Below are 288358 nucleotides of genomic sequence, written 5' to 3' on the forward strand. Positions count from 1 at the left end.
GCCTGGAACAAAAGAAGCCTTCCACAAATGATAGCCAGGAATTATTAGAAAATTATATCCATCCATCTGTCCATCCATTTAACAAGCAAATATTGAGTACCTTTGTACTAAGCACTATACCAAATGCTGGGGATACTGAGGAGAATAAGACATGATCCATCCTCTTGAGATGCTCACGGTGTAATGGCGGGATGATATGTAAAAATAATCAAAATATAATCCAGTGAGAGCTGTCCCCCAAGTTGGCCCAAAATATCACGGAGGGGTACCTGCCTTAGCCTAGTGAGGGTCAGAAACAGAGACCATATTTTACCTGAGTCCGGAAGGAAGTCTCTGAACTCACCAGGTAGAGGTGGCGTGGGCTGGAGGGAGGTAGGAGGGTGTGGTTCCAGAAAGTCGGAAGAGCTTGTGCAAAGGCAGCAGACCGTGGAGAGCTTGGGGAGGCAGGAGTCATCACGGCTGCACTTGAAGTTTCAAGGAAGGAAGGAAGGAGGCTGGAGGGGTAGGCCAGTCTAGTCCATGAAGAGCCTTTTGAGCCCTACAGGGGCTTTATCCAAGAGCAATCGGGAGCTACTGGAGGGGACTGAGCAAGCAAGAGGCAGGCTGAGACACGTACTTTGGAAGTCCACTTCGGGGTGGTGGGGAGGGTGGAATGCACAGAGCAGATGCAGACCAGGAGGCAGGGAGGCCAGCTAGTAAGGCATGGGCAGAGGAGGGGTGATGAGGACCTAGAAGGATCCTTGGCGTTTCAACCTGCACCGGCCAGCTGGAAGTCTTCACTTGAATGCTTGTGGGCCTCTCACATCCCAACCCTCTACCCCAGGCCCCTTGATGGTCAGTTTCATGTGACAACTTGCCTAGGCTATAGTAACTGGGGTTGGTGTGAAGGTATTTTGTAGATGTGGTTAATATCTACAATCAGTTGACTTTAAATAGATTACCCTTGGGGTGCTGGGTGGCTCAGATGGTTGAGCGTCTGCCTTTGGCTCAGGTCATGAATCTCAGGGTCCTGGGATCAAGCCCTGCATCGGGTCTGTTTCTCCCTCTCCCATTGCCCCTCCCCTGGCTTGTGCTTTCTCTCCCTCTCTCTCTCAAATAAATAAATAAAATATTTTTTAAAAAGGAAAATATTAGGGGCACCTGGGTGGCACAGCGGTTAAGCATCTGCCTTCGGCTCAGGGCGTGATCCCGGCATTCTGGGATCGAGCCCCACATCAGGCTCCTCCGCTATGGGCCTGCTTCTTCCTCTCCCCCTCCCCCTGCTTGTGTTCCCTCTCTTGCTGGCTGTCTCTATCTCTGTCAAATAAATAAAATAAATAAATCTTTAAAAAAAATAAATAAAAAGGAAAATATTAAAAAAATAAATTACCCTCCATAATGTGGGTGGGCCTCATCAAATCAGTTGAAGGGTCTTAAAAGCACAACTGAGGTTTTCCTGAGGAAGAAGAAATTCTGCTCTCAAACTACAGTATCAGCACGTGTCTGAGTTTCCAGCCTTCCTGCTCGTCTGCGGAAGACAGGGCCAGCCCCCACGACTGGATAAGTCAATTCCTTGGAATGAATCATATCTATGCGTGTGTGTGTGTATGTGTGTGTGTGTACCCACACATATATAGGACACGTGTGTACTCTGCACACACACGTATCCTACAGGTTCTCTGGAGAAGCCTGGTTGATACATCTCCCCTGTCCACCTGCTGCTCCTCTTGTGTTCCCCGCCCCCATGAATGGCACCTTCCAGACCATCACGTCCTCCCCTGCACCCCTGTGTCCTGCCGACCCTCACAGGCTTCATCTGAATTCTGACCATCTTGTCCTCGCCAGCCTTCATTTCCAGTCTCAGCCCCTCCTTCCCTGCTCCAGACTGCAGTCAGAATGAGCTCCCTAAAATGCAAATCAGAGCCTGTCACTCCCCTGCTAAAAATTCTTCAGCTTCTCCTGCCTCCAGGTTAGTGCCAGGCTCCGTCCTGTGACACAGGAGATCATCGGGTCTGCCCCCTCTTTAGCTCTGTCCTTTTCTCTTGCCTTGCCCCACCCAGCTCCCTCCTGCCACGTTGACCTTCCTGCCCTTCCTGGAAGGGGCTAGACTCTCTCATTTCACCCTCTTCATGCAGTTCCTGTTCTGGAACAGTCATCTTTCTCCCTTGAGTATACCTGCTGAAGTCCTCCGTGCTCTCAAAAATTGGCCCAGTACTCACTGACGCTCTCTTAGGCCCTGGGCATCCCTGTTCCATCATGGGCACGCCTCTCACGGATCTGTCCGGGATGGGTGTCTCCACCCCGGATCCCCTAGCTTTGCGTCCTCGGCAGAGCGTCCGGAGTGCACTAGATGCTTGTTCAATGAATGGATGAGTGGGGCCTCCGTTCCTCCGCGGCTCAGGAGGGGGGTGGAGGAGACCATGCTGGCGCGCAGTTGACTCCTTCTCCCCCAATCCCAGGGTCCCGGAGGCAGGGCAAACCCCAGCCCATGTAGTGCAGGCTCCTTCAAACAGCTGCAGCATGGCCCTGGGGCGCACAGCGTGCAAGGGGGGCGTGGGCTCGGTTGACGCCCCCAGTCACCACATCAGCCCGATGTCACGGTGCAGGACACAGTCCTATGTGCTGGTCCAGCCTGAGGGCCTGCGGGAGAAGTTGCCCCCAGGGTTGGAGAACCAGCCTGACGGGCCGGTCCTCTGCCTGCCAGAGGCCTCGGGGTGGGTGCAGACCTTCCTGGGAGAAGACAGGTCCGGGGCCGGCTTGGTGGGCACGCAGCCCGTGTGGTCGCACAGGCTCTGTGCTCAGAATGCCCCTGACTGCTTCATGCTCTTCTGCTGCTGTCTTGGAATTATTAGTAATTTTTGAAGAAGGGCCTCGCATTCTCATTTTGCATCAGGCCCTGCAAATTATGCAGTCAGTCCTGCTGAGCTTAGCGAGGTTGCCCCACTAAAAATGATACCCGGAGTTATTGGGCCAAAGGGACTGGGGGTGACTGGCTCCCCCCACCTCCTCGGAGGACCAGGACCCCATTCACAACGTCAGCCTCTGAGCCTGACTTTGTTCATTTTGTAGGGGCAGGTCAGCAGGAACCTCGGTGTTTTGATTCCTCTGAGATCCTTGAAGCCAGGAACACGGTCCATGTGCTAAGAATGAATGCATTTGGCTTTTTTAAATGGTTGAAAACTAAAAAAGGAGATTATTTCGTGACACACGAAAACAATATGAAATTCAAATGTCAACGTTCATAAATAAAGATGTATTGGAACAGAGCCAAGCTCGTTCGTTTACGTATGGTCTAGCTGCCTTCGTGCCACACTGGGGGCCACGCCATGGTGACAGAGGCCGTGTGGCTTCCAAAGCTGAAAATATTTACTATCTGGACCTTTACAGAAGAGAGAAGCCGTCCCTCTGTCTCCTGGAGCCCAGTGGAGGTGTCAGTCACTGACATTCGGTTTCGGGCTTCCTTCTGGCCTTAGCTCAGTGGTTCTCCACCAAGGGACCTCTAGCAGCGTCTGGGGACATTTTTGGTTCTCATGAAGGGTGCGTGTGGGGCGGAATGTGTGCTAGTAACATCTAGGGGGAGGTCAGGGATGCCGTTAAACATCCTATAATATGCACTCGGCAGCCCCCACCCCCAGGGATTCCCCAGCCCCAGTGTCAGCAGTAACGAGGTTGGGGATCTCTACGTGGAAGCTCAGGTCTTGGGCATGGCAGATTTCTGGTAGGCCTTCTAGGCTGAGGAACCCTCCAGACCTTCCCTACCCTGCAAATGAGCAGCCCAAGGACTGTGTGTATAGGATGTGTGTTGGGGGCGGGGGGCGATGAGAAGGACCAAGCAAGGGGCTTCCCTTTCCTTGGCGCCATGAAGCTCCTCTACCTGTTAGGGCCCTGGGCAGCCCTCAAAGGGAGGATTAGCCTCCTTCCCTGAAGTCCCCTGAGGCAGGGGACAAGCGCTCATCGACTTAGGCAGGTGAACTTGGTCCTGGAAGGGGAGATGGTTATTGAGGCTGCCAGACAAGGCCACAGGGAGGGGTGCCGGGGGCCTGGGATACAGAGGGGAACTGGGGGTGCTCCCAGGGGACCAGGTGAGCAAGGCGCTCAAGCTGACAGAAGGAGCGTGAGGTGTCAGTAGCCTCAGGGAAGGGGCTGGCACGGCTCCCGCCCAGCCTTCTGCAGAGTGACAGGAACAGATGCAGGGACTGTCAAATGAGATGCTCCTGGCACTCGGGGAAATTGCAGAATTAACAAAAGGAGGGTTGCTTTCAGGGAACACGAGCAGGGGCGCGGTGTGTACAGCTGGGCTGGCCTCTGGGGACGCCCTTTGCTTGAAGGGCAGGGAGCAGGGGTCCTCCCGCCTGGCCTCTGGGCTGGGAAAGGGTGGGCCGAGGCAGAGCTGTCAGGCCCGGGGGCAGGACAGGGTCAGGTTAGAGCCAAGGCCAGGGCCGGGCTGCACGTGGCCCGGAGTCCGGTAAGTGGCAGGGCTGTCTGGAGGTCATCTCATCTATCCTCCTGCCTCTAGGTCCAGCCCCAGCAGATGGCATTTTGCCAGCTGAGGATCCAAGCAGAGGGGCCCTCAGCAGGAATGAGAATTCACCAGCTGTTACTTGGGAAGGCCCCAGAAGCAGCAGCCAGCTCTCTCGGAAACGCCACGGACAAAGAGGCATGTGTGTGAGGGTCTGCAGGGAGCCTGCGCCTTCTCCTGGTGGAGGGCAGGCAGTGGGGGCTCCTGGAGCTGGTGTGGCCTTAGCCCCGATGCTCACCTGGCCCGCCCCGAGAGGCAGGAGGCTGCGATGAGCACTGTGCGGCTCGCGGTAACTAAGGAAGGTTCCGGGTAGGGCAGGTTCGAGGCAGGAGGCTTGGACCCCACGCTCCTGAAACCTATTAAAAGAACAGTAAAAGAGAAGGAGAATAAGCAGTTTCCCAAGTGGGCATGGTTCTAACTGCAACGTGGAGCTAATTTAGACCCAAAGCAAACTCTTTCTAAGGCTGAGATATGGGGAGCCAGCTAGGAGACAGGGAAGCTGTGGAATCCTTCCGAGGTGTCAGGGACCCGCCTGCTTGGTCTGGTGGCCAGGGCTGGCTGAGGTTCCCCCGGCCAGATGGTCCTGGGCGCAGCTTTGTCCTTGCTTGGCAGACCCTCTTCTCCCTTGTTCCCGGAGCAGTAGCGGAAGTATAGATGGGAGACTGGGGGAGGGAAGCTGGGGACACCCGACATTCTAGAGTCCCCGGGGGAGAGTTGCGTGAGCTGCCCCTCCCCCCCCCCACGGGAAAAGCCTGCCCTGTCCATCCAGGAAGTGACTGGAAGCGCGAGTGGGGGTGGGAGGCTGGAGGGCGAAGGACAGCGGACAGATGCAAGGGGTCAGGCCCCTCATTTGCTGGAGTGCCATCCTTCTCCCTGTCAAAGATCTGGGGTGGGGGGCAGCCCGCCGACAGATGCGCTGCGGAAGGGGTGTGCTGCGGGCCTCCTCCCCATTGGCCAGCCATCCCTGGCTTCTTCCCCCTTCCTTGCTGGTTTCCCTGGAGCCTGGTACATTGTTAGCTGGCGCCCCGGGGGACAGACTTCAGATGGAGGGAAGCGGGTGTGTGTTTTGTTTTGTGGGGTGGGGGGAATCTCTGAACCAAGAACCTATTTGGCTAATGAAGTCGTAATTACTCCCAGCTCACTAATAGGATGAAAGTGGGGGCGGGGGTCTCCGTTAAAAGCCACTGATGGACCCACGAGAGGGTGCCTGACAGCCCTGAAGGGGGGCTGGGGGATCGGAAATGGATGTCAGGGCTGGGGGGAGGGAGGACAGGGGGTGCAGAGGCTCCCCCCTGGTCTAGGGCCTGCCTATACCTGGGAACTAAGGTCGCACTTCCGTGGTCTTCGGTTTAGGATAGGATGAGATTCTGGAGAACGATCATATTGCCTCTTTCGGCCCCCGACCGTCCCAGAGCAGCACAGCTCCCAGCTGTCTGCTTTGGGGTGTCGGGGTGGAGGGGAGGCTAGAGGGCCAGGGAGAGTCTGGAGCCGCTGAAGCTCTCAAACTATTTCTGTTGGCTTTGGAATGCGTGTATTTGCAAGTTTGTGTATCCCCCCCCCCAAAAAAAAACCCTCTCAGCTCTTTCAGATGCAGCCTGGTTGGCCCCAGTCTGAACCGGGCACCTGCTTTCCCCGGGGAGCTTGGCTACTGCAGAAGGGAGGGGCGGTGCTTTGGCTGGGTGGCCGGGTGGCTGGGGCAGGGGAGCCAGTTTGGGGTTTAGCATTTGATGCGGGGAATCTATGGAATGAGGGGATGGGCCAGGGCTCACACCAGCCCTGCTGGTCTGTATGCCTGAGGCAGGTGCACATAACCCAGGAGGGACAGGGCCTTCTCCAGGGAGCCTATTGACTGACCACTGAGCCTATGACCCTTTCCCCCGGGGGAATCCAGAACGTGTTCTCTCCCCAGCAGCGAGCCTGCGGCCTTGACTACCCCAGCTGTACCAGGGCTCAGTGCTGTGGAAAACGGAAAACGTGGGAAGGAGGCCCAGGTGGCTCTAAGGAAGGACTTTCTGTTTTGTGTTTTGTTTTTCAGGGAGGTTGCTGCTGGGTCTGGGGGTGGAGAAGGATGGCAGATTTTAGCTCTTCTGGACCTCCGAGAGGATTGCGTGGATGATGGTCTTTGCCAAACCCCGTTCCCTGGAGAGAAGTGCTGTTGGTGTTGAGAAGGAAGGAGCCGTGTGGCCTGGAAGAGGTGCTTTCCCCTACCCTAAGCTTGGAAGTTGGGCTCTGGAATCTGGGAAGGAAATGCCCCTTCCCACCAGGTGACTTCCTCCCTGACCCACTCCCATGGGGACCAGGGCTGTGCATGCTCAGAGAGAGGGCACTGGCTGAGTCCTGTCGTTCTCTCTTAGGACAAACCTGGGCCTTCTGGATGTCTGGCCTCGTCCTCTTCCGTCCCATGGACTGCCTGGAGGGTAGAGGGTCGTGCAGTGTCTTAACTGCCAGGCTGGAGCGAGAAGGAGCGGGAGGGAGAGAAGTGGAAGATGGACAGTCCTTTCCGATAAATGAGAGTGGGTTCCTAGGCTTTAAAGAGAGACAAGAGCACTTAGGGGACTTTGGGGAAGTTAATTAATGGGGCTGTAGAATGAACCTCTAGCTCTCAATACCCATCACTGGCCCTTCCATCCAGCCACTTGGAACCTGGTAAACGTGCTTTTAGGAAGACAAATACTGCCTCCCCCTGCCCCACCCCGTGCCCCTTGTCAATACCACACAGACTGGGCCACTAGCTGGGCAGTAAATGCAGTAATGCGGCCGGCTCCCTGTGTGGGGACCACGTGCGTGGGAGGGGCAGGGCTGAGCGCCACAAAGGTCCAAGCGGGCATGAGTACGGGTCCTGCCCCCCAGAGTTTGTAGACTGGACAGGCATAGAAGAGACAAGTCTCCGCAGTGGCAATGAACTGATACTGAGGGCCAGGCTGGGTGCGGGTGGGCAGGGGCCGGGCGGGGGAGGGGAAGGTCACCAGCAGCTCCTTGGAGAGACACAGCCCTGAGCGCTAAGGTGGTCATGAAAGGTGGGATTTGAGCCTGCCTGGAAGAACGGGGAGGAGTTTTGGAGGAAGAAGTAGAGGCTAGGGAGAACATTCTGGTATGCAGAAGAAGGGAAAAGCCTAAGGGGATTCACTTATTTATGTACATTTAACGCGTTATTATATAATACTTTCCGTGCATCCGGCACTCTTCTTAGAACTTTCCACATTTTAAGTGATTTCATCCTTACACCAACCTACGAGAGAGCTACAATTATAATCCTTGTTTTACGGATGAAGGAATGGAAGGCCAAGAGAGGGTGTATAACTTGCTTGAGGTCACACAGCTAGTACCTGACTTACATCCGGGTTCTGGTTCTTCCTTTCCTGGTCCTCAAGGCTCTAAGGGAGCAGGAGAGCGCCTATGGCTTCACCGGCCCCTCACCGCAGGACCCCTGAGCAGCCCAGCACCCACCATCCTCTCCCCTGGGCTCCCCGGGGCTGGGGTCGGGCCTCTGCTTGTGCTCCCCCAGCAGAGTGGAGAAGTTAGGGGCAAATCGTGGCCGGGGCCACGCTGACGAGCCGGCAGGGGCTGCTCGGGCGCGATGCGTTTGCAGCACAGAGCGCCAGGCCCAAGTCGTTCCGGAGATGCCCGTTCGTACCTGAGTGTCCTGGTCAACGTGGAGATTTTAGAGTCAGACCTGGCACTGAGTTCTGGCTTTGTCACTTCCCTGGGCCTATTATTCAGCCCTTTGCCCTTCCTCCTGCATGACGGGTGGGACATAATGCTACCTGCCTTAGAGCGCTGGCGGGAGGGTCACGCCAGAGAATTTGCATAAACCGCACATCACTCTCCCTGCACAGACGGCGGGCGTCAATGTCATTAGCGATTCTTCTCTGAAGTCACTTAATATAAATGTATTGTGACCCAAATACCATCTGGTGCGCTCTTGCCTCTGACATGGATGAAAATGGATCAGTTCCCCTGCCAATTCCATGTTCTGGGAAAGTCGAAGCCTCCCCCCCAGTGTGTGCTACTTCCTGGGTGCTTGTGTTCTGAGCCCTACGTTCTCCTGCGGTCTCTGCTTCACCCCGCATCAATCTGGAGGTAGAATTCACCAACTTTGCTAGTTTTTCTAAAAGATCTGCTCACATGAAGCAAATTCATCCATTGGTGGATGCGACTGACACTTCGGGGGACGCGGAGAGGGGATACATCCCAGGGTACCCAGGCTTGTCACTGTCCCTCTCATCTAGTTGTCCTCACACATCAGCCTGCATCAGAATCACCTGCAGGGTTTGTAAAAACAAATAGATTCCAGAGTTTCTGGTACAGTTGATCGGGGAAGGGCCCAAGAATGTACATTTCTCTAAGTTCCCAGCGATCTGGATGCTCCCGGTCTAGGGGCCAAGCTACCAGAACTACGAATCTTCCTGCTGCCTGTCTCTGCTCCTCATCTGCCCCCCACTCTTGCCCTGGAGTTCCAAAAGCTCCCCCCTCTAAAAATGCAGGACTCTCCTTCTGCCTCTCTGCAGACCCCCTACCCAGATCAGTCCTGGACCCCCGCACTGAATGGGAGTCAGCCTCGTTAGAGGGCAATTGTGATTTTAAATATTCACTAAGCAATTTCATTTGTCTGCATCAGAGTGCCTGTTCCCCTGTCTACACAAAGCCGTGCTTCTCTGCCGTGGGGTCTGGGGCTAATCAGCAGCAAGTTCAGGGGCGGGGGTGGGGGTGGGAGTGGAGCTTGGGAGCTGGGCTGTTGGGCCGCAGCTGTGGCTCCAAATTGCTCTGAGGCCCACGGCCTGGTCCGCGCTCCGGCAGGGACTGACATCAAACAAATGGGCTCTGATGCATTAAGTGGGGAGGGGAGGCTAAAATGACCCTCCCTTACCTTCCTCCAGCGAATACGGTCTTGAGCAGTAGTGGCTGCCTTGATGAGAGGGGCTGTAATGAATTCCCAGATCCCATCCCTTTGGGGGCAGCTGGGCAAGATGGGGTAGAGCCTTCACTCTTAATGAAGATTGGAAGATGACTTGTCGCCTCCCACTGGGTCGGTTAATCCAGCTCCATGCTGGAGATTAGCATTTCTAATGGGCTGGGAGGTGCAGCCTTCAGGAGACAGGGATGAGGGATGACAGATATTCTGGGAATCCCTTGGGCCCCGAAGAGAGGCTGTCGCTTTGTTTGGCCTCAGTTGAATTGAGGTTGGCTTTCTTCAAATAAGGTGCTTGCTTCATCTCTCCATTTCTGTCCCCTTGAGTGTGTGTGTGTGTGGGGGGGGTTCCTACTCCAAAATGGGCCAGTGGACGGCCCACGGCCCCCCAGAAGTCATATCCAAGTCCAATATCCAAATAGCCAGTATCCAAAGGGGATGACATGGAAGTCTGGAACTCACCTGGCCGACCCTTTCAAAGGAACGACGTTCACCCATTCATTCATATTCATTCATTTTGTCCTTGCCGTGTGCCGGCCACTGGGCTGTGGACACACAGATGGAAAAAATCTCTCATACTCAGGATGTTCACAGTTTCGTGAAAGAAACAGGCAATACACGCGGACTCTCTGGGAAAGACTAAACATAGATGTTCTGGGGCCAAGTGAGGGGGTCTGAACCAGACCGTGCAGCCGCGCGTGTGCGCGCACGCACGCGTTTGCACGTACTTGCACAGCCTACGTCAGGTAGTGGGGAAGACTTCCCCTGAGCTGGTTGTTAAAGATCAGCTCTTTGTGACCCAGCACGAGGCCACTGCCTGTCTTCAAGGAGAAATGATCTGTAAGGAGAAAGGAGATTGGAGGGGTTTGGAATGGGAGAGAGGAAAGAGCCTGGAATCAGGTGATTTGTACTGCAGTGATTACGAATTATCTAGAGGAAGGGGCATGTGGAAGGCCAGCAGGAGGGTATACCAAGCAGACCCACCTTTGGGCCATCATTCATTTGTTGAACCCACATTTATTGAGTCCTTTGTCCTGGAGACTATAACACTGATTTTTTTTTTTAATTTTTTAATTGAAATTTTTTATTATGTTATGTTAGGCACCATACAGTACATCATTAGTTTTTGATGTAGTGTTCCATGATCCATTGTTTGCATATAACACCCAGTACATTGATTTTTTTAAAAAAGGTAAACTCTAGTTCTCACGTGGGGCTCGAACTCATGACCCTGAGATTACGACTCGCATGCTCTATGGACTGAGCCAGGCACGGGCCCCTATAACATTGGTTTCACTTACTTGACTGTGTCTCATGACAGGCGGAGCTTCCTGAGGACAGGAACTCTAGCCTCCTTAGCTTAGAGCATTAATTAGCCCACAGTAGGTTATTAGCAGGTGCTTTTGAGTAGAATTGAATTGCCAAAGCTGAGAAGCATGAGAAATCATTGCATGTCGGGGGGAGCAGGAAACAGATTGGAATGGCTAGAATTTAGGGTACATGTGGAGGACTGGTGAAAAACAAGGCTGCCGAAGCAGAGGTCAGATCACGAAAGGTCTAAAATGCCAAGCCAAGGCGTTAAGATTTTATCCTACTGTATAGCAGACTGAAGGTATTGTAGCAAACTTGGAGGTTTTAAGTAAAGAAGGGACATGATCACATTTGTATTTTAGAAAAGACTTTTGGCTGTAGTTTCGAGCAGGGAGTAAGTGCCAGGAGAAGCAAGGACACTGTCAATTCAGGATGAGGGCTTGGGCTACTGGTGGGATGGTGCACATGGACTTGAGGGGCAGATTTCAGAGACAGCTTGTGAACTTGAGAGTGATGAGAAAAAGATCTTTCTCGAGTTCCAAGGAGCGAACAGGGAGGTTCAGGGTGTTCTGTGGCATACCCAATGAGATGCCCAAAATTCAGGAGGAGCCAGACCTGGAAATAAGGCCTCAGGTCCCAATCTGTTCTGAGGACTTTGGAAGGGAGAAGAAACACAGGTGGGTTGGATAGTTACCTGGTGGTCCTTTATCCAGGAGAGTTGGATAAACTCCGCATTTTCAGGGGAATCCTTTGCCCTTATTTCCCCTTACTGCCCGTAAACCATCAGTTATCTCTCTGCCGGAGCAGAGCCCCTCGCAGCCCTGCCCACTCCCTAGCTGCTACACCACCCTGAGGAGAGGGAGGGCAGTTACAACGTCTGGGGGTCCCTCTCCATTCAGCCTGCCTGGGTGACGGCCAAGGGGCAGTCCTCAGTGAGGATTAGCCCAACTCCAGGCGGAAGAATCAAGAAAGGAGGCGTAAGTGCTGATCAGTGCCCCTCCACCAACACCGGCCTCTCTGCCTTGTTCCCTCCCCTATTTGCTCGCTGGTTGAGAGTCTTTTGCGTCTACTGAGAGAGGTTTTTGGTTTGTTGTAGGCAGTATTATTCAATCCTTCAACAATATTAAATGTGCCCGTATTCTCTCACCTAAGGGCAGGTCTGCAGAAGGAGGGGCCCGGCCTCAGGGCTTCATCGCACACTTCTCCTGTTCTCCCAGCAGCCCCATCGCAGCACTTCTTAAATGGGGTGCAAGCACACATAGAGTCGCATTGAATTGGGGTATCTCCGTGGCTGCACACACGTCAGTCACCATGCGGTCCAAACACGAATGGGGCCAACGAGGCTTCCAGGATAAGACCAACCTCAAGATGGGAGCTGGTCCTGCAGCATCCCCGAAGTGTGCGCGATCTGGCGCCCCTGAGAAATCCTTTTTGATTCTGTTGTCAATCCCAATACCCCTCTCCCTTTTTCCATTAACTAAAGAAAATGAACAAATCACTTGGCCAGAGTCCATTTTGAACAACTTTTATTATACGTTTAGTGTTCTCTATACAAAAGAAATCAGTTTTTTTTTTACAGTGATTCCAAAAAAAAAATTCTGAATAATTTGGCCTTTTCATTGCTCATGCAGTCAGTTTATAAGTCCACATATTAGATGGTCCTCCGCGGCCCGGAAGTCTTCCCTGCTGAAGGTCGTGCGTGACACGCTCTGATCCGCATCTGTCGCTGACAACGTTGGTTAATGCAAAGTAACTCGCAAAGAGGAAAGAACATGATGTGAGAGGGGTTAAAACAAGGTCTGCCGTGGAGAGTTAAATCTTTAACCAATGGAAAAAAGATCAGACCACTCTATAGGTGTGCGGGTGTGCGGAAGGGCATGGAGACCTCAGGAAAAAATATCCCCCCTGGAAGGAACAACGCGGCACGGTGTTGGGGGGAGAAAGGGGTGTGCCGGGGGTGGGGGGAGGCAGGACGAGAGGTCCTCTGGGGCCAGCGTGGGCTGGGGGTGGGACCGGGACAGAAGGCGGCCACGTCACAGGCGACTGATGTTTAGCCCCGGGACGAGTGTGAAGTTGGCAAAGAGCTGGGAGCCGGGCAGAGGGACAACACTGACTGAGGGTGTCCAGTTGGGGGGATCCGGGGGGAAAAAAAAAAAAGGACAGGGGCAGGGTCATCCGATCAGCATCATTTTTGAAAAAGAAACAGAATAGGGCACAAAATTCTGGATTTCTTCTCCCAGATTTTTGTGTTTATTGCTTCACTGAACTCTTTCTGTGTGCTGACCTCCATCCCTGCCACCCCTTGGCGCCCCGTGGCCGGGGCCCGAGGGACGCAGCCTGCTGGGGGCCCCGAGTGTCAGGCCACTCCAGAGTACAGTCGAAACTTCACAGTGACAAACACCAGTCAGCTCCTCCCCCGCTCCTGGCCCGGGTCTGCCCCGCACGGCTGGCATCCCCAAGGGCTGCTGCACGCGGACTGGTCTTGGCCTCGGAAAAATCCTTTGTGTCTTTCATTTTGGGAGGCGTAGAGGGGATGGGGGAGAAGTGATAAGAGGTACAGACGGAGTGAAGTTACATCTCTATGTCCAAGGAGGTCCCTGCGGGGAGGTGGAGAACCCTAGACGAGGACAGCGAAGGCCGGGGTTCAAGCCCTCCCCTCACCCTGATTTACTCGCTGAAGGACCTGGGACAAGTCCCTTCCCCTCCGTGGATCTTACTGTCCTCGTCTGTACGAAGGGTCCTGTCCATGCGATCAGCTCTGTGGTTCCTCCGCACGCTGCGGCCTGAAGCTGTCCAAAGCGACGCTGCCTGGGCTGAGCCCGTGTCCACCCTTAGCATCACAGGACTCCTGTTTAATACTACCGTGTTGATAGAGGTGCACTGGTTCGGGGTGTGGCCCGAGACACTGCTTGGTGGGGGTCTCGTGGCTTCCCTGGGGGGTGCTTGTCCTGCCCCTCTGATCCTTCTCTGAACCTGTCTTGGGAAGGCTGTTCTCAGCAGGGGAGAGAAGGAAGGACGCTGCCCGGGCTTGGCTGGGTGGCCTGGCGACCGCGGCAAGGTTGGTTCGAACTCCCATGGGCTGGCCCCTGCCTGCTTTAGGGGACAGGGCTGCCAGGAGTTGGGCTCTGCCTCCTGACATTTCAAGCTTTTTGTTTCATTCATGTGTCTCCTCCTATTTTTTTTTTAAATCTGGGACCTCCTACGTGCTTCTCCTAAGCCACCATGCGAAGCTCACCCAAGATCCACCGGGTGATTTCTTTCTAGCAGACATGTGTGTGTTTGGCAGGGGCTGCAGGAGTGGTGACCAAGGTGTCACGAATGGGGAGCATGCCCTGTGCCAGCATCAAAAGAACCTGCTGTCTTCCCACTGAGAGCGGGGCAGCCTCCCCTCCTCAGTGTTCGTGAAGCAGCCTTGCTAAGACTGGGGCAAAGCGTGTTAAGTCCCCCCTGCTTCCATCCCCCGGGCTGTTTGTGACTCTCTGTGGCTTGGCTGGGATCCTGCAAAGGGCTCCAGGACCCCTTACAGAGCCTCTGCCCCGGGCTGTTTCTGGGGAAGCTTCCCCCTCCTTCGGATCAGATTCTTTCTTTCTCAGTTCTGTCTGCAGGAATCGCCCAAGTGGGGCCCAACCTGGGCAGCCTCTTTGCCCCTTGCCCGAGCTGCACACCACACCCCATGCAGCCCTTCCCATCCCCTCTCAAGCAGGTCAGGGTGTGAATTCACCCTAAGACAACGTCATAATCTATATCATTCTCCCCTGCTGTGCACGTGCACGCGGATGCGGCTGTGCATGGGGTGTGGGCGGGGGAGGCAGCCCCTTAGCTGGCAAACCCACACGCGTCCTCAGCCCTCTTCTAAGGTTGTGTTCGGGGAAGCTATGAAAGCAATACCTGGCCCGGGCTGCAGATACCCACTGCAGGGTGAGCAGTGTTGGCACTGGCTGCCTCTTGGACAGGTGGACGCTTCTCCAGACCTTGGGACTTGCCAGGAAGGGGTGGACCAGATGCCTCCCACCTCCCTGGGCAAAGGCAATGCACAAGGGAAAGAGCTAGTCTGGTTTTCCCTTTACCCGAACCGCAACCATCCCTGAAAAGCATGGTGAGGGAAGTAGGTCCCCTGCACCGAAAACCAGGCAGGGTGGGAGGCAGCGGTCCCCGGGCCCTGTGAGTGCTGTCCTCCTTAGATGCTGGCCTTCCTGCTCCTTCAGGGGGCCCCTGCCCCTCAGTGGGGAGAGGTATTCAAAGGAGGGACGACATAGGGGAGACAAAGGCATCAACATACAGACAAGTTAAGCAACTTGCCCCGAGGGGCAGAGCAAAGAGGTTCAGGAAGCCAGGACCGGTCCTCGACCCCACCCTGCCGGCTCTGACTGCCCGTCCTCCTCGGCCTTGTGGAGCCTGTGATCTCGCTGAAGCTTCTCCCTTTGAGCCTGGAGCCATTGGTGGCTTAAGCACTCAGGGTGCTCGCCACCAATGCCCACTGTGTCCTGAGTCTCAGCTCCAGGACTGTGAGCCCTGGGAGGGCAGGGGCCACACCTGACTATGGCTCAGAGCCCGGCTCAGACTAGAAGTTTGAGAGTGTCTCCTGAGCCCACAGCTCTGGCGGCTGAGCACAGCAGGTGGGACTGAAGCATGGGCAAAGGGACTTCTAGGGTCACTGCAAGATTCCCCCCCAACAGCCAGGCAGGTGGGAGCTCCAATGGTGTCACCATCTCCTGATACCGTGGTTGCTATGTTTTCAGGGGGTTGCTTGAGGGCCCCAGCTGGCAGGGGGTGCGGGACAATACCGCTTTCCTGCTAAGCTGGCTGGGCTCATGGAAAACAGACTTCCTCCTCCTGGAACGGCTGCTCGCTAACCCTGCCATCCATACACCTCTCGAAGCATCTCTGCTTGGGGAAAACTGGTTCTCCAGGCTCAGGTTGGCTCGTGCCTGCCAGGAGGGCTGGGCGGCGTGGCGGTCTGGGCAGCGCCTTGCCACGTGGCTGCCGGCACTGCCTCCCTACACGGAGGGAGATGGCTCAGAGCTGGCGGGACACACACGACGAGCAGACAGGCTGAGGAATCCTCTCTCCCCCAGACCCCATGGTGGCAGAAGCCCTTCTGCAGCCCTTGGCTACGCGGCAGGGGGATGGGCACTGTGACAGCCCACAGTCCCCTTACCCTACGAGCCTGCCTGAGGTGCACTGAGTTCACTAGTGTGGGGGGTGTCATGTGGAGTGAGGGGCCCGAGACACTGACTACTCTGCTCAGATCCAGAGTGTTTTCTGGAAAGGCTGGTCCTTTAACTCAGTTTACAGGCACACTTCCCCGACATTCCCTTGAGGGACGCTGGGCTTGGGTGCAGGAATGCCCTGCTGTATGCAGGCAGGTGTCCGAGGAAAGCCAGGGTAAGGGCTCCCTGAGCTCACTCCTAGCCCCCCGTTATTCTCCCTGTCCCCTTTCACCATGAGAGAGCTGCCCCTTGGGCTTCTGGGCTGCCAGGCTGGCCATGGCATAGGCCAATTACTTCCTCTCAGGTTCAAACAACGTAATTAGCTCAGCTCTGGGCTATGGTTTCTTACCTGCAGACAGAGTACGCGTGTCTATGGGCTTGACCTTCGATTGACTGATTATTAAGTGAGGCAAGCATTGCTAATACCTTTGTGGCTTAAACGTGTGGCAAACGATGCTTTAATTGAGCCTCTGAAGGACACAGCCCTGTCCCTGCCCCAGCCTGCCGGCAAGCAGCTGGACGCTCGAATCAGAGGCTGTGCCCGTGGCAGGCAGTCCGTTGCTGGGGGTCAGCTTCACCCTCCCGAAACCGGCTCGAGCTGCGGGGACAGCTACCGGTCGCTCTCAGCTCAAGATCTCTCTCTGAGGCTAGGTACCTTTGGTTTCAGAAACGGATTAGGTGGGGAGTCTCTGAGTACTGCAGTCTGCGAGGGTCTCCGGCTGGGGCAACGGGATGCAGGACACGTGTTGAGTGGCTGTTCTGGTTCTGCGGTGACGTTTGCAGGGGCCGCCCCATTCTTGAGACACACATTGCTGGAGGCTTCGAGGCTTGTGGGCAGGGGCTGGGAACCTGGGAGCTGCAGGCCAGATCAGAGCTGCGTAAGGCATCCGGAGGGCGCGGGGTCCCCAGGCCAGGCTCTCCAGCGTGGTCAGCGTGGTGTTCTCGCAGGCTCTCCTGAGATGTAAATACCCCAAGGAGAGGACACACTGGTTCGGTCTTGTGGCACTGTGTAAAACACTACTTTCAGTGTCTTACAGAACTGACCGAGGAGATGCTATCTGCTGGAGACGAGAGGGGGAGCAGTACCTTACACCCCCAAACACACCAGCAAAGCTTCCGCATCACGTGGTTCCATATCTGTGAGGGTTGCGGCGGGGTTCCCTGACCAGGTGGGGGGCACCCTCTCCCCTCAAGGCAGCGGGCATGGTCCTCTCTCCCACATCCTGGGTTTCACTGATGGGGAGGAAGGAAGTCCAAACCCAGCCCTTTCCTTCTCTCCTGAGGTGAGCACAGCTCCCCAGGGACCAGCCGCCCGGTTTCCTTCTGCTTGAGGAACTCGGCCACTGGAGTCGTGGCTCTTCCCATCAGTGGCCGCTCCTGTTCCTCGAACTTCTTCAGAGCCGGTGCAGCTCTTGTCTGGGACACTCTGGAGGAAGGGGCAGGGTGAGAGCAAGGAGCAAGAGGTAAGCCCACCTCCTGACTGAACCAGAGCGAGGCAAGGAGGCCTGCCCACTCTCTCCCTGCCAAAAATACTGTTATTTTCCAGAAAGGAGCCAAGCCCAGCTCAGCAACTGACAAGGCCAAGGCGCATGGGTTGGGGGCCCGGGGAGGCATCTGGCGAGAAAGGCATCCTTCGGAAATACATTGGCCCGGTGGCGACGTGAACACAACAGCTTTTCTAGATGTTCTTTTACAGGTCAATCCTTTTGCCTGTCTGGGGTAGAATCCACCGATTCTTTCTTTGTCCAGGGACATTTCTTCGAAAGGAAAAGAAAGTGGAGACGCTGGGTCTGGGTGGGGAAGATGCACAAAGCAAAAATAAAGACAATGCGAAGGGCCGTAACCAACGGAAACCGGTGAGTGTGTGTGCTGAGGTCAAGGGCGGGCAGTGGGGGTGGAAGGCTCAAGGTGGCCGTGAGGCAGACCAAAGGGCTGGGCTCCCTCCAGCTGAGCTGAGCCAGGACTCTAGCGCTTCCACATGGTGGCACCCCAGGGGTGCGGGGGGGTCATCGGGAGGGGGCTTGGGGTGGGCTGGGCGGTCACTGGTCCTCACAGCTTGGCAGACCCCCTTGTTGTACCCTTGTCCCCGAAGGTGGTGGCTGCGTGGTAGGTCTGCGGTGGCTTCATCTCCCCCTCTCCCCTCCTCCCACTTGCAAAATAGTGGCTGTGCCCTGGGCGGGGGGGTCCGTTAGGCCAGAGAATAGATGGCGTTGACAGGCGACGTGGCCTCTGAGCTTTCATTGCCCTCCGTCTCCTCCTTGTCCTTTTTGACCGTGTACTGGCCGATGAAGGACCCGTCCTCGTTGAACTGCCCCTCACCCCCCTCGCCATAGTCCACCAGGCTGTCGTCACTCTCCTGCTGCTTGATGGTGCCGTCCAGGGACGTCTGGCTGCCCTGCAGGGGCTTGTTGTCCTCGTCGCTGGCCAGAGAGAGACAGAGAATCAGGGCCTGGCCCGGTCCAGTGTTGCTGAAACCCAGGCGGGGTAGCACCGGGCTGCTGGTGCTCATGGAGCTTATGGGCTACACAGCTCAGAGAGGGGAGCACCTCAGGGGTCACCAGTCAGCGCCCCCACCCCCGCCGGCCCTCCCTGTCTGGCTGCATCACAGAAGGGAACCCAAGGCCCCGAGAGGACAAGTGTCTTGTCCAAGGTGAGGTGGCAAGGCGGTGCAGAGCCGGGCCTGGAGCCCACTCTTCTGGACTCCCGGTCTGGGGTCCTCTTCATGACGCAGGGGACAGCCACCCCACAGGGAGGAGGGCCAGCCGCTGTGAGACGAGGCAGGATGGGGTGGTTCAAGGAGCTGGGGTGCTGGTCCCACGTGCGTCACTGTGTGGTTCTGGGGTCTTGGGAAAGCCTTCCTTCTCACTGGGCCTTAGTCTCCCCATCAAGAGGGGCTGAACTCGCTCTGACTCTCTGTGATCTGTGTGGCCCTGTCTTGAAAGGCTCTGCCCTTGACAAAAAGCAACGGGCCTGGGCCACGGAGAAACACACGTCTCCCCTGCCTCTCCCTTCCTCACCTTGCTGTGGTTTCTGGCTGCTCTCTGCTTTACCGACGAGCAGCTGCTGTTGCTTGGGGCCTCGAGTGAAAGAGGGTGGGACGAGCGGAGGGGCACACGCAGGGGTGTGTGAGGCCAGCAACTGAAGACAAAGCCCAGCAAGGCTCTGATCCTGCCCAGCCTCCTGGGAGGCCCCCAGGTCCTGCCCTTCGGCCCCTCCTCTGCAAGGAGAGCTGGCAGGCTGGTGGTCAGAGTGGCGTCCACCTGCTGGGATGCCTGCAGTGCCCCCAGGAAGCGAGACCCCCCCCAGCGGCCGGGGTCTGCTCAGGCACCACATCCTTTTCCCTGGCTGCCAAATGCTCTGCACTCTAGGCTCCGGGGACGGGGGGGGGGGGGGGGCAGGAGCTGCTGGCTGCACTTCAGAGGGGAGACGGCCCCCAGGCAGGAGGCAGCTGGGCCGGCAGTGGGAGTCTGGGTCCCAGCAGGCAGCGCCAGGCAGCGCGGGCAGACACAGAATGTCCCCTCCCTGGCCCGCAGGCCACTCTTGGTCCTTCCTGGGTGTGTGTGTTGGGGGGACACAACCAACTGAATTGCCATGAGAGTGGCCAGTGCATGTTGGCTTCTAACAGCGGCGGTGGACAGAGACAGCTGTCAGGGAAGGACCCGGAGCCTGAGCGCGAGCTGGGCATTAGTACATGGAAAGCTATCAGCCCCTCCCTCTTGTACCCCATTACCGCGGCCTGTGTTCTCTGACGGTCTGTAGGGCTGCACTCAGTCTGTATGGAGAGTGGGGCTCACGTTTTGAAAACTAGCAGCTTCTTGCTGGTCTTGGTCCTACTCACGGGTCTTTTTTACACACACTCCCTCCCAGGAGCAAGAGGATTGTGTCTGTGTGATTCCAGTGGATTCCAGGCACCTAAGCCAAATGCAGCCACTGGATGGGACGGGCCCAGCCTGGGCGGGGGGGCAGAGGGAGTGTGTCTAGTGTGTCAGTTCTTACAGAGAAAGAGGATCTAGATCTGGAAAACAGACCTCTTCTAAGGGAGCTTGAAAGAAACCAGAAGGACTAGGGGGTCCCCGGTCTGGTCACCCGTCAGCTCATCCTCCGAGAGACCCTGGAGACACAGGTGGGCAGACGAGGGAGAGAGCAGCAGAGAGACCCACCAGGGAGCTGCTTCCCTGCGAAGCCAAAACCGAGGCGGGTGTGGGCGCGTGTGCGTGCGCGTCCGTGGTGCGTGGGTGTCGGGCCCGCGGGTGCACCTTTGTATGTACACCCAGCCTCAGTGTGGGTGCGGCAGGGGCGTGGGTGGGGAGAAGGCAGATATTTTTGCCCAACAGCTTCGGTGTCTGGGGGAGGAAAGGCGCCTGAGGAAGCAGCTTCTCGTAGCCTAGCAGGTCCTCACCCCTCCTCTGGGGTCGCACTGAGGACCTGGGGGAGGGAGAGCCCCCTGTTCTTTGGAACCGGTGGCCAGGAAATGGGTCTCAGCCCATGGGGAAGATGGGCCCTGCCAGGGGTGCTGAGGACCGTCAGGGAGGGGCTCTCCTGCTTCCCTTTTAGGAGGCCCTTGGAGATGTCGGGTCTGGGTGGACGGCTGTGGCCCCTCAGCCTGCCGATGGGCTCCTGGCTGGGTAGTGGCTCTGGGCTGTGGGTAGGAGGGCTGTGGGCAGCGTCTGCCTGCCTGCCGGGCGGCTGCTGAGCGGAGTGGTGGAGGCCGAGGGTGGGATAAGGAGAGGTCAGGGGAAGACGGGGTGATCTCGCCCCGAGAGTAACAGGGTGGGGGTGGGGAAGTAGGGTCCTGCTGAGAGCATTTCCTCCCGCCCGCCTTGCTCTGGGAATGAGGCCTCCATGACCCCCCCCCCCATCATTCCTTCACTCAGGATATGCTTGCCATCAAAATGGGAGATTACAGCTTTGTCACACGAGCCGCAAAGGCCCGTCGAGATCTGAGGGCTGGACTGTGACGTTCCCCCGCTGGAAGTCAGGCCTTGCTCCTCCAGCTCTGCCACCAGCTCCCTGGGTGGCGAGTGTGGGTGGGAATCCTGGCCAGGTCACTTCCCCGTCTGGGCCTCAGTCCTCTGACTTGGGACAGGCCCCGACCAGATGCCTCTCCAAGACTAGTTCTGGGCTCGGGGCCAGACATATCATTCAAGTTCATAAGGAAAAGGTCTAGAACGCCCCGCCCCCACCCCCAGCACTGCCCCTCATCTCTCACGGAGTTGAGGTTCAAGACAATACAGCTTCGCTGGGTCCCTGTCTTCAGGGTTAGGGTCGGGGGTGGGCAGAGAGGAAACCAATAGCTCATTTCACGGCCACGGCATTCCAGCGTCTGCTTTCAGAGGAAAGAGGTGGGAATGCCCATGTAAGGAGCTCAGTAAACTGGAGCCGTGCAGCTGGATGACTGGGACTCGACTCCATATGAGTGTGCTGGGTGGTGTCCCCCCTGCCGGGAGGCGGCCCCATCCAAGAGCCAGTGGTGACAGCTGGATGGATGGTGGAGTGGGGACCAGCAGCCGAACAGATCACCCACCTGTAGTCAAAGGAGCCGTCCTCTTCTTTGGGGTCCTCGGGGCCCAGGGGAACATCCTTCTTTTCTCGCACTTGGCCAATAAGAGAAGCAAAGACACAGACATGGTGATTACAGGATCCTGACTGCAGAGTCAGTGACACTCTCCCTTTCAACGAGGCACCATTGATGCCTCCCTTGTTCTTGCTTCTTGCGTTTAACCAGCTGTCAAGTGGACACCCCTGCCTTGTCCTCACGCCCAGCGTTTCCACACCTCTCCATTGACAACGGAAACTTCCTTCCACCTGGCTCCCCAACACTTGTCCGTGGGGTTGCCCCAAAACGTCGAACGGATGTGATGCTTCCTTCGGCACCGTTCTTATTCTGCTCTGTGGGATAATTATCTGTGCGTGGTTCGTAAAAGCCCCTAGCAGAGTGCCCTGGGCGGAGGGCATGCTCCGTACGCCCCTTCTGGATGGAATATGCTCTCGTGTCTATGACCTCACTAGTGTGGGACTCTCTTCTCCCACAGCTCTCTGTGGTTTGCACACCCATCCCAGGCCCTGTCTTGCTGGGCTGTGATCTTCCCGCCTTGCCTGCTGCGGTGGCTTGAGGGAGAGATCATCCCTCCTTCTCCTGTCCTTAGCACCCAGCACAGAGCCTGGCACACGGGGACACTTACGCAAATGACTATGTATCCTGCCTGAGGTAAAGGGCAGGATAATCTCCCCCATTTTAGGAGAGGGAAACCGAGCCCTTCAGAGCCGAAGAACACGTCACCTAACTCACTAGGAGCTGAATAATTAAGTCTAGAGTGAAGGCTAGAGCCCGGGCCTCACAGTTTGCTCATCCTTCTAGCGGACTAGGGCCTTACCTTGCAACTGGAGGGAAGGAGGTAAGCTGTGAGAAGAACTTCGTAGAAAGGAACGCTGTCTAAATGGGAAAGAAAGGCTCAAAGCTCATCTGATGAGTTGGGCCAGGGGGTGAGCTCAGTAAGGCCACTCTTCTCCCTGACTCTGGCTTTCTCTTTTACAGGAGAAAACAATCCCAACACAGCACAACAAATGAAAGAAAACGTCATTCGCCGATAAAGAATGATAATTTCCTGCCCTCCCTCACAGACATCTCCCTCACTTAAAGCAGAGGCAGAACTCTTTCGAATCCTAGGGTCTGAGGGTATGTAGGCGGGGGAAGGAAATAAAAGAGAATCCTCTCTCTGAGTTGAGTTTTAGGGGGACCCTGGAGGAGGACTTGTTCAGAGGCAGGGAGAGGCGGGCATGTGGAAAGCACAGACTGTGCTTGGCGATGGGGCTTTGGGGGGCAGGGAGCAATTTCATTTTGCAGCCCAGCGTGATTTTCACTCGCTGGGTCATCCATTATCCTGTCTCCTGTCACTCTACCCACCCTGTCCCAGACAGATGGCTTTGTTGCCCCTGTTTGAAAAAACAATCAATATTTCCAGAAGCAAGAATGCCAGAGGTCCTTGTCCTTGACCTTGGTTTGTCTGGGCTGGTGGATCTTGAGGCCCCCAGAAGAGCAATGGCTCTTTGGGACTCTAGGGAAGCCCACAGCTCTTTACCAACGGGGTCCGTATCACTGCAAGCCACCCCCAGCCCCCCGCTGCTCTTCGAGCAGGAGCTCCTGACCCTCTGCCGGGGGGGTCTGTCATGACAGCGCAGTCACCGAGAGCCTCTCTCATGGGCGTGCTTCCTCCATCCAGACCCTCCCTTCTCTGTTCTCTCTCATGGTTAGAGAAAATGCCTTTCTTCCTGCCTCCTTCCTTGGGACACAGGACCCTAATGAGATTCAGGCTGAAAAAAGCTAATTTGCCGAGCAGACGGCTGGTGAGTCAAGGGGAGGGAAGGTCATTCTTAATAGGAGCCAGGGTTCCTTCTATCCCCTCTTTGGAGCTGCCAGGACCGTTCCATCCGCCCACCTCAGGCGAACTTAATTAACTCAAGTGCTTTCCGGCAGCTCTAAGATGCACGGACCAGGTGAGAGGACTCTACATCCAAGCTTGGCAAGGGTTAGGCTCACTGGGGGAACCGAGCCCCCTGGATCTGGACGGGGAGCCGGTGGCTCCCAGGAAAGCTTGCCGGCCGCGCTCCCCCAAGCCCACTCGTCCCATGCATCCTACCTGGGTACTTGCCACCTCTACTCCTCTTGATGAAACAGACGACAAGCAGGATCAGCACCAAGAGGGCGATGGCACACATGAGCCCAATGAACCAGCCCTGGGTGGCGATGTCGGCCTGGTTGTTGGTGTAAGCTGGTGGGGAGGGAGGGCCACAAGCAGACACGTGAGTGATTTCCCTGGGTGGAGGTGAGGAGGGAGATGTGGGGGGGAAGAATGGCTATTTCATGTCGGTGTTCCTCCTGGAGCCTTATGCTACCACCTAGCAGCCCTCTGGCCCAAACCACCCTGCTCCAGGGACAAAGAGAAAATAATTAAAGAGCCAAGGTCCAAAGGTCAGAAAAGAGGCGCAAGAGAGGGATACAGGGAGCAGAATAAGCAGCAGAAGGCTGAGCAGGTCCTTTAGGAAGGGGAAGTTTCCTAAGAACGGGGCATGGCATTCTTGCAGACCAGATGGCTGGTCACAGCCGGGCGGGGATGGAGGGAAGGCCAAGGATTGGCCCTGGAGGTACGATTCCCCATGAGCGAGCCTGGGGTGAGGAAATGGGACTCTGCTACCCATCAGGGAACGGGGGCTGTGGTGACGTTGCAAAAACCTGTTCTAAGAACACCTTCACAGACCTGCACAGGCCCCGCATAGCAACTTTTCCCACCAATATGGCCCCGAAGCCAACCAGGTCCCCTGGCCGTGGGTCCTGGGCAGGGTGTCATTCCAGAATGCCCTGTGCTTTCTCACATTCCCCCAGCTGGATTGTGTGCTCCCTTACAGCAGAGACAATCCCTGTGCGGGTACCCCCAGATGGGCTGGGGCCATGCCTTCAGCGCACCCCATGCCACCTCAGACCACGGGCATGCGTGAAGATCCCCCTACCCCCGTGACCATGAGTCCCTCTCCAGCCCCTCCTGGAGCACGTGAAGACGTCTCAACCCGGGCAGACCCCTTCACAGTTCAAGGGGCATGTGGGTGGGCCTAGAGGACAGGAGGTCAGCTGTCATCTGATAGTGTCCTGGATGACCCGATGGTTGGCATTAGGGTTGGGGAGGGGGTGTGGAGTGGGCAGGACCCCCCTCACTCTTCTTTCTATGGAATAGAGAACAAGAGCGCCCCCTCTTGAATCCCAGCCTGCCATGGAAACCAAGACTTGGGAGGAGAGACAGGATCCAAGCCGCTGAGCAGACCCAGAGTAACCCCGGAGGCCACCGAGTGAGCTGGGGAGCATCTCAGAGCGCCAGTCGACAGCAGGGTCCCAGAGAGCCCACAGAGCCCAAGCCAAGCACGGGGCCTCCTTCCGGGGAAGGGGAGGCACAAGGAACAGAGGGGTGACCCGGAGCCCTCGTGCCCCAGGGTCTTCATCCCATGCCTTTTTGTGGGGCAGGTGTCTGGGTGTAATCCTACCCTTTGCTCTTCTTGGACAGAGAAACTATGTGTATAGCCTTCTCTGTGCCTGGGCAAGGGCACGGCACCAGGAAGGGTCTGGACACATGGGGAAGACAGACGAGCAAGCACTTCCGTGCTCTCTGTCCTGGTTGTGCTCACCCGATCTGCAGATGTGGTGGGGGGAAGTCCCCTCCCTCCCACTCCTGCTCCTTCAGGGCCTTCCCTGGACACAGAGGGTCACAGAGATCCTCCCAGAACCCCATGTAGGAGCAAATCCCTTCCTCGCCCCAACCCTCCAACACTTCCCACTGCTACGGGGGAAACACCTACTTTCCTATCCTGTCCTGGGAGGCCCCACCCGAGCTGGCCCCTGACACTTCTCTAGGCCTGTCTCCCACCCTCTCTCCTCCAGCCACACTGGCCGCTCACGTCCCTGTCTCGGGCCTTTACATGTGCTGCTCTTCCTTTACATGGCTGCCTCAGCAAATGTCCCCCCACCCCGACTTTCTCAGCTAAAGCCAAAGCCATCTGCCCCACCAGCCCCTCTCTGAGGGCTCTCGTTCCCATCTGGGGTGGCACTAATCACAGTGCACGCTCGGAAGCACCTCCTACGGGCTAGTCACTGCTCTGAGTACTTCTCCACTCATCCGGTGGGCTTTATTATCCCCATTTTACAGATGAGACAACGGAGGCACAGAAAGGTTATGAGATTTGCTCAAGGTCACAGAGCTAGTAAGCTATGTGCACCTCAACTGGCCCTTTGCTGCTGTCTGGCAATCCCTCCACTCCCTTCTCCCTGTCCCCCCCAAACTGCTGCTCCCTCTAGTACAGCTCCACACCATCCTGTCCCCGTGTTGGCGACATCAGCACAACTACCGAAACCTCACAGCCTCCACAGCTGTCCCTGCCTCCACAGCAGTGGCAGCAGCTCGCCCCTCCCAGGGGGCTTAGTCCTGGAAGGATCTCAAACCTTCCAGCATCTTCCTCTTTGCTTTCTCCTTCCTTGTGCTGTTAAACACACTGAAGCTTCCTGGATCTGGAACACCCTGGAGGCACCCGCCAGACTTTTCAGCTCTAGCTCAGGCACTGTCGTTTTCTAGGTGAACTCCTTCATCTTCCGTGGTCTCCAGGTCCCATCAACTCCCTCCTCCAACCCCGTCAGGCCAACCTCAAGCCCCTCTCTACTCAATGCTTCCACTACCATGATGGAGTGGGTCTTTCCCGAACCTGCCTCTACCTCTTTCGCTCCCACCTTCCTCCATCCTCCAGGCCCGACTTTCCAACGGGCAATCCGTTTACTCATCTCGCATTGTGCCTCCGGCCAGTTCCGTAGCTGTAAGCCCAGTGCTCCCAGCTAACATCCTCACATCTCCTTGGATGGTCTGCCTGCTTGAAATTCAACCCACGTCTTCCTGCCCTTCTCTGCTTCCCACTCCCAACAGTGGCTTCCCCATTCCTGCCTCCCTAAGGCTTATCCTTTCTCCTTCTAATGTCCCTCATATTCGCCTCATTGCTCCAGGCTAGAGGGGTCCCCTCCTCATCCTGGGTCTATCAGGTCCCAAGGATACAATGACACATCATGTTAGTATGCTCTCAGGACACCTCCCATCATGCCTGGCCTTCCAGGTGCTCCGCGCGTCCCCTCCCTGCAGCTCTCTGGAGGCCCGTGCCCAAGAGAGCCTGGCCTGCCGCTCTTCTTGCTTTCCACCCCTCCACACTCCACCCCTCCTTCCTGAATCTCTTACTCCTCCAGCTGACACCAATCTCAGAAGTCCAATTTTACCCGTTTATTCCGCAAAACGTAACATTCAATTGCTCTGTTTCCTGGGTCCCGATTTTTAATGATACTATTAAAGGCCTGAGAACAGGAGAGTCTAGTGCTTAGCACGATGCTGGTCACATAGCAAGCAGGCAGTGACTACTTATTAAAGATCAGTTTAATCCTAATTTAATATGGTTCATTTGGGATACTTCCTGGGGTCACAGGGAGATTGGCTTGACCACGCACAAGACGTTGAGTTTGGATGGTGGGTCCCACCTTCCGCAGAACAGTTGGTTTGTAGGTCTGCAGGGACCTGTGTGCTCCCCTATTATCTCTCTGCTGCTTGTTCTGATATGTCCTGACAAACTATCTCCCTGAGACTCCCTTTCTCTCGGGAGAGAAAGTCACGATCCCAGGGAGAGCGGCCATATGGGCAATCTGGAAAGTGAATGTAGCTCTCCATTCCTGATAGCACCCGAAGTTCAAATGGTACCTTCAGTCCTTACCAAAAAGGTCAAAGAAGGTTCTGGACCCAGAAGACTGTTCAAATCCCAGTGGGTTTTGTAACTACGTGTGGTGCTGGCTGTTAACTAAACTTATCGTGGCCATCGCTTCGCAATATATACATACACCAAATCATTACGTTGCACGCCTGAAACTAATACAACGTTCTATGTCAATGATAAGTCAATAAAAACCAAAACCCAAACCAAGACCAGGTGGGATCTGGGGTAGAGGTGGGCTCAACCAGACTCCATCAAAATGACTTAGTTTCTCAAGAACCAAAAGCAATTTAGGACAAGATGATCTCACTCACAACGTGACCGACAGAGTGGACTCAGAGGCGGAAAGCGCTGTAGCGAGGCTTACATTTGGCTGCCAACATCATTCTTAATCGATCTGTTCAGTGTGTTTCAAGATTCCTAATGGACACAGTAATGACAACATTCAAAGACCGGGGTGCATTTACACGCACCACCTCCCGCTGGAACGGGGAGCCGGAACAGCCCCGGCTCCTCCGGCCCACAAGCCTGGCAAACTCAGGTCCAAATGCCTCTTACTCAAGACCAGAGGCTATATTTTGTGTGCCTTCCACACACCACACCCTGCGACACCACTCAGAAATGGGCCATTCATGTACAAGGCAGGCAGTTCTCATGACTCACAGGCCAGGCACTCAAAGTCCGCAGGAGAATTACATTTCAGAAATACGGGAGATGAACACACAGACCAGGGCTGGACTTCTTTCAGATGCGTTTGGGCTGAGCTGCTCTCACTTAAGCACCATCTGTCGCTTCTGCATCACCACTGTGCCCCATCCTGGGTTTCTTCTGAGCACAACCAAAAGAGGCTAACTACGAGGAGTTCCCCCAGTGTCCCTCCTCCCGCTTTCCTGAGGCCTGAGGCAGTTCGCGGTCTGTCCCACTGGCCTACCCTCAGCACCTGCCTGCTGCCACCTCGCCCCATCCCGCCTACCCCAGGACAGAAGAGCTGATGAGCCCCCCCGGAGTCCAGAGTTATGTGTTTTTGGCCCCTTGGGTCTCTTTGGTTTCAAAAGCTTCAAGGTGGTGATTAACTTTCCATGTGGGATCTTCCTGGTTAGCATTCCTTGTGGTTTTCTTCCATATCCCCCCCGAACCACTGCCACATGTTTGAGTCTGTGGACTAAAGTGATGGCCTGTGGTCACCTAAATGACCAGTGGTCAACCCAGAGATGCTCATAACCTCTTGCTTTGATGAGACCCTGGGATCTAGGGGATCGTGTGGACTTGGCTCGGGAGTCTACCCACAGGATACACAGTGTGCATTTTCAAAGAATCCAGAAACACACACACTTAGAAAGTGAAAATACTTCCTTTCCCTCTGTGGTTTGCACATAGTAATTTCTAGCCAGCCAGTGACGTCAGTGAGCAATATGTCCTCAGAGCTAGGGTCGCAAACCTGCTCACCCCAGCTTGCATGGAGAGGAATCTGGGAAAACTCACTCACTCTGAAAGCCGTCTATCAGGAAGAGTCTCTCCAGACCAACCATAGGAAAAGAGAAAAGGACACTGAGTCAATGTTCAGAAGTGTATTATCAATTGTCTTTTTTTTTCCTTTCCCTGTACTGCATATTTGATATCTGGAAGCAGATTGGGATGTCCCTGAGGGCAGGGCCTGGCCTTTTTTCTCTAGCTCTTTCTCCGCACCCCTCACTCACAGCCCCAGGACTTAGCACTGGGAGAAGTCACACTCTGGAAGCGGGCTGCCCTGGCTTTTGTAGGATTCCCTGGGAGGGAGCTCTAGCCTGGGATTCATCCGTGCTTCCTGCCTCTGAGCTGGACTCAGGTTGATAATGCAGCCAAATGCAAAGCACGCACTGATGAGCGTGAAGTTGGGACCCTGACCGGGTCAGACAAGAGTCCAGCCCCCTGCTCTGCTCGGTCAACTGTCCAGCTCCCTTGCCTGGCCCCCAAGCTGGCCTGGCCACTTGCTCAGGCATCTTGCCTGAGTTGGCTGGACTGGCCTCAAGCAGGCAGCTGGACTCTCAGACTCCCTGAGTCTTGACGGCCTGGACACGGGGAGGACAGGCGGAGGCACAGAGCGGAGGACAGGACCAGGAGGGACCAGGCCAGAAGGGGTGGAGTGAGACATTTATACAGATGGGTAGTGACGCTCAAGATGCAGGCTGCCAGGCTGAGCCTGGCCAGGCGCAGAAAGAGTAATGAGTATTTCAGTCAACATTCAGAATGCCATATGAACTATTATGTGTGTGTGTTCTTTTTTCCCTCTAGGCTTGTGTCTACCAACCTGCATCTGACTAGGACATCCTGGGGTCAGGGACTGGTCCCTTTCTCTCTGGCTATCCCCCCTGCCCCCCACCCTTGGTCCCAGGGTTTAGCATGGCCACCTGCCTGGCCGTCTGTGAAGATACACACGAACATGGGCAGGTGCCCTCAAGTCTCCAAACTGCCTGCCCACCCTGACCTTCTCCTGTTTCCTGAGCCCCTGCTGGCCTACTCCTTTGGCACACTGAGGTTCTTCTCTAGGGACAGCTGAAGTCCCTTTTGAGCCAGAACTCTGCTCCCACTGGAGAACTTCTTCCTCTTCCCCAACACGACAGAAGATCAACCACTTTGAAGCCACGGCAAACTTGGGATAAAAATTAAGCCAAAATAAAGCCCCCAACAACTCATGTCACGCACTTTGGAATTTTTTTTTAACAGATGACAGTGGCAAGGCAGTGACATACATGCTGATTTCTGGGTCAAGACCCTTGGATGGCCCTATCTCTTAATGCCACGTGCAGGAAGCAAGGTCCTGTGCGCACGGGGCAGACTGCTCTGCAGTCCTCCAGCCCCCAGCCCCTCCACAGGGCCCAAGTTTGCACCTGCGCCAAGGCCTTTTGTTTCAAGCACAGCCAGGGAAGCCAGGCGGCTTCCTCCGTTCTCATCCTACAATCCTATTTCCTTCGGACTCCCCACTCACGCCTCGGGGTCCGAAGGGTGCTTCCTCTCCACTGTGCATGCACTCGGGCTCCTCTTGGCTTCCTGGGAGCTGTGGACTGACGTATAGTAAGAGCCGAGACACGCCATGCAAGGTGGGGAATGGGTGGGATGAGTCTTCTTTCCAAGGAGAAGAGACAAGCAGGAAGCTGAGAATGGAATGAAATGCCCCATGCTTGCAGGGGATGGCCAGGCCAGATCCCCTCTCACCTGTACTGGTCATAAAGGTGATGACGGTACTGCTGATGCCCTCGTTGTCCCGGGAATAAACGCGCAACGTGTATGTCATCCCGGGATAGAGGTCTGTCAGCTGTATAGGCTGGGCCTGGGCCTTAACAGGGACAGTTTTTTTCGTATGGTTGCCTGGGGAACAGAAACCTCAGTCAGCCTAGGGCCAGGCACGAGTTGCTGGAGAGGCAGTGCTCAGGTTCCTGGTCACCGGTTAAAGGCAGAAGCATGGGGGGAGGGGCCGGGCCACTGCACAGACCTGGAGGTCACCGGGCAGCTCCCCCAGCCCTTCCACGCGATGCTGACTCTTCCACACAGCAGCCCTTCCTCCAAGGGCGCTCTTCTTTCTCCTCGAGCTTTCTTTCCTGACTACAGTCTTAGCACTAAGCATTATGACCCGGGTGGGAGCTTTCCGGTGAGGGTCAGAGAGCCAGTCAGCAGCCCTCGTGGTAAAGGGAGGTGAGGCCGGACTCTATTTCTTGGCTCTCACGCCTGGCTTCACCTCTCCTGTCTCGCTGTGGGGAGAATTCACACATCAGGAGAAGCGAGTGCCCTTGCATCTGGGGTGCAAGGTGAATGATGGCTGTAGGAAGCTGAAAAAGCAAGGACCAAACTCGGGGTGTCGATTCTATGGGTGTGAACCCCTCAACCAGAGAACTGAGAGTTGGCTTTGCTCTGTCCTTAGAGATCTTTGGGGAGCTAGCCCAGGTGGCTAGGCGAGCTGGTTTTGTCTCTCAGGATAACACCATGGCGGCTCTGAGTCGTCAGGGGCAGGGCCCTTCCCTCAGAGAAGGCAGCTATCTTGACCACACTCTACAGTCTAATAAATATGTACCCTTGGCCCTAAGATCCAGTAAAGACTGACCAGCTCAGCTCCAGCCACCCGCTCTCTGAGACAAGTGGCTCTGGTCTGTGCCTTGGATGGGAGGCCACTGGCATTCCTGTGTGAGCAAAGCACGGTTGTACCCTAAAGTCTGAACTGGCCTAGCCTGTCTGGCGGAGACACCAGAAACATGGGTTGTGAGTTAAGGAAATCCACACAGAAGTGAGGTCTGGCTCATGGTCGGGGGTGGGGGGAGCTATTCAGAACCCTCATCCTGGGCAGGAAACGGATGCAGGGCCCCATTACCTGGGTCCTCCCCAGCACATGCAACCCTAGACCTTCACTAATGGCTTCAGAAGCCCTCTTCCTTCTCCTTCGGCTGCTCTTCCCACCCCACTGCCGCCGGAGCGCATATCGATTTCATTAAGTCATAATTAAGCCGGGCTAACAGGCCCCTCGGAGCCTGGGGGAGTTGGCAGGATCTCTCTAATGGCATCTCCGCTACCCGCCGCAGCTGCCGCCGCTCCCCCCCGCTCAGCAATGCTTACTGTCGATGTACTCAACCACAAAGTCAGTTCCGGGCCCGAAATTGTGCTTCCAGGTGATGTTGGCCCATTTACTGTTGGGGAGCACCGTGACGTTCCATATGGACTGCCTGTCAGGGGCTGGTGGGCAGGTTAGAAGAGGGGTTAGTGGTGAGGAGGGAGGCAGCTCCGGAGACACACACACGTGCACACACACATGCACACACACACATACACACACGTGCGCGCTCGGAAAGGGAGGACTCGGATGAGGCAGTGCACGGGGCCCGACAGAGCTCCAAGCTGCGGCCTCGGTGGCCAGGCCGGAGGTCGCCATCCAGGTATGAGTGGGTGCAGTCAGGAGGACCTGTGTGTGAGGGAAAGCTGGAGACGGTCTGTGTGTTCGCACAGGTAGGGACAGGAATGAAAAAGGAGTGAGTTTCGATCCATGTCACCGGAGGCTCGAACCTGGGCTCTTTCCCTTTTTAGATCCCTTGTCATGGATTGGAATGGGGTGGCGGAAGGAACCCGGAAAAAGCCCTGTTGGCCAGCATACAGACAGAGGGCCAGAGATGTCCCAGCCTCGTTCCCTTCAAGCACAGACATTCTACAAGAAGGAGAGAGGGATCTTTCGAAGGCCCTCGAGAGTTGTGATGTGTAGGAGGGGAGGACCAAAAGTGGGAAAGCCTTACAGGGCTTCTGAGAGTGGAGAACGGTAACCCAGGTGGGGACCTCTGGAGTTCCTGTGGTCCTTGGTCAACAAGATCTTGGATTATGTGGAATAGCCTCAGACTGTCTAAGGGGACTTGGGGCCTACAACCCCACAGTCCCAAGTAGAGACAGTATGAACCCCTCCTCTCCCTCTCCTGGGCTAGGTGGGACCCAAAGAAAGTAACTCCTTCCTGACCCCCAACCCTCAGAGGTTCAGACACCAGAAGAATCCAGTTCTTTTGGCTTCTCAGCACTAAATTGTCTGTGAGGCTTGATCTCCGTGCAATATGGAAGACATTAATTATCTAGGGCCTAGGAGCTGGGAGCGACTTTATCAAAGCCACCGCGCTGTCTGAAACCATAGCCTGTGGACAGGAGAGTGGTGCTAATCTTCAAACGTAATCATTTCTCACGAGTCCCAGCAGTCTGATTACCCCATTTCCCAGCAAAGATTTAATAGTGGAGTTCTAGCGTGAAGCCTTGTATTTCAAAGACTTTACAAGTGTGGCTCCTGTATATTTTATTAGCATGCAAGGGGGCACTGTCACTAACTCACTTGTCAAAAATAAATGAATAGAGTACGTTGGTGATGCATTTATTCATTATCTATTTGACATGTGACTGCGTCTGCAGGGCTGGGGAAGTGATAAAAGATCTCCTCGTCTTCACTTCAAAGAAGAGCTTTTTCTGCTACAACCTTGTCAGCGGCTGGCTGCCCCAGGTGAATATGATTCATGTTAGGTGAGGGGCCAAGAAAGAGACTCCACTCACGGCTCCGTGGGGCATTCTCCATGGGGAGGGCAGAAGACAGGCTTCTTTACTTATCTGCCCGGGTTTCCATGGTACTGGTGGCTTTAAGCCACCCCAAACCCCAGCTCTCATGGTTCTTGCTCGTGGGAATGAACTAGGAGAACTCATGATTTGGGAACTTGAACTTCCTCCTCCTCAGCTCTGGGGCCTGGGAATAGCCAGAGAATTTGGGTTTAAACACTTTGGCCACCAATACAATATCGACCCAAATCTGATGGTCTCAAAGGTAGTGGAGATTGGGGCGCTGCTAGAAAAGGTGAGGTGATGGGGAAGCAGAACGGCTTAGAGGTGGGAGCTGGGGGAAGGCAATGCCATGTAGAGAGACCTGATGCCGACCGCTAAAGAAAATGTTCAAAGAGAAAGACCAGGAAGGAGAGCTATCAATTGCTACAAAAAACAGCGCGAGAGGAAGTATGGTTGTTCTGCTGAGTCGTGGAATGGGAGAATTAGGGGGTATCCCTCGAAGTCTGAAAGAGACAAGTTAAGGACAAATAAAAGGTCCCATTTTACCCTGAAAAAAGCAAACTTAGGAAACATTTAGTCCTAAGGCATAAGACATGGTAAAGATGAACGATCATTTAAAAACTCATGGACGGCAGAGCGACTCTGCTGCATTAAGGGAAGTGAGGACGTTTGAGGGGTGTCCCCAGGCTCTGAGGACAAGTTCAAGGGCACGGACAGGTCCTCCGCGGTGACTCGGGCAGTTAGAAGTCGCATGTGAGTCCATGGGGTTAGTCCTATGCGGCAGCAAGGCCGATCTCTCCAGAGGGCAAGTAACTCTGCTGGGGAGCAAGATCCAGTCCCTTCTTCATTCTTTGTGCATCTCCTCTGTGACCTCACAGCATTCATGGGGACACAGAGCCCTGTTATAAGGCAAAGATGTTTCCCTGTGGCCCCAAAGAACTCCCATCACCCAACTACTGGTGGCAGCCTCTAGCGGCCTGCCAGGCTTCTCCTCGGCCAACGTCCTCCTAGAGTCCATATCGTTTAAATTCTAGATATGATACCTTTAAAGCAAATCGGTGTTTTCAAGGCCTGAAGAACACAATGTCAGTTATGTATCCCTTGTGCCCTTAGGGCTCATGTAACTCCATGGAATTGAATTAAAGACAATACTCACAGGTGCATCAAGCCTCCGTCCTCATTCAGGTGCTGAGAAGTGAGGCCCCGGAAGGTAAAGGGACTTGCCCAGGACTCAGGGGCACCTACCATCCTACAGCTGCCGGCACGGGGTTCTGGGTGCTTCCTGCCTGTCCTGTCAGCTGCGTCACACTGACTCTACAGCTGGCCTGGGGGCTCTGCAAGCTAGAGGCCCTCCCCGAATGGTCACGAAAGAGTGTTTGATGCTTGGTTCTTAGAAGTATGGCTGGATTCCTGAGAGGGTCTCCTCATGCTGGAAGAACAGAGCTTCCTGGCCTGGATGCATGATGGAGGAACCGCACATTTTCTGGGCTCAGCAGGCCAGCTCTGGGATCATTTCTTACCAGGGGCCCTGAGAAAGGCTGCGATTCTCCCTCCATCTGGGGGTGTGGGGAATGTAAGTGGGAAGAGTAACAGAGCACCCCTGGGCATTATGGGGCTCCCTAGCAATGTTCTTTCCTGGAAGCACTTAAAAAGGGGGGGGGGGCTGTAAATGTGCTTTGTTGGGAGAGGGCGAGGGAAGAGCAGGGCTCTGGGAACAGAGCTACCCAGCAGGGCCGACCATGCCCCTCTCCTCTCTGTTGCAGGGCTGGAAGTGACATGGCAGGGGCAGGAAGCCCTCTCAGGCCAACTATCCAGGGTCGGGCCCCTGCCCTTGACCACACTCTCTCCCTTCCAGAGTGCTCAGCCCCGAGCTGCTGCTCAGCACAGAGGTGGAGGCGGCCCTCCCATCCGGGACCCAGGGGTCCTGCCTGAGGAGTGTGGGCCTCTGTTAACAAGGATCTGAGGCTAGAACGGGGGTGTGGAGCGGTGGAGAGCCACCCAAGGACGGCGCTAGGGGGTGCTCCGTGCCCCCAGGCTCCCGGACTGAGAATCCCCGTGTGCTCTCCAGGTCGAAACAACGGGAGGTGTTGGCCAACGGCACCCCAGACCCGCCCTCCTACGCGGGGGGCCTCTGGAGGAGGGACAGGGCGCAGGGACAGTGGGCAGTACCGGATTCGGGCATCTTAGTCCCGGAGGTGGTGGTGGGAGGCCTCTCCGTGGTGGTGGTGGCGGCAGTGGTGGTAGTTGTGGCGGCGGTGGTGGTGGCCACGGTGGTAGGTGCGACACTTGGGATGGTGGGGACTGTTGTGGCTTCGGTGGTGGCAGCAGGGGCAGGAGCGTCAGTACTGCTCACAGCGCCCGTCGCACCCACCGTGGTCGGGGGCGACGTGGGAGGAGCTGGGAGGGAAATGTAGAACAGCCACGGCCGGTTGGTCTGGGCGTCCCCCAGCCTGGACTCGCGGCCCCGCGTGCAAGGCAGGCAGCCCCGGGGAGGAGATGGGGCTCAGGCTCCAGAAGCCTCCCCCAGCGTGACGGACCGGGTCAGACGGATCGCGGCGAGAGAACACAGCCATGGGCCAGGAAGAGAATGAAGCCCCGTGCGCGTTTCATTTTCTTCTCATGGTCTGTGTGACTCGAAGCACCCAGCATGCACCCCGCCAAGAGTGAGGATGAGGATGGAAAAGGACCCACACCGACTCGCTCAGGCCCCGGGGACGGCATGGGGTCCCCGGCCAGCACCACCCGGACACAGGCCAGTTAGCAGCACTTGGGTCCGGCCCTGGAGCTCCGGCCTTGGAGGGGGGCAGGTGGCGGCTGTGACCTGCAGGAGCACTGGGAAGACTCCCATTCAGCCATTCACTCCAAAAGTACACTTTCTCACAGCCGCTCGAGTTCTAACACCCCCAAACCCAACGACAGAGAGAGAACAGTCCCCACTCTGGGGGTCAGCCTCCCAGCGGGGTCTGCGTCTCCTGTCTCTCTGTCTGCCCGTCCCCAGGCTCTCAGCTCTTGTCCGTGGCCCTGCCTCTCCTCCCTTCTCTGCCCGGTGATGCACCCTCCTGCAATGACCCCGCTCCACCCTGACTTGTAGTAACTCCTCCCTTCCGAGGACGTTAGGGCTCCAGGAGCCCCAGGTCCTTTCCCTTCACATTAGGACGCGGGATGGCATCTCACAGTCACAGTGTAGTCTGTGCTCGATAGAAGGAGAAATCCCAGGAGGCAAGTGAGATACATTTGGGGGCCTCTTTGTTGCTTAAGTCTTCAGGGAGACCGGTTCAAATCTGTGCTCTCTCTCACATTCTCATCTCCCATCCAAAGCTACCCTGGACGTCAGTCAGCCCCCGGGGGCTAAGTCTATCTGTGTGACATTGTCTCCATAGGCCTGATTTCCTTCTACAGAGGGTTATGGAAGCTAACCGAGGGCAGCCCTACTAGTCTCTAGTTACAATATTACCAAAAGCCGAGAGTATGAGAACGATGGGGGCAAATCAGAGAGAGGCAGAGCCCCTCTCCCCCTTGCCATCTCCTGTCATCTGAATACGGTCCACTTTATGGGGCCAAAGGCAGGGACGTTAAGACATAAGAAGATACTTGTAAACCCCCGAGGAATAGCCACTGTCTCAAAGCTCCAGAAGTTTAGGAAGATAAGAATCCCACCACCCAGAAGGAGGCCAGGGCAGGGAGGGAGCCAGAGAATGAAGAGAGAAGGAGAATGAAGAGACCCGAGGCCTTTTCAACAAGAGCCTGACCAACAAAGGCCCTTTCATCACCCTGGCTCTCCAATATTACAAGTCCCCATAGAGAAGCGGAGAGTGTTCTGGGATCCCCGCCACTTCCCTATTTGCAAGATCAGAGGCGGTACTGGACCCTGAGGGTTCCGACCACAGAAGTCACATTGGGTAGCCAGCTATGTCCCACGCATTCCAAACATTCCTGGACAGGGTCAAAGCAGACTGCACTCTATTTCCTATACTCCAGTCAACACGGACATCAGGAAGGTGTGGGGCGTGGGTTGGGGACAACTCTCCCTGTCAAAGTCACTGTTCGAGGACGTATTAGTCCAAGGTGGCCCCAGGCCTTTCCAGGTGGCCCCAGGCCTTTCCAGCTCAGTGAATGAAGGAATCCACCTAGCCCACTCACCAAACCAGACAAACACATGGGAAAGCCGGAGAGGCCCCACAAGGCAAAGGTCAGCTCTCTCCCAGGCCCGGCCCCTTGTAGCTCCAGTGGCCGCGGACACACATGGGCTTTTCCCTGCTGTTCTGTGCTGCAGGAGGGAACCTGGAGAGGCTATCTTGACCGCCTGGGCAGGACCTGCTCTGACTTGGTTCCTTATCAATGGTATATTTTCTAACCATTTCTGGCAAGTACAATGTTCACAGGACCCTCCTTTTCTATGACTTTTTAAAAGGCGTCATCAAAAAGCTTTGGGGGAAAAAACTCTTTTTGAGTTAAAATCATCCTGTTCTGTGTACTGCACACCTGGGCGATGGTGTTACATTTCTGGGCCCCCAGAATCAGTGGCATTTCCCCCAAAGCTATACACGCTCTCACATGCCCCTTGGTTCTCATAAAGCAGAGACACACACTACACTCCTACAGGCCCACAGCTAGGCTCGCACACACTTCCCTGGGCGTTCCAGGGAGCAGCCCTAGAAACAAAGATGCTAAGAGAGGCTAGGTTAGGGCAACTTTTTTCCTGGGCCCTGCTGGCCAGAGACAAGAATGGGAAATGACTCTGAGGATGCTTCACGGTCTTGTCCCTCCCCTGTCAACGGTCCCTTCTGCCAAGCGTGACAAGACGGAAGCATTTCTGATGACGGCCACCCAGCTGCTTTTCCTTCAGCTCAGCGGCAACAGTCTCAGGGTATCAGTAAGAGGGAACAAGAGACAAGGAGTGGCTTCCCAAGCGTCCTCCCATTGGAGTCTCCATGGAGGCGGCAGCCTCAGCTGGCTGAGGTCACAGCTGGCAAATCACTGTTCTCTCTGACCCACTCATTAGCTCTGTCTATTGTCCCATGGCTGGACAGGGCCAGGGAGACAGGGAGGGCAGAGGCCGGATGGAAAGGCTCTGGGTCAGGGAAGTGAGCTGTTGGAGGCTCACAGGCGAGAGGGGAAGGCAGGTTTTCATGGGGAAATTGTCCGGTGCTCAGGTCAAAGGAGACCCAGAGGACTTCATCCCCTGGGGTGGGGTTTGGGTAGAGGACAGAAGGGGATAAGGGCTTATAGACAGAGTGGTTCGCAGGCTGGACAGGCCCGTTGCTGAGCTCGGATGTCCGGTCCAGTTAAAGCAGGAATTAGGGGCTGGAGAACGACCCTGGTCAGTGATCGGTGGAGAGCAGCAGCCTGGCAACAGAGAGGAAGGTGGGGGGTGGGCGGTGGGCGGTGGGGGGTCCAGGGTGGGCCTAGAGCTGGAAGCACAGCACCCCTACCCAAAGGCCATGTCAGCCTAATGGGTTCTGTCATGCTCAGCGGAAGGCACCCCGGCCGTGGCTGATGGTTTGCCACTAGAGGTTCGGGAAACACCACAGACGAGGTGGAGAAAATTGAGGAGAGAGGACTTGTCTCACTCATCTTGCTGACCCCAGAACCTGCCATGGAGCTGCCCAGCAAACATTTGCAGATCTGAGTCACAGAGGAGGACAGCAGTTTCTAGACATTCCAAGGTGGCAGGTTCAGTCCAAAAATGGCCACATGGCGCACGGACTACCCTGGCCAAACCACAGATGGCCAGGCCAGATGGGCAGCAATCCTGAGAGGCTACAGACACGGAAGCACGAGAGGGATTGTTTTCAGCGGGTAAGATACGAATAGATCAGCGTGGGGAAAACACACCTGGGTTCGGGGAAGATGAGAGGGAAGGGAGCAGTGGGCTGGACAACACACCCGTGTCTGAAACATTGAACCTGGGCTCCATTGCTGGGCACCTGCAGACTGCGGAAGGTTCCTGAGCATTCACAACCGAGAACAGCCGATGCCATGAGCACATGTCATTTACAAAGACGAGCTCTGTGCCTCTACCGTCATGTCACAGGGAAGCTAGAGCCCAGGAAGCATATTTGATGGAGGGTCAGAGACCCTGCCCTCACTGCCCATACCACGATGGGCCTGGGTCCTTTCTAAACGGGGAGCAGAAGGTGGGGGGTTTGGAATGATCACCTGTTCCTCGCAGGTGCCACTCGTGAGAGGGGCAGCCCAGGCTGGCTCGGATGCTCGCTGAGCAAGGCGGACTCCCTGCTACCCAACCCACCTGCCTTGGGTCCCAGGGTGCCAGAAAGGGGGGAGGCAGGCTGGGAGCTGCTTGACCAAGGAGCTTCCAGCGGATTCTCTCGGTGTCCTATGTCTCCCCTTCTATGTTCACTAAGCCTGCTTAGGCTACCCTGAGCACCTGCTAGAATAGTTGCAGAAGAGACCCTTGTGCCAAGTTGTGTCAGAAAGTCAGGGCAGACCCTGGAGTACAAGGATGGCTTTCTCCACGGTCCCCAGGCCCAGGTCATCTCTCCACCTCATATCCCGGTGGAGGTGGTTCGGGCCCTGTGGGGAGGTACTGGGACCCACCAGCCTGGGTGATGACGTGGAGGGGGCATGGGGAGCCAAGGGCGGGGGAGAGGGAAGGATGATGGCTGCGCATCGCCCACAGATTTGGCAAAACAAACACAAACTGAAGGAAGCGGGGGTGCAACAGAAAAAGAATCAACCTAAAATGGGGGTGGGAGGAACCAGGTCAGGCAATCATCTTCATAAGCCAACCCTCCGGTTCTTCACCTGCTTCTCAGTGCTCCCCGCTGCCTAGAGCTTCAGGAGGCTCTAGTGATCCCCTGCCCCCTGGCCTTTGCTCTGCCAGGGGGAGCCTTGTCCTCCGCTTCAGAGCAGGACTGGGGAAGGAACCCTGGGGTCCCCTGCCTAGCAGCTCCAGCTTGAGGATAGGCCTTCTGTGGGCAGCAGGCCATTTCCTAAGCCGGGACCTGCCCGCCCACTCCTCACTTCTGCTGTGAATTTACGTCCCGGACCCCGAGAGTGGAGGCTGTTCTTCATGCTGAAGACGGAGAATCTGGGTTTCTAAGGGGCGAGCGAACAATCAGCCCATGGTGCCCACTAAGACTCCAGGTCCTGGAGCACCTGGCCCTATCCAAGGACAAGCTCCCTCATGGTCACTGAGCAGAACCTATGGTAGGGGGCGGAGCTGGCGCCGGGCCCCCATGCAGCATGCGTGGTCAGCATGCAGTGTGCTCACCCATAGGTCACCCTTTCGGGGGATGGCCGCCTGACCAAGAGACAGAACAGTACGGCATTCCTCCAAGGGGCCCAGCCGGCCCCCCAAGGGCTGCAGACCCTCTCTCTGCGCTCTGAGATGCCAACACTAGGCAAGGGCCCAGGTCAGTCAGGGGAAGGAATCTCTCAGCTTCCAAGAAAGCCGCAGGTGCAGAGACTAGGTCTGGAGCCCATGGGTGGGGGGGCCCCTCCTAAGCCATCCGAGGGGGGCCAAGAGTAAGTGAAGGGAAGAGGGGGAGGGTTTGACCTCCTCTGGTCCCATCCTCCACACACATCCTTCTGGACAGTCTGGCTTCCCAGCCCCTGAAAGAGTGAGTCTGGAGCATGCTTTCATCCCGAGCTTCTCCCTCCTTCTCCACCCTGGCTGGGCTGGGCGCCACCTGCACTGTCCCATGCCACGCCCATTACCTCCGCGGCTGGTACGGTACCTGCGGTTGGAGTAGCTTCAGAGCACAGCGCCCAAGATGGCCAGAGAGAGGGAGAGAGGATGAGAGAGGGAAGACAAAACAGAGCACAGGTGAAACCACAGGACAAGCAAGCAGAGAAGCGTCTGGCTCAAACCTGACCCAGACCGTGTGGCCAGGTGCTGGCTACTGCCCTGAGGATGCCAGCTGGTGTCGGGGGTTCATGTTCAACTCCATCCATGCGGGGTCTAGTATGTTCCTACAGAAAACTTTCCTCCTGGGTTTTGGAGACCTTTCTAATATACTCTGATTCTACCTCCGCTCAAGGACAATCATCTAAGGGGTGGCTATAGGGACGGTCTGCCTAGAGTGCTTTGTTTCCAGGACTTTCCCCAAGGGTGTGTCCTTCCTTGGCCGGGATGATCTTTATGAAGCGGGCTGGGTGGCCTTCCATGATGCCAAGAATTGAGGGCATAAGGTGTAGGTGGCATAGGAGGACATCAAGCCCCATCAAAAGGATGGTTCTTGTATCTTGGGGGGAAGATGGTGAGTAGTGCTGGGGTGGATGGAGGAGGGGCGAGCATATGTCATGAACCCTCTCCCACACCATCTCAGCCTTGGGAGGCCCAGGAGCTGCCGCAGATGGCAGCCCGGGGGCCCCTGCCCTGAGGGTCTGCTGCCCCAGTTCTTTCCCACCAGCTGTACTTTATGAAATAAGAAACCCAACTGTGGATTGGGAGCCCTAAAAGGAATTCCTGAATTTACTGCAAACCCCTAAATGGAGAAGAAAGTCTCCCTTTGTCCTCTTGTCCCCTGGGGCCCCGGAATGTACCGTGGTGGTCACTAGGGCTGGACAATGGGGTATTTGTTGATCTGATGTTCTGCATTGAGCTGGGGATGGGGAGGGACAAGAGGCTCTCTTGATGTCTCTCCTTATAGACTTAGGGAATCAGGAAAGTGCACTGTCCCCTGTCTGGCCAGACTTGCGGTAAGAGGCGTATTATCAGCCACTTACCCAAAGGCCCCCAGCCCTAACAGCTGCCCGAGGGCCCAGAGGGGTCGACGAGCACACTACACACTAGGAGGCGAGCTTATCATGTGGCCCACACCTGGTTTGCAAGACCAGAGAAGGACCCTCAGCCTTTCTCCAGTTTCTGCCTGTCCCAGCTCCCACCTGCCTCAGCACTGGCCTGCTGGCCCGGAGGCGGGGCGGGGGAGGGATGCGGGGTGGCTCTGAAGCGGGGAGCCCCAGCAGCAGGCCTGGCAGCCCCAGTGAAGGGGCTCTCCTGGGAGGAGGAGGAGGTGCTCAGGAGGTCCATTCTGGGCCACATCAGGCAGTTGGACCTCAGCCTTCTGGGGCCAGCATTGCAGAGAGTAACCTGCTGTCTGCTCCTAGAATCCCTGTTCACACTGCCTCTTCTCTTGCAGCACGGACGCCTCCTCTGCCCAGCCTCTGCCCAGCCTCTGCACCTGCCTCAGCTACACCTAGTATTCCTCACACTGAACAGCAAGGAGACAGTCTTGTGACATCTCCCGTTCTAGACTGTATCTCTTGTTTTTGGCACAGTGTCCAGCACCTGCAGGGGTTCAGGAAACGGCTATTGAATACACCACGGAACCTCTGGAGAGGCAGGGTTCCCCCCTTTTGGTAGGGGGCCTGCCAATATCCAGGCTTCTACAGCCTGGCATCCTGGACGTTCTTGGTGCCAGCAGGGGTACGAGTGGGCCTGGAGTCCCCTCTAGTGGACTTCCCAGGCAGGCACATTCTGGTGGGGATGCTCCGGGGCTGGGAAGATTCCAGGAGCCAAGAGCTGAGCGCATCTGCTCTTGGGGAAGCTGGCTTGGCCAGTGGCTGTTTCCCAACGCCCCCCTCCCCACGGCCTGACACCCCACCCAGCTCAGGCTGCAAGCAGGGACGACACCTCCCGCTCTGCTCATGATCCTGGCAAGTAGCCTCACTCAAGGCTGCTTCCCCCATTCCTTGGCTCCTTGAGCCCTCGGGAGAAGGGGTATCCCAGAGCCCTCCCCAGGCACGCTTAGTACCGTTGCTGCCCCCTCGATGGGCGAACACCGCCTCAGTCCTCTGAAGTTCGTTAGCACGTTTACTTCCGATATGCTTTCCCTCATGTCATCTCTACTATGGACTCAGGCTCTCTATGCTATCCCCCACCCCCCAGGAGGACAGATGATGGATGTTAAATAGCTGAGCAAGTCAAGGCAACATGGGGGTCAGGTCTGACTGCGATCGTCTAAGAAGATCTGAGTTTTCCAGATACATCGCCAGCACCTACCTCTCAGCACAAGAGATGGGTTCTCTCGTATCCTATGGGGGAGGCTGGAGCACCCGCAGCCTTGTGTTCTCTCCATCCCAGAAGGCCGGCCGGCCAGAAGGCCAGGTCAGGGTGTTTCTCTGGCATCCGAATTAGCTGGGACCTTTCACCCCCAAGGCCACTGCAATGCACCTACCTTCGTTCGGGGGTGCTGGCGACTCCTCTGTGACTGCTTCCCCAGAGCCCACCTGCGTCCTGGCACTGAGGGTAAAGCGGTAGCGCGACACGGGGTCTGCTCTTTGCATCGTGAACTTGGTCTGATTGGGAGAGAAGTTTTCCACCATCTGCTTTCCTAATTTGGTTCCATTAACTGGGGAGAGATAGTAAGTGAAATCGAACTTCAGCAACATTGACCATGGTGGGTCATGTAATCTGCAGCTGGAAGGAGAAAGCCTTCCGGACCCTGCTGCAAACAGAACAACTGAAGTGTGCCCCAGGACCTTAGTGACCCGGGGGATGGGAGACTGGGGTTCAAGGGCAGAGACCTGGGCAATAACTTTCCGGCTCTTCAATGACACACCAGGGTTAAGGTTTTCTCACTGATCTCATTATCTCCAGCTCACTGCAAAGTTATGTGGCTGATTCTGAAAGACTTAGTTTATAATCCCCAGGCCTTTTCAACAAGGACAAAACTTTTAAGGTCCTTTCTTCCTTTCAAACAGAAGTAGGGCAAAACCACTAGAGCTTTTGATCATTAATGCCTCCTTTGTAAAAGGCCTATTCAGTGTACCTCAAAGAGGGGACGGTCAGGTCCAGAGATGATTCAGAACAGCATACAGGCACACAGTTGGCTATTACAACGGTCAACAACACAACACCTGGCCCTTTGAGCTTCCCAACGAGGTACAACATCGCCTACTTTAGAGGCTTTTCAAATGTAACGACACTCCTGTCCTCGCATGGTGACACTAAGCTCCTGACCCAGTCACTCTAGATAGAGTTGTCACACCATACATGACACCTCGTGTAGTGTTCCCCGAGTGTTGTGTGGATTGCATGCAGTCTACCCCGTGGGATGAGGTGCAAAGCTGTCTTTGCTAGACTCACTTGTGGGTGTTGGAGACTCTAAGATCCCCGAGGGGCCCAGGGTTGAATTCCTCACTAGACCAGAATTTCCCTTTGTCTCACCGATCAACTAGAAACTCCCTGCAGGAGCTGTGTCAGGCGGGCAAGGGGCTGGGTCTCCCTGCCTCCCCTAATCCTCTGGGGAACTTTCTCCCTGGTACCCCCATCCCTCTGCACCCATAGGCTTTCTCCCTCGATTCCTTAGTGAAATGGGAAGAATGGGGTCTCTGAATCCCGGATTAAGAGAAGGAAGGGCAGAACGTACAGGCCACGTATTTGAGAGTGTATCCAATCAGGATCCCGTTGGGGTGTTCCGGGTGATCCCATTCCAGGTTGATTGTCTCCAGGTTGGGCTGCCGGACTCGGAAACGCCTGGGGGCACTGGGTACTTGGGGAAGGAGGAGAGGGCAGGGGAAAAGAAGGGGAGGGCAGAGGCAGGAGGAGGAAACACACAAAAAACAAAGCACAAGTATGAAGGCATTGACCTTGGGGCAGCCCCCATGCTGGAGAACTGCTAAGCCAGAGCCCAGGAGGACCACAGCGGGGCCAGAGCCCTTCGCCCCATCCAGGATGCTGCTCCCCCCACTGTTTAGGACAAGCATGGCTCAGACTCTGTTTAAATGGGGAGGAAGGCAGTCAGGTTTTCCTTTGGCAGCTATCCTGGATCCGGCAGATGTTAGGCTCTGCGCCTGCAAAGATGCCTTCGAGCCAGCGGGGGGCCAACCAGAGCTGTGCACAGAGGCTGCGGTTCCCAGTCCTCAGACAAAGATTCTCACCCTGGGTCTCAGCACAGGCCCAGGCCTCCAAGCTGAGAATGCGGGGCTCGGGGGTGAGGAGAAAGAAGCCGAGGATGGGCCTCATGGGCAGGGCCCCAGGAGTGGGAGCGATGGGGAGAGGCTGGAGATGAAAAGCAAAACGAGGGGGCAGGAAAGCTACCAATCAAGAAAATAAGAGGGAAGAACAAAGAAGGAGGCAGAGAAGAAAACTGGCGGAAAAAAGCAGTTAAGAAGGGAGGGAGGAGAAAGAGAAGAGGGCAAAGCAAAAGCCGAGCTCATAAACGAGGACATGGTGAACTTCACACAGGTGTCTGCCTCCCAGGACCAGGCAGACCTGGAAGCAGCAGCAGGCAGGGCGCCCCCTGCAGGGCCACCGTGCACATGGGCTTCTGGATCACAGTGCTGAGAGAACTCTTGAGTGAAGGTCCTGCGTACTGGGGAACAAGCCGGGTGCTTCTGGTCATCAGGGTGACCGTGCTTCGGCCTCCCGTGGTGGGGGTGGCCCGGGCCCCCGCAGTGCCCTCGGCAGGGGGTCAGTCTGCTAGCCCGTCTGGAATTCTGTCAGCAGGCGGTACAGGTCTTCTCTTGAGACACAACGTCCCGTCGGGGCAGGCCACCCCGGTGATGGAGCACTGTGCGAATGGCAGGAGCTGCTTGGCTCGCAGGACATCGGCGCCTTGGGGTCACGCAGAAGTCACCTTGTGCTCTCCGGCCCAGGCCGCCGGGGCTGCTCCTGCCCACCTGGGGGTGCTGCCCTTGTCCTGCCCCACCCCGAAGAGCTGCAGGTCAGACCTACCTCCTTCCGGGGTGGTGAACTCCTTGGTTTCACTGCGAGGCCCATCGCCTCTCCCATTGACCACGACCATCTCCAGCTTGTAGTTACTGTAGGGGAAGAGGCGGGACACCACGCCACGGGGGCGGTCACCAGGGAAGCTGGCTTGCTGCCTCTTCTGAGACACCCACAGGTTCTTCAGCAAGCTGCTCTCCCTCCAGTAGTAGGCCTTCGGGACAGAGGCGGGCCGGTGAGGGGACGGTCAGGCGGGGCTGGGTTAGTTGTTAGTGCCGGTGGTAGCGACCGGTCTTCCCTTCGCCTGCCACAGGCTCCGAGTCCCGAATGCCCTCAGCAGCCCCGCCTGGGGCTGGGGGAGCGGCCTGTGAGGCCCCATTCACTAGCCCCTAGTGAGTACGAACTGACGTCACACAGGAAATGGGGGTCTGGGGTTCAATCATTTTCTGAGCCACAGGACCTCTCTGGGAAACAGGCAAGTTGGCCAAAGTTACTGATGGAGTGGACACTTATTTCCAAGCTGGGGAACAAGTTGCTCATGGAGTCCATGCCGGAACCACAGATACGGGCCAAGGTCCAGGCATGGAAAGCTCTCTTCTGGGCTCAAAGGCCACGTCATGTTGAGCTGGATTAGTATGAGTTTAGACCGGCAGTAGGCAGGAGTTGAAAAGGAACACGTTACCCCCGGAAGTCTGAATAGGAGAGTTGATTTAATCCTTTGAAGTCAAACCATTTCTTTTAAAATTGTTTGAAGACCTTTAGAATGGGCTAGGCACACGTCCAGGTCAGTGGACACCAGGCTGCCTGGTGGCAAGAACTTGGATGGGATGGCCTTCCGAAGGTGGTAGTGTTATGGGTAGAGTCAAGAGAGTTTGGGACACAAGGTATGGTTAGCAGTAGGTAAGAAGGCCCAGGTCAGGCTGCCACACCAGCGTCACTTGGGCCTCCAACGGCAAAGGCAGGCGGAGGTCCACACTTAAGAAGGGGACCCAGAGGGAGCTTTAGCCAGAAACATCTCCAGGCAAGTAGGTTAAGGGTGCAAGTCAAGTGCTGGGGAAGAGCTCATTCAAGTGGATACATCCTCTTGCCTTCCTTCCCCTACCTCCCGAATTCACGTCCCCAAAGAGACTGGTCCCCTCCATTCTGCCCCGGTTGTCCACAGCCAACTCCCAGTGACCCCCACGTCACAGAACCTGCAGTGGCCCACGCTTCCAGCCTCTGTCACTTCCCGGACAAGTTTTAAATAAAGGGAGAGCCTGGCATAACCTGGATTTCTCTTCCTTTTGCCTGCCTCAGCTTGCCCTTTCCAAGAGGGCAGACACATGCACAGAAGCTGCCCACAGGCAGGGAGACCAGGAGAAGCCAAGGGCCTTGGCGGTCCGTGCCCTGGGTACTCCGGAGTTGGCTGCGACAACGGGGAAGGTGTTTACGCCTTTTGGTGGCTCTGCCTGTTAGTGAGGGCTTCCTGAAACCGGACTGGGTGAGGCAAGCAGCCCAGCGGGGGCCATTAGGCGAGGGGAGGGGTGTAGCTCAGGGGTGCCTCAACACTGTCCCTAAGATGCACGTGTGTCTGCTTGCACGTGTCTTTGAGCGATACGCAGTGTCAACCCAAACCCACAGCCCTCCGCGTGATTTTCTGCGGAGCAGAACCTCTCAGCGTGTCTCTTGCAGGACACGCCTGGGGATATACACGTAATTTTTTTTCAGGGTGTATTTTTGAACGGCTAACACTAGACATCATCTTCTTGAATCAACTCTGGATCCAACAACAATCCCTAGGATTCCTCCCAAGTAGCCCATGGCCCGCATCTGCTACCCCCTTGCCCTGGTTAGCAAGCTGGGTGGTTAGGCGGGGCTGAGCGCTGGTTTCCTCACTCGGTACTCTCTGAGCTGGCCCTGCACCGTGTCGGGGTAGACGCGGTTCCACTGAAGGCTGATGGCTGTGCTGTTCAGGACTCGGATTTTAACGTCAGTGGGTGCAGCCCTGGGATCTGCAATGCGTTGGGACAGAGAGCTGGTTAAGCAAGCAGGGCTGGCCCCTGGACTCGAGGGTCCCCTCGGACTTGGACTGGTTCTCTGCCAGCTGGTCTCTCACCCCACTCTGGACCCTGGGTACTCCATGAGGGCACGGGGGAAGGCCAGGACAAGAGGGCGGCCGTCTGGGTGGGAAGGATCTGCCTACATGTTTAGAAGGCAGTTATCCGCTATCCTCCCAGCTGGGTAGCCTCCGTCTGCCCCACCATCCCGTGCACTACTCTTCACCACCTGCTCTGTGCCCCAGCCGGCTGCCCTCTCCGGACTGTGTCAGCTGGCCTCCTGTTCACAGGCCACCGGTGGGTTTGCTCAATAGCTAAGGTCAACAGGAGACCCCAGGGCAGGGGTAGAGGGAGGTACCTAGTCCCCTGGCTTCCTGTCTGCGGGGCTGCAGGTGGACAGCATCGCACTTTTCTACCCAAGGTCCTACCCCTTGGTTGTGGGGACTCCCCCGGCCGCTGCCCCTTCAAGGCTCGGAATGTTATACTGGGGTCCTGCTGTTGCTAGCCCTCTGGGTGGTTCCTGATACCTTGCTCTTTTCCCTCGAACTCTGTCCTCCCATTAGAGATAGTCCCCATTGAGTGACACTCGTTTCCTACCAGGACCCTGAAGAAAACTTCAGCCACAGACTGAAGATGCCCTAACTTCCTTCGGGAGGGGATTCTGATCCTCCACTCCCCGAAGAGAGAGAGCTCCCTCCCCTGGGACTGATTCTCGCCTCCATTTTCTGCGCTCCGCTGCAGAAGCAATTCTGGCCTATCCCTCTCGTCCAGCAGAGCACAGGCCGAGGGGGGTCGGCAGGTGCCATGGAAACTGTGGGCGGGTCCATGAAGTCCACGACTAGACACTGCTCATTCCATACTCACCAGCCGGTAGTTCCCGTCCGTCTCCTGCCTGGAAGTGTCTGCCACGACGAGGCAAGGAGCAGGATGGACAGAGAGTCTGCTGATACTATCCGCTTATTCTCGAGTGGGTCCAACCCATAATCACCTCCAGGAAAGTGGTGCATGGGCCCTACTCTTGACCCCAGCATTGGCCTTTGCAACTCCCCAAGACTCTCCTCCTCCCTTCCTTCTGGCCACCCCATCCGCCTATGTGATCTTTTCTTGAATCACCCTGACCAGGACGGGCTCCACCGACCCTCCCGCTTTGCTCAGCAGTCTACTGAATTGACGTGCTGGGGATAGGGAGGACACTGACATCTTAAAAGCCAGGCATATACTTCCACATACATGCCCAGAATCTTGTTGATTTAGCAAGGCTAGCCTCCAAAGAACCTCTCTTTGTGTGCTCAATTCCAACGGTTAAGGGCAACCCTGGGATGCCAGCGGTAGCTGGTCTGGATCATTTCAGTCTGGGGCTCTGGAGACCTTCTCTAGTTCTCGAGGTTTCCCCTGGGGAGCCAGGGAGGAGTCTGGCCTGTGGCCCTGCTTCCTGTGGGGGAGTCTAATTATGGCTCTTTGGGAGGGAGAGTCCTGGAGGCTTGGCACTAGCAAGGCTTGGCACTGAGGTAGATTAGAAGGCCTGGCTTCTGTTTTCAAGCCTGACATTTGCTATTGTGTAGTATTGACAAGGGTTTTCCCTTGCAGGGCCTCAGTTTTCACATCCATAAAATGGGAGTATTAGACCAGGTGATGATGTTCAGCAATTCTAACTAGCACTCGGGTGATGACATTGCCGCTCTTGACATTATCGGGGGCCTGTTTGCCCGAGGTCACCACAGGGGATTTCTCTTTCCTGGGAACCGACTGTCCTCCCAGGATGTTCTTGGAAGTCCCATGACCCACCCCGAGGTTCCTGGTTTGTGAGGCTGGCTTCGTGCAGCCCTGCTGTGAGGATCCTTGCTTGGGGACGGGGGAGGGTACTCACAATCTTCCCCGGAGTAACCGATGACAGTGTTGGGCTCAGGGCCCTTCCCGAAGTCATTTTCGGCCTGGACTCGGATCTCATAGGGCACGTAGACGGGGGTCTGCCCCACCACGTAGCGGGAGCCCCATACTGTGACGTTGTTCCACGTCTCTCGGGTTTCTCTCCTCCGCCACTTGACGATGTATCGCAGGTTGGGGCCAAAGGCGGAGGTGGCGTTCATGGGCTGAGCAGGGAGAGATCAAGGGCAGGGGTGGAGCGCAGACCCACCCACAGCCTGCACTCTCCTTCTGTGCCAGGCACCCTGCCCCGATCTGCCCCTCACTGGCCCCCTTGTGGCACTGGGAGAGCGTGCCACCCTCACACCAAGTCCCCCAAAGCCCAGAGTCTTATGAATTCAGCAACATGTAGATTTTCCGTGACAAAGGCTTCACCCAAGACCTAGTCACTCTCACTCCCAGAGCCACCCACATTTGCAAGTACACAGGGAACCAAAGCTTAATTTTCAACAGGACTCTCCTGTGACCGAGTGGTAAGCAGAACAAAACAAGAGAATCGTAGAACATTCTCTAACGGAGAGGGATGAGTTTTGGTTTAGCCACAGCATGCCCGCTGCCAATGAACTCAAAAGTCCGGAACTGGCTTGGGTTCTACGGAATCTATGTGTGACTGTCCTGCCTGCCCAGCAGCTAAGGGTGGGTGCAACTCTGTTCCTCGTTCCCTAAGGGCCTGGTCCAGGAAGCAGTCCCCTGTAGGGCTGGAGACCAAGAGCCGGTCCTTGCAAGGTCCTGAAGATGAGCCCCAAGGTCTTGAATCTGGACTCGGCCCAGCTGCCCAGGCTGCTGTGAGAGCAGCCCTCAGAAAGATGGGGACAGCCGTGATCCCACACGCCTGTATCTCCCTGCTTGTTACTCGTGGCGACAGCACAGAAATGTTAATATTTCCATGGCTGAATGTGCATCTCTCAGATTTGGAAGTGGTTTGGAAAAAAACCCCGCATGTCTCAATTTTGGTTTGGAAAACATAGTGAGCCAAGATGAAGATGGGATTTTTTCAATCCTGGCCCGGAGAGAAGCTTCTGTGCCCTCTCATTCATTCCTGGACTAAAAGAAAGCCTGCAGTCAAAGCAGCTCGGGCACTGGTCTCCCCTCCACCCCCAACCATCTCTGGTGGGAGTACTCCAGAACACACCAACACTGGGCACCGACGTTCAGGCTAAATCTTTTCTAGACCCCTCCTTCTCCTAGAGAAGTCCATTTTCGTTTGCTCATCCTCTCTCTGATTTTGCCAGACTAGCTATGTTCCTTGGTCACCTCTGCTCCTGTCTTCTGTCTGAAATCTTGCTCTTAGACAATGTTCCTGTTTGGCCCCTGGATGTCCAGTGCAGGGAGCGGCCTTGGGGTCTCAGGGGTGTAAAGAACAAAAGGGCTCTCAGGTGCTCAAGGCCAAGTGAGCGGGTCCATTGAGAGGTGGGCTGGGAAAGGACCCTTACCGTCCATGTGATCTCCATGTTGTTCTTTCTGGTGCCTTCTCCCTTCACGTCGGCGGGATTGGACTCGGGGGCTGGAACCCAAGGGGATGCAACGTTCAGGTCCGATGTGTGTTACGGGCACAGAGAGCCACCTCTCCCCCTCCCAGCCTTCTGTGGCCGTCTTTCCTCAGCGTCTCTCTGCACACTGTCCCTCAGGCAACCGAACTCACTGTGCGGTTTTCTCATGAGGAAGATGTGCCTTCCTAGCTAAGACTGAACCTCCCCCACCCCCACCAAGCAGGGCTAATTTCTTTTGAATTTTAATCCCTCACTAGACAGCATTTGTCATAAGGCTTGCCATACTTTGGATGGGCCCGACAGCCAACTCAATGTGGATTATCCCCGTCATGGATTATCCACTAAAGAAGTTGAATACCAGACTGGTTTATCCCTGGCATTCAACGTTTTGGGGGAGCAGCTCCACTCTCAATGAGCTGGTGTATTTTCAGAAATCTAAACATTACCCAAGCGTGAGAGGAAAAGAAATCTGACATAACACCAGATTATACATTTCTACTGCAAGTCTCTGTCGTAGCACTTCCCTTTAAAGCAGACGATCAAGAATTATTAAGGATATTAGTAATAATAACCAGAGTTAGCATTTACTGGGTGCTTACGATATGCCAGGCATCACAGTAGGTACCCAAACCGCATTTTCAAACTGCCCTGTGATGGAGGCGGTGATGCTATCATTCCCCGTCTCACAGCTGAGGAAGTCCAGCCTTGGACAGGATAAGTGACCTGCCATGTTCACGTGACCAGGAACGGGGGGAGCTCAGCGTGGCCTCGGGGCACCAGGGTTCAGCACCTTGGCCGTCAGCTCTCGGGTACTCACGCGCCCCGCTGGTCCGGTAGCGCTCAGAGGGGAGGCTGGGGTGGCTGCTGCCCACCTCGTTGATGGCGATGACGCGGAACTGGTAGTTGACATACGGGGACAGCTGGAGGACGGCGGAGTTGACACTGCCCGGGAACTTGGAATGGTCATGCCAGACCCCGGGCTGGAACTGGTCCTCTTCAAACTGGACGACGTAGTCTGAGTGGGCAAGGAAGACAGCACTGTTTGGGAGCCGAGGTGGCTGAGTTCTCGGACGTACTCCTGCGTGGTTGCCACTAGTCCTTACACTCTCCCTTGGGTAGACCAAGGCACAGGGAGAGTTCCTCCCCAGACACTGAGAAGGGAACAAGGCCTGCGTGTGCTCTGTGAAGAGCCTGGGGCACACGTCAGGTGAGGTGGAAGCGGGACCAGAAACCGGGGCAAGGCCTCCGGCTGCTACTGGAAACCAGGCTGCCATCCATCCCTCTTTTCTGGATTGGAGCGCAGGGCCCCTGGCTGACCTGTGATGGGGCTGTTGTTATCATCCCCTGGGATCCAGGTCAGCCTCACGCTCCTCTCGGCCAGGTCCGTGAGCTCCAGGTCCCGGGGTCGGTCTGGCCGTCCTGGCAGCAAAGGGAGAAGACACCACGCGGGGCTCCCCAGTTAGAGCCAGCCCGTCCCTGAGCCGGCCCCAGCCTTGGACCCTGTCCTACAACAGGTCCCTGACAGGCCGGGGTCAGCACCCGCAGGCACCAGCCCTAGCCTGCCTGGAAGGGTCGGCAAAGGGACCAGCCCATTCCCTCAGGGGGCTGAGGAAGAATGAAGAGGGGACTTCAAGTTCTACCACCCCAAAACAGCATGAAAGGATGTAGGGCACCGAGAGAACAGGGAGCAACCCATCCCATCTCTGTGGCTATTCTTAGGGGTGAGCATTTGGAAAATGTGCCCTTTTCATGAGACCCATGCTTGCCGCCTGTAGGGAAACTGGTGAGCAAGTGTGGGATTTGGTCTCATTTTCTCGGGATAATTACCTTCTACTCTGTGTGCCAAGGCTCTGAGGGGACAGGAGCCCAGGAGGGTGTTGGAGAGCTGAGCAAGGCGGCCCGGTTAGGAGCGTGGGAGGGACAAAGGCAGAGGACCAGGCCAGGGTGGGGATAGGGACTTAGTCTAGAGTTTCAGTGACAGACAGCAGGGCAGAGGAGCCCCCAACAAGAGTCCAAACAGGGCTGGGGCGGCACCTTCAGGGGCCCCAGTCTCACTGGAGTTCCTCTGTGTGTGTAAGGGCCATCCTGGCCTGGGGATAAAGCCACCTCACTGCGGCCTGGTGGGGTACGTGGGCTGTCTCCCCATCCTGGCTGCTTGAACCAGTTATTTCGGTACTCTGGCTGGTTACTGGGAGGATCTGGGAGGGGGGTTGCAGGAGCCCACATTTGTGTCTGTGTGCGCGCATGCGGATGCAGACTGGGAAGGTGTGCAGCAGGCAGGTGGGGGAGGCTGCCAACGAGACGGGCCTCCGGGTAATTTGAAGTGAGTGGGCCTTTCCCGACTGGACCCTCCCTACTTCTGAGGCCAGAGCTGGGGGGAGAGAACAGGCCCCCACAAGGAAGTGGGGAGTGTGGCCAGAAGGAAGGGATGGGGTGGAACAGCAGCCGACGGCTTCCAAGCCCAACCTAGGGAAGGTGCAGGAAGCCGGGAGTGGGGCTGGGGCAGGGCTGCAGGGTGGGGGGCGGGGCCCTTGAAAGGAATCGGGTTTGGCAGTGAGTGGGGACTGTTACCCACCTGCCTCAGCCCAGCACGGCCTGCCTGCAGCACTTTCCTCCTCCGACCCCACCCGCCAGCTACCGAGAGTGGGCTTTGGCAGGGGTCCTGTGATTAGTATGAATTACCTTTGGGCAGGGCAGCCAAACGGTTAGTTGGAGTGGCCTGATCAGCTGCAAAGGTAAGACGGGTTATCCAGGTTAGCAAGTTATCCGGGGTTACAGGTGTTCTAGAAGGACGGGGAGAGGTGGCCGAGGGTTAAACAGCTGCCCTGGGTGGAGGTGTTCTGGGCACAGCTTCGCCTTCGCTTCCATGAAGACCCCCCCGTGCTTCCTCCATGGCTGGCAGGGTGGAGGGCAGATTGTCTCCTTCCCCTCCCAATGCCACCATGTGCCTGGGACCACCATCCCCAGGGACCATGAGTTGCCACCCCCGGAGGGACAGAGTGGACCAACAGTAATGGCGATAGGGTGCCCAGACAGAGGACAGAGCTGACGCGGGGACATGAGGGCATGTGTTTCCCTGGACAGGAAAGGCTATCTTCCCCTGGGGTCTGGATGGCTCAGTATTTATGGTCTGGCTTAGACATAGGGCAGAGCATGATGGGATCAGTTTGCTAAGTGCAGAGCGCTCACTCTATAAAATCCCCTCAGGAAACAGGAGCCGCGTGGGAGGGGGAGGGAGGCTAGCCGAAGGCGTTGGCAGGACAAACTCAAAATGCAGTCTGGCTTCAAAGATGGATTGTTTTAACTGGTACAGAGGTAAAAGCGATCACAAGCAGCACCCCCTGTCCACCTTCCCTCTCTCGTTCAAGTGCCCATCCGTTGAGAGTTTAGGCGAGGTAACGATTCCACCCAGAGGTAAGGTGTCCGGCACAGCTTGCTAGGAAAGGAGCGGCTTCCTAACCCTTCCATCGAAGGGCGGGAGATCACCATGCTTGCCCAGCCCGCTGACCGCAGGCGATGGCCTGGGACCTGTCCTGGGGCCTGTCCAGCGCCCACTGCTTCTCTGGCCTCGGGAAGGGCTGGGACAGGGGAGGTCACAGCACACGTGAGCAGTGGCAGTTACCTAGCACAGTAAGGTAGGCCTTGGCCAGGTCCTGGTCCAGCTCGGTGCTGGCGATGCAGGTGTAGCTGCCCTGGTCCCGCTCGGCCACCCCGAAGATGGTCAGGGAGTCGTCTTCCTTCTTCATTCTGCAGGGGCACCAGGAGGGGTTGGGAGGAGGGTGAGTGGGGTGACAGTGGGGCAGGGGGAGCTCTGGGCACTGCCTGCTTTCTCCTTTGGAGTGGGGATGGCGAGTGAGAGGGAAGCATCACAGGCTGGGCTGGACAGCCATAGCCCCTGGCAGGGGACATGAGGCTCCCTCCCAGTGCTTTGAGAGGGGCCTGGTCTTCACCGATAGCTGGAGCACTTCGGGGCTTGAAGGAGGGTAAAAGGCAAGCGGGTCAAGCAGAAGTGGCTCTGAGCCACGTTCCGTGTCCTCCAACTCCCTAGTGTCTATTCTCTGTGCCCTTCTGATGCCGTGCTCCCCTCCCGAATGAGGGCACAGTTAGGTCCACCCCCAAAAGGCAGGCTGGTGTCCCTCCTCTTCCCCTAGTTCCAGCTCTCCCTTCATCCCAGACCAGTCTGTGCACTGGGCTCAGAACAGGTGTCCTGGCTTCTCTGGACTCTTTCCTGCGGAGGGAGGTGGGCACCACAGAGCAGAGTGGGCTGGGAAAGCTGTGGGCGCCCACTGAGGGCACGGATGCCTATGCCTACCTGCAGGGTGCACCCCTGGAAAAGTCAGATGGTTGTGCCAACAGCTGCTGCCTCTGTCTGGCCTCGGGACCCTGCACCACCCCCTAAGATGTTACGGGCTACAACAAAGAGCCCTGTGGAGGGAGAGGCTCGGACCAGCCCTCCCCGTCCCTGACTGCACATTAGAGACACCCGTCGGTACTTTTAGATACTATCGATGCCTCCCCTCACCCCCACACCACTTAAATCTGGACAAGGGAGCCGGTGTGGTCTAGTAAAAGCGGTCCAGGTGCCCACCTGCTGAGACTGCCCCACTAACACCCTAGTGGCAGGCAGCTCGGGCCAGCCCTGCCTTCTGCTGGAGAACAGGGGCACTGCAAGCGGGGCTGAAGATGGAGCCCCAGGGGACCTCGTAGCAGAAGAGGAAGGGAGGAGGGGTGCATAGGGAGGGAGAAAAGGGGTGAGGGGAGAGGGAGAGAGAAGGAGGGAAGAGAGAAAGGAGTGGGAAAAAGAGAAGAGATAGAGAAGAGGGGGAAAGAGGCAGAGAGCACACGGGGTGGGGGAGACACTGGCGCTGTCACCCCCTCCGCAGCAGTTCCTGAGGGACACGCATGATGCAGGCTCCCTGTCCTCAGGTTCCCTCAATGTGTCATCGAGGGCAAGAAGGAAGAAAATGGGCCCAGACTCGCACCAGGAAGAGAGAAGGAAGGAATAGAAACCTGTTTCCGATGTAGAGAGGCTCATCGTCCTTCAGCCAGGCGACTGTGAGCTTCAGGGAGGGGTCGTGCTTCACCCGACACTCCAGCTGCACCGTGGTGCCCCTTTTGGCCACCTGGTCCTCAGGCATCCGGAAGATCCTGGTGGGGTCTGTGGAGAAGCCGAGGGAGCTCGTCGTTGGTGTGGCCTCTGCCCACCTCTCCACATGGCCACATGGCATGACAGGCATGAAAGGTGAGACGGACCACGGAAGGTGGCAGAAATAACATTCAGTTATATGAATGGTGGCGGGGGGCTGGTGTGGGCGATTCCAAGGAGGAAACAACCCCCAAGTCCTTTCTCTCTGGCTTGGGAATCTATGATGCCCTTCCTGGGGTGGTGGGGGTTGCTGGTGGGGGTCTCAGGCTTCCCTCTCTAATCCCACATGGACCGGGCTGAACAGGACTCCGTGCTCCCAGCACCCAGGCCAGCTGGAAGCCCTGTGAGGACACAGGGGCCCACGGGTGGGCCCCATTAGGGAATCGACAGGATGTGTGGTGTGTTTTCAAAGGGAATGGCGCACGGGTATCACTTTGAGGAGACGGCTTCCTTGCCTGCCCCACCCCGCCCTCTCCCTACCAACCTCTCCTTTACCTTTGACCTCCAGGCGGACCTGGTTTTCAGCTTTGCCCAGGATGTTGGTGGCGACACAGGTGTAGATGCCTTGGTCCTCTTTGCGGATCATCTCGATTTCGAGACTGCCGTTCTCGTAGACGTGGTAGTTACCACCATCCAGGTTACTTCCCTGCCCGTTCTTAAACCTCACAACAGAGCAGCGGAACACACAGCGCACTGAGAGAGGACTGGCCCCTGCAAGCAGGGCTCTGCCTCCCACTGCTGGGTGGCCCTGGCAAGTCTCTGGCCCTCTCTGGGCTTCGGTTTTCGTCTCTGCACAATAAGGGGGCTGACTTCGATGATGGGCCAACTTTCTCCCAGTTCCGACCCTATAAGGTTGCCTCATCTCACTGAGTACCTATTTTAGGCCAGAGGGGAATGAGGACCCCCGCGGGGGCCTGGTCTCCTGGAACTTACCATCGGAGTGTGGGGATAGGGGACCCAAAGAACGGGCAGTCCAGCCGTGTCCGGTTGTACAGGATCACCCTAATGAGTTGGTTTCGGGGCGACAGCATCCGGGGTGGCACGTCTGCAATGCCCAGAGAACGGACCTTGGTTGGGGGGGCCTAGTTCCTCCAGTCCCCCCCTACACCCTGGATCTTCCATGTGCCCTGGCAGCACAGCAGCTTTCCAAGCACCCCCAATCCTTCCTCCATCACCTCCCTCCTTTAAGAAGCTCCCAGGGTTACGGGAGGGAAGAGGAAGCTTATCCATCTGCCCTCAACCTACCCTACGTGCAATCCAGCTTTTGCAAGGGGTCTCCCAGATTATCCAGCAGGTTCTGAAGCTGCCCCTCCACCACCCTAAGGCATCTCCTAGCTGTCCCTGCTCTCTTCCTGATCTAGGGGTGACCCTAGTACTCAGAACCACTTCTCACCCTGGGGCCACTGAGAATGCAGGCAGAGTTGGCCTGGCTATGTGGAGGGGGTGAGACAGGCCCCTCCCCCTCCTCTGGAGACCCGATCCTAGTATAGAATTGACTGTCTGCACACCCAGCTCCATGGAGCTGAAGTTCCCCATCCTCCCCGGCAAATTCATCTTCAGTCTCCATGCTTCCTCCGTCCCATGCTCTCCTACCCACCCAGCCTGGCTGACCTCCAGAGGAGAAAGTGGGCCCAGGACAGGAGCAAGCCCCAGGGAGGCTCCACCGTGGCTGAGCGGAGGGGAGCTCTCACCCAGCACGCTGACGAAGGCGTTGGCCAGCAGGTAGCCGTGCTCGTTGGAGGTGTTGCACTGGTACACAGCCCTGCTGCTGATCTGGGTGTCCCGGAAGATGATGGTGTCCCCGGCCACCTCACGGTTTGGGTTGCGTGGTGCCGCTGCAGACAGGAAAGACTGTCCTTGTGAGAAACGGGAAGGGCAGGGTGGAGGGCACTTGGGGCTCCGGCCAGGGCTTCCTAAGACGACCGGGTGCTGTGGAAGATGCAGCCCTGGGTGGCCCCCAGAAGACCCAGCTTCCAGCTCCATTGCTGCCTAGCTGTGTGACTTCGGGCCCATCATCAAACCTACTGGGGCTTGTTTCTCAGTCTGTCCAATGGGACTGTGAATCCCTGCTGGACCTATGTAACAGCTGGGCACGTGTGGTTGAGAGCATAAGCCGTGGCAACAGAAGAGGGTCTGAATTCCAGCCACATCACCTGCCGCGTCATTCAGCTCCTCTAGGCTCCAGCAGCCTCGTGTGCAGAATGGGGACTACATATCACCTTGTGGGGTGCTTATGAGGATAACCTGAGATTTTAATGCATGTCTAACGTCATCAGCAGAGGCCCGGCACACACCGATTACTATTGTTGTTATTATTTTAACCCATTCTGCATACACTTAAATGTGTTGAAAAAGAAAAGAAATATACAACTGAATGAGACCTGCCACCCTCCCATCCTCAGAGCAGAGCATTCTTCAAACATTCACAGTTAGACCCGTAAGTCAATGCTTGCTGAAACTGAACGAGTCCTTAAATTTGCCAAGGCTACCTGATTGTCCCAAGAAATGTATCCTAAACTGAGAGAGGATATTTCCTCCCATAGCTCTTTGAGTATGCCTGGCTTGGGGTGCAGAGGGCAGAGGCTGGGGAGTGGCCGTGGGGTCTCAGTCCTGTTCACACGTCAATCTGGGACTGGAACAAATCAATAAATCTGAGCCTCATTTCCTTCATTTATCAAGTGGGGGAGAATTACTCCCATCCTTCCCCTACTCCGAGGAGCTCAGAATGATAATGAGCTGTATAAATAAAGTTTTCTAGAAATGTAAAGAGTTGCCACTTTTTTCCTCTTTCACTCGAAGGTGACTTTCCTCTGTAAGGTTTCTGGACTGAGCCAGCTGACTTGGCTTGGATGGTCTGTGAACTCATCCAAGATCGCTCAGACCTATAGCGGCAGTGGGCAGAGGACCACCTCAGGTCTGGCCCCTGAGGCGCCACTCTGCAGATAGCAAGTCGAGCCCGGAACCGGGGAATCAGCAGGAGGTAAATGAAGACGAGGTCAGCATCCTTATCACCCATCCCCAAGCCCCCACTCAGCAAAAAGGCATGAAGAAGTCCACGCCAGCAACTTCAACACTTCCTTCCCTGGCAATTCTCATGGAGCCAACTTTCTTTTCAGCCACTCCCCTTAAGTGACAGGTGACCTTTCCAGGGCCAAGGCCCAGCTGCAAGTCCGGGGCTCTGCGTGTATTCAGTGGTGCTGTGGAGTCTGCTGCCTTTGTCTGCCTTGTTCCCAGAGTGCTGTCATGACAGGGAGAACAGCAGAGGGCAGGCAACGTCCATATCTCTGCTTATGCCCAGGGCAAGGATGTGGACTGGGAGGGAGCTGTGTGCTTAGCAACAGACTGTGCAGGGGTACGGCATTCTCACAAAGACCCACAAGGACATTTTATAAAGTAAATGCGACCGGAGAGACTATGATGGGAAAACCTGACCAAGAGCCCTGACCCGAAGGGGCCCTAGAGTCACCTACTCCAGCCAGTGGGCAGCACTCAATTTCCCCAAATCTGGGCATGCCCAGGAATGGCATCTGTGCGTCTCTGCGCTCAGAGGGAAGTTCCTCCTCCTACCCAGCCTGGCTCTCATTTTGCCCTCAGCAGAGTGCGGGGCCGGGGTAACTAATGACAGCGGGTTACTGAGTTCTGCTCTACCTTCCACGCCCCACCCCCACTAGGAGGGCGGCTCTCTGCAGACACAGCCGCAGTCCCCAGACCTTGAATGGGGCTGTGTCGTTGTTTAGGGCAGAAAGCAAGATTCAAGAAAAACCCAAGGGAGTTTTATGCTCCCTAAATATGGGAACATCAGCACAGGTTTCCTGTTCTCTCATACACAGATGAGGCAGGTTTCCTGCCTCTTGAGATGTCCAAAGAGCTGGGATGGTCCAGAAGCAGTGGCCAAGGGGCTGTTCTTTAACTTCATCCTGTACACCTGGGGCTGGGCCCTAGGGAAGGGGACCTGGAGCCTCTGAGAGGAGACGTAGCAGTGTCAGGTGGGACAATGGCTTGTTACTTACATTGTAGAGGTTCCCCATTTACCATCCACTGGACAGTGGGCTTGGGGTTCCCATTGGCTCGACACACCAGTCTCCCGTCCTCGCCAGGAGCCAGGATAAGGTTCTTGGGTTCGTCTAGCCAGTAGGGAGCCGCTGGAAGATGAGCAGAGAGCAGCGGAGTTAGACGGCTCGGGGCAGGCAGGAGACACCAGACCGACTCCCGCCAGGAAGGCAGGAGCCCCTGAGCACCAGCTCCAGCCCCTCACCCCCTGCCCGGGGCTCATCCTCACGGAGTGACTCAGGCCAGCCTGCCTTTGGTCGGCTTGTCTCCATAGATGCTGCCCGCTCTATTTTGAGTTCACAGAACAATAGTTCTAAACTGGGGCTGCTCGTTAGAATCCTCTGAAGAGCTTTGAACAAACAGGGACACTGGGGCCTGTCTTAGACCTACTAAATTCGAATCCTCACGGGAGGCTGGGGCAGCGGATGCTTTTAGAGCCCCACAGGTGTTCCTGACGAGCACCCAAGGGCAACAGCTGGGCAGTTGGTAAAGCGCTCCCGGGGCTGGCCCCCCTGGATTCTGCTGTGCTTGCTGTGACGTCAGACCATTTAGAGAAGGCCTCATATTCACTCTTAGGCATTGGGCTTTGGTTACAGCAGAGCCGGCTATCCCCTCCAGTTGTGAATATGGGGATACATGGGCTTTTTTCCTGAGAAGTTCCTGTGGATCAGATTCGCAAAGATCTTGAGACCCCCCAAAAGGTTAAGAACCCCTGGTCTGAGTGTGGTGCTAAAACCAAAGTTATAAGGTCAACTGAGCATATGCTTCGAAAGTTCTTGCACTCTTGGTGTCAGACCTCATTGTCCCCATCATCTGGTCAGCCCCAGGCTGAGGAGGGGCTGGTGCACCCCACCACCCACGTCCAGGACCCACAAAGGCACGTGCTCTATTGCCTGCAACAGCTCAGATGGGCCATCGGCGCTGTGGAGGGAGGGAAGTGATTTTTTTAAAGAATAATTTGTGCCTTGATGACTCCCCATTTTTAAGAAAGAACCATGCACAAGTACACAGACAGCACAGGGCTAAGACGACACACCGTGAACGGGAATGCAAAATGAGAGAAAGAAAAGGTGCTTTGTGAAATCCGAATGGCCCATGGGGGTACATTCATCTGTGGAGGGAGCCCCAGGCACCACAGAGAGGTAGGGGATGGTCAGGGTGGATCTCCTTCCCCTCATACCCAACGTGTACACACACACACACACACACACTCTCTCTCTCTCTCTCTCTCTCTCATATCCAGGGGGTGACGCTATGCCGGGCTGGTCACTACTGCCATTAACTGGTGTGCTCTTGGGTCTCCCCTACTCACCCTGCCCCTCCTCCACCCACAGAGGGAAAGGTGGTCGTGGCGTGTGGGGCTGGCAAAATCATCATAATGAGAAATACACACAACGTACCCTTTACTCTCACCGAGATCGTGTGCCGGATGCTGCCCATCTTGTTGGAGGCCAGGCAGAAATACTCCCCAGAGTCCTCCTCGGAGACGTTGGTGATACGTAGAGCCTTGTTGAAGTTCTCAAACTTGGCCTTGTCAGATGGGAGGTCCCCACCCTTCTTGTACCATGCGATGTCTGGTGTTGGGCTGGGAGAGGGACCAAGTGGGACACAAGAATTAATACCAACTGCAGCCCTGCTGTTCTTCTGCAGAGCCTGGGACATGCAGGTGTCCTTGGTGTACATGGACCCAGAAGGACACACGTCCTCTGAGAGCAGACCTCTCCTTTACGGAGCGGATGCTCGGCCACAGAGCGCTGAGGGGCTACTGTAAAGTCACACGGGGTTCGAACACATGTGCAGGAAGCCAACCGGTCTCCTTTCCTCATCCGTTACCCATAAAAGAGACAGCCAGAATGGGATGGGAATGATGATGCTTTGCAAAGGACTTGCTAGGGGCTGTCTGTGTCTTTTTGGCCCCCTAAACTGTGGCAAGAAGGGAGCCCGTGCGAATTCCCACCCCCTGTCCTCCAGGAGAGGGAGCAGAGCAGGGGTGCGAGCCGTACGTACACCCCGGAGGCGATGCACTCCAGGAGGAGATCCATGCCACGCAGCACCATCTGACTGCTCGCCGTGCCCTGGGGGTACATGAAGCTGGGCGTTCTTTCTGCAACTCCTCGTGCTGAAATAGGATAGAAGAAGCTCTCATGAGCCTTCTGCCCAGAGCTGACCCAGCTGGGCCCTAGTGGTCAGGCTAGAAAGAAGTGTCATCACTCCCCCTACTTACCCCCTTACCCTCAGAGGCACCAAGCCCCAGACCCTCCCCGCTGAAACCCCCCCCAAGGGCTGGGGCATCATTAAGAGAGGTGTGTTAGGAAGCGCGGGGCTCCCCGGCCCCATTGGCACGTGTGTGAGCAGCTCTAAGTTCTGAAAGGATCTGCCAAGAGGAGTCCAGCTTCCTCCCCGGTTCAGTAAACCCCGCCTTCCTGGGAAAGGAGGAGGGGGTTGCCCGAGCAGTGAGAGGTTTATCCCCTGAGTATCTTGAGTGGGGACCCCAGAGACCAATGTGGTGGCCCCCCCGGGAGGCCGTCTCAGCAGCAGAGGATGAACAAGAAGGCACGTACTGGGGCCACAGGACAGACAACCTGCTCTTTGGGACCCTGGAGACAAGGAGCTGGGATGAAGCCGCAGAGACCCAGAGGAACAGTCAGAGATGCAGGAACATTATTAATGGTTTAGCAAACACATGGAGAGACTGAACGAGCAGAGATGACAGGAAGTCACTCTGGGGCCAAGACCATTCTGCTTCCTCACTAATGACTCTGGAAGGGGGCTGGGAGGAGGGTGTTAACTGGATGTGAGAGACTGGAGGAGGGGGAGTGGAAAGTGGCGGCCAAGATGGGGGAGGTGATCTACAATTCAACTAGGCTGGAGAAGCCACGCCCGCAACAGCGACAAGCATGCGGGATTTGAGGGCCGGGTGGCTCAGAGAGAGGCTGTTCGGCTGTGGACGGGGTCATGCAAGTCTGGGCGCACCCCCAGCATGGCGGACCCCACCTTACCTGCGCCTCACCTCTCCTGGGGAGCTCTTTGCACAGATCTATGGACATGGGTAAGACGGAAGGGAGAAGAGTGAGGGTTTTCCAACCAGGAGCCCCAAGGCAAAGGGAAGCTGGAGGAGACACCCCTGCCCAAAGGTGTAGGGTTATACACAAGAAGAGTAAAAGCTAGAAGCTGAGCCTATCCAGGGTGCAGCGGGTCTTACACTCAGGTGGAGAAGCGAGAGGAGGAAGGCAGGCAGAGCTGCCAGGAGCTGGGAGCCATCAGAGATGCCTGGAGTGGGGACAAAGGCATCTTCCCGGCTGGGGGCTGTGAACGGGTCCTGGCAGTGGGGACAGAGTGGAAGGGGAACTCTTATCTCTGTGACACTGGTGTCTCCTTGTTGGACAGGCTGGTGCCTGGCTCTATCAGCAGGGCTCCTGTCTTAGAGGCACGCAGCTTCTCTCCATTAGCCATCAGGGAGTGCGTTTCATAGAGCTGGGGTCTACTTTATGCTTTTGTCGGGGGAAGAAATGATGAGATGTCTGCACAGTTAGTGAGGCGGCCGGCACAGCGCGCGGCACATATAGCAAGCGTTCAGTAAGTGATGGTGGGATGAATGAATTCAAGGGGACAAGGGAACAAAAAAGAAGAAGGCAACAGTGTACCCCGTGTGTTATTTGTTTCTGCAGATGTCCTCATGTGTCCCACCAGCACACACATATACAACAGTGGCTACTGAGCGGGTTAATCCATTATGTGGTTAATCGGTTACCGTCCATGACCCTTGTAGCAGCCGGCTCTCAGTACCAAGGAAGCCTGATACCAAAGCAGTAGCTTCCTCCCACCCGTTATCATGGAATCGCCCAAAGAGTCTGTTAACACAAGGTCAAGGGAACTATGAGGAGAAGGATATTTCAGGGCAGGAGGCTCTGGTGTTAGGCTGACGACTCTGTCGAGTGCTGGGAACGCTGGGACTATGTGGAAGAGGTCCTGGCTCAGTTGGCATACTCCTTCCACGCAGGGATGAAATCTGCAGAAACCAACCTGTGACCCCACGGATATTTAATTCACACCATAGCATGCAGCACCACAAGCACACTTGACCGGCAAAGCACGAAGTATGGGAAGGAGGAGAAACAAGCAGAGTCTTGCGTGGGGGCCTTGGCACGCTGTAGCTGTGACTATAAAAAGGTTACAGCAATACTTCACTTGTAGGATGTGGGCTAGCAACCATAGAATTATCCCAAAGGAAGAGAAGCTACTGGGAAACACGCCAAAGTTCAAAAATATAGGGAAGAACATCCTAGAAGTCAGAGGTAATCATCAGGGCCACCATGGTGAGCATTCATGGGGGGGCCAAGCCTGTGCTAACAGCTCTCTCCAGACTTCATAGTCATGCTGAATCCTCACAAGAAACCTGGGAGTTACCACCTCCATTTTCAGCCGGGGGAACCGAGGCTCAAGGAAATTCACAGACTTGGCACGGTCACAAGCCAGTTATGTTTTGGATTCAGGACCATTTGGCACCAAAGCGTGTACTCTGATAGCTATACTATCTCACCTCTTTAAAGATGGACACCCCATCTGTCCCTCCTTCTGACAGTCAGCTTTGGGAGTATCAAACCAAAGAAAACCCAAATCTGAGGGCAAAAGAGGCGAAGGAGAAAGACTTAGTGTCTTAGGGAGCTGCTCTGGTGAACCTCTTCCCCTGGGCTAAGATTCCATCCCTCCTTGGTGGCCATCAAATAAACTCGGGCCCAGGCTGGAGAGAGAAGCTGGGCTGGGGATTAAGAGGTGCCAAAGGCATTTCAACTGGCTTCTTAAGGCCATGGAAACCTTGAAGAGGAGTCAGGGTGACACGTGGTATCATTAAGGGATGAGAAGCTAGACCCAAAGGGGAGGTGATGAAGAACTGTGGTCAGCTGCAGCAGGAGGGATTTACATGAAAAATGATGAAGGACAATCCAGCTGGTGGCTTTGGGGGTCACTGCTCCCAAGGGAAGGTGGCTAATTTCTTTCCCTGGAAAAGGAGACCTAGGAAGAATCTCCAAGACAAAGGTGATTACTCCCTAGGGTTCTACATGGTGGAGGATGACAGTCTCCTAGGGTCATAGGATCTCTCCTCCCCTCTTAGAGGTGGGGAGTCAGCCTGTCCAGCCTGATGGCACTTCTCTTATTCTCCCTGATCTTCGGGGTGGGGTTGGACCTAATACTGGATAAAACTCAGAACGCAGACGCCAAAGCTCACGTCGGTGGATTCAGGAAGAGCTTCCCGCGTGGGCCCCTCTGACCTCTAGCCCAAGGACAGTCCATCCTTTCCTGCTCTCCCTGGCTCAAGAGTGGGATCATGGGGTTCCCGGGGAATCTGGTCAGCAGGGAGATATCAAGAGATGACAGTGCCGCAGCCACCTCGGCTTCAAAGGGCCAATGAAAAAATGTCTTGATCGACTCCTACGAGAGGAAGGGTTAAGACTGCTGAAAACCCGAGTGGCTCTCCTCTGTTAAGTTCTGTGGGTCAGCAGCAGAGAGTCCAATGCATCGGATGTCTCTGAGAACCTTTGCCAAAAACAGCTCTTAGGGGCAGCTGGATCCCACATTTGCTGCTTTCAACTCTCAGAATTAACATCTCATGGGGTTGGATCTGTGGCATCTCATTCGCCTCTCTGGCTCCAGGAATGGCTGACCAAACAATCCCAGAAGACAAGAAAAACTCTCTGTCTAGTAACATTTGATACCTTCCACTGTCAGGAAATCTCTGTAAGTCTAACCCCAACGCCTCATGCAATAGTTGGGAGTTTTTTTCTGATCCAGGTCTCAGCAGAGCTGAGGCGCTGAATAGCTTGCATTTTTCTAGTCTGCCCTAAAATCCCTCCCTCCATCGTACTTTCTTCCCATAATGGTGCCTGCTGAACCCCTTGGCTTCTCTTTAAGTTCTCTGTGTCCGTCTTAACTTTAGTCAACACTAAACCATTCCCTTCGATACCAATACTGTGGTAACACATACTAATCACCGATGTGTCTGACACCATGCTAGCGACCAGATGCATGTTATCCTGGTTACTCTTCATGACAATCCTATGGGGCAGGTCATATACCTGCTTTACGGAGGAGATGGAGGTTTTCATACACTAAATGACTTGCCCAAGGTCACTCAGGAGCCCGTATTTAATTCGAGGCTGCCTACCTCAGAGTGCCCACTCTTCTCTTCCTTGTCTCCTTGCTGGGTGAATTCTACGTGGCAAGCTACAATCTCAGACCAGCTTCCCCCTGCCGCTCAGCAGGTCAGGGGACATCTGGCATAGGTTCAAAGGCTACCAAACCACTGGAGGAATCACTAGAACAAAAAGTAGTTATGGGGTGGCCCTACCACTACAAGGGACATGCAGCCAAGCAATTCCAAAGTCAAGCAGACTTGGCTTTTTCACTGCCTTGTGTCTCTCTGTCCAGCCCTGTACTCAGGAAGGACCTTATCTTCCTTCCGTCTCACTTTCTGTTTCTTTGTAGAATCACTCAGCCTAGCTGTCCTTTGTTCAGCATGTGTGTCACTTTGACTTTATATCCCTTCCAGCTGGCTTCATGCTTGGGTCAGCCCCATTCATTCCACCTTGGATTGAGGAGAAGGGGTCGATCTCCATGTGAGTTCTGGTGAGCTTTGCTGGGTTTCATAGCCCTGGATGGTTCTCAGAACTCCCACTCATTCACCTGTATTCACATCCACCACTGGCCACAAAGCTTAAGTGGCTTGAATCACTCAAACTTCTCCCATTGAGAAAACAAGTCTACGTGCATGTTCCCCTGAATAGTTTATCTAACACAAAGCGAGGCGCTTGGACCAGATGGTCTCTAAGGGACCTTCTGGCTCGGACATACTCTAGCTTCAAGAATACTTCCATAACAGATTACCTGAAATCCAATTTAGAGAAAGGCACATTCCACACCAATGCTCTGGGGTTCCTGACACATGGTGGTTAGCCCCATTATTTTGAAAACAAACAATGTCTCGAATCCAACAAAGCTCCCCTGCTTCCTTGGGCAGTAAATCTCTCTGGCAGAATCTCAGTGTGGCTCTAGCTGCTTGATGCCAAGTTAGAGCCTTTGCCTCTCTCCGAGGCTCTCCCTCCCTCTTCCCCTCCGCCACTCCAGACAGCGATCATTGTTTATATTAGCACATCACAGTGCAGACACTTCCTATCTATTCGAGGCCACAATGACTGCCCTGGGGACCTGCAGACTCAGCTTCCGAGGCATAACTGATGATGGGGGCCAGCTGCCTCGCCAAAGCCAGCAAATGACTGTTCCCTCTGGCTGCTCAAGGAAAACAAGACATTCTTGAGCCATGGTGGGGGGAGGCGGGGGCTCAGGTGTGGAAATAGCCAATTACCCTACTAATCAGCTTGAGCAACCAGTTGTGCAATGAGTTAGAAATATGTCTCACGGAAACTGTTCCCAGACTTGCAAGTGTGCGGACTGGTGGCCACTGGCTTTGCACGCGCTGCAGGAGAGAAGCCGCCCAGGCAACAGAGACCAGGCGTGGCCCACCTTCCCTTATTCTTACCTTCAAAGAGAACTCAGAGCTGGACTCTTACTCATTTTTCTCAGAGGGCTTTTAAAGAGACATGGGGCTGGTGAAATGGTACCCCCCGTAACTCAGGCTAGATTCCAAGGCAGGCAGGTCACAACCAGACACTTACGACGAGTTAACTAACTATATCACAAAGCTTTTTGCGTCCTTTAAACCGCTAACAGGAACCAGACTCCCTGTTTCCTCCTCACTGTGCGGACTCCCCTCTCCTCGGGTATTTTCCATCCACCCACCACAGATTCCTACGTTTCTATGGGGCCCTCCAAGACGCTCTTTTGGAGTCCTACTCTGGTCTGACCAACCTGTCCAGATTTCAGCAACTGGCGACTTGCACGTTCCGGGAAACACAGCACCACGTGAGCTACCTCAAAGTCCCCCACGGGCCACCGTCCTCCCGGAGAGCAGTGTCCGGAAGGGGGCCCCTTGGCACCCTGGTCTGGCCCACTGTCAGCCCTGCCACCGATGTGAGTTAATGAGACACGGTATCAGTCAAGTTAGGCAAACTGGGGTTAGGACAGGCAAGGTTACTCCCAAGGTTACCGCAGCGACTCACCACTGTACATGTCAGGGTGGTTTCTTAAGGACGAGTCATTATAGGGGTTGTCTGCAATAAACAAAAGAGGGTGAGCGAACAGGAGGCCACGGAGAGCTCATGGAGGCATAAACAGGGAGAGAACAACAGAAATGCAAAGCCACAGAAAACGACCGGGGATTTTGCAAAGGAACGACTCGGCATATTTGGAAAGGAAAGGTGCTTGGTGAAGAACAAGCAACATAAAACAGCCCAAAAAAGGGAAGAAAAGGTTAAATCCTGCAAAAGAAGGCAATAATAAAAGAAATTTCTTTTTAATGAAAGAAATTAGGCTTGACCTTTAATGGCTTGATCCTACTGTATTTCAAACAAATAAGGATTAGTGGTATCCCGAAGCGGTCTTTTGAACAACTTCCCATCAAAATCCTCAGTTCCCAGGACTCTGGATCAGGCCAGCTCCCAGGGCAGCTAAAGAGAAAGGAGTGTGAGTGAGCCCCGAGGCAAGGAGCAAAGCCCTCCCTGGGCAGAAGCTAAGGTACAAAGGGGGGAGGTCAGTGAGAGAAGACAGTCCAAGAGATACAGTTCATCAACTGAGAGAGAGGGACAGAGGGACCCTTGGCAGCGCCCAGCGATCGTGGGCCGACCAGCAGCAAGCAGCCCCCCACCTGACCAGCCCCCCCACCTGACCAGTGGGCACCACCCTGGTCTCTGAGATGTCTCTGGTGGCAAAGCCCTCCTGGGGAGGCCGGGAGTGCTCCAGGGAGGCAGAAAGAGCCAGATTGTGGTTCAGATTTTTCGAAACAGAAAGGGAGCCTGGACAGGAGAGAGGGAGTATATGGGCTCAGTGTTCTACACTTGGATGGGAAAGGCCCATGGACTAAGCTGGAGGTTCAGAGCTCCTAGACTGGCTTGGGCTGAAGTCATTCCTTAAGGAGCAGACGGGTGCCTTTGGTTCCAATGTTAGGTAATTAAGACTGCTGGGCATTTAATCCTCAGTGAAAGACGTTCTGGAATAGGGCACTTAGGCCTGCCAAGACTAGGCTTTTCATTCTTCTACCGCTATCCCTGTCCAGCTACCGGGTTCAAGTTTTGACGGCACCCGCAGGGGGTGGGGGATGGCACAGCCGAGTGGAAGCCAAGCAGACAGCCCTGAGAAGCCGGACACGGTCCAAGCAAGCATCTGAGGGAGGTAAGGCGCCGTGCCGAGTATTTGCATGTTTGAAGACAGATCAACTCCTGTTAAAACCGATCTCAGAGGCCGCATGCACTCTTTGCTAGGACCCGTACTGCACGGCTTCCCCAACGTGCTTAAAGCCCCATAGGGAGGTTTGTATTACTCAGAACTATCCCTTAAGATGGAGTGTGTTGCAAGACCGAGCCTGTCTGGGAAGTCAGCTTGGGTTCGTCGGAGCTAAGGGTGGGAACCAACCTGCCGTGGAATGGAGAGGCAGGGTGGCAGAAGGGAGGAGGGGCTGAGGATGCCCTCGGGAGGGAGGGGACATTCCTCTCTGGGGGGAGGACAGGGGCACACAGCTTAAAGGGCCTTGGCTTCATGCTCCCAAGCTCCCACGCCACCAGGTGAAATAGAACTGCTCTCTTTCCAGAGAAGAGACCCAAGCCTGGAACTGATCTCCCAGTTTGTGAATTCTAGAAGCAGCCTGTCTGAGGAATTCAGGGAGACTTCCTGCCTCCTAAGAGGGGCACTTAGACAGCAGACACGAAGAGGAAGCAGGGCTAGTGCTCCGCAGTCTGCCCTCCCCTCGCCATGCTCACCAGAGGGACATGTTCCGGTGCGGGCAAAGCGGGACAGGTGCGTCAGCTCTCTGTAAGTCTCACTCCCCTGTTTGTCTTTGACGGCATCCCAAAACAAATTTTAAAAATAGTTTCGGATCGCCCAGCGTTTTATATTCGATAACTTTCTCCCCTACATTTCCTTAAATGTAGGTAAATGCGATTGGCGTCTTCCCCCAAGGGGCAAACTGTGACGGAAACCCTCGGTGAGGAGACGTTGAAGCGGTCCCAGCTTGGCTGTTTTGCCTCCCACCCCCAGACCTGGTTCTGAAGGTACAAGGAAGAGCCTGTGTCCTTTCCAGGCAGGAAAGCAGAGAGAGCACAACTGTGCTATTTTAAACAACTGTACCCAATTCGGGGCTGGCTCAGATGCCCAGAACTTGCTCCTGGCCAAAGCTGCCCCTGGGAGAACTCCAGGAAGCAGACAGGGCTCTGTTCCCATCACCTGGGGGAGGTCCCTGCGTTTGGAGCAAAGAGTTTTCAGTGGAGTGGGGGGACCCAGAAATGAAGCAGAAACAAACAGCCCTTACCTCCTCTGGTAGAGAAAAGGATGTTTCTGGAAAGCCCAATTTCTAAATGTTGTTGAAAATCTCTAACTGCCCAATTCCCCTAAGGAAGGCTCCTTAGCACCTCCACCTCCCTGCCTCTACCCTGTGTGACCTTGAAGGCCTCTGCCCAGGACCGCAGAAGGTCACCTGACTCAGTCCCCAAACAGGAGTCTGACTTTAAGCATCGCACTGGGCAGGCAGAGAGGAAGCCGGGTGATGGCACTGAGGACCGTCCAGGGATCAGCTCAGCGAGCGTCTTCCTCGATGCTCCTGCCGCCCTCACCGCCCCATGCTGCCAGCCCAATCCTGGCTCCGGAGGCCACTCTGAGGTCCTGGGCAGCCCACACTGTCCTCCGCAGCTCAGCCAGCTGGCAGGCGATCGCTCCTGACGTGCATTGAGACACTTCAGACAACCCCACTTTCTTCTCCAAGGGTCCCCTCTGGGCCTGGGTCCGGAATAAGAAGGCCAGCGAGGGGACAGCAAAGTAGACCGAAGCTGGGTCTACTGCCAAGAGCATGTGGGGGATTATCCCGGGGGTTTCCGGCCATCCTGTTGGTTAGCAAATTGCGGGCAGCCCGACTCCAATTCAGAAGAGCTGTGTGGGAAGCTGCAGAAGTGGGGGTGCCAGAGGAGGGTCGATGGGGTCCCGAGAGAGGGAAGATGAGAGGCAAAAAGAAGAAAGGAAGAAGGAGGGAGGGAAATAAGAAAGAGGTGAGAAAGCAAAGGGAAGACAATGAAAAGGAGAGAAAAAACTCCCACACAGGAGAAGGGGAACAAGAAGGAAGCTGCCTCTTGTGGGTCCACCTCGATGCCGGGTGGAGACGGAGTGTGGGGCTGGGGCTCTCAGCACCACCTGCTTCTGTCACTGGCAGGGGCAGCTGAGGAAAGAAGACCAGGCTCCCAGCTGTCCTGACTGAGGAGCAAGCTCTCCTGGCCTCTCCCCCCAGAGACGTGTGGGCTCGGGGATGCCGGGGTTCAGGCTCTCTTCTGCGACCTGGGGCAGCTGCCAGCGCCCACATGGTACCCTTTGCTTGGCTTCCCCCACAACCACCACTGTCCCTGGTGTGGAAAACAGCAGCCACAGCTGACTCAGACTGACCAAGGTCTTTTGGGGGGGAGGGGGCTCCTCTATAGAAGGCCTGTTATGAATCCACAGTGCGAACGAGCACAGCCACCTGGAATTCAGTGTCCTAGGCAGGCTGAGGACTCACAGCCAGAGCTCCAGGCTGGCGAGTCCCCGGCAAGCAGCGTGTCTGGGAACTGACTACTCGGTTCTCTCCTCTGCGGAGGGCTACCCACACTATCCTGGGTCAGGCAACGCTGACTCCCCTTGGTACCAGCCAACAGAATCAGGAAATACAAATGAAAACAAATAAAACTAGAACGTAAATCTGCAGCTAGCAAATGTGGGCAACCCATGTGGTCCAGCATCAAACACAGTTCATGTTGGGGTCCCTGCTCATGCGGATATTCTGTACGGTGGCTTTATTTCTAGAAGTACAGACAACCAAACGGGGCCTAGATAGAAAGGAAAATCTTAAGCTGAGGGCCCGGAAGAGATGCCGGGTGACCACTGAAAGCAGTGCTTCTCCGATGCTGCTGTGTCCCGAGCACCTGGAGAGCTAAGGGAAGACACGGAGGCTGGGACCGTGGAGGCAGGTTCGGGGCTGGGCCGGGGATGGCTGCCCCATTGGCCAGATGATTGGGACCGACCCCAAAGCTTGAGAAGCACTGACTCAGAGTAGGACCAAGTTTAGCTCAAGGCTTCAGAGTCAAGAGAGGTGGTTTCAGAGCCGCCGAAGTAGCTCAGGTGCCGTGAGTTGGAAGGATGTCTGGGTCAGCCTCGGGCGCAAGGCTGCCCCCGACACAGGTACCCGGGGCTCCTCGGGCGCCGTGGGCTGGAAGGATGTCTGGGTCAGCCTCGGGCGCAAGGCTGCCCCCGACACAGGTACCCGGGGCTCCTCGGGCGCCGTGGGCTGGAAGGATGTCTGGGTCAGCCTCGGGCGCAAGGCTGCCCCCGACACAGGTACCCGGGGCTCCTCGGGCGCCATGAGCTGGAAGGATGTCTGGGTCAGCCTCGGGGACAAGGCTGCCCCCGACACAGGTACCCGGGGCTCCTCGGGCACCGTGAGCTGGAAGGATGTCTGGGTCAGCCTCGGGGGCCCCCGACACAGGTACCCGGGGCTCCTCGGGCGCCGTGGGCTTCCGCCCCTGGCTCCCAGCCCCGGGCCGGGACCCGCACTTACTGGTGAGGACCCTGAGGGTGAAGGCGTTCTTCTGCTGGATGGTGTGCGTGAAGTGGAAACGCGCGTTGCAGCTGTAGTCTGTCTGCGTGTCCTGGAGCATCACGTTGGAGAAATACAGGTCGCCGTTATGGCCCTGAGAGACGCGCTTGTCTTGCGTGATGGGCTCCATGGCTGTAAGGAAGCAGACGTACAGACGGAGGTTAGCGGTCGCGGTCACAGGAGTGACCGTCGTGATCGGTCTGGCGACTGAGCACCTGCAGAGCACTGGGTGGGGCCAGGAGCTCAATATGATTCCGTCTCATCCTCTCAACTCTGAGGGAAGGTTATTCCCATTTTACAGATAAGAAAGCAGTGGATTTAACGTGTCCTGGGTTGAAAAGCAGTGAGGGAAGAGGAGGATTTAGATTCGGACCGTCTGCCCCCCACGCCCACACTCGGTGACCAGACTTTTCTAGCTCCTATTCACGTCACGAAAGCTCCGATGGGCCCCGAACCGAAGGGAGGGAGCACAATCCTTCAGAGGCTCCCCAAGCCAGGAGTCAAATTCACTTGTTTTCTTTTTTACGCCCTCACTCCCACCAGGAAAGAGAAAGGCCCTGCCAATTATAATTGTAAGGTACGTACTGATCAATGATGCACACCATCGATTTTGTAGGAAGCTTTCTAATTTTTGAGATATTAAAAGGTGAACATGGTGCTTTTTAGAATTAATGACATCATGGGAACAGCTGAGGATGTGGACTACATTATCTATGATTTTCGAAGCATCAGATGTCAATTCAAATGATCAGGTCTGCAGGTTACTGGGTTCGTCAAAGCGTATTTGTCAGGCTGACCATTCATAGCTGACTCCCTCCCATCCCCCACAATTGTTTATTAAGTCACCAGTTTTTAAACGCAAGGTTAATGATGCTGACTTTCCAACGATGGGCTGATCAGTTCTTCAAATAACTTATTATCAAAGATTACCTGCAGGCCTACTGTGTGCCAGGCACTGTGCCCGGGATTGATGAAAGAGTGATGAGTAAGACAAGTTCCTGCCCTCAAGGAGCCTGCAGCCAAAAGAGGCGGTAGATGAAGAAATCACTGCTACGCAATGTGGTGAGTGGGAAGCCCGGATCAGAAGGGGATGAGCTGAGAGGAGGAGCACAGAGTCCCTGCCAGGGGGCCCTGAGCTCCGCCTTGGAGGCTCCATGACACCAGACAGAAGAGACAGGGGCCCTAGGAGGTTTCCAAGCAGCAGGAACAGTGGGTGCTAAAGGTTAAGAACACACAGCCGGGGCAGGGGGTAGGAGAAAGGCCAGGGAGGCAGAGGGAACTAGATCAGGAAGGGAAAGAAGTCTGGACCTTGTCCGAGGTGATGGAGGAGCCAGTAAAGGGCGGGGAGCATATGAATGAAATGATCAGATTTATGTTTTTAGAAAGACCGGGAGGCCAGTTACAGATGATTACTGCCACCTAGGGAAAAGCTGGTGGTGGCCTGCACTGGGGAGATGCCAGCAATGATGGAAAGAGGAGGGTCATGAGATCTGCTCAGGAGGCAGCGTTGACATAAGGTGGTGACAGGTGTGATTCAAGGGACGAGAAAGTCTGAACGGTTAGTGAACCCACCAACCCTCCAGCCTGTGGCCAGGCAGCCTTCCCCACGCACATGCACCGGGATGACAAAGAGCGAGACAAGGGGTGAGCACAAAGCCATACTCTCTCTGCAAAACAGCTCACTACCCTGCCTCTTTTGGAAACAGGCTGGTAAAAACTCAGGGATGGAGGATGACGGATGCTAAGCAGGCAGGCAGATCTATAGACTGACGATGGATGGATAGACGAGGGGGAGGGGGGCACGTATAGAGGAGGGGGAGGGAAACCAGGAAGACACAGATAGCTAGCAATGCTCTGGGCACCTTTATAACACGCCCCCACTTACTCCGATTGAAAACGTGGGAAGAAACTGAGATCCAGAGTGGTTAAATGACTCAGTCCAAAATGAAACAGGACAAGCTCTCAGTGACAATACTTTGCCCCTGCTACAAACATCCCGTCTCCCTGTCGCTCCTTTATCAAAGGTTTCATTCCTGTGGCCTCTCTGTCCTTGGAGGGCAGCACTTAGTAAATCCAAACTGACCAAATTGTCAATTGGCTTATTGACAGTTTCTCCTCTTCCTCTTCTTTCCTTTCTTCGTGCTGTTCTTCATCACCAGTATTACTCAGCACTTACTGTGTGTCTGGTTCTGTTATCAGTACTTTGGATGTATTAACTCATTTATCCTCACAATGATCCTATTAGATAAGTACAAGTATTAGCCCTATTTTTTTTTCCAGAGGAGCCAACTGAGGACCAGAGATGTTAAGCAACTTGCTCAAGATCACACAGCTAATAGCAGCTGGGCTAGGAAAACGGCCTGAGCCGCCTCTCGATGTGTTTTCAGTCGTGTGGCCCCCTTGCACCTGCTTCTCACAAGTCAAGGTCTTCCAGCCTTGGGCAAGCCCCTCCCATTTGTCACACCCGCCCCACTCCCTAAGAGGAAAGTAGAAATCAAACGCCAGGCCCCCAAGACTCACAGCTGCTCATCCAGAAGATGACTGGGGACGGAAGTCCGGGTGGGGGGTTGCACTGCAGCGTCAGGGGAGCGCCCTCTTGAACCACGACAGGGTCTAGGTTTTCCTTGGGCCACAGGGGGGACTCTGGGGAGAATCAGACAGAGGAGCATGAAGCGGGGGTGATGGAGGGCAAGGAGCCAGGAGCTCGGCTAGAGGCAGGCATACAAGGAGGAAAAGCAGAAGGGCAAATGGGAAAACAAGGGAGCGGGCGGAGACGGTCCGTGAGTCTGGGCCAGGTGCAGCAAGAGAAGACAGGCCTTCTCTCTCCTTCCTCTCCTCCCGTGCCCGGAGTGCCGGTGAAGTTCAAGACTCTGGCTTGGAAGCCTCCTTTCCAAGGAATCTTTTTGAGCAGGGCCAGGTGTCGCCCTGCTCAGAGGCAGAGCAGTGAGCAGGACATGCAGGGCACCAAGGCACCGATCGGCCAAGGGCAGGGGCGGCCCTTCTGGAAAGACCCTCCATGCCCGCCCCTCCCCTCCCCCCGGCTCCAGGAGCAGGGCATGCCAGTCCCACCGCGCTACTCACTGGACACCTGCAGGCGGATCCTATTGGACAGGGCCGTGCCAAATTTGTTGCGGGCGAAACACTGGTACTCCCCCTCATAGTCCTCGGGCCGCCCCCCACTGCGGAAGTCGATCACTAGGGTCCCAGACCGCCTCCTCATGGACACCCGGGGGTCCTTGGCGATGTTGAAGAACTTGCTGTTTCGAGTCCAGTGGAAGCTGTGGACAGTGGGGGGTGGGGGGAGAAGCAGGGACAACGGAGAGGACCAGGTTGGGCTCCGGGCTCCAGGCGAGACCCTCAGGGCCATGGTCCCTGGCCCAGTTCCATAACCACACCTCCATACCAGTGCGTCCCCACCCTGGCTAAGGGGCAGCACTAGCTGGGAAGCGGGATAAAATGCAGAGTCCCAGGTCACAGGCACGGGTGAAGCTCTGGGGCGGGTTCCTGACATTAGTGCTTTCACCCAGCCGAGGCAGGCAGTCACGGCTGCAAGTGAGAGGCATCCAAGCAGCCACTGGGGGATTATGTTCTTTGCAGGAGCAGGCAGGGCCTTTGAGTTTTATAAAATCCAGAGTCAGCTGCGGCTTCCGCCCAGGGCATCCCAGCCTCCGACTAGGAATGCAAACCCAAATTCGTATTTCACCGAGCCAAGCACACTAGGCAGCTAGCTCTGGCTCAGGCTATCTGTGCCCCCGCCCAGGGGGTGCAGAGTATAAAGCAGTGGCCGCACACCATAGCCCAGGAGCGGCAGCTTGGAAAGACCCAGCAGCCTTCCTAACACTGATCCCAGGGGTGAAGAGGTTAGAATCTCCTTTTGCTTCCGGGGGTGGGGGATGCATCTGCAGCTGCCCAGGCCAGAACCTTTGGAGAAGCCGGAGCAGTCGTGGCTGCTCAGCGTCATGGAATCACTGTCCCTTCAGAGGAACCATGGTGGGAAGACCAAACTTCAGAAGGCCATCTATGCCCTGCCTGACCCTCCCAGGTGACCTGCTTCTTCCAGCCTGGATGAGAGAGGCCCTGCTTGCTCTCGGGCTCATGCAAACTGGGCGGGGGGTGGGCAGAGGGAGGCTGCCATACACCCGAGGTTCCGCCCTGCCTCGTTGCTCCTAACAGACGCCCTGCATGGGGTCCGGTCATGTCTGGTCTGAACGGTGCAGGCTGTGGCTGCTTTGAAGGTGGGGGACAAAGAGCGAAACATCTCTACATCTCCAGTGTCTTCTGTTTGGTAGAAACAAACCTGGCCTGGGAGGGGGTGGCAGGCAGGCGGGGTGCCATCAGAGGCCTGCGTTTAAATCCAGGCTCTGCCCCCTTTCAAGCGGGGTGACCTTGGCAAAGGTACGTCCTATCTCTGTGCTCCCACTTCACTTCCCTTCATGAGGACGTGGGACCCTCTCTGAAGGGCAGGGAGGTGCTCTAACGAGACGGCGTGGCCAGCAACACCTAGCTCAACCTGCCCGCCACAGGCCTTCAGCTCTGTCTGCCGACGCCTCGTTTGATGCTGATGCGCTCACAAGCCGAGATGCGCTCAGAATGAAAGACTCAAGTTAGATAGCAAGAGGAACTTCCGATAAGCTAGGCATGGGCGGTGGGGGGATGTTGGGGACATAAGGCAGCGGAAAGAATGTGTGACACCAACAGTCAGAAAACTTAGTATCTAGTCGTGGCTTCATGGTGTGACCTTAAGCCACTTAAGACTTCTGGACCCCAGCCTCCTCATCAGGAAACTAAATTTCTTAGTTCTCTGAATTGTACTTTCCACCTAGTAGGTATCCAAGAAGTGTCTGCTGGATAATTTAAAATTTTCAGTTGCTTCAACTGTGCTCGGGGGCCAGGGCGTGGTTTCAGTACCTCTTTGCAGGGGTGGGGGGGGTTGGGGAGGCTTGGATTTACCTGCCAGGGCACTCACCTGGGGGCAGGGTTCCCCTTTGCTTCACACTCAATCAAGATGTTATCGCGGGGATCCACGATGTGGTCCTTCACTGACTGCTTGGTGATTGTTGGGGGCTGGGATACTGCAACAGCACAAACGGGGGGTGGTCAGGGCTTTGGGGCCCTGGCTGGGGGAATGGCTGAAAGGAAGAGCTTCAGGAGCCACGTGACAAGCAGGCAAGCAGGGGGTGGGCAGTGCCCCATGCCAGGGACCCAGCTCCTTCAACGGGGACGCAGGAAAGGGGGTTATGGCAAGGACTGAGCATAAGAAGAATCCCTTTAAGATCTCATGGAATCCCTACGAGAAACTTCTGTTTTACCCATTCTTCTATCCCAACGCTTAGTACAGTGCTTAGTGCACGAGAGTTCTTGAGACACATTTACTGAACGAATCAAGGAACGCAGAGCAGCTAGCTTTCCAGAACCCTGTGGCCAGGAGTTCTGAGCCCTGAGGGTCAATGGATGGCCAAACTCTGGTGATGCTGGAGCTCAGAGGCTCAAGTCCCCAGGGTCTTGTCCGCATGCCAGAGAGCCAGCTCCTCTCACTCTTGGCCCCCACCTCCAACGTTCCCCGTGGTGCTCCTGTGCCGGCCCCCGGAGCACGGGGAGCAACGGCCCCTCGTACCCACCTGCGCCTCTGCCGTTCCCGGCAACAGGCTGTTCTGGATGAGCGGCTTCCCTGCCCGTGGGGCAAGCGGCCGCACCACCAGGCCTCCGGTGTCAAGAAGTCAAGGCAGGGCGGAGAGGTGGCTAATCCCCCCCACCGGTATCTCCTCACTTGGTCTTCTCCCACCCCTCCTTGCGGCCCTCCTTCCTCCCAGAAGCACAAGTGCAGAGAGGCGCCCGGGGCACTTACGCTCATTCTGAATGCTTGCTGTTAGTTCCGGTGGGTTAGCATTGTGAGGGGAGAAAAGAAGACATCGGTTAGAGGTTATCGCGTCGGGCTACTCGCCCAGGTTGCTGACGCCCCAGCCTACAGAGGGAACGCTGAGGCCAGCCTGGGCAGGGCACGGCGCCTGGGCTCTCTGCTCCTGGCTGCAGGGCTCAGAGGGACAGCCACACAGAGGTGGGGACAGTCCCAGGGAGGGCTTTGTGGAAGAGGTGACACCTTCACAGGGAGCTCAAAGCACACAGCTGAGCAGAAAGGCCAGCCTCTGACCAAATGACGTCACCACGGAAGTCCAAATATCAAAAGTGACAAGGCTGCTTGAAAGAGGCCAGCTCTGAAGACGCTGCCCATCCTCTCTAGACGCCATTGAGGAAAGCGGGCTCCCTGGCCATTGATGTGGGTCTAAGAAGCCTGGGCGGCAGCAGATCTAAACCAGGGCTCCAGAGCAAATCCCCAAGGGCCCAGGCCTCACTCCTCCCACTGCACCTGCCCCTCTGTCACACATGCAAGCACCTTCTTGCCTACCCTATGGAAAATTCTAGGGACCGATGAATCACTGTGGCTCTGCTCGTGGCAGAAGTACATTGTGCTACGGAAATCCCTCTTCCAAACACCTGCAGGGATGAAGTGGAGCCCACCACTCCTTTCTGTGCTTTTAACGGAAAAGATAAAGAAGCAGGTAGCACAAGTCTCCCCCAGCCCTCACCTGAGACGTGCATGGCCCGTGTACAGGTATGAGCAGATTTGAGGGTGGGCTTCTCAAACTGTGACAAATATATGAATCACCTGGGGGGCTGGTCTGGTTAGAATGCAGGCTCCGACTGAGCAGATCCTGCATTTCTGACAAGCCGCCAGGTGGTGCTGATGCTGGTGGGCCGGGTACCACATTACAGACAGCAAGACTTTCGATGGCAATGAACTTTCTGGGGGAGAAGGCCTTGGTTTACAATTTGCAGAAAAGAGAACATGTGTTTCTGTAACTTTGTAAGAGGCCTTTTCTTGATGGTTGTAGCATGAAGCCCTATGCCAGGCTTCTTCTACGCGGGCGCTGATGTCAGGGACGGGTTGGTGTTGTGGGCTGACTTTTTCAGGGGAAAGCAGAGGCTGCGGGTAAGCTCAGGTGACCTCGAAGCTTCCTGAATCAGCCACAGTGAGATGTGGAAAAGGAGCTTAGGGGCCCAGGGAGGGGGCGGCGTGGAGAAGGCAGAGTTAAGGCAGGACCAAGAGGTTCCAGTAGAGTCCAGAGATAGAAGACAGGCATCAGGGAGGAAAGGCGGAGTGTGGCAGGAAGGAGTCCCTGCCATGCACATGCTGTCAGTAAGTGTGAGTCTTGAGTAAGACGCACTAAAAGGTTCAGAATAATTCTTTCAAGTGGGCCAGGCTCGTGTGACCTGCTGGGGCACAGAAAAGTCATTTTATCTGCTTTACCGTTTGCCTGGGTGCAGCCTTGAAAAAAAAAAAAAAGCAATGAATGGTCCCAGGGAAAAGCAGAAATCTGTGGTTTCTGAACACATCCTCCCTGGAGCTCCCCACAGTGGCATCTTCACCCATATAAGATTTTCCTGTCAGGGGCCCGAGAAAGGTAATTCTGGAAAGCCAGTGTAACTGGGCATGGAGGGCAGGTGGGGAGAAGAGGCCATTTTCAGGAGAAGCAGGGGTGACACTTGACCTATTTCTTTGGACCACCAGCCCAGGCCTGCGGTTTCTTCATCTCAAGACACAGTTGATTCTTCTCGGGTCCCCACACACCATGGAGGGCTCTGTCCTTGCCCTGGCAGAGGCTCTGCTTTGCCCACATGGCCTTTAAGCCTCTCTTTTAAAAAAATCAAGTGCTGGCTCAATGGAAAGAGCCCTAGACATTATCCAGGGAATCTCAGATTCTTAGAAGGGAAGTCACTCAGTTAAGGGCACATAGGAAATTTGCTGTAGAACTGGGATGCGGACCAGCTCTCCTGTAGTCTGGTCTAGAGCTCTTTTTACAAATCTATCCTTGGCCAGAGAGGTGGATTGGCCAGGTGGGCCCCAGCATGCTCTTCTCGTTGACATTCCGGACAAAGGTGAGTAAGAGGGCAGGTCATGGGGGAATGGAGACTCTCAGAGCTGGCCAGATGCTCCCCAGCACCACAGTGAAATCAGGCCAGGGCCCTCTTGAAGAGTCTACTTCCCTAAAGAGGTCACGACATCTGCAACCACCATTGTGTCACCAAGGAATTTAATTCAGAGACACAACCAACCCTGAAGACAAGGCAGCACAGGGAGATGATGGTGAGGACCGCCCGCGTGGGAACAAGAGAAACCTACCTAGTCCTGTAACACTCCCCCAACCCCCAAACCACCTGCCCTTCTCTCCATCTACAAAACTTGCTGGTGATGTCAAGTGGAAAATGAGTTTGCTCTTTTGGCTTCAACGGTGGAGGGAAAATCTTCCAATGAGCTCTGTGGGGGTAAGGCAGAGGCCTGCCCCGTCTGCAAGGTTTCTTTATCCCTGCACTTCTTCTCTTTCCCTGGCTGATATCTACAGCCCCTGGCACACATCCCTGGAGGATGGAATGTGTGTGAATGTGTGTGTGTGTGCGCACGTGTGTGTGTGTGTGTGTGTGTGTGTGTGTGTGTGTGTTGAGGTCATCGTGCAGCACTATTTGGGATGACAGTGAGGACGAAATGTGTCTCCCACCCCATTGTCTCCTCTGTGGGTTCCTAGGAGAAAAATGCCCAAGTCCCTCGATGTGGGGAGGGGGGCAGAGGGGCGAGCTGCCAGCAAACTCACTTTTTGGCAAACCCACTCTTGTTGATGAGGCGACCCTTTGCTTTCTTCAAAGGTCACGTTGTTCTCCTTGGGGTGGGTGCGGGGGGGAGGTGGGTGCGTGTGACTCTGTTGGCAGGGCAGCATGGGCTGGAGGCCAGCGTTTCAATGAGGGATTGTGTTGCAGCCCGGGGCTGTTCCAGGAAGCCTGCTGGGCCCAAACTCCCCAGAGCAGAAGCAATGCCCGAGTCTTCAAGGCACAGATACTGCCCCCTGAAGGGGCAGGAGAGCAGAAGGGCGCCCCCGACAGTGCAGCCTCCAGCCGGAGCCCCCTCAGCCGCTCCCAGGCAACACGCAGGGAATGTTTCCAATGCTTGATCTTCACTTGGCCCGCATCTGGGTGATCGTGAACAACGCGGCAGGGAACACGGGCAGTAGGTATCTCTCTGGCCTTTTGTGACAACATGGATAGGCCTTGAGGACATGGTGCTAAGTGAAGTTAAGTCAGAGAAAGCTCCGGTATGTTCTCACTCTATGTCAAGTCTAAAAAAAGTCAAACTCAAAGAAACAGAGTGGAATGGTGGTTGTCAGGGGCGGGGGGGGGGGGAAGTGGGGAGATGCTGGTCAAGGGGTATAAAGGTCCAGCTATAAGATGGATAAGTTCCGGGGGCCGAATGCACAGCATGCAAATATAATTAACATGCTCTATTATATACTTGAGAGTTGTTTCGGGAGTAGATCTTCCAAGTTACTGCTACACACAAGGTAATTATGGGAGGGGTGGACGGGTAGACTAACCCACGTGGCAATCATTTCACAATACATACGTGCAGCAAATCAGCAGGTTGGACACCTTAAGCTCACATAGGTTGTATATCAATAAATACCCCAGTAACTCTGGGGGGGAGGAAAAAGAATGTGTGATCTTCCCCAGCCCACCCCACTGGGCCTCAGCCCAGGGTAAGCGGGAAGGATGGGCTCAGGTAACTTGGGGGGGGGGGTGCCTGTCATGCTTGGCCCAGCAGGAGGGGAAAACCTGGCTGAAGAGGCCCTCTTCCCAGGGCCACTGGGTCCCCTCTGAAGGGCTGGCCTTCTCTTATCTTGCGTTCAGCTTTAGCAGACTCGTTCTGGAGATGTCGCTAAGGCCACTGTGCCTGCAGCTACCTCAAATACACCTGTTCCGGGAAGGCATCATGTTTCCTGCTGTGACACCGCCGGGGCACCAGGTATGGTATCACAAAAGGATTCCCCTCCTTGTTCAGAGACGGGCTGTGGTCATGCGCTGGCCGTGCCACTTGGGCGCTGGAGAGAATGGCACCTCAGTTTTGTAAACTGTCAGCAAAGGATTCGCTGTGAGAATCACAGGAGATGCTCCTGAAACACTGAGCTGTCGGCCGGGCGCACGGCAGCTGCTACCCCGGTAAGTTCCAAGAACTAAAAGAAGGCGGGATTACCAGAGGTGGGCGTGAGATGTGTCGAGTGCCAACCTGGTGGGAGGTCAAGAGACCTGGGGTCTATTCATGAATCCGGCACCTGTTTGCTGTGTGACCCAGAGCAAGCAAGGGTCTCCGTTTCCTTGAAGACAGTTCCAGAAGCAGGGACTCTCCAGGGCCCTCCCTCCTCACAGACACTGAGGAGATGGGGAGACAGTGCTGGGGAGGTGAGGGCACCTGCAGCTCTCTGCCCCGCACGCGGTCCTTTGGAGACCCCCACTGCTGGGTCACCTGCCCACTGCTCCAGTAGGTCTTTAGAAATCCAGATTCCTAACATAGATGTCAAAGCCATCTATTTACAAGTTCATCTTGGAGCAACCCCTCCCTCACTAACCCCAGGGATCAAAGGGGCAGGTGAATGAGTGAGGAGAAGCAGCAGAAGAGAAATGAGCCTTCACCACTTCCTTGATAACCCAATTTCTTCTGCACCCCCCTCCTCTCCAGGGACATGGCCTTATCGTGCTCCTTATTAGACTGTCTGCCTGGGATTGTTAATGAGACACTCTTCCTTGAGTTAGCAGTGCAGCTGGTCTCCATGGGAACAGTTCCTTTCACGATACCCCCCCAACTGAATACACACACACATACATACACATGCGTACACACACACACACACACACACACACACACACTTGGGGCTATTGGGAGGGCAGCAGGGACCTGGCCCATCTTGCTTCTGGATCCAATTTGTAGTCTCTGCTGGTCTTCTCTTACCCAGAAGAGGCCACTCCTCTGGGCAGCTATTATTGGTAGGGTTGGGCAGGAGGGGGCTGAAGTATGTGCAACTCTTCTCCAAGCTGGGCTAACTCCAGGTCCCAGGGCCTGGCTTTGAAGAGCTCGGTGGGCACTCCTTGGAGGCTGTATCACTCTTCTAAACCTCCCCAGACATCTGTCACCTGGACAAAACCCAAGTCAGGCTTGGCATCATGTGGGTCCCATCTATTTCTGGAAGCAGGGAACAGGCGACAGAGGTAGTATGCCCACATCAGAGCACTGGAATGCCAAGACATTCTGATGGAAGGGCCAGAATTGTGGCAAATGCAGGACACATCTAAACATGGGGCCAAGGAGTGGGGCTGCCAGTCCACAGGCCCCTTCTGAACGTAACAACAGATATGGCTGCTAGAGATGGGGCTGCTAGATCGGCATCTGAAGCCCCCTGCTTGATGACTCTGATGGCCAAATAACGCCCCCACCGTGGGACACAGAATGACACGGGTCTTACTTCCCAACTTTGCCATGGAAGAGGTGAAAGCAAACATTAAGAATGAGCGCCTGGTTTTCCCACAGTGGCATTATAACGGGGCTCTATTTTCATGCTTCATCTAGCCCCAGTCTTTTGCAAAATCATTCCCTTCCCAACCCTCCCCAGGCCACCCGTCCTGACTTAGTCCAGCCAAGACGGCCCAAGGGTCCAGCTCAGATATTAGAAAGGCAAAAAACTGTCCACTACAGTTGGTCCTTGGAAGCTCCACGCTGATGGGCAAGTCAAGACCGCAGAGGGCCATGGGAAGGGAGTGGAGGGAAGAACTCCTGAGTGACAGACACACAGACTTGCAAACTCTGCCACCTCCGGTCCCACGCAGCAGTTTCCAGGCAGTGCGAGCATCAGCTCAGCCACAGTCCTCAGAGATCGTGCCACACAGCTCGTCTCACATTCCCAAATGCAAGCCTGCTTGCCTCCATTCTTGGAAGGGAAACCCAGCTCTGCGTCCAGAATCTGCTCCAGCCTTTCCGAAAGCTGGTCTGAACTCCCCCCTGACCATCCCTCCCCTCCAACTCCTCAGCCCCAAATCAGCAGAATCAAAGAAGAGGATGGAGCAGGACTCACGGTCCATAGGAATCTCGATGGCCCCACTGAGGCTGAGGAGGCAGAACAGGACGGCTGCGTGGACCCAGGGCGGCGGCTGCTGCCTGGCCATCCTCAGCATGGGGCCCCGCTCCCTGCTCCCCGGCCTGCGGGGTCTTGCTGCCTCCAGCCGCTCCAACTGGGCCTCCTGGACAGAGCTCAGCTGTGGAAAGAAATACAATGCCAAGTGAGTTCTTCTAGAACTTGCAGTTTGTTCTAGGAATCCTACAGGGCCTAAAGAACTCAAGGGTTTGCTCAAGGCTGATGTTCTTAAATAGGGTTTCTTAACCTTGTGCTATTGACATTTCGGACCCACAGTTCTTTGTATGAGCAATGACCTTGGGTGTTGCAGGGTGCTTAGCAGCACCCCTGGCCTCTATCCACTAGATGCCAGAAGAGCCCATTCCTGCCCCCAGTCAAAAATGTCTCTGGACATTGCCAACAGTCCCCTGGAGGACAAAACCACTCCCAGCTGAGAACCACTGTTCTAGAAGGAGGGGCAACTCTGCACGGAAGAGTCATGAAAACACTGTCCCACTGGTCCAGCACCTAGAGGATGCCATGCACTGGGCCAGTAAGAAACACCAATATCATAGCTTCTCTGAACCCTATGTGTCATGTGGCGTTAGACGGGTGAAAGCTGGTTGCTCAAAGGACTTTTTTTTTAAAAAAATGGATTTTTGAAGATATTTTGTGCCGCAAAGGTACAGCAGTCCCTGATGCTGTCCCTTTGGAGATAACGGCAATGCTGAGGCTATGACCCAGAAGAAGGGGATTCCAGTGGGTTGGTAGAATCAGCGATACCGTGACAGCCCAATGTTCACATTCTCAAGCACAACAAATCATGTTTGATTAAAAATGACTGTCCAAGGGGCCTGGAATGAGTCTTTAAGAGACAGCCCTTTTTCCCACCTCCTGAGAGAGAATGGCCTATGGGAGGTGGGTGGGGGATGAGTGAAACAGATTAAGGGGTTAAGAGTACACTTATCCTCATGAACACGGAGTAATGTCTAGAATTGCTGAATCACTATATTGTACACCTGAAACTAATACAACCCTGTATGTTAACCACACTTGAGAAAAGAAGAGAAGGCACTGAGATATGGTGCTTGAAGACTGCCATGGGGTCTGAAACGTGGAGTCTTCAAACTGGGTGCCGTGTGCTGTTCCGCCCTGGGGCTGAGTCAAAGAGGATGGCAGGAGGAGGTTCCCCCAGAATTCTTCTCTTCCCTGTACCCCACCACCATCTCCCATCTATCCTGCCTGAGGCTGTTGGCAAGAGAAGCAGGCTCCAGGGCTGGCTCCTGGGAGACAAGGTTACCCTTCTGAAGACCTGGAGGATGGGGCATCTTCCCTGGGCCGGGACGTGGGGCCAGGGAAAGGATTCAGATTCCGACTGCAGCAGTTTCTTTCCTGGAAGCTGGGCTGAACAGCAGCCCCCCAGCCTCACGTGTATTTCTGGACTCCAACCACTTGCCTTCCTTCCCATTGCTTCCACCTTTGTTCATGACAGTGACCGCAAGAGTTTCCTGAGGGCTCTCCCCACTTCTACTCTTACCTTTGACTCATTCTCCACCATCACCAGAGTTGTCCTTCTCTAAAGTGCAGATACAAGTATGCCACTCCCCAGTCAAACTCACGAGCTCACAGCTGCCGGAGAGCTAAAGCCTGCGACGTGGCTCGGATGTCCTCCTGAGCGCAGCCCCCCTGCAATCTCACCTCTCATCACCCTCCCTCCGTGTTCTGTGTTCCAGCCAACGCCAGTCACCTGCCAGGTCCCTTCATGCGTCCTACTCTGTGACTTCTGCACCGATGAGCTTCTGTCGAGAACACACTTTGAATCTGCCCTGTCATGAGGATTTGCCAAGTATGACTTGTGTGTCCCTCGTCTGTACTCCTCAACACCATGTACACCCCTCCCCATTTTATAGCAATTGTCACTTGCCACTTCTGTTTTAAAGATTTATTTATTTATTTATTTTGGAGAGAGAGAGAGCTCACAAGAGGGGGGTGGGGAGGGGCAGAGAGCAAGAGAGAGAGAGAGAATCTCAAGCAGACTCCCTGATGAGCGTGGACCCTGACGGGGGGCTCCAACTCAGGACTCTGATATCATGACCTGAGCTGAAATCAAGAGTCTGATGCTTAACCAACTGAGCTACCCAGGTGCCCTAGCACTTGTCTCTTTGTATTCATTGTATTCATTCCAAAAGCCACTCGTCTGTATCCCCTATTTAAAAAGGAAGGCTCCATAGGGAAGTTGCCTCATCTTGTTTATTCCTAGAATTTAACATGGTGCTGAAAACACTAGCAGGCACTCAAAAATATGGGATGGATGGATGAAAAATGAGCAAATAAATGGCTTACCGAATGAAATAAACTACTTGGATCACTTGTTTTTTTAAAACCTCATGCTTCCTCCAGAAAGCAAGCAGGCAGCTCAGGAGAACACATGCTTCGGACCTGGATGGCATACTGCGGAGGCTACCAATTAGTGGAGGAAAAACTCCCTCCCTACCTAGGCACTGCACTCGGGCCAGGGAATCAGTCAGCCGGAAGATGCTCAGGAGAGTAGAAATCCCCCAGGAAGAAAAATCTCCTGGCTGGACGGTATCACAGGACGTCTTTGGTTCTTCCTCCTAACCTTCTAAGATGGTCTTTACATGGACTCAGGAAGAACCCGCCAACTCCTCTCCTTGGATCCGCCATCTCCAAAGACCAGACTCAGGTTATCCAGCTGACACCTGAGTGCTGAGAGAACCAGCATGGGGGGAGGCTCAGCGTTCCTTCAGAGAGGACGGTGGGGATGGGATGGCACCAGTCTTGGTTTCATGACGGCCATGTTTTGCTCAGGAGCTGCTAAGCAGTAGGAAGTGATGGGCAAGAGAGGACTATCTTGTTCTGGGAATCTTGATGGAAATAGGAAGCCAGAAGCTATTCATTAACTAGAAACACACAGGCAGGGGAAGAAAAGCCCAATTACTTGGGGTGCTTTCAACTCACAATTTAAAAACATGGCAGAGAATGCACATAGAGATAATCACGTATAGTGGTTTGACAATTCTCTCTCTCTCTTCTCTCTGGAACCAAATTTTTCTGACAAAAATCTTAAAAGATGAAAAGAATTGAAAGATCATTTAGCTTTATGCAATGCCCTTACTTTTCAAATGAGGAAACAAGAGCTCAGAAAGGGGACATGATTTGCTCAAGGTCACCCAGCTGGTTAGTGGCAAAGCCGGGAAAAGAACCCAGATCTCCTGACTCCTCACCCACTTCCCCTGTCTCTCGTTATGCAGGGAAGTTCCAGAGTAGAATTGCTACTTTAAAAAAGAAATTAATATATAGGCTTCCTTAAAAAATTAAGCATAGAACTATCTATGACCCCATATTTCTACTTCTAGATATATGACCACCCAGAGAATTAAAAACCAGGACTCATACAAGCACATGCACACACGTTCATGCAGCACTACTCGCCAGAAAGTGGGAACAGCCCAGATGTCCATCAAGAGATGAATAAACAAGCAATACAGCAGTCTGCATGTTCTGTGAAATATTATTTGGCCCTAGAAGATAATGAAGTACTGACACGTGCTGTGATATGGATGAAGACCGAGAAGGCTACACTCAATGAGAGAAGCAAGACACAAAGGGTCACATATAGGATGATTTCATTTATGTTCAAGATCCAAAATAGGTCAATCCATATGGACAGAACACAGAGTGGTGCTTTCCAGAGGCAGAGGGGAAGGGGGAATGGGGAGCAATGGCTTAACAGGTATGGGGTTTCCTTTTGGGGTGATGATAATGTTGGGGTGGGAGAGGGATTCCACTGGAGTATAATAAGCAATAGTTGATTGAGGGGATGGTTACACACACTGTGAATGCATTGAATGTCAGGGAATTTCTCACTATACGATGGTTAACTTTATGTCAATTTTACCTCAATAACAAAGAAAGTAAGCACTGGTGTCTATGATGTGCTCATAAGAATAAAACAGCAGAGGATGAGGAGGGTGGGTTATTCCTCAGTTCCCTGAGCCCGGTCCACTGAGCCTGGAAGACAGGTATGTGCCTTGCAATCCTTCTAGTACATTCTGAAGGACTTACCACCCACATCTAAGGAAGGGGAGTCTCAACTGGTGTCTGGGCATGGGGGTTCTAGCGCCATGCTCAAAGAACCCAATGCAGAGTGAGGAGGGAGATGCTCCGCCTGCAGGTACCCCCACACCACCGAGGCTTACAGTTCCCCTATCCTGATAACCAGGAAGAAAAGGTCAAGGGCAGGGATGTCTAACCGAAGGCAATAAATGCACACTTCTAATCAAATCTTACTTCTTACACTCTCGTGCTGCATGGCCCAGTCATATACTATCTCAGGTTCCTCTAATGCTAGGAGTAGAGAAGTACAGCATCCAGATGTGGGTGCGGGGACTGGGTGGAGTGGTCGGGACCCTTCAAGGGGAATGCCATGTAACTACGGAGCATCCTGGGGAGGAATAAGGAAAATCCCATATCGCATGAGAGGGCAGATGGGGGCTGCAGAAGAGGGGCCATGATGACTGTCTTGGAATGGTGGGAGAGGGTATGGAATTTTTCTGGTTAGCTCCATTAGGGCAAAACTAGAACCAAAGGGGAGAAAGTTCCAGAGAGGCATCTGCTTCTCTGAGATGCAAGGAAGAATAATCTAATCTATATAGCCATCCTCGATGAAGTCCCAAAGTTCATTTTTGCTTTTGTTTCCCTTGCCTTTACAGACGTGTCTTGAAAGAGGTTGCTGTGGCCAAGGTCGAGGAGGTTCCTGCCTGGGTTCTCCTCTAGGATTTTGATGGATTCCTGTCTCACATTTAGGTCTTTCATCCATTTTGAGTTTATCTTTGTGTATAGTGTAAGAGAATGGTCCAGTTTCATTCTTCTGCATGTGGCTGTGCTAAGTGAAATAAGTCAAGCAAAGAAAGACAATTATCATATGGTTTCGCTCGTATGTGGTACATAAGGGCTAGAGCGGAGGACCACAGGGGAAGGGAGAGAACACTGAACGGGAAGAAATCAGAGAGGGAGACAAACCATGAGAGTTTGGACTCTGGGAAACAAACTGAGGGTTACAGAAGGGAGGGGGTGGGGGATGGGGCAACCAGGTGATAGGTATGAAGGGGGCACGTGGGGTGATGAGCACTGGGTGTTACACACCACTAATGGATCACTGAACACTACATCAAAAGCTAGTGATGTACTATATCCTGGCTAATTGAACATAAAAATAAAAAAATTTAAAAAATACAGCCATCCTACAATAACACCCATGATAATAAATAGTCTACCTGAAGACACTACCAGTATGTGTTTGATTTAGATCAAATCAAACAGGTAAGAGACAGATTAGAGGGATGTAAAGTACATTAAGTGGGGGGGGGTGATTACAGGGGAGAGAGTGAGGAACAGAACAAAAATAAATAAAACCGAAGGAGATAATCTTGTGGACTGATGGTGTACTATGAACGGGGGGAGAGGATGAATTCAAGTCTTGTATATCTGAAGTTCTCCCCCCCACCCACCCTGCAACCCCTGAGTGAAAAGAGAAAAAAGAGAGAGAGAACAGAGTCACTCACACATGAAATGTTCTGCCATGTGAAGTACTGAGCTCCCCGTTTCATAAAGAATGCAAACAGCATTTGGTCAGGTGCTGTGATGACCATGTACCCACACAGGAACGAAATCGGATGCTTCTCAGCATCTCCTGGGCGCTACTTAGACACACATCCCTGGACCCTCAAACTTCTAAACAGGCGCCAAACTGGGCCTGCAGATTCAAAAAAACACTTTCTGAATTCGAATGCCCTTAGAACCTCTATTACCGTACACAGGGATGCCTCATTCACTTATGCAACTTCCCAAAATGCAGCTTTCAAGTTTCCTAAACTTTAAATTTGCAGGCCTTGTGGGAGATTCGGACTCAAAATGTCTCAGACGGGGGCCAGGATGGGTACGCAAGTTGGGTGATGGTCAGCCATCAGTGGGGACTGCTGGACGTGATGGCCTCCCTTGGTCGAGTTCAAGAGCATGGACTGCCTGGGTTTGAAGCTGCCCCCCACTTACAAGGTGGGGGTCATGGGCAAGTACTGAACCTTCGGAGCTTTGTATCTCTCATCGGCAAAATGCACACAATCATATTCCAGGGGGCTTCTGGGATGACTTAACACACAATTCCTGTATAAAGTATGTGGCAAAGTAAAGCTCGGTAAATATTAGCGGCTGCCACTGATCAGGCTTCGAGCCCACAGGGATGAAGGAAGCACGCTGGTTACATACATGAGGTTACTGGTAACGGCAGCAAGGAAAAATAATTAGCCACCCTGAATCGACCTGCTTTCCTATTTTTCTTTCTCTCTGGATCCCGGTTTGTTTTCTTTCCCCAGACCGGGGGGCCCCCGGCGTTGGTACCACAAGCTGTCCCTGGCAGACGCAGGAGAGGCCCACGGCTCCAGCAAGCTGTTATCATGGGGAGCCCCCCGCATTTCCACAGCCCCGCTTTGGGCGGGCTGCGCCAGTGGTCACAACACATCTGTGATGATGGGAGGAAAGACCGGCAGTGCTGGAACATGGCTCCGCGAGCAGAGCCCACCTGGGGCTTGTGGGCAGCAGGCTGCGGGCCATTCATTCATGTCACAGTCCTGGCAGCAGGGACCGCTTTAGAGAATATACATGAGTTTAAGAGACAAGGTTTCTCTGCTCTCGTGGAGACTTCTTCCCAGTGGGGCAGACGGAAATAAATGCTGAACGAAAACAAATCGGGTAGCAATAAGCACAATGGAGAGAACACAATCCGACCCGCACACGGGTGTCGAGAGCAGCCTCATCCGTAATCGCCACAACGTGGGAGTGACCGAGATGTCCTCCGTCCTTCAGCGGGTGAATGGATACACAGACTGGGGTGCATCCACACAATGGATTATTATTCAGCACTAGAGAGAGATGAGCTATCCAGCCATGGAAAGACACGGAGGAAACTTAAATGCCTATCACTAAGTGAAAGAAGCCAGTCTGAAGAGCCCATGTACTGTAGGATTCCAGCTGAGGAACATTCTGGAAAAGGCAAAACTATGGAGACAGTAAAAAGATTAGAGGTTGCCAGAGGTTGATGCGGGGGGGGGGGGGAGGAAGTGATGAACATGTAGAACAAAGAGGATTTTTAGGGCAGTGAAACTCTGTACAAGACTGTAATGATGGACCCGTGTCGTTACACATTTGTCCAAACCCACAGAATGGACAACACCGGAGTGAGCCCTCATGTCAACCGTGCACTGTGGGTGATGACGTGTCAGGGTAGGTTCATCAGCTGTAACACGTGCCCCCTCTGGTGGGGAAGGTGAGGGTGGGGGAGGCTGTGCGTGTGTGGGGCCAGGGGTATATGGGAAATCTCTGTACCTTCCACTTAATTTTGCTATGAATCTACAAGTGCTCTAAAAAATAAAGTCTATTAATAGAAAAGAAAAGAAAAGAAGAGAAGAGAAGAGAAGAGAAGAGAAGAGAAGAGAAGAGAAGAGAAAAGAAAAGAAAAGAAAAGAAAAGAAAAGAAAAGAAAAGAAAAGAAAAGAAAAGAAAAGAAACCACAGTAGGGTGATGTGGGAAAGGGAAGTGAATGGTCAAGGAAGACCTCTGTGAGAAGGCGACAACTGACCAAGATTAAATGGCAAGGAGGAGCCAACTTTGTAAAGATGAGTCAGAAAAACACCCCAGGACGTGGGAACCGCTTGTGCAAAGACCCTGTGGCAGGAAGCAGAGGGGCAGGTGTAAGGAACCGACAGAAAGCAGTGTGGCTGGAGTCTGGAGGGCACATGGGGAAGAATGGAGTAAGTCATGTGCAGGCATGCTCACGGAGGGCTCTGAAGGCCAAAGCAGGGAATTTAAATTCTATTCTAAGCATGTCAGGACGTTGCTGCAGTGTTCTACGTGGTGGGGTATCTGATGAGATTTGTTCACAAAGACCACTCTGGCTGCTCTGTGGAGGGTGGCAAGTAGATGGGCAATAGTGGAGGCAGGAAGACCCTTTAGAAGGCTCTGCAGCCTCTGGGGACCTTCTCCAAGGGGGAGGGCAACTGGGGGAGGAGGAGCAGGTGGGGCTTAGGCCTCCCTACACTTCACTCTCACCAGGGCTGCCTCAGAGTCTCTGTTTTTACACTGGATTTTGCCTAAGGTTTTATTTGAAGAAAGGATTCTATTAGTAAAACAAAGAAGTGAAAATCCTGGCACAGTGGTCTAACTCTCCAAATGCAGAAGCCCCGCACCCAACAGCAACAGCCCATGGGCACAAGAGCCAGGCACACTGGCCAGGAAGAATACACCAGGCTGGGGCTGCAGTGCCGGACTTGGAAACCCATCCGTCCAGCTTCCCAGTGCTAGCATTTTTGCTTGAGGCCTGGGGTGCTCTCCAGGCCCAGGGGGCTTCTCGGGACTGCTCCACAATCCCTGGTACCCCAGATGGGTGGGAATGGAGGAGTGTCTCCCTGTGTCATGGGAGGACAATCGAACACTGCAGGAGACAGAGGGAAGATGTAGGAAGACATGATTCTTCATGCCACGGTTTGTGTCGCTGATGGAGCATTTCCTGAAGAAAGACCTAACTGTGGATTTTTAAAATTGCATATATGTTTACATTAAAAATTCCCCTTAATTTTTAAGCCAGCTGGAAGCCAGTTTTCTATCACTAGCAACTGACTGTGCTGTCAATCAGAAATGCCCCTGGAATGCTGGTTGAATGCATAAGCTTCCCATGGCCTCCACTTTCTGTGTAAGAAGTGTCCCTTCCTCCTCCTGCCTGCCTCTGCTGGACCTAGCCCCTCCCTTCCACAGAGTCCGGCCCTCGACCATCAGCTATCCACTTAGTATGCCCCTCAATTTTCAAACTCTTCTCAACTACCTCTAGGCCTCAGCAGAGAAACACCTCCAAGTTTCTCTCATAACAAAACCAGAATCTTCGTTGGATCCCACAGCTCCCCTATATATACCTGAATTTTTTCCACCTCCATCTCTTCTCATGCAAGTTTCTTTGTTTAAAGAGTGGGCTATGGCTTCTGCCTTTACTTACCGAGTTTTCTTTCACTCCTCCAACCAAACTCTGGATCTCTCTCTCTAGACCTCCTGTTGGCCTCCTGATGGCTGACTCCAGAGTTCCCAGTCTTTATCTTGCTAGATATTTTGAAGGCATCAGCAACTGTTAACCACTCCATCCATCCCTCCTCACGTTTTCCTCCTTGGCCTTTGAAATACCACTCCAGAGCTCCTCTTCTCTCTGGCCCTGCCAACCTCCATGGTGGCACTGATCACACTGCTAGATCCTCTACTTCTGCCTGATGTTCTCTGTGTCTCCACTGGGGTCCTGCCCCTCTATCTCTATTCTCTGTCTTTGTGGGTGACACCCACCCAAGTCACCCAAGCCAGACACCTGGGAATCACCCTGAAATCCCAGCTCTTTTCATACCTCACATCAAGCACCGAGACCCTTGGACCGCATATGCCCTCCTGGTGTCTCTTGCCCCCACTTCCTTCGCCACACTCCCATCCTCTTACCTTTGACACACATGATGTCTCATAGACACTGCAATCACGTCCCAACTGGTCTCTGTTCAATCCATTCTCCATGTTGCTATTACAGTGATTTTTCTAAATCTCTGTCTGATCCTGTCAGTGCTCTGCTGAAAACCCTTCCACATGACCCCAGTCAGTCTATATGATCAGATCCAAAGTCCCGAGAGCAGCAAGGCTCTGGACGATCAGGCTCCTGCAGGGCTCTTGGATGCCAGCCAAATGCTGAATGTTCCCTAACTAAGTGGCATGCCATTTTCTAAGCATGCCACACCATTTACGACCTCCACACTTTACATGTGCCATCTTCTGTGCCCCAAAGGCCTTCCCTCCTTGTCACGTGATAAATTCCTACTCAGTCTGCAACATCCTGCAGCTCAGGCACCTTCTGCTTTGTGACTAATTCATTGTACCTCCCACCCCCACCCCACGGCCCCCAGCAGAACTGAGAGTGTCCATCTCTGTTCTACCTTACACCTGCCTCTCTGGGGCACTGAGCACACTGGTAAAACTGTATGTTTAAACTAAGGATTGGAGACCTTTTCTGTAAAGATCTAGATCGTAAGTATTTCAGGCTTTGTGAGAGCTTCATGAGACATACAGTCTCTGTCACAACTACTGAACTTTATTACTGTAGTGAGGGAGCCACCATGGACAATAAATGAGCAAATGGGCATAGCTATGTCCCAATAAAACTTTATTTACAAAAACAGGAAGTGGGATGGAATTGGCCTGAGGGCTACAGTTTGCTTGCTGCTGGCTTAACCTTTTGTCCCTCTTTGTGGAATTCTCTTGTTTTTTAGAGAGAGAGAGTGCACTTGCATGCTGGGGGGGGGCAGGGAGGGGTAGAGGGACAGGGAGAGAGAATCTTAAGCAGGCTCCACACTCAGCATGGAGCCCAACCCAGGGCCTATCTCACAACCTTGAGATCATGCTTGTGCTGACATCAAGAGTCATATGCTTAACCAACTGAGCCGCCCAGGGGCCCCTGGAATTCTTGAGGCTTAGACCATGCCTTGATCATTCTTGTGTCCCAGTGTCTGGAATGGTGCCTGGCAGGGAATATTTATGGAATGGAAGATCCAAGTAAAGGCCTCAGTCTTGCCACTTATTTTTTTGTAAATTACTTGTTTCCCAAGCCTTTTAAAAATTTTCAAAAATGGAAATGAATATTCCCGCTTCCGATGGTTGTTGTTGGAGAATCAAACGGAGAAAGCATGAGAAAGTGAACCACAACACCAATTACGCTGCATTTACTATTCTTATTGTGTTCCTTCCTGATGACCTCAAGTGACTCCACTCCACACAAAACTTTTCTTTTCTTTTTTTTTTTAAAAAGATTTATGTATGTATGTATATATTTATTTATTTAGTGAGAACATCAGTCAGAGGGGCAGAGGGAGAGAGATTCTCAGGCAGACTCTGTACTGAGCATGGAATCCAACATGGGGCTTGATCTCACAAACCCGAGATCACGTCCTGAGCTGAAACCAAGAGTGGGACACCTAACTTAGTGTGCCATCCAGGCGCCCCAAGTCCTTTCTTTGAACTTTGGGTAAACCTAAGTCCAAGAGAGGGGCTGTGACCTGCCCATCACTCTGCCCATCAGGTGGCTGGTCTGGGCTTAGCGGCAGGCCACTCTCTGCTCTACAGCATCCTCCTGCTCCAGGAGGGAATCCCCAGGGTGAGGTTCCTCAGACCACACCTCCTCTCCCCGTCACTCCACTCATCTCACAGATTCCAGATACCACAGGGGCCTCGGCACACAGTGTGAGAGAGCGTGCGTGCAACAGGCAGATGGCTGAGATGGGAGGGTATTTTCTGAGTTAGAACCACCAGAAGCTGATGATTGATTGGTAGTGGGCAGTGAGAAGAAGGATGGCATCAAGGTTTCTAGGTTGGAAAACTGGATTAGGATGATGCTAAAGATTGGTATCAAAAATACAGAAAGGGGAATGACCATCTGTTAGTGGTTGGGGCATAGGGAGAACATGAGCTAGGAATGGAATATGTTCAGTTTGATGACTCAGAGCCATGAACAAAGCAGTTTTGCAGGTACTTGGAGGCTGTGCTCCTGAACGAATGATGCCTAGGGATATACCAACAGATTCGTAGCAGGAGGCCACATGCCAGCAATTAGTTCTCAGAATAAATAACAAAATGACTAGAATAGTACTACAAAACCCAACTAAGGAATGCATTCACACATCACTGCCACAGAATGTTGTGAGGGAACAGAGAGATAATAAAAGCCCAACAGAGCCTACATAAAACTCCACCATTCTGCATTAGAAAAAAGAAAAAAAAAGCAGTAGGGCTTATTACTACTATAACCATCCGGAAGCAACCTGTTTGGAAATCAGAGAGGAGAGCTGAAAGACAAGAGACGATAAAGGCACCTCAAAATAAGAAGTGGGGCAGGGCCAGGTGTGTGGGAGCTGAACAGCTCAGAGGTGGCCCACCCTGGGACGGAGGGCTCCCACAGACAGGCAGGTGCCCCTCTTCACTGGAACCCGGAACTTAGGGCTAAGGTATTTCTCAGCTAATTTGTTCCCAATACAAACCAGTTAACAGTTGCAAATGATTTATATATAAATATAAATCAGTGTCTCAGGTGGCTAGGGGCACCTGGATGTTTCAGTCAGTTAAGCATCTGACTCTTAATTTCAGCTCAGGTCATGATCTCAGGGTCCTCAGACTGAGCCCTGCTTCCTGGCTCTGTGCTCAGTGTGGAGTCTGCTTGAGATTCTCTTTCTCTCCTGTTCCCTTTGCCCCTCACCCCTGTGCTCTTGAGCTCTCGCTTTCTCTAAAATAAATAAATAAATCTAAAACAAAAAAAATGCAGTGGCTCGGATTCCCACTACAATAACCACATTCCCACTCATATTCCGTTTTCTTTCTTGAAGAAGAAACAAAGAGCCAGTGTATGTCCTGCCTGTGGTCATCTTCTATCATATCTGTCTGGGCAGAGAAAGTGGTCGTGGGGCTGGCCTACACTCTGTGGGCAGCACTCAAGTCCCTGTGATCTGGCTCCCACCCCGTGGAGCCTCTCCTCCAGCAGGACCCAGTCCAGCGCTGGGCCCCGTGCCACTCCCCAAACAGGTCAAGTGCCTTCTGTCCCTTCGGCCACCTTTGCTCCTGCTTCGCCTAGGCCAGAAATGCTATTCCTTTACTTCTCTCCAGTGCAGATTCCCTTCTTCACCAAGGCCCTGAGCGGTGACTCCCACCCCCCACCCCAACACTGACCCTGCTTTCCTGCTAATAGTAGGCTGCATTTCCCTTGTATTCCCCAGCATGCCACCAAACTCTGTTCCAGCAATCATTTCTTCCTGCCCATGGGATTCCCATGTCTGTCTCCTGCATCAAACTCTGAACTTCTTGAGCTCAGAGTCCATGTCTTGCCTCCCTCTGAAGTGAGACAGTACAAAAAATATGTGTTGGATGCGTGAAAAGCCATCTGATCAGATATTCCTATCCTGCAGACAGAGATATTTATCCCATCAGCAAATCAGTATATTATAAATCCTAGGTTAATATCACATAGGAAAAAGCCATTGTTACAGTATAAGCCTGAGTCATGAAAACAACAGTAATAACCAAATAAGAGCATCTATCCAGCATCCTCTCAGCAGACACTCTCATCTCCTTCTTTCTGAAAACTGCCCCCCAACCCTCTTCTCAGAGTTTTCTGTCTGATCTGTCAGGGCTACCCTATTTTCTCTATCCCACAGACACGTCTCAGAATCTAGGGACTCAGCTACACCAGGCACTAACTAGTCCCAGAACTGCTATCCCCTCCATTCCCAGCCTGCCTACTCCCTCATCCCTAGGGCTTCAGTGTAGCTGTCCTGGGTTCTGAAGTCCACCTGGGGCTCAGTGTAGCTGTCCTGGGTCCTGAAGTCCACCTGCAGCACAAGCACTGCCCTGGGCGCTACAGCGGACCCTCCTCCCCGCTCCCCCTCCTGCCCTCTGATCCCCACCGCCACCTCCCTTCCATCTCTCTCATGCCAAGGAATAAACGATGCAACAGATGGTGACCCAAGCCTGTTCCGCTCCCTCTGCTCACAGGCATCTGAAGGCCAGGGGGTGGGTTTCCTAGGAAACTGGAAATGCCCCCTACTGATGATCATCAGCCTGTCCCAAAGAGACAGAGCACCAAGCAAGGAGGAGAAAGACAGAAGGATCTCTGGAAGAAGACAAACGTAGAAGGGGGAGCAGCAGGGAGGAGTCCTTGGCTTCCTCTTCTGGGAGCACTTGCCAAAAGATTACGTCTCCCCACATCCCCCTCCTCACCCCCACGGAATGACCGCATGTCTCAGCATCTTTAAGAAAGTGTCTGCCCACACAATGCACCCACCTCCCACTCTCTGAAGTGCTATCTGTAACTACACCAAACCCTCTGGGGCACCGAGGCTTGACAGCCTAAGAAATCACTCACCAGACTGCTTCTAGACACTGGCCTCTGCCTATGCCCAGGAGGAGAGAGACCCAGCTTTCTTGCCTGCATGGTGCTGAACCAGTTGTCTTGTAGGATTTTTCCAATAGCCAAGGAAACCCAGTATATGGGATTCGACTCCCTCCCTTCCCCCACCTTCCTTCTCAGGGTTGGAGGGGGGTGGTCTCCATCTGCTCAGTGGCTGTTACAGCCTTGGCTCCCTTTCATTGTCACAGGGAGAGAACTGGGAGGAGTAAGGGGCTGTGTTTAACCACTGATAGTGATCCGGTTGGTGGCAGTGGCAGGCAGGGGCACCAAGCAGACCCAGCCCCTCCTCTTCTTGCCTCGGCTAAGTTCACAGAGGCCACAGGGCTCAGCAGGAGTGGGGGATGGGGAAACAAGAGTATCAGGTGGCCCTTGATTCCCACCTGGGGAGGGAGCCAAGGGGGACACTAAGATTAGGGATTTGGCTGAAAACAGCTGTTTCCTGCTCAACACCCAGAACTAATCTATAGGTTGAAACCTGAACCACTTGGCTATTTATTAAGCTGGGGGTGAGGGAGGGAGAGAATGGGAGAGAAGAAAGGGGGAAGAGGTCCTTCCCTCACGGTGACCACCACAAATATCTAGTGGAATATCCAGTTTTCACACCAGGCTCTATAGGAGCACAAAGTACTTACCAGGCACCCTGGTACTCATAAGCCACCAGGCAGGCTGGGGCCCCACAAGAAGGCTGCACCCACCAAGAAAGTGTAGCACTTCCGGGGTGGGGGGGGGCGTGCTTGCATCTAACTGTTATGGCATAAGTGGTTGGGTCACCAAGCCAAAGGAGCTTGGACACGGAGGCCTACAGAGATTCTCTTTCCGAACTGCACTGTGAGGGTCTACCACACAGCTTTTAACCATCTCTTTTAGGTTGTTCTTCCTTATTTTTTCTCCATTACAACACCACCACAATGAACATCCTTGTACATATAGCCTGATACGTGGAGGAAGCAAGGTTGCTGGATCATCTCATCTCTCCATCATCTCATCCAGGCCAGCTGCAGCCTGGCACATCTTAGCCTGGCCTGTCACGGAAGCCCAAAGCATACAGGTGGCCTGGTCCATATTCTGGTCCTGCTGACAGCTCCCATATGGGCCAGCGGTTGCTGGCCACACTGGGGAAGGACACTGCTGGTGCTACAATCCAGCCAGTTTTCTGAAGTTCTTTGGGGCTGTGCATTTTCTCCCCCTATTATTATTGCTTATTTTTCACCCTCCAGGAGGCAGGACTAGGAAACATATGTGGAATGGGACAGGCTCTCCAATGTCGTCAGTGTAGCTGAGGACTAGCTGGGCTAACATGTTGTGCAGGGGCTGGCTTAAATAAGGTTTGTGGCTATCTGTAACTTTCCATGTTTCAGGCTCCACTCACTGGCCCTGCCTGTGGTTCATTGAGCTCTGACCAGTCTCCTTCCATAGAAAGATTAGCGGGTAAAGCAGCATGTAAAGGAAACAGAAGTTAACATGGATGGAGAGCCCCCACCTCGGAACCATCAGCATAAACCAAACTGATGTCAGGAAATGTGGCCTGGGAGGATGGGTAGGGAACAACCCCCTTGGGGAGGAATTCTGGCACCTTCAGGAAGGAGAAAGGAGCTCCCACCTCTTTACAGTTCAGCAACCTAGCTTCTCACTGTCTGGCTTCCCATCTTCTACCCTCAGGGAGAAAGTTTCACAGCAATTAGGCGCACATCTTTCCTCACAGCTGGAGAGAGAGGGTTGTGAGGCCCCCACCCCCTCCTGTCTCCCCCCGCCTGTCATTAAAGGAAAGTGGCTCAGTGGAAGGCTGGAGGGGAAGTGATATAATCCTATGTGACAGGTCTCCAAGAGTGGGGTCCAAGATTTGGGTAGGGTAAGAAGGAGGGACCCGGGAGGGAGAAAAGATGGACATTGAAGGTAGAAGGCCAGAAAGAGAGGCTTGTATTTAGTGTGAAAAGTCAGAAGGTGACACAGAGTGATCCCATGACCCAGCAATCCCACTCCTGGGTAGGTAACAAAGGGAACGGAAAATATATGTCCGCAGGAAAATCTGCACAGGAATGTTCACGGCAGCATAACTGACAACTGCCAGAAAGTGGAATGACTCAAATGTCCATCACCTGATGGATGGATAGATAAAATGGGTACATCCATACAGCACACTACTGCTCAGCCATAAAAAGGAGTGAGGTGTGGAGGCAGGTTACACCATGGACGCCCCTTGAAAACATTGTGCGAAATAAAAGAAGCCAGTCGCAAAAGCCCAGGTACTGCATAGTCCCATTAATATAAAATGTTCAGAGTAGGTCTATCTGTAGAGGTAGAAAGTAGATCAGTGTTGTCTAGGGCTAGAGAAAGACCACAGTGGGGGGAAGGGGAGGGACCCCTAATGGGTATGGGGTTTTGGGGGGTTGGAGGGCAAAGGCAATGAAAATGTTCTTGAAATTAATTGAGGTGATGGTATGGGAATTATATCTCAACAAAGCTGTTTTTATAATATCAATAAGAAAAAAGCATTACATAAGGAATGGGAAGGCTTTGTTAGAAAATTGTGATATTTCAAAAAGGAAAGTGATAAAATTTACAAACGTAGTTTCATATGTTGAAAGGGATTTAATGAACTAAGTTTCTTTTTTTAAGACTTATTTATTTATTTTAGAGAGAGAGAAAGAGAGAGAGTGCACGCTCTCCCGCAAGTGGGAGGAGGGGCAGAGGGAGAGAATCCTTAAGCAGAGGACCCTGAGATCATGACCTGAGGCGAGACCAAGAGCTCAACTGACTGAGCCATCCAGGCACCCCACTGAACTAAGTTTCTTTCTTTCTTTCTTTTTCCTTCTTTCTTTCTTTTCTCTTTTCTTTTCTTTAAAGATTTATTTATTTATTTTTGAACTAAGTTTCTTAATGGGATCCAACAAATGCTTGTTAAAATTTATGAGATTTATGAAGAGAATCATAAAATTTGTCAGTTGATAAGTTTAAGGAAGAATTCATTTGGGGGACTGGGAACTTTAATACCCTGGATATTGATTTAAAACAAAAGACGGAGGGCTCCGTGTTTGCATGCCACCTTTGGCTAGTCACCGTGCTGTCCCTCACTCCACAGTAAATGGCAAACTGCTGTACGGAGGGCATGCTGCGGAGAGAGCAGGTAGGAAACTCAATCCCACTCAGAAGTTTTCCTAAAGGAAGACCGCTGTGCATTGAAGCCCTAACCATCTTTCTTTCAAATGCAGCTTCCTACCCCAGGCACTGACCGGGGGGCTCCCAGGTTCCCTGAGTGGGGTGCCCCATGTGGAGTCCAGGCCACTGTCCATCCGCGGACCCACCATCTGGATCCATCTGCTTACAACGTCACTCGTGTGAAGCTGCTTACTCCATCCTCTGTTTGTGGGATTATAAGCCTGGCTTCATAGACCGAGGTTCTGAAGCCACTTGAAAACCACAGACTGAGCTCAAGCAGAAAAAAAAAAGAGGGACAAGATTAGAGGAGAAGCTTGTTTGGGGTGCAAGAGATTGGACCTTCAGCCCCTTAATCAGACTGTGAGCTTCCTGAGGGCGGGGGCAGTGGCTTCTACCTCGTTCCTGTGTCCTTCACAGGAACAAGTGCCTGTTGTTCAAAGCCGAACAGGGCTGGGTTTAGTCAATAGAGGTGAAAAATGAACTAGCGAGGAAACCCTGCAGACCAGGGGAAACACACCAGACACGGATTCAGAGATATGGCTTCAAGAGGAAGTGACGAAGAATGCCTCTGGCATGTGCAAAGGTCATGGGCTTGGAGCCACGCATCTGGGCTTCAGTGCCCCCTTGGCCATCCACCTGCTGCGTGGGCTTCAACAATGTGTTCACTCTCCCTTAGAGCCTCAGTTTTCTTGCCTTTAAGAGTGGGATGAGGACACTTATTAAAAGGTTGTTGCGATAATTATGAATTAAATGGATTATTTTGAGTCAATTCATTTTACATCAATTAGCAGGCTAAAGTCTATATACAGCATCTAACCCAAGGCCTGGCACAAACTTGGCATTCAAAAACCACTGGTCCTTTCTCTTATCCCCCACGTTACCGCTGGTGTATGGTGTTGTTACATGGCTTTGGATGACTTGGGCTTTCGAATCTACAAGTCTGCTTTGTAGATCTGCAAAATGCACAATGCCTGTGCCAATAACTGAACATCGGCTCTGTGGCCAAGGAGTCACTATTCACTCTTAAACCCAACACACGGTTATCCGCACAGGCATTGTCTACTTCAGACCAGAGAGAAAGGGAGGCTCTTGTAAGATCCCAGACCAGCCAAAGCAGTTCTGGGCTCTCCTCTTTCCTGCTTCTGCCAGGGTCTCCTCAACCCAACACTTCACACTGCTGGAGACCCCTACCCTTTATTCACGTCAGCTCCTTCCACTAACGCCCCATGACCTATGACATCAACTGCGCCTGGCTGGAGTCCGCCCCTGAGAGGGAAAGCCGCGGCACCTCTTCGGAGGTGACTTCCATCCTGCTCTCCTGACTGGTAGCCGCTGATATTCCAAGGATAGTACATGCCCCGTTGCAGTTTTTAAAAATTCCTGTCAGACTAATAAAGGGGCACAGGGAGGAAAGGTCTAAGACAGCAGGAGGGAGTGGCATCTGTCCCCCCTCCCTCCCTCCAGCCCCCTCCATTTACATCCTAGACAGACATCAGTCTGGATCCAACTGCCATCCCGGCAGGCTTCTGCAGGCTGGGAGTGTGAAAATATGGGAGCTTGGAGGAGGGGAGGTGGCACAGACAGGGAAGGCTGCTGCCTGCGTTAGAAGATGCGCCATGTGTCTGGGAGTCTGGTGCAAAGCGCTGGCAGCTGCAGTGCTTACACCGAAGATTGGCCCCAGCGGTGCGGAGGACAGCTTTGCGTCTTATGCCCTGTGACGCACATACATCAGCAAGCAGAACGACTCTCTCTTTGCTAGAGATGCGGTCCTCTTGTTAGCAATAGAAACTCAGGTGACTTGCTGTCTCAAATTCAACAGCCCTGCTTCTGCTAAAAAGGTGGGTTTAGCGGGGCAGCAGAAAAGGCTGAGGGTGGAGGAGAGATTGCATCACTTCGGGAGAAATGAGGTAGACAGCTGTTAGGGGACTAGCTTTCACCAACCTCGCTGCTGCTGCTGCCTCGTCCCCACACCTAGCCCGCCGATCTCAGCGCACCAGGAGAAGGTAGCTAAGCACGGGTGCTGTCTCAGGGCCCAGGAATCAGTCTTGGGGCAGGGGGTGGAGACGCAAAACAGCTCCTAATGTAGCTCCCGGGCCCCTCTCCAGCAACCCACAGCCATGCGCCCTGAGCCCACGTTGTCCGAGGTGGCCTGTTAGAATGTTTCTGGAGAGAGAAGGCCCAGCTTCTCTGCAACAGGCGGGAGGGCTTAGGAGTTTGAGTGCAATTAACCGAATGGATCCATCTGGGAAGCGGAAGGCCTGGGGAACTGGGAGGTTTCTCTGCCTTGCGTCAGAGGGCAGGTGTCCGCTCCGAGGGCCTGGTGAGGACCCGGAGCTGAAGTGCTGGGGTGGGGGAGGGAGGGAGGGGAGAGATTAGGCTGAGCAGGGAGGGAGGCGTGTGCTGAGAGCAGATGCCTGGGGCAGCTCCAGATGGCAGTGGCCTCTGAACAAAAGGGGAAGAGCCAGAGGGAAGGAGGACCCAGAAACGGAGGACTGGCCCCCGTGAGGCTTCTGAAATCAGATTCCCACCTGGAACCTGGCTGGAGGCTGGCCGAGAAAAGGCTACGCAGAGTTTCCAGGAAGACTGGGAACTGGCCACCCCCAAACCCAACTGTGCGAGTCCCGGGGCCGGACTGCTGGGCTTCAGATTCAAGGGCTGGCACTTTCTTAGATGTGCAGCTTTGGGCACAGCCTTAATCTTTCTGCATCTCTGTCACCAGTAGCAAGTGAGCAACGGGCCCTATGTCATAGGTTTGTTGTGCAGATTACACGGGAGAGCGACGTCAAGGACAGAGCACAGCACCCGGCACATATGGGGAGCGCCCAGAATGTTGATTATTCTAAGGATGACGATGTTCACCATCTAAAGAGACCTGGATCAGCTCTCCTTCTCCCAGAACTTATCGTTCCCTCCATAGCCATATGGGCCTGCTCACATGTACTCTCTGTACTTTTTTCTTTTTAAAGGTTTCTCTGTGTGTCTGAAAGTCCTCTGACCCACTGACCCCTCATGACGTGCCGGTGCCCGAGACTGGAGGAGGCGCTGTGATGTCATGGCAAGAAAAACACCTGTAATTCGGGCATCTCACCTCTAGGATGGGCTCCGCTGCTAATGTATTTTGTGGACCTTGGAGAAATAACTTCTGGAGCCTCATATAGTCCTCCGTCAAACGGAATGAAGACCCCTGCCTTGCTTGCACCACAGAATGAATGGTCAGGAAAGTCAGATGACATAATTAAATGGACGCACTATAAAAATAAAGCTCTGAACCCATATTAGGGATTGCTGGTTAGGTTGGAAGTGTTCAGAGGTGCAAGCCAGCACAAGTTTGCTCGTGGGCGTGACAGCAGCTGCCAGCCAGATGTGCTAGTGGGGTGTGGTGCTGCTATCACCTGAGGAGGGGGGGTCCTCAGGCAGGAGTCTGGGGAGGCAACCTTCAGGGCTGGTGTCCAGGCAGGGCACTGAGGGGTTCTGGCGGGTACAGGGACAGACAGTGGAGAGGGCACCTGAAAAAGCGCCGAGAGGGTGCATGGTAATGCAACGCTGACTACCTCCCAATTCCGTCCCGGCTCTGTTCCCATGCTGTTTTTCATATCTTTACCTGTCCATGAAAATAGCCTGGCATACCACTTTTGTGATCAAGGCCCTCCAAAAACAGTAAAACAAAAGAATTGTGCCTCCCACCTGGCAAGGTCAGGTGTATGTTCAAGTTCAAATATTTAGTAGCAACGATTCAGTGAAAAGCCCTGTGGTCAGATGGATTTCCCAAGCGGTCCCTGAAACCTGACAGTGTTATAAAAGCAAGTTGTAGCCCTAAAAGGTCCCACACAGAAACTACCTTGATAAGACAAGTATATCTGAGCTCTGTTGATAGGGATACATAATAATAACTTTCATTGACTGAACACCTGCCATGTGTCAGGCACTGTGCAGGGCTCTTTGGACATTTAATCTTTAATCTACAAGACATCCATTATTATCCCCATTGTATAAACCAAGAAACTCAGGCCTAGAGCAGTTAGAAACACTCCTAAAGTCACCAAGCAAGTACAGCTGGATTTTGTCCAGATCTGAAATCCATGTCATCAGCATGCTCTGCTCCCATCTTTCAACCCCTCCCTTCATCCCCCCCTCCCCCGCCGCGCCCCCATTTCCAACTCCTGGGAGAACAGAAGACATCTGGAAAGGGGGCTGGAGAGAGAAAGACAAAATGCCATGCGGCAGAGGCGCCCAGAGTCAAGAATAAGAAACCTTTCTCTGGGGGCGCCTGGGTGGCGCAGTCGTTAAGCGTCTGCCTTCAGCTCAGGGCGTGATCCTGGCGTTATGGGATCGAGCCCCACATCAGGCTCCTCCGCTATGAGCCTGCTTCTTCCTCTCCCACTCCTCCTGCTTGTGTTACCTCTCTCACTGGCTGTCTCTTATCTCTGTCAAATAAATAAATAAAATCTTTAAAAAAAAAAAAAAAGAAACCTTTCTCTGTTCAGGCCTCCAGGCTGCTAGCCTGTGATCTGTCACCAGTGACTCCTCTGTTAAAACTGCAGCCTTCACTTCCCGCGTTTCCTCCCCTGCCACCCCAGCCTGAGACGAAAACAGGAGCCGTGGGCAGCAGGAAATTCTAGCTGAGAACGGAACAATGCAGACCGTGCACACAGGGTCTGCTTCAGTGATATGGGCCTCGGGTTGCTCACTGGGCCATGGACAGCTGTCCATCTGCTGGGGCCCAAAGCCCCGCCCAGAGGAGGGGTTCTCCAGACTGTCCCCCATATGCCGAGGCTGTCACTCAGGAGGCTCCCAGGTTGTGGAGGCCAGGCTCCATGGGGCAGGGCGGGGGGGCGTGGGTCACAAAGCTGTTTCCCAATTTTTCAATTCAGGTGGACAGTTGGGACAATAACAAGACTAATGCCACTGACTGAATCTGCTGGAGAAAAGGAGCTGAAGCTTCCCCAGTGCCAGCCTCCTTGCAAAGGAGAGCCTGGAGGTCTGGCTCTGTGGCCAGCTCCAGGGAGAAAGAAGGAGATGTTCTTTCACAGGACTCGGGAAGCCAAAGAACCTTGGCTCATCAAAGAGAAGAGGAGAGGCAAGAATCTCCCCCCACCCCCATCTCTGAGCCACATGCACCAGGCCAAGCCCCACTCACTCCACTCACCGTCTCTGCCTCATTCAGCCTCCTTCTTGCGATATCAGAGGCTCTCTTCCAGCCTGCAGCGGGAAGGAAAACTCCAGGGTCCCAAATTGCACATAAGTCAATCAACCTGTCACAGAGCAAAAGCATAAAGAGCCCCAGGGTCACTCTAGGAAAGAAAGAGAAAAGGCTTTGTTTTGTGGTTCGCAGTCTGTTCATTCACTGGGAAATTACATCGTTGTCCACACCCATTTGGAAAGTTTTGCTTAGCATAATGACATCTTTGTTTAAAGAAATTCAAGGCACTGTGTAAGAAATGACAGCGATTCTGCAAGGTGCCTAAACATGTTAGACTTTGGCGGTCTCTTTCATCCACAAGATCATTATTAGTGCCCTGACATCATAATCTAATCACTGATTCCCCATTCACCTAAAGGAGTTAAGCCATATCTTGGAGAATTTCTCCTACACCCATGGGGGAATTTACCCATTATTATCTCATTAATTAACTTAAGAGAACTATTAGGTTTTTCTTCCCCACCTACAGATAGTCAAACCGAGTTCATCATAAATAGATCCATAACATTGAAAGGAGATCTAATTTTAGGGTCAGGGGCATGTATTTGAAGTTCTAATTTGTTATGTCATTTAAGGAGGATCACTTCTCTGCATGTGTCTCAGTTTCTTCATTTGTAAAATGGGGAGAAGTTACTACTAGTTAGAATTTACAGGTTCAAGCCCAGTTCCAGTCCTTCTGGGCAACCATTTTACCTTTCTCCGTGCAGATAACATATCTCACTTAATCATTTGCTTTAACATTAAAATGTGTCTGCAGGAAATGGTAAAATCCACTTTTGTAAAGGAGAATGTGGTGATGTCTATCAAAATACGCCTGCATTCACTCTTGGACCGGCAATCCCAGCTCTAGGAATCTGTTTGAGATATATCCTACATGCCTATGTTGTGATCTCTACTGTTAAGAGGAAAAAACATGATAGGAAAAAGTATGTTTAATATGTTATCATTTATTTAAGAAATAAATAAGGGAAAGGGAGCGAAATGCAAAGATAAGTATCTGCTTTTTTAAAAAAGACGATAAAAGGATAAAGCATAAAATAAAATTTAAAGGGCGCCTGGGTGGCACAGTCAGTTAAGCATCGAACTCTTGGTTTTGGCTCAGGTCGTGATCTCAGGGTCGCGAGATTGAGCCCCACATCAGGCTCTGCACTCAACAAGGAGTCTGCTTAAGACTCTCTCTCTCTCCCTCTCCCTCTGTTCCTCCACCCCACGTACATGCTCTCTCTCAAATAAATAATCTTAAAAATTTTTTTAAAAGACCTACTGAGAGGGGGAGGAATGAGGTGGATCGGACAGTGATAAAAGTGGGTTTGAAATAGACCTTGTTGTGTGAATTTGCTTTGGAACGTGTAAATATCTGACATAATTATAAAAGCACAATTAATATTTTAAAAAGAAATGCCTAAAATTAAAATAAAATGCAACAAATGAGTTTATGTGTCCAGCTGGTTGGCAGTACACATAGAGAAATTAAAACACAGTAATTTGACTGAGGGGTGCCTGGGTGGTTCAGTCGTTAAACGTCTGCCTTCATCTCAGGGCGTGATCCCAGGGTCCTGCTCCGCTGGGAGCCTGCTTCTTCCTCTCCCACTCCCCCTACTTGTGTTCCCTCTCTTGCTGGCTGTCTCTCTCTCTGTCAAATAAATAAATAAAATCTTAAAAAAAAAAAAACCCACAGTAATTTGATTGAATATCCCTGGAAGAATATACCTAAGAATAAAAGGAACTGCCCCTCTCCCTGGGCCCCTCAAACCCTAACTGTTTTCAATAATCCTATTATTGATGGTATTATTATATTTTTCTTATTGTTATTCTGGGACTTTTGTAGTGTATTGTGGAATAAGTCAAATGAATTATACTACTAATGTTGCTGAGAAAGAAGATTTTCTTCTTGAAAGGTGATACAGATGTAAGATTCATGAGATCAGGTAAAAAGTCTATAGCCCTGATTGTTCACTGGAGTATCAGTATGAACTTCATATGTTTTATCTTCCACACATATGTGTGTACATGTGCACAAACATACTCTCTAGCCCTGTTCACTGTAAGACCTAGAAACAAGGATCATTCCAGGAGGATTGAGCACCATTGGCAATCAGTTTATGAACTCTAAATTCTGCCCCCCCCCAAAGGAATCAGGCTTCCTTGGAGAAATGTCTGAGGCAGCAATTGTACAAGATAAGCCTAGAACATCTCATCAAACCAAAAGAGCAAATGCAGTGTCAAAGACTATAACAGGAGTCATGCCAAAAGGACTCAAAAGCCAACCAGAATAAGGTCTCCTTGGTCAAACTGGACATCAACAAGGATCACAACTGCAATAGATTGAAACATAAATACATTATGAATCCCTACGAATATCTTTTAAAACTCCAAATAACCCATTTTGAGGATGTTAGGGAAGTACTTTGTTATTTTGAAAACAGGTCAATAAATCAAAAGAAGAAAAGGTGGGTAGGAGTATAGCTGAGACAGGATTGGCTTTGTATTGACGATTGCTGCAGACAACGATGGGCATGTCCAGTTCGTTACATAATTCTCTCCTTTGCAAAACATTTTCAAAATACAAATAAATTTTAAATGATGGAATAGTCTGAGAAACAAGAAATCATTAGAATGCTAATTCTTAAAACCCTTCCAAACCATAGTTATTTAATCCTAACAGCAGTCCAGTCTGATGATGAAGGATGTGGATATCATCATCCCCATTTCGCACTGGAGGAAACAGGAGGAATAAACCTATTGAACCAGTATTCAAGCCCACATGTTTTTATCTCAAAGACTCAGCATTCCACAGATGCTTCTTTAATATCCCCACTTGTATATCTGGGTTAATAAAAATTTCCTTGCCTATATGAGGGCACTGGGGGACTACAATGAGATAATGTGCAGGAAAGCACTTGGAAAACAAATCCTTGTACAATATTTTGCTGTCATTTAAAAATTAGGGATCAGATCTGCCCTATGAGGTTGCTGTGAGTATCAAATGAGAGCTGTGATTTGAAGAGAAATGGACAGATATAAAGACAGACAGAAAATCTTAAAGATGAGGAGGTTATAACCACTCCCAATGTTTTTATCATCATCGCTCACAGGACTTCAGGGTTAAGTGAGAAGGGAGACTTGGAATCCATGGTAAAAACTCTCCACCTGACCCGGGGGTAAGAAGGTTCCAGGAAGGACACCTGATGCTCTGAGGAGGAACCATGATCAAGAAGGCACCCGATATCCCACAGGCTGCAAGAAGAATGGCACTCAGTTACAGATGGGTGGGGACCACTCCCAAGTTGCTGGGCATCTGAGGTAGTGCCCAGCTTCTAGAAGGCCAGACACCTGCTGGGTTACAGGGGGCACAATGGGCAGTGGAACACGCTCCCCAGCAATAAGGGGCAGGCAGAGCATGTCCGAACGGTGACCAGAAGGAATGTCTGGGGTTGCTCACTGGCTCCCAAACTGCTATTCTTGGTCTTTTTATCTCGATGTCTGTGTGGGGAGTGTTTACAGATTTCTTCTTTGCAAATGTTTACTCACAGATTGTCCTTCCCAGAATAAAAGTGGGTCTGGGGAATCTCCAAGACTTTCTTGCCTTGGAATTCTATGATTCTGTAAGTGCTTATTTCTGAAGACGAACAATATCAAAACTCTCCTGAGTCCTGGCTCATGCCCCTCCTCCCCTTGGATATTTATTCTGTGTGCAGGGAACAAAGACTTATTTTGTCTCTGTTTCTATTTCTTTCTGGAGGTTCTTACTTAACCTAAGCATTTAAAAAGTTATTTTACTTTTTTTGAATAGGTAATCCCTTCACGTGATATGAAAAGATGCAAAAGAGTATAAAATGAAGTATATTAAAAAGTATATACATATATATATAAATTCCCCTCCCAACGCTGTCCCCCAGCTTCCCAGTTCCACTTAGCCCCTCTCCCTGGCCAGCCACTGTTACCAATCTCTTGTGTATCCTTACAGAGGCTGGCTGTGTATACATAGATACAGATTTTTTAAAAAAGATTTTATTTATTCGACAGAGATAGGGACAGCCAGCGAGAGAGGGAACACAAGCAGGGGGAGTGGGAGAGGAAAAAGCAGGCTCATAGCGGAAGAGCCTGATGTGGGGCTCGATCCCATAACGCCGAGATCACGCCCTGAGCCGAAGGCAGACGCTTAACCGCTGTGCCACCCAGGTGCCCCCAGATTTGTTTTTTAATTACAACATGCTATACATATTTTTCACATACCTTGCTTTTCTCAGTTAACAAACATCTTAGATATCTTTCTATATTAGCTCATGTAAGACTGCTTTTAGCAGCTGCATAGTATTTCATTGTATGAGCATATCATATTTATGTGCTCAACCCTCCGTTCTTAGACATGTAGGATGTTTGTAATCATCAGATGCGGAAAATTGCTCCAATACATATTCTTGGATATATGTGATTTCTCACACTTGCAAGACTATTTTTAGGATGACTTCTTGGATGCAGAATTTCTGGGTCAAAGGGAATGTGGCCAAATTGCTCTCCATGGAGGCTGTGAAAATTTATACTCCCACCAGCAATAGTTGAGTTTCTGCTGCTCACTTCTCCAATATGCTGTATTATTAATTTAGTTGTTTTTTTTTTTGGTCTTTTACAATCTAATTGCCTTTTGTGGTTCACTTATTATGAATGAATTTGAGTATTTTCTTTTTCTTTAATTGTTCCTATTCTTTGCCCATTTCTCTACTGGGTAGTCAGTTTATTCTTATCAGTTTGAAGGAACTCTTTACTTACTAGAAAAATTACCTCTTTATCTATAAGAGGAGTCTAAATTGTCCACATCATTATTTTTATCCTGACTTTATTTGTGCACTAAATACATACATAGAAAAGAAGAAAAGTCTCATATCAATAATATGAGGTCCCACTTCAAGAAAGTAGAGAAGACCAAATAAACCGAAAGCAAGCAGAAGGAAGGAAACAAGAAATAGCAGAAATCAATGAAGCAAAACCAATGTAGAAAATCAATGAAATGAGCTGGTTCTTTTTTCTTTTTCTTTTTCTCCTGACATGAGCTAGTTCTTTGAAAAGATCAGTACAACTGACAAACCTCTAGCAAAACTGAAAAAGAAAAAAAAATTGCCAATATCAGGAATGAAAAAGGAGATGTCACTAAAGACCCTCCAGGCCTCAAAGGGATAAGAAAACACTACAAACAACTCTACACACATAAATTTAAAAACTAACTCAAAATGGACCAATTCCTCGAAAATGCAAACACCCATAACTCCTAATACGTAACAGATAATTCAAATGGCTTTATAATTATTAAAGAAATTGAATTCATAATTTCAAATCTCCCAAAAGAGAAATTTCCAGGCCTAGACTGTTTCACTGAAGAATTCTAACAAACTTTTAAAGACGAATCAACACCAATTTTAGAAAATTTCCTCCATACTATAGAAGCAAACATTTCCCAATTCATTTTATGAAGGTATATGACTCTGATACCAAAATCAGACAAAGAAAAAAAAAAAAAAAAGAAAAAGAAAACTAAAGATCAATAATACCTCCCATTAATATAGATACAAAAATCTTTTTAAAAATTAGCAAATAGAATTCAGCAATATATAAAAAGAATTGTACACTATGACCAAGTAGATTCATTCCAGGGATGCAAGGCTGGCTTACTATTCTAAAATCATCAAAGAAATCCACCATATTAACAAGCTAAGGAAGAAAAAATCACATGATCCTATCAATCAAGGCAGAAAAAAACATCTGACAAAATTCGATACCCATTCATGATTAAAAAAAAACTCTCAGAAAAAATTTGAGAGAAACTTCCTCAACTTGATTTTTAAAAATTTTTAAAATTTTAAAAAATTGAGTGATAGGTATTGAGAAGGGTACATGTTGTGATGAGCACTGGGTGTTATACACAACTAATGAATCACTGAACACCACATCAAAAACTAATGATATGTTGGCTAATTGAACATAATAATTAAAAAAAAGAAAAAATCTAAAAAAATAAAAGTAAAAATTTACAAACATCCACAGTGAATATTATACTTCATGGTGAAAGACTGAATGCTTTCCCTTTAAAACTGGAGACAAAGCAAGTATGTCCACTTTTACCGATCTTCCTCAGCATATTGCCTGAAGTTCTAGCCAGTGGAATAAAGGAAGAAAAGGAAGTGAAGGGCATACGGGACAGAAAGGAAGAAATAAAACTGCTTCTATTTGCAGATAACATGAGGGTCTATGTAGAAAATCTCAAGGAATCTATAAAATAAACAAAAAAACACAAAAACCAGCTTGGAACTAGCAAATGGAATCATCAAGATTACAGGATACAAGATAAGCATTTGAAAACCAACTGTATTTCTATATACAAGCAATGAACACATGGAAAAATTAAAAATGCAATACCATTTACAATCCTTCAAAAAACGGAATACTTAGGAATAAAATGAACAAAACATGTACAGGATTCATATGCAGAAAACCATGCAATGCCTAAGACAGAAATCAAAGATCTAAATGGACAGAGAGACACGCTGTGTTTGTGGATTAGAAGACCCAATACAGTTAAGGTGCAAATTCACCCCAAATGGATACACTGGCTCAGTGCAATTTCATCAAAATCCCAGCAGGATTTTTAGTAGACACAGACAGATTATTCTAAAATTTATATGCAAACACAAAGGAACTAGAATAGCTAACAAGATCTTGAAAAAGAAGAAAAATACGGGAGGGAGCCGTCTACCCAACTGAAAGACTCATTATATAGCTCCAGTGATAAAAAGTGTGTGGTACTGGTAACGGAACAGCCACACAGATCAATGCAACAGAACAGAGAATCCAGAAGTACACCCACACAACTAATGTTCAAAAGATGCACCAGTGGAGGAAAAAGACAGCCTTTTCAACAAATGGTGCTGGAGCAATTGGACATCCATGGATCCATGGGACCAAAAAAAAAAAAAAAAAAAAAAGAAAGGAAATAAAGAAAGAAAAAAATCTCAACCTAAGTCCTTATACAAAAATGAACTCAAAATGGATGGCAGACTTAAGTGTAAAATGTAAGCTTATAAAACTTGTAGAATTAAAACAGGAGAAAATCTTTGAGATCTAGGGGTAGGCAAACAGTTCTTAAGTTTGATGCCAAAAGCACCAACCACAAAAGAAAAAAGTGACAAACTGGATTTCATCAAAATTAAAAACTTTGTTCTGCAAAAGAGGATGAAGAGTGGGAGAAATCACACATATGACAAAGAACTGGTTCTGGAATATATGAAGAATTTCCAAAACCCAGCAGCAACGGTGCAAACAATCCAATGGGAACACAGCCAAAGACATTTCACTAAAGTGGGTATTCAGGTGGCAAATGAGCACCTGATTCAACATCACTAGCCGATGGCGGAATGCAAATTAAAATCGCAATGAAAAGGAAAGAAACAAGGCAACAATGAGCTATCACTACACACCTATCAGAATGGCTAAAATAAAAAATAGTGACAACAACACCAAACACTGGTAAGATGTCGAAACACTAAATCACACATACATTGCCGGTGGAAATGTAAAATGGTACAGCCAGGTTACCATATAGCTTGGCAGCTTCTTAAGAAATTACACATGGAACTATAGTATGACCCAGCAAGTGCACTTCTGTGCACTTATCCCAGAGAAACAAGGACTTCGGTCCACACAAAAACCTGTACAGGAATGTTTATAGCAGTTTTATTCCTAATAGCCCCAAAGCGAAACAACCCAAGTATCCTTCAATGGGTGAATGGTTACACTGCTGTGGAGCGTAGTGGAACACTAGAGCAGCAACAGAAAGGGGAGAATTATTGATACATGTGTTAACTTAGATATATCTCCAGAGACAGGCTGAACAAAAGAAGCCAATACTGCGATTCCATTTATATAACATTCTGGAAATGACGAAATTCTAGAAATGGGGAACAGATCAGTGGTTGCCACAGATGAAGGAAGGTGGGTTGTGATAGGAGGAGACGGGTTTGGCTTTAAAATGTCAGCAAGAGGAGGGGCGCCTGGGTGGCTCAGTTGGTTAAGCATCTGACTCTGTTAGGGCTCAGATCATGGTCTTGTGGTTGTGGGATCCAGCCCTGCATCAGGCTTTGCTCTCAGTGTGGAGTCTGCTTCAGATTCTCTCTCCCTCTCCCTTCTGCTCATTCTCTCTCTCAAATACATAAATAAGTAAATAAGTAAATAAAATCTTTGGAAACAAATAAAAAGTCAGCAAGAGGGATCCTGGCTGTGATGGAAACAGTTTCCATGTCGACAGTCTATTGTCAATAACCTGTGCTAGAGTTTGTTTGTTTGTTTGTTTGTTTGTTTGTTTGTTTGTTTGTTTATAGAGGCAGAGGGAGAGAGAGAATCTTAAGCAGGCTCCATGCCCAGTGTGGAGCCCAGTGGGGGGCTTGATCTCATGACCTGAGATCACAACCTGAGCCGAAATCAAGAGTCAGATCCTTAACAAACTGAGACACTCAGGTGCCCCAAGTTGTGCTATAATTTGCAAGCTACTATTTGGGGAAGCTGGGCCAAGTACATAAGGGATCTATCTGTATTATTTGCTACAACTGACAAAGAATCTATAATTGTTTCAAAATAAAAAGTTTAATTAAAAATAGTTTTCAGTTGATTCTTTTTGCATTCTATGTAAATATAACATCTCTTGCTTTCCAATTTTTATACCTCATTTCTTTCTCTCAGCCGATTAAATTTAAAATGCAAAAACAAATGCAAAACAAATTAGGAAGAAAAATCTGTTACTACATAAAGTAATACAAACTAGACAGAAATAATTTTTTTAACATATTTTCATTATGGGCTAGCATAGATCACAGAATTTTGACAGTACTTCTAAAAACAAAAACACTTCCTCAAATGTATTTAAAAGCTATTTCTCCTCAAAATAAATTGCCCAGTGCTGAGCATCATAAGTGTTAAATAATGACATTTCCAAGAAAAGAGATTTGTTAAATTTCCTTGATAACTTGCTTCACTGAGTGGATCTCACATTCCAAAGCTGCAAAAAATCCAGCTAAAATCAGACACTGTTATTTAGTATGGTTGGACCTGTGTTCTGACACCAAAAGAGATTCTCTAACTGTAAGGAAGATGGGCATTTGCTCTGGAAAGTTCAAGATTCATGTGAGCACTCTCACCCACAGATTCAGCAAAATTAGACCAGTCCAAACAGTACAGCAAACAATGTGGAGAATCAGTATCTTCAAGAGGCACCGCAGGTGACTACTGGTGATAGTGGGGAATCCAGCAGCAAGCGTGCCTCTGCGCTATGCCTGTCCCAGTCAGTGGGGAGAATGACCAGGATGGGCGAGGGGGCCCTGCATGGCCATTTGAAAGACATTGCTAAGAGAATAAAGGGCAAGCCACAAACTGGGGGAAAATATTTGAAAAACACACATCTGATAAAGGGCCAGTCACAGGATATATCAAGAATTCTCAACTGATACTAAGACAACAAATAACCCAGTCTATGGCCATACCAGCCCGAATGCGCCTGATCTCATCTGATCTTGGAAGCTAAGCAGGGTCAGCCTGGTTAGTAGTTGGATGGGAGAAAACAGATAACCCAATGAAAAAACAAGCAAAGGATATAAACAGACACTTTCCCAAAGAAGATCTATGTTTGGCAAATAAGCACACACAGAGATTCTCATCATCTTTAGTCAACAGGGAAATGCAAACTGGAACTACAGTAAGATATGATTATATACCTGTTAGAAGAGCTCAAAAAACAAAAAAAGCTCATGATACCAAGTCCTGGGGAGCATGTGAAGCAAATGGAACTTGCATACATTGCTGATGGGAATAAAAAATGGCGCATCGCCTTGGAAAACAGTTTGGCAGTTGTTTAGAAAGTTAAACATCCAGTTAATATATGACCTAGTAATCCTACTCTTAGGTATTTATCCAAGAGGAATGAAAGTATATGTCCACACAAAAACCTACATGTGGATATTTATAGTAAGTTTATTCATAATTGCCAAAAACTAGACACAAGGCAAATGTCTATTAACAGGTGAATGGGCCAATAAACTGTGGCACATAATATATAGAACAGTACTTACAATAAAAAGAAATGATCTACTGATACATGTATCAAGTTAGAGGCATCTTGAAGGCATTGTGTTAAGTAAAAGAAGCCAGTCTCCAAAGGCTACATACTGTATGGCTTAATTTATATGACATCCTAGAAAATGCAAACTCTAAAGACCTAATAAGGGCTAGGGCCAGTGGGGAGAGGATTAACCAAATAGGGGTACCTGAGAATTTCTTGGAATGATGAAGAGGTTCTGTATCTTGATTAGAGTGGTGGTTATGTAACTATATGTGTTTGTAAAATTCATAGGGCTCTACACCTAACACAGGTGAATTTTATTCTTTGTAAATTATACCTTAATAAATCTGACTTGGAAAAAAGAAATCTTATGGTACATACAAAGACCAGTTAAGACCTAGGGAAGATACTCGGTATGCACACACCTGACAAAAGATTACCGTCAAGAATATATACAAAGAGCTTCTATAAGAAAATAAAAGGATAACAAACTAACAGAAATAAAGGCAGGAGACAAACTGGAATATACGTGGCTAATAAACACAATGGTGATCTGGGAAATGCAAATCAAGACTATAATGAGATACCAATTTATACTCACTCAGCCAGCAAATACTACTAAGTCCAACCATATCAAATGTTGCAAGAGGTTGAAGATTTCCTATACATTGCTAAGGGTACAAGCACTTCGGAAAAAGTTTTACATTACCTCCTAAAACTGAACATTCACAAATTATGATTTAGCAAATCTACTCTTGGACATATATATACCCACGAGACACTCTTGTACCTGCACAAAAATGTTCCTCACAGCCCTATTCACCGTAGCAGAAACCTAGAAAGAGCCCAAAAGCTCCTCAATGGAGAAATGGATAATTAAACTGTGTCAGAGTCAAACAATGAAATATTACACAGCAAGCGAAATAAGTATGTTAGAGTACTATGCAATAAAACTATACAATAAGCAAGAGGGAATAAGAGAAATTAGGATTCAAGATAATGATTACTACAATTCAACAACAAATCCAACAACCTGACTCAAAAATGGGCAAAGGGCTTGAGTAGACATTCCTCCAAAGATATACAAATGGCCAACAAGCACATGAAAAGATGTTCAACATCACTAATCATTAGGGAAATGTAAATCAAAACGACAATGAGTTATTACTTCATACACATTAGGATAGCTATTACTAAGAACACCAGAAAATAACAAGTCGGTGAGGATATGGAAAAATGGAGCCCTCCTACATTGCTGGTGGGAAGGTAAAATGGGGCAGCCTCTACGGAACACAGTACGGCAGTTCCTCAAAAAATCAAAAATAGAATTACCATATGATTCAGCAAGCCCACGTCTGGGTACCTAAAAGAACTGGAAGCAGAGTCTTCAAAGAGGTATTTGTATGTCCATGTTCATCCCAGCATTATTCACCACAGCCAAAAGGTGGAAAGTAACCCAAGTGTCCGTGGATGGATGAGTGGATAAATGAAGTGCGGCACACTTTGGAATATTACTCAGCCACAGAAAGGAAGGAAATTCTAACATGTGCTACAACATGGATGAACTATGAACTTTGAGGACATTATGCTAAGTGAAATAAGCCAGTCACCAAAGGACAACTACTGTATGCTCCCACTTATGTGAGGTGCCTCGTGTAGTCAGGATCATAGAGATGGAAACGGGAAGGGTGGTGGTTAGGGACTGAGAGGAGGGGGAGATGGGGTTTATGTTTAATGGGTACTGAGTTTCAGTGTTGCAAGATGAACAGAGTTCTGGAGATCAGTTTCACAATAATGTGAATGTACTTAACTCTACTGAGCTGTACACTTGAAAATGGTTAAGATGGTAAGTGTTATGTCATGTGTATTTTATCGCAATTAAAATTTTAAATATTTTTTAAATTGATGATTACTTCTGGTAGAAGGGAGCTAGAGGGGATGGTTTGGCAATGGTGGTAGTGAAATCCTAAGATCAGATATTTTCTAATTATCAAAGTTCTATCTTTGGTTCTGGGTGTAGGTTTTGCAGGTACTTACTATATAAATAAATAAGTAAGTAAACGGATGGATGGATAGATGGAAATGGGAAAAAAGTCAGGAGGAAGAGAAGTTATGGAGATGGAAGGGAGGGAGAGGGCAGGAATAAAAGAGAAAGAAAAACATCAAGGGCATGCAGGGCGGATGGTAAGAATGAGTCATGAACCAAAGATCATGGCTAACCCAAGGCTGTGCACCCAAGGTCCAAAAATAAAAGAAAATTTGTTCCAAAGGGTGAGAGGAATCCTAGATTTTCTACAATGAAAGGGATCTCAGAAATCTCTAATTGAAGTCCATCATTTGATGTGATGAGAAAAGTGACACAAAGATACATGAGAAATGTGGATGAAACTCACTGATGTTCAGTATCCAAGATCACACAGACATCTACATCCTAATCCTTTCACAGTTACGTCTGCCAAAAAAAGGCAGCAGCAATGAGGGAAAATAAGAACATTCACTCCTAGAGCAACCATCTCCTTTAGTCCTTACAACATTCCTCCAAGGAAGGCATTATTACCCTGGCTTTATACATTAGAAACCTGAAGCCCAGGGATGTTAAACTCCTCATCTAGGGGTTCGCAGCTGGCGAGTGGCAGAGCCAAACTCCAACCCACGTTGGTGGCCCCAAAGCCCATTCTCTTTGATGCCATGACAAAATCTACCTTATAGCAATACAACAAAATTCAACCACCACTTTGTGAATGGCCGTGTGGAAGACACAGAGACAAGCAAACCACACAGGGGATTTCCTAAAAAGTCCTCTTTGTGATTACCTCAGAAAACTGTTGTTATTCCCAAGGGAAAATAAGAAAAGTAGCTATACTTGGTTTATATATTCAATATGTCTTGGTTTTAAAATATACCATGAATCAGAGACAAATTTGTACTGATCACGTGACCTGGCCAGAGAAATATTTTGCTTTATGAAACATCTCTTCTTAAGGAAGATAAGGCAGGTAAGCCATAGCAACTGGGTGCCCACTCCTGTGACTCGGACCTACGAAGAAATGATCCAGTGAAAGAGAACTCCTGCTTCAGGTGGAAGTCTTGGGAAACTGTTAGGAGCCAAGGGGAGCACCCTACAAAGGATGAACCATAATCAGGGATGTGGGAAACGTCTGTGTTTTTAGATGATGCTTTGCTTCCCGACTGGCCTCAATGACACCCTCCAAGGACAAGCTAACACACGAACACAGGGATCTGATGCAGAAGTTATTATCACCAGAGGCATTAATATCACACCTGCCCAGCTACGTGCACACAGGGAGACAACACTCAAACCAAGACTGCCTGTACTTATGGCCAAAGGGGAGGAGTGTGGGACACAAGGCAATTGGAACCACTTCTTTTTTTAATTTAAATTCAGTTAATTAACATATAGTATATTATTAGTCACAGAGGTAGAATTTAGTGATTCATCAGTTGCATATAACACCCAGTGCTCATTACATCATATGCCCTCCTTAATGCCCATCACCCAGTTATCCCATCCTCCCACCTACCTCCTCTCTAGCAACCCTCAGTTTGTTTCCTATAGTTAAGAGTCTCTTATGGTTTGTCTCCCTCTTTGATTTCATTTTATTTTTCCCTCCCTTTGCCTATGATCCTGTTTTGTTTCTTAAATCCCACATATAAGTGAAATCATATGATAATTGTCTTTCTCTGATTGACTTCTTTTGCTTAGCAAAATACCCTCTAGTTCTACCCATGTCTTGGCAAATGGTAAGATTTCATTTTTTGATGGGTGAGTAATATTCCTCTGTGTGTGTGTGTGTGTGTGTGTTTATCTTCTTTATTCATTCATCTGTCGATGTACATCTGCGCTCTTCCTGTAGTTTGGCTATTGTGGACATTGCTGCTATGAACATTGGGGTGCAGATGTCCCTTCAGATCACTATGTTTATATCCTTCGGGTAAAGACCTAGTGGTGCAATCTCTGGGTCATAGGGTAGCTCTATTTTTAACTTCTTGAGGAACCTCCATACTGTTTTCCAGAGTGGCTGCACCAGCTTGCATTCAATTGGAACCATGTCTATTCCCACTTTATTTTTTCTTATAGATGCAACCAGGTAAAATCTTTTTTAAAAAGACTGTGGTAAAATATACATTACACAAAATTTACCATTCTATTTTAAGTGTACAGTCTGGTGGCATTAAGTACATTTCTATTGCTGTACAACTATCACCACCAGTTCCAAACTGGAACTCCATATCCATTCAGCAATCTCCATTTCCCCCCACCTCCTTAGCACTTCCAAATAAATAATTTTTAAGTACTTGTGATAAAGTATTAAATTTAGTCAACATCTGTCGGTGGACTGGGGAATCAGCTAGTCAAATTAGCTGTGAAGTCATGGAAGCAAAGAGATCTCACTGGTCCTCCAAGACTTTATCAACATGGTGGGTGAATGATATTCTCAATTCCTTGGACATAGTTGGCTAAACCCACAGCTCTGGTTAAATCCAGCTCTCCACCTACTCTGTGCCTGCACAAGCATAATGAACAGGCTGAGGAAATACACACTTCCATGCTGTCTGGCCTCACTTTGGATTTAAGTTCTCTAATCTCCAGTGGTTCCTTAATAGCATTGGACAATCAATTGCATATCCCCCTCATCTGCCCTCCCAGATGGTAATTCGTACCTTCCCTTTTCTTCTTAAACCCACCTTTCCTTCCCTGTTCTTTTTTTCTTTTAATTTTGATTATGAAGTGTAATGAAGCTCCATGTGCACACCAGCCAACCTCAGCAATTACTGAGCCCGGGCCAAGCACACACCATCTACACACCCCGCACCACGTCTCCACTGGATTATTTTGAAGCAAACCCCTGTTACTGCATAATATCATTTATAATACTTCAGCATCGACCTCTAAAAGATGACCCTTACACAAAACAACCTCAATAACATCACAACTCCAAAATTAACAATAATTTTTTACTATCAAATATCCACGCAGTACCCAGATTTCCAATGGTCTCACAAATGTCTTGGTTTGTTTTTGTTTTTTTGCTGTTTGTTTGAATCAGAATCCAACTAAAGTCCCAAGGTCCTAACTAATAACATTAGTTCTTATGTGTATTATGTCTCTTTTAGTCTATCAGTTTCATCTCTCTTTTCTTCCCCTTCCCCTTTATTTTTTATTTTTTTTATTTTTATTTTTTATTTTTTTTTAAGATTTTATTTATTTATTTGACAAAGATAGAGACAGCCAGGGAGAGAGGGAACACAGGCAGGGGGAGTGGGAGAGGAAGAAGCAGGCTCCCAGCGGAGGAGCCTGATGTGGGGCTCGATCCCAGGACTCTGGGATCACGCCCTGAGCCGAAGGCAGACGCTTAACGACTGAGCCACCCAGGCGCCCCTACACTTTATTTTTTAAAGAAAAAAATGCTTCCCAATCCTTCCTTGTTCACTGGATCTTTCCCACCAGCTTACAAACATGCTGTGATTTCTCCCAATCTAAAGAGCCTTCCCTTAGCCCCACTCTCCTCTCTGGCAACTGCCCTATTTCTCTTTCCTTTATTTCTCTTCTCCAAACTTCTAAACCCATTCCGATCAAGATCCCCCTCCCCCTCCAACTCAACCCAAACTGGTCTAACAAGGTCACCTTAACAGTAGAAGCCCAATGGCAAATAAATTCCTAGTTCTCATCTTTCTTGATCTAACACAAGTGATCACTCCAACTTCCTGGAAACGCTTCCTTCCCTTGGCACCTGGAACAGCACAATATCTACAATCCCCTCCTTACTGCTTCCTTATCAGTCTCCTGTACTGGTTCCTCCTCTTCTTCCCAACTTCGGTTAGAGGGCTACATCCTAGGATCTCTTCTCTACTTATGCTCTCTGCCTGGGTGACCTCATGTATTCTCATAGCATTAAATACCATCGATATGCTGAAAACTCTCAGTTTTACATCTCTAGCCCAGGACCCTTCCACTGAACTTTGGACCCATATATCTAACTGCCTGCTTGGCATCTCTCACTGTATATTCTTCCACCTTTCCCACCAACACGCCATTTGAGTTAATGATGACTCTTCTTCCAGGTGTTCATGACAAACCCTTAAGAGTCATCTGTGACTCTTCTCCCTCCCTCTCACCTCACACCTGAGCCATCAGCAAATCCTACTGCCTCTTGATTTGAACGGAATCTTTTCTGGCCTCAGTTCCTCTCCTGCTATTCCCCTGGTCCACACCACCATTCTTGCCTGCTATCTTATTTTTCTCCCTTGGGTCTTTGCTCCATTGTCTCTTTCTCAGTTAGGAACTGCCTAGTCAACACTATCTGAAATTGCAGACCATGTTGCCCCAACACTGTCCATCCCCCTTATACCTGCTCTATTTTATAACTCATTCACACTTACCACCTCCTAATGGATGACTTATTTTATTTTCGTTGTTTATTGCCTGTCTTTCCCCATTAAAATGTAAGCCCCTTGAAATGCAGGGATTTTACCTATTTCCTGCTACATCTCTAATTCTAGAACAGTGCCCAGTCCACAGATGGGGCTCAAAAAATATTTGTTCAATAAATGAATACATTAATACGTGCAGCTGTAATAAAAAGTGTTTCTTCCATGCAAGCTTCCTGGATTCCTTTGAACCTCCCAAGCACTTCGAGTATGAAATACAACAGTTAATATTACATACTACCACCATGTTCTTAGTCTCATTTCTCCTATTAAACTCTGAGTTTCTCTGAGCCTGAGACCTGGTTTTCCACTTCTCCTTTCTCCCCCTCAGCCCTGGCACAGTATTGATCATGAGTTACCTGATCCTATTACTCAGGCTCTCAGGCTTGAGTGAACTCAATATTTATTTTGGCTACGTTAATCTCTTATATTTTAATGAACTTTTTGTTTTCATATATGATCCCCCCCCATAGTATCAACACCACAATCACATGAGGAGAAAAGGGAAACGTGTCCATTTCCCCTTCACTGGATATTAAAGGTTTTAAAATTCTCAGAGCACTTCAACATATTCACTGCAATTGATCATCATAACCACCCAGCATGGTAGGTATTCTCATCATCATTCCCATCTTACTGGTAAGAAAACTTAAACTCAAATGATTCTTAAAAATCCTTTATCTGAGGACAAATAGGATCACCTCATCCAAGGTCATGCAGCTTGGAGTAGGAGAGCTAGGAATTGAACCTGGGTCTCATGATTTCAGATCATGTGGTTAGTTTAATATTGATGGGGAAAGTGTGGTCCTGGTGGCAGAGTAAAGGAATGGACAACTTGCTCAAGGTGACACGTAAATCACTTGTGGGACAAAAGCAAGAACCTCCTGGTTAATCCACTGTCCCGTTCAGCAAACCTCAAGCTCTTCTTCTTTCTTGCCTGCTATCAGCAGTTGCAGTCTCCAGAGGAGGTGTTGGGGAGGAAGGGCAGGGAGACAGAAGGATCCCCTTTTTTGCCAAGCCCAGAAAAATACACCACCTGCTAGACAGAGCTCTAGAGCATCAGCTGGAAGGCACAGCTGTTCTTTAGGTGGGAACTGGAAATGTGTCACCCTACTGGTGCCACGGGCCTTGGCTGTGCAGGGGAGTGTGAACTGTGAGCAAAGTTGGTGTTCGGATGAGGGGAAAGGGGGAGAGATGGCCTGAGTGTTGCCTAGGTACCTGTCTCAGCCTCAGGAGTACCTCCTTCTCTTCTGCCAGGGTTATAAGTAACAACCTAAAATAAACCCTGGGCAGAGATAACCCATTTAATTAAGAGGAGCACGATCTGGGACATTACTGTCTTCATTGGCTTCTACTTTGCCCATGTGATGAGCACTTGTGGCTTTTGCAGCTGGCCAGGAAAAGGCAAGAAGAAGCAAACTGTCATATTTCGAAGTCCTGATGGCAACCTGGAGCCAGGAGTGCTGTGATTTTTTTTTTACAGCTTTGGTAACTTTGATAATTGTGCTGCTTTCTGTGTCTCCCATCAGCATGGAGTCTCCCTGGGGCAGATCGGTTTCTACCCTTCAGTCTGGACTTCATGAAGACAGAAGCTGTGCCTCCCTCATCACACTTGCAGCTCTTCAAAGTCAGGGACTGTGCCTCTCCTATTAGACTGGAAGCTCCCCAAAGTTAAAGGTCATACCTCCCAATAGCTTTGGAATCCCCTGAGCTCCAGGGCTCCTATCTCCTCTTTTCACCTTCCCCACACCAAGGACAGGAGTCTGCTCTCACTTTTCCCCTGCAGTGGCTGGGTTGGCCAATGTGACCTCTTAGAAATCAGTAAGCCACTTGAGACCTGGAGGATCTCCTGAGAAGAGGTCCTCTGAGCTGGTGCCAATGCCAAATCTCACCCATCTGGATGGTGGAGCACGCAGGCTGTGTCTGGTCCCTCTGCTCCCTCCTGCCTTCTGGCTGTGAGAGCACTGATATCCCCACCATGAGCAGATAGAACTAAGGGAGGCAAGGTCTCGCTCAGCCTAGCAGCGCAAGGGAAGGAAACAACCCTAGTTTAATCATATTGTGCTTACCCTCACAATTCACCACTTCATGCTTCCTCTCACTTTATGATAAGAAAAATTAAAAGTTTCTTTTTGACAAGGTCATCCATTTCTTCAGATAATCAGAGTTATCGATACGATGTATAGTGTCTCCTTTTATACTCTATCTCCTAAGAAACTTTTATACTGTACCTTCCCACCCCTACGGGGGTAAAATCTGTGCTCAAAATGAATTTATATCTCTTCTGACTTCATGAGTTTTACTATGTTATTCCAACTGTAATCATCTTCTTATTGAAGCCACTTTATTATAAGATCATTCAAATTAACTACTACAGAGATGCATTAAAAATTATATCATCTTTTATCTTCTTAATGACCTGAGAAGACAAAATCATGGAGGGGTTCAGAAAATGGGCTTTGGAATTGGAGATCCAGATGTAAATTCCAGCCCTTATTAGTTTACCAATGAGTTCCTAGCTGTGTGGCCTTGGACCAGTTACTCCACCTGAGTTCTGGTTTGTTTCCTCATCCATAAACTGGGGACACTATTTCTCTTCAATCCATTTGCACTGGATCTAAGTTCTCTATCCTGGTTTACAAGGCTTTCCCCCAGCTGGCCCATGTCTACCCCTCAGCTCTGCTATCATAGTGCACATCACAGCCCCAGCAGGCACAGGTTGCTCCCTCTGCTTGAAGCTTGCTTCACCTGTTACCTTCTTTCCTGCTGGGATCATTTCTTAGCGTAGAAGTCACGTATGCAGAGAGCCTTCTTTGGTCTCCCATCCTGGAGCAAGCTACATCCCAGTCTGCTGGCAGTGCCTTCTTTGCCCATACAAATGAATCACCTGGTGATCTCGTTAAAATGCAGCATATCCGGGGCTACATTCTACTAACAAGCTCCAGGTGATCTGATGCAGCTGGGAGGAGCACCCTTAAGAGTGGCAAGGCACCCATACACCCCTGTAATTACTTGTTCAATGCTAGCTATCTTTCCTGGTAACCTAAGTTCCCTCCCTACCCCTAACATCCATCGTGCCTGGATAAAAAGCACTCAAGAAATGTTTGACGTTTAGTGATATCTATAATGTTTCTAGCCTAGTTTCTGGTCAGAGTAAAAGAAATTCAATAAGTAGTGTCAGCCATTTATAATAATATTGTATACCGACTACAGTATGTCTTTTACTTCTTTTCCACACCCAAATAGTTCCTAGAATGGTCCTGGACTGTGTTGAACCAAGGCCTGCAAAGTGTCAAATGGATGCCTAAAGGAAAAAAGCAAAGAGAGACCCTGGTCCATGGCCCTTGATGAGTGTCCAACATACGTAGAATGGCACAATTAATATATGGCCAGCCTTTCGTATGAACCTAAACCCTCCCTTCCAGCAATTCCTACTTGCGGTTAGGAGCACAGAGGCTAAACACAAACAGAGACCAAAGAGTTACTGAGAAATCCTCAGAGCAAACAAACAAGTGACAGCCCAGGAAGGAGGGTATTGTTTTAAAAATTATTTCCTTAGTCCTCAAAGAACTAGAACAAAGCAGGATTGTGCTGGCTGCCTCCTCTGCAAGAATTCACATTCTGGGCCTGACTAAATGCCAGCCTAAATGCTACTCAGAATACAATTATTAAAGCCATGGAGCACCAGCCATGGGGGGGGGGGGCTGCGATGCTCCCCCTCCCACCAATTTCACAGCAGCCTCAGGCAATGGGCCTCAGTTCTCCGCATTCAGCTTTTCTGATTACCCTGTTCTGGCTGCCCCACCTCCATGTCGTTCCTTTTGGCCCACTCCTTGTTGTCTCCTTCAGGCCAGAGAGTGGGCAGAGCTGTGTGCAGTTCACAAGCTTCTACACAACACAGTCTCAAGGAAACCAGTAGATCAGGCCATTTCCAGGCAACTTACCCCATTTGCAGAACCAATTCCCTTCATTCTTCACCTCCTACAGATCAGGGAGGAAAGCAGAAACCCAGAGAAGGTTCTTCAAGGCTCTGAACCTCCAAGTAGGTGATTATGGAATTAGAGGGGTCACTTATATAAAGGGGGTTGGAAACATCAACCCTCACATTCAAATGTGGGGTTTTAAATATTTAAAAAATGAGTAAGTCTATGAGTGCCGGTTTGAAAATACAGCTATGTTAGTCACCATAATATAATAAAAAAATTATTATTAAAAAATTTTTTTTAATGTTGAATAAGCAGAATAAAAAAATATAAATTAAAAAAAAGAAAATGCAGCTATGAAGGAAATGTAAAGAAACTGAATTAAAATTAAAAAACCAACTATTTACTGAGAAAGATGCTGGGGGGGGGCAGTAAATAAAAATAAGTAAGATATGACACTGCCCTTTATGCCATTTACAATCTTACTAGGGGGATGAGATATATAGGAAGTAGTGGGTAATGATGTGCCATTTAAGCAATGCCTCAAGGCTGCAATATCAGAGGTATAACCAGGAAGTAAACATCTAAAAGCCAAATGAATAGTGCAAGTGTTTTCAGTTCATGGTCAGTGCATTTGGGGAGACCACATCTTAAAGCCCACTACTATCAGCTGACATTCTGCCTCAGCCACGCCAGCCACATTCAGTGTCACCAGCAAAAATCAGAATGAATGAATAAAGGCAGCAAGAGTCGATGCACTATCAGGCAGCACCCAGAGAGCAGAGCCAAGTGACACAGGGGTCGGTGTGTCCGGGGTCCTGATGTACAAAAACAAAAGCTCACGGAGAACGGAGACAAGAGAGCCCAAGAGGCTTACGGAGAAGGGGAGGGGCTGGCACGAGGTGAGATGGGGCTGCTGGGCAAGGTGTCTAGGTCTTGGAAGCTTGAGGAAGGGTTAGAGATTGATTAAGTCAGGAGGGAAAGACATAGGTCATTTGATAATGGGTTGTGTCTTGAGCAACAGTTCAAGGCTGGTCTTGAGGGCAGGAAGGATGCCAATCTGAATGGAGAGGAAAGTTCACATAGAAGAGTAGTGGGAGAGGAGCTGGAAAGAATGTGGAAAGCTCAGAATGCTGGGCTAAAGGTTTTTCGTTTTGCTTTTTAATTATGCAAGTCACACAGAATACTTTGCTGCAGTAAAAGTCTCAAGTAATACAGATGATGTTACGGAACCCCTCACCCAAGTCCCCTCTACAAAGGCAGCACAGTTGTTAGCTAGGATTTTTGTTTTTTGTTTTTTAAATCAGATTTCAGACGTCATGTAACAGGCAATGGGGACTCACTGGAACTTTGTGAGCCAGTGACTGTCCAAATCGGGAACAGTCAGCAGAGGTCAGCAGGTGACTTCTGAGGAACAGAGTGGTACAAGGCCCAAGGTGGAAGAGAGTGAACAGGGTAGGAAGACACAGTGAGCACACCAGCTAGAAGGTGACACTGAGGTTGACAGATGGAAACCAAGACTGAGGGAGACGGATCAGAGACAGATTGGAGAATAGGCAGCAAAATATTCTAAAGGGAAGAGACCAGGAATATAGAGGACAAGGTCCACTGAAACACAACAAAGATGATGGGAATCCAGTATTTTGAAAGTCAGGGGTAGCACCAACCAAGGTGGTGAGGGAACTGGCCACAATATCAGTTTAGAACTGAGCAGAACCTAGAGGGTTGGTTCAGGATCCCAAGCAGAAAGGTCCTCCAAGGAGTAACAGAGCTCCACAAGAGGTGGGAGGCAGAAGGATCTACTCAGATTTTTCAATCTGACCCGTTACCTTCCTCAGTGGTGAAATTACTATTCTTGACACACAGTAAGTACTCATTAAATGTTGAATTGAATGTTTTCAAAACTAAGTCATAAGGACCAAAAATATGGGTAAGGAAAACGGCATTGATTTCCTTCCCACAGCCATTCCCTCCTTCTTCCCTAGTATGGGGCACCAGTTTTTTGTTTTGGTTTTAGTTTTTTTCTGGTAGTACCATGCCTGGGGAAAGTGGATCTTCCTCCAGCTCCAAGGGAGGAGCCATGACCTGGTTAAGCCAAGTGTGGTAATACCATTCCCCTTTGCTAGTAGTTGGCTTAGGGATGGACATATGGCCAACTTGGCTGATGAGGCATAACAGGAAGTCAGCTGGGGAAACTTCTGACGAAGATTTTTATCTCCGTCAAAGATACAGCAGAGGCCTGACATTTTATTCCTACCAAGAACTTGACTATTTTAGGACATGATGCTTGGAATTATGGAGCCGTCTCAAAACCATGAGGTGATAAATGTAGGAACTGAGAGTTGACAAAGCAAAGATATGAAAGTGGGAAGATTAAAAAAAAAAAAGCACAGGTCCTTTACAACCAAAGTCGTGCCCCAGAATTGAAACCACCTACCTTCTGTTTATTATGAGAGGTCATTCCATGTCCTTTTACTTAAGCCTCTGCTACCTTGACCATTCTGCTCACAACCACTGGAAGGTAGGCAAATAGTAATGGTGAGAGAATCTGGGGCTTTTCCCTAGACCCTGAAATGTTTAATTGGGCAACCAAGTTCTTGCTGTGTCCAGGACTTAGTGAACAAGAGAAAGGAAAGGGGGAGAATCTGGACAGAGCAGAGGAAAAGCCTAAACCTCCTAGAGCAGCCCAGGAAGTAGTGAACTCAATTCCACTCAAATCAGTGCAGTGCACTATAATGTAACTTAATTCAATTGAACAAACGTTAATTGTACGTCTCCTAAAAGCCCTTTGGGAAATGAGAAGACGAACAACACATGGCTCACTTCATTCCAGGAATCTCTTTCTCCTTTCTACTATCCAGGCCCTACTGCTGGATCACTTCTTGATCTCCTTCAAAGGTTCTGTTTCCTTTCCCTGCATTGGAAACACGCCTATTTTCCAGGGTCTCACCCTCGGTCATATTGCCTTCTGAGTCTCCACCACCCCCCTGAAAAAAACTTATCCCCACCAATGGTTTCAACCACCTGCTGCTACTCAATATTGATTTCTGATGTCCCTCCTTCCTCCTGCCATTAAAGCTGTATTTCTAGCTATTTACTGATCTTCTCCCCAAAGGTCTCCCATAGGCACCTTAAAAACAACATAAGTAAACCAGACCTATGACCTCTATCAAACCTCCACCTCTTCCTTAATAGTCGCATTATCAGCGAAGGACATCATCATCCAGCAGATTCACCCAGCTAGACTCGAGAACCAGACTCCTCTCTCCAAGCTTCCCACACCCAATTTCTATCAACTTTAGCTTCTAAGAATCTAATTACTCTGTCCCTTCCTATTCATGCTTCCTGCTGTGCTTTAATTCAAGTTTCAACCAGATCCCTAGAAAACATGATAATTGTTTTCCTGCCGCCTAACGATATTTCTGTCGGAGCTTCTGCAAGGTGTGCGGCACAGCTCTGCTTTGCTGTAGCCACGGAAGCTACGGACTCCCTTGGGAGTGCGGAGCATTTGGGTCAAAAGGCTAGGTGGGTGTGCTTTAGCCCAGCCAGCTCAGGGGTGGTCAGTAACAAGCATAGGCTGTGGTTCGTTCTTGGTTCCAGGCTGATTTGGGAGCCCTGCTCCCAGTCTGGTCCCACCTGCACAGGGTAGGTGAGTGAGCAACAGCCAATTACAGCAGAATATCCAACTGCAGGACTCTGAGCTCCTGCATCTGCTTCTGGTGCTTGGGATTGAGTAGAAAATGTCAGGCTGCCTGTGGCATGAAAGCATGACATGCGATCGGGGTAGGGGAGAGTTTTAGGGTATCTGGAAAGAGGAAAGCACCTCAGCCAGAGAAGCAGATGATCCATGGAGAAGGCTGGGATTCAACCAAGTGTCACTGAAGGGTGGGAGCGGCACAGACAGGCCTGAATGGCAGGAATCCTGAGTTCTAGTCCTTACCAAGTCATTTCCCTCCCTGGGCTTTTGTTTCCCTTCTTCACAAAACAGAGCTGTTGCAAAACAGGGCTCTGCATCCTAGCCCAGCTTCCCCAAGTGTAAGTGATTCTGGATCCTTCCACCAGAAGTGGAATGTATGGGTGAGAGATGAAAGGCAGGAACATACATCTGTTTTATCAGTTAAATGTGTAAACCGTGAAATGTATGTTCTAGATCCACGTGTCTTGCAACTACACAATTCCTTCACATTGTGAAGTGCAATGTAGTCCAACAGAAATATAATAGCACAAGCCACCTGCATAATTTTTAATTTTCTTTTTTTATAAAAATTTTTATTATTTATTTATTTATTTATTTTTAAAATATTTTATTTATTTATCTGACAGAGAGAGACAGCCAGCGAGAAAGGGAACACAAGCAGGGGGAGTGGGAGAGGAAGAAGCAGGCTTCCAGCGGAGGAGCCTGATGTGGGGCTCGATCCCAGTGCACTGGGATCACGCCCTGAGCCGAAGGCAGATGCTTAACAACTGCGCCACCCAGGCGCCCCATAATTTTTAATTTTCTAATAGTTGTATTAGAAAACTAAAAAACAGTCTAATAGAAACAGGTAATATTAACTTTAATATACTTCATTCAACCCAATCTCCAAAAGATTATTTCAACATGTAATGAATATGTAAAAATTACTAAATGAGATGGTTTACAGTAGACATAGTTATGAAGTCTTTAAAATCCACTGTGTGTGTGGTTTGCATTTACAGCACATCTCAGCTCAGGGTAGCCACATTCCAGGTGCTCAATGAACGGCCTCCTGCAGCTAGCTGCTACCATCTTGAACAGCACAGCCCTGGACCAATCAGCAGACAGCTGCACACGCCAGCCAGCCATGTGAGGCTATCTTAGATCATCCAGCCCCCTTTGGGCCACCAGGTGACTGCAGCCACATGAGTGACTCCAGGCATGACCATCAGAAGAACATCCCAACTGAGTCCTGCTGAAATTGCTGACCCCCAGAATTGTGAATAAATGATAGGGTTGTTGTTTTAAGTCTGGGGTTGGCCTGTTAGGCAGCAGTAGGTCACGGGGACAGTAGTAGGCAGTGCTGTGACTTTTATTGAAGAACTGAGTCTTGAGAGTTCAGGGAAGGAAAGGGTTAACTATTCAAGAGGTTAAAGAAGGATGAATGTGGCTGAGCAAAAGCAACTTTCCCAGGCGTAGTAGGTGCCAGAGAACTCACTTTATTCCATATGTTTCAATTTTTACCAACCCTGAGCTACCTTCTTATGCTCATATATGGCTTACTATGGGGCTTGTTGATGAACTCTAACTTTAAACAACCCAGCATGACATGTCTATATCAACACAAGGCACGCGCTGGTGCTCAGTATCAACAAAGGAGCTGGGTTAGGTGCAGGGCTCCATGGAGGCCAGGACCGGAGAAGAAAATGGTTTCCCTGTGGACTGGGTTAGTCTGACCAAGCTTTGGCTGCCGCAGACTCAGTGGTATCTTTCCTCTTCATCTCCATCTCCCTTGGGAAATCCAATAATGCTTCTTGGGCTACCCCTGCCCCACTACCCCCAGCCCCCTGCTCCACTCTACGCCCCACACTTTTGTCAATATTGAAAGAAAATGTCTCTTGCCTCCTGTCCATTGTGGTGTGCAGGTATGTGGTCAAGTGCCTCTCAGCCACATCTGTCCCCGGGGCCTTTGGCCTTTTCTTCCAGTTCCAGACACTACTGGAGTGACCGGCTCTATGAGAGCTACCCACTTCACATGGGCACCACCAGCAGTGCCTCGACGAATCCCTACTTCCTGTACCTCTTGCTTCCATCCCTAGGGCTTCTTCCTGACACTGGGGAGTGAGACAATGCAAAGCCACTCAGGGAGTCTGGCCATGTGCCACCCAGAGAGGCAGGGAAAAGGATGCCCAGTGGGATGAGCTCTTCACCATTGGGAGAGGGCAGCCCTTCCTCTCCTGATTGACTGTCCCTAGGATCAATCCGTTTTTACAGTCCTGAAAGACTGAGCCCCTGGTTGGGCTTGATACCAAGAGGCAACCAGATCAATAACGTATCCTCACATCTTCGCCCTCTTTCCCTGTAGCTCTCACCTTTTCCCTCACTTCTATTCTCTGAGTTCATTGTCCCTTATGAAGATGTAGCACAAAAGCCCTTGTCTTAGGAGCCCTCTGTGTTCTAGGGGCTCCAGGCCAAGATGCCAAGTTATCAAGAATCCCGTCGGGGAGGAGATCTTTACATTCTACCCTCAAATATGACTCAAAGCATAGCCTTGTGTCTAGCTGCTTCGATGGAGACCCAAATCTTTTTGGCTATCAGTTGAGGTAATACCTTCTCTGCCCATCCCACTATGCTTGCCCAAGAAGGCCTGGCCTACTCCCATGGCACCAGACCACTGGGCGAGCACCAGGGGATGCATGCAGTGTCACCCCCCCACAACCACCTCTTGGAAAAGGGCCCCCCACTTTCCAAAGATATCGACACCACTTTTCTTCAGTACTTTTACTTGAGATACTTAAAATACTTGACTTCTCCCCTACTCCTGGTATTATGACTTCATGCCTTGTTTAGGAGCAAGAGTTTGAGTTTCACATGCTCTTTATTTACCTAGAACACAACGGGATTGTTGACCCAAGGCCAGCCCTGTATTGCTGCCCCATTTGCCTGTAGAACAGTCTGGTTTCCTCAAGCATACCAGAGGCTCTGAGATGGCACACGCCAGGTCTCACACAGCTGCCAGCACACGTACCTGAGTGCGCAGCAAACTCTACCTGAAAGAATGTTTGGAGGAAGGGATGGATGTTACCAAGGAGGCATCTCATGGCCTCTATCTCGGAGGATTGAAAGCACCAAATAACTCTTCCCGAAGGTCTAATACCAGTCGGCCGCATCTGCCTGGGTGCTGTGCCTCACCCCAAGCAGAAGTATGCAGACAGCTCTCCGAGACAAGGAAGGCCCATAACGACTTTGCTGGTCTCACGTGAAGGCTCTATTAAGGCTTGAGCAAATAAACATCCTCTCATTTTTACACACAGAGCAGCAGGAAAGGGTAGTCAGCTCCCGGAGGGGAACTGCCCTTTTCAAGTAGCAGCAAGATGCTGAGATAAGGTGGGGTCTGGTTACAATTAGCAGCAAGCATCGATGTTAATGGAGTCTACAAATTTGTCCTCTGAAGACCCGATGACAGGCTCCCAGCAGCCACACAGATATCACCAATTGCTGCCTGGTACATTTACTTTCCCTGATTGTTCCTGGGATCTGGGAACTCTTAGCAGCTTCCCTTCCAACTGGAGGGAAGGAAACAAGCATACAACACACTTAGGGCTGGCAGTCTAGACTACCTCCCTCCAAGAAAATGGCCTGAAGGCAGAGAAAGACGAAGTCCCCAGATCTGACAAGCCATTTACCAATGTGTAGAGACATGTCAGTAAAAGTGAACTGTTAACCATAAAACTCTACATAGAAAACCAGTATCATCTGCTGATACAAGAACAATAAAGAGGATACTGTTCTTAGCCAGCAAGGATTCTGTGGATTCACTACCACAGCTGCTTCACTCTTTCCTCTGATAATTCGGATAATGGGCACTAGAACTAGACCAAAAGAGCAATTTCTGATGACATCAATAACGGGCATCTTCTTGCTTTAAAAAAATTTTAAGGAGCCTAGCCACTCCGTTAGGTGACCCTGGGAAGGGTGGAAAAGAGATATTGACCCACTTGAAAGAATTCCACACTTGCCTGCTATTGCTTCATGGATAGAAGGATTCTGCAAATCAACCAGGAAGAGAATGCTGGGTAGTCTCAACTTTCCTTAAACTTAAAATACAGTCATTTTGGTTTTGAAGTTTCACAATACCCTCTTGAGTCAGCTGAAGAGACATTTGGGTTTTTGCAGACTTGGGCTGGAACCAAGTTGACGAGTCTAGAGCCTTTCTTCCTTCTCCTTCAGCGCCCAGTGCTCTGCTGATTCCAGGAGTGGCTGCTCTGGATCCTCCTCAGATGAGGGTGGGTTGCAAGAAGAACTCATCCTCCAACCCTCAAGCTGGCACCTATTCAGAAGCAGAAGGCACGAGACTTCCCAGCTGCCCCCTTTATTCCCAGGGCAACACCAGGGTCCCTAGAGGTGGTGGAGCTCCAGAGACTGTTGGGTGGTGGCGAAAGCCAAGCCAAGTAGTTGGCTATTTCTTGCAAAACGACCAGCCCGAGAACCCTGCCTGAGAGCATGCTAGGCCGTCCGTCACACTCATTCATTAATTCTGTAAGTATTTCTTAATCTCCACTCTGTGTGAGGTCTTCCCCCCGCCACCCCACCAGCAATGTTGCCTTCCTGGGAGGACAGTCATATTCCTCCAGAAAATGGAAGGTGCAGTGGGTTGGAGTTGGCCCCATTCGTTCCAGACTTCGTTCTGCAATGCGGTGGGAGCGTTCTGGGGCTGGTGAGATTTGGTGGACAGCAACACAAACACATAAATGCCCAAAGACAAATACAAATGAAGATTGGTCACAGTGAAGTCAGAGCAGAGTCAAGGAGTAGAGGAGAGAAAGCCTGAAGGACGATCTACAGCCTCTGGTAGCAAACTGGGAATAACAGAGTCGCTCTATCACGAGGCCTCAGGGCAGCTGACTCACCTCCCAACATGGGCACCACAGGGGTGAGAGCCAAGGATTATTCAAGACTCTGTTATCCACAAATTTGTTCATGGCAGATCCTTCAGCTCCCGGGAGTGAAAAGCAAAGCAGGTTCCTCAGAAAATTAAACACAGGGGTGCCTAGATGGCTCAGTCAGTTAAGCATCTGGCTTTGATTTCAGCTCAGGCCATGATCTCAGGGTCATGAGACCCAACCCAGCAGGAAGTCTGCTTGAGATTCTCTCTCTCCCTCTCCCTTTGCCCCTACCCCTCCCCATGCTCGTGAGCTCTCTCTAATAAATAAATAATTCTAAAAAAAAAGAAAGAAAGAAAGAAAGAAAGAAAGAAAGAAAGAAGAAGAAGAAAGAAAGAAAGAAAGAAAGAAAGAAAGAAAGAAAGAAAGAAAGAAAGAAAGAAAGGAAGAAAATGAAACACAGAACTGCCACATGACCCAGCGATTCCCCTTCTGGGCAAATGCCCAAAAGAACTGAAGTCAGGGACTCAAACAGATATTTGCACACCCATGTTCACAGCAGTATTATTCACAAAAACCAAAAAGTGGAGGCCGCCCAAGTGTCCATCAACAGATGAGTGGATAAACAAAATGTGGTCTATAAGACAACAGGATATGACTCAGTTTTACAGAGGAAAGAAATTCCAAAACATGCTACGATGTGGATGAACCCTGAAGGCCTTCTTACGCTCAGTGACATAAGGCAGTCACAAAGGGACCAGTACCGTCTGATTCCACTAAGATGAGGTACCTGGGGTAGTTCAATTCAGAGACAGGAAGTAGAATGGTGGTTACGGGGGCTGGAGGAGGGGGCTACGGGGAGCTACTGTTTAATGGGGACAGAGTTTCAGTTGCGAAAGATGAAAGAATTCTGGAGATGGACGGTGGTGATGGTCGCACAACAATGTGAATGCGCTTCATGCTACAGAATTAACCGCATGCTGAAAAATGGCGAAGAGCGTAAATTTTAGGTTGCAGATATGTTATAACACAAGAAAATTAAACACAAGCTATTCCTATAGTGAGATGAAAATCATGACCTGGTCATGCTAAAGGGGGTGACAAACCAGATTAATTGAAATTAAGAAGGTTTTGCAAAATCCTAAAAACCAGCAGTCCTGTTAACTAGTCTCCAACCAAGGAAACAGGAGTTTGAGAAGTACCAGATGGGGCATTTGGAGGTCTGACTCCACCGCCAGCTTTGTCACTAAACTAGTTACAGAACGCTTGGTGAGGGAGGCACGTCTCCCTGTACCTCAGTTTACCAATCTGTACAACAAGGGAGTTGGATTCAATCACTAAAATCCCTTTCTGTTAGGCCACGGGTTCTCAAAATATGGTCCAGGGGCAGCAGCGTCACCTGGGAGGATAATAAAAATGCAAATTACAAAGCCCCCTAGACTTACCAAATCAGAAAGTCTGTGTGAGCCCAGAAGTCTGGGTTTGAACGACCTGAGATAGGTCTGAGAACCACTGAGATGGGACGTTTTACATTTTTATAACTGATAATGATCAGGGCAAGCCACATTGTTAGAATAAAAAGCACAGGGGCGCCTGGGTGGCTCAGGTAGTTAAGCGTCTGCCTTCAGCTCACGTCATGATCTCCAGGTCCTGAGATCGAGCCCCACGTCAGAGGGGGGGTACCAGCTCAGCAGGGAGTCTACTTCTCCCTCTGCCTCTCCCCTTGCTTGTGCTGTCTCTCTCTCTCTCTCTCAAATGAATAAATAAAATCTTTTAAAAAAGAAAAAAAGGAAGAGAATAAAAAGCACAGACACCCAAACATAAAACAAATGCATAGGAAATGAACAGGAACGAAGAGGATGATTGCTTTTTTAAAACATGCGGTGTAAATATAAAGGAGCAAATTCATTTTTTTACATCAGAATTAATGTATCCAAATGAGCGCTGTCCTTAAAATTACAAGAGTCTACCACCTGTGCTTTCAGGATGCAGTGCTGGCTCAAAACGTTCTTAAAATTTTACTTGGAACTGACTTCTGAGTCAGTTTAGAGCAGAACAAAATCAGCCTCGTTTGGAACTAAAAGTATCTTCATTAAGTTTGATCATATCTTATTGTCATGACACGTGTATGCACGACATGACGTACTGCCCCGGTTAGGAAACCAACTTCCCTCTAAGAAACTGTCCGTCATTGAGGATATTGAACGAATGGGCCCAAGCTCAAAGGAAAATTCCAAAGCAGAGCGCAAACGTGTTTTGGATAATGGCGGAACTGTATGTGTGACATCCCGGGGTGCCCATCTGGAAAAGGGGCAACACTCGCAGTGTCCAAGCTCAGACCTGAGAGCTGGAGGAGGAGCGAGAGACCAGCAGGTCAGAACTCGCCCTTCAGAGGGAGAGGAGCTGGTATGGCCGTTTCACAGGGGAAGCCACGCACGCCAGAGGGGCCCAAGGAGTTGTCTAAGGCTGTCAAACCAACAGATGGAACCAGAAATGAGCTTTCCTAAAGAATCCTGAATAGGCGAACTGCCTTTCAGCCTAGGAGTGGGGGCTGGACGAGAATGGAAGGGCCCAACCCACCAGGCCGTGATGTCAGATCAGAAGAGAAGGCTCCAGGCCAGCCACTTTCTTCATCAAACAAAAGACTCTTTTGAATTTACTGAATTTTTTGGCACTGGCCCTGGTCAGTTCTTTCTCCTTCGGTGGGTTGAAAAATATTTCTAGCATCCCACAGAGTCCAGCCAGAGCAAAGAGGGTGGAAGATTCTTCCTCCATCGGGCCATGCAGATGCTCTGATCTTTGAGAAGGAGGCTCCCAGTGGTCTCTGCCCCCCAGGAAGGCAAGGTGAATGTGAAGATGGAGGGTTTTAGTCCCTGGGCTACTGGCCACCCGGCCAAGGACTTCCTCCTTGAACCCCACTGTGTTATTCTCAAGTGTTCACTTAGGGAGAGAACGGTGGGGGAAGATGCTAAAATTGGAATACTACTTTGAATATATATCAAAGCTTTTCCCAATCCCACGCTCAATGCCTCAAAAGGCCTTTAAAGTCATTTTCTTCCCTTATGGATTTTTCCCCAACTACCTTAGTCGAAATCCCCCCATTTTAGATTGATGTGTGTGTTTTGCATGGTCCTCTGGTTTATGTCATTCTCTCTACTCAGCCCTATGCCCAATGGCTGGTGCAGAAATCCCCTTGATCTGTGTAACACACAGCACAGTGCTGGGCACAGTGTAGACACCTGGCCATCATGTGCTGATGATGACGATGCTGAGTTACGTTATCACGTGTAGCTACTAGGGGCAGGGCACTCGGATGAATGGTCTGCTGACAGATATTATCTCAGGGAGTCCTCAACACAGTGCTGTGTGTGAGGTGCTGCTTTTTTTTTTAAAGATTTTATTTATTTGAGAGAGAGAGCACACAAGCAGGGGGAGCGGCAGGCAGAGGGAGAAGCAGGCTCCCCTGCTGAGCAAGGAGCCCAATGGGGGACTTGATCCCAGGACCCTGGGACCATGACCTGAGCCAAAGGCAGGCGCTTAACCGGCTGAGCCACCCAGGTGCCCCATGTGTGTGAGGTGCTTTTCTACTTTTTAGATGAGGAAACTGAGGCTCAGAAAGGTTAAGTGGCCTGATCAAGGTCAGGGGAAGGGGCTTGGGTGCAAATCTCAGTCTCCAAATCCCAGGCTCCAAAACCAGAGCCCTTAACACTCAGACATTGCTCATTCCCTCCTCCAGATCCCAAATGGAGGAGTTAGAACAGGCCTTCAGTTTATCTTCTAGGTCAGGCATTCTCCCTGCCCCAGGCCCCTTCTGCTGGTCTCCGCACAATCCCATCCTCCAAGCCAGGGAGGGGGCAGGAGGAAAGGACCTCAAAACCCAGATGGTGATTTCAGGAACCACCCCCACGATGATGGACCCTGGAAGCACTAGGCCAGGTGGAAAGGAAGCCGGCCGACAGAAAAGGGTGGAGCCCCGCCAGACACAGACCCCTCCCTTCCATTTCGGGCCTACTCACTACACACACTTCACCCCCAGGGCTGAAAGTCCCCCGAGCACAATCCTGAATCGTGTGCCTTCTGCCACCCCGGCAGGGTGAGGAAGCCACATCACAGCCACAGTGTTCAAGGAGAACAACTGTCATTCCAGCAGAGAGCAGATACTTTTAACCTCCCCAAGCACACCTTAATACTTAGGAGTGAAGTGTAGGAAGCAAGGTGCAGGGCACGGTGGCACCTATCTCACTACCCATCTGGACCCCTGTCCCAAACAGGAGGCGGCAGAAAGAGCGCTGAGCTGGTCTGGGTCCCTGCTGTGCAGTAACTCTGGGCACCTCGTCCCTGTGACAAGGAAGTCACTGCCTGGTTTGTAAAGGGCCTCCCAGCGGCTCACGTCTACAGTTTGGTGACCAGGCTGCAGAAGCCACCTTGCCAGTCACATGGTGCTGGCACCCGCCAGGCTGCAGACAGTGGAGAACTGATTCGGGAGATAGGGCCTTATCCTGGCCCACTCCCTGGGAACTTGACCCTGCTCCCCCTTAATCACAGGCAGGCTCTGACAGTCTTCCAAGGAAAACGCTGACCTCTGGCCTGGTTGATTCCCAGTTAAACAAAGGACTGCAAGCTGGTGAGCTGGGGACCATCCTCTGCGGGCTGGGTCATCTTCCACCTGCCAGCTGACTCCAGCACACACCCTAAGCCCCAGCTGCATCGGCCACGGCAGGGGGGCCAGCGCTCCCTGGAGGGGCCGTCATGCCAACAAGACTGCAGTGAGACGTAAGTGATGGGGAGGGGGCTAGAGAGCAGAGTTTATGGGTCACCGCTCCAGTGCAGTCCCAGCCCTGCATGGCTGTCACTCAAATCCAGGCTCCCAGGGCAGGAAGCACTCTGAACTTAACTGCTTCACCTTGCTCTATTCAAGTTCAGACTCTGCTTCAGCCAAGTAGATATGCTGGGACCCCATGGCCCATGGGGGCTTGTCCCATATGGCCCCTTACCATCGCAAACCAGACCCCAAAAGCAAGTCACCCAATGCCTTCCTGTCTTGTATAAAAACGTGCTGCCCCTTTCTTTCAACTTGCTGCTCAAGATCTGCTTTCCAGAAAGTTCTCCGGAAGCCACCTCCAATGCACCCCACCTCACAAGCCTTATGTACATGATTTCCAGCAACTACACATGGGTCCTCCAAACCTAATATGTGGACATCTTCCAAGGTAACACAAATCCCCAAACTCCCATGATCATATCTAAGAACCTCCCGGGGTCCGTAAACCCCCGTGTGAGAGACACTGTCACAGGAAACCAAATCTAATATTAAGAAGGATGTCTTTCAATCACAAATTAGAATTGCAAGTGAGAAGTTTTATCTTTATACTTGGTGGACTAATATAAAAGCATTTGTCGACGTTCTTGAAGAATGCAAAGCGAACCATGAGCTAACAGTCTGTCACTCACTCATCCAATATTTATTGAGTACCTCCCAGATGCCAGGTGATACTCTCCGCAGTGGGTCTCAGTGGTAAACAAGGCACTGTCCCAGCACTGGAGGAGCTGACCATCCCGCAGGGGAGGCAGACAATCCAGCAGTAAACTAGCTAACAGTACAGGTGCTGTGGAGAAGAGTCAAGCAAGCAGAGAGGCTAAGGGACGGATCTGGGAAGCCAGGAAGGGCTGCTTGCCACAGGGTGGTCAGGAAATGATACCAAAGCAGAGGTCTGAATAAATATGGTGAAACAGTGAGGGAGCTGGGAGGTGATGGAGAAAACAGCCCCCGGCCAAGGGAACAGCAAGGCAGGGCCCCAGTGCACCAGCCGCTGGGGTCTCAGGAAGAGCCCAGGGCCCAGCGTGGCAGAAGCGGAGGGAGCTTGAGGGAAGAGCGGCGATACTGAGTCCAGAGGGGCAGGAAGGGCCCAGGTACGGTACCTGGTACACTCCAGATGTGTCTGACCTCATGGGAAGTGTAAAGTGATGGGCTTTTCCTACCCTGTCTCTGTCCGTTACCCTGGGTCCTCGGTGTACCTCTGGTTGTCCCCATTGGACTGGGAGCTCATGGCTGGCAGGGGCTGTGTCTCTCCCCTCATACGAGGCATGTCCAGATGGCGCAAACTATGTTCCCCCTACCTTTTCATACCTTTCCTGCAGCCTCCAGGACAGAGCTGCACTCACAACAGAGCTCCACCGGGCAGTGCCTCCAATCCAGGAATGTGCTCCTGGGTCTGGGGAGCTATTAGCATCAGAGCTCTGCCAGCTCCAAAATACGGAGAAAAGAGCAGAGAACTGCACATCCAGCACCGACGGACAGGTCCCCCACCTGTCACCTAAAGCCCAGCGACTCTGCACAGGTGTGTGGCCTATCTCAGGTACAGCGGCCCCCCAGCGTGGGCCACCTGGGGTCCTCGGGGCCCCGGCTCCGCTCAGGCCAGGCTGGTCCCCTGGCCCTCACAGTGCGGCTCCGTGGTGAGGAAAGCACGGACACCAGCCCTTACATCACCGCAACAAACAGCCTCATGCCTTCAACTCCCCGCTGCCCCAGGGGAGCCCCAGTTGCCAGCATCCATAGCAACCATCATCTGTGAGTTGCAGTCCCAGGAGGGCGGGCAGGCTGCCACACTCTGGCTTGTTCTGAAAGGCCACATGCATTTGTCTCGCCAGTTTGGGACACCCTCCGTTCCTGAAAGAGGTATCCTCAACCACTTTCGTGTTCCCTCTCTCTGTTTGCAAGGTCCAGATGGAGACGATGCATTGATTGGAAGACGGCATTTTCTCTGGGGTTCTATAGGAAGCTGATCCTGCATGCAATCCTGCTTTTAAATGACCTGGGAGCCCAGGATGGGGACAGTGAGGGAAGAAGACTAAAATGACATAGTTGGAAGGAACCGGAGATGTTCCTTCTTCCTGCTTCCGGTCCAGATGGCACCTTACACCTCGTCTCATGATAAAATAAAATAAAATAAAACTCTTTATTTTTTAAAAATACATTAAAAATTAAAATTAAAAAATCAGAATGCAAATAATAAACACTTTCCTCTTCTCTCTTCTTAAAAGAGAGCCCGGCCTTTGGGACTCTCGTTTCAATGTTTCACATCCCCTTTTAGGCGGGCAGGCAGAGGCTTCTGAGTTTACCTTAACCCTGCAAGTTATAGGCTAACACACAGCCAGGGAGGAGGGGCTGCCTGGGGAGAGTGGAAAGAGGGTCACAGGTTGTCTTTTAAAATAAATCATTTACTGCCCCCTGCTAGACACATCAGCCGAGCCAATTGTAGAAAATCTGTTCAAACTCACAAAGCAGGCTTCCATGCAGAAACTGGGCACCAGGGCCCCCCTCCCCCCAGGAGGACCGGGATGACCCTGCCAGCTGCTCCTGCCAACCAGGGGCCCCACCCACCACAAGAACCCCAAACCACCTGATCACTGGACAGAGCCAGCCCAGATCAGAAACGGCTCCTCCTTACCCTTAAAACGACCTCTGCCAGGCCCACCAGTTTGAAACACACCAAATCTTCTTTTAAATAAAATCCAAACACACAAACTGTCCATCCCTTCCCGCAGCCCCAGGAAAGAACTCCTTCTCAAGTTCCAGTCTTGACTCCTCCACACCTCCCAAAGAACAGCCTGTCTTTTAAATAAAAATCAGGACCCCAAGGTCCTTGATAAAAGTCCAGAGGAAAAAATGTGCCATTTGGCTGCCCTCAATCCCCTGAGAACACACATCTGGTGGGGTTTTACACAAGCACATTCCTGCAGCCTGAGAGACGGTCATCCCCTCAGCCGTCTCCTGACCCTCGGTCCTTCCTGGGCCGCACGCATTCTGCACACACAGTGCAGCACGAAGCCCCACTTTGCTTGTCTGCACAATGGACATAATTCTTTCAGACTGCTTGGGGCCGGAGTATACCTGAGAGCATGTACATAAAGTGTGCTGGCACACAAGTGTGAGTTGCTATTCGTTATTATTTTTGTGGACCACAAACTTCTTGAGAGTAGATACCGATGTGTCAGAGTTGGAGGGGCCCCATTTAGCTCAGTGCCTGGCGCGTGGTGGTATTCATAAAAAAATAAAAGTGAAAAAAAAGTGGAAATGTTTGTTAAAGAAATGTAGCTGAAGAGGCTATAAGCTTATTTCCCGCCAGTCCCTGTTCCACCTCGGGACAGCTTTGGCTCAGCGCTGTTCTTCTAATGGGACAGTTATCCTCATATAACCTTCTCTCTTGCCACTCAGAAGAATTCCAATAAAATCAAACGGTAGGAGGAAAATGCTCTAAGAAGGGGAAGCCTCTCTGCATACCATCCTGCCAGGTCCTGCCAGGCCTCTCAAAAGATTTGCCCTCCTCCCCTGCCTCCTGGATGGTGTTCAGTAACCAACTGAATAATGAACCATCAGAGGGGATTCCAACCGGTGGCAATTAACACTCTTCCAGCTGGGAAGATATTTAGCTCCACAATTCCCAGATCTGCCGATTTCCCTTCTCTCTTCCAGAAAACACCAACTGCTGCCACACCACTTGGGAGGACCCCAAGGATCAAAAAGAAGAACCTGACTGATGAAATGAGACAGGCCAAGTGTCCATAATTACTGAAGCCGGGCGATGGGTACGTGGGGATTCATGATACTATTCTCTACTTTTGTATATTTGCAAAAACAAAACAAAACCTTAATTAATAATTCCATATTTTACCAGAACTAGGGCAAGGAAGCCCAAAGGATTATTCTTTTCAAATCATAAGGGGGACTCCAGGCTTGGATTTCCATTGTAAAAGAAAAGGTCCAGGAAATTTCTCTGGCTCATTTGCATTTGAAAGACCAGGGAGGTTTTTAGGTGGTGTATAGAGTGTTGGCCTCCATGAACTTGGGAAAGTGACTTAACTTCTCTGAGCCTCTCCTCAGCTTCCTTACCCTTAACACTCAGATTGGGTCCCTATCTCACAGGACAGCCCTTTAAAAGGATATGAAGCTAGCAGTACTTTTAAATAGTGCCTTGAGCGATACCTAATAGCACAGGTACCTGATAGCACATAATAGATACTTGATAAAATTTAGTTTCTTTTCTTTCCTTGAGGAACCAAAGATGTTCTGTTGTAGTCTGGTATTAAGAAGCTAAAGGACTCAAACTCCAAAAGTCAGCTGGTGGCCAAGAGTAGCTAAAACACCCCAAAAAGAAAGCTTCTAGGGAAAGGAACTCAAAACTCCTAACACCCATACTCATCAAAGACTGAAGTATTTCAAGCATACTATTTGCCACAGGCATGAACTTAAGAGGAGACAGGGTGCCAGGCTAGAGGAGCAGGAATGCACACCACTCTGGGCCTTGAGCTGCAGTAAATTTAAGCAGGAGGAGCTGGTAGGAGGGGCTGCTGAGCATTTAAATACCATAATGGCTCAAACAGATATTTGTATACAAATGTTCATAATAGCAGTATTATTCACAACAGCCAAAAGGCAGAAACAACTCAGATGTCCATTGGCAGATGAATGCATAAACAAAATGTGGTATACCTATACAATGAAATGTTAATTCAGCTTTAAAAAGGAATGGAATTCTGATATTTGCATGGATGAATCTGGAAAACATTATGCTAAGTGATATAAGTCAGACACACAAATACTGCATGATTCTGCTTATATGAAATACCTAGAGTAGTAGAATTCATAGAGACAGAAAGTAGAATGGTGGTTGCCAGGTGCCAGGGGGGGAGGGGAATGGGGAGTTAATGTTTAATGGGTATGGAATTTCAGTTTGGGAAAATGAAAAGTTCTGGAGATGGATGGTGGTAATGATTGCACCATAATGTAAGTGTGTCTAATACCACTTAGCAGTATAATTAAAAATGGTTAAAATAGTCAATTTTATGTTGTGTATTGCAGGAGCCAAGGGCCAGCTGCCCCAAGATGGGCCACATTGGCATGAAGATTATAAAAAGATTATTAAGCTAAAAACAATCAAGACCCAAAAGAATCAGGAAGAAACTTTGACCTCTGCCTCCTACACATACACAACTGCCTAAAAGAATTTAGGTAGAAGACCTGCTCCAGGAAGGGAGCTATCACCACAGATAACTACATTATGATATAAACTAGGTAGAGTAGACAAGGAGGAACCTAGCAAAGCCTGACTCATCAAAGTCCTCTATGTCCCATTGTTTCTGAGTGGTCCAGCAAATACCTATTTACCAAATGTTGATGCTTTTTCATTTTTCTGTGAATTGCATTCCTTTCCTTTGAAGTACCAGACCCTACCCCTTCTCTATATACCTCATGCTGCCTGACTGTCTTTGGATTTTCATGTCTGTGTAGGTTCCCTGTATGTATGAAGTTAAACTTGATTTTCTCCTGTTACTGTAGTTCACGTCAACTTAATTCTCAATCTAGCTAGAAGAATCTTTAAGGACATAGAAAAATTTCTTCCTCCCCAACAGTATATTTTACCCCAATGAAGTACTAATGATGATGATGATAAGACAAAAGAAAAAATATCATAATGACAGCATCCCAGCTTTAGTTTGCATCCCTTTTCCCCAAGAGATGAAAGAACCCTTCAAATACCCTTCAAATATGCCCATTTGTAGAGATGGGTCAACAGGATCCCAGAAAGGTTATGCAAATTGCAGCAAATCCTTAGCAATATATCCTTCCCTACCAGGTTGGCACCTAGGATACCTGCCACCATGTAAGAATCAGTGTCGTGTGCTGCCCTTCCCTCCTGCCCAAGGAGAGAAGCAGCTGCAGACCTGAGCACAAGGAGAAGAGTGTGGCATGCTCAGCTCCAGTCCATAAGACAGCCAATAAGCCAAGCTCCCTGCTGCTTGTCCTCCAACACATCCTTGCTACGCAGGACACACACCCCAAGGCTGGACCTGAAGTCTGCTTCCTTTCCTTCCCCACCCCTCTATTCGTTCAAAAGAACCCCTGAATTCTAGGAGAGCAGCTTTCACAACCCTCTCGATGCAAAGAATGGCAGCAACAGTGGTAACAAAGCCAGCGGCAGGAGAGAGACCAGCTCAGTTGCCTGTCCACCTCCACATTGCCCAGGGTCTACCTCCTGGAACCCTGCAGCAGTTTCTCATGGTTGAGAGTCATCCCACACATCGCGAGTTCTGCAGCCATAGACCAGAATTCTCCAAACCTCCTCTCCCTACCATTTCTCTAGACTCAGTGCCAAAGCAAAGGGAAGGGAGGGATCTTTCTCTCCTGCCACAGACTCAAGGTATACCACATCCAGAGAGTAGGCTGAAGGGCTCGGGAAGGACGGAGAGGGTGCAGAGACAGAAGAGCCCCTGGCAGGGGCCATGCCCATGAGGGAGTCTCAAATAACTTATTCTCCCCTGAGGCTTATCAAACCTTAGCAGTGACACAAAGACCATACCGCACACACATGGATATCTAGAATGGGCAAATCAATCTACAGTGACCAAAAGCTGCTCTGTGGTTGCCTGGGGCCAGGGGCTGGGGGGAGACTGCCTGCAGATAGGATGGGGGCATTTTCAGGGGTGATGAAATATTTTATAACTTGACTGGCATGGTGGTTACATGGGTGTATACATATGTCAAATCTCATCAGACTATACCCTTAAAATGAGTACATTTTATTGAATGTAAATTATACCCCAATACAGTTGATTTTAAAAGTGAGAAAAACAAAAACACTAAGAGCTCGGGTAAGAGACTCACACACTTCAGTAGTAATTTCAAAGGCAGATCTTAAAGGCTTAGGAAGGAAGACAATACATTGCAAATGACTGTATTTACCAGGCGATTCTCCTTGGAGTCTAAAGGGCCTGCAGAGCCCTCCTCCCTCCACCTCTCCCCCCAACCCCAGAATTTCAGAGTCAGGCAAACAAAGACTCCATCAGACCTCTCCTCAAGCTGCTGGAAGTTGAGTTCCAAATGCTCCTCAGAACTAGTTAATCACATCCTGTCTTGGTTGGGGATTTGTGGAGGGGGGAACAGGGAGCCTGGTACCTACCATTGGCTCTTGGTGTGTGCTTAGGCCCATTACCATGTCACTTATAATGTCCTCCCCTACAAAGAGTCCCCAGCAGGGGAGCTGAAGGGCATGATTTGGGTGGGGGGGAAGCCCTGAGAACAGCCCAGAGCCTGGAAATTGGGAGCAGTTATTCCTACAGATTGTATTGTACAGTTTTCTCATTCTCAGGCCTCTGGTCAGTCCATCTGCAAACATTTTGCAGACTGATCCTTCACAGACTGTTTTTAGGGAGGAGAAGCACTTTATTTATTTATTTTTAAAGATTTAGTTATTTTTTTGACACACAGAAAGAGAGAGAGAGCACAAGCAGGGGGAGCAGCAGAGGGAGAGAGAGAAGCAGGCTCCCCACTGAGCAGGGAGCCCTGATGCGGGGCTCGATCCCAGGACCCCAGGATCACGACCTGAGCTGAAGGCAGATGCTTACCTACTGAGCCACCCAGGCGCCCCTTTAAAATAGCTTTAAAAAAAAAAGATTTTATTTATTTTAGGGAGAGAGAGAAAAGAAACACTTTAACTTTCTAGTACTGTATTATTCAGGCACTTCCAGATTCCTCATTCTGTTTTTTATTCCCCTTCTTCCAGCAAAATATAGTCTATTCTCTGGCATGTATGGTCTATGGGAAGCTGATGGCTTTAGCAATGGGACTGCCCCACTGGTCCACCCTGGAGGCTGACTGACAGCAGTTCAAGGATGGGGTCTCCCCTCTTCCCTTCAGAGAACCACAGCAAAGGAATGGGGGGTTAGGAGGAAGGGACATGAATAGGACAACCAGGTTTGTTCAGAGTCAGAAATCCAGCTCTAGATGTGTCTGCATTCAAATGTGCCTGTGTTAACATCCCCTGTCCAACCCACCATCTTCTAGAGGATACATGATTCTAGAAAAAACAGACGTCCCCTCAAATCCTGATTCTCCCACTCAATTACTGTGTGACCTTAGGCAAGTCATTTAACCTCTCTGTTTCCCCTTCTACAGATAGAATGGAGATTGTGGTATCTGACTCATCAGGTTCTTGAAGGGACTGAGTGAGGAGATATATCAAAAGGATAGGGGCAGTCAGAAAGCATTATGTCACCCTCCTCTGCTCATTCCGACCCTGCATAGTCTGGGGCAAAGTGGAAAGCTACCTCTCCTTTTCAAATATAATCATCGCTGTGGGGTGGACTCTACCACGGGGCCCAGCTTTAAGCTTCCTATACCAGAAGGAGAGTATGCAGCATTCACACGGATATGAAAACGTGGGTCTTTCAGTACTTCTAAATGTCAACAGATGTTTGCTTTGGGCATGCAAAGTGTCCTTGGATCCCTGAGAAGTATAAACTGGACAATGTTCACAGGGACATGGCAGACGCGGGAGAAGTCTACAGGCAGAGAGAGGGAGAGACCTGGGGCAGAGGCACACAGGACAGGAAGCCAGAAAGGTGGAGAGAAGGAGGTGGACGCAGGATGCTGGGCTGGAGGTGCAGCGGCTGGAACTGGACAGCCTGTCACAGGGCAGAAGGGGGGCAGAAGACAGCCCTGATTCAATCCCAGGCCCCCGAACAGCAGGTAACGGCTGAGCTATGAGGAAGGCCCTCCAGGTCAGACATGTGAAATAAACCAGAAGTGGACTCTTACTTCTATAGACCCCAAAATAAATGGGGCTGAAGGCAGCCCAGGGAGCAGAAGTCCTGGACCTTGAGCACCTGGTCTCACACCGGCACCTGCAGCTAAAGGGAGCGGCAGCAGGACGCAGCTGGGTTATTTAACCTGAGCCAAGGCCAGGGGCAGAGGACCGAGCTACGAGCACTTGGTGAGGCCACCTGCCTGATGTAGGCCTGGGCACCAGTGTGAGACCGAGCGGGGCAGTGTGGGAGAGAGACCAAAGTGGCTGCGTGGCTCCGGCCACAGGGGTCTTCCTCCTTCCTTCTGTGCTAAATGATGTCATGGATTCATTCATTTATCTTCACAAAGTCCAAGAGACAGGTGCTATCAATGTCACACTCGACAGCTGAAGAAACCAGGAGGTCAAGCAGCTCGGGGTGGAACCTGGACAGGAAGACAGGCAGCCTGACCCTGGAAGCCACGTGTCTGACCACTCCCCTACACGATCTCCAGGCGCTGGTGCACCATTCCTCCCTGCAGCAGATCAAGGGAGGAGACAGCACCGCTTGCCCTGTGTATTCTTCTCTGCGGCTGCATCTGTGGTACAGATCCGGGTGACAGAGGGCAAGAAATGGGGCGAGTAGCCCTGCATCTGCCTGGCTAAAGGAAGCCCCATTCTACCCCCATGGCTCACCAGTCCCACCTCCACTTGGAGAGCCCCCAGCAGTGGTCCCTAAGCACGCGTGAACTCAGACGCTTGCATGCTCTGGAAGGGGGCTGGTTCCAGGAACAGAGCTCTAGCAAGCCAGAGATTTCTTTCTGGGTAAACGAGGCACGTCTGACGGGAAGGCCAAAATGAAAAGCCTATTAACCCACAGGCTGCTCCAGAGCTCCCAGGGGTGGCTTTACTCTCTTGGCTTCCTCTCCCTACTGGAGAATTCTCAGCACCCCGCCCCCAGCCTTTTTGCCGCATCCCAAATCCCAGCTGGGTGCGTGGCGTGCCCAGAGGCTGCTGGTCGGTTATGCCCTGTGCCACGGATGCGGTGTCCCACATCTCTCACGGACAGGCTGCTGACAGAAGATCCCTCGAGTGGTCATCAATCCGGAGTCCAGCCTGCAGGAAGGCCCCCTCCTGAAGCACTAGATACTTCTCAAAGATCTCCAAGGAAGATTCCATGGGGCCCTTCTCACTGTCAGGAAGTCCTTCTTTGCATCTGACCTCAGTCCTTCTTGTGGCCTCCAAAACAAAGCATCTGTTGCCTTCTACTGGGAGGCAGCCCAGCGCAAGGGCTCAAGAGAACAGGATCTGGGGCTGGGGAGGGCGACTGGCTTGGTCACGGACAGCGTGACACTGGGCAACATGCTTAAGTTCTCTGGGTCTCGGTTTCCTCCGTTCTAAAAGGACGGTAGCACAGGTTACAGGAGACAACAGACGTCAAGGGCTCGGAGGACTGCCTATCCTGGGATAAGCTCTCAGTGAGCAGTCGCCTGTTACAGTTGCGATGGCTCTCCCATTCCTGGGAGAGGCCATCTCGCCTACCCCTCCTGGTATGCACTGGGCTTGTCTTCTTGAGGGGGGCGTGCTCACGGTATGACTCAGCCGGCTGCCTCTCTGAGGAAGACCCTTGTCTCTGTTCCTGGACCTTCCAGGAATCTCCCACAGCAACTGAGAGCCATAAAACAGTAGGAACCCCCGAAAATCTTGGTGGAAGACGCTGGGTCATTCCTCCAGGCCAGGTGCCCAGGCAGGTGGACCGTGGTGGGGCTGATCACACACACACCCCCACTCCTGACCGCCAGCTGCTTTGCCAGCTTGGGGCTCTGTGTTCGTCGGAGAGCACTCAGCCTGGCACTTCAATCACAGAAACAGTGCTCCTGGGAGCAGCAGATGCTTCTAAAAATAGTCCCCACCTCTTCAGACTGTGGGAAGGGAAGGGAAGCGAGTGCCCACAGCGTCTGCTGTGGAGTGGAGAGGCCAAGGAAGAGCTACTGTTCTCGGCAGGGCCACCTCCTCACCCCACTGCCCTGTGACCAGGACCAGGGCGGGACACCCAGGGGTGCCGTGTGCTCAAGGAACCTGCCTTGTTTGCTTTGTGCACTCGGGTAGGGGAGCGGCCTGCACAGCTCCGGGACCCTGACACTGCTCTAGGGAAAGGTCTGGCCTGCCTTTGGGGAGATTGTCCCTTCTGGTTTGAGCCTCCAGTAACCTAGACTCAGCCCGTTCTGGCTCAAATACAGCCTCAAACCTTCCTGGGCTAAGGAGAGATGCTGAATTCTCAATCCAAACAAAAAGTTCAAGTCACTGCATCCAAGCCCTGCCGCACGGAGCCGTGAAGAGTGCAGTAGAGACAGTCCCTGCCACCCGCCTCCTTCTCCCTCCCAGCTCTCAGCCAAACCGGCACACAGTTCCCAGAGCGGGCTTGAGATGGAAACGTGTCCCAAATCGGGAGGGGGGGGGGAGGGAGTTTCCAGGCCAGAGCCATTTGCAAAGGTCAAAGGTAGCACCATTAACTCTTGAGAGAGCCAGGTGACCTAGGCCTGCCTGGGCCCTGGCTTCCCTGTTGTTTTGGTTCAACTCTAAGTGAAAGGGAATCAATACTCCCTGAATCAAAACCCGCTTCTGCATCCCTCGAAGCGTGGAGAGCCAAACGGCCTGTTCTCACTCTTCCCAACCGGCAGCTTCTGCATCCCTGGCCTGAGATCCAGAGACGCCAAGACTGAGTGGGACAGGCTCCACTGGAAGGAGAGGGCTGTTCTGGGATGGTGGGGGCCAGAGCCAAGGGCTGAGGGAGGGAAAGGGAGGGGCCGGGCGGGCTAACCCAGAGGGACAAGTCACGGAGTTCACGCAGGCTTTGCAATCCGATGCACACCGTGAGATCCCCTCCGCCAAATGCTCCTCAGCCTTTCACCTTCCCAGACACCCTTCAGACCAAAGCTCCCCTGTGCAGCCTTGCCAGGCCGTGGGAGACTCGTCCCTTGCCACTCTCCCTCCGAAATTGAAGCTAATCCCTCCTTATCGCCTCTCTCCCTTCGGGCCTGCTTGCTTAACGTTCCACATCCTGACGCCAAACCGGTCCGCGCCCTGGCTAAGAAGCTTCTTACAGACCTTGCCCACAAACACAGCTCCAGCGTCTTGAGGAAACCAGGGACCATCCTAACGCAGGCCACTTCAGAGTGTTGGAAGGCCAAAGCAGAAGGAGACTCACCCGGAAGGAGGAATGGGGTGGGGACAGGAGGCCGGGAGTAGGGCAGCAGTGACCACCCCACTTCTCTCCTGCACGAGTCGTGCTCCAGTTCATCCGGTGTCTTCTCAGTCTCCCTCCATGGGGACAGGTGGGGGTGAAAAGCTAGGCATTTCTCAGGACCCAGGCCATTCCAATGGGCAGACGGAGGCCTGAGCAAAAGCCCAGCTAGACCTTCCCCCTGGATGCTGGCCTCAGAGCAAACACAGCAGCCCTGCCCCGGGGGGAATCAAAATAATTCCTGGCTTCCCTGCTCCTTGCCACCTCCCACTTGCCACCTCCCCAGCCCTCGGGGGCATAAACAGGGCTTTATTATCTCAAGCCCACCACGTCCTCTGAAAGTGCTGTGAATGGAACCCCACACAATACACTTGTTTATTAATAACCACTCAGCCCCCCACCCCCCACCCCGGCTTGCTCATTCGCTCACCGCCGGGTCCCCCTCATGCATAATGGAGGAGTTATGTGGCCCATGACACAAGCCAGGCTGTGCTGCTCAGGCTCTGAAGGGATAGACGGAGAGAAGTACCAGGCTGGGCCAGGCTCCCCAAGGCAGGGGTGGAAGAAGGAGCAGACCCCCCAGTTAAGACTAGAAGATGTCATGTTCTGTGGGTGGTATCGACCCCCCCCCCATAGGCACGCCCTACTTGAACCCAAGCTGGGATGGCAGCAGATTGTGTGAAATTTATTCAACACCCACCCCGCCCAACCAAAGCCCCACAAAGGACGAGGGCTCTCACAATGTCAACTTCAGCCCTCTGGTCCACTTCTGCTCTAGGGCCTCGGGACAAACCTCTCTCTTTCACTCAACAGCCTATCACACATTTGACCATCGCCACGAGTGAACCCTTGCCATCTGTCCAGCACCCAAGTCTTTTGCAGACTACGTTTCTCCAGTCCCTTCGGCTGCCCCCATGCAACTCCTTCCACACCCTACGCTATCCTGTTCCCCCTACGATGGCCAAACTTCTGAGGGGCAGGCTTTCTCTTAAAGTGTGAGGCCCAGCCCTCCCGTTTTGCTGTTCAAGAGTGGACCTTGCTAACATTCTTCTGGAGGGAAATCTGAAAATGCATCTAAAAGTCTTAAAAATGTTTATGCCCTGGGGTGCCTCCGTGGCTTAGTCCATTAAGCATCTGACTCTTGATTTTGGCTCAGGTCATGAGCTCAGAGTCATGGGATTGAGCCCCACATCGGGCTCCGTACTCAATGTACAGTCTGCTTGAGAGTCTCTCCCACCCACTCCCTTTGCCCCTCCCCCGGCTCACGCTTTCTCCCTCTCTCCCAAAATAAATACATAAAATCTTTTTAAAAAATGTTCATGCCCTGTTTCATAAATTCTACTTCTGAGAGTAGATGTTAGGTAAATAATTAAGGATAATGAGAATATTGTTTGTAATGGTAAAAAATTAGAAACAATCTAAAGAGCCATCACCAGGGGAAATGATCAACTGTGGCACGTCCATGGTTTGACAGGAAGTAGTGTGTGAAAACAAGGGTTCTGGAGCCAGACGACCTGGGTTCAAAATCTGGCTCTGTCACTTACGGGTTGTGTAACCTTGGGCAAGTTATTTAGCCTCTCTGTGCCTCATTCTCTTTATTTGTATAATTGGGGTAATGATAGTATCAATCTCAAATTAGAAAATTTAATGACTGATAATGCCTGACACATATGGTAAATAACAAAAAAAAAGGTGGGATACTTATTACTATCATAAGCCATGACATATTATATAGTTATTAAAACGATGAAATAATATAGAACAATATTTTAATGATATGAAAGATTATTCAGTGAAAAGAGCAGATTACAAGAACAGTCAGAATGGCTCTCTTTTGGTGGTAAAATGATGGATAATCTGCATTTTTTTCCTTTGTGCTTATACATTTTCTCTAAATTCTCTGCAAGGAACATGAACTACTTTGGTGACGAAGAAGAGGTCTGGGTAACGGGATGGTACGATCCCCAGCACAGAACACAGGCCGGCCCTGGTTCCAGACGCCGCCCTTCTTCTGGGGAAGCTCAGCGTGCACTGGCTCTTCGCCATCACATCACACTGCTGCCTCTTACTGAGCTTCAAGTCCACAACGCAGCCCCCTGGCCCCGGCTCCCTCCTGCTCCGCACCTTGCCCCCAGCCTGGCCTTCTCCCAGGGGCTACTGTTGAGCCATTTCTCTCGTCTATAATGAGCACGGGCTAGTGGAGTTTGTAAGGGTGTGGGAAGGATAGTTGAGAAAGGCCCAACCAGAGTGGAAGGTGTCAGCGTTATGGCTCAGAGCCAGAATAGATCCCAGGCTGGGGGCAGAGGGAGCCCGTTTTCCATATCAGCAGGTAAGAGAGGGGTTAAAGGAGAGACCAGATTCATCCACATTGAAGAGGAATAAAAGGAAGTTAGATTCTGAAAAAATCGGGCAAGCATTCAGATGGGGGGAGACCCAGAGGGTAGGGCTGCCCCACTGCTTTGGAGTTTTCCTGGCTTCTGGAGGCTTCTTTGGAGGCAGCCATACAGGCCAATCCCTCAGAGCCAGCTGTGTCACAGCCCCCTTCTCAAGTGAGGGAGACTGCTCCAGTGCAGGGAGTGGGGAAAGGTTGGCAGCCAGAGGGGAGGAACGCAGTAGGGAGCAGGGAGAGCTGCTGGGGCTGGTCGGCCTGAATGTGGGTCACATTTGCAAAGGACAGCCCACACCAGCATAGGATGGCTGTGGCGGTGAAAACAGCTGGCGTGCCTGTGGGAGAGCTCCATCTCATCTCAGAACCTAGGCAGGGCTCCCCACCCCCACCCCCTGCAGGCTCACCCCCCTGCCACCCACTGCCCTCCCCTGAGAGGACTGGTGTGCCAAGCTCCGCCCATCCACTCTGCTGTACCAGAAGAGATCAGCAATACAGTGATCTGGGGCACAGCTGACCTTGCCAGAGTGTGGCCAAGGGACTGCCTACGGGAATCGAGGGGACAGCGTGGGGCTCGGTGAGCCTGAGGCCCTTGAACTGCAGTTGTTAACTGGCTGTTGACTGTCCTGGCTAAGGGTCTAGTCTCCTCTCTGGGTGCATAACCCTCACTTCCCGAGATGGAAAGTGAATTCTATTATAACAGGAAACTTGCAGTACTTTGTCCTAAGGACTTAAGCAGAACTGTGTGTGGTCCGTGTCAGGGGAGCTGTAGAAATCCCAGCACTGAGTGGGAGCACCCCTGAGGGCCCATCCAGCGCTGAGACCCCAGGATCACACATTCCCAGGGCGCCCGGGAGGAGAATGTGAGGACCCCCCCCCAGCACAGCCTGAGTCTGCACCTACTTGGGTCTGTGTGTGCCTCTGCAGTGGTGTGACTGCCCCGGGGGTGTGCCTGGGGCCGTGCCTACATGTGAGCACGTGCTTGTGAGCGTGCATGGAGGACAGACCTGTGCGTCCCTGGGAAGAGTTTCAGTTCCCAAATGGATGGCTCCTCGAGTGTGTGTGTGTGTGTGTGTGTGTGTGTGTGTCTGTGTCTGTGTGTCTGTGTGTGTGTGTCTGTGTGTGTGTTTGTGTGTGTGTGCCTGTGTGTGTGTGTGCCTGTGTGTGTGTGTGTCTGTGTGTGTGTCTGTGTGTGTGTGTGTGTTCAGTAAGGTCTCATATGTGGGTATGGGTTTTGATGTGTGGGTCTCAGTCTCAGTGCAAGTGTTTGTCCTGGTCCTATATGTATGTACGTCTACCTTGATGTGTGTACTGTGTCCGTGCTTCTTCTCATGTGTGGGTCCGTGTGTGCAGAAGCACAAGCAGGAGAGGCTGGGGCCATCCCATGGTCTCCCTGTATTACCAGAATGCTCTCCAGTCACGACAACACTCAATGACTCATCCATATGCAAACCCTGCAGGGGCTCCATGCTCCTGTAGAATAAAATCCCTTCCCCCCCCTCCCCCCCGGACACCCCGGAAACTCCCTGTCAGCATCCAGTAATCTGACTACGCTTGCTCTTCTCCAAATGCCTGGAACAGCCCACCTCCACTTCTGCTTTTTATGTTTCTTTTCCTGGAGCTCCCTTATTTCTGCTCAACAGAACCCTACTCACCCTCTAAGGCCCAGTGCCAGTGCCACCTCCTCCAGGAAGCCAATTCCGCCCTTTGGCTGGACATGAACATCCTGGCCTCTGACTTCCAAAGCACATATATCCCTCACTAAGCATCGACCTCATCCTCCTTTAATTGCAACGATGTGTGCAAGTATTTCCCCTCCTAGGGGAGGGTGAGTAACACACAGTTAGCGACTCTGTCCTGACTTTTGCAGTTCCCAAGGTGCCTGGTTCCATGTCTGGAACACAGAGGCCTGCGGTAAATGTTTACTGAACTACATGACTTGAGTTTGGCTAACCAGCAAGCTGAGCATGGAAAGAGCAGCCACTGCCCTGGGCAAGCACACAACACAGGTCTGACAGTCTTCAGCCCTCCTGTGCTAAGGCTAGGAAAAGCCACTTACCCTCCTTGGACTCAGGCTCTGAGTCCACGGGGCCTCTTTTAGAAGCAAATGCCCAAGGTCAAACAGGACGGCTCTGCTAGCTTCCTCGTTCTTGTGAAGCAGTTACCTAAGAACTGATCTCTCTCAGGGGCTAGGCATAGCTCCAAAAGCCTCATCCACAGTGACGTTCAATGTTGCAGCCAGGACAGAATCCAATGACCAGTTTTCCTTTAGCAATTTTACAGGCATACTCCAAATCCCAAGATTCTCTCAAGTAGGCTGAGCTTTTGTGCTGTACAGACACAGCTCACCAGCCACATCTGCAGCCTCTGGAGCTGAGCTAGCCCCTGGCTGCTGCTGATGGGGCATGGGGCAAGTAGCAAGAGAAAGATCACCCGATGTGGATGCTTGCACTGCCCTTGAAAAACACAGCAATGCTTCACTCATAATTCAGGGGCAATCTACCAGAAAGGTTAAAACTTTACAAAAGAACTGAGATGACCAGATGCTGGTAAAGATGTGGTACGAGTGGAACTCTCATAGGTTGTTGGTAGAAGAATAAACTGGCAAAACCACTTCGCGAAGCAGACAGTGCGTACTAAAGCTGAAACACTGATATTGTATGGTGCAGCAGTATCTCTGGGTATTCACCCAGTAGAATTAGCACTTACATATCCATAAAAAGATATGTTCAAAAATGATTACACTCAAATAAAGAATCACAAGAGGCCCTAAATAGCCAAAATCATCCTGAAAAAGAGCAACAAATCAGAGACTCACATTCCCTGATTTCAAAACTTACTATAAAACTATAGTAGTCAAATCAGTGCAGTACTAGCATAAGGACAGACATATAGGCCAGTGGAATAGAATTGAGAGTCCCATACACGTATGACCAATTGATTTTTGACAAGAGTACTCAATGGGGAAAGAACAGTTTCCCCTCAATGGGGAAAGAACGGTTTCTTTAACAAATGGTGCTGGGACAGCTGGATTTACACGCGCAAAAGAATGAATTTGGACCCCTACCTCACACCATATAAAAAAATTAACTCAAAATGGATCAGTCAACAACCTAACTATAAGAGCTAAAACTATAAAACTCTTAGAAGAAAACGAGAGGTAAATCTTTTTGACCTTGGGTTTGATAATGGATTCTTACATGTGACACGAAAAACATAAGCAACAAGAGAAAACATAGATAAACTGGACTTCATCAAAATTTAAAACTGTGCATCAAAGGACATTATCAAGACAATGGAAAGACAACCTGAAGAATGGAAGAAAATATTTGAAAATCATACCTCTGGTAAGCGTTTATTATCCAGGATCTGCAAAGAATTCCTAAAACTCAACAACAAAAAGACAAACAACCCAAATTTAAAAATGGGCAAAGGACTTGAGTAGACATTTCTCTAAAGAAGATATACAAATGGCCAACATGCAAATTTGGCAGTTGCTCAAAAAGTTAAACATAAAATTACCAAATGAGCCAGTGATTCCACTCCTAGGTATACACCTAAAAGAATGGAAAACAGGGATGCAAACACATGCTTATAGGCCAGAGTTCATCACTGCATTATTCACAATAGCCAAAGGGTGAAAGCAACCCAAGTGTCCACGGATGGATGAGTGGCTAAAGAAAATGTGGTATATCCATACAATAGAATGTTATCTGGCCATAAAAAGCAATGGCTTTCTGAAACATGCTCCAATATTGACGAAGCTTGAAAACATTATGCTAAGTGAAATAAGCCAGACACAAAGGGACAAATCCTGTATGATTCCACTTACAGGAGGTACCCAGTGTAGTCAAATTCATAGAGACAGAAAGTAAATTAGAGGTTACCAGGGGCTGGAGAGCAGGGAATAACGGAGTTGTGCTTAATGACTACAGAGTTTCTATTTGGGATGATGGAAAAGTTGGAAAGAGATCATAGTGATGGTTAGATAACATTGTGAATATACTAAATACCCCTGAATTATACATTTTAAATTGTTCAAATGGCAAATTATATATATATATATATTATAATTATAATTATTATTATATATAATGTAAACATAAAATACATATACAAAATATATAATATATATAAACACAAAATACATATATTTACTATAATAAAAAAATTTTTAAATGTCACTGCAGCATCCTTCTCTGCTTTGCTGTCAAATTCATCAATATCTGACCCCAAATAAATGACTGTGGGAATAAATGAGACAAAGATATGAAACAGGTTACAGAAGAGCTATATCCCCAGAGGGGGATATTCTTTAAACCTTGGAATGAGTTACTGAGGTGACAGAGTGAGAGAGATCTATTTTTGACTCTGAAATTCCACTGACCTTGTCATCTACTTCTTGGGCCCAGGTATAAAGTGGAGACAGTGTCAGCAGGCTCCAACCTAACTCTGAAATCTTCTAAGAGCCAGACTAGCTGCTCTGACCCCTCACTTTCCCTCTGGGCCTCTCTAGCTGCCTTTAGTCTCACCCCCTTTGCTGCTGACTTCAGCTTTTTGAACGAGGTGGAAAAACACCACTACCCAGTAGGTCAGATAGACCCAGGACATTGGCCTAGGGGCTTTGCCCGAAGCTCCTTTGCCAGACTTCCAAAGCTGGCTACAATATTTAACCTTCAAAGCAAAGCCCTGGTCATGCAGGCTACAGCAAGAGATAGGCTATTCAAAAAATTTTAAAACTCAACTCACCAATGTAGCAGTTCACCTGGACTTCTTACCAGCCTCCCTTCTCCTTATTATCCCCGAAGATGGAGAACAACCCCCTCCTGGCCAGATGGATGGCTGTAATAACCTGTCTTCTAGCCCTTATGAAGGTGGGGATGCTGTTCTACGCCTTTGGGCTCCCCCACTGACCTCTCTCCCTCCCCAGCAGCTGGGCAACACTATTTTGAGTTAAGCATCCCACCGCACGCTCAAGCTATAATTTGAACTTCATCTTCTTAAAATTCCTAAAATGTGTATCTTTCTTTCATTTCCTGGAGGTGCACATAACTCAATAACCATTCACATCATCTTTTTATTGTATGCCCATAAAGCCTTCTGACTGATCATTTAAAATAACACACCAGAATGTATACATTTAAATGAGCGCCGCCCCTTTCAAAGTCGTCCCCTTGGGAAGCTATATCCATATTCCAACAATGTGCCCGCCTGTGCTGAGAACATTTCTGTAGCTTCTCTTTTGGAAGTGCTTTCAAAGCCTATAGCATATTCTTTTGATGGGCCCCCATGGTGGCAAATTTCTATCCTAGGAGGGTAGATGTGATTTTTTTTTCTTAAGTTCAAAGATCAGGCCAAGAATGAAAAAGACAGTGGGTGATGCAGTTGGGAATACTGTTTCATGTCAAGAGCAAAGAATGATTATCAAGGAAAGATCTCTGAAGACCATTCCCAGGGGGGATGAAACAAGGTTCTGAGCTCTGGCACCACTGCAGGAACAAATGTGCAGCCCCCAAATGGCCTTGGGGGACAGCTCATGTGTGGGTGCACAAGATCTGGTAACATCATTAAAAACAATCAGGAATCACCGCATTGTCACCACTACATTCCTTTGTTGTGTCCACTCATGTCACCGTGTCTTGACCAGGCTCTAGGAACCAGAAACTTTCCCAAAGTGGCTGCCAAACCTCATAGCCTGGAGAGGGCACAGGGAGTAAGCTGCCCCCTCTTTCAAAAGAAGACAGGGTCTGAAAAGAAAAGGGGGGGAGGGCATCAGGTTGGTGCAATTGGTTAAGCGTCTGACTCTTGGTTTCAGCTCAGGTCATGATCTCAGAGTCGTGAGATCAAGCCCCACATTGGACTCTGTGCTCAGCATGGAGTCTGCTTAAGACTCTCTCCCTTAGGGCACCTGAGTGGCTCAGTTGGTTAAGCATCTGCCTTCAGCTCAGGGTCCTGGGATCGAGCCCCATATCAGGCTCTCTGCTCAGTGGGGAGTCTGCTTCTCCCTCTCACTCTCCCTCTGTATTCTCTCTCTCTCTCTCTGAGATAAATAAATAAAATCTTACAAAAAAAAAAAAAAAGACTCTCTCCCTCTCCCTCGGCCCCTCACTCCCAAAAAAATTTTTAAAAATTTTTGAATAAAGAAGACAGAGTCTGGCATGTGCAAACAAGTAGGCAAAGTCTGGTGGTTCCTCCATAAGTTAAACATTGAATTATCATGTGACCCAGAAATTCCACTCCTAGGTATATACCTAAAAGAACTGAAGACAGGTGCTCAAAGAAAAACTTGTAAACAAATGTTCGTAACAGCACTATTCACAAGAAGCAACCCCAATATCCACCCACAGATGACGGAGCAACGGAAAGCCCACACGTTATATGATTTCATTTATATGAAATATCCAGAACTGGCAAGTTGGTAGACATACAACAGAAGAGATTTGTGATTGCTAGGGGCTGGGGGGGAAAGAGAGAATGGGGGGTGACTGCTTAATGGGTAGGGGGTTTCTTTTGGGGGTGGGGAAAGTGGTCCATAACCAGACAGTGGGGATGGTGCCCAACATTGTGAATGGACTAAATGCCACTGAACTGTACACTTTGAAATGATTAAAAAGGTAAATTTTATGTTATGTGTCCTTTATCACAAAAAAGAAGACGGAGAAAGCCGCAAGCAGAGTTCCCATGCTCATTCCTGGCAGGAAAGTGGTATGCAAGGGCAGGGGTGTGGGCCCTGGTTGGGAGCACTCACAGAGAGCAGTGTGGAGGCCTTCACAGGGAGAAGAGCAGAGAGGGTGGTGTGGGGACCCTGGGCCACCAACCAGTGACAATCAGCCACATGCCCTGGTCCTTCACCACAGCAGTACTATCAGACCCATGATAAACCCTTCTCAACGAGGACTCAAGAGAGCTATGTGTGGAAAAAGATCCCCTATGGGGAGAGGCAGGGACAGTTCCTGAGATAAAGCCAGGGGAGGACATTTCTAATACAGCTTGTCTTCCTGTCGACTCTAATCTCTGCCTACAGCATCGTGACCATCTGATTAGGACATCACTGCCATCTCTTCTGGGCCATCAGGGCTGTGAGCCCCAGGGCTGGGGACGGGGCAGGGAAGGAGTGTCCCCTCCCTGGAGTGTCCTCTCCTCTTCTCTCCACCAGCAGCTGCTTGTCATGAGGGCAACTCAGGCCACACTCCTCTGCAGGGCACCGCCCCTCCCTCCCCAACTCCCCAGGGGGGCTCCCAGATGCTCCCCAGGCAGGTCGCTGGCTCCAGGCTCTGTCACACCCCAGCCAGGCAGCTGAGGCTGGTCCCCACCACCCGGCCCCCTTGGCGGTCTCTAGCTTAGGGGTATGTTTTCCTAATCTTTGTGCATGAGGATTTACAAATTCAGAGAACAGAGAAGACTCTTAGCAGCAATTACAAGACTAATAACATTAAGTCTTAAATGGTTATTACAGACCCGGATCCCGTATTAGTCATGACAGCCAGTGAATCAGGGGAGCGGTGAATTGTAATGCGTATGAAAAATAACTTGACAAATTCAAAGGTCTCAATCACTGAGGCTCCGTGCAGCTGCTGGACCTGAGGGCCGGTCTCTGGGAAAGACTGGGAGAGAGAGCCCAGAGCCTGCGTGGTGTAAGGACCTGCTCCTGACTAACTCGCCTCCTTCAGACCTCTCTTTCATTCACCCCACAATAAAGTACAAATATTTACTGAGCACCTACTACGTGGCACCTGGGAGCTGACGGTAGGGCGGGGAGGACAGACTTGCCAGTTAGCCGCATGCTCCTGGCATCTTCCTGCCCACCGAGGCCGGGAGCACGGAATGAAGGGTCAGCCGCTGTAGCCAACGAGCCATGAATGACTCACCGGGGGGCTAAGGCTGGGGAAGGCCCTGCCCAGCTGCCTTGCCGGGGCGGATCTCTGCGGCGATGGGGGCACCTAGCGCAGTGACAGGGTTAGAAGACAATGCGTTCATGGACGGGACTGGAGGAGATAATGCTAAGAGAAAGAAGTCAAGCAGAGAAAGACAATTATCATATGGTTTCACTCATTTATGGAACATAAGAAGTAGGAAGATCAGTAGGAGAAGAAAGGGAAGAAAGAACGGGGCGGGGGTAAAAAGAAGGAGGAATGAACCATGAGAGACTATGGACTCTGGGAAACAGACTGCTTCAGAGGGGAGAGGGGTGGGGGATCGGGATAGGCTGGTGATGGGTATTGCATGGAGCACTGGGTGTTATATGTAAGTAATGAATCATGGAACTTTGCATCAAGAACTGGGGATGTACTGTATGGTGACTAACATAACATAATAAAAAATTATTATTAAAAAAAAAAAAAAGAAGACAATGCATTCAGCCCGCCAGCAGAGGGGGAGCGACAGCGTCATACGGGCTGCCAGGAGAAACAGCGCTCTGAGCACCTGCGGCAAGAGGCCTGGTGGTCTCTGGTGGTCAGGAAGCCGGGGGGTGATCCCTGGAGGGAGTCAGGCTTTGGCCCCCAGTCCCCCACCTGCCCAGGGCCACACGGGGCGGGGGAAGGAGCCACTACAGCTGTCGCGAGCCCAGAGGTCCCACCCTGAGGGCAGGCACGCTGCAGGCCACAGAAAAGCTCCTGAGACACACACAAGAAAAAAACGAGGGGATGGGAGAGAGAAGCCGGGAGGAGAGGGGAGGCAGCTCTGAGAGGCAACTGTCAGGCCGACCACCGGCAGCCCTCCCGTTGCCATGACAACGCCCTCCTGCGTGGCATCCAGGAATAAATTATTGATCGTGGACGCTGCTTCCCCGCCTCCCCGAAGCCCCCAGTGCCCTCATGGCCACCACCATTTCTCTCCCCTCCTCCACCTGTTCTGTATTTGCCTGGAAGCTAGTCTCTCTGAAACCAAACAGGAGCCCAGAAGAATCATAAGATGCCCCCCCAGCCCCCAATCTCCTCCTGACCTCTCTGCCTCCCTCGCCATTATGCACCCTTGCTGCTCTGCCCCCCCTGCTCTGGGCGGAACTGCCCCCCCCCCCAGCTGAAGTCCTCAGAATGTGACTGAGTTGGGAGACGGGGTATTTTAGAGAGATAATTAAGGTAAGTGAGGTCATTAGGGTTGGCCCGAATCCGATATCCCTGGTGTCCTGATGAGGAGAGATTCGGACAGAGATGTGTACAGAGGGAGACCTTGTGAGGACACCGGGTAAGACGACCATCTACAAGCCAAGGATAGAAGCTTCAGAAGAAGCCAACCCTGCTGACACTTTGATCTTGGGACTTCCAGCCTCCAGAACTGGGAGGAAGTAAATGTCTGTTTGTTGAAGCCCCCCAGTCTGTGGTCCTTTGTTACACGGCCGAGCCGTCTAATGAATACACCCCCCAAGGAGGACCCTCTTAAAGCCAGCTGCCGTTCTGGGTGCCCAAACAGACCGAACACGTCATCTCAGCAGCAGGGCCAGAGAACTGTGAGGTCACTGGTGTTCACACAATGGGCTTCAGGGGCCTGGGGCTGGTGGGCAGGGCACGTGAGAGGCAGGACGGCTCAGCCAGAAAGCAGCCAGCAGGCCTGGAGCTGGGGAGTCAGGAGCAGGCGGTGTGGGAAACTGCAGTCCTGGGTTCCTCCGCTCAGGATGACCACAGCGCACTCATCCCGCTCCTCGGGGTCCACGCCCTACCCTAAGAGAACCCACAGCTGAATGAAGGCAGGACCCGTGTGAGACATGGGATGAGAAGAGCTAGAAGCAGCCAAGGCCCCTGGCCCAAAGTGGGTGCACGTCAGGGCCTGTTCTGAGAAAGACGGAGCACCCGCGATCCACAGTCCAGTACATAAAACTGTGAGGGGACATCATGTAAGTCACGCAATAAGCACTGGGGGAGGATGTGGAGAAACGGGAACCCTCGTGCATCACAGCTGGGAATGTAAAATGGTGCAGCTGTGGGGGAAACGGCTGGGCAGTTCCTCACAAGTTAAACACAGACTCTTCAATTCCATGCCGAGGCAGGCACGCAAAAGATTGAAAACAAGTACTTACATAAGCACACTCACTCTCTCTCTCTCTCTCTCTCTCTCTCTCTCTCACACACACACACACACACACACAGTTTCATAGCAGCACTATTCACAAGAGCCAAAAAGGTAGAAAGAACCCAAAAGTCCATCAGTGATGAAGAGAGACATATTGTGGTCTATCCCTACAATGGAATAGTATCCGGCCATAAAAAGGAACACAGTCCCGACACCTGCTACAACATGGATTAGTGAAAACTCAGTGAAAGGAGTCAGACTCAAAAGGCTCCACAGTGTATGATTTCCTTCATATGAGATGTCCAGAACATTCAAATCCACACACATGGCGGAGGAGTGGTCGCCAGGGGCTAGGGGAAGGGGACATGGGGTGTTCTGGGGTGATGAACAAGTTTTGAAACTAGAGAGAGGTGGTGGTCCCACAACGTTGTCAATCTACCAAATGTCACTGAACTCTTCTCTTTAAAATTGTCATGCAAATTTCACCTCAATTATTTTTTTAAGTTAAGCTCTAGGTGTATGGGAGGTCATTTCAGTCTCTCTACCTTTGCATATGATTGACAGTTATTTACACACACACACACACACACCCTTCTGCATCTCTCCTTGGCACTTTTTGTGGCCATTCCCATCAGGACCGCCCTCCTTCCTGTCTACCCCTCACTGATGTCCTTGACGCCCAGCTTCCCCCGTGAAGCTCTGTCTACAACAGCTCGTGGTGGCGCTCCCCACCTTGACTCCCCACCGCTAACAGAGAACAACGATTACAGTTACCTCATCGTGTCCTTGGGAAGGTTAATAAGACAAACATACACGAAAGGCCCAACAGAAATGGTCCTGAACACATACTCTCCTTCTACTTCTCCCTCCCTAAAATTTGTTCATGGCCAGTCCCAGTTATACGGTTTCCATTTTAGCCACCTCCCTGGGTGTCCCACAGAATCTGCTGAGTGGCCAGTCATTTCAACAAGCAGAGGTTTGGGGTTCCACTGGAGGGCGGCTGGGGCCCCAGGCAGCAAAGGCTGGAGGGTGAGGTTGAGGCCGTGCTCAAGAGCGAGGCTGGGTTGGAACTGTGTCTCTCTTCTAAGTACTCTTCAGAGCAGCCCTGGCCTCTTCCCTACCAGTTCTTGAGGGTAACTGGGTTTGATTTTCAGCCTGGAATTCAACCTTCCACAATGAGGTATCATTCCATCTCCCCCTACTCAACAGAGACCCTAGCCCTGAGGTTAGAGGTCTCCTCCCCAGTCCTCCTCCCTATGCCTCGTTATTCCTAAAGACCTCTATCCTTTTTCTCCATGTGTTAAAATATCAATCTTTTAAAGATTTTATTTATTTATTTGAGAGAGAGCGAGAGTGATAGAGAGAACACAAGCGGGGTGGAGGGCAGAGGGAGAAGCAGACTCCCCACTGAGCAGGGAGCACGATGCGGGGCTCAATGGCTCAATCCCAGGACACTGGGTTCATGACCTGAGCCAAAGGCAGATGCTTAACAGACTGAGCCACCCAGACGCCCCTCCAAATATCGATCTTTTAAGGCCCACCTCAAAGCCTGCCTTTTCCACAAAGCCTTCCCCAAGGATTCCAGTCAATAATGGCCTTTCTCCATCCTCATCCCACTGCTGTCCATCTGTCGGTTCCCAGTTACACTCAGTCATGACTGAGCGTGGAATGGCATTCTTGAGCCTTTTTCACACGTGTAAACCTTACTTCCACATTGAGGTTAACAACCTGAGGAAGGGACTCAGTCTCATCACATGCTTTATCTGCCAAGTGCTAACGCTGAGCTGGGGCAGAGGGAAAAGCACATTGCTGGAGTCAGGCGGGGTGAGCACATCCGGGCTCAATCCCTCACTCACTGACTGAGCCTGAGTCCCAGCGGTCTTCATGCAGGCTCCCGGCCAGAGTCCTTCCAGTGCTGTAAGGAAGCTCTGATGAGGCCTTGCAGGTAAAAGAGCCCTGCCCAGTGTGAAGCAGGAGATAACGGAACACACGACTGTTAAAGCCCATGCTCCGTGACTGTTCGATGAGCTGGATGGATGTGCCATGAAACCACCCTCCAGGACTCCAGCTGCTCTGAAGGTCATGGTTCTGGAAGAGCAGCTGGCAGCCCAGGGAGGTCCCGCGTGGCTTGGACAGAAAACTGCTTCTCACCAAGGGCTCATCAGGGGGCTGAATGGCTCCTGCTCAGCCGGGGTTGGGAGGGGACCCTGGAGGAGTAAAGATTAGGGCTTCTGGCTAAACACACCGTCTCCTGATGGTCCCCGGCCAGGAAAGAGGAGCAGAAATGCCCTGGATCAGGCAGATCTGTGCTAAACTGGGACTGTGACTCCTGGGGTCACTGAGATGAATGCATCCCTAGGGGAGAGATGACTGGCCTGGAAGAACACCGAAGGATGGCAAAGTGAAAGCAGACACTTGTCCTAAGGAGGAGCAACCAGAGGGTTAATCCCAGAGTGGTAGGCACCCACCTGTCCAAGGATCCCCCCACCCCTCCTCAAAGGGCAACATCTGCTGGGAATCAGTATGCGGTCCTGCCCTGCCGGTAATTAGGTCAGCTTAGAGGATTTCCCAGGTCAGGAGGGTAGGAGGCGGCAGCCCAACCAGCTCTAGCATTTCAGCCAAGCTCCCACCGGCAGAGCTGGCCCCTTCCCCCCAAGACAGGCAGGCACCTACTGATGTGTGGGCCAAAAATGAAGGAGCCTGGTGTGGGGATAAAGGAAGAAGGTAAGGCTACCCACACGCAAGCCCCCACTGACAGGCCCCCTGGATGAGCCCCCGGCCCAAGGAGCAGAATGAACAAGAGGGAAAACTCTCAAGGATTCTGGCTCTTGCTGAGTCTATGGGGAGGTCACACAGAAAGGCTAGAGGGTGGGAGTAGGGAATGGTCAGCCTAACGGCCGTCAGTAAACAATTTAGCTGCAAAATTATGCTCGTGGTCAAGTCTAGGTTTGAGAGAGTGAGGAAGCTTGCCTGGAGCCTTAAGCAAGAAAGAGCAGAAAAGAAGCCAATCAGTTCTCCTGCGGCCTCTCTCTCTCCAACCCTTCTCCCATTGCTTGGGAGGGAGCTCCCCCAACCAGCAGAAATCCAGGAGTGTGCCTAACAGACTCTAATGGTGGGAGTAGCAGGCAGGAAAGACGAGTCCTGAGAAGCCCCACTGAGAAACTCATTCACACCCTCCCCACAGGGGATTCCCTTCCCCCTTCTCACTCTCCAAGTGGGCAAGCCAAGAGCATCAGAGACTTCTCTCAACTTGTCAGTGAAATATGGAGGAGCTGGCACGGGTTTGACACAAACCAGGAGGTATGGGCTGTGTGGACAGCTGTGTGCAGGACACGTGTATACACAGCAAATGTCTCCCCTAGACGGGAACAGAAGACAAAGGAGTGGCTCAGGGTTATACACCCTATGCTTCAGTTGGCTTCATCTTCATGCACCCCGAAATAACAAGAGGAGCCAGTTACTGAGCCCTGCTATAGAGAGATGCAGAAACTTCTCTGCTGGGGCTCAGGGAGGCCAGTCAAGTCTAAATGGAGTAAATGGGACCACACACACACACACACACACACACACACACACACAGGAAATGACCAAAGTTGAAAAGGATTAACATAAAAATATAAGCTAATGTGATTATGGGGTACTAAAAGCAATCGATTATCTGCAGTAAACGTTCAGGCTGAGGACAGCTTACTTCTGAGCCTGAGCGCATTCTAGGCTACCCACTTCTGATGTGGACTCCAAGTATATAAAAGCATTTGCTTTCAGCCTCAACAAAAGGCAAACGAGGAAGGTTAATCTGTGTAAAAATAAATGACGTCCAATAGATCGCTCCTAAACCAAATGTCGGTTGTAGATTATCTGGGGTTCGGGCTTTCTGTAGCATTGCTTCCCATCTGTCAAGGTGGTCGTAAATGCAGCGAACCAGGCTTCGAGGAAGAGGCACAGACACAGCACCCACCGACAGCACAGAAGAGGCTTTGGCGGAGATGAGGCCACAGGTGTGAGCCCAGCCCATGTCCAAGGGCCTTTTCTCCAGACTAGGTCATCAGCGCCTCTTTCAAAGTTGCTGCCCCTCCCCCACACTACGCTGCCACGCCAGCCAGCTCCGCAGACAAGCCTGGTGAGAGTCCTCATGGGGCCACAGCAGTGTTCCCAGGAGCCCTCGGACCAGGCCGCAAATTCATCCATCCACGGACTGACCTTTAGCAGAGACAAACTGAAGCTAGTGGGAGAGGAGAGGAGGGGGTCCTGCCCATGTGCCAGCTGCACTGGCTTCTGAGCCCCACTGCCAGGTTCCAGCCATGAGGCCAACAGAGCAGGCCATCACCCCAGCCACTGGGTCAACAGCCTCTGCTTAAACACACCCTAAGACACAGGACTCCATCCTTGGGGGCTTCTTACTTCCCTTTCTATTTGGGGCAGCTCTAACAGCTCAGAGGATGTCTAATATCCCTTCCTACTCTACAGTCTGGTGAGTCTAACAGAGAGTTGTTGGGTAAATTGGACAGAGAGCTGCTCTGATTGTAGTTCTGACATCTGGACTTTTCGAAGAACACGTCTCATCCCATTTCCAACAACAGTCTGCGGGGAAGGGGATACCCTGTGTCCCCTACCCTCAGGCAAACTATTATATACTCTCCTGTTCTTCATCATGGTTTTCAGACCCTGCACCATTCTAGAAACCCAGTGTGCAGAGCCAGAAGGGCTCTCAGAGATCGTTCCTGCTAATGCTTTCATTCCTTTATCTTATGATCACCCTAAAGAAATGTTAACATAATTTGGTGATTTTTGCATGTTTTTAAGTTTAAAAAGATGCCATTTTAGGTCAGCTTGTTATAATTTTTATCAAGTGTAGTTTTAAAACAATCTTTAAGATGGTTAGCACGTGCACAAATTCAACTTTCCCCCTCATCCGGCAAGTGGCATGTATTGTCCAATTTAGTTCAGGTGAACTAGAGAAGCAGCAGCGTGACTTGTTAACACACTTGTAGATGTCATATTGTATCACGTCAGCCCTGGGGACTCAATTCCATTACAATAATTTAATCAAATGTTAAGGTATAAAAATACTCAAAAGCTGCTCTCACACCCTGAAGTTGGAAATTCTTATCCTTGGCACTTTGGAAGTTTTTAATTTTCTCTCTAAAAGAGAGACACTTTCAGAGTGATTTCCGTGCACTTCTCTGTTACAGGTGTGGATGGCGTTTCTTCCCAGTGAATGAAAACCCACTTTAAGTATAATGATCACTTTTTTGAATACTAGAAACATCTTGATGTGCTATATAAAAATTCTGGTCCAATGAATACAATCTGGTAACCATCACGTTCAGGCAACTTGGCAGAATTATTACTATTACCATTGTGCTCCTCGTTAACTCTATGAAGTTCCATATGTCTCTCATCTCCGTTCATGGCTCATTTTGGATAAACTAAACAATAGATGGAGAAGAAGAAAAGCAAATTACAACCAAAAGACTGAAACCAGCCCTGCGGTCAGTGGGCAGTGTTTGGCACATAACATGTCACCCGATCTCCTGGAAGTCCTCATACCTCACACGCTAGGACAGCCCCAATCTGTTTCATATTAAGGAGGGGAAAACACAATAAAGGTGTTAATCAATGGAGCTGAAGTCAGATGCCATTTTAGCCCTTGGAGAACCCCCAGAGCTTTAGAATCACAGGCTGGAAAAGGAGTCTTATTTGATAATCACCTTACTTGGGACTGCACTGAATTTTTCTTTTTTCCTTTTTTTCTTTTTTTTTCAGATTTTATTTATTTGTCAGAGAGAGAGGGAGCGCACAAGCAGGGGGAGCAGCAGGCAGAGGGAGAAGCAGGCTTCCCACTGAGCAAAGAGCCCGATGTGGGGCTTGATCCCAGGACCCTGGCCAAAGGAAGACGCTTAACCGACTGATCCACCCAGGCGCCCCCTGCACTGAATTTTCTTATGAAGAAATTGAGGCCTAGACAGAAGACCGCACTGAGGTCACCTGGCACATCAGAGGGAGCAAGGGTTGGTACCCAGGGGCCTGACTGAGTGCTCTCCTCTCACTGTGTACCCAGAGTCCTTTTGAGCGTAAGGCAGTGTCAAGGGATCAAAAAGGACAAGGTGGGAAATAGGGCCCCAGCACCCGGACTGTGTCCTGTTTGCCTGGTTTCCCCGCCCAGTGCCAGGCCCAGCTCCTTCCCCACAGGAGACACATGCTAAATGTTCACTGGATGAATAAATGGATGAAATTATAGTAGGGTCAGGATTTGTGCTCCTGGTGCCTCCCCCCCACCCCCGCACCGCCACTGCCCCAGTCATGCAGCACCAGCTCCTGTCCCCTTTCCATAAAGCTGGGACAGTTTCTGTCTTGTCAGGAAAACCGTCCCTCACCACCCAGCTGCTGGCAGTGCCCAGGCAATAGGTGACCAGGACATCGACAATATGTCTGAAGCGCTGGGTGGGAATCAGGAGACCTGGGTTCGATCCCAGCTCTGAAACCAAATAGTACTAAGACCATTACTGTTTTCCCCAGGCCCTGTCTTAGTCTGTCTGGGCTGCTGTCACAAAATGCCAGACTACACGGCTTGTCAACTAGAGAAATTTACTTCTCATGGTTCCGGAGGCTCGAAGTCCAAGCTCAGGGTGCCAGCACGAGCGGGTTCTGCCAGGGCCCTCTTCTGGGCTACAGACTGCTGACTCCCCACTGTGTCCTGACTTCGTGGAACAGTGACCTGGCTCTCTAGGGGCTCCTTTATAATTGCAATTATCTCCTGTATCACATGACCTACTCACCTCCCAACGGCCAGCTTCTAATACCATCACCTTGGGCATATACATTTGGGGGGGGGGCATAAACATTCAGGCCACAGCAATCCCCCACCTGCAAAAATGAAAGTGTTGATTCAGTGGTTCTGAAGTGTGGTCCCTGACACCCAGCAAGAGCAGCACCACCTGGAAATTTGTGAGAAATGCATCTTCTTGGTTGCACCCCAGACCACCTGACTCGGAAACCGTGAGAGTGAGGCCCCCCTGTGTTCTGACAAGCCCTTCAGGGAGCTCTGATGCAGGTTAACGTCTAAGCATCACGGACTAGCCTGCCTTTCAGGTCCCCTGCAGCTCTGACAGTTTCCAGCCCAGCCTGCGTGAGGAGATGATGGGGATCTTCATGACGATGGCCACAGCGAGCACTTGCTGACTCTCGGCACCAAACACTCCTCTGAGCGCTTAACGTCAAATCATTCCATGCCCGGCAGACCTCAGTGGGGAAGCTTGGACACAAATGGTTGAGGCTGACAAGCCCAGGGATAAGGCCCCATCCTCTCACTCAGTGGCTGCCGCCCTCTGAGCCTTGTTCAGAGGCCCAGAATGGGAGTCTAAGAAACAGGCCGAGGCAGACACCAATTCAGATGTGTGCAAACACACAGCATGTCCCCAGGCCAACTGGTCTCCCTGGGGACCTACCTGCCCCCAGGTACTCCAGGACTCTCATCCCCACGTGTCAAACCCAGCTTTTGTATTTTGAACAATGCAGGCTATTCAATAAATCATGGCCTGCGTGGTGTTATCACTGATTATTTGACTTATTAGCTGTGGGGTCAAGAGCGACAGTGTTTCTAAGTTGTAGGTGAAGGATCAGAAGCTGGGCTATAGCCCGGCAGCAGGGAAATGACCTGGGAAGCGGCAAAGGACCCTCCGTGACCCCCGTCCTTATCCCCTCTGTCCGCTACAGCCAGTGTTAGCAACAACACTCAAATCAGAACAAGACCAACTGAAAACACACACATAAAATCTTAATGGTTGTCATTTCCAAGTGACCAGGATTTCTGGTTTATGGGTGGTTGGTTTTTCTTTTTTTCCCCCAAATCTTACAACTTTTACCTTTATAACCAGAAAACTAATGTTTAAGAAATAAAAAGTATGAATTTGTGTGCTTCGCTATGTGTTTTACTTTAATAAAAATTATTTAAAAAGTTATGACAAAGGGCATTGCCTCCAACTCACTGAGTCCCTGCCAACCTAGGATAGTGTTAGTTCCTGGACAGAGTGGGTGGCAAGGAGAGGATGAATTCTCCAGAATGAATTTTTCCCTCTGAGTCTCTCAGTATGTCCATCTGGGAAATGGGGAAATTATCTCTGTTTCCAGAGGGTTCACGGGCAGATAAAGGCAGGGCCCAAGGTGAGTCCCCACACTGCCCTTCACCCAGTCTTTGAATTCATGTTCTTACCAGCATTCTGTGACTGGTGTAGTTGAATTCCTCTGCCCCTGGAGATCCTGTGAGCTTTCACCTTAGAAAGGGACAGACAGACAAACCTGACAACTGCCACTGTTCCTTGCTCCCCATGCCTACAGCTCATAGGGAAAAAAGAAAAATAGAAGGTGGCCCCCTTCAAGTGGGCCTTCAACATGGGGCCAGAAGGAGTCACTCAGAACCTACTGGGTTTGCAGAATTTCCTAGAAAGAATGGGTCACAGTGGGTGGGGAGTGTCAGGAAGGAGTCAAGTCCTCTATAACCCCCATTTCCCAAGAGCACCAGTGGGTGAGGAGACATAAGAGAAAGGAGGCTGGTGGACTCTTGGGGAAAGGGTCAGTTGGGACCCCGCGCCCCCCCCCCAGCCTATCCAGCCCAAAGCAAGTCAGCAGCCCCATGGTAATAAAAGAATTCGGCCTGACCCTCCTTCCTCTCCTGTCTCCAACTCCCTCCTGGCATCTTGGGTAAGAGGGTGGAGGGGTGTGGGGCAGCAAAGGCATTCTACAAATAGACAGATGGTGAGAAAATTCTGGCTACTAGTTAGGAGGCTGGGTTCTGCTCCTGGCTTTGCCACTGGGGTGCTGCACAGCTTTGAGGGAAGTCCTTCCTCCGGCTTCACTTCCTCCTGCGCAAAATGGGGGACTGGACGTAACTAGCCCCAACGCCTCCCCAGGCTCAGACGTGAGATGCTAAGGGCTTCCTCATAACCAGGGTATCTATCGGCTGCTCAGACCTGTGTGTCTCTTGCTCCAGCAGGAGGAAATAGAGTCTCCACCTGGAGTTTCAGTGGACTTTATGGCTGGGAAGGGTCCCTCAGCACTCACGGTAGCACGGAGGTTAAGAGCTCAATCACATGTAATCTGATTGGAATTGGATGGATCTGATCTGAAGCCCCAGTTGCACCGTTTAGTAGCTGAGAGACCTCAGGAAAAAGCCACTCAAGTTACCTGGGCTTCACTCTCCTGTAAAATAAGGCTACTGAAAATACATCATAAATGAAGTGTGAAGTGAGACGATATCTACTAAAAGCCCTTAGCGTGTTGCCTAGCACACAGTAAGCTCTGAATACCTGGTAGCTGCCATTATTCTAACCTCGCTCTCCTTATTACTATTATTGCTGCTATGACAATAACCAGGGATGGGAGAGGTTATGGACACAGCACACCTCCTGTCCTCCCACTGCTGATCAGGCTGATAACCACGGCCAATCTACATACATCTGCAAGAAGAAGACCACAGGGGCTCCTAGTTGTCTCAACCCAGAACCAAGCTCCACTGGAAAAGAGGTCTCTCCCTATTCAGGAAGCTTTATACCTTCCTCCCTTCCTCTCCCCCTCTTCTCTTACGCGCATGCACACACACACACACACACAGCCAGCAGTCTTCCATCAGTACCATAGAGAATTCTAGAACAGACTGGGGCAAAGGTTGAGCAGGTGCCAGCTACCCAGCTGTGCCTGAATATAGGGCTTACAGCAGCCTACACAAAACAAATAGAAAATGAACAAGCAAGCGAGCCAGCAGCCACACAACCAGGGGTGATAAGAAGACAATGGGCTCTTCCCAGGCCTGGCCACCAAGTCCCGTGGCTGTTGAGACCAGGACTTGAAACCCAGCCAGAGCTGGGAGGGTGCAGTGATGGTCACATGGTATTCTGGACCAGAGCTGCTTGAACTGGAAGAGGTCTTGTGTTGGGTGGATTGCGATTCATCCCCCTAGAGATCCAGGGCTGTCTTATGCTAGACACCAGCTGAGACCTGAATCACAGGAGAAGCCCAGGAGAGAGCTAGACTAGGAATCCATAGGCCAAGAGTCAGGAACTGGATGTCCAGGCTTGGCCCTGCCCTGATTTATGCCACTTACTCAACTGGCCACCCAGATCTCTGTGCTTTGAGTTCCTCACCTGGAAATGATATATTGCCTAAAAGTGATATATTAACTTGGTGTGGCCAGGGGTATGATAAGGATACAGTTAGGTCAGAGGAAGCAAGACAAGGGGACCAAAATGGTTTATTATGAGAAATGGACTCTCATTCCCTGTCGTGAGCTGTGCATCTCACGTCTATTTCTGTTTTGCTGATTGACCCTGTGTTGGCTTCCTCACCATCTCTGAGCCTCAGAAAAGCCACCCTTCCTCTCCACTATCCTTTTTCCCTGTGGGTGTGGACAGCATGAAATGAGGAAATTCAGTCTTGAGGATAACCAGACTGCCCCTTTCTTCTTAATCTTTGCCCCACCCTTTTGGAGACACTCCCTAATGAGCTTGCTGGAGCACAGAAAGAGCAGAGGCTCCATCTTTCAAGAGTCCACCGTGGATCTCCTCCTTGAAGTCTTCCAGGTCACCACAGATTGTATGAACTCTCTCTGCTAAACTGCAAGAGATCTGTGGCGGGAACCAGCCCTTTGCATCTAACGTTGATGACTCTGTGTAGTTAGTTATCTTTACCATGACGCGCTTCGTCAACCAGAGGGCCAGGTACAACTAGGGTCCCAGAAGAGACCGCCTCTTCTTCCCACTGCAACTCTCACAGTACCTAGCACCCAGCTGATCACCTTGCTGAGGTTCGAAACAATATTTTCTATCGCTCACCAAAGTCGTGAGGGAATAAGGCAGAGCAGGAAGCTACTATAAGGAAGGGAGGTGGGAAGTATCAGGAGCTCACTTTCATGGGCCACTTTTTACTTGGCAGGTGCTGTGCAAAGGGGTTCATGAGCATTATCTAATTTCATCCTGACAACTCCATGCAGGGCAAGTATCACTTAACTCCCCAATTTACAGATGAAAAGTAGGGGAGATTTAAGTCATTTGCCAAAGGTCATACAACTAGTGAATGAAGAACCAGATTGGAACCCAAGCCCTTGTTCTTGGGCTATTTTCCCCTTCCAAGACCAGATGCATGCCCTTGGGCTTTCCACAATGGGAACTGGGAAAAACAAACCTGAGGAAGGAAGCGGGGTGGGGGTGGGGGGGGAAGGCTGACAACTGATCCGGAGCAAACACACGCCAAGACAGCAGAATAGCTTTAGCCATCTCTGAGCAGCCCTTGGTCTGTTTTGGTCTGTCCCTGACACGCCAGCATCTGGGTAGACCCCAGATGATGTCACCAGTCCACTGAGAAACAAGGCATTCTTGCTCTCAGAAGCCCCAGATGCAACTTTTTTGGGTGCCATCTAAAAGCCCCCTCTTTATTTCTCAATGTGTAAGAACACAAACAATCTGTGATATATTCAGAGAGGGTTTTCCCAATCAGACTCAAAATGCGGCCAGTGCCTGACCCAGAACCTAACCCTACTCTCATACCACCAGCCTTCCAGAACCTTCCAGCCAGGCCCAGCCTCACACCATTCATAATCTTTTGCAACATTTCCTTTAACCTCAGCTCCCCCTTAACCTGCCCATCTCACCTGGGCCCCCAGCTGCCAGTGCAGCATGGCAATGCATCAGCAGCCCCGCTGCTGAAGGCAGCCAGATGGAGAAGGAAAAGGGTCAGAGGCCTGGGGGCCAGTCAAATCCATTCCAGCCCCCGAAGCCCAGTAGGCTTCATGCCGATTGCTAAGATACTCAGGACAGGTGGTGCTGGAATAGCCACATATCCACAGGAGTGAAAAGACGAAGCGCTAAGGCCCCAGACCTCTGCAGCTGGATGGGGTATTTCACCGTGTTACAGCAAGGTGTCACGGAGGCCAGTCTTCCAGGCGACGGGATTCATTTTTAGCCTGGGCCTAACTGGGAGTCTTTATTCCTACCGGAGAGGCAGCATGCTGACAGTGCAGAATTACAGACAGGAAGCAGAGTTCTCAGACCCAGAAAACCCTAGGGACACTCAAAGAGAAAGGAGAGAGAACAAAAGCCGAAATGGCTTAAAAAAAAAAATACATGGGGATTTAGCAGAGAAAATATTGAAGCAACACAATGGATAAACCCTCTGTACTTAAAAGTAAACTCCGAACAATTCATAAAGCCGAAGAAAGTTCCAGATGTTGTAATCCTGGCCCTGATACAGGAAAGGAATATCCCAACACAGAATTTCATGGAATACATAAGAGAAAAATCAGCCAAATTAGAACACAGCAAGAGGATGAATGTGGACCAGATACGAACAGAGACTTAGTCACATCTCAGTGAGAAGTGTTAGATATTTATATCCAAAGCCCACCGCGGATATATTTGTAGTGCCTGTGAGGTCACTTGAGTTTCCTCTCTAGTTCTCTTTCTCAGTGTGGATTCAGTTAATCTCAGCCGACACCTGACAGGGCCCTGAGTTAAAGAACTCAGGTATACACACATAAGCACCTGGACCAGGTAGATCCTTCTAACCGGTCAAACCACACAAATCAGCCCTCTCCCCTCTTTTCTGAACAACTTAGCCAGACTGACTTTGGCCAGGATGTGTCCTTGTTATCATAGCAGCATTGCTGAAGCCAGAGAGGTGGACAGGAGAACAACAGACACTGGGACCTCCTCTCTGTGCTGAGGCTGTTGGAGGAGATGGGCCCTTCCCCCTCCTCACCCGAGGAGGGGGACACTAGCACCAGGCGATGAAAATAACCCATTGACGTTACACCTGTGGATGAGGAGAGGCTCATAGGATTGCTCCCTGTTGTGTTTCCATTTTCTTCTCGGACCAGAATGAAAGGGAAACCTAGGTAGGCAAAACAGACGAGAGCTGGGTCAGTGGCTCTGTCAAGCTGGAAGGGGACCATGGGGGCAGATGGTGATTCTTCTGTAGGGGAAGGTGTCACAGCCTCTGCCTCAGGGCCTGAGGAAGACTCTGGGCAGTGGCCTTACAGGGCAGCGTTGGCCAAGACCCAGAAGGCTCTGGTGCCATGGACTCTAATGTTCCCTGACGGAAGACTGGCGTTCCTGTGATAGCCAGGGTCTTATGTCACTCTTCAAAACAAGTGACCCCCAGACAAGAAAGCTTCTCTAACCAAGGGACCATCGATCAGCCCGTGCTAGAACCCAGAGCTGCCTGCTGGGTAATGAGCCAGGATGAGGAGACTCTGGAATGAGATCCAGTCCCAGCTCTGCCACTTGGAGCTGTCCTACTCTGGAAAAGTTGGTTCCCATTCTGAGCCCCCATTTTCTCAGTGTAATCAGGGTCATAACACCCGGTCCAAGGGTTGTTCTGAATCAGTGAGATGACAAAAGCCAAGACGCTAGCACAGTCCTTGACACAGAGTAGGCGACCTGTCCGTGGTACCGCCCTGAGCCCCTTGCTGTTCTGCAGACGTGCGGCGGGACCTGGAACAAGAACTTGCAACGATACCTATAGCTCAGCCCCAGCACTTTAAAAAACAAATTCTTACACAATCTCTTGTCTGCGTAACACTAGCACTTACAGAGCCCCTTTTCTGACATTCTTTTCTATTTAAATAGCCCTGTCAGGTAGGCGTTATGATTCTCACTTTACAACTGAGAAAATTAAAGCTTAGGAATGTTAAATAACTTGTCCCACTCCCTTTAGGCCCCCTAATTCATCTGGTCTTCAGCGCCCGTTCTGCCACCCCACACTGGAGTCATCATCCACTCAATACAGACTTCCTGAAAGTTTACCAGGTGCCAGGCATGGTTTTAGGCACTGGATGTCCGCTCTGACCCACGGACAAGAGCAGACCTGGCCTGCTGTAAGCCAGCCACGTTCTCCGCTCCCCCATGGCTGATGGTACATGCATGGGAGCAGTGGCCAGAGTGATAGACCGTGACACATCAGGCTGTTACCAGCTGAGCTGACTGAGGATGACTGTGAGGCATGACCGGTAATCTGATATAAGACATTCTATGCCCTGGAGGCACTTACAGTCTCTCAGGGTAAGGGAGGCATAGCCAGGTCAAAAGCATATCGGAGGGAAGAGAAAAACCATCCAGAGAACCACTGGTTCTCAGCCTGGGATGTGTATCAGAATCATTGAGGGGGCTTTTAAAACATTCTGGTGCCTTGACCCAACTCTCAGAGATTATGTTATTGGGTTCTAGAGTGGGTCCCAGCATCTGCATATTTTAAAATCTCCCCAGGTGAGACCAGCATGTTTCCAGGTTGACAACCCACATATAGGCCCCTGCCAATCAGAGTGTGGCTTGCTGACCAGCAGTACTGGCATCCCCGGGGGGACTGGTAAGGAATGCAGAAATTCAGGCCCAATCCAGACGTAATCATTCCGTCTGTGCACTTTAACAAGATCCCAGGTGACTTGTGTGCACACAGAAGGTGGGAAAGGGCAGGCTGCGGCCTGTGGATCAACAAGAGAAGTCCCCTGCCCCAGCCCCAGCTGGGAGATACAGCCCACCTGCTCCCCGCCAGGCAGTGCATACTCCTAGAGGGTAAAGCAAGGGGGCTCAGGTGACTGTAGAGAGCCATGCCACCAAGCTCTGCTTTTCCTGTCTCCCCCAGAGCTGCACCTGGGCCTGCATCATGGGGCTCCATGTACAAGAGCTGCTGAGATCCCAACAAACCCCTTCTGTGCCTAGAAGAAAATTCGAGAGCTAAACCCTGTCACCATTTCAGTGACCAGAAGAAAAGGGAGTTTCTTCCCCTTCCACACAGTCCTCTCCCCCCTTCCCGAGTGCTCTTTAAGGAAGAGGCAAGCTCAGGACAGCATCGCCTCAGCCCAGCCCCAGTGAGACAGCGAGCTGCCTGACCAACCATAAAGGCAGCACTGTCCCTGCAGGCACGGAGGTGGCTGGTACCAGCTACGCCTCAGGAAGAAGGGAATCCTCGAGAGAAGGCCAGACAGAGACACACACAAAATCTGGCCCCTGCCAGCATCCTGCAACCCACTCCCAGTGCTGTATCCCTGCTACCACTTCTGTCTTTGTTTCTATCCGTCCTGTGTGTGTGTTGTTTCCACACGTGCCTGCCTTTGCTCTCTCATTAGACTGAGAGCAGCCATCCTTGCTCCTCCTTTGTCACTGCCCACAGTACCAAGTACAGAGACTGACGCCCAGCAGGGGCTCAATAAATATTATTTGTATTCATGTGCACACATTTTCTAGGAGTCAAACCCATAGCTCCAGGCTAACAAAGAGCTACTCACTAGCAGGCATTTATTAAGGATTACTATCAGCACATTGAGATTCTATGGGAGAAAACAAGAAAACTATTAGGCCCGTCTTCAAAAAGCATGCACTCCAGTTTAGGAAATCAGATTTATATGTGCCAAACCTAAGACCAGAGACCCACAGAAATCGAGCATGTTTATGATAAGGCTAGGCACACCTATGTATACTGCATATGCCAACACAATGGAAATTTTTTACTCTGGTCTTTGGACAGGTTATTATTACTTACTTACTGATTAGCGTTTTTTTAAAAATTTTTATTTATTTATTTGACAGAGAGAGAGCACAAGCAGGGGGAGCTGCAGAGGGAGAGGGAGAAGCAGACTCCCCGCTGAGCAGGGAGCCAGACGTGGGGCTCGATCTCAGGAGCCCGGGATCATGACCTGAGCCGAAGGCAGATGCCTAACTGACTCAGCCACCCAGGCGCCCCTGATTGGCATTTTTTTCCCTCGGGTACCTCTACCACTCCCCCATGCCCCTCATCCTGGATCATGTCCACTCTACCAGATAAACAGGATGTGAAAATGCCTAGAGTTAGTAGGCGAGATGGATCAAGACCAGAAACTTCTCTCTGCTAGATGCCCACAAACACCCAACACAGTAGGACATCATCTGTTTGCCCCCTCACCCCAGAGCCAAATTTCCTGGGCCATACACACTACGTTGCTTGCCCATTCAAGGCTCCAAAAAGTCCTAGCTCAGGTCCCTGGGGCCCCAGCCAGAATCCAAGGAGCATGCTCTCAGTCCTTAAAAAGAAAACCACAGGGGCACCTGGATGGCTCAGTCAGTTAAGCGTCTGCCTTCAGCTTGGGTCATGATCCCAGGGTCCTAGGATGGAGACCCACATTGGGCTCTCTGTTCAGTGGGGAGCCTGCTTCTCCCTCTCCCTCTACCTGCTGCTCTGCACTCGCTCACTCTCTCTCTCTCTCTGTCAATAAATAAATAAATTAATTAAATCTTAAAAAAAAAAAGGAAAAGGAAAAACACAGTACATCACGTATGGTTGCTTTCACGGTGACAATAAGAAAATCAGGCCAAAACTCATAGTCAGAAGCAGACTTCCAGCAATGGGCCTTTCCCAGCAATGTGTCAAACTCACCCCTACTCAAAAGTCCACTTTGCTCTATGTCAAAGAGGTCTAGGTATGACAGACCAATAAACAAGGGTAAGTGGCAAACACGGAGGGTTCTGACTATAGAGCTATGCAGTCCAATACAGTGGCCACTAGCCACACATGGCTATTTAAATTAAATTCAATTAAACTGAAAATTCAATTCTCACAGTAGCCACATTTCAAGTGCTTGAGAGCCACACATGCCTAGTGCTACCATGTTGGACAGTTGCAGATATAGAACATTTCTATCATCACAGAAAGCTCTATTGGACAGTTAAATGTTTCTTTTGAACTAGTGAGTAGGGTATTCTGGGAACTTCTGTTGCTCCCTCCATGTTTGCTAGAGAAGTTTTGGTTTTTTTAAGATTTTATTTATTTATTTATTTATTTATTTATTTATTTATTTATTTATTTTAGGGAGAGAAAGAGAGAGTGTGAGCAGGGGGAGGAGCAGAGGGGGAGAGGAAGCATGAACCCAATGTAGAGCTCGATCTCACAACCCTGAGAATAGGACCTGAGCAGAAACCAAGAGTCGGACACAATGGACTGAGTCACCCAGGTGCCCCCAGAGAGGTTTTAGATACTCTGAAATGTTGAGTAGAGGGAGTGCATTTTCACAATGAAAGAAGAAATGGCCTGAAATTCTCATGTAAATACAAAGACTCTGGGCAAAATTTACTAGGCTACAAATTGGGTCATTTTAGCATGCATATGTCCACACACGTGGTCTCTCCTTAAAAGGGCCATTTACTAGTTCCCCCAATCCATACTTTTGCTTTCATTACAAGGACTGCAAAGTCAGATGCTGTAAACTAGGCTGATGCCAGAAAGCCCACGCACCACCTAGTCCTAGCCAGAATTGTTTTCTAGATCCCTTTGGGTTGCTCTAAACATTCTCTGGCTTTGCTTTCTAACCCAGCATCACTGGGGAGAAAAATCTTTCAGAGGCAGGTCAGCACCGTGGACAGCGGCAAGTTCCCTGTGAGCACCCAAGAGAAAGTTCCAGCATTCCCCTTTGCCTAAACACCCCTTCAGAAGGAACTATCTCTCAAACACCATCCCAAACACAGAGGAAGCTCAGTCAAGAAGCTTCACATGCTCCTCACCAACTACTCAGTCAGGGTCAAGATTCTCTGCACTCTAGCCTCCAGCTATACCTTCCAGTGCTCTAGCCTGGCCAGTACAATGCCCGACCATAGCTTCCCTCCTGAAAACCTTTGGTTTTATGCTCCCTTACCCCATCAGAAAGGCCCATTTCCTCTACCTATTCAAATCCTACCCATCCCTAGAGCCCCCCAAACCAGCCCCTGCTTCTCTTCAAAACTTTCCCAAAGGACTTCAGTCTACATTCATTTCCTCTCTTCTCTGATATCCCAAAGCATTATTGATTTAGATAATGCTTTAGGGGACTTAATTACTTATCCTTTTGCACAATTACTGGGTTTATATGTGGTTTTTAAAGTTCCTGGTGGTCCAGTGTGTGGAAGAACTACCTCTGCCAGCAACTAGCCAGGCAGCCACAAGCAAAATATGTAGCCCTTTTGAGTCTGTTTCTTGACCAGTAAAATAATGATCTTGGATTAGGCCATCTCTAACATTCTATGACATTAAACATGCTCTCAAAACAAGAAGCCACCTAGAGGTGTGCCATGCAAATAGGAGAGCCTTTGAACACTGACTGCAGGTACAACAAATATTATATATATTTTATAATATTAAAAAACCCCACAAGGCATAGCCCAGGGCTTGGATCAGTCAGAGAACCCTGGTTTAGTTCCCAAGATGAGTCCCAAAGCCTTCAATTCCACTCAGTGTGTGAGGATGATCAGAAAGAGATCTAGTTTCTGCCCTGTCCTTGCCTATGTCAGCATAGGAAAATTGCCTGTGGCCTCAAAGGCATTTTCCTTTATAAAGAACATGTCACCACCATTGTGTGGAAAAACACCACACAATGGGTATTATAACAGTGTCTCTCATATAAACACACACGAATAGGCCAACCAACAGCTGACAGCAGTGTTAACTTCACCACTAATGATGCATAAGCCCAGACAGACTCTGGAAAATAACAAAATCACCAAAGATGATGCCCCAAAACAAAACATTGGCTAGTCTCACAGGTAGAAGTTCCAAGGGGGACAGAGAACTGACTTAAAATGTCAGCTCAATATTATACTTCTTGTCAAAATCCTAGTTATAATTCCTCCTTGTGTTTAAAATCCTATTCTCAAAGCATTCAGCTTATGGATCCACGCACAATAAGATACAGGGATGACTCTTCCTCCCTTGCACCTGGAGAAATTAAGGCTCACAAATGTTTAACAACTGTTGTGTTGCAAATAAAGATCAAACTAGAATCAGAATCTAGTCAGAATAATTTCACTAACAGAGGCAACACGCACGCACAAGCACAGACACACATGCACATACACACACTCTGAGAACTCTTAGTAATATAAAGAGACAAGTTATGAAACTCACTGACCCTGGAACTGGAAGATTCCACTGAATACTTGCATAAAAATGCTACTGCCAAGGCAAATTGGCCAGCATCAGTAAAGAAGGAGGGAACTCTCACCGGGAAAAGTCCTTGGAATTGCTCTGCCAGACATTCACTCGCATCCCAGAAAATCACAAGATCAGAGAACAAAACTTAGCATCTGGTCCGTCCACCCCCATTGGCCTAAACTATCCAGGACAGTGAGCTCAGCACAAAAAACATCCTGTTTTAGGCCCTTCCCCAAGCTGGCTATGCTGAGTTTCCAGAGACGGAAAGCAGGGAGACTCCAGCACAACCAGGTTATTCAGGGTCCTCTATAATTATACCTCAATAAACCGCCCCAGACACATCCCTCCCTACTGAATTACAAGCACCTACCACCCAAGCCATACCATTTATTCATCCTGACTCAAAGATCCCCTGCACATTCCTGCTCTTACTCCAGGAGTTCTGATTATTAAGTGTTCAAGTTTTGGTATCTCAAGACCTCAAGTACTTTCTCTCGCAAGAGGCTTTTCCAGATCACCTAAGCCCAAAATAATCTCCTGCCAACTTTCTAGCATTTACTGGCTGGAATTAGCCAATGTTTCTTATATTTGAACATATATCTTCCTTCCTCTTCAGAAAGGAGATGGGGTCTCATGAGCTTCCAGAAGATGGTGCAGTACCCCTTATACACACAGCAGGTGCTCAACAGATATTTGGTGATGATGATGACAATGACAGGACCTTCTCCCGAGGTGCATCTGGCACTGAAGGGCAGAACTAGGTATGAAGTCCTGTACACGGGGCTGGGTGGGGCCGGTGGAAAGGGCCAAAAGGAAGCCCACATGGTGGACAACAGCTCATGCAGACTTCCTCCAACTCTGGGTGCCCCGGACACTTTCCTCATTCTAGGACTGAGTGGTAAATCCTCCCTTCCTACCCCTGAGCTGCTGATCCCAGGCTGTTTATCTCGTTAACTCTGTTTATTGTGATCCTGGTAAGAGGTTCTGAAGCCCTCCAAGCCCCTCTCTAATTAAATTCATTAGAACAGATTGGGGCTTTCTTTCTGCATCTCAGAAAAATTAACAACACGATTAGCATCATAATGACGGGGAGAGGGGCTGCCAGGGAGGCCTTTCAGGAGGGGCTGGCCCAGCCTGGGAGGGGAAGAGCGAGGAGGAGCAGGTGAAGGAGGGGAAGGCAGATGCTCAGGCAGCTGCTTCCCAGAGAAGGGAGCTGCAGGAGCGAGGAGGGGATGATAACAGCCCGAGGGGATGAGCCCACCGTACCCCAGGCACTCTAACTTTATCAAGGCATGACATTTGGGAGAAGAAGGGCAGAACAAGAAATTAATCAATGACATAAATTCCAGAGACATGAGCTTCTGGGACAAGAGACTTCGAGCAATCTTCCAGTTTTACAGAGAGAGAAACACATTTAAGCTCTGTTAATGATGGGGCCAGAAGTAAGAACAGAAGCCCCTCATGCTTTTCGTGGTGATGTCCTTTTCTTGTAAGACTTTCCTGCAAGGACCTGGAGAGAGCAGGCTAGATGAGGCAGGTCACTTCTTTCCCAGAGAACCTGAACCCATCAGGTTTTTATTTATACACCTGATGGGTTCCCTCATCTAGAATACTCTCCCCTTCTACCAATTCTACCAATCCTTCAGGGCTCAGCTCCATTCTCACCTCCTCTGTGAAGAGCAGCTAGCATTTGATGAGTATTTATTGCCAGCCAGGGCTCTGCTGGGGCCTTCCCTGCCTTATCACATTTAATCCTTATAACAGCTCTGCAGGGTTCATACTGATATCCCCACATTACAGACGGGGAAGCTGCAGCTCCTCAGCTCATAAATGGAAGAACCAAGGTTTGAATGTAAGTCTGACCGCAAAGACTGAGTAGTTTCTACTATGCATATCACCTCCCTGACTCCAATAGCCATACTGAGGGATCACTCCTTCCTTTAAAGTTCTTCTCTCCAGGGTCTGAAGACTTAATTACATACTGTCTTGTATGATTCCTAAGAGTTGTCATATGTTTCCATTTACTTCCACCATTTGAAAGCAGGAACCATGTTTCTGTATCCTTCAGAAGGACACAGTAGATACTCAAATGTGCACGCTGAGCCTTTCTAACAGATTTTCCTAGAGAGCCTTGGGCTACTGGATAAAACATCCCAGGTTTTTATTTTTCCTCTCCTATAATATATAGGAGAGGTGCATGGACTTCGATGTCAAACAAATACAAGTCTGAATTCTAGCTCTGCAGCTTACCTGTTCCACAGTCTTAAAGAACCACCTTTCTGAGTCTACTCCCTTATCTATAAAACCAGAATCCTAACAATCCTTCTTTTTGTAGGATTAAATGAAATGATGCATGTAAAGCACATAGTAGAGTGTCGAGCACATAGCAAACAATCTTTGATGATGACTATTACAGTAGGACACTTGTATTTTTCTCAGCCTGCCTCAAGATCTAAGGAAAGGAGAGTGGCTCAAGAGTTCTCCAGCTGGCTAGCACAATCCGACTGGTGCTCCAGGTCAGCAAAGCTTTGGAAGTGCCCACTCAAGCAGCCAGCATAGCCATTAGCTCCCAGAGCCCTCCCCCACAGTCCCAAGGACCAGGCCATATGCATCCAAACTCTGCCCTTGCAGCCTGGCATGGGCTCTAGCCGGGCATTTTGAGTAAATGCTCAAAAGTTTGACATCAAGCTGCCCTGCCCAAAACAGGGTCTATCCAAACAGTGGAGTACAATCACTCCAGGTCTTACTGTCCACCATGACCCCTCTGCCCTGTTCCTACAATGCCAAGAACTCATCCAACCTCTGTTATAGCATTGCTGGTACTGAATTTTAATTTGTTTTTGCTTCTGTCTCTCCAACTCACTCATACACCCGACACCTAACACAATTCCTGGGATATATTCAAAGACTCAGGACACGCTAATGAAATGAACTAAATTTAGTGTGTGGGAAAGAAGGGTGTTCCTTGGACAAATAAGACTGAGTGTCTCTCTCCTTCCGTTCTTTCCCAGTTTAACTATGGATGTGCACGGTGACCTGGGCTCAAGAGTATAACTTCAAAAACCTCCCCTCCCCCATCTGGACTTCTCTGATGACTCCCACCTGACTCTTTCCTCCCCAGGACTCCCATACCCTTCCCCACGTGCCAGAGCTCGCGATTTTCCTACTTCTCTTGATTCTGAGCGTGCACCTGTGCATGCACTTGCTACTCCCCATCACACGGTTCTTTTCCTCGGACTCCCTCTAACATTCTAAGCATACCCAGACCACAATTTGCCCCTAAAATACAAGAGCTTAGGAGATGGAAATGGGAGAGCTGAGTAGCCTTGATCTTGTCCCAGAGCTCCCTCTGGGTGCCCTCCTCCCATCGGGCTAAAGCAGCTCCCAGTGAGGTTCAGCTGTCCAAGGAACATTTCTCTTCCCCCTCAAGCCAGGGATCTGGTAATATCTTATATCTCACCTTCTCTTCCATCATTTTCCTTAGCCAACTTCAGGGCCAGCCCTGACCTAGCCTCTGGATAGAATCACCCAGTCATCTTCATGGTTCCAGAGGAGAGGGGGCTGATACTGGAATGAAAGATCTGCCTTTCGACATCCTTGTCCAGATGTTCTCCCTCAAGCTTATCTATGGTATTTGTCTGTTTACTTGTCTCTCTTTTCCATGACACTGGGAGCTCTGAGAGACCAGCCGCTGTCTCAATCTTCATCTCTACAATCCCCACACTGCACACTGTGGGGTTCATTTGTATTTGCTAAATAAATAAGTATGTAGCCAGCCTTAAGTTCTTCTCACTCCCCCCCACCCCGGTCCTCTAGGCCAAACAGACTAAGGACTGAACTTCTCGGCCTCCCCCCTCCTGGTGTCCCAAGGATTTCTTTTTTCTAAAGACTAAGTGATGACCCTCACATCCCAGCTCCTGGATGGGCTAGGAGGACAGTGGTGCTGAGGGAAGATGCACACAGAGCGATAGGAGCCTTGGAATTCTGTCCCTCGGTCACTGCAGAAAAGGGACCCTCCTCCACACCTCCTCCTCAGATATCCCAGCCAGAACTGCCCCCACCCCAGATAGCAGCCACCTCCTCAATGCACCCCTGAAAGCAGCAGCCCCGGAAGCCGATCTGCTTCAGCCCACAGGGAGCTCGCTACATCCTGCTCCAGCTCTCCGGGGAGCCGGCTCCTCTTTCTGTGTGCCTCGGTTTATCTCCGCGAAGCCTCTGCGATGCCAAACAAGGGATGTGGGGTGAGATTCATGGCACAAAACCAGCGAATATGTACGTTGTTATCAGAATCCCCCACGTAACCTCAGCCCCAGCCAAGCATTTCAACGTCAGAACCTTAATCCAATCAGCTCTGACGGACAGCTCCAGGTGTTGCCTCCTCCCTGAGCCAGGAAATGCCTGGGGAAGCTTCCCGCCCCACCCCCTACGATGGGAGGGGGCTCAGAAAGGTGACAAAGCAGAGGACAACGATCCCCCTGGGCGGCGCACACATCCCCCCCCCCCCCAAGGCAGTGCCTAACTCCCCTTCAGGGTTGTCGCACAAGAGCTGGAGTCCAAACACTTGGATTTCTAAAGTGAGGGACCCTTATGGAGATGGGACAGAACCCATCAGCAATGTGCTCTTAACCTCCAATTTAAGCCCTGGGGATTTAGCTGTAGTCCCCAAGACAGGGATTGGGCTGCCATTCCCTGTCCTAGGGAGCAAACACAATTTATTGGGGTTAAATGTGAATGAGTCTCTTTCCTCATTTGTGCTACACTCATTCTTTATCTACACACACACACACACACACACACACACACACACACACTTTCAGCTGAATCCGAAGGGGAAGCTATTAATCCCTCAGAAGTGCGACTCAAAAAAAGAAAAAAAGGAAAAAAAGAAAACCCAGCAGTTTTCTCGACACACACACAAAGAAGTGCCAACTCAGTTAAAACAAAAGGTTAGAATGACACCCCCCCCCCAATTTCCTTCAATTCCCCCTGCCGTGCAATTCCACTAGATCCAACCATCTCCACACCAGAGGGGAGGATAGGTCTCTGCCTTCCTTCCTCTCCCTACTCCCCACTCCCACAGCTGGTATGGCCCCTGTCCTCAGGACCCTCCGTTTACCACACACATTGTCCCTGGGCTTCTCCTACTTAACATCTCAAGTTCGGTGGGTTCTGAACCTGCCAGTCTCTGGCCCCATACAAACAATTCAACTCCTGCCCAACCACGTCTCAAAGGCCTGCAGTCTGCCCTTGCCGGAGCTTTGACTGGGCCCCAGCAGGGCTCATTACAGTTCCAAGGGTAGATAACATACACCAGGCCCTCATCCCAGGCAGACAGACAGGCTGGAAAGGGGCACTGTCATCCATTCCTCCAGACAGAGGGAGGAGGCATCGCTGCCCAACACACCCACAGTCCACTGCCAAATGCCAAGGAAGGAATCAGGAGCAGAACCTGGCTCAGGGCAGGAGAGGGGCTGCCATGGGGACCAGAGTCTTGGTGATTCAGCACTCTGCCCTCTCTCAGCCCAGCCCATGGGCCACACTCATGACAGCTCCTGAAGCCAAAGTGCTGACTTAGAGGCTGAGGAAGAATTCTCCCTAAAATCCAAAATTCTCCAACCCTCCAGTGGGGCTCGGCATCCAGGCCTTTGCATCCCAGGGCTCAGAACAAGACCAGGAAGAGGTCCTCGGCCGGTCCCTTGGACCCTGCCTCTTGCCCAACCTAGTTTCCCTATGCTTAGACTCCCTCCCCCAGTCCATCTAGGAAACAAACCTGAACAGCTAGGGGAAGAGGGTGGCCGAGGAGGAACATAAGAGGCCTACTAGCCCCCAGCATCCTTCACCCCCAAGCCATAAATTGGACCAAACATGCAGAAAGGGGTTATAAGTGGATTTTGTAACCGTGAGTACACCAGGCCTTCAGGGCCCTAGGCCTCCCCAAGCAGGGAAGGAGGGCCCTATTATCAGGTGATGGAGACTCAGTACAAACCGTGTGGCTACACAGAGCACCCGGAAGGGCAAATGGGAAAGGTGATGGGGTGGCAGGCCAGCTAACAGCCAAGGAGGGGAAGATGGGGTTCTTGAGAGGGACTATGGTGCAGGAGGAAACCAAGAGGCAGCTGGGAAGGAGCTGGGACAGGGTGTGCAGAGGGACCTGAGGAGGACAGAAACTGAGGGAGCAGATGGAGAGACAGGCCCCCAGAGTGATGGGGGTACGAGGTGGGGATGAGGACAGGGGAGGCTAAGGAGAGGGGTTGATGTGAGGGGTAGGAAAGATGGGGTCATACAAAGTGGGGTGTGGAGGTAAACAGGTATAAGGGCAGGGCTGTGGATAAGGCAGGGACAGAAGGCAAGGGGAAGAGGTCGAGGATGCAGGAAGGGGGAGGGGATGCGGCCAATGAGACAGAAAGGGTGTTGGGGTGGGCAGAGGGGTCGGAGCTGAATGGGGGTGGGTGCAGATATCCACAGAACAGGATGGATTCGGGTCAGGTGATGGTGTGGAGAGGAGAAGGGACAGGGATGTGGTCAGAGGGGGATGGGGACAGGTCGGGGGATGGAGACGGGCAAAGGAGGGCGGGAACAAGGGGGGTGTCGCTAGATGGGTTTCCATGACCCCCCGTTCTATCGCATCCCCATCTCTCCGGTATCCGCGCTCGCCTACCTCCGAGGGCGCGGGCTCCGGCCCTGGGCGCAGTCGGTGCTGTCCGCCGCCGGCGCCGCCACTTCCCCCGCGTCCCCTGCAGCGCCTCTCGCCGCCAGCCGCCGCATTAGGGCAGAGACCAGCCCGTGCGCGTCCCCGGGCGGCCGGCGCGCCCCCGCCATCCTGCGTGCGCGCCCCCGCGCCCCTCCCTTCGCGCGCCGAGCGGGGACCCGGGCGGAGGAGGCGGGGGGGGGGGGGGCGGGGTGGAGATGCTCCGGCCGCAGCCCCGCCCAGCGCGTCCGGGAGCGGTTCGCTAGGCCTGCGCCGCCGGAAAAAAAGCTCCTGCTTTCTCTTCTCATCCAACCACCGGCATTGAAAAGGAGCGTCACTGAAGTCCCCGCGGTATCACGTTTTGTCCTGTAAATGCCCCTCCACCATCGGACTGTGACTTCTTGGAGGCAGAAATGTGTCGGAGAGCTTGTGTTCCCAGGGAGACTTGCTTGGGGTAGACTCTCCAGGGACGTTTGTTGACTGAAGAGTTGTTGGATCCCAAATCGGGGATGTAAGAAAGTTGTGATTCCCGCTGGGGCTAGCGTGGTCGTTTAAAAAGGGGAGATTTTGTTCTGCGCTATGGGGGCTCAGGCCCTGTCCCAGACTTGAGATAGGGTGGAAGAAGTCCAATGACTGGGAGGCCAGAGATCTCAGTGTTGTCCTGGCGCTGTGACGAAGTCTCTCACAAGGACGTGACACTTCCTCAGTGTCCTCCTGCACCGAACAGTGAAAAGTGGAGGACGGAATCCTCCACGTAACTGACAAAATGTTCCGCTCTTCCGTTGGCTGCTTTGAGACCTGCAATTAGAGCTACTGGATAAAGACTATGTCATGGGAAACAGAGGAAGGTCCATATGGCAGGGCCTGAAAGCAGAGCTTCCCGTGGGCGTCAGGGACCCTGGGCAAAAGTTTCTGCAGGACCCCAGTCTATACGAACAATCTGATTTCACTCAAAATCTTTTCTCAGCATCGTTCTGGCAGCCTGACCTCACACAGTCCTCTGAATGAAATAGTGCACCCTTCTGGAGCTTGGCCTGACCACAGGCTCCAGGATGACCCTGGAGCAGCCAGTCCTGGCCCTTCTGAGGGGTGTCTGGTCAACCCCTTTGGGGAAAGGGAGGAGGAGGGAATGTACAGGGTTGGAAAATTCTCTGTAGGGGAGAATCTGGAAACTGGGAAGCCCCATTCAGGTGACACTACTGACCCCAGTGGGTCCCAGGCACTGAAGGGACACTTAGAGAACTTAGAGGAAGGTGCTTCAAAGCACCAGGGCCCCTCAGGCCTGGACCCAGGGTAGGACCCCCCTCCCTTCCTTACCAGAAGTATCCACGTGGCTGGCTCAATGGGAGAAAGAAAATAATTTTCCTTTCGTAAGCATTTATTGTATCTCAGCCACTGGGTTTCTTGTATACATCAGTCACTTGCTTTTTACAGCGCTAGGAGGTGGATATTTTATAGGCCACGTTGCACAATGGCTGTGGCATCAGCTCTAGAGGCAGCCTGCTGGGGTTCGAATCCTACCTCCACCACATCAGATCTGGGTCAGCTTGAGCAAGTTACTTATTTTCCTTCTATTTCTTTAATAAAACATATAATTAAATTAAAATATATAATTAAAGAATATATAATTCTTTAAAAATATATAATTAAAGCTATACAAGCATATAGCTGAATCAGAGTCAAATCATTCTATAAGATTTCTTATAAAATACATTTTCCTCATGTTCTGCCCTCTCCGGAAGCCATCGCTTTCAACTCTTCTGAGTTGTTTCTTTGGCTCTTTTTCTCCCTATCTCTAAATAACATGCTAAATTGCTACTTCTTGCTTCTGGTCCAGGCAATGTCTCTTGATGAATAGTGAAAACCCTATAAAAGACACCCTTTTAGTCCTACCTTCATCTCTCACATAGCCTTCCTGTCCCCCTCCCCACCTCTCAATTTAGTCACATCTTGATATTGGTTATATCAAAAGAAATATTGATTATGACAACTTCAACCCTTTCACAACTGACCTTTCATTTCCTGCAAACTTCCTGTTTTGTTTTTTTTCTGGACTTAATAATTATCATGTTTTGTTTACTTGTTTTATTTACAGTAATTATAATTCAACTCTAAATTCTCCATCAATTGTCTGTATCCATATGTTCAGAACGATCAGAGATTCTATCAATTTTATTCCCTTGAAGATTCTCTCTGGAGCATTTTATTTTGACAGGTTCCAATCTCTGTTGGTTTCTCTATGCGCAAGACACTGCAATTGACCTCGTCAAGCTCAGTTTCTTCATCTGTAAATTGGGGGTAATTATATTACCCCATAGAGTTGTTCTGAGGATAAGCAAAATAACTCATGTAGCACAATGTTTGTCATATAATAAATGCTTAATAAATATTGCCTTATAATTATTCAAGAGGGGAAAACCAACGCTCAAGTAACCTGCCCAAGTAACAGGTCAAAGCCCTAGTGGGTCTGAAGGCTCCTACTTAAAACTACTTCACTATTTTAGGGCAGGCCCTAAAAATCTTAGATTTACAATGTTAGAATCTCCCAGTATAGGCAAGTTGAAGAAATACAGGATTTTCCAGGAAAGTCCTGGCTGTCCAGCAGGGTGAACGTGGGCAGATCACCTCATCCCTCTCTGACTTCTTACTCTTATCTGTGAAGTGGGGATAAAGCGACGACCAAGGAGATAAGGCACTTTGTAAACCAAGTGCTCTGCACAAATGTGACTTACTACTTCTCTTCCTTTCCTTCATTTTTTTTTTTTAACAGCTGAGATAACCAAGTCCTAGAGAGAAGATGATGCGGATAGGAGTCATGCAGTGTTCGGGTGGTTCAAACTGAACTGGAGCTCCTGTCTCATGGCGTTAGTGTAAAGAAGGAAAGAAGGGCCTGATGGGAGTGTAAGGCCCCCAGATGCCCTGATGGCGTGGTAGCAGGTGTTTCCTTGGCCGCAGTGTCCCCAGCCACTGGCCTGTCCTGATCAGGGGACACCACCTGCTGGCGATGGACGCCGGGGACAAAGACAAGCCTGGATCTGGTGCAGACTGTTCTGCTAGTGTGTCAGGAACAGCTCTTCTCGGTGCCAAGGGCAGACAGTGGTTGCTTTTTTCTTTCCAGACATTCATCTGGCCTTCCTGCTTCCTCTTCTTCCCTGAGTTTGTATTTCGAGTTCTGGCTGAAACTCCAGTGGGCATGGACTCTATTGACCTGAAACCCTGCTCACTATGTCCTTTTTCATGGTGAATGGCAAGTCATCAATGACTTTCACATTCCCTAGCATCTCATTGTTCCCAATCAATGGCACAAGCCCTGCCTAACCCTGGGCTCAGGCGAAGAGAAAGCCCCCATGCACTGAGTCTCAGTATGCAGTAGGACACTGGACATGCACAGGGATGGTGGAAAACTGAGGGCCAGGGCCGGGTCCCCGCAGTGTCTGTTATGCCCTCCAAACCACTCTCCTGCATATGGTGGCCAGAAGGTATGGGGAAGTAGGCTAGTCCATGCATTTGGGGTAGAGGTTTAACTTGATATAGGCTTTAGGGAGAGCAGTTTGGCAATACCGTCAGGACTTTGAATAGGCCCTTAGCCCCATCAGTGCCACCTTGAAGAATTCCGGCTGTAGGAACACTAGCAAGTCACAAAGATGTGTATGCATAGGGACATTCGCTGTAGCCCATCCAGAAGACAATGATCTGATATGTTGTGTTAATTTGTGCAATGGAGAGGTATGGAGCCACTTAAAAAAAAATAAAACACACCCACATCTTTTTAAAAGAAGAACAGTTTAATAACAACATGTAGGGTATTACCCTTTTCCGGGGGAAAGTAAGTTGGTATAAGGGGTGGGAAGAAGAGGAGAGAGGGAATGATGCCCCGGGGCAGTTTAGGAGATGAGAACCGAGCACCTGGAGGATATCAGGAGGGACCTAATTTTCACTGAAGCCTTTCACATACAAGGTCCTTTACATCTGATATATCACTTAGTCATCGCAAAACCCCAGGAAGATTGATTGTCATTGCCTCCAGTGTGCTGATGAGGAAAGAGAGACCCAATGAGGCTAGGAAGATCTCAACATCACACAGATGAGATGTGGTCAAAGATTAACCTGGCCCAAAGAGAGGACCAGCCTTGCCCTTGGTTTCTGGGAGGTCACCTTTGAACCCATGGGATGTCCTGCCTGATAAAAGAGTCTTTACCTGGGGACCTGAGGCCACACTAGGTAGTCTATGCAGATGCTGTGATTTATGGTGGGGGCTTCAGGCACGTATCAGCTCAACCTCCAGAGAGGCTGGAAATGAAAGTTAGTTACACAGGTGGTCAGCCATGTCTGCATGACTGAGCCTCCAGAAGGACTCTGGATACTAAGGCTTGGGTGAGCTTCCCCGGTTGGCAACACGTCATTGGAACGCAGCGCTCTCTCCACGTCTCCATGGGGAGAGGGCAACTAGAAGCTCTGCCTGTGGAACTCTCCTGAACTCTGCCTCATGTGCCTCTTCTCCGGGCTGACTTTAATCTGTATCCTTTCACTGTAATAAGATGTAACTGTGGGTATTCTAGCTTCTGGTGAGTTCTGTGTGTTCTACTAGCTCATTATAGAAACTGAGAGTGGTCTTGGGGATGCCCAAGCTTGCAAGTGATGTCAGAAGTGAGGGTGGTCTTGGGGGCTGCTGCTAACTTTGAAGATGGTAAAGGGTGCAGTTGGGATTTGCACAAAGATCTCAGAGACTCCAGAATGTGTCCCCTTCCCAGTTCACACACTCTCTTACACCGACCCATTGTGGACGAGCACTGAAGGGAAGAAATTCTGGCACCGTGAGGAAGAACAAGAACAGAGTGATGGCCACACTCAGCAACAGCAAGGTGGGGAGACGAAGACGTAGGAAAGCAAGCTGAGGAGCGCGCTCAAAGGAACAATAGAAGGAGCAAATTTTAGAACGTTCCTGGAATCTATGTCCCTCACAACGCAGGAGGGCAGGAAAGCAGGTGCAGAGAAAGCCATTGGGAGAAGCAGTCAGGGAGCCCCCATTTCTTATAGGTCCTTCCAGAAGCTGGAAGCCATGAGAGACAAGCCTCTCCTCTTGCTTAGGTACCTAGCCTTTTCTGCCCCCACCCAGTTCCAGGCTGGAGAGCATTTTTCCACCTGCTTTCCCACTTCCTGCTTTGGAATTTAAAAATAAAAAATAAGATATCCTTGGGATGACCCCCTGCCCAGCACTGCTGAGGGCAGAACTGAGCTTCTGATCACCAAGCTGTTAGCTCCCAGACACAGGGCCTCCCCACCAGTACATGGAATTAGTCTTCTCCCCTACGTGGGTGAAATGCCATTCCCAGGAGACTGGGCAGTACACGAGGAGGCAGGTGGAGAGGAGGAGAGGCCCCAGAACAGCAGGGAGGCAGCCCCGAGTCTAGGTGCATGTCCTCAGCCAGTCCCTGCTCCGAGTGAGGCAGAGCGGAGCCGCGCTGGTGTCTGCTTTTACACAGGGCATATTTCCCCTTTTTAAGACCGTCTGCCATGACCATTTGGGGCAAATTTCATATGCACCCATATATTAGAGAGAGAAGGAGTTTTTGGAGCTGTTCTATACTGCAGTGAACGGCCTCCTTTTACCAACAATAGTAGGGAAAGCGGACATTTCTCCCTCTCCGACTTGCCGCCAGCCAGCCGGCAAGACAAGCTCAGCTTCACACCCTTTCTCTCTCTAATGTAGGAAACCTTGGTTTTCCAGAGGCCTTTAAGGACTGATCTCCCAGGCAGGTTCCTTTCTGATCCTGTCCCCAAACAGGTGAATGACCACAATCCCTCCCCAGCTGGGAAATCCTGGCATTTAAAAAACCATTGTCAAGGGCGCCTGGGTGGCACAGCGGTTAAGCGTCTGCCTTCGGCTCAGGGTATGATCCCGGCGTTATGGGATCGAGCCCCACATCAGGCTCCTCCGCTATGAGCCTGCTTCTTCCTCTCCACTCCCCCTGCTTGTGTTCCCTCTCTCGCTGGCTGTCTCTATCTCTGTCAAATAAATAAATAAGATCTTTAAAAAAAAAAAAACATCGTCAAAAGAGCTTTTTCTTAAAACTAAAAAAATAAAATAAAAATTTTTAAAAAGGGGTGCCTGGCTGGCTCAGTCGGAACTGAGCATACAACTCTGGATCTTGGGGTCATGGGTTCGAGCCCCACATTGGGTGTAGATTCCTTAATTAAATAAAACTTTAAAAAATTAAAAGAGCTTTTTGTTTTGCACTTGTCTTGCAGACCTATTTGTATGAATAGTCTTCAGGGTGGTCATGCACTGCTAAGCACGAAGGCATCCGCGTCATCACGAGCAAACGGGTAAGATATATTAAACAACTTCTTTTCCTGAACCCTCTCGCTCATTTTAACTTTGTGGTGTACTACTATATTAAGACCCAGCTTAAACACAACTCCTGTGGGGAAAACTCTCTCCCTCTGCCAGACCCAGCCTCTCATCTGGGCAGCCGTGCACAAGACAAAAGCTCCTTCCTTGCACTCATCACACCGTGTTTCCTTATAGGCGTGTTTTCTGCTAGACTGGAAGTTTTCTGAGAGCAGGGAATCCTGTAATCCACAGAGCCCAGCAAAGCACACTGCCCAGGGTTGAAACTCCAAAAATATTTGTTGAATGGGTGTGTGAATAAAAGCAGAGCTGTGATGAGCATAGATCGCAGTGTGGAATGACGGTAGCCACTGGCCACACGTGGCTATTTAAATTTAAATTAACTAAAATAAAAAATTTTTCAGAGCGGGCCATTCTAAGTACCTCCCTACGTGCGGTGCCGTGTTCCTTGCTGGTCAAAGAATTACACAGACATTTGTAGTCTAAGACAGGCATGAGACCATCTTCTAGATGGTCTCACTATAAAGAATGCCCCCTGAATAAATACAGGCTAAATGAAGTAAACAGATTGCTATTAGGTATCAGCAAATATATAAACATTGAACAGACCAAAGGAAAAAAATAAAAGCAGTCTGGCTGTCCTTACAGCCTGAAAACTAATGTGTTTCCCTACTTTTATTTGAAATGGACGTTACTTTACTAGAATTATTTCTTAGAGAAATAAACATGGTAGCCAGAAATAACCATGCCGGGTATCAAACCACAGCCAAAGAAAATACTTATCCTCATGTAGCAACCACAGAAGATCTCTAACACGGAGAAACTGGTTTTCTGGGTAAGGTAAGATTTACAATGGTCTTCCCTCTCGTTTTCCAAAAACCACTGCCGTGTCCCATCCACTGCAACATTTCAACCTCCAAACTATCTTGCGACACTGCCTCTGTACACAGCAAATGTATAACTATCTGGTGACTATGTGTCCCAGTTTTCTATCAGGAAAATGTGGCTTCTGTGTCTCTCCATCCTGCCCATCTGCTACGGGCTAAGATTTTACTCTGCCGAGGGAACTATACATCCAAATGGTTAAGAGTGCCTCCTCCTGCACTGGACCCGACTCAGGCTGGGGAAAAGCAGAGGAGGCTTCACCTGTAGTTTGTAGCAAGCCAGGGGCCCCCTGCTCCAGACCCTGGGCTCCTCTGTTTCTGCCCCACCCCCACCCCGCCCCTCACCCCCAGCAAGGTTCCTGCTGGCTGCCGGCCTGTGAGCCAGGAGGTAGCAGCTGAGAGCCTGGCCTGTGAGCCAGTCCACCCCCAATTAGTTTATCTTATTAATGCCAATTTATTAGCACAGAACCCCTGGGAGGTGAGCAGGAGGATGTTTTAAATAAGCATCTGCATTTCCTGTCTGTAAGCTTTACACCTGAGCTCAGCGCTCAGCCAGGCCCAAGATGGGTGGCCTCCTGCCTCCCACCTCCTCCGGGTGGGTGGCCCCAGAGGAGTGGATCTGCCTGGGCAGATGGGACAGCGTGTGCTTCTCCACACAAGCGTCGTCACAATTTCATAAGCGTTTGTGCACGCTTCCGGTTAAGGGTCCTCTAAGGGTTCATTTATGACAAAGAATTTGTCTATCAAATAACAATGGCTTTGTAAATACAATAGCCTTAATAATTAAATCTTACTCCCTCTCAGGGCTCCAAATGGACCGACTTCTTCAAGTACTTAAGGGTAGGATCCAGGGAAAATGCTATCCTCCCACTAGGGAGTTTCTGGCTCAGAAGGAGTCCTATCATTCACTCTCCATCTTTGAGGCTGGGGCCTCGATAAGTGAGGCCATACTTTCAGACACAAGAGTGCATTTTAAATGAATTGATAACTGGCCATAATTTAACATTATTCCAAGCACCTGAGAAGTTTTCATGGGCCGTGAGTTCTTTTTGCTTCACAGGGACTAAGTACCATGACCAGGAAGATCTTACCTGCGAAGGTGTGCATTTGGCAGGGGAGAAGACACCCCCACCCCCCTGCCCCACAGTGTTTCTTCCCTCACTAACACCAGCTTTAAAAATTCCAAGAACAAAGAGGGCGCCTAGCTGCTCAGTCAGTGGAATGTGTGACTCTTGATCTTGCGGTTGTAGGTTTGAGCCCTACACTGGGTGTAGAGATTACTTAAAAGTAAAATCTAAAAAAAAAAAAAAATCCAAGGGGCGCCTGGGTGGCTCAGTTAAGCGTCTGACTGTTGATTTTGGCTCAGGTCATGCTCTCAGGGTCTTGGGATCGAGCCCTGTACCGGCCTCCACGTTGGGTGGGGAGTCTGCTGGAGATTCTCTCTCTGCCTCTGCCTCTGCCCCTCCCCCTGCTTGTGCACGTGTTCTATCTCTCTCTCTCTAAATAAATAAAATCTTTTTTAAAAATCCAAGAACAAACACCACCCCTCTCCTTGCCCTGGATAACCTTCTCTCAAACAGGCATTTGACCACTGTGTGCATATTTTTGTGTGTTAGGGGGAGAATGAGTTGCTCTGCAGCCGTGATGTACGGGTAAATGTTTAATAATTGGTTCACTGAGAAAAAAGAGAAGCCCCGATTTGTAGCATCTTCCAGTTTCTGTGGTGTAAATTCTCCCACCACGGTCAATTTCAAGGTACCAGCACGAGGAAGGTCTGCACTGCAGCTCCCCGTGATAGGATATTCCCACCATATCAATACCATAGATGTAAATAACCTCGAGATCATAGTTAGCACTAAAATGCAGTCCAATAGTTGGGAAATGATGCGTTTTGAATTATTTCTTGCCACTGTTTTTAATATAATGATTTAACGGTAAGCTTATGGAATTTAATTTTTCGTAATAGTTGTGTTTCGCAACCAGCTTGCAAAGTTTCTAAAGATTCAGCAATCCGTCTGATGCACTGACAGACCAGCTCCCGTGCGTTACCACCCTGAAGACACTCAGCCACACATTTGTGTCCCCACGCGTGCCACTCCCGAGATTAGAGCTTCTCTTTCCTGGCTCCCACAGCACCCTCAGTGAGGTCAGGGTGTTATGCCTGTTTTACAGAAGAGGAAGCCTTGCGTGGTAGACGTTGGCATGAACTGCGCGTACCCACCTCAGTGGCTGGCACTCCCACCCCCACTGCCGGGAGTGTGGCAGGAATGATGAAGGCTCATGCCTGTGTCCTCTGGAGGCCAGCTCTGGCTGATGGGAGCACCTCTCCCTGGTATGCCTGCAGGTTACGGTGGCCAACAGCTCATGCAGCATTCGAAGCCAAGCCTGGCCCCTTGCTTGGCGGCAACTCTGCTGTCGTGTGAGTCACACGCAGAGCATCTGTGGGTGAGGCCAAGTCTTCACCTGAGACACAGCCTGGATTAGCAGCTTCCTCTCCAGCATGCTTCTCACGTTCCCTTCCTCTGAAGGCCCTCCCTCCATCCGCCATATGCATCTCAATTCCTGTCTCAGGCTCTGCTTCTAAACTCCATGCTTTATACATGGGGTCAATTTTTCTCTAAGGAATTTGACCAAAGACATGAAGCCTCAGAGGGACTTCCCAGGTGCCCCACAGTGACCAAGGCAGAATGAACTCAGGACTTTGATTCCCAAGAAAGTGTTCTTGTTGTCATCCACAACTGCTCCTTCTACTTTAAGACTCTTCAGTGACTATAGAATGAAGCTGAAGCCCAAACACCTGAGTGTAGCATTCAAGGCCCTAGCGCTTTGTCCCCAACCTTTCCTTCCAGCCTTGCTTCCTAGGATTCTCTCTACTTACACCTGTGACTTCAGCCAGAGCAGACTGCCTTCTGTTCCTCGAACCTGCCCTGGGTTTCTTGTCTCTGTGCTTTTCATTCTGTTTTTTCTTCTTCACGACAAATAAATTTAAATGTAGTAAGTGCCTAGTGCTTTCATGGCATTGTTCTCCAGCACAGCAGTCTTCAAAATGGGGCCTATCTATCCTTGTAGGTAGCAGAAGACTTTTCAAGAAGTATGTGCACAAGAGTAGTTTTAAGGGAACTGGTTTCTAGGTCCTCAAATTCCATATTTGCACTTTCTTAAAATTGTCTGAGAAGGGGCCTACATTCAAAATAGTCCTCTTCTCACCTTACAAAAGAAAAGAAAAACTCCATTTTACTATGGTGCATTGACCTAGGGCATAGGAACGATGTTTCAAAATACCGGTTTTGGGGAAGGCTCCTTTAATGATTAGTCAAGGCAGGATTACCCCTAGGATTTCAGGAGCAGTGAGAAACCATGCTAGAAACTCATGGTCATGCAAGGTTGGTCTGGGCTTTGGTGCCAGGCAAAAGGGTTTTAGCCCTGGTGTGGGAGGAAATTTCAGGTGTTCCTCAGGAGTGTATGAGCATTCTAGTGACTCCACATCACCAACCACATTTTCGATAGGGCATCTTTTTACTTTTAGCCATTCAGATTGGTGTGTAGTCATCTCATGATGGCTTTAATTTTCATTTCCCTAATCACTAATCACCATTTGGCACCAAATACCCAGCTACTGGGATTTTTGCTCTGGGGTCAAATTTTCTCTACTTCCATGCTTTATAAATGGGGTCATCAGTATTGTATGAAGGGTTCTAGAACAAGGTATATCTCCAGGGATCATAGTTCTTTCGCTCAGATCTGATGGGGACAGAGATGATATGGGGGAAGTTTAGTAATCTAGCTATTAAGGAATTCTATACATTTTCATGTTAAAGTAATAATAGCTAATAATAGTTATGGTAGCGCTTACTGGGTACCTGTCCCTGGTCTAAGAACTTGTTATCTTTTTTTTTTTTAAGTAGGCTCCACGCCTAGTGTGGAGCCCAATGTGGGGCTTGAACTCACAACTCTGAGATCAAGACCTGAGCTGAGATTAAGTTAGATGCTTAGGGGCGCCTGGGTGGCTAAGTTGTTAAGCATCTGCCTTCGGCTCAGGGTGTGATCCCAGCGTTCTGGGATCAAGCCCTGCATCAGGCTCCTCTGCTGGGAGCCTGCTTCTTCCTCTCCCACTGCCCCTGCTTGTGTTTTCTCTCTCGCTGCCTGTCTCTCTCTCTGTCAAATAAATCAATAAATAAAATCTTAAAAAAAAAAAAAGGAGTTAGATGCTTAACGGATTGAACTGCTAGGCACCCCAGAAACTTGCTGTCTATTAAACACATTGAATCACTACATCAAGGCTGTTGAGGGAACCAAGGCAGAAAATGGAGATAAAGTACCTTGTCCAAGGTCTCCCAGCTCGCAAACTGGAAAGCCAGATCCAAACCCATGTGCTATGGCTCCAGAGCCTGTGTCTCAAAACAAAACTAGATGTCCTCAAGCAACTAGAAAGCAAAAGTTGATGACTATTTCAGCTAAAACTTTGGGTTTTTGCTTCTTTTCCTAAAGGTGGGGTGGTGTGGGGATATGGTCACTCCGCTACGACCTTAGGATAGTAGGTACAAAAGCTTTTTCATCCTTCTGGTCTCTATTCTGCTGGGTGGGGAGCAAGATGAGGGAACAAATGGAGGAGGGATTGAGGATGTCTTGCGAAGGAATAAGGACAGACCCTGATCCTGGGAATGTCGTTTGCATATTCATGAAGTTAATTTCCCTGTTTTCCAGCTCATTAGAGACATTGAGGGCAGGGAATCAGGCTGGGGCACCTGCTGGAGTCACCACATGGGCTATCTCACCACCTGGGCTGTGGTGGTTCTGGGAGAACCCTCCACCAATGAGAGTGCTGTGTCTGCCATGCCAGGATCAGCTGGGACAACCACAGAAGGGAACAAGAGGGCAGGAAAGCCCCTAGAATGATGCAGGAAGGGCAGGGATCACAGTGAAAGCGGAACCTGTGGTCAAGGTTGACTTGCGTTGGTGAAAAGGAAAGAAGAGGGTTATGTTTAATGTGGAGGGAAAAGAACATTTCTCTATGTTACAGCCAATCAGAAATATGCTTATAAACAAATGGGGCAGGGAAATTCATAAAAGCATGAACAAATGTGTTCCTCTGCTCTACGTTCTATTTTTTTCTTAAGACTATTTTTTAGAAAAGTTTAAGTCCAAAATTGAGGGGAAAGTACAGAGATTTCCCATATTCCCCCCAGCCCCACACATGCACAGCCTCCCCCACCATCACCATCCGCACCAGAGGGGGGCATTTGTTACAACCCATGAACCTACACGGCATTATCACCCAAAGTCTGTAGTTTCCATTTCCGTTCCACTCCTGCTGTTGTACATTGTATGGATTTGAACAAATGTGTAACGACAGGTATCCATCATTATGGTATCATGCAAAGTGTTTTCACTGTCCTAAAAATCCTCTGGGGGCCACCAATTTACCCCCCCACCCCACCCCATGGCCTGGCAACCACGGATCTTTTCACCATCTCCATAGTTTTGCCTTTTCCAGAATGTCCTATAGTTAGAATCATACAGTATGTAGCCTTTTCAGACTAGCCTCCTTTCACTTAGTAACATGCATTTAAGTTTCCTCATGTCTTTTCATGGCTTGATAGCTCATTTCTTTTTAGTGCTGAATAACATTCCACCATGTGGATGGATCAGTTTGTCCATTCACCTACTGAAGGACATCTTGATTGCCTCCAAGTTTTGGCAATTATGAATAAGGCTGCTATTAAGCATCCATGTAGAACTTTTCATATGGACGTAAACTTCAATTCCTTCCAGCGAATAAACACCAAGAAGCACAATTATTGGATCATATAATAAGAGTATGTTCAGTTGTTTAAGGAAACATCAACTGTGTTGCCAAGTGGCTGTGCCATTTTGCATTCGCATCAGCAGTGACTGAGAGTCCCTCTTGTTCCACACCCTCCCTGGCATTTGGTGTTTAGTCGTTTGGCATCCGCGTTCTGGATTTTGGTTAATCTAACAGGTAGATAGTGACATCTCGTTGTTGATTTAATTTGCATTTCCCCGATGGTACATGATACAGAGCATTACATTCTATTTTTCAAACTTTCCTTGAGTTTTTTCTTTGCTAACAACAAAATATTTATTTTCTAAGGAAACCGGAGACTCAGGAAATATACACAAAAGTTTTTACTTCTGTCCAATGCTAATGAAGACAGAACCCTCTGAAAATGTCCTTTCTGAACTTTGCAGCTCATCCGGCAGTGTGTAAAGCACTTACAGACACTATAGGTTATGAGAAGTTGCCCCCCAAAGCTAGGGAAGTGAAGCCTGGAGAAGGGAGGTGAGTTGTTGGAGATCTCACTGTGACCACACAGCTTCCCCACGGGGTGGGGTTCAGGCCAAGCTGTGTACACAAGCTCTTATGAAGTCCTTGCTAATAAACTGTTATGTTCAAAACACGTTTCTAGTCTCCAGATTGAACTCGTGGTGGGGAAGTGGCCCAGAAGCCAGAAAAGGACGGTGATGAATGGAAGTAGAATCCTCTGACTGGTGCCGATGGGAAGCTTGGGGAGCTATACTGGCTTCCAGGGGCCCCAACCTTGGGGATGAATTGAGATTGACAGCAATAGCACATTGATCTGCAGAGGACACCCAGCGGGTCACTGAAGACTTGGGATGGGAGACACGTGGAAGAGAGAGAATGGTACAGAAGGGCTTGGCTTTCAAGGTTGATTTGGAGTCTGATTTAAGGAGGAAGCCAGGACTGCCGTTTTGGAGCTCCTCAGGAGCACCTGCAGGTCCAGTGATTCACTAGGAGGACTCACAGAACTCAGAAGAGCTGTTGTACTCATGGTTCCAGTTCATCGCAGTGGAAGGAAAGAGAAGAAAATCAGCAGAAGAGATAGCTGCATAGGGCAGGACCCAGGAGAGACCAGGAGAAAACTTCCAGTGGTCCTCTCCCACCAGAGACATGGGGACAGCACTTCACTTTTCCCAGCAACGTTATGTGACAACATAGAGAGAGTATTGCCAGCCAGGGAAGCTCACCCAAGGCCTTGGTGTCATGGCTGACCTTGGCTTTCAGCCCTTCCAGAGGTCAAGTTGATGCTGTTTGGCCCAAGGCCTCCGGCATATATCACATTATTAGCATAGACTATCTGGTGTGACCCATAGCATCCCTGGTAAACAAAGACACTCTTGTCAGGTAGGATATTCTAAGGCCTTAGGCTTTACCTCCCAGGAGCTGGGCAAGGACCAAATCTTTCCATGCGCAAGGTTAATACTTTACTACACAGGGACCAACCCAAGTCACTCTGGTATCTAGGACTGGAGGGATGCCTTATCTCTCTTCCCGATGGACTTTCAAACCTTGGTGCTGTGCCCTGCCTGCAGAGGGAACGTTTCTAGATTCCGGTCCACACCCAATTTCAGAGGCCAAAGCAGCCCTTAGCAGGAAGAGCCTTAGATTCCCATAGATCCCCATCTGCAACTCAGCAACCAGGCAGCCTTGCTGCTGAGACCCAGTCCCTACCTTCATCCCAGCCAGGTACCTGGTCTTCTGTGCTATCTCCATCCACTGAGCTCTTGTCCTGACAGCTTCATAGACTGAGTGCTTGCTCCTTCCTGTGCCTTTCTTTGGGACTGGGGCCCTGCTCTGAACCCTCTGTCTAGGGTTTGGACCTTGCTGCTCACCTCTTGGCCCTGGATTTCCCATTGCTGGGTTGCCCCCAGCTGCTTGGAGAATTGCTCATTTCTGCCAGACCCTGACCTGACTCAGGCACTGGCTTCTGGACAGAGACTCAGGGTCACTGCCCAGCAATGGCAGCTAAGACTGCCCTGCCTCTGTGGATCGATGCAGTCTGGTTGTCCCCTTTGGCCACCATTGTCAAAACTGATCATACCATATCCCAGGTTATGTTGTGATGCTCTGGAAGGTTCCCAAGCCAAGCTGGGTCCAGTGCTCTGCAACAGGAGAAGTTCAAAGAGCCTAACTGACCCACATAAAAATACTGGTTCTCTTACATTTGTATCTTAGTGGTCATTCAGAGGCTCTTCATGGGGAGTTCTGACTTCATAATAGCCATGAACTTCAAACTTCCGGAATACCTCCTGAACCAAAAGGACTTAAAGAAACACAGGTGTACGATCTCTTATCAGAAGCCCCAGGAAGAGTAAAATCCCTTAGGCCAGATGTATTTTAGAATTCAGAATTGTTTCGATTTTAGAAAAATAATCCGGTGCAGATACTGTATATTATGGAACAACTCCAGTGACATCTGGGGCAGCACACTGTAAATCAAACACATTAATATTTCTGCAGTGAAGAGTATGAAGAGTCACACTAAGCAAGATGAATAAGGCTGTAATTCATTGCCTTATGACAGTTCAGGTCAGGTTTTGCTACAATGATTTCATGTTAAATTAGGTGTTGCTACCATATAAATTATGAAAAAAAATTATTTCATAAAACTTTTTGAGTAGGTTAAATATTTTCCATGTATTCTTTACATAGTTTATAAGCACCTTGAAAACAGAAGCGGTGTCTTATCTTTTTATCCCTAATGCCTACCCCAATTCCTGGCACACACCAGACTCCTAATAAATGCTAAATGAATAGACAAAATGTCCTTCCATTTCCCAGATTATTTCCTCATGGGTAACACAAGGGCAAGCAAAGCCCTTCCTGGAATGAGTCATGACGAATGGTTGGTCATCCTGGACAGATCTGTTCAGGGTTCCCAACTTTCCCCTCAAACTTCCATGAAGTCTCAGTGATTTACAAAACATGTTATCCCTCTCCTTGTCTGAAAAGCAAGCAAGAGCCAAGAGCAGGAAATGGAGAGAAACTTCTACGGAGGGTCACTTGGGGAAGCAGCAGAGCGTGTAGGAAAGAGCATTGGGTGGGAGCTGTGAAACCTGGCTCTGTGCACAGGCTTCTCAGCCTCCAGGGATCTGACTGTTGCTACATTTGGGCCTTTCCCCCCCGTCTGCTACAAAAGTGGTCCTCAAACTTGCCAATCATTATAATCACCCAGGGAACTTTACAAAATACAAGTTCTGATTCTGTAGGTCTGGGGGCGGAGGGCAGAAATCTTACTTTTAAAAAATATTTTCAGAATTTTAAAGGTAGTGATGGGTAATAGAGGAATATAGCTATATTTGTGATAGAACAAATGCCTAGAAATATAGGTGTTATGCTTTACACATTTTTAAAAAGATTTTATTTATTTATTTATTTATTTATTTATTTATTTATTTATATGAGAGAGAGAGAGAGAGAGAGAGAGAATGAGTGGCAGGAGGGGCAGAGGGAGAGAAACAAGCAGACCCACCGGTGAGCGTGGAGCCTGACGGGGGGCTCGATGGGGGCTCAATCCTAGGACCCTGAGACCATGACCTGAGTCAAAGTCAGATGCTTAACTGGCTGAGCCACCCAGGTGCCCCTGCTTCACACATTTTAGTGTTGGATTTTACTCCATTGACAATAAGGGAGAAGGTCAGAATGAACTGGATTTTAATTCTAGTATTACTAATAATACCATTGATTTTTAACAATTAATAGGGTTTTTGCATGTGCAACTACTCATTTATTTATATTAATGATTTTTTAACTTTTTTAAAGATTTCATTTTTAAGTCATCTCTATACCCAACATGGGGCCCAAACTCACAACCCTGAGATTAAGGGTCACATGCTCCACTGATTGAGCCCATCAGGAGCCCCTATTGTTTTTTAATTTTTAAAATTGAGATATAATTGACATATAGTATTATATTAGTTTCAGGTATATAACAATTATTATATATAATAATACATATTATCTATAATACAATCATGATATATATATTGCAAAATGATCACCAGAATAATCCTTGTTAACATTCATCACCGCACATAATTATAAAATATTTTTCTTGTAATGAGAACTTTTATGCTCTACTCTTTTAACAACTTTCAAATATTTAAGAAAAAATTAACTACCCTCTCCACACTGTATGTTACATTGCTGGGACTTATAACTGGAAGCTCGCACCTTTTGATCCCCATCCCCCATCTCTCCCCCCTCCCAGGCCCTGCCTCTGGCAGCCACCATTTTTTTTTCTCTATCTGTAGGTTGGGTGTTTTTTGTTTCCTGTTTTTTTGTGTTTTTAATTCCACACGTGAGATCGTATAGTATTTATCTTTCTTAGTTCACTTAGCACAACACCCTCAAGGTCTACCCATGTTGTTGCAAATGGTGGGATTTCCTTCTTTTTTATGGCTGAATAATATTCTCTTATATACATACACGGCATTTTCCTTACCCATTCATCCACTGACGGACACTTAGGTGGTTTCCATATCTTGGCTATTATATGTAAGGCTGCAGTGAACATGGGGGTGCAGATACCTTTTCAAGTTAATTTTTCATTTCCTCCAGGTAAATACACAGAAGTGGAATTACTAGATCATAGGGTAATTCTATTCTTAATTTTTGGAGAAACTCCATACTGTTTTCCACAGTGGCTGCCCCCGTTTGCATTCCCACCAACAGTGTAAGAGGCTTCCTTTTTCTCCACATCTTCGCCAATACTTGTTCTTTCTTATCTTTTTGGTAAAAGCTGTTCTGACACGTGTGAGGTGATATCTCGCGGTGGTTTGACTTGCGTTTCCCTGACGATGAGCGATACTGAGCACCATTTCACGTACCTGCGGGCTGACTGGAGTCTCTTGGAAAACTGCCTGAAAATCCTCTGCTCATCTTTAGATCAAATCATTTGGTGTTTTTTGCTATGGACTTGTAGGAGTTCTTCATATATTTTGGATATTAATTGCTTATCAGATATGTGATTTGCAAATATTTCCTGTAAGTTAACTTTTCATTTTGTTACTGATTTCCTTTGCTGTACAGAAGCTTTTTAGTTTGATGTAGTAATCCGTACTTTAAAAAAGCTCCTGGGGCACCTGGGTGGCTCGTCGGTGAAGCGTCTGTCTTCGGCTCAGGTCATGATCCTGGGGTTCTGGGATCAAGTCCCACATCAGGCTTCCTGCTCAGCGGGGAGCCTGCTTCTCCCTCTCCCTCTGCTCCTCCCCCTACTGGTGTGCTCCCTCTCTCCCCCTATCAAATAAATAAATAAAATCTTAAAAATAAATAAATAAATAAATAAATAAATAAAGCTCCTTATACAGCAATATTACCATAATAAGAAGGGAGGAGGGACGAAATAGAGCTATATGGGAGTAACATTTCTATATCTCACCAGAATTAAGCTAATATGAATCTGAAACTGATTCTGATGAGTTAAGATGCATATGGTAAGGCCTAGTGCAACCATGAAAATAATAGCTAAAAAAACTGAAAAAAATCCTTAAAAGATTAAAACATTACATTGGAAAGATTCACTTATTACAAAAGAAAGCAGTAAAGGAGGAACAGAGGAACACAAAAGACATGAGACATAACAGAAAACGAAAGGTGAAACAACTGGAGATCCAACAATATCAATGGAACATTAAACGCGAGTAGATGAGACAATTCAAATAAAGGTAAGAGATTGTCAGAATGGATTGAAAACACACCCAATCCAACTACAGGAGACCCAGTTCACGTTGAAAGCTACAAACAGTCTGAAGGTGGGAGGATGGAAACAGACACATCATGCAGACAGCAGCCACGAGGGAACTGGAATGGCCAGAGTGACAGCAGACAAAATCGATCTTAAAATAAAAAATGTTACCAGATATAGAGTAAGACATTTCCTAAAGACAAAAGGGCCCACCCATCAGGAAGATACCATGATTATAAACATATGTGCACCTAATGACAGACCGAGCACCAAACACACGAAGCAAAATCTGACGGAAACAAAGAAACAGACAATTCAACAATCATAGTCGGAGACCTCCACACCCCACTGTCAAAAATAGAACAACTGGACGGAACATCAACTAGGATACAGAAAACTGTTACGACACTATAAACCAGCTAGACCCAACATACATCTACGGAACACTAACCCACAACGGAATATACTTTCTTCTCGAGTGCACGCAGAGCGCTCTCCGGGAGAGACCATATGCTAGGCCGTAAAACAAGTCTCAATTGCACTCTTGGGCTTTTATGTCGGAGAAGCGGTATCGTGCTCACACAACAACCTGCATGTGAACGTGTACGGCCACTTTATTTGTGATAACGAAACCCCCGAAACAGCCCAGATGTCCTTCAACAGGTGGGTGATTAAACAAACCGTATTTTTATCATAGTTATTAGAAGTATTGTTTTTATTCTTGTAAAATCATTTGGAAATCTCACCACCCAGAAACAAGTCCCGCCACCATGCTAGGGACATCCCACCAACATCCCACGTGCACACACATCCCTCGAACAAATGGGTATGTGTGCGCTTCCCACATCGCTCTGCCCCACCCCCAGCAAGGATTCTCAAAAGTAGCTGTTGCTCTCAGGGGGTCACATCACAGTTTGCTGGGGCCAGGGCTGGGGAAGGCTGTGTGGTTTGAAAAACTCCCCAGGTGACGCTGAATAACTACCCTCTTTAGGGAGACCCCCCACCTTCGCCGCACTACGAGATTCTCTGGACGCTTAATGCGAACGGCTCATTGCGCACGTACGACTGTGCGCACTCCGTTTTACATTCTCCGTCACCATGCCTAATGGTTGCCCAGCGTACATTTTTTGTTGTTGTAGCAGGATTTAAAAACGAATTCCATGTTGACATTATTTAATATTTTCCATTAAAGATATGTAATTTGGTAGCAAACAACTTTGTATATATAATTAGTACCTTGCATTAAACTCCTACTGGTGGAATTTCTGGCTTGAACATTAAGACATTTTGAAACAGAATGACAAAACACTTTTCAGGAAGATTGCACAGGTATTTCTATCAGAGCTCACTCAACAAATATTGCACTGGGCATTATATGGTCATAAGTGTATTCCTCATACCCTTGAACCTCTAAAGGTGAGTAAATTCCGAAGGTCTTTGGTACAATATTGCCTTCAAGCCTCTGGCCTCAAGTGAAGATGCTGATGGCATTCACTTACCTCCTAGGTTAAAGCACCTGTCAGGAGCCTGCCACGCCCTTTTTCCTTTCCACCAGCGAGGCTGTTTGCTTCTCTTTGCTGCCTCCTTGTGCTGGAACAGGGGAAGTTCATCTGGGAGGACGTGAGCTGACAACCCCTGACTTCAGGGGCCAGAGGGCGCCTCCGGTCGGATCCTGATAGTCCGTCCTAACTGGATCAGGGCCACAGAGAGTGAGGTCTCTGGGCTTCAGTGCAAAGGAAGCCCTGGGACAGAGCCCAGAGGAGGCCTTCCCTAGTGCGATGGCTGAAGAGCTCAGAGAGCTGAATTCGAGATCTGGCTCTGCCCCTGATTGCTATTAAGCACACTTGTTCTTTCTTTGCCCTCTGTTTCTTCTCTGAAATGAGGGGTTGGCCTCAGCCAGTGTTTTGCAAACAGCAGGTGATGACCCATTAATGAGCTGTGAATTCTACTTATTAAGTTGTGGCAAGCTTTTTTTGTTTTTGCTTTTCATGGAAAAGGCAGAATAGGAAATCATGGACATGTTAGCAGTTGTTGCGTAAAACATGTCTTACTGGGGATCTGGGTCAATACAGTGTGGGCATCACTGCCTTAGGGCTTTCTAGGGTTCTCCCGAGCGGGAGCTTTCAGTTCTACTTGGGATACTGGCAGTGAGACTATTGGCCCCACCATTGGAGGAAGGGTTGGTGCTGTGCTGACATGGTCCCTTCTCTTTCCCACCTCTTCTCAGCTGCTCTAAGGTCACAGGGAGCTGGGCTCTAAGGCAGATGACTGGTGAGAGTTTCTCATGGGGCCCCAAAGCAAAAACAACAACAAACCACACCTCTTAAGTCCGAATTCTCTTAGGCAGCTCTTCTCAGGGATGCCCCGCAGGGGGCTGACAATGCAGGTGCATGTGCCACTGACCTGGCAGAAGCACTGGGTGGAGCTACAGCGCCAGGTAAAGACCGGTTTTGCGCAGCTTATCAATACCTCGAGGGAACTGCAGAGGGCAGTAAGAACCTACGAATCCAGGATGGAGAGGTAGCAACAGGGCTGGAGACCCTGGGTGCTCTGACCCGGCCCCCCTTGGGTTCCAGAAGGCTGGAGTGGGAGGGGGAGGTTGTTCAACTTGCCGGGGAGCCTCTGTTCCTGCCAAGTTGCTGGTGGGTCCTGCGGTGAGAAAGCTCCCAGGCAGCCGCAGAGAGCAGAAGCTGCCACTAGGGGGCAGCAGAACAATGATGTTGTAAACATGGGGTCTGCCTTCAAGGCTGGGGACAAGAAGTATCGAGGCTCGAAGGCGGTTGGAAGCAAAGGACTTGCAGAGGCGAGTGCCCTTGCTTGCTCTCTCCCAGAGGCCTCAGGAAGGGGGGAGACTCCGACTTGCAAGATAAACGCCCACCAGGGGTGCGCTGGAGCTGGCTTGTACAGGCTCTCAAGATGGTTACATTTTCAAAACGTTACAAGCCAATTGTTAAACATAGCCATCTTTAAAAACTTAGAGTGAAATAAGTTATATTCAAAATAAAAGTAATAAACACTGAAAAGGTATCACTTTCTGTTATACTGCAATCTGTTATGTATGTCTTTCAGGCTCCTTGCGCTTATCCTGTGTGGTAGCGCTTTACAACATCGCGCTACTGTGCGCAGTGACATCGCATCGCTAGTGGGAGCTTTACACCACGGAGATGGGCAAACACTCCGAATCGGGGAGGAGTGCTCTCCTGTAGGAGAGCCGGTTGTGAAGCACTGACCAGCACACCACCACCGGGGCCCAGGGTCTCCCTTATCTTCAATTCTTGGGTCCCTTCCCCCACCCCATCCAGTCCCTCGCACCATTGGCTGTCGGAGAGAGAGTCCTCTTCAGAGGTAGGGACATGCAAGGAAGGCATGGCTCTGACCTTTCGCTCTGGGGCAAGCAGACGGGGAGAATGTACAAAGAGACTGGAGTTTAAAAGGAGGGAACTGGGGCAGGGCAGCACGCTTCCCAGTCCCCTCCCCGCCCCCGCCCCCACCCCTACCCTGTGGAGGGCAGGTGAGGAAGAGGAGCCCGGTTCAGCCTGAACAAAGGACACAGGAAGGAAATCTGTCTAGCAATAATATGAAGGGTTGGCATGTGAGTGACGGTTCGGACTTGATCCATCTAGATCCAGGAAATAAAACTAGGGCCAAGAAATACAGATTTGACTTAATATGAAGAAGAATGTCAACCGGAGCCATTCAAAGATGTAATGAGAGGGCTCAATCACCTTCTTCTTCCCTAGGGAACCCGCTGAGAGAATTTCAGAACTCAAGAAGTTGGCTAAACCTTGCTACTCAGTATGAGGTCCATAGACCAGCATCATGGTCTCTCCTGGGGCCGTGTTGGAAATGCAGGCTCTCAGGCCTCACCCAGACCTTCTGAATCTTAACAAGATCCGCACATGATTCTTAAGCACATGATAGTTTTGGAAGCATTAAACATTTTAGATGTCTTTGAGGGGGGTTGCTCATTAATTGTTGTTTAAATGGCACATTATATAGAAATAATCTCATAATCCATAATTTGGGAAACTAGTTAATAAATAATAAACCATAATAAATCAATATGACAATAACTATTCACACAGTTAAAAAGAATGAGATGATTTTCATATGCTGGTAAGGATGAGATCTAAACAGTCATATGAACAAACGAACACAATGTTAGCACAGTGATGGGGAGATGCCCAGGGTGTTACGAGGAGGCAGAGGAAGGGGGGGTTACCCTGGTCGTGGGGGTGGGTGAAATGAGGGACATTTTCCTGGTGGAGAAGTTTCTATGGCCCAGCCTTAGATACGTGAGAGCCTGGAGTGCCCAGCCCAGCTCCTACAGCTAGTTGCATTTTTATCCTTGATACCCTTCATCACCCCTTCTCCCTTTCTTCCTCTGCGGAGGAGCTGTCCGAAGTAGGGGAAAGGAAAGCAGTTTTGTCAAAGGGTCAGATGGAGGGAAGTGAGATACTGGTAGGTCGTTGTGTGGAGTCTAAGTCACTGCTGGGAGAAGTAGTGTCTTAGATGCACGTTTGGAAGGGGATGGAAGTGGGGCTCTGGGGTGATGAAATCTTGCCTTATCTAGTGTCCTACTGGGATTTATCCTACTCCCTTTCAGGAAACACTCTCCTTTTGAGTATAGGCTCAGCCCCTGTGGATGCTCACAGGCAAGGGCCCAGGGGCAGGTGCATTCCCGCCCCCTCTCACACTCCCTTGCCTACCACACCTCACAAGGCCGCTCAGAGTCCAGAGCATCTGGACTTCCTCCCTGGACTCAGCTCTGGAGGAAATCTGGAAGCCAGTGGGGGTGGGAGTAAGAGCCCTCTGTTCTGCCCTCTCCAAGGCTCCTCCTCAGAGCAGCCAGGTGAGGAGTGCTTTAGACCCCTCTGATTAGGGACCCATTCCTCTCGAGGCCAGGCCTAGCAGAGCCAGGGAGGGGCTACTTGCATAACCGCCTTCAAAGGCTGATTGATTCCCAATGCCCAGAGCCCAAGGGGGCAGCTGACCTTCCCTTCAAATTTAGATCCTGGGGCTGCTGCCATGAAGGGCAAGCTTCCAGAACACTCAGAGAGGCCAAGAGGCTCCTCTCTGCTGCCTGAAGCCTCCACTCCCTGTCCAGGACCCCTCCCCAGATAAAAGTCTTGTTGTGCAGAAAGTTCCAGTCTGAAGCGTTGGAAACCCTGTAAGCCGACTGCATTAGCCACATGTCATAAATATTTATGCTCCCGCGGACGTGTCAGAGCGCGTGCGTGTATGCAGGGTAGGGCCTGCTCACAGACACAGGGAAGGCAGATTTCAGGTCAGTGAAAGGAGGAGGGTTCTAACCCTGAGTGCTGTCGGGGGCTCCAACATGTGTTGAACTTGGGCGTCTAGACCGGACCACGCAGAGACGGGGTGGCCACCGTCAGGGATACCCTGAAGTGGAGTTCTTACCAGGGTGGGAAGGGTAATCTACAACCCGCTCAGCCCACCCCAGGCCCAGCTTCTGTGGTTTTCTGTAAAATATAAATGGTCGCTGTGCTTTAGTGAATTACACAGGGAGGCTCGGGATTCGAGCCCCGGGTGCCCAGCCTTCACAGGGCCCATCAGGTTCCACCCTCCACAACGCCCAGAGGGCCGTCCCAACCATTTCCCACCTCATGGAGGAAGAGAATGAGGCCCAGAAAGGTGATGTGGCTCCTCTGTAAGCCACACGGCTGCAACTCCAATTCACGTTCTTAGCTCCAAGACCACGGCTCTTTTCTCTATGAGGCGCCTACCTGCCCAATCAACCCCTTTCAGCACAGACTTTGGCCATGTCACCATCCTGTCTGCAGGGGACATGCCACTCATCCTGGTCCCCTGGGGCAGGGGGTACTTTGAAGATGGGCTGCGGGCACTGTGAGCTGTGTGCACAGCACAGACACCTGGAAGGAGGCTCACCGGGTCTGACACCCTGATTGGGAGCACCAGGGGTGGGAGGTAGCGGTCAGTAGGTGCTCCGTGAGCAGTGCCCAAACATGGCCCAGAGAGGAGGCCAGGAGCAATCCTCTCCGGTCTCCCCAGAGTAGGATAGCCCAGGAGAGCCGGAAGGGGTGACTGACTTGGGGGTACTTTGGAGAACCGTCAATTCCTTCAAAGTTTCACTCCCAATAAGCAGAATTCAACGGTGTGCCAGAGCCACGGGCACGAGCTCATGGGAGCCCACTGTCTGCACCTCTTCCTAGCTCTGCCTTCACTGACCTCCCGCTGGCAGCACGAGACTGGCCGCGGTGGGCACATGCACTCTGAGGACATCGCGTTACAGTGAATCAGGGCAGCACACCCCCCCAGCGAGTCGTTAACCACTGACCAGCACACCACCGCATATGCAAAGTCCAACAAAGCTTCAAGAGAAATTCCCTATGTTCAACCTTAAGGACCTTCTTTGAAGAAATCTGGACTTACTGGCACACTGTTACTAACTCTCATAGCGCCCAAAGTTCATGTATATGCATTAAAATGAAATTTATATCTAAATGAAATACATATTTTTAATTATATACCTATAACTATTTACATGATTTTTTGGTCTAAAATTCATATATATGCATTAAATGAAATTTATATTTAAATAAAATTCATATTTTTAATTACATACCTATAAATATTTACATGATTTTTTTTTTAACTGAACAGCCTCTCCTGCTGAGTCTGCGGGCTCCACGAAGGCCGACACTGTGTCTGCTCTGCTCGCGGGCATAACCCCAGCATCCAGCTCAAGCTGTTCGTTCATTGTTGAGTGAATGAATGAGCACACACTCCTGCCCTGCCACGGCCACCATCCATGGAGCGTCCCCTACTTCAGAACCAGAAGGCCCTGGTGTAGACGGATTCCACCCCTTTGTCTTTTGACCTTGAACAGTTGGCTGAACCTCTGGGGGGTTCCCCATGCCATGCTGTTGACCTGGAAGATGGAGCTAGAAGCTGTCCTGCCTTCCCCAGAGGGCTGTTGGAGGGAGTAAGGAGGAGCTTGCATGGGAGGTGCCTCTGTGTGTGGCACATAGCAGATGCCCAGCGAACAGGGACTGAACAGGAATTGGCCTTCCATCCTCTCCCACTTCTCCCTAGGCTGACACTGACGTGGCCAGGGCTGTCTCCTCCATATTCCCTGCCCTCACGGTGCCCTTCCCTTGACCCCACCTGGGACAGCCTTCCTCCACCTCTCCACCGACCCTGCTCTGCGCATCCTTCAGGGTCCCACCTTTTCCTCGGTGACTTCTCTGACAACTTCAGTCCTCACACACCTCCTCCCCTGAAAAGTCTTAATAATATCTGTGAGGTTACTGTCCAACCCCTGCTTGGTTATGTACTGTCTGGATCTTACGTACAGTCCAGGAGCCTTGAAAGCAGGGATGAGGCTTCTGGTTTCTGAACAGCTCCCCCAGCACCGCGCTCAGAGCTGGGCACCAGCAGGCAGTGCAGGCACCTGCAGAAGAAAGCAAATGGGGTACTGGGCTCTCCCAAGGGCCCTCTGTAGGGGACCCTTCCCAGGCCAGGCATTGGGCCAGAGCAGGAATATGAGCTCAAAGAGGCCGGGGAGGCAGAAGCAAGTATAACGCCACATAGCAAGGCTGTGCGAAGGTTTTAGAAGCATGAAGGAGGTTGATAATTAAGTCTGTATTGGGGGAAGTGTGTAGAAAGTGGATGGGAGAGAAAGGGGAAAGAAGAAGGGAGGGAGGGAGGAGCTCTTCATCCCAGTCAAGGAAGGAAGTTTGATGGAGAGAAAGGGGCATTTTCTCACTTTGCCCTCTTGCAGACTCAAAGAAGAAAAAGATGGTTTGTTCCCGATTGATGGGTTAGCAAAATTCGCTTCCTACATAGCTGCAGCTCTGGCTGGGACAAGGCCGGTGGGAGATTCCTCAGACCCTGGCCCCTGTAGTCTTTCCCTCTTCCATGGGAAAATGTCATGCAAAGATGCCCCGCAGGGCCTGATCTGCCCAGCATGGGGTGGGGTACGCCCTAGCCAGAAAGCTATGTGCCCAGGCCTGGCAGCTCAGGGGTCTCGCTCTCCTGGGGGCCTCCCTGCCCTGGGGCCCTCTCAGCCTTCTTGAAGTAACTGGCTGGAGGGCCCCAACAGACTAGATGCTGGCAAGTAGCAGCTTCCACATAGCCCAGGCTTTTCCCTCGAAGCCAAGAAGTGACACTGGAGACCAAATTCTGCTGGGGTGGGGGGGAGGGGGTTGGGGGGGTGGTCTCTGAAGGCAGGAAGCATGTGCTGTAGTGGCAAGCTCTCAGGGTTTAGAGCCCAGAGTCCTGGGTTCAAATCCTTGCTCTTCCATTTGCCAGCCTTGTGACCCTGGGACCATCACTTCCCCTCTCGAAACTCAGGGTCTTCATCAAAACAGGACTGTGTGATTACTCAGCACGTGTTTGTTTATTCCGGCACAGCATGGGCACGACCCGCTGCCTGTGGCCCCACTGCCCATCCTTCCATCTTGGGGTCTAGCGCCAAAGGTCGGTCGGAGCAGGAGAGACGCCTGTAAGTCTGTGCTGGCAGATGCAACATTGCCTCGAGGCAGGGGGCTACTCCTTTGCCTCTGGCGGGCCCTGCCAGCTGGTAGCCTCCAGAATGCTGGCCTAGGAAGCTGCCAGGCCTGCCAGCTGGAGCCAACAGGGCCACGCTGGCTGTGCTGAGGGGCCCAGCGTCTGGCCCCGGAACAGACGGAGCCCTGAGAGAAAGGGTGGTTGGCTGTGGAGGTGTGAGGAAGTCCGGGGGCCGGGGAGGACCCAGAGGAACTCATCTCACCTCACACCCCCAGAAGGGAAGCAGGACAGGCAACAGCAGGGCCTGGAGTCCCAGCCCTCTCCGGCCCTCACCAGGGCCCCTTCTGGAAGGCCTGGCGTGTATACAGCGGTCACAGGAGGCCTGCTTCTGCTGTCCTCAACCCAGGATCTGGGCAGCAACCGGGCCAGGAAATTTTAATTCCAAATATGGAAACCCTACAGGTTGGTTATCTGGTCCAACCCCTCACCGGACCAATGAGGAAAGTGAACGCCAGAGGGGCTGGGTGACCTGCCCAGGCGTGGAAGCTGGCTGGTGGCAGAGCTGCCCCGGTCAGGGTCAGGTGACACCCACGGCCTCTTGCCCTGAGGGCGCGGTGTCAGGAAGCTGCCCATCCCCCAGAGCAGCCCCCACTCAGGCCCCACCTGCTGCAGGGTGGAGTAGAGCCAGACAGGCTGACCTGTCCACCCAGGAGCGTGCCCCCCACAGGCGCTCCTCCGTGCCAGCTGGAAGGTGCAGGCACGGTGGGTGGTGGGGTGTCTGCCTGTGTAGCCTAAACACCTAGAACGATGTCTGAGTGCATAGTAGGTGTTCAGTGCACATTTGATAAACAAATGGGGGGCTGTGATGGCTAAGCTCCCCGAAGGACACAGGAGACACACTCAAACTAGAAGAATTTGAGGGAGGCTGAGTAAAGGGGCTATTTGCAAAGGTACAGCAGGCTATGGGGAGACCACAAGACATGGCGGGGTACCCCAGCACTAGCACAGCGGGGCTCTGACACCCCCTAGCCTAGAAGGGGCAAAGGGGGACAATCTGCAGGTTGTTAGCAGAACCCGTACATTGGGGTGGGGGTGCTGCCTGGAGAGGAGCTGTGACTTTGGTTGAGGAAGGCGGCCTGCCTGAGGCAGGCCCACAGAGAGGGGCTGGGACCAATGCCCCTTCCCTGTGCTTCTCCTGCCCTCGGACCCTCTGCTGGGGCTCCCTTGGCCGAGCACCCCTGGAAGCTTCGTGGGCCAGAGATCTCAGTAAAGAAGGGCAGGGGGGCAACTGGAAGGACTCTAGTGCTGAATGAAGGAGCTCTCCGTCCCAGCCAACCCAAACCTGAGCCCTCCTGGGGACACTGGCCGAGTCTTTTTTCTTTCCCAAGGTGCTCTTCGTTCTCCTGTGACCCCAGTGGTAGACCCACCTTCTTCTGATGATTGAGGAGATGGGCCCTCTCAGCTGGCCCATCTTCCCAGCCAGGTTCAGGAAGGCTGGCCCCTGTTTTTACTCTAGGTACCTACAAGCCTCTGCTCCTCTTCCTTTCTAGAACTAACCTACCCTTAAGCCAGGTTTTCACAGGCTCCGCACTGGTGACATTTGGGACTGGGTCATTCTTATTGTGGGGCTGCTTTGTGGGGTGCCTAGCAGCTTCTATGGCCTCGACCCACCAGATGCCGGCAGCAGAGTCAGAGGTCCACTCCGCCCCCAGCCTCTAGTTGTGACAGTCAAAAATGCCACCAGATACTGCCAGATGCCCCTCAGGAGGTGAAATCGGCCCCAGCTGAGAACCAGTACCTTAAATGGCCTCTTCCTAGGGCAGACACCTGGGCCCAACCCTGCCTTTTATACTGAAAACTAAAACACTGTTTCCTTCCTTCCTGGGTACTCATCAGAGCTCCCGATGTTAAATCCAGTCAGTTACACAATTAGCAAGCACAAACACAGCCGTTTGCAAGAAGCAGCAGGCAGTAATTTCTGGAAAAGAGATACACAAGAATATATACATATACAATGCGAAGCTGTTTAAATACAGATAGGATGTATTTATTTATCCCCACCTTGTTTCAAAATGGATTTAAGGCAGCTTAAAGTAAATTAAAACAAGTGAAGGGAAATGAGACAAAGGGAACATCAGAGTGTGCATTTTAGATGGAGGTTTGTAACCAAATGTAGAAAATGAAGGATTATGTGCTTGCTAAAGATGGGCCATAAATTTAGCTCCATGCTCTTGGTATCCAACTCAAAAAGGGAAGCACGACCAGTTATAGTATCGGCGGGGAGCTTTTCATCACCCAGACCCTCAGAGCCCAGTCACCCTGATGTCTGGCTTCCCACGGTGACCTGTCTCCGGGCCCCAGCACCTGCCCCAGGAAGCGTGTGGCTGGGATTAGCATCCTCCCTGTGGCAGGATCCAGCAGGTTGGGGTTCTGCCATGAACCTCCCTTGGGGGGCTGGCTGAGATGCTCCAGCCATGCCCAGAATTGTTTCAGGAGCTGGAGGGATGAGCCAAGAGTGCTGTCTTTCTGGTGGTTTCCAGGAATGGAATAGAGCACTGTGCTTGGGCTTTTTCCCTTTCCTCCTAGATTGTATGATGTCTCTTTAGCATACAATTGTCTCACTTTGGGACTGAGGACAGGATACTTATTTTACAGATAAAAATCATAACTAATGTTTATCGAGCACTTCATACGGACCAGCTCCTCCCACCCCGTGTCTGCTTTATGCACATTATCCCACTTAATCTCTGCAATAACTGAGGTTTATAGATCGGAAACGGAGGCTTATCAAATGTGAAGCAACTAGCCCAATATCCCACAGCTAGCAAAGAATGGAGCAGGGACTGAAATCAGTTTTGCCCGCCTCTAGTGGGAAAGGCAGAGGTTAGAGAAGATAAGGAGTCATACTCTGAGCTGAGAGGCCAAGAGAAAAATCCTAATACAGAGTCCTAGGCACTTCGGGGAATCCCTGCCTCTGTGCTCAGGGGGAAGAAAGAGCTTGTTTTATAAGATGAGGACTGACTTTGTCTTTATTTAAAAATGAGGCTATTTTGTTCATGATGGAGTTTTGCATTAATTTTGATTTTGTAAAATATTGCATTAAAATACTATTCTTCTTGATTACTGAGTTTTTGGCGCCCCCTGAAATTCTGCAGGCCAGAGGTGAGTGCCTTGCTCACCTCGCCTTAGTCCCAGCTTCCAGAGGGCCTGACCTGGACTCTCTATTCCTGGCTTTCCGCCTGGTCCGCTGCTCAGCCCCAGTTTCCTTGTCATGTGAGAGGGAATAGCCTTCTCTCCCCTGCCTGACAACCAGCGCCGATATAAAACCTAGAGGGGAGGAGGGTTGGAAAGCAAATCCCATGCAGCTATTTTCGCCAATGATTATACCAAGTGCTCCCAGACTTCACAGTCTCCACCCTGCCACACCAGCCCCTGTGATCATCCCATTTTACAGGGTGGGGTGGGGGTGGGGCACTGAGATTCAAATTCAGAGTGTCTCACGGGGGGCCACACAGCCCAGGGAAGCTTCTTGGTCCACGGCTTTCCCCACCACCCCACCCTGCCTCTCAGTCCTGGGCTCCTCAGGTCCCGCTGGAGAGCATGGGCCAGGGGGCTCCTGTCCCCGATGATCCTTCTCTCCAGGAGTCTGCAAGATGCCTCTCTGTGTTGCCTCAGCAGGCCGTGAAAGCCAGTCCAATCCAATCTGTACAAAAAGCAAATGGACTCTACGGAGAAAACATAAGATGTTGTCTGAGTTAATAAGATAACAATTTAATATGCTTCTCTCCCCTACCCCCAGCCTCCGTCTTCAATAAGCTAACAAGTGTTCACAGTTTGCCTTTAAGTAATTTAAAGAAGGCATTTGAAATTCCCATCTGCCCTGCTCCCCAACCAGCGATGTTTCTTGTCACTGGCTAACAGCATTTAAAATATTTACAGCCCTTTCTTTGCCCTGGGGGTGTATCAGAATAAATCATTGTTACCACTAATAAATCAAAAATTAATCTCCAGAAAGCTCGATACCTGTCCTATCCCTCAAATAACAAGTAGCAGAATCTATCCAAGCGATTTGGCATCAAGCGGCTCCGTGTTTCCCCAGCACCTCCGGGGAGGAGGTGAATTATAGGCAAAGGGAGCGAGGACTCCACACTGCCCCCTGGCGGAGCTGCCGCAGGACCCACGCTCGCAGAGCCCTTCCAACAGTGAGTGCGGGACTCTGCAGCTCTGATTTCATTCCGAATTCTCCCAGACACCACGGTCCCCTTTCATCCTGGGAAGGTACCTCCTCCTTTGCCATTTTTCCTCCATTATTTTCGTTTCCTCCATTTAGATGTCTCTCCTCTCATCTTCTCAGTCCCTCTTTTCTCCCTCTCTCTTTTTAAAAGCTTTTATTTTAGAGAGAGAGAGTGAGCAGAATCGTGGGGGGGGGAGAGGCGGGGAGGGGGAGGGGCAGAGGGAGAAGGAGAGCGAGAGAATCACAGGCAGACCTCGGCTGAGCTGGAGCCCCATGGAGATAGACTGGGACCTTGATACCCCCACCCCGCAATCATGACCTGAGCCAAGATCAAGAATCTGTCGATTAACCAGACCGAGTCACCAAAGCACCCCTCTCTCATCTCTTATCCAAATCTTTGCTTCAACTTGATTGATCCTTTTCTCTTTCCTTCCCTCTCCCTTCCTTTGAGGATTCCCTCCCTCTTCTTTCTTCCATTTTCCTCTCTTGCTTTGGCATTCAGGGCAGCAGAGTTAGAAATCTGACATGTATATTATGTGCCAACTACTGGGCTAGGAAATTCACACATCTCAGTTAATCCCCAAACAGCCCCACAATGCTGTCCCCACTTTGCAGATGTGGAAACTGAGGCTCAGAGAAGTTAAATAACTGATAAGCTACTTGCACAAGCTGCTGAGTGGCGGACTCCACAGCGCTAGCTCTTACCCCCTAGGGGACTGCGGACAGTCTCAGAAGACGGGTCAAGGAGTTTGGAAATCAGGTTGAGTGCAATTGAGACCCACTGGGATTTTTCATCAAGAAAGTGACATTTAAAAATTTTAAATCTCTGTGGGTTTTGGGGTAAGATTTATTTATTTTAGAGAGAGAGTGAGTGAGTAAGCACGAGCGGGAGGGACAGAGGGCGAGGGAGAGAGAATCTCAAGCAGACTCCATGTTGAGCTGGGGCTCCATCTCATGACCCTGAGATCATGACCTGAGCCGAAAGCAGGAGTCGGACGTTTAACTGACTCCACCACCCAGACGCCCCTAAATCTCTGTTTTAGAAATACTTACCTGTGAGAAAATAGGCAGAAAATGTTCTTATCAGTTAATCTTGGATGGGGGTGGGGGGTAATACGGATGTTTATGATTATTATGTATTCCCGATGTCCTTTTCTGTATATGAGAAGTATTTCATAAATTTATTTATTTTTAATGTTTTATTTATTTAAGTAATCTCTGCACCAAACATGGGGTTCAAACCCACGACCTTGAGATCAAGAGTCGCCCGCTCTTCTGACTGAGCCAGCCGGGTGCCCCTCATAATTTTTTTTAAATTAGAAAAAATACGTTCTTGAGGCTGTGTGGAAAATGAAGGATCCTGAGTTTCTGGATGTGAATTAGGGAACGATACAGAAATATGGGAGAAATCAGGTGCTTGAACAGAGGCCATGGCAGCAGTGACGAAGGGAACTAGACACATTGAAAAAATATTAAAGTAGGCTGGGCATGAGAAATGAGGCTAATACCCAGCTTTCTTTGGCTGGATGGTAGTGAGTTGGGTCCCTGGAAGGAGGTGGGAAGGGCAGGCGCTTGACAGAGGGAGCTCAGAGGCCATTGTCCATCTGGGTTTGGAGCTATGCTGGAAGGTAACCTTGGGGTGACAGAGAAGATGAGACCACTTCTAAAGGGAGTGTGGCGTGGACCCTTGAGGAGCCAAAAAGACGGGCAGAGAAAAGTACCTGGGGCCAGAGGGGCCAGAGACATAGAAAGAGCCCCAGGAATTTATGCTCTCATGGAAGCCAAAGGAGAGGTGAGTTTCAGAAGGGATTTGGAGGAACAGAAAATGTGTGTGTCATCTATACGTCACGGGGGCCTCCTTTGTGAACATCTGACTCTCCTTTCCCCATCCTCTGGTGCTAGAACGTCTCTCTGTCAGCATCATGTGGAGTCTCCGCCTCCCTAAACTACAGGGAGGAAGATACAAAACCAAGCTACATGGCCCCCTCCCCCAGCAGCCCCAGCTGTGCAGGGGCTAGACCAACAGAGGCTCTGGGCAGGGGGTAAGAATGCAGGGGAGAGGCATGGACTGGGCTTTCCTCTGTTGTGCCCTACTCTTCCCCTTTACATAGCCAGATCCTCAGTAAGTGTGGAATCGATTTTTTTTTTTTTGCTTTTCCCCTGCCTTTTTGCCACCCTTAACTTCCTTTTTTTTTTTTTTAAAGATTTTATTTATTTATTTGACAGAGATAGACAGCCAGTGAGAGAGGGAACACAAGCAGGGGGAGTGGGAGAGGAAGAAGCAGGCTCATAGCAGAGGAGCCTGATGTGGGACTCGATCCCAGAACACCAGGATCATGCCCTGAGCCGAAGGCAGACGCTTAACCTCTGTGCCACCCAGGTGCCCCTTGCCACCCTTAACTTCTACTTGAATAGACTTTCTACGTGCCGCCTGCTAATGAAGTTCTTCCTCAACTTGTTATTATCTCTGTAACTACCTGAATTTAGAGAATTTATATTTGTCATGACTATAAGATAACATGCTCATTGTAGCCAATTTGGAAAAGGCAGAAAATTACAGAAGAAATGAAATCCACCCATAATTCCACCACCCGAAGACAGCCGCCGTTAGTGGCACCTTGGCATACTTCATTCCATTTCCCCCTACCCGGAGGTATATTTGAGAAAGTTTTCATAAATGCACCATAATCCGAATGTATTATGTAGGACAGGTCATACTGCAACAATAAAGATTATTCAAAATTTGCCACGGCTAACACATTACAAGTTTATTTGTTGCTCAGGACACAATCTTGGTTGATTATTCAGGATGACAGGGCAGCTCTGCTCCACAAAGTCATTCAAAGACCTGAGCTCTTTCCTTCCATTTTGTGGGTCCACGATCTCCTTAGGGCCTCATTAGGTGTCTATCCAGTTCTCAAAGAGGGAAAGAACACATGAAGGAGGCACACCCACTCTTCAAAAGCCTTGGCTCAAAGGGGATGCACCCTTCTGCTCATTGGTGATAACTTAGTCATGTGTCCCCACCTGACACCAAGGGAAGCTGGGAAATGTAGTCCAGCCATACCCTTGGCTACCACCCCCATTTCTGTTAGAGACAATGGAGTTTGGTGGACAGCAAGGGACTTAAGCCATGTATCCTGTGATACTTACATCCTGTGATATTTCCCTAACACGCCTCCCCCCACCCCCATAGCCTGACCTGTTTGCTGTAAATGCCTTGGTCTCCCACACCTCACGTCGATCACACATGCGTTCACGCTCCTTTGCAGGTGCTGTCCCAGAGCTTGGAGCTCCTTCACCTCCCCTAATCCCCCTAAGCTGCCTTGGGTGCTACTCCTCTGTACTCACACATCACACTGCGGTGATAGATGACTCAGTAGGTCTCCCCAGCTAGACCACGAGCTTCTTGAGCGCCTCCTCGAACACCCACCCCCTCCAGAAATTAGTAATTCTTGTTGTTCGATTCTATCACACAAGACTACTCAGCATGTATTTGCTAAGCAAGACAGGGAATAAGTAGGAGAAAAAGTGTTGGTGCTGATCAAGGAAGATAAGCCCCAGGAGCCCACTTGCTGGAGCCCGTGGGGAGAGAGTGGTGGGTGCAGAAGCACAGGGCCGGGCTGTTCTGAGCGGAGACCAGGCAGGGGCCGTCTCACTAAGCACCCTCCCCAGGTAACTCTCATCAATCGTTTTTAAGGTAATGTGTGGATGCGATGGATTATTTAGATGATTATTTTAGTAACACGAAGACAGTAGAGGGAACCAAGAAACAAGACTCTGAAACACCAAGAGAAAGGAGTCACAGGGCTTCCCAGTCCCCACCTCCCCCAGGCCTGGCTCTCTGGCCCTGCCCTTGCAAACCAGGGATGGCAAAATTTGTGTGCTCTTGCTTCCCTAGATGTTAGTACCTGACTGTGCCTGTGGGTGCGTGACCCCGCCAGGGATTTCCCAGTGCGGTGGTGGGAGTGGGCCAAAGAGGCAAGGGGTTCCGGAAGATGTGGAAAGAGTCAATGAAGACTGTTCTTTTGAAGTGCTTGGCTGTGAAAAGAGGGAGAAGGATACACAGTAGCTTGAAAGGGATGTGGGTTTAATAAAGGGCTTTTGGAGGTGGTGGGGGAGGTGGGGGTTGCCTTGTTTTTGTTTAGTTGGATTTTGTAGTTATTGGAGAGACTTAAGCATGTTTTTTTTTTCAAAGATTTTATTTATTTATTGGAGAGAGAAAGAGCAAGGGGAGGGTCAGAGAGAAAGAGAGAGAAGCAGACTACCCGCTGTGCAGGGAGCCCCACATGGGGCTCGATCCCAGGACCCCGGGGTCATGACCTGAGCTGAAGGCAGATGCTTAAGTGACTGAGCCCCCCAGGCACCGCTTCCAGAATGTGTCTATGTTGAAGGGAAGGAGCCGGCAGAAGTTACAATTATAGGTGAGATCAACTGGACTCCGTCACAATGTAAAGTTTGCGCTCTTTTTTTTTTTTTAAGATTTTATTTATTTATGTGACAGAGAGACAGCCAGCGAGAGAGGGAACACAGCAGGGGAGTGGGAGAGGAAGAAGCAGGCTCCCAGCAGAGGAGCCCGATGTGGGACTCGATCCCGGAACGCCGGGATCACGCCCTGAGCCAAAGGCAGATGCTTAACGACTGCACTACCCAGGTGCCCCAAGTTTGTGCTCTTTGAAGGACACTGTTAAGAAAATGAAAAAACAAATATATGTGGATATATATAATATTTTCATATAAAGAGACACATATATATTTAGGAGTTAGAAGAGTGTTACACTCAATTGTAAGAGAACCAAAAAATGGGCAAAAGATTTGAATGGACACTTCACAGAAGAAGATACAGATAGCCACCACGCACGTGAAAAGATGCTCCGCATCTTTAGTCATCAGAGGAGTGAAAATTAAAAACACAGCAAGAGGGGCGCCTGGGTGGCACAGTGGTTAAGCGCCTGCCTTCGGCTCAGGGCGTGATCCCGGCGTTATGGAATCGAGCCCCACATCAGGCTCCTCTGCTATAAGCCTGCTTCTTCCTCTCCCACTCCCCCTGCTTGTGTTCCCTCTCTCGCTGGCTGTCTCTATCTCTGTCAAATAAATAAATAAAATCTTAAAAAAAAAAAACACAGCAAGGCACCACTACATACCCACTAAAATGGCAAAAATAAAAATACTGACAATACCAAGTGTTCGCAAGCCTATGAAGCCGGTAGACCTTTCACATATTCTTGGCAGGACTGTAAAATCGTACAGCCGCTTTGGGAAACAATTTGGCAGTTTCTTATAAAGTAAACATACACTTATCATACAATTCAAAATTCCACTTCCAGGTGTTTACCCAAGAGATGTGAAACCGTGTCCACACAAAGCTTGTATACATACGTGGATAGCAATTTTATTCGTAATAAAATTCGTAATTTTATTCATAATAGCCCTAAACTGAAAACAACCCAAATGTTCATTAATGGGCACGTGAGTAAATAATTGTGTTATATCCATCTACACAGTGAACTAGTACCCAGCAATACAACGGGGTGAACTACCGATTTGCACGGAACCGTGATGAATCCCAGAAGCATTATCCTGAGCAAAGGAAGTCAGACATAAGAGTGTACACCATATGATACCATTTATACGAAATTCTCTTGCAGCCCAAATCAATCCACAGCGACAGAGGGCAGATCGGCCACGACTCAGCAGTGGCTGGGGAGGGACGCGGATTGGAGGGGGAATTGACCGCAGCAGGCAGCTTTGGGGAGTGACGGAACTGTTCTAGACCTTGACTGTGGTACAAATGCTTACACAGTGAATTCATTTGTCAAAACTCATCCATTCGTTAGAATGGTTGTGTTTTACTGTATGTAAATGATACATGAGTAAAGCTGATTAAACAAATTTTTTTTTAAAGATTTTATTTATTTATGTGACAGAGAGACAGCCAGCGAGAGAGGGAACACAGCAGGGGAGTGGGAGAGGAAGAAGCAGGCTCCCAGCAGAGGAGCCTGATGTGGGGCTCGATCCCAGAAGGTCGGGATCACGCCCTGAGCCGAAGGCAGACGCTTAACGACTGAGCCACCCAGGCGCCCCTAAACAAATTTTTTTTAAATGTGGAAGGAAGAAACTAACTGAAGACCAAGTCATGGTGTCAAATGGGATCGAAACAATAGAGGGAAGGGCTAATCTTGAACAAAACAAGATGGACTTTTCCCTCTGAGCTCTACCTGGAAGAAAGAAAGTGACGTGCAGGAGAACAGCGATTTGAGGGAGTCTGTCTGTCGTTGGGGAGAGTGAGAAGTCTCTTAGTGCCACAGTGGAACATGACCTTATAATTTCAATAGCCCTGAAGCCCTATCTCCCACGAGGAAGATTCTGATGGCCAGTATTATTTACTTGAGAGAGAGAGAGAGAGCAGGGGGAAGGCAGAAAGAGAGAGAGTCTCAAGCAGACTCCCCGCTGAGTGCAGAGCTCGATCTCACGACCTTGAGATCTTGACCTGAACTGGAATCAAGAGCTGGACACCTAACTGACTGAGCCACCTGGGCGGCCTGGGTATTTATTATAGTTGTAAAGGTTGGCCAGGTGGGTTTCAAAGGTGATGCACGGGCACTGCGTAGTGAACCCAGGTCAGGCTGTGAGCCTGGGTTTACACCTCGGCCTATGTTACATTTGCATAAAGGCGTTTCACATTTCACATCAGGTCCTATAAACCATCCACGAGTGCTCGAGATCTCAGGAAGCCTCTGACCAAACATTATCATGCAGCTGGAACTGCAGACTTTTGTTGTTGTTTTTTGCCTTGGGTTTTAGGGAAAAAGAGACAGCCCAGCGAAGTCTTACACATGTTATTTGGAAGTATTGTGACAGCCAAGAAATTGGGCTGGTGTCAAAAGAAACCACAGTGGCTGTTTCCTTTTTATTATTTTTTAAAAAGCAATTTTGATCTTTCAAGCCCTGGGAGGAAAAAAGTTGACTAAATATACCTCTGTGGGGGTGTGTGTTGACTGAAGCATTTATCTTGTCTCCGATCCCAGAGGATACGTTCCGCTGTCCCAGGCCTCCTCGCCCTCTGCCTTCACACCAACCTCTTCCATCTTGAGCCCCACTCCCCAGGCTCCTAAAACCTGCGGGGTAAGGGGCAAAGGTTGGAGCACTTTCTGGAGAAGGTAGGGCCAGCTCCTCCCCTTGCCACATTTGTCTAACGATAACCAAAGCAGAAATCTCTTAGATTTATGGCTTATGTAATAAAAAGTCTGGGGATGGGCTGGCTGCTGTTGGATTCAGGGCTCATACCTGTCACAGGGGCATGATTTTGGCCATCTCTGTTTGCCTTCCTCTATGTTGGCTTTGGTCTTGGCTCCATTTGTAGAAATCTAGCAGTACCCTCTCTTCCTCTCAGGCTGCTCTTCCTCTAACGAAATTCCAGGAACTGACTTTTGTCGGCTCCTTTTGGATGGACTTGGGTCACGCACCCATCTCTAACCAATCGTTGCCGATGAGGAAAGGCAATATGCTGGCTTGCTTAGGACATCAACCCAAAACACATGAGCTGGGAGGAGTGGCAGGAAGGTTCCCCCAAAGCACTGTGGCGGGAGAACTACTCCATGAAGGAAGATGAGTAACAGGAGGCACAACCAACCAGTGTCAACCATGTGTAAGAGCGCTAGGCAGGTTCTCCAAGCCTGACTCTCTGGCTCAGGCTACTTAGACGAGGGAGCAGAGGTCAGTGGGTTTCCTCATTCTGGCAGGGCTTGAAAAAGCATGGCAGGGACAGCACCTACAGAGATTGAGAAGGAATTCCTGAGACCAGGCTTCAAAGCTTTCCATGCTTTGGTCCCAGCCTTTCTCGCCACTTCTCTAATGGAACCCTCTACTCCAGCCTGACTAATCTCATGTAGCACGATCTGGAACCTCCAGTTCAACTTGTCTGCATTAAAGCTGTAGCCCCACCACTTACTATTTATATAATCTTGAGCAAGCCTCCTTCCTCACCTGTAAAATGGAAATAATAGTATATATCTTACTGATGCTAGGTTAGAAGGATGAAAGGAGATTGTTCAGGTAAAGGCAACACCTGGAGAGCTGACCCTCCTCTCTCAAATCCATTGTCAGCCCTTCTTTACCCTACTTGAGACCCAGGATACTCATCCCTTTTTTGGACTGCGTCATCTGGGCTCCTTTGTCCTCTGGCTTCCAATGGCATTTGACGGTAGGGTTGGAATGTTTCTCACCTGCCCCTTCCCTGAGCTTCTCTCACATCTCCGGCAGTTGCTATGATCCTCCATGGACTGCAATTCCCTCCACGTGTCCCCTCCCCCATGACTCCACTTCCCACTTTTTCTTTCGATGACATTATGTGTTTCCATTGCCTTTTCAGCCCTGGATAGGGATGGCTTTCCACCATTGCTAAGTCCTGAGTTCTTATAGCACCCCTCATCTGGTCCCTTAACCCTGCTCATATCTCTTTCATACCTCTTCATTAAGATATCTTTGTCTACACCACCTGGCATAGATGCTCTTTCCTGCTCAGACCCTGATGAATACAATAGTTGGTAATAGAAATGTTCCAGGAAACAACCTTCAAAATGAGATTCCGGGACCCGGTTTCTCACTTATTTAATGAAGGCATGAATGACCTTATTGCTGGGGAAAATGGGGCTCTGGTCATCTGTGGAATGAAGTACCATTGAGAGGATTCAAATCATCATGGATAGTGATGTAGGATGCAGACCCAGTGGAAGAAGACAAGGTGTTAAGTGATCAAGTGACCACTGCACTTGACTGCTATGGCCACAGCGGGAATTACAAGGACTGCTGACAACATCTGACTGTGCTGGAGAGTGTGAGTCTGTGTGCCTGTGAGAGAGAGAGAGAGAGAGAGAGAGAAATAGGAGCTTTGGGCTTTGAACACACAACTCAAGACATGAGTGTAGAACCAGAAATTTTCTATGGAGGCCTTAAAAGATTCGCTTATCACACACAGCCTCCGAGAAGACACAGCTGTGCATTAGGCCTAAAGTCTAATTGTGCGGGTTGAAGGTTTGCAAGGCGTATTAGACGTACAATCTTACCAAGTTTCTATGCTGATGTTGGGGCCCTGGTGGCAAAGGAGTTGGATGCTAAGGTTGGGATGAGGACCTTTGGAGTGATGCAAACGAAACTGAGATCGATCGACCCTGAGTCCCCCTGAATCTCCCTTGCTAGAAAAAGGAGTCCCTTGCATAAAGGCTTCCCCACGGTGTCACATGGGGCAGTTGCCTTGCAAGAGGTGTACCTACTGTCCTCTAGACCTCGCCCCGCCTTATCTCATTGCCTGAAGGCTCATAATGAGAGTTACATCTCACCATAGCTCAAAGAAGAATTTGAAATATCTTCTCCAGGAGGAGAAATGTATACTGCAAAGGAATTGCAATATCTTTTCATTTGTAGTGTCAGGAATCTCAGGAATGTGTATATGCAAATAGACTCCAAGAGTATTAGGCCAAGGAAGATGAAATATAGTTGGATTGGATCAAATTGATCAATATGAGTGAATTCACCTGGGATTCAAGATGTAACGTGGTAGCTCAAGTGGTGGGGAGTGGCTCCAATCGTTTGCTTGAGTGAGTAATTAAATCCTGGGTTTAATAGTATCTTACAGCTAATGAGGCTGAGAATGCCGGAACTTCCTAGCATTGCAGAAGGAATCGAACGCTTAGGGTGATGGGAAATTGAAATGTATCTATTATATGTAACCTCCTTAATCCCTCTTCTAAAGGCCCAGAGGATACGCCCCTCACAAAAGCATTAAAACGTTCATTAGTAAGAACACCTGCATTCTTGAGAGGCTCCATGTGGCTCTTCTCTGTGGGTCAGAGATGTCGGTGGATGATGCCGCCATTACGTTGAGATCTCTAATATTAACTGTAAAAATTGGAATTCCCAGTGACAGACCGTCAGAGACAAGGTGGACTCACTTACTCTAATAAGCCACAGGATAGAATGATAATCAGATGGCTCCACAGGGTTTATGGTAGTGGCTAATTGATCATAGGGTTGAAAGGAAAAAAAATAGATGTGTAACTTACTATGATATTGCTTAATCCATATCAGCCATGATCCAATATAAATATAACGTGAGCCACATTTGTAATTTTAATTTTCTAGTAGCCACAGATTTAAAAAGTAAAAAGAAACCGTGATAATAATTTTAAATATTTGATTTAGCTTATATCTAAATTGTTATCACTTAAACATGTAATCAATATAAAGCGTGACTGATGTGATATTTTACAGTTGTTGGTACTGTCTTTGAAACTCAGAGGGTATTTCTCAGGTAAGCATAGCTCAGTCAGGACGAGCCACATTTCAAGTGCCCAGTAACCACATGTGGCTAGTAGCTACCACATCAGATAGTGTAGACCTGTATAATGGAGGAAATTGTCGTTGTGGCAGGTAGACACCTGATTCAAGCAGACATAGTGATAGTGTTTACTTTTCTACCCAGTTTGCTGAGATAAGGTAGTGCTCAAACCCTTTGACTAAGGAAAATGCCAGGGGCCTTTAAGGAAGAAGCCCAAAATGTGACTATGAGTATATTCTGTACATTTCTTCAAGGCTTCCCAAGAGGTACCGTTGGCTGGGGCCACTGAGCACAAGAGAAAGGAAACACACAGACCTTGGATACTAGCTCTGAACTGAGGCTTATTTCTGAGGACCCTAAAACCACCATGGTCCACCAGCCAGGGTAGGGACTTACGAAGGTCTGATGATGAATGAAATCTTGGCTTGAGCTGTCTTGCAACGACTCCAGAAGACCCATGGAATAGACCTAAATGGCAGCTGGAAGAATCCCCACATAGGTTTCCTGATCCATGGAATGAGAACTAGCAGGTGAGCAACGCCAGGAGGAAGCTTCTAGAGAGCCAACAGCACCTTTTCTCCTGCCTGACGGAAGACTAAACCAAAAGCAATACCACATTCCCAGGGGTACTGCGGTGATTAGAGTCACTGTCCAAGCTGTGAAAGATGGAGAGATGGTGGTTTCAATCATATCCTTGTTTAATATCTATTTGGTCAGGGAAAAGACCATCGAGGTTGTGGAGAATGACTATGGATTGTGCTATGCTCGGTTAGGTAGTTGTTGCCGACTGCAGCTGTTATTCTGGATGTAGTATCTTTACTAGGGCAATGGCACTTCGTGTATAGCTAGTGACTTGACAGATTATTTATTTCTCTATCTTAATTTGTAAGAACAATCAGCAGCAGCCTGCTTTCACCTGGCTGGCACAGTGAGTATACACTCATGGTCTTCAGGATTATGTCAACTCTCCTGCTCCCATATCATTCAAAGGGGCTGTGATGCCTCACTGTATTTCATGCTGGTCCATTATACTGATGACATTATGTTGAACCTGGTGAGCAGGATACGGCAAGAAACTTGAAGCCTCTATAAGATATAGGCATGACAGAGGATAGGAAGAAAAAAAACCCACAAAATTTAGAAGCCTGACATGCTGATGAAATGCCTAGGGATCCAGTGGTCTAAAATGTCTTGGAATAGCCCTTCCAAAGCTCCAGTTAAATCTCTCCACTTTGCACTATGTGCCACAAAGAAAAAGGCCCAATGCTTAGTGGGTCTCCTGAAAGTGTAAAAGCCAACATTCAGGTGTTCTACTCTGACCCGTTTGCTCAGCACCTCATAAGGCTTTCATTTCAGAGTGAGTCCCAGAGCAACAGAGGACTGTGTACCAAGCCCAGGCAGAAGTACAGATGGCTCGGCCACTTAGGCCTTTGGACCCAGAAACTTCAATGACACTTGAAGTACCTGAACCTTTAACCAAAGGATACCAAGCAGTGATGTGACTTGAGCTGTTTATTGTGAATCGAGTGTTCTCCACCAAATCATAAGGTCAGGCGTGCGCGGCGTCATGCCATGATTTCATGGAGGTGGCGGAGACTTGCGTGGGCACAGGTGAATTGAGACTCTCATGGCATCTGCTCCTGCTGTTTTACCATCTCTTCCTCAACCAATGTAAATGGTCTCATAGGAACTTCCTCCTGCTAACAAAAGAAGGAAAAATTGTAGGCCTGGTTTATAGATAAGTCTGCACGTTGGCAGCAGCCAGAAGAGCATGCCTGATGCATTACAGGGATGGCTCTGAAAGACAGTGATAAAGAAAATTCTCCCAGAAACTTGGACGAAATGTCCGATTCCCTTGGAGGGAAAGCGGGCCAAAGTACAAATCTATACAGTCCCAGGGACAGTGGCTGACACTTTGGTTTGATTGGTCAGGGACTTGGAAAGACTAAGAGTGAAAAACTGATATGACAGAGCTGAGGAAGAAAGACGTGGATGAAACTCTTGGATTGAATGAAGACTGTGAAGGTATTTATGACTCAAGGGAATGATCACCAGAGACCACACTGCAGGGAAAGCTTCCAAAAGTAAGGTAGACAAGTTGAACCACCTTGTGGCCGTAGTCAACTTCTTTCCCGAGTCACCCTGCTGCCCACTCCATGGGGCCATGTATAGAGTGGCCATAGTGGCAGAACTGGTCACAACAACTGGGATTTCCCCTCACTCCAATTACGCTGAAGACCGTCGCTGTGAGCACCTACCTTGCCATCAGCAGAGGGCAACACTGAGCCCTGGAAAGGGTTCTAATCCTTTGGGAACCAGCCATCACCTAATTTTATTGAATTCCTTCCACCTTGGAGGGGGGAATGCTTTGACTTCATGGGAATAGATACATATTCTATACGGCTTTACCTTTTTTGCCTGAAACTCTTCTGTCAATGCTCTCATTAGGGGACCCACAGAATCCCTTATTCATGCTCTTGGTATCTGATACAACATGGCCTCTGACAAAGGGACTCACATTAATACAAAAATTGTACAGTGATAGGCTCATGCCTATGGAATTCAGTGACCCCACCATGTACCTCATCAATTGGAGGCAGCTGGTCTAATAGAAGAATGGAATGGCCAAGGGAGGCCCACTCATGATTCTAGCTGGGGGACAACACCCTGAGAGATTGAGGTGTTACCTGATAAGACACCACACATGCTTTAAACTTGTGACCAAATGATGGTGACTTTTCTCTCGAAGCCAAAATATGAAGGTCCAAAAAAAACCAAATGTAAGAGGCAGAAATGATACTTCTCATGATTATATCTGAAACTACATTTATACAGTTTTCTCTTGATGTGTACATTCTCTTAGTCTTGGCAGGTTCTGAGGCCCTAGTTCCCAATGGAGGAACACTTTCACAGGGGAAGATACGCAGCCATGGTTCCATGAAATTGGAAACTGATGCACCCCCCCCCCCCGGCCATCTGGGGCTCTCTTGTCACTGACCCAACAAGCAGAGGAGATTCCATAATAGGCTAAGGTGACTGGTCTCAGTTACCAAGAAGAAAGTGAGCCGTTGCTATACCCCAAGATTACTGGGTTTTTTTTCAGGGCTCAATGGGGGATGGCTCTAGAATGCTGACCACCAGGACCTTGCCAGTGGCAGAGGGGAACCTCGCACTGGCTGCAAAGAGCATAGGCAGGTTGGAGAGCCCTGGCCGGTTGTATTCTTCATCCTTCTCCAGCGCTTGTGAGTGAGAAGACAGGGTTTCTGGAGTTAAATCCAACCCACACACATTTATCAGAGAGCCTAAAAACTGACCAAGCAGAGCGTTCGCGAACAGTCACGAAACGAATTGTTCTGGTAAATTGAGCTTTCCAAGTAACTAAGGTTTATTCTGAAATCTCTTGTTCAATATCTTTCTGAAATGTCTGCTTCTACTTTCTCCCCACTGTAAGTGCAGCCTCGTGAGCATGGTTGATGCTTTCTTTGATGAACAGGGATTTTAAAGGCCCTCGAGGTGATTTTTTCCAGAAGACCAAGTCTCAAGGTGATAATGTAGATAAAGAAAGGGAAGGTGATGGGGCTGAATGAACTGCACAGGACAGAAGTTCCTTTATCAAAAGGTAAATTCTTGATATTGGCTTGATTTGCCATCATCTGCCTTCTGGAAGAAGAGTTCTGTAGGAGCCCTGGTTAGTAGAAAGCTTCTGGGAGCTGAGGATTTATTGTCATAATGGTCATGGCTGTTGACCTGTGATGCTCGTGGTTTTCTGGCGTGCTACATTTTCATGACTCTTTCATATTTATGCTCGCATTTGAGTCTTACATCGGCCCTTGGAGATGGCAAGGACATGTTTTGTTATTCTCACCGGACAGTTGGAACAACTGAGGCACAGAAAGGGTGGTGACAAACTAGGCTACAAATCCCTTGAACTGTTCCTCTCTATTTATTTGGTTTCTGTTCCGGGGTATTTTCTCAGGGTAGATGATGGGAAGAAGATGACGTTTTCATGGATCTTGAGAAAAAGAAAAAATGAATAGGAAACTCAGTGTGAGAGTCATATTGTAATGAAATAGCTCAGTGGAGTGGGAATAGTGGACAGACGGTTGAGGACTATCCCCCCAAAGTCCTGTGAGTGGACCTGAAAGTGGCATGTCCCCGGCACACGGTCAGAGCCCAAGTGGCACAGCACAGGGGCTGTTCTCCTCTGACAATGGCAATCCCGTGCCATTGCCCTGACATTCTCCCCCAGATCTCTGGCATCTGCCATGGGGACAAAATCAGGAGATGCCTCCACCTTAGCGGAAGGATCCTATCCAAGGGGATGCACTTTTGCTCCTCGCTTCTTCCCCCAAAGGGAGGGGTACTGCCCTTCTGGGCTGATAAAATGGCCTTCACTGGAGGGCAACTGGGGATACAGAGCGAGGAGCGGCCAGTCAGGGACCTGGGTTCGAAGTCCTGGCCATACAGCTATGGGCAAATCAAGTGAGCTTTCCCCTCTGTGCTGATTTCCCATGCACGCTCACGGGAGGGGAGAATTATCCAGGCCCCTCTGGAATTCCAAGACTACTCTGAAAGTAAATGAGATTGTATGGAAAGAAAGACATTCTGTACTTTTTAGAACCAGAAGCACAAATGACAACGAAGTCACTCTTAGTGACCCAGGACACAGGCTGGCTGCAAATTTCTTTTTTTTTTTTTTTTTTTTTTTTTTTTTTTTTTTTTTTTTTTTTTTTTTTTTTTTTTTTTTTTTATTTTTAATAGGAGAACGTTTATTTGCAGTGAATAAATCTATTTTACAGAAAAAAACAAATATACAGAATGAATAGAATCTTTTACTATATCCTCTACAATTGGTAGAAAACCCTTGTAATAATTACTAAGTTTCAATCTGATTGCAGTATTGTTGCAATTAATTTTTAAAATTGCCTTTAATACTCACGCAATAGTAGATTGGCTATTTATTTACTTGTTTTTGCTACGTGACTACCTATGTTTTGGTTTTCCGGTGTCTGCTTTTTTGTTTTTTTTTTTTTTTTTTTTTTTTTTTTTTTTTTTTTTTTTTTTTTTTTTTTTTATTATTAATAATGATTTTTTATTATATTATGTTAGTCACCATACAGTACATCCCCGGTTTTCGATGTAAGGCTCGATGATTCATTAGTTGTGTATAACACCCAGTGCACCATGCAATATGTGCCCTCCTTACTACCCATCACCGGTCTATCCCATTCCCCCACCCCCCTCCCCTCTGTAGCCCTCAGTTTGTTTCTCATAGTCCATAGTCTCTCATGTTTCATTCCCCCTTCTGATTACCCCCCCTTTCTTTATCCCTTTCTTCCCCTACTGATCATTCTAGTTCTTATGTTCCATAGATGAGAGAAATCATATGATAGTTGTCTTTCTCTGCTTGACTTATTTCACTAAGCATTATCTCCTCCAGTGCCGTCCATGTTGTAGCAAATGTTGAGAACTCATTCTTTCTGATTGCTGAGTAATATTCCATTGTATATATGGACCACAACTTCTTAATCCAGTCATCTGTTGAAGGGCATCTCGGCTCCTTCCACGATTTAGCTATTGTGGACATTGCTGCTATGAACATTGGGGTGCATATGGCCCTTCTCTTCACTACGTCTGTATCTTTGGGGTAAACACCCAGTAGTGCAATGGCTGGATCATAGGGTAGCTCAATTTTTAACTTTTTAAGGGACCTCCACACGGTTTTCCAGAGTGGCTGTACCAACTTGCATTCCCACCAACAATGTAGGAGGGATCCCCTTTCTCCACATCCTCTCCAACAATTGTTGTTTCTTGCCTTGTCTATTTTTGCCATTCTAACTGGCGTAAGGTGGTATCTCAGTGTGGTTTTGATTTGAATTTCCTTGATGGCTAATGATTTTGAACATTTTTTCATGTGTCTGTTTGGCTGCAAATTTCTGAGCCTGCCTCCTCGCATCCCTAGGGTTCTGCCCCGTCCGCACCTGGCTGTGTGCTTCCTCACGCGTGTCTGCTCGGGTCTGCCCAGTATCGAGGACGAGGTGCATGTTAGTGTCTGACGGTGACCTGAGCGAACACAAGGAGTCACTTGTTTCTCCACATGTCAGGTTTTCCAACTATAGAATGGGTAGGGGGTGGTAGAGGTAGGGTAGTGCGTCTATTAGATGATTTCTAAAGCCCTTTCCAGTCTAATAGACGATGCATAGAGAACGGTCTCCCTAAAGAGAAACTTGCATGCTGTGGGACATGTCGGTGAAAAGCCAAGGAGCAGGTGGGCCCAGGGGAGTGGGAAAGACATTTAAGAAAAGCAAAATGTGTGGAGGAGAGAAAGTATTTGGACTGCCAAGCATCTGAGAAAGGGTTAGCCCAGAACGAATTATGCACTGTCTCCTGCAGAGAAGTATCAGGACTAAAGGGAAACTCATCAGAAGGGCTGGGCGCTTGCGGGCCTCAGCAGCGGACCTCAGGCTTCGGTGCATTGCACCGGAGCGGGGCTCCCTGCAAACACGAGGCCACGTGGCGCGCATGTGCTCCAATGGGGCTTCCTGGCTGCTTCCTCTCGCTGAGTGCAGTGAAACCAAGAGGCGGAATCATTGATGGCTCCGAGCATAGCGAAGGCAGAACATCACAACCCAGGTAGCCCAGGGCCAGAGGCCGAGTTAACACGGCTGGAGACACGACCTCTGAGCAGGTAGAAATGCTGGTCGGAGTCCGTCAGCACGTGGACTCTGGTCCTGGTCATGGCTCATGGTCAAAACAGGCTCAAAGAACAAGGGTAGCTGGTCCCCCTGTAGGAAGTCTTGGGGTGCCCTCCTTACAAACACACCCTTCCCGAGCACTCGTCCTAGTGACAGGGCCCTCCACCCAGGGTCTGCAGGTGTCAGGGGTTTTGCTGTCCGTTGATTTCCTCTGAGGAGAAAGGTGGGTGGTAAAGCAGGTGTGTATTTCTAAGGATGAAACCAGCAAAGAGCCCGGCACGCCGCCCCTTCTGGGCTCTGAAGTTTCAACAGAAAGCCTGGGCAGGGTGAAGACCTTGGCAGGCACAGGGAGGATCAGCGGTGAGCCCCTCTGACTCTCCGGAAGAACTAGGCCAGTGTTTCTCGAAGTGTGAGCCAGGAGACTTTCCTATCAGAATAACCTGGCTTGCCCATTTAGAAGGGCCTATTCCTGGACTGTCCACCACTGAATCCGAATCTTTGGGGGAACTGGCATCATTTTTTTTTAGCAAGCTACTCAGGATAATTCCTATGCCCCGTAGTGTTAAAAACCATATGCGCTCTTTGTAGGCAGGGACCTCCCTCAATGCCTGGCAAATAGTAGGCGCTCAGCAAAAATGTGTTGAAAGACTGAATGCAGAAATGCATGTGGGAGGGGGAGCAGCTCATTCTCAGTGAGCCAGGAAGTGGCAGAGGTGACTGGAACAAGAGCCAGGGTTTACTGGGCCTGGAAATGGGTTCAAAAGCTTCCAAAGGGGTCACATTCTCCTATAGGGATAGAGAGCACTTTGTAGTTCACGAAGCTTTCATCGCTCTTCCCTTTTGAATCCTGATGAAAAAACCTCAAGTTAGATGTCACGCTTGTTAACTAATTTTATACATGAAAAAAAATTGAGATTCACAGACTTAGTCATCATTTGCAGGATACCTGCAGCTCATAAGGAACAGAGATGTGATGGGTCCTTCGACGAAGAGCTCCAGGCCAGGTCTTCCTCCTCCCCGGGTACAGGCTGAGGACATTGGACTTGAACTATACCACCCGGGGCTGCAGGGGATCGCGCGTGGTCAGAGCAGCCTGGTGAAGGTGAGGACAGCATGGGACAGGGGGAGAGGGCACGGCTGACATTCCCTGAGCTCCTACTGTATGCCTCAGCCATCCGCCTCCTGTGTATTATCTCACATAATGCTTACAACCACCCCACAAAGATTTCGTTGCCCCATGTTAAAGCCGAGCCAAATGAAGTTGAGTAAGGAAGACAAGTAAGTAACTTGCCCGTGACAGCGGCCAGTGACATTGGCCACAAAGCCAGGAAGTGGCAAGACCAAGTGTTGAACTCAAGCTGACCAAATTCAGAAGCCCATTTACTAAGCCTGTTCTTTGTCATCTTTTTTTAAATAAAAATTTTATTTATTTATTTGACAGAGAGAGATAGAGAGTGTGCACGCACAAGCAGGGGGAGCAGCAGGCAGAGGGAGAGGGAGAGGCAGACTTCCCGCTGAGCAGGGAGCCTGATGCAGGACTCGATCCCAGGACCCTGAGATCATGACCTGAGCTGAAGGCAGACGCTTAACCAGCTGAGCCACCCAGGCGCCCCTCTTTCTCACCTTTTTTTCTCCTTTCCTGCCTACCACTAGATCCGGGATTTTTAAATTTGTTTTCCTTTTTTTTTTTTCTTTGACTGGTTAGGTCAATTTCCTAAATTTCCTTTTAGAAATTACACTTAATTTTTAATATATTTTATATCGAATTATATATCTTTAACATTTTAGCATAAGTCCTTAACAAAGTCTAACATGATTTATCTCTACCTTTCTCCCGAGCTGTACGAGGTCTATACAATGCTGTCCATCTGGTTTCCCCATTTTCCAAGCTACCGCTATCTATCAGGTTGAGGTACATGAAACTGTCCATATTTAACTACTAACCTACAAAAATGGCAATTCATGCAAACAATGTTCTCAATACAACTATATTTTTGTTACATCTTATATTTAAATGCCCCCAAATTAGACATTTACAATATTTATCACTTAGATTTACCAACATATAAACCAATTTCTTTTCTCATTATTAGTTTTTCTGTTTTGTTTTTTAAACACAGAATTTATTTATTTAATCACAAACACCACACAGAATCAGCCAATAAAAATCATACTGAGTCACATAAGCTGTTTCAATATTACTGTCCGTTGTTGAGACCCACTTCTTCTGTATGTTCAGTTTCATTCAAGGTGTTTTTTTCAGTGTAGGTCTGTGAGTAGTAAATTCAGCCTTTGAACGCCTGCAAGCATTTTGATTTCACATTTCTTCTCGTGTGACAGTTGAATAGGGTATAGACACGTTCCTTGTCCTTAGCATCTTGTCTTTCCCTCACGCCCCCTTTTCATGACTCTTGTTACGTGTAGGTCCTACCTCCTCGGTGCATCGCCTTGACTTCTTAGGTTGATTTTCATCTCTTTATCCCTCTGAGCTGCAGTCTAGGTAACCACCTCAGATCCAGCTCTTTAAAAATTCACTAATGCTCATTTGGCCTTGAAAAGACCACCATTCAAGCTTCTGTTGACTCCTTAAGTTTTGCCTGTTATACTTGTATTTCTAGATTTTCATATGTTCTTTTTGACAATTGCGTTTTTTTTTATATGGTCTTATGCATATCATCTTGATGTTTATTCCGTCTTTAATATTTTAAAATGTTAAGGGTACTTATTACAGTTTCTTTTTTTTAATTTTATAATAATTTTTATTATGTTATGCTAGTCACCATACAGTACATCCTTAGTTTTTGATGTAGTGTTCCATGATTCATTATTTGTGTATGACACCCAATGCTCCATGCAATATGTGCCCTCCTTAATACCCATCACCAGCCTATCCCAATCCCCCACCCTCCTCCCCTCTGAAGCCCTCAGTTTGTTTCCCAGAGTCCACAGTCTCTCATGGTTCATGCCCCCTTCTGTTTACCCCCCTCTTCCTTCTTCCCTTTCTTCTCCTACCAATCTTCCTACTTCTTATGTTCCATAAATGAGTGAAACCATATGATAATTCTTTCTCTGCTTGACTTATTTCGCTGAGCATTATCTCTTCCAGTCCCATCCATGTTGCTGCAAATGTTGTGAAATCGTTCTTTTTGATGGCTCAGTAATATTCCATTGTATATGTGGACCACATCTTCTTAATCCAGTCATCTGTTGAAGGGCATCTCGGCTCCTTCCACAATTTCAAATTGTTTTATTATTATATCCAGATATTGAGGTGCAAATTCTTTGACTTGAGGTATCTGCTAACTATCCCTTAGATGGTTTGTTTTTCTTTAGTAATTATGATATTTGACTGTGAGCCTCTCTTCAGTGGGGATCACTTCCCAATGGGATTCCCACCTGCCCCTGGGCTGTGGAGGTGTCCCTTTTCACAAGGCATCACAAGGATCCCATAGGTTTCAGTTTCTGGCTGGTTTTCATGTTAATTTCTCACATGGGAGTCCCTGTACCATGTGACTACTGGGAACTTAGAACCCAAACCCGTCAAATCGGTTTAGGATGCCAGTTTCTTAAGAATAATTCTTTGTACACCCATGGCCAGAGTGGACATCAAGCTTTTTCCTCATCAGTTTCCAAGACGGTTGGGGAAGTTTCCTTATCTTGTTTCATGGATAGACCAACTCTTCATAACGCCCACCTTTATGACAGCTCAACTCTACTACGTGGGGCCTGCAGCCTAGGCTCCTCTCCCCAGACAGATATCAGAATTCCAGCCCCAAGCTAATTTTATAATTCCATGAGCCATTATGGTTCAGCGGCTGTTAACCACCTCGACTTTGAGTCTCGTCTTTGTTAACCCAGCATTAGGGATTTTTCTCCCTGAACTTTGAGCTCTGCCCTGTTTTAAATTTTTCTTTCAAGTTTTATATTTTAAATTTTTATATAAAACTTACAACGCACGGCTCCTTCTTCAGTGTGGGAAGAGGCTTACTTAATTCATGTTCGCTTTTGTTTGATGGCTTTCAGAAGGAATAAAGACCTAATTCCCTCAGAAGTCAGAGGATAAAATGAAGACGTCTCTCATTGGAAGGAAGGAACCCGAGTGAGCAAGTTAGAAGGAGCCAAGGGAAGACACTGGCAAGAGTACCTCTTTTAAAAAGAAGTTCAGAGCTACTCGGGGGGAGTTGAAAATAGAGCCAATCTCTGAGGCTTGGAGTTCTGAACAAAGAGGCAGAGGTGCTGAGGAGATAATTACCATTGGTGATCTAAGCAGAAACTGTGTGCCAGCCGTATCAGGCCTGTGAAAAAGCCCGAGGCTGCCTGGAAGTGGGAAAAAAAGACAAACAAGCAAATGTTCAGAGAAAGGGAATTTATAACAGTTTTGCTAATGACAAAACATTCGATTTGTTCTGTGGAGGTTTTATTTCTCTTAACCCTTCTCTAACTGGAGGGCTTCGTAGCGTCTATGAACACTTGCCATGCCACTAGCTACTTAAATACATGTTTTAAAACGGAAAACAAGAGAATGTATCCAGTGCTATATTCTTTTCTCTCCCAGCCCTGCCCACCGTGGTGCAACACCGATCCAGGGCCCACCTCCATCAGGCGACACTGATCACATGGGGGTCAGTCTCTAGGACTCTGTGGGAATCAAAGAGCATCCCCCTGCCTTCAGAGATGCTCTGGCCCCTTGAGCAGTGGGAATACCGCAGCTATCACACTGCAGACGTAAGTCAGTAGCGGCGGAGTCCATCCCGCATCAACAAGGGGAAAGGAGGCAGATTTCTGGCTACTTCAGCAAATGCTGGATGAGTTCAGGAGGGGTTTGAACCCCAGCGCCTCCCTCCCATCCTGCCACCTGCCAGCCGTGAGCAGCGGCAATGAGTGAGGTCTCTAAGGGAGCTAATGGCCATGAACTCAAATCTTCCCTTTTGTGTGACTCCAATCAGACAGCGTACGCAGCCTGGTTATGAGAGCTCAATGAGTACCAGGGACACAAATATCCCCGAGGATGAGGGGTTTGGGAGAAGAGGAGCATGGGGAGAGAAGGGTCCTCACCCAGTGGTTTAAAGCAGGCTGGAAAGGAGGAGATGTTTTTGGGGCGGGGGAGGGAAAGGAGAATGGCAGAAGCTTTTTTTTTTTTTAAAGATTTTATTTATTTATTCGACAGAGATAGAGACAGCCAGCGAGAGAGGGAACACAAGCAGGGGGAGTGGGAGAGGAAGAAGCAGGCTTATAGCGGAGGAGCCTGATGTGGGGCTCGATCCCAGAACGCTGGGATCACGCCCTGAGCCGAAGGCAGACGCTTAACCGCTGTGCCACCCAGGCGCCCCTGGCAGAAGCTTTTGAACCCTGCTCTGCAAGGGGTGGGGGTTCAGACTCTTTCAAAGCAGTGGGGAGGGCCACTTCTCTTTATGCTGGGCACCGCGGGTTGAGCTCTAGCGGGGCACCTGAACACCAGGGATGCTGAAGTCCGGGGGATTCCGGGACTCTGTCCTGGTCCTGATAATGACGATGCTGTTAGCCCACACTTCCACAGTACTGACTCTTTGCCTAGCATCCTTCTAAGCACTTTATATATAACTCACATAATCCTCATGATGGCCTTGCAAGTTGGGTAAAATGAGGCACCTTCCCAAGGTCACACAGTCAGTGGTGGAGCTGGGATTCAAACCTTGGCAGGCAGACTCAGGTGCCCACGTTCTTACACAGGAGGCTCAGCTGCACTTCTCTGTGGAGATACAGATCAGAATATGATGATAATAATATCAACACTAACAGTAGTAATAGCTCCTGACCACTTGCTGTATGCCAGGCACCGCACCAAGCATTTCAGGTCCATGATCACGTTTAACCCTCAGGACAACTCCATGAGAAAAGTGGCAAGATTCCTCCAGTTTTGAAATGAGACAAGAGACATTCTTAATGGTTCAGTAACCAGGAACAGGTCGCCCAGTTAATGAGTGGCAATGCTGGGCACCAGCTTCTTTCTCGAATACATGAGCCTGTCAGGGAAGAAGGGTGAAGTGAGAGACCTACTCAAGGGCTAGGAATAAAGCTTAGTTGATCTGGTGAAAAGAGGCTCACGTCCATATATAAACGCATGCACACGACCACAGAAGGCTATACTACCCCTTACCAAGTCACTCCTGGAAGAGGGTAGAAAGCACTGAAGATGACTCTTTTTCCCAGCGTGATTTTCTTTAGTAAGAACCAGTTTGGGGGGTATGCTATAGAGCAGTTCTGCAAACGAAGCCAAATCCCACCCGCAAATGTTTTTGCAAATAAAACTTTATTGTAACACAGCCATGCCCATTCATTACATAGTGTCTATGGTTGCTTTCATCCCTGATGGTTGCAGTGGAGACCATGGGGCCCATAGGAGAACAACATTTGCCATCTGAGCCTTTACAGAAAACGTTTGCTGTTCTCTGCCATAGAGGTCAAAACTAAAGGGGTCTGCTAGTGGATTGGATGTGGAAAGGGCAGGAATGGGGGGAGTCCAGTGTGACTTTGGGGTCTGCGGCGCTCAACAACTCATCACTCTTTTATTGAACCCTACCTATGTGTCAAGCGGTAGTTTGCTGCCACATACCAAGGATTCAAACATGCAAAGTACAACCTTCTGGGAGAAGCACATCTGAATGCCAATGACAGGTGGAAATAAAACTGAGAGGAGCCTGGAAAGGTGGTCTAGGTACAGCTCCGTGAAGGATGGAGGCAGTAATGGTTTCATTTTTATCTGTCTTCTCAGATGCCTAAGCCAATGTGGTGGGATCTTCCTCCCTCCCCTCCACAAGGTTGTAAACAATGAACACGACCTGATAAATCAGGGAAAGGCAGAGGAGTCACTCATTCATTCATCATCAATTTCGAGAGCCCACGATGCGCCCGGCACTGTGCTGGGTGCTGAGGACCATACAGGTCCCTGCCCTCATGGAGCTTTCTCGATGGTACCCAGAGGGCAGGACAAGGGGAAGACTGGGAGAGATGAGGGAGTGCACGTCAGATGGTTTCTGTTCTCGCAGCAAAGAGGTGAAGGAGCTGGGATGAGAGGCTTATGGAGAGAAGAACCTGGGCCAGATGGCATCTCCTGTAGTGGGGAAGTTTTCCCCGGAAAAGAAAGGAAGGGGAATCGCCAGGCAGCATTGTCCCAGTTTGAGGACGAGGTCATGAATGTAAAGGAAAAGTAGGCTCAGTGGTAAGGTTTTCTTCCAGCAACATGGCGCTGCTCGGGGGCTGCACGAAGAAGGACGTGTGTGGGGATGGACCCAACAGAAGACAGCCTCACCGCAGGGAGAGCCACTGGGAAATGACGCCTCTCGGGAAGTGTAAGCATTTGTTAACTGGACTCAGGTCATGGGTCGTGATATGAAGTATTGATTAAGTCCGAGTCTACTGAATAAAAAACCCTGCTTCCTTGTGGAAATCCGAAGGCCTTCTCTCTCCCTGACAGCCGCTAATGATTCTACTGCAGCCAGGACACTTCAGTTCAAAGAGATGATTAGCGTTGGCAATTAGGCCTGCACACATTGATTTTCTAATTAGCCTTTGGGGTGTGCTGTGGCCTCGCCCCTAGCCAGGCTCTGAAAGCACCGGCTGCCCCCCACCCCGGGAGAGACTCCTTCCAGTGGGGACGCAGCCAAACGGTTTCCTCCGTGAGGTGCTACTTTACCGTAAAAATTATAAATGGACATTTGCTAATTTTTGCTGTAGAATCGTGACCTTTTGCGTAACCGTACATCTAGTCTTTTGTTCCTCCTCGTCTTTCTTCCGTGAGTCACGGCTGTAAGTCGTCAGCGAGGATTTCTACCCTACCCAAGGACCCAAGAGCAGATGTGTGGCAACCTGAACGCAGAGCCCTTGGATTTTAATAATTCCTCTCCCCAGCCCCACACTTGCTGATCTTTCACAGACAAGTCAACCACATCTCAAAAGCTACTCCCTTCCTTCCTTTTTTTTTCTTTCTTTCTCTTTCTCCTTTCCTTCCTTCCTTCCTTCCTTCCTTCCTTCCTTCCTTCCTTCCAAGCTGCCCCGGGGCCCCTGAGGCCGAGCTGGCTTCCCAGGTATGGAGTCTGCAGCCCCGTGCCCATCACGGGAGGCCACAAGGCTCAGGGAGAAGGGCTTCCTGTCACCCTGGCCTCCACTGCTCCACAGGAGGACGCGGGGGTAGGGAGCCTGGGTGGTGCCTGGGTGGATAGGAGACGATCGGCCCCCATCACTGTTGACTTTGACTGCAGCTGCTGCCAGGACTGGAGACCCAGCTGCCCGTGCTCTGCGTGACCCCGGTACCCTGGCTTTAATAAAGGAGTTTATGACATGAGAGTTCTGGATAAACAGAGGGGGTGGATTCCTGGCTCCCATTTCCAGGATTCCAGCAATGCAAACCTGCTGGGAGAGTGGGGGAAAGTGGGCTTGAACGCTGCTTCCCTGCAAAGGATCCTCAGACCTCTAGCTTCTGCATTTCCGAGAACCCCATCCTTGTGCAGGAAATTAAGAGATGTCCAGGGACCATGGAGGCAGCAGAACAGACGAAATTCTAGGACCCGGAACATTCGGGTTGTAGGAGAACGTCAGGATTAAGCAGGTTAGCTTTGGAGTCAGTCAGGCTGGGTTAGAATCACAGTGGCCGAGTGACCTTGGACTACGTCTTCTACAGCATAACTCTTCGGACCTGTGCCTCAGTTTCTTCATCGGTAAAATGGGGGAATCCATACCTACTGTAGTGGGTTGGAAGGAGGATGAAGCAACATATAAACGCTTGGCACACTGCTGGCTCGATGGAGGTTTCCCATAAATGCCCGCTTCCTAGAACACCCGGAGGGAGCTACAACAGTGTGGAGAGGTAGCGTACACAGGTCAGACCTTTCTAGAATCCTCCCTGCCACTGCCTGTGCCTCACTAGGGGACCACCTCTTCTGACCTCAGTTTCCCTTTCCATACTGCAGGAAGGTGCTTTCTAGTGAGGAGGCTACAAACCTTGACAGCAAGAGTGACGGTGGTTTGGGGCGTCCTGGGCATAAGTGCCACCGAAATAGAGGCACTTCTGAGACAGCATCAGGGCCACCTGGCATTTGGGGATTTCTGTATTAGATCATAGGATCCTCCAGTGACGACCTGACCCAACATAATTTTCCACTGTCACCTTCAAATTCCTGGAGGCTCATCCTCTCCCTCCAATTCCACTTCTGGTTTCCTTCATCCCAGGATGTGCAAGACCTAAGCCCTGTGTTGTGGTTGTACATTATTTTTGCTAATTCCTTGATACCCTCCCTTCCCCTCCCCTTGACTGTGTTAAGTTGATTCTAAAGAATAGAATGTGGTGGAAGGATGAGGATCCTGAGGCTGGGTCGTCCAAAAGTAGCTTCTGCCTGGCTTTTTCCCCTGGCTCTCTCGTTCTGGGGGAAGCCAGCTGCCCTCGTGAGGACACTCAGACTGCTCCAGAAGAGGTCCCCACGGAGAGGAACTGAGGCTTCTTGCCAAAGGCCAGGACCATCTTGCTAGTCATGTGGGGTGGGGGGGGGGAGCTGCCTTGGAAGTGGCCTCTCCAGTCTTCAGACGACTGTGGCCCCAGCCAATGTCTTGACAGCAACCTCGACCGCCTGGCCTAGTCTCTCCCAGATTCCTGACCCACAGAAACAGAGTTTATTATTTTTGCTTTTACTATGTGTGGTTTTTATAATTGCATTAAGACTTAAAACTACTATGCTTTAGGGTAAATTGATACGCAGCAAGAGATAGCAAACACACCCCATTTCCCTGGAGTTAAATGCAGTGTGGGCACCCTGCTTTCGCCGTCCTGGCCAGTCTGGCGGCTGTCCCAGGTGACGGCAGCAGGGGCTGGCAGGGCAGGAGCGTTGCTATGAGGACAAAGAGTTTTGGCTCCTGGAGCAAAGCTGGTTCAACCTTTTGTCCCCCTCTTCACAAAGGAGGGTGAAGGCCCTGGGATCTGGAGCATAAAAGGAGAGCTTCTAGAGCTGGTCTGGTTTCCAGAAGGGTCTCTGATTGGGTGATTGCTCTGCCCAGCCACAGTTGGGATGAACACTGGGACACCCATGTCCGTGTCCCTCTCTCTTCATCTGAGAAACAGCCCTGGCCCACTCCACCCCCAGCCTTGGCAAACTCATTGGTGCCGACAGAGTAAAGGTTTGTTCAGGGAAAGTGACCAGTAAGCTGGGTACTCAGGGTCCTCACCAGACACATGGATTCCTCTTCTTCTTCCTCCTCTCCCCAGATGGTGGGGTTCTCCAGGGTTCCATCTGCAATGGGTGGTGATAGGGGCGGGGTGCAGGCAAGCACATTCCTGAAAAGCAGCTCTGTTCATTTTTCAAGGTAATATATTGCGTGGCTGATGGCGGTTGGTTAGAAGAGAAAGCAGTGTGAACATGGCACCTCGAGATGAGATATGGAGAGACACTGGTCAAATGGCACTACCTGTCTTACACACTTGCCCTTCACCATCCCCACCCCCGGGGCAAGTGCCACCGAGGTCGGGAACTGAATACACCTCTTTCCTCATCCTCATCTCACTCTACCTGTGATACTAAGGGAGCTCAAGGTCCCATGGCTCCAACACTCCACCTGTGTTCTGATGACCCCCAGAAGATATCCCCGAGCCCATTTCCCCACTGAGGTGCAGATCCCATGCATCCAGCCAGCAACGGATCTGTCAGTGGAGGCTGTCCACAGTTTGGTCTGAGCCCCATCCCTACAACCTAACCCCAACCCCTATGCTGGAGCGCCCTATTGGAGCTTATCTGTTACTCCTTGTGGCGGAAACTGCACGTGAGGTGAGAAGCAAAGGCAGAAGGAAATGGAGATAAAACCTGATATCCTTATAACCTGAAGCCCATTGCCAAATACTCGAGAGAGGCAGGTGATAGCGCTCCTCCAGGATCCTGAGTCTGCTTGAGCATACCAAAGTCCTTTTGGAACGTCCCTTACCTGTATTTGTCCCAGCCCCAAGGTGTATAATGGCTCATCCCCGGGCAGCCAGCGGGAGCCGCAAACAGCCGCTCTTTCTGCCCCCGGGTCCTGTCCCCGTGCTTGAATAAAAGCACCCTTTTGCACAGAAGACATCTCAAGAATTCTTTCTTGGGCGGTCGGCTCTGGACCCCACCAACCTCACCAACACCATTAAAAAAAAAAAATCCGACATCGCAAGTTGCCGATTAAAAGGGTTCTGGACCCAATTCCAATGTGTGTGTGCATGTGCGGGGGGCGAAGGGGGGTTAGTTTTCCCAAATCAGCAAGCAATGCTTCAGCACCAGCTGGCTGTCCTACAATTCAAGTCAGCTTCGACCCCATTCGATCCCACAGGCTTAGGGTTCGGTCCTACAAGACTGGCCCCCACCCTTCAGATGCCAATCGTAAATCCAGATTGTTACCTGTAGTTTGGAGGTTCCAACAAGCCCCAGCTTGGGTTCATTTAATTTGCTAGTGTGGCTGGCAGAACTCACACACACACAAAAACAAAAAACCACATTGAACTGACTAGGTTGTCGCTTTATTATAAAAGGTTTTCACTCTGTAACAACCGGATGGAGGAGATGCATATTGCGAGGTATGTAAGAAGGTACAGAGCTCCCGTGCCCCGCCCCCCAGACCCTACTCTCCCCACACCTCCATGTATGCACCGACACACCTCTCCGAGCCCAGCCCTTTGAGTTTTTACGGAGGCTTCCCTACATCCGCAAGATTGAGTAAATGGTTGGCCATCAGCAATTGAACAGTCTCCAGCCCTTCTTCTCTCGCTGGAGGTCAGGCGGTGGGACTAAAAGTTCCCACCTTCTAATCAACTTCTAATCACCGGTTGGTTCCCTCCCTCCCCCACCCCACTATGACCCTCAGCCTCATTTACCTAAGGGCATTCGGAAATCACCTCATTAACATAACATGACACTTTTATTATTCCTATCACAGGAAATTCCAAGAATTTTAGGAGCTCCAACCCAAAAGGACGCCCAATATATACCTCTTATCACAAATCACAATAACATACCAATCAAAATCCATATCCCTTATTCTTTCTTTCTAATAGAACCCAGCTAAAAGACCTTGGTTCCAAACCTCCCTTATAACTATATGAGGCCAGGTGACTAAGTTCGGGCCAGTCACACAGAAGCACAAGGGATGTGTTGGGAATTCTGGAAAGCTACTTAAAGGAAGCTGACCCCGCTGGAGGGAGAGGTCTTTGTCCTCCTCCCCTTTCTCATTTCAGCTGCCTAGAACTGGATGGAATGGCTGGAGCACCAGCAGCCATTCTGGACTGTGAGGTGACCTTGAGAATGAAAGCCAAGTGCTAAGGATGATGGAACAGAAAAATAGAATATTAAAATCTATATGGCCCCATTATGCACCTGGTTCTGTTCAAAACAATTTCCAACTGAAATCATTTAATCCTCACAGCAATTCAATGAGATGGGTCCTTTTATGACCTTCATTTTACAGCTGAGAAAACAGAGGAAAGAGGTAACCTCCTCATGGTCTCTAGGCCTGAGAAAGAATTAAAACCCAGACAGTGTGACTCCGGAGTCCTTCTCAAGCACCTGGCTTGCACTGCCTGGGTATTCCTGACAACCGCAGAGCTGACACATCAGTCAGCCTGGGGCTGCCTGGCTCTGTACTGCTTTTATGTGAGAGAGAAATAAACCTGAAGCTTGCTTAAGCCCCTGCTATTTTGAGTTTTCTATTGTCAGCTGCCAAGTCGAGGCCTACCTGATACAGTCTCCAAATTGATTTTCATGCCTCCAGGCACTTGTTCAAACTGTTCCTTCTGCCTGAAATGCCCTTTTCCTTGTACACTCCTCTGTTAGCACACCTCTTATACAGAACAACATGGGCTACGTGTTTACCCGTCTGTCTCCCAAGCTAGAGGGTCACCTTCCGCAGCACGAGAACACTGTCTGAGAACAGTCCCTCCCCTCAAAGCTTAACCTGGTCTGGCACAAAGTAAGTGTTCAATAAATGTTTCCTGAATTTAATCAAATTGGGGAACCAATGCCAGCCCTGTACAAAAGCAGGATAAAACACGGTGGCATCAGGTATGTCGGGGTTCCTGACCCTTCTCTCCTCCCCCATGATCTACTGCCCCAAATCTCCTTCCTTGCTTATTGACCCCTCAACAAAATTTGTCTTTTATTCCACAGTGAAATGAAACTGACTTGAATGAGCTCTCTGTGTATGATGCGCACTTTTTATGTTATTTGAGTCTCTACGACCCTGAGAGGTTACAGACGATAAAGGTTTGTTCAGAGAGGTCAGGTGATGCTCCCAAGGTCACACAGCTTGTTAAGATGAACCCAGGACTATTCTCTGTCACACACTCGTATTCTTATCAATGACAGCCCATTGTTGAAAAGATGTCACACGACAGCAAGAGGACTCACCGGGGATTCCACAGGCCTAGTTTCTTTCTTTGAAGATTTTATTTATTTATTTGACAGAGATAGAGACAGCCAGCGAGAGAGGGAACACAAGCAGGGGGAGTGGGAGAGGAAGAAGCAGGCTCATAGCGGAGGAGCCTGATGTGGGGCTCGATCCCATAACACCTGGATCACGCCCTGAGCGGAAGGCAGACGCTTAACCGCTGTGCCACCCAGGCGCCCCCACAGGCCTAGTTTCTAATCAAGCCTCCGATCTCTGGCCTCAGTTTCCTCAGCTGTAAATTGCGGGTGATCTCTGAGGACCCGGCTGGCTCCCACAGTGAATGATTCTATGACTTAAACTCACAGTAAGTTGAGGGGGTCAAGAGTCTTTGTCATGTAGGAAAGTGAAGAGAGCAAACAGGTACCCAAAGGGAGCGACCGGAAGGCCCTGCTTTAAGGGCCAACTCGGCGTTAATTCTGCTAGACACTAACTCTGCCCGGCCTGCTCGGATCCCAGGAGTCATCAAGCCCATCCCCCTCCTCAGATCCTCTCTCACACGGTTGCCTTTCTGAGCCAGTGAAATCATAGCAGGAAGGATTTTTGATGGAAGGAGCCCGAGTCTATGAACAGATCAACAGATCGTTTCCATCCGAGTCACTGAGGGTGGCTGGGCGGGGGGTGTGTGTCCACACCGGAAGCTGTGGGCTCCCGCAGACCTATGCGTATTGACATTCACTAGGAAAGCTCCTACTGCATCAGAGATTCCGGGGAGGCTGTCACCTTGGGAGTCTGGGAGAGTATAGTGAGTGTGAACAAATACAGTGTGTGTTCTTGGAGGAACCAGAGTGCCGGAAAATTCCCCCAGGGGCTCCCAAGAGCCACAGAATGCTAAATGTATCCTGGCTGGAAGGCTGGCCAGCCACCTCTCTCTCGGACCCGCAGCACTCTGCAAGACATTCCTTGGCCTCCTCGCCCCTCATGGGGGCCACCTGAGCCCCTGGCCCTTCCACTCAGAGTCCCAAGTTCTCATCCAGCTTTGACACCACCTGTTGTGTGAATTTGACATTTTAATGTGTTTCTTCCCATTGCTATTTATTATACAAACAGAATTACCTAAACTGATTCTTCTGCTCAAACACGTTGAGTCTAACTCGACACACATATTGGGTAACAACCAACAGTTACATTTGTACGGCACGTCACAGCTTGTAAATCACTCGCACAGCCATTACCTCATCTGGGCCTCCCTTCAGCCCTGAGGTGTGAGAATTACGTTGAGGCTTATGAAATTGCTGATATTGTTTTTGACCTACAAAAATGGCACTTTCCTGTGGTTTGGCTTATATGTGTGCTGTCCTCTTTATCTTGCTGATGAGCAAACTGAGACTTTTACTCACTGCGTGTCTTGTCCAAGGTTTCTTAGTAAACAGCAGAACGGGGTCTTTTATCTGATTCCTGTACCTCTGATTTCTGACTCCAGACATTGGTTATTCATCCCACGAGTGTTTTTTTTTTTTTTCAAGATTTTATTTATTTGAGAGAGAGAGAGAGCACACGTGCAATTGTGTGCAGGGTTGGGGCAGAGGGAAAGGGAGAGAACCTCAAGCAGACTCCCCACTGAGCCCAGAGCCGGCTGCGGGCCTCCAGCTCACGACCCTGAGATCGATCGTGAGCTGCAACCAAGAGTCTGATCCTTAACCAATGGTCCATCCAGGCGCCCCTCCTCCCACGGGTGTTTATTGAGAGCCTGCTAATGTCAGGCCCTTGCTGGGAGCAAAGAGGGGAGTGTGTCCTCACCCTGTCTGCCGGGGCATGTGGACACGACACCAGGGAGCACAGGGCGAAGAGCGTCTAATAGCAACAATTAATGAGCACTTACTGAGCACTCACTCTGCCCGGCCCCATGCTGCTTTTGTATTTCTGCTTCTGTATTATTTACGGATATATTTGTGTTTTATTATTTATACACATAAACGTCTTATTATTACTAATACTTACATATTGATTAATATAGCCGGGCCTTCTTTACAGGTAAGGAAGGCTAAGTAACGTGCCCAAGGTGAAGTGACAGAGCTAGGATCGTGGCCCAAGCAGCGTGGCTCCAGGAGCCGGCCTGGATCTGCCCAGGGACACGGGGGCAGGAGGTGGCCCCTGAGCTGGGACCCGGAGGATGAATAGCGCAGAGTCCTTCCGGACAAACGGAAAAACATGGAAGCTGAGGTACCGAAGCCTGAGAAAGAAAGGCGTGCGTTGGGGAATCAGCCTGGGGCACTGAGTGTTAGGGAAGGCATGGTAAGCGACACGGCTAGGCAAACAGGCAAGAGACAGGCCATGTGAAGAGTTTGTATTTTATCTCGTAAGCAATAGGGAGTGGTTAAAATTCTAGTCAGTAAAGACATGGTCAGATAGGCTTTGCTGCGAGGTCACTTGGAAGACAAAGTGGGGACACACTGGAGGTGGGAGGGTTTTGTTATTTTGGGAGTAGGCGTCCACTCACAGACCCCTTCTCAAAACCCCTTTGTCACTATTCTTCCATCTGGTTCCTTCAAATCCCTGGCCAGCGGGCCAGCCCCTTCACTGCTACTCACGAACCCCTTTAGATGCTCACCTCAGGCCATCTCTTCTCTTGAGAAGAGTGGTCATGTCCCTGGGAGGATTTGCCTGTCCTGCTGTCCTTCAGGGCTGGTCCTCAGGGCAGTTCTGATGCCACAGCCGTCCCTTCCTGTGCGAGGCCAGCAGATTGCACAGAGCCACCTGCAGACAGCAGGTCATAGGGGAGTCTCCATGAGGTCACAGGTGTGTGCTGAGAGGGGGGTGGCGGCAGAGCGGGAGCAAGTGTTGGGAGCGTGAGCCATGTGCGACTTGCTTGTGTCTCCAGGCCCTGCTTGACCCAGGCTCCAATGAGCTGCCTCCACCTGATGGCCTAGTGGTGCTGGGCACACCCTTCTCCACTTACTGATCAAATCATGCCCAGCTCGTGATGGGCAACGTGGGCTGCGTGGTCATCTGGAATCCTGTGCTCTGGTGTCCGGTCTATGAGGTCTAATAGAAAGTCAAGAGCTGTTTCTCACATGAATACTTACTGAGCAAAGAGATGAGATCATTGTTCCGAACCGCGGAGGCCCTCACTGTGATCCTTGCACTGGGGCCCTCAGGCGGCTTCGTGCAGAGCACGGATCTACCAAACACACCATCTGCTGGGGCATGGGGGGCACAGGACACAGGTGCCTCCATTGCAACCCGGACCGGCAACAGAACTTCTCTTGCTCTTGGCCCCTCTCAAAGCTGGAAGCTGTTGATGTCTGCATTAATCTCTGCAACTCCCTCACGGCAGCGGGAGGGCTCCAGAGACTCCCATTTGGTCCTTCCGATGGCAATAACCCTTTCTCCACAGATCAGGAGCCAGGGTAGGGATTTTGCCCGTTGCTAAGCTTATCTATTCTACTTGTTTAGTCAGAAACTGAGAAAATAATCATGGGATAGGCTAAAAGAACTATTGGTTCTACTGTGAGATTGACTTGGGTAAAAATCCATGTATCAGCTGGCCCCCAAAAGCCTTACATTGACCAATGGATAAAGTAGTATTCTGGGTCCCCAAGAATTAATGTTATAACAGAGCCAGTGTCCAATAATCCTTGAAAGGTCTGGGTAATCCAGGTACCTTGATCAGCACATAGTTACCCTGGTAATTGGCCCCAGATTCTTTGGGGAAGGCTAGAAGGTTCACAATGCATTCTTGTGGTATTACTGCAGGATCATCCCTGAAGAGTACTTGACCTTCTCTTTGTTCGAAAGACTCCATGTCTGTGAACTGCTTTAGGAAAGGGAAAGAGGGGAGGGGTCACCATTCTCCATTACAGCTCAAATCAGGCCTCTCCTAGAGTTTTCAGCAGTTATACCACAGGGCTTCTGAAGCGTGTTGTTGAAGGCACCTCTACTTTGTCCTCAGAAGGAAAGGAATGGGACTGCTTATCCACCAGTCTCATCCCTTTTTGGGATTTGCCCTCAGGGGGGTTAATTTCCCCGATGCTGGGGACTAGCTGCACTGAGGATGGCTGAGTGTTCTTCCTGTGGCTTTGCAGAGAGCCTTGGGGGAGAAAACAGGGACACACCGGCACACGCAGGAGTGTGGCCATCCCACAGCTTCGCGAGATCAGGAGAGCCGGGATGGGCCACCGGCACCAAGAGCATCTGCTAGGGAACCTCCATATCCTTGCCTGCAGCGGGCGCTTCATCCCAGGGTGATAATTTAGGGAGCTGTTTTGGCACTTGAGCCACAGGTCGCTAGAGTTCCCGGCTGGATTTCCACTGCCTTCAGCTCCCAGCAGGCAGATAACAAATCCCGACACCCCCTTGTTTCTCTGAAGGTCTGTTTCTTGCTACCACTTAAGACACTGATTTCTGTATTTGTTAGGGGTCCTGATTATAAACATCAGGACTGACTTAGACTGATAGAATTTGAAAAGGGAATTTATTGGACAAGAAAAGAAGCTAGATAAGTCATTTAAAAAATTGCTGGGGGGCGGGAGAGGAGACTCATGCTCCAAACTAGCAGGAAAGAAGGCAACCAGACCTCAGCCAAGCCAGCCCTCCATTCAGAGTTTACTAAGGGTCTCCCAGGTACTCACTGGGAGATGCTGTACTGAGAGCTCAGGTGAACATACTCAGGAGAGTTGAACAACCCAACCACTGTGCAAAAGGACAGTTCCATTGGTCTGGAGTCCTCAGGGAAAGAGGCATGTCAGCTGGATAGGTAAGGCACGACAAACCACCAAGGTCGTGGTCACCAGAAGACATTCCGCACTCACCACAGCTGTGGGTAATGGGAAGAGCTCCTCTTGCTTCTTGGACCTCGGGACATAAGCCCTTCCTTCCTGTGTTCTCATACACCTCTGTTCTATGGAAGGTTATTAGAATTAATAAGCTTGGTCATTCAGACTGTAAATCTACTTTGCTATGGGGAAAGAAAATCTTTAAAATGTATACACATTAAATCCAGTGGAGTAATTTATAGGTACCCAGCCTGATCATCGAATCAGCTTGGCAACCACATAAGTCTGATTTGTGCAGGTTTAACATTTAATGGCTCCTTGCTCCCTGTAAGCCTCCCTTTCCCACTCTCTAGTGGGGACTGCAAGAGACTCTAGACCCTAGACGCTAGCACTTGAGTCCCATCTGCACGCTCAACCTTGCCTCAACCACGTGGACTCGTGCTGAGCTCAGTCATGAGGAGTTTAAAGAGCCCTACCTAGTTCAGGAGCTCAAGCATACACCACCCAGTCCTTCTCTAACCTAGCTCTCGGGCCTTATCTGGGCCCCAAGATCTACCTAGAAAACTTGGAAGGACCCAGGGCTTCCAAAGCCAAGACACAGCCTTACTCCCATCCATCTTCCCAGGATTTTTCATTCCATCAATCCTTCCAAAAATCTTGCCCAGAGCCCTGCCTATTCAGTTCCCCCTGAGGCTGACTACATACTCATTTAGCTCTCCCATGGTTCCTGCTTGTAGCACCTCCCCACCTCTTACCATTGTCCAATGCTGCTGAGGTTCTCTCTTTTCCCTATTCACAGCATCACTTATGCCCATCCACCCATGGTCAGAGTGCAGTGCCTGGCTAGATGTCCCCTACTGCCTACAGTAGGACCTACCCATCTACCCACCACCCTCCGTGAGTAGGACTGGTTTTTCCATTCTTTTTCTTTTTTTTAAAGATTTATTTATTTAAGAGAGAGAGAGAGAATGGGAGGAGGGGCAGAGGGAGAGAATCTCAAGCAGACTCCTCACCAAGCACAGAGCTTGACTTGGGGCTAGATCCCACCACCCATGAGATCATGACTTGAGATGAAATCACGAGTTAGACTCTCAACCAACTGAGCCACCCAGGTGCCCCTAGTTTTTCTATTCTGACCACTCGTGGTCTGCCCCTTTCTACTGCTTCCTGAGTTCTAGGCTACCATTTATAACACATTTTATTTCTGTCCCTGAGCCTGCCTGCTTATAATTTGTGCCAGACCTAGATAATGGCTCTTTTGTGCTAGTCTCCAGGAATGAACAATCCATTGATTTCAGGTAAAAGCTGTTCTTTCTGCAAGAGAATGGCTTCAATCAAGTAGTTTATTCCTATGAGAAAACAACGTTTCTCTTATCTGTATGTTATTACATTTTGTTCACTCACTCAACTCATTTTATTGAGCGTTACTACATACCAGGTTCTGTATTAAGAGCTAAGAACATAGAGGCAATTAAGGCATGGCTCTTACCCCGAAAGGGCTTATAGTCTAGAAGAAGAAAAAGTCCTATACCAAAAAAAAAAAAAGTACAAAGCAACATAGCAAGTGCTATTTTATTTGACGCATAAGCAAGATCTGATTAATTTTTTTTAATTATTTTTATTATTGTAGGGAATATTTGGCTAGGATCATGCATGTGGAAAAGATGGGAACTGGGTCCTAGGAAGCCTTGACAATGCCTCGGTCTCAAGCTGCTGGACAGAACCCAGAGGACAGGGGTGGTGAAGTAGCTAGTGGGTGAGGACAAGCATGGTGGGAAGGAAGCCGAGAAGGCTCCAGAAGTGAATGGAAGTGAGAATATTAACTAGGTAAAAAATAATCAATCCAGGGTGTGTATGTCAATCATCATTGTAAAGCAAATGAACTCTGACAGAGAATCACTCTATACCTTAGAAATGCATTTTGTGTTATTGGAAACTAAACCCAAGGGGAGAGTCCAAGGAATTAGGAAAAAATAAGCCAGTTAATTTCTCCATGTCTTAAAAGGGCGTATGGGATGATGTAGGTTGCTGGGTCAGGCCAAGATGATATGCACCATCTTATGCGACATAGACCAGAAGAATTGTGTTGTACAGACCAGAAGAATTAACAAAGAATAATGGGTAAAAGATGGGTTTCAATACAGACGAAAATTTAAAAACCCACCCACTTACTCCTTTTTTTTTTAGAATCAATTTTTTTAATGAGATGAAATTCACATACATAAAATTAACCATTTTAAAGTCAACAATTCAGTGGTATTCAGTACACTCGCAACGACAACCGCCACCTCTGTCTACCTCCAAACGGTTTTCATCACTCCCAAAGGAGACCCTGTGCATGTAAGCAGTCACGCTCTACTCTGCCCCCTGCTCCTTGACAGCCACTAACCTGCTTTCCATCTCTATGGACTTTCCTATCAGGACATTTCACATAAAGGGAATCACACAATATGTGACCTTTTGTGCTGGTTTCTTTTACTTAGCATGAGGTTTTGAAGTTCACTCACGCGGTTACAAATATAAGTACTTCATCCCTTTTTACGGCTAATGCCCCATTGTATGTATACAGCACACTTTGTTTGTAAATAGATGTTGGGGGTTTTTCTACTTTTTGGCTCCTGTGAATCATACTGCTATGAATAAACATGTATAAGTATTTGTTGGAGTACTGTTTTAAATGCTTTTGTCTACGCCAAGGAATAGAATTGTAGGGTCATATGGTAATGCTATGTTTCACCTTTTGAAAAAATCAGCCATTTATTCTTCACCAAGAAATGCTATATACCAGCCAAAAATGGTAGTGAAAAATGACAGTAGGACTCTCAAATCCTGTGCATGGCGGGTTTGGGGCAGATACTCTTGGTCGATGATGAAACCCAATCCCTTGTCTTCCTAGACACAAAGCTAGACTATAGTTCTCAGTCTCTTTTGGAGCCTAGTGAGGTCATGTGTCTGTGTTCCTGCCAGGAGAATATGACCAGAAGTAATGTGTGGCGATTCCAGGGCTGGTCCCTAAAAATGATTCACATGCAATCATCCATGTGCTTTGTTCTTCTTCAGGCTTGATGCAGACAAGATGGCAGCCTTAGAATCCATACATCAAAGATGGAGGAACCACCAGATGGGAGGAGCCTAAGTCCAGAATTACCACTTAGAGAATTGCTACCAATCAGGAACACTTGTTTCAGACTGAAGTGAGTGAAAAACCAACTTTAATTGTGTTAAGTCATGGGAGTTTATGAGTACTCCATTATGGCTGTTAGCATTACCTTATCCTTACCCTAAAAGGCCAACGAGAAGAGCACACCTTGTTCAGACAAACCTGATGCTTGGGCCTAGTGTGTGGAACCAGAGATTAAGAAGAGCCCAGAAGACCAGGCAGCTTGAGACTGGAATGGATTTGGACCCACCATTTGTCTGGGTCATACCCAGAGAGAGGTCCAGGAACCAGCCTCTGAAAAGCTTACACAGGACAGCATCAGGACCAGCCTGAACTATGATTGGCTGTGGCGTCCTTAGAGTAAAGAGAGAAATAAGGCCTCGGTACCTAGAAAATTGTTTCAATCAGAAAAAAATGTGAATTTTTAAAAAAGTGCTTCTGTGACTAGACTAGATAGATTTGATCTTCCTTAGATTCAGAAGTCTGTTGATGCTCAGCTGTTTTTATGCTTTGTTGCTTTCTTTGATAATTTCCCATCTGTCTTCTCTTCGTTTCTTAAGAAAGTTCCATTGGAAAATTCCAAATCAGACTCTGTCTGATAGGGGACTGCAGGCAATCAGGGCAAATTTAGGCCAGCCCAATGAGGAGAAAGAGCACTCTTAGAGGCCAGGTGAGAGAGTGCAGGGATTAATGTTTCTTAATCCAAGTATCTCGGTTATTTGAATAGGTAATTTTTTCATCTGCAAGATGATTCCAAAATCTTCAGAATTCTCATCATTCCTGGCCCTGCCAATTAAATGGTGGTAGCGTTCCAGTTTTTGTGACAATCAAAACTCCCCCAGACACTTCCAAACATCCCTGGGCAGGGCAGTCAGTACCCTAATCCCCAGGTTGAGATCCACTGAATGAAAGGTTGAAATACCAGGTGAAAGGAGACTTTCAAATCTAGGGGAGACTTATCAGGACCCCTGAAAATGTCTCTGCCTTCTTCATAGCAAGATTCTTCTCTAGAACCTTTGTAAAGACTCTCTCCCTCTTAAGTCTTTTTCTTGACTATCTTTTCCCTGCACCTCTCTAACCCCGTTGTTCGCTCAGCCCCTCACCAGTTCCTTCCACTCTCCAGTGTGGATCAAAATTTTCTGATTTTCATTGTCTCAAAGACTCTTTCCCCCACCACTTTCAACCTCAGACCTCAGACCTTCCTAATACCCTGATGGCTTGTTGTCAGGGCCTCCACATAATCAAGTGTGTGTATAATGCCCAACCTTATTGCTTCTGCTCACCGGGAGCATCCAAGACTGTCCAGGTAAGGAGAACAGCATCTGTAAAAGCTGGTTGCAGGAGGATGCCTGGAGTGATAGAAAGAGAGTGAGAGTTTGGCAGTAGGTTTTGGAGAATAGGGAGAAAAGATAGGAGAGACAGGCTGGAGGCAAATGATAATAGTCTCACTCAGTCCTCACCTGGATGATGTGAGGGAGGAGAATGCCCAGCACTTTCTGGTACAGTCCTGAGGTGTGGGCCTCTGAGGATGGGGACACCATAGGAGATTTGAATCCCTGAGGAACTGAGCTCAGAAGACAACGCCACATGAAAGAGATGAGGGTATCTTCTTGTCTTTAATTCTGGGAATCATCTAGTTAGAATCAGATGCCTGTCATGACAGTAAATACGAGGCGTTACTCTTTGGGAAGGGGCCCTTGAGAACTGGCAAAGAATGGGGTATGATAATTGAATTCAAGCCTGTTGGGTCATAGGCTAAGGTGCCCTCCCTCCCCCAACACAAAAAACCCCTCACCCAACAAGGTTCTCTTTCACAGTACAGACCAATAAAGCACACCGACTGCATTAACTGATGAATTCAATCAGGCAATTTGTCTGACTATCTCCCAATTACCATTTTCTCTTAATTGTAGTGTGCATCTATTTCCCTGCTTCCCCTACACACATTTGAACATTTCTGAATAGAAATGTGTCTTAAAATAGATGTGCATGTTTATTGTAAAGTTTCTTTCTTTTCTGAAGCAGCTATTAAATCAATGGTGCATCTTACAATCAATGGCATATTAGAATTGAGGAAATAGGGTCATTACGAGAATTGATCCCATTTTAATGTAGTATAGACAAGATTATTCATTGGGTATCTGGAAACACCTGCGCTTACTCTTATATGCAAAACTGTTTGTGGACCACCTCAGCAGGATCTCTACACACACACACACACACACACACACACACACACACACACACACCTCTATGGTGATGGCTGGCTCTAGGTTTGGATGCCACTGTATCCTTAGGGAGCCCAGAGAAATGTACAATATGTGTTAAATCCCACCCTCCCTTGGAAATGTCATGAAGAAATTGCTTTTGGCTTACTCTGCTGCTGACTGTGCTGCTGATTGGTCTCAGTGAGGGGCAAAGACTCTGTTCCTGGCAGGAGACAAGGCCCGGCCAATGAGATTCAGGCAGGCAGATCTGATGGTTGTTGCCAACACAGAAGCATCCTGAAAGCTGAGGTGCTCCACATCTGGCGCACCAGCCCTGGTCCCCTTTGGGGCTCAGCCACTCTACAGGAGCCCCCACTGCTTAACCGTCTGCTTTCACTCCCTGGCATGGCTTAGTTATCTTCCCTCTTCCTAGAAGAAAAGAGGGATGTGGGTGATGGGGTGATCAAGGCTTGTCATGAGGAGAGCAAGAGGATAGATCACCATTAAACCCCATCAGCTAGGCCAAGGCAGTGGAGAATGTGAGCAGGTGGTCTGTCAAGGCAGCAGGCTGCTTCTAGAGATTTTAAGAACTTTCCATCAGGCAGTCAAGAGCTGTGATGAAGCCTATGCTAAAAGAGATGGGAAGTAAGTCATGTCTCCAAACCTCTAAGTCTCTAAGCCCCAGATGGGCTTCAGAGTAGGTTCCCTGCCCCAGAGCTGCCCTCCTTGGAAGAAATGGTACCCAGTGGATGAGGACCACCTCTTCGCAATCCTCTGGGAATCCTCTGGGATCCTCAAAGAACCTAGGATCAGGCTGTGTTGAGATAAATAAAGTCCCTCCTGGCACCATTCCACGATGGCCTCTCTGCCCAGGGGACTACTCCAACCTAAATTTTGTGGCCATGGAAATTTCTAGAGCATTTTGCCTCTACCTGCCTCCCTTTGAGGGGTGGCTTTATGCTGTGGGGTGGAGTGGGGTGGGATGGGATAAGGAATAAGATTTGACCATGAGCCAGACCTGCTTGTTTGGCTCTTTCCCTCCCACCAGGAGAGAGGAAAACTGAGCAAGTGGACCAATTCTGCAGCTGCTGGCAGAGAAACAGTGACAGCCCCACTGAAGGATCGTCCCCACGCTCGCTGCACAACGTCTGCAGAAAAACCCCAAGGAGATTGATCAGCCAGCGTCTCTGCTTTGTAATTTCACTTAATGCTATTAAGGGGGCAGTTTGGGCCATTTGCTAGAGAGGGCTGGCAAGGTTCCAGAATCCTTGGCTAATGAATCTCAAGTATTAATCCCATTAGTTTTCCACTGTCTGCCACTTCTAACTAGGTCCCTCCCTCTCCCCCCAGTCTTCCTTTCCCTGGAGGAAGCTCCCCAATGCCCGAGGCTCATGGTGTGTTCCTGTTAACAAGGACTGGGTTGGCCGGCTCACCAGGCTGGTTTTAGCAGAAATTGAAAGAGCAGCACGGGCAGTCACTCATACAGGATGACTGGGGCCATTTCCTCGGGAGAATCATAGTGTCTCAGTTTGAAGAGCTCGAAGTGGTCATGGAATTCTCCCCTTCTCTTCTCTATATCAGTGATTAACAATCTACAGGGACACACATACACACACACACAAAATGACCTCAGTATCTGCATTTCTAACAGACATGTTTAACGTCCTTATGCAGGTGGTCCATGGACCACACCTTCAGAGATCCTGTTTGATAGCATCTCTGATGGATGGTTTCTGCTCTCTGATTGGACAGCTCTGCAAGTCTAATCTTTATCTTACGTCACCACTCTTCTTATGTTTGGACCTAGGCCACGTAGGCCTGTGTGGCACAGAAAAGTACCAGTTACAGAATGACACAAATGTGAGATTATATTCCAGTTCTGCTATTTACCTCCTGTGTGATTGAGATCCTGTGGATGGTTGGGGCCCCCACTGCTGGCTCCTACAGATTCTGGGTAGGAGGTGAAGCTCCATGGTAATTTTAGTCTGTCTCCTGCTCTGAATTTTGTGATTTTGGACACACATAAATAAGTCTGTTTCCTCACTTATGAAATGGAAAATATAATGTATTGGGGACTTCTACTTCTGGGATGATGGAATAGACATACTTTCCCCTATTCTTCCTGCTAAATACACCTAAAAACGCTGGACATTACGTATAACACAAACCCAAGAAAACTGTGAAAGGTGGAGAGCTAAAGGCTAGGAACCAGTTAGGGACCTCAGGGCCTATGGAATGACAAGGTAGTGCGGTTCTTGGGTTTTCTTTTTGCCTCATTCATTCATCCCAGACTCAGGAGAAGCCAGCAGCCCAGAAAAACCAATAGGCACATTAAAAACAAACAAACAAAAAAGAGCCTTAGCAAAAGCCTAGTTAAGTCCAAGGACCAGGGAAGGGGAAGTCTAGCAAGACAGAAAATTTTAAGACAATAACTGTTCCACTCCAGCTAATCCCCACAGAGAAAACCATGGTCCCATTTCCACCCATGCCAGCAAAGATTAAATGGGAAGCTGAGACTTCCACCCTCACAAAACTATAATAAGGTTACTGTATATAATGCGGTTCAGGACGTTGTCAGAGAAGACCAAATAGGGAGATGGAACTTTCATCCCTAGGGGCTGGTAACAAGATACCATCCACCATAGTGTTAGTGGAGGTCACATGGGAAGCCTGGACTTCCAACGCCACCCAGTCATAACGAGGCTCCCTTTCCCTTCTACACTGGAGTGGTATTGGAGACCTAGTGGAAAGTCAGGACTTTCACCATCAATGAGTGGTAACAAAATCTCACCACCGAGCCGGAGGAGACTGATGTAATGTGGGGTCTGGGAGCAAATGGTCAAGAAAGTATTCTTCAGATGTTTTTGGTGCAAAAAGGTGGTTTTATTAAAACATGGGAACAGGGCCCATGGGCAGAAAGAGCTGCCCTGGGATTCTGAGGAGCAATTGATTATATACTTCTAAACTGGTGGGGGTTAGGGATAGCGTAAGTCTCTAAGGCATTTGGAAGCAAGGCTTCCAGGACCTTGAGGGGCTGGTTGCTGTTAAGATAAGGTTATTTAGTACTGTCGAGTAGAACATTAGTCATGAGACCCTTCAGAAGTGTATCAGTGGGCCATATGTTTGAAGGATGATTGCTAACATATATCTTGGCAGGCATAGAGATACAGGAAGTTTCCAAAGGGATTTTTATATATTAAAGAAGACTTGCAGGATCCTGGAGGTCTGGCTAATGTCAAGCTAAGGTTGCTTTTCGCCACTAGCAAAGCATGAACAATAAGGCAGGTGTGAGTTCCTTGAGGAAGGTCACTGCCTGTCTCAAGTACTTGTCAATGGGCTGCAAGTTGTATGGAAATTAAATTTATCTACATTTCTTTTGCCTTCGTTCTCCACATCAGAGCCCATGTGTGAAGGTGGAATGCCCACCCCTGGCCAGCTGCAATGAAGAGCCTTCCTCCCTTAGCTGTCAACAGTGGCTGAGAGGGGAACCAGACTTCTACCTTCACCTGGCAATAGCAAGGTGGTTACCCCATGCCCACCCCATTCCCCTGCCAGAGCTTTGAGAAAGTCAGATAAAAGAGAAGGTTTAAATAAGGTGTAGATTCTCATAGCATAATAAAAAGGTATCCAGCTTTCAATAAATCATTTGTCATATCAAGAACAGGAAGATCTCAAACTAAATGAAAATAAAAAGACAATCAATAGATGCCAAAACCAAGATGACAAAGACGTTACAACTATCTGACAAGGATTTTAAAGCGCCCATGATAAAATGCTTCAGCAAACAATTACGGACACAGTTCAAACAAGTGAGGAGACGTCTCAGCAAAGAAATAGAAGGTATAAAGGAGAACCGAGTGGAAATTTTATAACTTAACAATACAATACTCAAAATAAAAAGCTCAGTGGACGGGTTCAACAACAGAATGAAGGAGACAGAAAAAAGAATCAGTGTACTTGAAGATACAATGATAGAAATTACCAAATTTAAATAACCGAGGGAAATAGACTGAAAACAAGTTAACAGAACCTCAAAAATCTGTGGGACTGTAAAAAAAAAGCTCTAGTATCCATGTCATCAGAGTCCCAGAAGGAGAAGAAAAAGTGGTGCTGAAAAAGTACCAGTAGAATTAAAGGTTGAAAACTCCCCAAATTTGACAAAAGAGATCAACCTACATATTCAAGAATCAGAGTGAACCACAAACAAGGCAAGTCAAAAAGATACATATATATATATCCATACCAAAACACATCGCACTTAAGCTTCTGAAAACTAAAGACAAAAATCTAGATACAGTTCAGAGAAAAAATGGCACTACCTATTGGAGAAAAATAATTTTAATGACAGTGGATTCTTCATCAGAAGCTATAGAGGCCAGAGTAAAGTGACACAATATTTTTCAAGAAGAGAAAGAAAAGAACTGCCAACCTTAGGATCATATAGCCGGTGAAAATATTCAACAAGAATGAAGGAAAGTTGAAATATTCTCAGATGAGGAAAAACTAGAGAATTTGTCCCTAGTGGGTCTACCCTAAAAGAATGGCTAAAGGACATTTTTTGAAACAGAAAGGAAATTATAAAAGAAGGAATCTTGGAATATCAGGAAGGAAAAAGAACAATAGAAAGAGTAAAAATATGAGTAAATGTAATAAGATTTCTTTCTTGAGTTTTCTAAATTCTATTTGACAGTTGAAGGAAAAATTATGACATAGTCTGATGTGGTTCTAAATGTTTGTAGAGGAAATATAAAAGAAAATTATATTGCAAATAGGGAGGGTAAAGGGACATAAAAGATAGTAAGGTTTCTCCACTATACTCTGATAAAATGATGACACCAATTAACTGTGGTAAGTTACTGTATATAATGTAATGCCTCGAGCAATCACTGAAAATGCTATGCAAAGGTATACACTCAAAAACACTATTACTAAATCAAAATGGCGTCTGAAAAGTGCGTAGTACACAGAAAGTCAGGAAAAAGAATACAAAGAAACAAAAACAGAGAGACAAAACAGAAAATGGAAGTAAAATGTCAGGTTTAAGCCCTACCACATCAATAATTATATTTGGTGTAAATGGTCTAAATATACCAATTAAAAGACCGAGATTGGCAGAGTGGACTAAAAAACAGGACCGGGGTGCCTGGCTGGCTCAGTTGGTAGAACATGCAACTCTTAATCTTGGGGTTGTGAGTTCAAGCGCCATGTGAGGTGTAGAGATTACTTAAGGAAATAAAAAAAACTACCAAAAAATCCCATGACCAATTATATGCTATCTACAAGAAATTCACTGCAAATTTAACGATATAGTCAGGTTGTAGGTAAAGAGATGAGAAAAGATATATCATGGAAACATTAATCATAAGAAAGCAGATGTGGCTGTATTAATATCAGATAAAATTGAGGGACTTGACGTAATGACAAAAAGTTCAGTCCATCAAGAAGACACAGCAATTCCAAACGTGCACACACCAAACAGCAAAGCTGCAAAATATGTGAAGCAAAACCTGATAGACCCAAGGAGAAACAGACAAAGTATAATTATAGTTGAAGATGTCAACATTTCTCTCTCAACAATTGATAGAACAATTACACAAAAATCAGCAAGGATATAGGGCCTGGAAATTTCTTTTGGAAGAATGTTTTAATTATGAATTCAACTTCTCTAACACAGAGCTATTCAAATTATCTTTCTCATATTGGGTGAATTGTGATAGTTTGCATTTTCCAGAATGTGGTCTGTTTTATCTAAATAAGTTGTGTACAGAGTGGCTTGCAACATTCCCTTCTTATCCTTTTGATGTCTGCAGGGTTTTCAGGGTTATCTTCTGCTTCATTCCTGATATTGATAATTTGTGTCCTCTCTCTTTTCTTGTCAGTCTTGCTAGAGGTTTGTCAGTTTTACTGATCTTTTCAAAGCACAAGCTCATTGATATTCCCTATTGTTTCACTCTTTTCAATTTTATTAATTTCTACTGTTATCTTTATTATTTCCTTTCTCGTGCTTGTTTTGGGTTTATTTCACTTCTCTTTTTCTCAGTTTTTGAGGTGAGAACTTTGATTACTGATTTGAGAATTATTTTGTTGGGAGTCCAGGGCCTATAAGAACTGACACTGGGGGCCCCAACTATCCACAGGATGGAGGGGATTGACTGCACCTCAGTGAGGATACTTCCAAAGGACGTGGAATCATCTTCTTTCAAAAGGAGGTAATACTTTCCTCTAGAACATGACAGATTGATTCAACACACTTACCTGAGCTTCTTTCCAATATCTGACTAAAGTTAGAGCAAAATAGTTTAAAGTCACAAACCTTTAAGTTCAAAGATGATAAGAGTTAAAAATAAAAAAGACACGCTTAAAAGTTTTTTAGAACTTGAAAAGTTGGTGTGCAAATGATAACTGACTTAGCAGACCGGAAAAACTGAACCTTAGGAAAGCCATTAAGAGGAAGCCAATTAGCACCCCAGAGCCTTGTAAAGGTTTTAGTATTAGACGCACCTGGACTCTCTGAAGTGGGAGCTGTGGGGTGGGGCTGAAATAGGAGGATTGGTTGAAGGTCATTATAAGTATTTAGATTCCCCAGATCCAATTCTCTATTCTGTTACTATGTGCCTATCTCAATCTCACCCTAGCAAGCCATGGAGATTTTTTCTCCTAAGAGACTGAACAAGAGGGGCTCTATACATAGGAACACCAGCATAGATGAGTCAAGGGTGAGTAAAGGGGAATTTAATCAAAGTTTATACCCCAAAGATGAGTCCCCTGCCAGCCTAGTCCTCCTTTTGCCCACCTGGCTCCTAGGACATTGGCAGACAATCCTATACCTACCTCCCACCCCCAGGCAGGAGATTAAAGAATTGTTTGTGGTGGAAAAGAGAAAAAAAGAGAAATTTATATTTGATTTTCTCCTCTTTCCTCACAAAAAGGCAGGATCCCTAATCACCAGTGAAGCACACTAGTTAACAAGCCAGCTGAGTTTCTAATCAGAGTTTCTCTTACTCTTAAATTCAAATGGCTAGTCAAGGATTCACAAACAGGAGGAAAACAGCTAGACAGGTCACCCTTTTCTCAAAGAAAAAACACAGAGAAAAAAAAGATAAGGAAGAACACAATGAAAAAAGCAAAAGAACACTTAAAACATTTTTAAAAATAGAGATGTAGGAGAATATATTACATTCATGAAGCAAAACCAGGATTCTATAAAAGAGAACACTCGGAGAAAAAGAAATTGTTCTTGGAATAAAATATACATACATACATATATGGCAGAAATTTATATATGTGTATATATATGTGTATATATATATATGTATATATATAGGCAGAAATTTCAAAATTCAAAAAAGGGTTGAAAGATTAAGTTGAAGAACTCTCCTATGAGTCAGAATAAAAAGATGAATTAAGGGTGGGGTGAGCAGACAATAGAAAAACATTTAAAAAACTAGAAGATCAATTCATGAATAACAGGATTTCAGGAAGGAGAAAACATCAAAATGGGAAAGAAATTAGCAAAGAAACAAATGCAAGCTGGTGTAGCTACTCTGAAAAACAATATGGAGTTTCCTCAAAAAGTTGAAAAATAGAGCTACCCTATGACCCAGCAATTGCACTACTGGGTATTTACCCCGAAGATACAAATGTAGTGATCCCTAAGGGGCACCTGCACCCCAATGTTTATAGCAGCAATGTCCACAATAGCCAAACTATGGAAAGATCCAGATGTCCACCGACACATGAATGGATAAAGAAGATGTGGTGTGTGTGTATACACACACACACACACACACACACACACACACAATGGAATATTATACAGTCATCAAAAAATGAAATCTTGCCATTTGCATCAACATGGATGGAACTAGAGGGTATTATGCTAAGTGAAATAAGCCAATCAGAGAAAGACAATTATCATACAATCTCACTGATATGCAGAATTTAAGAAACAAGACAGAGGATCATAGGGGAAGAGAGGAAAAAATGAAACAAGATGAAACCAGAAAGAGAGACAAGCCATAAGAGACTCTTAATCTTAGGAAATGAACAGAGGGTTGCTGAAGGGGAGGGGGCTGGAGGGATGGGGTGGCTGAGTGATGGACATTGGGGACGGTATGTGTTGTGGTGGGTGCTGGGTGTTGTGTAAGACTGATGAATCACAGATCTGTACCCCTGAAACAAATAATACATTATATATTAATTAAAAAAAAAAAGAAATTAGCAAAGAAATAATACTAAAAAAATTTTTTTCCACCAAAGGAATATATATTTCCATGTTGAAAGTTTTTATATTGACAGTTTCCTTAGTATAATAAAGAAAAAAGACCTATACCAGAATACACTCTTGAGAAATTTCCATAAATCAGAGATAAATAGAATATAAATGCTTTCAGAGAAAAAGCAAACCACAAAAAAGATGACATAAAATGATGAGGAAAGAGACTGAAAGAGGATGGAGCAATGCCTTTGAAATTTTAAAACAAGTGTTGGCTAACTATGGCTTGTGGACCAAATCCAGGTTACAGCCTGTTTTTCTATGACCCCTGAACTAAGAATGGCTTTTAAAATTTTAAATAGTTATAGAAACAAAAACATAAAACAAAAATGAAGAAGAGTATGTGCCAGAGACTATGTGTGGCTCCTCAAATCCAAAATATTTATTATCTGTTCTTTTACATGTTTGCTAGCTAGCCCCTGTTCTAAAGAAAAATTGTTTTCAACCAACCAAACTATTAAACAAGCATATGAAGACATAAAGCACACTCCCCAACTCATTCTATGAAACCAGTATTATCCTGATATCAAAACCAAAGATATCACAAGAAAAGAAAACAGACCAATATCTGCTATGAATATAAATGCAAAAATGTTCAACAAATACTAGGAACAAAATACAGCAATATATATGAAGAATTAAATACTGTGAGCAAATAAAACTTATCCCAGGAATGCAATGTTGATTTAACCTACTAAATCTAATCAATGTGATACCACATATTAATAGAATAGAGTATAAAAAGCACTGATCATCTCAAAGAAATGACAAAGAAAAGGCATTTGATAAAGCAACACTCATTCATCATAAAAACACTCAGCAACCTAGGAGTAGAAGGGGATTTCCTCAATCTGATAAAAAAGAAAAACAAAAAAACAAAAACAAAAAACAAACACTTATGAAAAACCCGCAGCTGACATCATACTCAATGGTGAAAGACTGAATGCTTTCCCCTCAAGATCAAGAATAAAACAAGGAAGTTTGCTCTCATCACTTTTATTCATTATACTGAAATGTCTAGCCAGGTCGATTAGTCAACAGAAGGGACTGAAGTGATACATGTTAGAAAGGAAGAAATAAAACTATGTTGGTGGATGACATCATCTGGTATATAGAAAGTTCTAAGGAATTAACTAAAAACTAGTAGAATTAATAAGTGAGTTTATTAAGGTGGCAGGATGCAAGGTCAATATGTTAAAAAAACAATTAAATCTCTATACACTAATAATGAACAGTCAAATTATTAAGACATTATGAAAACAACCCATTTATAATCACAGCAAAAATAAGAAAATGCCTAAGAATAAATATAACTAAAGAAATGCAAGACCTGAACACCAAAAACTACAAAACATTTTTTAAAAGAAATTAAAGATCTAAATAAATACAAAGGAATCCCATGTTCATAGATTGGAAGATTTAACATTGTCAACAGGGCAATAGTTCCCAAATTGATCTACAGATTCAATGCAATTGCTATCAAAATTTCAGATTCTTTTTGCAGAAATTGACAAGCTGATTCTAAACTTCATGTGGAAATGCAAGAGATCCAGAGTAGCCAAAACAATATTGAAAAAGAGCAAAGTTGAAGGACTTATACTTCCCAAGTCAAAACCTATTACAAAGCTACATTAATCAAGACAATGTAGTGCTGGCAAAATGACTGACATATAGATCAATGGAATAGAATTGAGAGTCCAGAAAACAAACCCTCTTATTTATGGTCAATTGATTTTCAACAATGGTGCCAAGACAATTCAATGAGGGAAAAGACAGGTTGTTGTTTTTTTTTTCAACAAAAGGTCAGAGAAAACTAGATATCTGTATGCAAAAGAATGAAGTTAGACTCCAACCTCATACCATATACAAAATTAACTCAAAATGGATTATAGACTCAAATATAAGAGCTAAAACTATAAATCTCCTAGAAGAAAAAATAGAGTAAATTTTTGTGATCTATGAGTATGTATTGGATTCTTAGATGCACCACTAAAAACAAGTGACAGAAAGAAAAATAGACTTTATCAAATTTTAAAACCTCTGTGTATCAAAGGATACTAGCAAGAAAGTGAAAAGGTAATTGATAGAATGATAAATATTTGCAAATCATATGTATTTAGGATATATAAAAAATTCTTACAAATCAAAAATAAAACTCAAATAAGTCAATTTAAAAATTGGCAAATGAAGGGCACCTGGGTGACTCAGTCAGTTGAGCATCTGACTCTTGATTTCAGCTCAGGGTCATGATCGTGAGATTGAGCCTCACATTCAGCTCCATGCTGGGTGTGGAGCCTGCTTGGGATTTTCTCTCTCTCTCCCTCTGTCCCTCCCTACGCCCACTTTTGCTCTAAAAAATAAATAAATTAAATAAAGTAAAATAAAATGAAATAAAATAAAAATTGGCAAATGATTTAAATAGACATTTCTCCAAAAAATATAAATAATCAACACATGAAAAAACGCTCAGCATCATTAGTCATTAGGAAAAAGTATACTCAACCACAATGTGATACACTTCACACTCACTAGGATGGCTAAAATAAAAAAGATAGACAATAACAAGTATTGGTGAGGACGTGGAGAAATTGGAACACTCATCTACAGCTGGTGGGAATGTAAAATGGTGCAGTCACTTTGGAAAATAGTTTGGCAGTTGTTCAAAATGCTAAGCATAGAGTTATCATATGACCTAACAATTCTACTCCTTGGTATTTACCCAAAAGAAATAAAATATATGGCCACACAAAAATTTGTACACAAATGTTCACAGCAGCATTTATTCAAAACATCCCAAAGTGGAAATAACCTAAAATCCATCACCTGAAGAATGGACAAAGAAAGTGTGGTATATTCATACACCAGAACATTATTCAGCAGTTTAAAAAAATGATGTACTGATACATGCCAAAACATGAATGAACCTTCAAAAGGTTTTGCTAAGTTGAAGAAGTTAGTCACAAAAGACCATATATTGTATGATTCCACTTATGTGAAATGTCCAAATGGGCAAATCCATAAGGACAGAAAGTAAATTAGTAGTTGCCTAGGATTGGGGCAGGGATTTGGGGAAAGAGAGGTGAGCAGAAATAGTGAATGTCTGCTAATGTGTGCAGGGTTTCTTTTTTGAGATGTTGAAAATGTTTCAACATTGAATTGTGATGTTTGTACAATTCTGTGAAAAATACTAAAAACCATTGAACTGTACACTTACATGGGTGAATTTTATGGTTTATGAAATATATCTCAATAAAGCTGTAAAAAATACATAAAGACATTTACAGATATGCAAGGCTTCAAAAAATTAACCTCCCACTTACCTTTTCACAAGAATCCACCTGCAGATGTATTCTGCCAAAAAAAGCAAATAAACTAAGAAAGAGGAAAACATGGAATCCAAAAAACAAGAAATTTAACATAAGAGAGAGGCAAAAGGAATTCTCAGATTATGATGAAGGGAGGCTCACTATGACAGTTGTGCAGCAAACTTACTGAGCTACCAGTTAGATGTGACAGAGAGAACAAAGAACACCAGGAGGGGAATCTTTGAAGAGGAGAAAAGGAAAAATAAGAAACAGACTTCCTAATATGTTTGTACGTATTAAGGCAATCTTTATTGTTTTACCAGGAATTTGTAATGAATTTGTGATAGATACTTGGAAAACTAAGCAAGCAAACAGTGAGGCAACCATTAACTCCAGGTAAAACATAAAATTGTCCAAAAGATAAAATTGTTTCATTGTATCCCCTAGATCAGCAGTGAATTACATTTCCATGACCATAACATAGTAAACACTGAACAATGGTTTCACCTACAGGGTTACAATACCATAATGGCAGGACGGAAAACAAGGATTGAATAAATATATTGGGTGGCAGGAGTGTGGGAAAGATTGGTATAAGAGAACACAGTTCTCATCTTCTATAAAGGAACTAAAATCTAAAACTGAAAAACCAAAAAACAGCAGTATAATCCTGCTATTTAGAAAAAGCGGGGGGAGGACAGAAGAAACAGAGAAGAGAGTTGAAAGCAGTTTGTTTTAGGAAGTAGGAAGTCAAAAAAAGTAGGACAAAGGATCACAATTTTTCATTGTAGACTTAGTGATACCATTTAATTTTATAAAACCTATATCCACGCATTAGTTCATTAAAAAAAAAAAGAAGTTTTTAAAATAAGGTAGATAGTGCTACTGTAGCTTCTTCGAAGCAACCACAATTTCCAGAAGAGTTCCTGAGCTGCAGCTCTCCAACCTGCCCTCCCTTTACTTCAGCCCTCATCAGCTTCCCTCCTCAATAATTGACTTTGCCCCTGACCACCTGCTCCTGTTTGCTTCAGTATGGTTTGCTTTGACTTCTCCACCTGGTCCTCTTGCAGACATCCAGTTCCATTCCATTTCTCTGTTGATCCTCACTTCTGCTTTAGAATCTTGGATATGAGCATGGGCCAACTTGACTCTGTCAGCCTCAGCCAATTAGTCTGCTCCAGTCTGGTTCTTTTGGCCTCTAAGTACTTGGCATGGCAGTTGGCCTCTGTGCTCTCCCTGAGCTTAGAGAAGGCAGCACTAAGCACAGTTGGGCAGGAGTGGTCTGGCAAGATGGTCACAGAGTCCTCTCCTGAAATCTGGATGCTGTATCTGCTAAGAAAGCCACAGACCACACCGGTTTATCAGCCACCAGATTATTCCTCTCACTCATTCTGAGTCCACGAAACTCAGGGTTCTCTCCCAAGCTGTGATGCTTAGTGTCCCCCATTTGTGGACTTACAGAATTCGTTTTTTTAACCTACCTGTGGCCTATTTGCCTATATAACACTTTACCTGGTTTTTTTCTTTAATCTTGTTGTTTTAACTCATCTGTGGAGCCAGGGACAAAGATAAACACTACAGATGACAAACAACGCAGACTCAAAGCAGAGGTTCTCAGGCACATGGCTGGCAAGACAGACACAGTCCTCCCAGATCCTTGCCATCTTTTGAAGAGACATGCTTGGGCCACATTGCCTTACATCTTAATAATGAAGATGGGAAAGTAAAATAAAAAATGAAAATGAAATAGTCTTATTGTGTCCCCTAGATCAGCAGTGAATTACATTTCCATGACTATCATCATAAACACTGAACACTGGAAGAGGAGATAGATCCTGAGCTTTGGGAGTTGGGTTACAACCTTGTTGGCATGAGAAATATCCTGTTCCCCAATGCAAGTCACATGAGGACTTTGCATGTCATCATCGGTTCCAACCTGAGTTCCTGGAGCCTGCATTTTGCTGGGCTCCCCCAGGGAGAGCCTCCACTGTCATCCAGCAGACCAGCTAGTTTGTCCCTCCTCAGCTAGTCTTTAGATGTCTGAATTTGTCAATTTTGTATTATTTTTTTCCTTTAAGCTTTGTGTCCTTTAGTCTTCATCCATGCCACGGATTAAAATATTGGAAAAGTCAAGGTCAATAAAAAAGCCTGTTGCATACCTCTGTGTTGACAAGAATCAGCACTCCTTCTGACAGTTATACCAACAAGGCCTCCTTCTAATATACTGTCATCCAACGTATTCCTCTAGTTCATTCACAAAGATAGTCATGGGAGCCTTTATCCAGTTTCTGCCGAAACCTAGAAACCTGACATTCATCTGGTCCTATCTGTGTCTAGAACATGGCAGGAAAGGGCTGGCCTCAGAGGCACGGGTAAGCAAGGGGTTCAGGAAGACACACCAGGCTGGATGGAGATGGAACTTTCAATTGTCCCAAAAGATGCTTCCAGGAAGGGAAGAAAACAGAGCCGTGGGGACAGCCCAGATCACAAGCCTATTGTTGAGGTGTGTTGTTAATGTGCTTATCAAATCTTTCCCTCTAAGATTAGAGAGAACCCCACAGACATCCAGAAAGCCTTGGCACCTGCAAATGGAGACAGCTGAAAGTGGAGAGGGGGCAGAGAACTGGGAGGGGGCTCTTCAAGCATTCTGTCAGCTCCCCTCACATGCTACCTGGTCTCCTCCGTGCAGGAAGGTCAGTTCATGGATTGTGTAATGTGCTAGTTACTCTCTCAGGAATACCAATTACGTTCCAGCCAGAGGAAGAGGACAATGCTTAATCCATATGACTGAATTCCTCATTCCAGAATTTGGGAGCACTTCAAACCAGACCACAAGGTGACACATCACTCCTCTTCTAGTTCAACGCAGGTGCCATTCCTGTGTGAGTCTGCCGCATACGTTGCTGTCGTACTTATCACAGTGCGTTTGCAGATACTTGTTTACATGTATCTTGCATCTACCAGATTGTCAGTAGCTTGATCAATGCTCATACTGAGCTATTCATCTTTGCATTCCCAGGGCCCAGTATGCACCTGGCATACTCTACCCATTTGCACAATGAAGGCTGGCCCTGGGGGGCTCCTGGATAGGGCTAGGCAGCGTCATTCCAATCTCCTCTCCCTTCTTCTCCATTCAACCCAAGTCAGGAAGCTCAGTGATTGGCATATAGTAGGTGCCCAATAAATAATTGTTGAACAAATGAAAGTAAAATATCTGCCTGCCTTTGAGAAGATCTAAGGACACCCTTTTAGGGGAACTTAGCACTGTTCATCCCTGCCCTCAACCAATGAAAGCCAATGGAAGAGCCCTGTGGCATACCACTATGGACTCCCCCCAGGATGACAACAATCAATGTGGGTCAGAAAGGTTCCCATCAATCTGGGGAATGAAGAGCTGCTTTGCAAAGCTCCTCAGGAGTCTCTAGAATGGAAGGTAAACACTTGCTAACAGTTCTGACACTTGACACATATCGATGGGGCACCTACTACACACCAGGCCCTGGGGATAGAGCCGTGAACACATAGTTAAATATCCTGCCTTCATGAAGCTTATGTCCTTTCTTAGGGAGGCAGACAATGCAAAAAATACGTAATATGCTGAATGGCAGTGGGGGTAAGGGACGGAGTGTTGGGGCCAGGGCGCCATGTTGAATGCAGTGATCATCGCGGAAGGTCTCCAAGGGAGGCACTGTCTGACCTGGGGCCGATTCGGTCATTCACTCATGTGGAAGTCAACAGGAGCTGCCCACGCCTCCTGCTCCCCTCTGCTGCGTGCTGCTTCTCCAACAGGCCAGACCCTCCCACCTCAGGTCCTTTGTTCTAGTTGTTTCCATGACCTGTGAATGCTCCTCCTTCAGCTCTTCAGGTTTTTGCTTCAATGCCACCCTCCCAGGAAGGCCTGCCCTGAGCTCCCTGTTTGAAGTTGCAGCACGTTCCCCTCCCCATCCCCTTTGCTCTGCTCTGTCTTCCCTGCAACACTTAGCCCCTCCAGCAGACATAATTTACTTCTTTGTTAGGTGGGTTGCTTATTGCCCTTCTGGCCTCCCTAGAGCGGAAGCTGCACTGGTGCAGGAGCTCCTATCACTTCGGTTCACTAACATATCCCAAGCCCCTGGGACCCCGGCTGGCACAAGGCAGACCCTGGCTGGCACAAGGTGGACCCCGGCTGGCACAAGATAAGGGCCCAGTAAGTACTTCAAACATTCACCCGTTCATTCAACACTGAAATGCCTACCCCGTACCACGTGTTGTGCGTTATGGGCAACGAGACCCTTCCTAACGGGGTGTGTGCGGTACAGGAAACATGGCCCCTGTGTCCTGGGGACTGTGTCTGTTTAAGTGGCTGGGGGCAAAGTGCTTGCCTTCTGTCTAGGCTCCACTTGCCTGCCACCTCGCCTCCTCTCCCGCCCTCTTCTCCTCCAGGGCACATGGCAGGGGACCTTTCTCAGATCAGGACCTGGAAATAGGACCCGGAGAGGGGGACATGGCCGGAGACCTGGGATAGAGTCAGAGGAGGGCTGGGAGCCCAGGGCGACCGGCCGGCAGAGGGACTGGGCCCGCCAGGGTGGGCTGCAGTTGAGGCAGAAAGACACGGAGCCCCCTGCAGAGGCCGAGGGAGGGGAAGCCCTGTCTTTATGACTCTCTCCGGGATTCTGTAATGAGCCTTGCAACCTATCCCACTGTCACCTCTACAAGGCTCCCGGTGCTCTCAGCAGCACATCTGGGGGAATTAACTGCCTGAATGCTTAACGACAGACATGGGGTGCGGAGAGTGTGCGTGTGTGTGATGGTGGAAGCAGCAGTGCTAAGGTATTGCAGATTTCCACTGTCCCAGCCTCCTCCCAGCACCTCACCACCCCTCTCTGCAACCCCACCATTCCTGAGTCTCTGCCCCGGGGACTGGCCTCTTTGTTTTCCCAAGCAGAGCTTTCCAGATCCCTTTCCTTGAGCTTAGCACGATGCTCGCCATGCCAGGTGGCTCGCTTGCTGCGGTCACTCCAGGCCGACAGGGTCACTTTCTCCAAGGGTCCACAGTCACTTCACTGCCAACGAGTGTTCCCTGGGGCTGGTCCGAGTTAAGTCCAGAGCAGTGCATTTTTGCTTCCTTCCCTTCTGAGCTATGATATTATCCATTGAGCAAATCAATAATTCATCAGATTATCCACATTTAGTCTAAATTAGATCTCGTTGCCTCAGGCTGGACTTTGAAGTCTTGCTTTACCTGACTCCACTACCCAGCCGGCTGTCCAGTAGAATCCAGCCAGCTCACTCCCGTGCTGGACGCCCTCTCCCCGCCATGTACTCCCTGTGCTGCTGCCACCTGCCCCCAAAGTCTTAGCCCAGTGATCCCCTGTCCAGAAGCCCACCCTTCTCTCTTCATGGTAATCCGGACTGCTCTTCACGGCTCCGTCTTAAACCCAGTCTTTGTCATGAGCTTCCCTGGGCTTCTGCAGTAGACAGAAATATTTTACAATTAGAAGCACACAACTTCGCATTTCATTGCACTCTGTTTGTTTCATGTTTCCAAACTCTGTCTTCCCTTGTTGTTGTTAAGCAACACAAGGGCAGGACACAACAATAGACCCCCTTATATCTCCTCCCAATGCCAAGCAAGCACATTCAATGAGTACCTGTTGAATTGTATAAACCTGTTTCTGTCCTTCTTTGCAGCTCTCTTTCTCTCACTCAGCCCTCAATCCCGCTTTTCCCTCCAGTCCTCAGGGATTAGACAACCCAGGGTACAGGATCAGACTTTGGATTCTGGAAGATCATGCTGGAAGCAAGCCCACTGAGGAGATGAGACATGGGGCCAGAGCAGAGGCAGGCCAGGGGCTAGTGCAGCAGACCAGAGGAGGGATGGCGGGAGCTGGCAGAGATGGAGAGAAGGGGAGGGATGTAAGAGACAGTAAGCAGGTCGTAGGATGATCCATGGGTCCAGTTTCCAAAGGAATTTGCATCTACTATGTCCTTTGAGATGTGTCTCCCTCAACAACCATGACAGATACTGAGTAGGTGGAACTGTTATCTCAGCGTTGGGGATGGATGGGAGGCTAGGAAGGGCACAGTCCATCACCCAGGTGTGCACAGCCGGCTAGGACAGGCTTGGGACTCACGTCCAGTCCTGAGCCCTGACCACCAGGGCTCCTTCTGGTCTCTGGTACCAGGTCCGCGCTGGAGCTGCCGCGGGAGGGCGGGTGTTAAGCTAAGGAGCCCGGACTCGGCTACCTGCCTGGGGCTGTTTACACAGCTCCGATGGATTTGTTGTAACCTGTAATTATTTTTGCTGAATTTTTTTCATGCTCCATTTGTTCCTACTCTCCAGCAGACACACTGCAGGGAAAGGCAGGCTGGGAGGTGAGTGGTTCTGGGATGGGAGGGCAGGGGATTCCAGGTGCCAGTTCTCAGACTTGCTCCTCCCTCCCCCCCATGACCTGGGCTCTTTCCCCGGGCTCTCTCCCTCCCCACACAGGGAAGGTGGAAACTCTAGAGCCACGTCTCCCCCGCAGTGGCTCTCAGGTCCGTCTCTGCCCAGAGCCGTGCCAGCAGGGGAGGAACCACTCGGGGGCCCCTCACCGACTCTCTGCCGTGTGGCCAGCTCCCGCTGGCACATCTCGCAGGACGCTGACTTTTGGGGGGAATAAAAAGAGGGGACACTGCAAGGATGAATTGTTAATTTTCTAGATTAAAGGTGACTGAGACGCCACCAACCAGCTGGCGGGACATCCCACCATGCTTGGAGGACCCCCTTCCCTTCTCTGAGGAGGGTGGAGTGTTTGCGATAGTGAGTCCCTTCAGAAAGCCTGGAGAAAGGCTTCTGCCCTTTGTTAGAGCCTGTAGGGTCCCTTCAGGGAGGTGGAGGCTGCTCACAGAGTCCAGTCCTTTCATACCAACATGGCCCGAGGCCCCGAGACCCCGTAAGATGTCCACTCCTGTCCTGGGTAGCTGCATGGGTGTGCCGGGCTAGTCCCCCACTCAGAGAACCTACCCCTTCCCTCACTCCTCATTCACCCCTGGGTTCAAACCACCCCCAGTTCCCGCCCAAGCAGCAGCCTCTCCGTGGACCCAACTCTTCCTCAGCAAAGGCTTTGGCAAGGTTGGTTTTCTTTCGTCTTGTTTTTTTTTTTAATTAGAGTGGAAACACAAAGACGCTGTTAACCCCTTCCAGGAGTGAGAAGAGCCTAAACCTCCGGCCTCAGAGCTTGGACGCCCCTCCCAGAGCAGAGCGTGAAGTCGGGAGTAGCTCAATGCTTCCGTGACATTCCTCCAGTCCGGACAACAGACCGTTAATGTCTCGGTCTGGTTATCCTACCACACTGTCATTCACCAGGTAATTCACCCGCACAACATGAGATCCTCACTACGATTATCTCAAGACAGTTATTATGAACCATATTTGATATGTGAGGAGACTCAAATATTAAAAACCAAAATTTGTCAGGGCGTCTGGGTGACTGAGCCTGTTAAGGCCCAACTCCTGATTTCAGCTCAGGCAATGATCTCAGGGTCGTGAGATCAACCCCCCCCCCCCCCGTGTGGGGCTGCTTGAGATTCTCTCTCTCCCTCTGCCCCTCTGCTCATGCATGCTCTCTGTCTTTCTCTCTCTCTCTCTGTCTCTCTACAACACAATGAATACAAATAAAATCTTTAAAACAATTTTTTTGTCTAAAGACACACAGCCATGAAGTGGTGGAGCAGGGACTCGAACCCAGGCCTTACCAGAGGCTGTGTCTCCTGCGCCGGCCGCCACCGGTGGAGCTGAGTTCTCTCCACCAAAAGGAATTTGCATTATCAAAGCGGTGGAAAGGCCAAAGAAAGAAATGCCCACGGAAAGTCTTTAGGGGTCAGGGTCGTGGGGAGCTGTTTTCTGGAGGCAGCTTCCAGAGCCTCTCAGATTTATACCAGGTCACAAAATAAACAAATAAGAGGCATGAACAAATACTGGGCTCTAGTGAATGACAGGGTTTAGAGGTTAATTGTGCTGCTGTCCACAACTCACGCTGAAATCTGTGGAAAACTTGCGAATGGACAGGTGAATGGATAGATTGACAGGTATGTGATAAAGCAAACACAGCAAAATGTGAGTTATGGAAATCCGGCTGGTGGACATAGGGGTGTTCACCGTGCAATTCTTTAAGCTCTTCGGGATGTTTAAATTTTTCATAATAACGGAGGGAACATAAATCACGCAGGTAAGTCACACCCACTTCCCGTTGCACATCGCCGTGGTTCGAGGGAGCTCAGACATTAGTCACTGCGCTCTTCCGAGGAAGAGTCCCGGACTAGACACTTGGGGTTACAGGATAATAAACAGAGAGGCAGTCCCTGCTTTGTGAAAATTTAGGATACCTGGGAAAAAATAGGACAGGGGCATAAAATCAAGTTGTAAAGACAGTGGGCTCTTTATTTTCTGCCCTAACGGAAGGGGAGCAGGGTTACAAATTGCTTGTAGCTACACATTGTCAAAACGCCTCTCCTGTCTGACTTGGCTGCACAGGAAGTCCCACGACAGTTAAAGAGCGAGAAATGGCAGGAGGGCAAGGGGACCCACCAGCCCCCAGGGAGTACAGGGGATCCTGCAGTGGAGAATTGACATTGGAGACCCTTGAGGTATTTTCAAGAGCAGGCAGGGCTCCTTTCAGTGACAGTCTGGAAGGTTCAGTGGACTAGAAACCAACCCAGTCCCAGCTCCATCCATTTATATCAACCCGAATGAGTCATTGTTCCTCTCTTCTGTTAAGATTGCTAAACGCTTGAGGCGCCTGGATGGCTCAGTCGGTTGAGTGCTGGACTCTTGATTTCGGCTCAGGTCAGGATCTCGGGGTCGTGGATCGAGCCCCGAATGGGGCTCCACTCTGGGCATGGATCCTCCTTAAGATTCTCTCTCTGCTCCTCCCGCCAATCACGTGCACATGTGCATATGCCCTCTCTCTCTCTCTCAATCTCTCTCTCAAAAAAAAAAAAATCCCTAAACTATCACCTGCGGTCACATTCTGTCTGCAGCTTGTTTTTATATGTTGTGCAAGTCGAGAGTGATTTTTACATTTTGAAATGGTTAAAAAAAAATCACAAGAAGAATAATATTTTGTGACACATGAAAATTACATGAAATTCAAATTTCCTTGTCCCTGAGTCAAGTTTATTGGAACATAGCTGCTCTCGGTTTCTTAAGCCTTGTCCACGGCTGCTTTCAGCCCACAACCACAGAGCTGGGTAGTTGCACTGAGACCACATGGCCTGTGAAGCCCAGACTCTTTCCTCTCCAGCTCTTTACAGAAAAAGTGTGCTGACCCGGTGTACAATGGCCCGTCCACTAGCTTCACTGCTCTGTCGACCTCACTTCACAGAGTTGCTATGCGAATTCATAGAAGAATTTAGGCTTAGTAAACTACAAGGTTCCATAAGATGCAAGCTGTTTCTCCTGCCCTGATCTTATTTCTCTCAGTACCATCCCTGCAAAGGAGGGAGAGTCTGGGTGGAATGTCTTATATGATAGATGGCAAAACTGAGGTTTAAAAAAGGGTGGCTCAGTCGGTTAGGCATCTGACTCTTGATCTCAGTTCAGGTCTTGATCTCAGGATTGTGAGTTCAAGCCCTGCATTTGGCTCCATGCCGGGCGTGGAGCCTACTTAAAAAAAAATTAAAATTAAAAAAGTAATAATAAATAAATAAATAAATAAGGGAAACAAAACAGGTATGCAGAAACCAATGCCCCTACTTTATCCACAAGGCTCCCACAGCAGGGGTCTCAGCTATGTACCTTTGCAAATTTTGGCATGTTCAGCCCTGTCTGAGAAGGACGGAATGGGGAGGACCATGCATTTTTCAGGAATTCTGTGACACAGTGGTTAAAACACAGCCATTACTTTATAAAAAATTTTTATTTAAATTCAATTTAGTTAACATATCGTGTTTAATTAGTTTCAGGAGTAGAATTTAGTGATTCATCAGTTGCATATAACACCCAGTGCTCATTACATCAAGTGCCTGCCTTAATGCCCGTCACCCAGTTACCCCATCGCACCCCCCACCTCCCCTCCAGCGACCTTCGGTTTGTTACCTATAGTTAAGAGTCTCTTACGGTTTGCCTCCCTCTCTGTGTTTATCTAAACACAGCTAATATTAAAAAGGAAATTACATGAAGTTACAACTAAATAAATTATAAATGCAAAGGTAATAAATTCTCAAAATTCATCACTTCCTAATTATTTTACTATGCTTTATGATTATCTCTGCTCTTGAGGGGTTTAGGTCTGTTGTATCCGTGTGTTGAAAACACAATGTAGCGGCGCACCCCTGCGACTCTCCTCCCGGCTTGGGCGCCTTGAACTTGGCGCTAGTGGGAGTTTACACCTTGGCAGTTGGCAAGCCCTGCGCACCAGGCACTCACCTCAGAGCTTGCGCATTTGCCCGCACAGTGCGGGGACCCCAGCTTCCGGTCACTGGAGACTCGCAAGGACAGCCTGAGCAAGTGAGTGAAGAACGGCAGGACAGAGGGCAGTCATCATGAGTACAGAAGAAAAGGAGAGTCATGGCCACTATTTTCTTGTTCCAGGAAGACTTCGAACCAGGAGAGTGTTTGGGGACGAAGCTCCAGGACTCTTCCTGAGGAACCCTAGAGCCTCAGTGTTTGCAGCCATTACTGTGATCCGTGTTTTTTTGGTTTCACCCCAGAATGGTGAGGCCCGAAAGCACCTGGCTGCACGGGGGACACTGACGCTCAGAGAGGTGAATACCTTGCCAGGAGTCAAGCAGTGCCTCAGAGAACCCTGACTCCTTCTCCCAGATTCGCTCTTTGCAGGGCAGTGACTCCATTTTATTGCAAGGCTGCTCTCTTCCCATCAGGGGGACCTGGCCCCTCCCCTTCTGTTAGCAGGTGTCCGGAGGCTTCCTCAGTCCCGGAGAGCCTGACCGCCTGCATCCTCCGAAGCCCGCTTCTTCTCCTCCCAGCCCCTCATCATCTCCTGGGACTATTTTTTCCTGAACACAGACTCATTAAGACTGTGGAGATGTTCAGCACATGAGTGTTTTGGGGTGACTGACTGTGGCTTTGAGAAGCTCCTGGTAGCTGTCTTGTCAAGCCAGCTGTCAAAGGGTGTCTATTTTCCAACAAAAGGACTTTGCTTCTTCACTTGTTTCTTCTTCTTTCCCCATTTACTTGTTTATTTATTTTCTATAGTCTAACTTCTTCATTGAGGTGTAACTGACATATAACATTATATTAGTATCGGGTGTACAACATAATGATTCAGAATTTTATGCGTTGTACATGATCACCACAACAAGGCTACTTACCTGTCATCTTCCATGGTTTTAATTTTCTTCCCATCTTGACTTCTTGTATTCCTTCAGGAGCAGCCCACCAGAGAAGATGCCCAGGAAGAGGCGGGGTGGCATTCCTGTAGTGGTCTAGTTGGGAAGCCCGTGAAATGACGTTAGTCATTGCTTCCAGTGTGGAGCATATGACACGGTAGCCTCCTGGAAAGTCATGTTTGGAAGCAACTCAAGAGATCATCACATCCAGGACTTCAGTTCCCAGATGAGGAATTGAGAGCAAAGGTACGCTGCTAGTAAGTGCCAGTGTTGGATTCAAAGGCAGGCCGCTCTGAAGTTGGTTCTTTTCTAAGAACAGAGCTAGAACTTGGTCTCTTGACTCCAGACACAATTTGAAATTTACAGGAACCATTACTTTTAAAAAAAAAAGTAATCTTTAGGGGGCGTCTGGGTGGCTCAGTCGGTTAAGCCTCTGTCTTCTGCTTCGGTCATGATCCCAGGGTCCTGGGATCGAGGCCTGAGTTGGACTCCTTGCTCAGCAGGAGCTCCCTCTCCTTCTGCCTGCCACTTCCCTGTTCGTGCATGCTCTCTCTGTCAACTAAATAAATAAAATCTTTTTTTAAAAAAGTAATCTTTACTCTATTCTCCTGGAAGTATGCTGGGCACTATGAGATGAATTCAATAAATACAGTTCCTGCAGTGTGTAGTCTTGCTTACACTTCAAGACCGAGAGACCGGGGGGTGGGACGCCTGGGTGGCTCAGTCAGTTAAACATCTGACTCTTGGTCTCGGCTCAGGTCATGATCTGAGAGTTGTGAGATCAAGCCCTGTATCAGGCTCCAGGCTCAGAGGGGAGTCTGCCTGAGATTCTCTCTCTCACTCTCCCTCTGCCCTTCACCCCGCCCATACACTTTCTCTCTCTCTCTCAAATAAATAAATAAACCTTAAAAAAAAAAAAAAAGACAGAGATGGACATAGGCAGAAAGGTGGTTTGGACTTAGGCGATGGTATATGAAGAGAATTTGCATTCTCTGAGTGGTGAGCAGAAGTGTAAGCTTGCTGTGGGGAAGGCACAGGCTTGAGACCCAGACCTGCCTGAGCTGAAATCCTATCTTGGCTGTTCATTAGCTCTGTGATCTTGGGCGAGCTACTCAGCCTCTCTCGAAACCTCAGATTCCCTGACTGTAGTGACATTTAACAAGGGTGTTGTGAGGATTAAATGAGATGTTTGTAACGGATGTAGTGGAGTACCTGGAGCATCCCAGATGTTCAAACAATGGTGACCAGTATGATTATCCAGTGCATCACAGAGAGCGCGAGGTGCCCCAAGTGGGTAGACCGGAAACACGTGAACTGGGGACGAAAATGATTTGCTCTCTGGTGTCCGTCACAGTACCTGCAAAAATTCCTCACCTTTGCCTTTCTCCTCGTAATATACAGAGAGCCTGAGAGATAAAGCAGCGTTGGTCCGAGTTCACAGGCTCACAGACATTCGTGCGTTTGCCGTTAGGGTTTGTAGTTCCAGGCGTGTTCTAGAGGAGCGGGCTCTCGTGATGCATGAGCAAAGATTCGTGGAAAAGGCAATTGCCCCAGACTCTGACTCCGGTTTCTCTGGGCTGGCGTCTCTTTCAGGCCTCACTCCTGCTTCTAGGAAAGGCCTGCAGGACCCAAATGTCCCGGATGGTGAGGAGGAGAGGGGAGGGATGAAGAGGCTCCCATGTGCTGAGTCACCCTGTGGCTTCTCCGCAGCATGGGTGAGGAGTGGGGCCACCTACGGGGGCCTCTTCCCTTGATGGCCCTTCCAGAGTTGGCACACATCCATCTCGGGCTCAGGGAGGCTCCCTCCCTCAGGACAATTGCTGCTGGGCTGCCGCTCTGGGCTCTGTGCCAACAGACTCTGGCATTCAACCCAGTCGAAGCCGAGTGCAAAGAACGACAGACAGGACAGGTCCTGCATGTCAATGGCAGTGGGGAGCTGGAAAATGTTCCCTGCTCTGCCAGTCCACGTGTGCACTGGCCCAGCCTGGCGGGAGCCTGCAGGAG

At 49.6% G+C, this 288358-nt stretch overlaps 1 protein-coding gene across 5 annotated transcripts; it reads right to left on the reverse strand.

Moving 5' to 3' along the window:
* Positions 1-12227: 12227 nt before the first annotated feature.
* NFASC (neurofascin) lies at positions 12228-191536 on the reverse strand. Of its 5 annotated transcripts, XM_087856758.1 has the most exons (33): positions 191430-191536; positions 107572-107677; positions 85190-85370; positions 79090-79107; positions 78211-78316; positions 76326-76522; positions 75765-75887; positions 73206-73376; positions 68641-68691; positions 62534-62645; positions 61927-62111; positions 60487-60618; positions 58168-58311; positions 57410-57521; positions 56972-57138; positions 56341-56488; positions 54953-55077; positions 54013-54057; positions 52648-52749; positions 52148-52345; positions 51274-51344; positions 49785-50007; positions 47757-47872; positions 45891-46095; positions 44584-44706; positions 43390-43563; positions 40948-40962; positions 35417-35644; positions 31787-31903; positions 30398-30550; positions 23566-23697; positions 21453-21522; positions 12228-18348 (listed from the first exon to the last, which is right to left on the reverse strand). In XM_087856758.1, exons 1-33 carry the CDS (start codon positions 191534-191536, stop codon positions 18117-18119), a joined length of 4389 nt encoding a protein of 1462 aa, XP_087712884.1. In that variant the 3' UTR covers positions 12228-18116. The 5 variants fall into 5 exon arrangements, with proteins under 5 accessions (XP_087712884.1, XP_087712868.1, XP_087712873.1 ...); XM_087856742.1 differs by lacking the exons at positions 35417-35644; positions 40948-40962; positions 45891-46095; ... (1 more) ...; positions 68641-68691; positions 191430-191536 and having other exon boundaries at positions 107572-107657; XM_087856747.1 differs by lacking the exons at positions 35417-35644; positions 40948-40962; positions 45891-46095; ... (2 more) ...; positions 79090-79107; positions 191430-191536 and having other exon boundaries at positions 107572-107657.
* Positions 191537-288358: the final 96822 nt, after the last annotated feature.

The sequence above is a fragment of the Ursus americanus genome, chromosome 2 (genome assembly GCF_024610735.1).
Source record: "Ursus americanus isolate L20-20 chromosome 2, mUrsAme1.1.p, whole genome shotgun sequence".
Taxonomy (NCBI): domain Eukaryota; kingdom Metazoa; phylum Chordata; class Mammalia; order Carnivora; family Ursidae; genus Ursus; species Ursus americanus.

Coding starts and splice junctions, on each gene's coding strand:
- NFASC (XM_087856758.1), bottom strand. CDS start 191,536: ATGCGGCGGCTGGCGGCGAGAGGCGCTGCAGGGGACGCGGGGGAAGTG. Junction 51,345..52,147: donor CTACCGGACCAGCGGGGCGC/GTGAGTACCCGA, acceptor CTTGGGTTCCAG/CCCCCGAGTCCAATCCCGCC. Junction 43,564..44,583: donor CACTCTCAAATACGTGGCCT/GTACGTTCTGCC, acceptor ATCTCTCCCCAG/TTAATGGAACCAAATTAGGA.